Source organism: Taudactylus pleione, unplaced genomic scaffold, assembly GCF_031769625.1.
Source record: "Taudactylus pleione unplaced genomic scaffold, aTauple2 ptg000290l, whole genome shotgun sequence".
Taxonomy (NCBI): domain Eukaryota; kingdom Metazoa; phylum Chordata; class Amphibia; order Anura; family Myobatrachidae; genus Taudactylus; species Taudactylus pleione.
In genome coordinates, this window is record NW_028284692.1 from 6,020,932 (window position 1) to 6,309,289 (window position 288,358).

Below are 288,358 nucleotides of genomic sequence, written 5' to 3' on the forward strand. Positions count from 1 at the left end.
ACGCGATGGTATATCCTCGCGGAAGACGGTTTCCGAGCTCGTAACATGGTACGCACCACAGAGCTGGAAAACCCCCGGGACCTCAGCATGGCCGTCTCAACAGCCACGCCGTCAAAGACAGCCGAGTCAGGTCCGGGTGAAGGCAAGGACCCTGAGACAGAAGGTCCGGTCGTAGCGGCAACCGCAGAGGACTGTCCACGGACAGACCCTGAAGGTCTGAGAACCAGTGCCGTCTGGGCCACGCGGGAGCTATCAACAGGAGCGTCCCTCCTTCCTGTTTGAATTTCCGGATTACCCGTGGAAGAAGGGAGACCGGAGGGAACAGGTATGCGAACCGGAACGTCCACCGGACGGACAGAGCATCCACCAGAGACGCCCCTTCATCTCTTGTGCGAGACCCGTACACCAGCAACTTGTTGTTGTGCCGGGACGCCATGAGGTCGATTTCTGGAAGACCCCACCTGTCCACCAGTAGTTGAAAACGTCCGGGTGTAGGGACCATTCCCCTGGATGAACGTCCTGGCGACTTAGAAAGTCCGCCTCCCAATTTAGCACTCCCGGGATGAAGACCGCTGATATGGCCGGAAGATTGCGCTCCGCCCAAACCAGGATCCGAGAGACCTCTACGAGAGCCGCCCGACTGCGAGTTCCTCCTTGCCTGTTTATGTAGGCCACGGTGGTAGCGTTGTCCGACTGGACCTGCACCGGGTGACCCTGGAGAAACCGCTGTGCCTGCAGGAGAGCATTGAAGACCGCACGGAGTTCCAAGATACTTATTGGAAGCTCCGCTTCTGTCGGCGTCCACCTGCCCTGGAACAAGTGTGGACCCGAAACTGCTCCCCAGCCCCGAAGACTGGCGTCCGTTGTCAACAGGACCCAATTTGGAACCCAGAACGGACGTCCCTTGTTGAGGTGGGTCGTCTTTAACCACCACGCAAGGGACAGGCGAACCTCCGGGGTGAGCACAATCGTCTGGAACTTCAGAGACTGAGGCAGCCCGTTCCACTTGGACAGGATCAGGTGCTGCAGAGGTCTGGAGTGAAACTGGGCGTATTCCACCATGTCGAACACCGACACCATGGAGCCCAGTAACCTCATCGCCGAGTGTAAGGACACCCGGCGGCTGTGCAGACAACTGCGCACCCTTGACTGTAAAGCAGAGATCTTGTCCTCCGTCACGAAGATCCTTTGCTGTCCCGAGTCCAATAAGGCTCCAAGATGCAGAATCCTCCGAGACGGGATTAGAGTGGACTTCTGCCAGTTGATTAGCCAGCCGTGCCGTTGCAGCAGTGCAATGGTCAGGTCCAAGTGGTGTAACAAGAGCTCTGGAGATCCTGCCACCAATAACAGGTCGTCCAAGTACGGCAACATGTGGACTCCTTGCAGCCGCAGAGAAGCCGCCATGACCGCCATCACCTTGGTGAAAACACGTGGTGCTGTCGCCAGGCCAAAAGGTAACGCCCGAAACTGGAAGTGGTCGCTGCGGATTGCAAACCGAAGGAACTCTTGATGGCGCAAAAGAATAGGGACATGCAGGTAAGCGTCCTGTATGTCCAATGACACCATGTAGTCCCCAGGTTCCAGCGCCAGAATGATGGACCGTAGGGTCTCCATCCGAAACTTCGGGACCCGCAAAGACTTGTTGAGTGCTTTGAGGTTGAGAATCGGACGATATGAACCATTGGGTTGCTGTACCAAAAATAGGATTTGAATAGAAACCCTGGCCCCTCTGGGAGAATGGAACAGACACTATAACTCCAGCCTGGAGCATAGTGTGCAATACCTTCCGCAGCTCCGTAGCCTTGTTCCGGTCTGATGGTAGACCCGTGGTGAAGAATCGAGCCGGGGGTCTGTGCCGGAAGGAGAGGGCGTACCCATGGGAGACCACCTCCAGAACCCAAGTGTCTGTCGTAGTGAACGACCAACACCGGGAGAACTGCAGCAGGCGGCCTCCCACCCTGGGATCCCCCAAGGGGAGACCCGGACCGTCAGGCCGCAGGCTTGTCATCTGGCTTGGGGGCCGGACGTCTGGTACTCCATGCCTGTTTCCGGGGCTTGACCAATTTCTTAGGGCCAGCCTGTCGAGGAAACGACTGTGGTTTGGTCCTGCCCTGGGCCCTAGATGACCGAAAGGACGATGGTCCAGAACCAGAAGGAGCAGGGGACGACGGGAGACAAGCAGATTTGGCTGCCGCCAGCGTGGCCACAATCTTATCCAGATTCGGACCGAAGAGAACTTCTCCGGTAAACGGCAACGCTTCCAGACCTTTCTTGGAATCTGCGTCCGCCTTCCAGGATCGCAGCCACAAGGTGCGACGAGCAGCTACCGCTGCTGAAGAAATTCTAGACACCAGAGTACTAATGTCTAGAGCCGCCTCGTTGATGTAGGTGGCCGAATCATGGAGATTGCCAATCAACTCCGCCTGTTCGGCCGGACAGTCGGATTCAAAAGAAGCCTCTAATGAATCCGCCCAGCGCTCCATCGCTCTGGCAACCCAGCAAATGGCCATAGCCGGCCGTGCTGCCCCCCCTTCAAGGGAATAAGCGGACTTCAGGCAGATTTCTACCTTGCGGTCCGTAGCATCCTTAAGGGAGGACATGGATGGCATCGGCAATGTGGCACTACGGACAAGACGGGTCACGTGAGAATCCACCTGTGGAGGGGATTCACACTTAGCAAAATAATTATCCGCGAACGGATAAGCCACCGCCAGGCGTCTCTGCGGCTGGTATCTTTTGCCAGGTTGTTTCCATGCCTCCTCTAAATGGTCCACCAACTGACCCGAAAGAGGAAAGACTGTGGCATCGCCCTTCAGATCTTTGAAAAAGGCATACTTAGATTTAGCCGCTGGGGGAACTTCGTCCTCAATCACCAAGGCTGTGCGGACCGCCCGAATAAGTCCAGGAATATATACTTTGGACTTAGCATCAGCGTCCTTAGTATGGAGAGGTTCCTGATCGTAAGGATCCAGAATCTCCCCATCATCAGACGTCCCTTCGTCATCCTCATAAGGAGCGGACAGAGACGCCACCGGCCTTTTATGAGGCCGCATCACAGACTCCCCTTGCAACACATCCGACAAGTGCTGTACAGAACTCGTCAGGGAGTTAACCCACGCTGGCTCCTGAGAACCCAGGAGCGGGGAAATAGGGAGACTGTGGAGTACCACCAATTGTCGTGGGAACCCCTGCATGGGTGACGACACCACAGACTGCTGGGACAAACCCATCGGAGTAAACGCAGGCTGCGGAGCTAACTGGCCCACTAAAGCTGTTAACGCCTGAGCGAAACAAGCCCAGGGCGGCTCCTGTACCGGTGCTGTAACCGTAATAGGCCGCGCCATGGACAAACACTGGCGGCAAAGGCCCTCCGCGCTACCCTCCCCCTCCGCTAACGGTACTTTGCACGTGGGTACACTGTAGCCGGAGGGGAAAATCACTTTCAGACATGATGGCACCACGTATGTGACCTCTCTCACCAATTAAGTATTAAATAGGCGAGAGACCACCCTGCAGCACCGCACTGCAAGGGCTTTAGCAGAAAGAACAGGGACAGTAATAAAGCTGACAGTTTTGAGAAGATAAAGTTACAGGCAGCAGCGCTAGCACAGTCACATACAATGCAGAGAAATAACAATTCCTGCAGTAACAGCGCTGATCACTCAACTACACAGACACAGGGCCTGGTAGGACACAGCGCTGCATACACAGACCTGAGCCACAGCGGAGGAGAGGTATGCCGGGGGACCCAGACCACGATGCTTCCTTCCAGGCTTCCAGCAGCGTTCACCATGCGTTGCAGAGAAGATGGCCGCCGAGGAGCAGAGAGGAGCTGGCCTGGGGGAGGAGCGCTGACACAGGACCAGTTAGCACAGTGCAGAGAGGGCTGTGTGCAGCGGGGAGGCGCCGGCTGTGAGACAGGGACTGCGCGCTCCCCTGGCATGCATTTAACCCCTGGGACGCCGCAGCGCTACCCGCTCTGCTGCGGTCCGCTGTCCCAGGGGGTAGTGGAAAGCGCAGGTTCAGTACCTGGCTCCACGCTGCAGCCAGTCCCCAGGGAGCTCCCTGCCTGGGGACTTAGGACCATGTGACCAGCGGGGACCCACCGCGGGACCCCGCTGCTTACCTTTGTCCCCCTTGGATCCGGCCATGGTCCGGAACATCTGGGGTCACCGCTAGCTGTGACCCCAGATGCTCACCAGCATCCCCGGATCGGTACCGGCGTTCTGGTACCGGCGGGGGTGTAGGGAAGACAGCATGGACGTCAGGACTGACTGTCCATGCTGTACATCCAGATGTGCAGCCACAGCTGCACTGAAGAAAGCTTCAGGGGCTCTTCTAGCCCCCACTCCGACAGGTGCACCCGACGCCGGCCGGGTACCAAACTAAACTGAGGTGCCTTGGCCCGGGGGCGGGGTATAGGAGGGGGACCTAGTGCATCCTGGGAGGCTGAAAGCTTAACTCTTTGGTGCCCTGCGACTGACGTCACACCTATACCCCAAGGTATCCTGTGGATACCCTATGGACCCTGAAGTAGAAATACACATATTACATGGGAGATCATCTGAAACAGTGTTTATAAGAAAAACTATTCAGCCCTTTGGAATTTCACGTTATTCTCTTACATCATGGAATCATGAATATATTCCCAAATTCTTTCCACTGATCAACATAAAATACTCTAATAAAAATGACAGATAAAACGCTCCACAGTTGTTTGTGAACTAATTGAACACAACTGAAAAGTAGAATATAACGGCTTACAGTGTTCTATTACACAGATATGTACTTAAAAAGTAACTTCTTGGCATAAAGTAAGAAAAGGTTATATAATCTGTTCAGTACAATGCAGAACCCAATCTGACAATCTGTACATAATGCAGTATTATGCATTTACTTTAGTCTCACAACCTCCGATTTATTCTCCAAGTTGTGGCCACGGTCAACCTCAGACACAGTACAGAGCTGCAATAGGTCATAGCTTATACCCAGCTTATAATACACATTTTCCTCTCTATGAGACATATTCATTCACAATTTAGTCCTGATGGTTATAATTTCTTATGGATGCATATTGCGGCAATAAGAAATTAAATAATGGCGCAACGTATCAAACACACATATAGAGGTACAGGCTCCGATAGGAGTCAGTCTTTCTGCACATGTGTGATCACCGGAATGTGCATGTACAAGAAGCCATTAACAGAGAGGGATCCTTTGATTCCTCTTATATCTACTATACAATATATAACTGCTGATGTCCAATATACAATAAAGACCATCTTCTGATGCTCAGTATAAAATACAGAAACAAGTAGTATATGTTCACCATTACCGCTCCTAGGGCCTGATTCAGATTTGTGAATAAAGGTGCCCACACACAGTGATATTTTACACGATCTGGCCGATTCCGACGCATTGGAATGACAGATTGTGTAAAATATGGTCGCACATCGCATCGTCAGATCTGCCGTGCAGTACGGCAGATCTGACAATCTAGATGGCGATGCACTGAATGAAAGTCTGGATGCAGGAGAGATCGTTTGAAGATTGGTCACCAAATCATGTGCATAGCTGCCGGGGAGAGTTTCAAGGGAAGTCTTATACATCGGCTGATCGTGGGCAGATCGGTATGTGTGTGGGCACCTAAGAAAGCGCAAGTAACTGTGCATCTTGGTAAAACCATGCTGCACTGCAGGTGGGGTAGATGTGACATGTGCAGAGAGATTACAATTTGGGAGGAGTGTGTCCAAACGGACATCTAAATTGCAGTGTAAAAATAAAGCTGTCCAGCATTTGTGGGCTACATGCAACAGCAGCCAGTATTTACACTGCATGCAAAAAAGTATGTATTTGCACCCCTTGCATTGCAACATGGTTTGTCCAGGTGCACAGTCACCTCCTTTATCTTACTCTATTCCCAAACCTTAATCAGGCCCCTAGTTGGGAGGCAACCCTGTGCTCCACCAAAGTTCCCCAAATTTAACTAAAAAGAGAATACAAATTACAATAGAGTGGGGAGTGTACTTGGTGCTAACCTTAAACATGTGTGAGTAAAAAAAAAAAAAAAATGTATATTGAAGTATGTAAAATACAGACCAGCTGCTATAAGAAACTAACAGACAAACAGATATAGAAAACAGGCAAAGTGAGCACCATTATAAATGGCTTGATGGAGTACAGAAAGTCAGTTTCTGAGAGTCAAAAAGAACTGTAGCAATCCGGATGTCTGAAGAACCCAACTGGACGAGATTAGTCAAAATTTTATCTCAAAAGGGGTATAAATGTGAAAAAATTAAGAAGACCAAGAATGAAGTATCGATGTTGGAAAGGTGAGAACTTCTGACCTGTAAGACATCTAAAAAGAGGGAGAATAGGCATTCAGCACTGACTATGGTTCTCACAATAAGAAAATTGAAGGTATCATTAAATAGCAATGGCCTTCACGGATGAAGGACCCTATCCTCAAAAAGTTAATCCCAGATAAACTGATCTACATTTATACAAATATCATAAAACCTACAGAACCATTTCGGTAAGAAGCACATTTAATTTTAAAACATCCCAGCCAATAAGGATGAGAGGCTTTCACCGATGTGGGATGTGCACCATGTGTAATTAGTCAAAAGTGGTAAATCTAAAACCACAAGTTTTAAGGTGAAGGACAAAAGTATAAATAAGAAATACAGTCAGGTGCATAAATATTGGGACATTGACAGAATTTTCATACTTTGGCCTCTATTCCCCACCACAATGGCTTTGAAATTAAACAAACGATGTGCTTTAACTGCAGACTTTCAGATTTAATTTGAGGGTAATTACATCCAAATCAGGTGAGCGGTGTAGGAAGTACAACGATTTCTGTATGTGCCTCCCACTTTTTAAGGGGCCAAAAGTAATGGGACTATCAACTCAAAAGCTATTTCATGGACAGGTGTGGGCTATTCCCTCGTTATTTCATTATCAATTAAGCAGGTAAAAGGTCTGGAGTTGATTCTAGGTGTGATATTTACATTTGGAATAAACTGCTGTCAACTCTCAATATGAGATCCAAAGAGCTGTCACTATCAGTGAAGCAAGCCATCATTAGGCTGAAAAATCAAAACAAACCCATCAGAGAGATAGCAAAAACATTAGGTGTGGCCAAATCAACTGTTTGGAACATTCTTAAAAAGAAAGAACGCATCGGAGCTCAGCAACACCAAAAGACCCGGAAGACCACGGAAAAACAACTGTGGTGGATGACAGAAGAATTATTTCCCTGGTGAAGAAAAACCCCTTCACAACAGTTGGCCAAATCAAGAACAATTCTCCAGGAGGTAGGTGTATATGTGTCAAAGTCAACAATCAAGAGAAGACTTCACAAGAGTGAATATAGAGGGTTCACCACAAGATGTAAACCATTGGTGAGTCCCAAAAACAGGAAGACCAGATTAGAGTTTTCCAAACAACATCTAAAAAAGCCATTACAGTTCTGGAACAACATCCTATGGACAGATGAGACAAAGATCAACTTATACCAGAGTGATGGGAAGAGAAGAGTATGGAAAAGGAAAGGAACTGCTCATGATCCAAAACATACCACCTCATCAGTGAAGCATGGTTGTGGTAGTGTCATGGCGTGGGCATGTATGGCTGCCAATGGAACTGGTTCCCTTGTATTTATTGATGATGTGACTGCTGACAAAAGCAGCAGAATGAATTCTGAAGTGTTTCGGACAATATTATATGCTCATATTCAGTCAAATGCTTCAGAACTCACTGGACGGCGCTTCACAGTGCAGATGGACAATGACCCGAAGCATACTGCAAAAGCAGCCAAAGAGTTTTTAAGGCTAAAAAGTGGAATGTTATGCAATGGCCAAGTCAATCCCCTGACCTGAATCCGATTGAGAATGCATTTCACTTGATGAAGACAAAACTGAAGGGAAAATGCCCCAAGAACAAGCAGGAACTGAAGACATATTCAGTAGAGGCCTGGCAGAGCATCACCAGGGATGAAACCCAGCGTCTGGTGATGTCTATGCGTTCCAGACTTCAGGCTGTAATTGCCTGCAAAGGATTTGCAACAAAGTATTAAAAAGTGAAAGTTAGATTTAGGATTGTTTAGTTTGTCCCATTACTTTTGGCCCCTTAAAAAGTGGGAGGCACATATAGAAACCGTTGTAATACCTACACCGTTCACCTGATTTGGATGTAATTACCCTCAAATTAAATCTGAAAGTCTGCAGTTAAAGCACATCTTGTTTGTTTCATTTCAAAGCCATTGTGGTGGTGAATAGAGGCCAAAATATGAAAATTCTGTCAATGTCCCAATATTTATGTACCTGACTGTATAACTGCATGCCACATGACTGACTTATAGAGGTCTTATTTACATAGGCACCACCTGCAGGTCACTCGTTTGTAGGGTTACAAACAAAGGTTTAGCCACTCAACAGTTTAAAGATTTCCATTATTATATTACCAAAGGAGGGAAAAGGTTTTTAGGAATTCAGAATATTAAATCCACATGGAGGAATAGAGATGCCTGTTTAATCTGCTCTCTAGTATGAGAACATCCTTTTGTCTAAACCATTTATGGTGATGTACAATGCTATAATTTTTCTACTACAGGTTGAGTCTCCCATATCCAAAATGCTCGGGACCAGGGGTATTTTGGATATCGGATTATTCCGTATTTTGGAATATTTGCATACTATAATGAAATATCTTGGGTATAGGACCCACAACTAAACACAGAATGCATTTATGTTCTATATACACCTTATACACACAGCCTGCAGCTCATTTTATACAATATTTTTTATAATTTTGAGCATCAAAAAAAGTTTGTGTACATACATGAAATTCATTTATGTTTCATATACACACAGCCTGAAGGTTATTGTATACTGTATTTTAAGGAATTTGTGCTTTAAAACAAGTTTGTGTACATTGAACCATCAGAAAGCAAAGGTTTCACATTCTCAGTCATACTAAAAATATTCCGTAATTCGGAATATTCCGTATTTCGGAATATTTGGATATGGGAGACTCAACCTGTATGGAGTACGGATCCACCTAGTTTTACATCTAGGTTTATTTAAATCTGGGTTTATTAATCTAAGGATAATGCCCCATCACAGGTTTCCCTTTTATCATGCTCAGTGCCAATATTGTTGTGTGGAAGTACATGATCCAGGAGGGACCTTCATCGTGAAGATTGTTCAAGATACAGGACATATAAGGGGTTTTCACCTCTGAAAATTATCTATTTTTTTTTTCTTACTAAATTGTTCAATCATCTAATATCTATAATTATTCTCCCACCATGAAGGTATAATGCTATTTAGAGTTTTGTTTATGTATTCCATTTTCACATATTTGTCATGCAGAAGAATTTACAAATATATCATTCATTTAAAACATTAATTCTTAAAGGAAAGTTTTTAATTCTTATTTATTTTTTTTGCCTCACAAAAGGTTAGCGCCCAGTATAAAATATAGTCACTCTTGGAACAGATCATTCTGTTGCGTTATCAATAGGTCAATAATGTTTGTATGCTCACTGAACTCCCAATTTGTTGTTGAGTTCATTCATTGGGTTGGGTACATAACATCAAGAGTCAAAACATCAACATCGTCATGTACAAATATCACAAAAAAAAAAAAAAAAACATATCTACTTTCATTACTATCGGACATGGGTAGATAACCCCTATAACACCAGTATGAAACTAAAAATCGAAGGTGGAACAGCAGATGATCGATGTTTGACTTAACATATCAACCGATATGCCAAAATAATTATATATATCTGCTGACATTATGACCTGTCTAAGTTTTGTAATGTCTATATTATGAATGTCGACATTTTGATCATGTCGACCTTTTGACTGTCTATATTTTTGTGACGATGTTTTGACTAAATCCCAAATTCATTAATAACAGCCAGAACAGTCATCGGCCGTGCTACTACTTTGAGGTTCCTTAGTCACATGTAGCTCTTCCAGTGGATATCAGAAAAGTCTGGTCCCTGCAATCTTGGAAGATATATCTTATTCTATGTCCTTAAATCCAAAAAATTAGACAGTGGTGTAGTTAATGATATTATAGCAAATACAATTGGATATCCTGCTTGGTTCTCCTTATCCTTATGCATAGATCACCACACACAGGGCCTTGGATATTCTGGCACCAATGCAGTTACTATACAAAAGATATACCTCCTTCTTACTGAATTTAGTGTATACAGTATATGTCATAGGGGTTACTGGATTACTTCCTAAACATAATGCCTCAGATAAACCAGGAATACTGCATTCCCACCTTTGTCTGCTAGGTAAATAATATTCTTCTTACATCTTAATCAATTAAGAAGAGTGATTGGTCGACAAAGAAGAAGGATTTTACTAATCGTCCAGTAGAGTTATTCTAATACAATAATTAGTACCACCTGCAGATCTTCTAAAATGTGTCAGCCAGTAATGAATACACCTATGCACCAACTAGGAAAAATGGAAACCATGTCCTGTTAGAGCTCCCTAAAGCTGGCAATACATGCTACAATTATCGGGGCGATTCCACCCGATATCCGCGGATCACCCCTATAAATTGTAGAGTGTGTGCAGCCGACTGAGGGTTAAATATTGCTCGGCCGGGCATGCTGGATTGTCCAGCATGCCCGTCCGATGAGATATTTAGGGGGTACCCTGTCGGCCGCATCGGGCAGTGTATGCCCGGCCGCGGCCAACAGACAGACATTTCCCGTATTCTTACCATGGAAGGAACAGGAAAATGTCTCCTCCCCCGGTGGCGGAGCGCAGATGTCGGGGATAATACACTGAGAAATCTCACAGTGTATGCCGCGGACATCTGCGGCTGGCAGGCTGCCTGATAAAATGTCTGTCGGTCTCACAGACATTTTATCTGGACGTGTATGCCCAGCTTAAGGAATGAGTTTGGGAAACACTTGTCTAATCAATAGTCACAAGACACATTATGCTAAGAGTTTTTGACTATTATGGATCTTATTATCCAGTTAATTAACAGATATATCAAGTATACAGTGCATATTGGAATATGTGAATGTCAATAAAACTGTGAAGTTTGAAAATCAGGATAGAGAAGCTTTATAGAGCAACTGTGATTATAAGAATATAAAATAAAAGAACAACACTGAGCTGACAAGTCATTTCTCTGAAGACCATGGTGGATGTTTGTTTTCTTGCATGGACCATGTGACACTTCTGCACAGAGGTGGTGACAAACATAGGTATTTTGCAGAAGGAAGCGCCAATAGGTGTGGAGACATCAGAACCCTGTGGTTTCAATAAGCATTATTAATTTTAGGCCTGGGCACAGTACCTATAAGAGACTGTGTTCAGGGTCCTTCCCCCATAGTGGTTTCATACTACAAAATATTTACATCTACTTTTTATTGAATTAATAAAGGGTGAATACTCTCTTATGTTAGTGTTCAGACATCTATTTTTTTCACTGGATTATATTGCACTCTTGTGTGATGCCCTGCTTTTGTCTAGGATCACATCATCTTAATGTGATCAGCCTTCATGTTCTGCATGCAGTGTAATATTGTTAGCCCGTCTTTTTATTATCTGGCCATATGTCCTGCTCTGCCTATGCGTGAGTACCAAACAGGACACAAATATAATCATGTCAACATAAAATAGAATTTATTGCATTTAAGGTAACAAACAAGCAGCACACTATATCCTCATTTCTATAGAATTCTATAGTCTGTATCTCACACCAATGCTTGGTGAGCAGGGATTTCCCTGGCGTGAGACGAGACAATAATTACAATAAAACCATTACAATTCTCTATAGCTACAAATGTAAACAAATCTTCATTTTGCAACATACGGTACAATATAAAACAGGAAAAGGAGTAGAGAATTTGGCATTGTTGCATACCATGTATTAATAGGGGTATAAAAGGCTCTTGTAGATCTTTTACCCATGTAAATCTTTTTGGCACAGTTTTCTGATGGCGAGGGGATAGCTCTGTAGGTGGATCCTTAGATCCCACTTGAGAGCAGATGTAACAGTTTTCTGAGCACTACTTTAAAAAAAAAAAAAAAAAAGGCAACAAGGTCCTCATGGGTCCGAATAAAACCATCTAAGAAGGGCCTATGGACATCCTTCATATCCTGAGTTTGGCAGTTTCATGGCTCAAATTGTTTCCACAAATGTACAGTCATTTCTGGATCCAGAGACAAGATTTACTTCACCTGGGGTCACATCCCACTACATTATCAAATTAATCCACAGCAGCTGTTTTTCTTCTTCTGGGATTCAATGTACTGATGGATCTGAAATTTGGGTTCATCCTGATGGCTGGATCTCTGCTTCAGCTCCCTACGTAGGAGGACACAAATTGCACACAACCCAAAATGGTGGCAAAAGAGATTATTCATCCTTATAAATAAGTATTCAACAAAATATATATCATTCCAATGTACTTATCACTTCACAATAACATCCTGGCACCAAAGGGATCTTGCTTTTGCAATGATTGTCAGATTGTGTATTTACAGTATATTGGATTTATTGCTGTTGGTTCTATTGTGAGACCATCAAGCAAAGATGCTAGAAGCTTGTTTATTGCAGCACAGGAATAGTCTATTCTCTCACTGTAGGGTTATATAATATTCTATATTCTTTACTTTACAGCAGGAGGAAACACATCATTAAAATATAACATGAATGCAAGTTATTCTTAGATCAGTGATTCAAAATGATCAATTATAATAGGTGTCATTACAGGCTAGGGATATCACTAGGAGATTAAAGTAAAAATCCTGAAGAATGATGCCAGCTGTCCAAAACTACTGGATTGTTAAAATGAGAAATAAAGGATTCACAGGGAGCGATTCAATTGTTGTGTGGGCTGCGATAATTAATGGGTGACCAGTGTTGCAATTCAATTGTTCTGGGTGCCCATTAATTATAGCGGTCTTCATGCCCTATTAGACCTTGTTTAGCCGTGTAAAATGGCTAAACCCATCTAACTTCCTGGTTAAGGCGCCCAAACTGTGGTTAGGGCACCCTAACCACAGGTTTATCACACATTTTTGCTCACACCCTCTTGAGAGTGCGAGCAGAAATGCCGGCGCTGGTGGTGATCGCACCCAAATGGAGCAACAATTGAATTGCTCTGTGGGGTGCCCTAAAAAAATAGCCACCAAAAAAAAACAATTGAATCACCCCCACAAATTGTAAACGTATCATTAGATGATGAACTTTACAAACGGTTGTCTGTTAATGTAAGGCAGGGATGGGGAACCTCAGGCCCTGGGGCCGTATAAGGCCCGGGGAATCATTTGGTCTGGTCCTCAGAGCTTTTTTCTACTAGCTTCATCTGGCTAGAGGGTGCCTAGAATGGCACCCAGCAGCCAGTATCTATGCAGCAGTGCCGCCTGGAGCATCCTTAGGACCCTTTTGACGGTCACACCGCTGCCCTTACACCTCCCCGACGCATCTTTGGGATGCTCTGGGTATTGCTGTAATCAACGCCGATTGTGGTCCCGCGTGACGTCACATTGAGGGACCGTGGCCTGCACCGGGCCCGCGAATGATGAGAGATATATATATATATATATATATATATATATATATATATCTCAAAATGGCCCTCGACAGAAAAAAGGTTCCCCACCCCTGATGTAAGGGAACAAAGGGCAAAAGAAATTAGGTATTGAAAGAAATAGGAGATACAAAATAAATGAAGGTGAATTAAATGACCAAACAGCTCCCAAACCAATATAGGTCTGCAAAATTTGTAATTAACAAGTCATATCACAAATTCTATGCATGACTCTTAGGGGGTATATTTACTAAAGTGAGAGGTTTTAGAAATGGAGATGTTGCCTACAACAACCAATCATATTCTACTTAACATTTATCTAGTACCTTCTAGAAGATAATAGCTACAATCTGATTGGTTGCTATGGGCAACATCTCCATTTCTAAAAAAATATTTAGTAAATATACCCCCTACTGTAAAATATAAGGAATGCTGTATTCAATTGTTTTTGTATAATTCTAAAACAGTAAAAGTTGTCAGTGTCACACAGCTGTGACTTGTGATGGTAATCTGTGAGGAAGCTTGTATATGGGAGTTGCAGAGGGGAAGTTGTGCCTATAGTGAGCAGTGTTTCTACTCGGCGAGTATAATGTGAGGTGGTAAGAGAGGAATGAAGCAGTGTCAACAATTGAACAGTACTTAATCTCTAGCATGGATGACATATGTCATAAAGTGATATACTGTACATATATTCACACCACTCATATTATAGCTTTCTAATGTACTCACTTAGCTACAGCCATAAATGCCAGTTCCACATTCACACCTGTCTTTGCACTTGTCTCCATGAAGGGAATTCCATACTCCTGAAAATTATACCAAATAATATTAAAGAGAGTGTCCAGGGGAGAGATGGTTAAAGCTATAACATTTTGTAGGTATTTTCTGACCTTCGCCAAGGACTCGCCATCTTCAGTTCTGACAACACGTCCGCTAGTCATGTCACTCTGCAAACCAGATGGTACAGAATTACATATCACACAGCAACACAAATAATCACTGAAGCTATACAATCACAAAGGACTATTTATAGACACCTGTGGTGATTTCTAATCTAAAACTTTCAAAGTTTGTTAACAAAATCATCATACTGTAATAACAAGGACTACAATGAAAACTGTCAGCATAAAGGCTAACGTTACAACAACTAAATGACAATGCAAACAGTTTTTACATCATATTTTATTATTCTAAGGCGGCACAGTACCCCATCCATAAATCTAGTTTATTGACTGTTAAACATTTCATTTGAGCGACTAGGCTACCCATGCTTTATCTCACAAGTTACTAGATCTTCACTTTCAGGTTTACTAAATATAATATAATATATATATATATATATAAATAAATATATATAAAAAAAAGATCCATAAACGGAGGCACTTGTGAGACTGAGTAGTGTAAGGTAAAGCCGTCCTTTAATCCTACGTTTCGGGAACAACTCCCGTCGTCAGGGACATACAGCAGTACTAAAAAACACCAAAACATACATACATATACCCCCAGAGCTGCCCCAATCAACATTGAAACAAGACACCTGTTGCAGAGCGGGCAAGAGAGGTCCCCTCCAGCGCGGCCAGACAGTCCAACGCCGGGTGATGACGTCATCCGCCCGCACCCGCCCCACGTGGTCACCGTCTCAGGTTGCCAAGCAACCCAATGACAAAACATAAACAATAAATCTGTGCAGCAAAAAACATGCCGCACGCAGTTAAAATAATAACATCATACATTTAAAAACATTCAATGACACAAAACGTGACTCCATTGATATTGTGTTCCTTAATATTATCTATACGGACAACAATTTCTAGAGGCAAGACAATGCTATACACATTATGGCGCAACATTTAGGTAGCCAATCCAACAATATTCCAGTGTGTGAATAAATCCTCAGTAACAACCCACCCTGCAACGCAGTATTCAACAAATACAGAAAAACATACAGACATTTACAACCACAGATCAATTATCAACTAGTACCATACTCATAGATCACCAAGATCCCATGAGGGTATCTCACATCAAATGAAACACTTTAAACCCAAAGTTTCGTTAAGGCCTCTAGGGGCTAGAGTGCCCAATTTATGTATCCATCTCGACTCCTTTTGCAGTAGCCTCCTACCTCGATCACCACCTCGCTTAGAGAGTGGCTCATGGTCAATAATAATAGCACGCAGATTCGCCACCCCATGTTTAGCCTGCAAGAAGTGCCTTGCTACAGGCTGGTTGCCATACACAGCATACATTCTATACAGTTTAAGCCTTAGAGCGGTGCAGCATGCTGGTGATCTGATGCTTCCCTACAGAGTGGAGGTACGAAGGGCCACTTGTGACTACTGAAAAAACAAACTGGTTGACCACCACTACCTTTGCCGGACAGGCGAATAGTTATGTACCATACAGATTATATTGCTTGTAATTTATATTCTATTTCTGTGCACTTCAGATAAGGGAATATACAGAACGGCACATTAAAACTGGATAATACTGAAGAGCTGTACATATTTTGTTACCTATAATTATCATTATTCAAAAGGTTTGGTTTACTTAAATGTGGTTTTACAACAGATACCCACATCACGGCTACAGATATTTATGTGCAAGGGACAGTAGAGTGGTTATCACAATTCAGAGAAATGCAGCAAAGCAGGAAGTTGCAGATACCTTGTTGCCGAGCAACATGATGACCACATCCTTGTTTGAAAATTCATGAACCTCTGTAAGCCAGGCCTGAGAAACAACGAGAAAGTCAAAGAAACACAGTCTCACATAAAGAAGAGCTGAACAATAACAATGAGTGGGTGCAAAGTTATAAAGCTTTTGGTAGAATAATAGAGAACAGGTGCGCAGTATAGTCTGTAAGAATTAGTTGTGCTACTGAGCTGCCACACTAAGTGAGATCTGCAACCTACAAAAATAGCAATATGGAGGAAGAAAAGAAAAAAAAAAGTGTAGCGCTAGTAGACAACAATAATAATTTATTAAAATACAATGTCACATACATGCACATAAAACATACATTATTAAACCTGATAGATATCTTGTATATAAAAAGGTACAAGCTGCTGGGGGTGAATAATGTGATAAAGAGTTCCTCCAATTAATTTCCCTGACAAGTATCAGTCCATATCATATGAGTCAGTATATGTACTGTATAAGGACCTCACCCAATCTTGAATCAGCAATGTCCAATCCACTTATGAGGGGGAATGTTTCAAATATTGGCACAGGAGTATTCAGAATAAAGATGGATGGCATATATATGTATTTTTAGGGTGCCGTGGTGTAATTCCCAATTGGGTCCAGACAGCTCACCTCAGCCTCGGATGATCGCTATATGAGTGGTCTCCTTCTCAGATCTCCTGAGACTTCTCATAGCTCACGGCAGAGCACCAGTTAGTTCAGAGGATCCCAAATGCCGTCCGGGAGACTTTGGGATCCTCTGAACTAACTGATGCTCCGCCGTCAATGTGGGTAGGGGAGTATTGTTTCCTAGTCATGTACTGTAAAATCCCTGTAAAGTCTTGGGAAAGTAGAATCTGCATTGCCAGCCATTAAAAAGATGTGACATGGAAGTCTGCCCATGTGACCTTCCCACGTACAGTAGGTTAGGTTTAAATTCCATGATGAGAAGAGACACAGCCAGCATGGAGAAGAAAGGAGACAGGTAAGTGAGACCAGAAGATAGACACAATGAGGAATATATAGGGAAATCAAATGATGTATCAAATCTGAAAAGCCTCTCTTGGGTAATCACACAGTACTCCTAGTCAGTACAATGCAAAGAGTGAGGGGGAGAAGAGGGCAACCACGCACTAATCAAAACACTGCAAATTAGACTGGGCAAAGGTGAAGGCTCTGCAACTGGCATAAGGGAATGCTATTCATACAAAATAGGCGGCACCATATGTGCCACTGCAAATTAGACATGGTAACAGATAAGGCTCTACACAAAAAAGTTTAGGCCAAGTAAGGCATATTAAATTGGACTTCAGATACAGCACTGCAAATTTGAATGGATGCCAGATATGGCTCTGCTGCATATTCGCCCTTTCACAAAATAAGGCGCTACATATTCTACTGATCTGTTCCTAATCTATTTCAGTTTATAATACTGTGTAGGCTGTTATTGTTCCTATTTACAGCTTAATACAAGCAAAAACAAACAGGATAGATTTATTCTAATTGTTTTACAGAAGCCCTGATGTGAGAATCTATTCCAGGGACGTACAGACTGAGGAAGTTGGTAGCTAGATAAGACTGCCATATACAGCTATCATATGTAATATACATCCAAGGAATATATCACTAAACGTAAAACTTATCTTAACGGAGCACTCATAGGCGGTGTTATTATTTTGATGATCATGTGCCTTTAGCTCGTTGTGGCTGTGATAGGATTTTAGGGATTTGACAATGATGCAATCTAGCCTTCTAAAATGGATACTAACAAGAAAACCTTCCTGGGTGCACCAGCAAACCAAAGTATGTGAAATGTATTACACTTGAAGTATAGAGTGTATAGCGTTAGGGTGAGTGCAGAAATAGTTATAGATATACATTTGTAGGCGTTTAGGGAATTCTGTTACATACACGGATGTTGTCAAATGATGTCTTGCTTGTGATGTCATACAACAGGAGGAGAGCTGGGGGTAGGAGAGAACAGTTACCAGCACCAATCAATCTCTGTATGTTTTTCAAAGATCAATAAAATTCACTCACCCTGTGCATCCCTGTAATAAGCATGTGTGACACTCCGAAAGCGCTCCTGACCAGCCGTGTCCCAAATCTGCAGGATATTATGCATGATACATCAGATGGTGCTCCTTATTTTGCATGCTAGTTTTGCACATATAAAGCAGCCAAAGATCTTTGTATGGTTAGTGTCTCATACAGCTATAGTATGTTGATATTACTCAGAAGATACGAAGAGAACAATATCAGAATGTTTTATCCTACACCATGCTACAGCAGAAATACAGAGGGTAGCTGAGAGGTAAGAAAAAAAAAAAAAAAAAAGAGAACATTTTACCAGATAAATACTTCTTCGTCATTTATCAAATAATAAACTGTAACCAATACCCCTTTCAAAACAGAATAAACAAATTACGGGGTCAAACATTTCAACCCGGTAGTTTGATGATCTACACTGGTCCTTTTTTGGTCTGAAAGGGTCAACCTAAGTCGAAAATCCCGGGACTTCGACCCAAGAATTTACCAGGGTCGAAGTCCTGGGATTTTCGACACGGGTTGGCCCTTTCAGACAGAAGAAATACCTATGTTAATGAGCAAAATTACAAGGTTGAAAGGTTCGACCCGGTAATTTGCTTTTCTTTCTTAAGGGGGGGGGGGGGGTACAGGCAGGGACTGAAAACAACCCGGCACGCAAATGCCGGATTTCGGCTTTTTCCTGTCTGAAAGTGGTATAAGTAACAGACACATAAAGGGATTTATCAAAGAGCGTTTTTGCAAAACTGCACATATCTTGCGTGCAGTTTTGAAAACGGCTAAATAGCACAATCATAAAGACACAAAACAAGTAAATGGCAGTTTTTTTTATACCGCTTCCACTGAGATCTGCAGTGTGATCTCTTGCCTCACTAGGTGCAGGGCCTGATTGTGTTTTAGGCTCCTCTTTAAAACCAGACCGATGCTGAATAAAACTGGGCTTTTACTAAACTGAAGTGGATATGTTCCATCTGGTTTTACAATGTAGTTTTGCCTAATTTGCATATAGTTTAGTGGTTTTACATTGCATGCAATTTGTAGTTTCAGTCTCCAAACTACAAGACTGTAAATACTGCGGTTTGGAGCTGAAAACTGCATGCAAGGTTTGGCGGCTTTAAATCCGCACTTTAAAATAAAAATTGACCCATAGCTTTTCCAAATGCACAGGTTTGAAATAAAGTCTTGGTTCCCAGAGTTAGGATGCTGGTCATTAGCTACCAGACCATTCCCTTAGTAATTTTGCATTGTTTGACATGGGACGTAGACAGTGGCGGCTCCAGGGCTGGGGCTGCAGCGCAGGTCAAAATCCAAATAGGAGAGCTACACCAACTGCCAGTGAGTCCCAGCCATCTGTGTTTTAGATGGCAGTTCGTGTGGTTTCCATATTTGAAATTTGGACTGTGCCGCAGCCACCTCTGGAGCCGCCATTGGACGCAGATATGTTTCACCACAGACGTGAATCTGCAGAACACTTCATTCATCAGGTCAGACCCTGGAGGTGGGCATCTCCGTGCACAAGGCAGCGGCTGAGCAATTAGCATATTTCTGCAAGTCCACGGAGCATGGAATCAGTCGCAATGGGATTTGCCCCCATCTCTGAGTAAGGTCCTTAGTCTGACTCCTGCCTCTATGCAAGTCAGAAGTTACCATGGGCTGGTTTGGTTGAAAAAAATTCTTGTAAAGCAGAGATCTTGATCTGATGATATTTTAAATTAAAGTGTTAATAGGTATCCAGCATATATGTACTTTGTTAAGGTCTTGTTCAAGGTTCCTGTGAATTGTATTCCATTCTGTTAAATAATTGCCAGGCTGCACATACAGTATAAAGTGGAGTGAGTGCAGGTAGCTCAACCAATGACTTTATGCCAGTCTGAATACACAGGACTCATGCACACAGGTGCAAAATATACCACAATGGACAAAAAATGGTCCATAGTCTCTTTTTTATGGAACATAATAATCCCCATTGCTTTAAAACAACAGGATATTTAAAAATGTGTTACACCCAGAACCCAAGTATACTGGCACTTTCTATGCCCTGTGTATATCAGACACAAGAACTGGAATTTTATCTGTTCCTTCCGTTTATCAGTTTGCTTGTAGGCTCTGAACACCAGACCAGCATCCTGTGACCGATACCATCATGTTGCATCAAAAAGTTGAATATTAGATGATTTAAGGGAAATCTCTCACCAAATGGGGAACTGAATCTTAATATAAGCAAATATCCTGACTCGCTGACCTATCAACACCCAGCCCAAACCCCTGGACCTAGAAACATGAAATTTGGGGGTATATTCCTTCCATGACCTAAGCACCCACTAAGCAGGAATTTTTTGAAATTCGAGTAACGGGCTGAAAAGGGATAAAATGCTCCCTCTCGACTTAGGTGATTGTGTGACAAAGCAACATGACCCAAGTGCTGCGGGACTGTAAGCTTTTTGTCTGGGACAAGCGCCGGTTCCAGAGGTGTGGCTGCAACACAGTCCAATATTCAAATAGGTGAGCCACACCAACTGCCAGTGATGTTTGGCAGCATTTGGGGTGGCAGTTGGTGGAACAGAAATAGAGTACAGGTCTGTGGACTCGGTAGTGCAAATGGATGATGCAGTCCACTACCCCATGGAGTTCCTCAACACCCTCAATCATCCTTGACTTCCAGCCCCCAAGCTTCTCCTCAAAGTAGGGGTTCCAGTGCTCGAGGGGAGTGGGTGTTCATACCACGCATACCATCAGAGTACCCAGGAGTTCAAGAGGCTGCAGTTCCCCTCAAGGTCTGCCTTACAATGACATTCAACAAGTCCCAGGGGCAGTCGCTGAAGGTGGCAGGGATTGACTGCATCTGACTGGAGCAGGCCACGTAGAACTGCTCATGAGCGAGCTCACCAAGCTTCAATTCATTCATATTAAAATAAAAGTCGAAAAAAAACTGCTTTAAAAAAACGCTCCTTTACTCCAGGGGCATAAAATTAACTAAGCATATAAGTAAAGTTAAAATGGGATGAAGGAAATTAAAATCGTAAATATTTAAAAGGTCTACCCGGGTGAAACCAGGCACGTCAGCTAGTACATTTTAAGAAATTTTTTAGCAGACAGAAAGCACTTACATGTACCACCTTTATGCTTACCTATAAACAAACACTCTAACTACAATTGCAGGTAGTTTGTCGAATTCATAGAATAACACCATTCAGCGGCCAACAAAGCAGTGCCCACGGGAGTAAAAGTTGAGGGCAGTGAGGATAACTTCTTTATTGATCATATTCATTGAGTGTTTCATTTATTTTAACTAGTGACCCGCCCGCCTTCGCACGGGAGCAATTTAATCTCGACAAAGCCCCCTGCATCTCATAACAAGCTACACTATATGTCACCACAGTTCCCTGCATCTTACCCTGCTTTTCACTCCTGTCCCCTGCATCTCCCCAGTGTCACCACAACCCCCACAGCTGCTGCCCTGCAGCTAGCTGGGTCTCAGCCACTGGGATGTACTGGGAAGGGCATGAGGATCATGAATGAGATATTTTGTATTGCAGTTACCGTAAGCATTATCAGCAGCAAGTCCCCAGGGCTGGGGCACCTATGCCTATTTCCTCAGCTTCCATGCACACCCCTCCCCAACTTCAGAACATGGCGATGAGCAATGTACTTTGCACAATGTACCCTGTATTTCCTTGGCTTCCTGTTGAGCCTACTCGCTGTGGTGCCCCTGTCCGAGAACAGTGCTGACTTCCATGGGAGGTTCCTCCTGTTCACAGAGGGTGTGTGGCTGAGTGGGAACATCACGCTTGAGAGGGAGCACTTCATGGTAGAGGAGTGGTGGCTAGAGTGTGTCTGCCTCAGATGTGACCCTGCTCAGTCCCCGACTCACTCCCCTCCCTGGGCTGCTCTGAAGCAACAGGGCACATTGCCATTTCTGACTGATTCTCACCGTCTCAGAGAGCCAGAGCACAGCCCTCCAGCAGCAGTCACACACAGAACAGTTTTTTTCTGTGACTTGTTTCATTCCAAGCCTCAATTTCAAATGCTATCTTGCTGTCTCAGCACCATGGCCAGCTCCTATACAGCAGCTTGGTCTAAGCTTTTTTTTCTGTGACTTGCTGCACTAAAATCATCACTGCTCGGCTCCCTTTTGTCATATATGAATGGTTCATACACCTAAACCTCTCTCAACCAACCCCCATGAAAATCTGTCTAGTGGTTAAAAGCCACATACACACTAGACGATATCTATGAACGATATGGACGATAACTATCAGTAATATTGTTCAGTGTGTATGCAGTGAACGACCAACGTTGTGAACTCCCGCGGGTCATTAACAATGTCTTTTGTCATCCGTACATGCAGGCCAATCGGACGATATCATCAAGAATTGCCTGTTCAGAGATGTGGCAGGATGACTTCACTGAAAGATATCTTTAACGATATCTTTGTGTGTACACCCAATATTGTTTGTCATGCACTACAGAAAGTTCAAGGGAAATCTTTCACCAATATAGGTTATACAGCACATCGTCTAATGTGTATGAGCCTTTAGAGATTAGCCCGGACAGACAGACCCCTAAACTGGGGACTTTATTATTAAACGAGGTGAGAGTCAAAAATTATCCACACTTTGGCTGTAAAATTTATTTTAAACAACTTTCAGAAAAGACAAAAACATTATTTTTCGACAATCTCCCTGCTTTCCAATACTTTTACTTTGTCCATCTGTCAACAATCTTTCGTATTCCCGCATTAAAAAAGGTTTTAGGCTGAGCAGCGAGTCACAATTGCACAAATATCTTCACCTCTTTATCAGACGTGAATCTTCGTCCTTAGGGCTTCTGTCAGGGGAACAAGCAGGTGATGGTCCGATGGGGAAAGATCAGGACTATAGGGAGGATACTTTAATACCTCAAAACAAAATTTTGAGAGAGTCAGCGTTGTGGATGTGCATTCTCATGCAACACCACAACACCCTTGGATAGCAGTCCTCTGCGTTTTGTTTGGCCCTTGAGAATCCCAGAAAACTGTAAGCATCAATTTTTCAGCTGATGGTTGACTTTTGAACTTTTTCTTGGTCGACAATTGAGGAAGTTTCCATTCCATACTCTGCCGTTAACTCTTAGGCTCGTAGCGATGAATCCACGTCTCCTCACCAGTAATGATTCTTTTTAAGAAACTTTCATCTTCCTTAGATTATTGGTCCAAATATTGTTTGCAGATGTCCAAAACGCTTCTGTTTGTGCTTTTCCGTGAGTTGTTTCGGTACCCATCTCGGAAAAACCTTTTGAAACCCAAGTCTGTCATGGATTATTCCATAGGTAGAGCCATGGCTAATTTGCACATAGGGCGGTATTCAATTAGTTTTGCATCCATGATAAAAGTTTCGCCTGCCCGACTTTCCGCCTTCATTGCGTGTTTTGGACGCAGAAACTTATCGTGCACGCTCCCGCTATTCGCCCTATGCAATTCCAAACCTCGCGAAAACGGCAAGCCGCGAAGTCGGAACAGGCGGAAAGTGTTGTCAGAAATGGGAAAAACAGCCTAAACCCCCCCAAAAGATGCACGAACATTGAGTATCAATTTAGATGTGCCCGAATAGCCCTAATAAAAGCTGTTTGGGGTACTTAAGTTGTTTCATTAGCTTTTTATTAGCGTCTTTGCACAAGTGGCGAAGAATGGCTTTAAGTAGTATTTTTTGGTGAAATAAGTAGTCCAGTCAAATTTGGGGTACTTGAAAGTGGGTGCTAGCATTTTAAAGTCTCTAAAGTTAAAAAAACGTGAAAAACGCACCAGTTGCAAGCACCTGCAATTAAAAAAAAAAAAAAAAAAAAAAAAACAACAACAACACTTGACCCATCCTTGCAGACCCCAAAAAGTCTATTTCGCCAGTTTTTATGCTTGTCCCCCCACTTTTTACTTTTTCACCCCCAAAATGAAAGTACTTTTTGGTGTGTTCAATTTTTTTCCAGAATTTTTGACACTGTTGTCCTTTGGGGGGCTGTCCCAAGTGTTTTGAGTTTCCCCTCCTTTGCACCCCAAAATAAAAAATGTTGCACTTCTTTTCTCCAGCTACTCAGAGGCGAATCTTTTTTGCCTATTACTTTGCATTGACTTTCCGCGTACACGAAAAGCGGCTGGAATTGAATACGGACATAAGTTTCCACCACGTGAAAAGCCGAGATCGGCGATTCTTTTCCGTGGATCTCGGATTTTCGCGTCTAATTGAATACGGCCCATAATCCACTGTCACTCGTCTATCCAACAGAATCAGTTCATGTGCATGCTCAATGTTCTCATCAGTCGTGGAGGGGCGTCCGGCTCCTTCACATCTGACACTTGTGCGACCTTCTTTGAACGTCTCTATCCATTCATACACTTCTTCGCGACAAAACACTTTCTCCATACTGTGCACAATGTCTTCGATAAATATTGGCACCAGACACACCCTCGGACCACAAAAAACTAATCAGTGCACACCGCTCTTCTTTTGTGCAAATTGCAAGTGGGGCAGCCATTTTTTCTTGCACTGCATGTAACATGTTCAAACCTGCACAGCAGTGACTGGGGAGACAGCGACCTAGTATGGAAAAAGTTGATAAGACAGTGCGGCCAACATAAGTTTTAATATAACTGGAGTGCAGATAATTTTTGACTCACCCTCGTATAATAGATAGAAGTATTAAAAACATAATGTTGTACTTAATGGTCACATAATCTGGAAATAAATGAATGTGTGCGAGCCTGTTCAAATGCATCATGATTAATTATGAAAGCAAAGTTGCCAGAAGTGGAGACTGTGGCTTTATGCCAGTTTTAGACAGGTTTTTTTCCTTCTAAGATCACATCACAACATATACTCTACCTTTAGCCTCTAGTTTCAAACAGGATGTAGTCAATAGACCTGTGGACTAAATGCCGCTGGTCTATATCGCAACTGTGGAAGCCAGACAGGGGACTAAAGATAGGCATCGGTATTTCGATGCCTACCTTAATCCCAACACCTGAATACCGAAGGATGCCGGACCGAGGCAAGTGCGGACGTCCTTAGCAGTTAGCTGTGGAGGGGGGGGGGGGGTTAGGTTTAGGCCTCCCCGGGGGGGATTTAGGGTGAGGCACCCCCCCCCCGGGGAGCATTAGGCACCACTGGTGGTAGGATAGGGTGAGGCACCCATCCCAGTACGGTTAGGTTTAGGCTGCGGGAAGAGGGGGAGGGGTTAGGGTTAGGCACCACCCCGGGAGTTTTAGGGTTAGGCACCCCCAAGGGAGAGTAGGGTTAGTATACTTACCTGCGCAGTCAGGATTCTCCTGCTGTCGGGCTTGTACTGTCGGTATTTCACCCGGCGGCTATTAAGCCGCCGGGATTTCATACCCAACCCCTTACAAACACACAGAATTAATCCTGAAACTATGTAAGAAGTCCACTTCCATTTCCCCATCTACCTATACTGCTCAATCCCCTGCCCGCCCAAGCCAACTACACTACACCAACCCTCCACAAGTTTCAAGACACAGTATACATGGCCACAGGACTATTCTTTTTGCAGTTAACAAGTGGAGAGAGACACTTTATTTACAAATATTTAGTAATTAGAATCCCTCCTTTGGCAGGTTTAATCAACTGGTGAGGGGATATACAGTTACATTAGTTATATTCTTTAAAATATTTGTAGGGATAAACCGTAATAGTAAAAGGAATCATTGGGCTTCACTCACTTTGTGGCAGTTCTAGTGGTTGCAATAAACTGACTTGCTATCCTGATTCTGATAAAAGTGTTTACAATTTAAAGGGTTAATATTTGTATTTTCTGTGTGAGGACTTTAAGAAGCCAAGAACAATAATCCGGGGCAACGGACGTTGTAAATATTGTTTAGTAGTAGAGCAACATACTCTGTTTTAATTAGTTTAAAAGTTTTTGGTTCATTTTTTTTAACTTGATGTAAAGTCTTAGAATATTTGGATGTATTGGCTTAATGTGGATGTCTGATTGTATTTAGCATGTGGCCTTCCTCCAGAGTATCAGTCGCCAGCCTGTGCCTCCCTCCAATGTAAATCAATTACCTACCTGTGCCCCCTTCAAGGTAAATCAGTACCAGCCTGTGTTCTCCAACAAAACAATCAATAACACAGCTATGTCTGTTAAAGGCTACATTTAGTGCATCTGCTGGGAATCATTAGCATTAACAGGTTACTAATATTTAACTATACCAGGCTCAATAGTCAGGGTTCTAGAATTTACAGAAGGAAAGGCGGCTCAATAGTCAAATCATGCTCTCGTTCCTCTGTAATAAAATCATGCTCCAGCTCCTCGGTAATTAAATCATGCTCCCGCTCCTCAGTGATAAAATCATGCTTCAGCTCCTCAGTGATAAAATCATGCTTCAGCTCCTCAGTGATAAAATCATGCTTCAGCTCCTCAGTAATAAAATCATGCTCTCATTCCTCTGTAATAAAATCATGCTCTCATTCCTCTGTAATAAAATCATGCTCTCGTTCCTCTGTAATAAAATCATGCTCTCGTTCCTCTGTAATAAAATCATGCTCTCGTTCCTCTATAATAAAATCATGCTCCTGTTCCTCTGTGATAAAATCATGCTCCTGCTCTTTGAGAAATTCATGCTTTTGTTCCTAAATAAAATTATATTCCCCTTCCCGAATAATAAAATCATGCTAAATCCTCAATAATTAAATCATGCTCTATTTTCTCAATATTGAAATCAAGCTCCATTCCTCAATTACATCCCCCCCATCCCCATGAATAGTAATTTGTTTTTGCCACCCGGAAAAGGACTGCTTCGTAATTACTTGGTCCAATAATAGAGAGTAGGTAGGAAGAAAGTAACCCATACAAACTGTCTCAGGAGCACTCAATGAAAAAATAATTGAGTTCCAGCGAACCCTGGCGGTCAATCCGGAGTTGCCCCTTATCTGTGATTGGCTGAGCGGTGTAAGAGACCACTATTTGTGGTTGCACAATATTTTTTTATTTGTTTTACTCCCCTGGTACACAGTATTGCTGGTACTCCCAAGATGACAGTGTACTATTGTTTTGACGGCTGCACCTAGAGGACCAGCCAGATGCTAAGGAGGGGAATCTGTCTTATTTAGTGTTTTAATTTCTAACAGGCAGGATGACCAAAATCACATAGGGTTTGAGATATATCACGGGTCACAACCAGGTATTCATTTTATTTTGCACTAATAAGTGTCAGTTTGCAGCTTCATGGGACAGTTTGTTTTCCAGTTAGATATTCAAATTGCAAAAACGGTTTGCAACCATGCGTTTTTCATTCATGAGCTTCAATGTGCGGTTTAGCCTTTAGTAAAACGTTACCATTGTCGCTACCTCCATGAACTGAGTCTAGTAAAACACAGAGAATCTCTGCCACATTGACCCTAGTGTTAGAACAAAAGGCTGATTAGATAGATAGATAGATAGATAAAACAAACTGAAGAATCATAAAAAGGTGCATTATAAATGGTTACTCTTTTCCCTGCATAATGCCCAGAAGTTAAAAATATATTTATTCTACTAAGGTACCAAACAAAAACCCGATCGGTTTAAAAAAAAAAAAAAAAAAAAAAAAAAAAAAAAATGAAAATTACCTCAGTACAGTAAAAACTAAAATGAGATTTCAGCTAAGAAAATAAAAAAATGGTTGGGGTTCATGTGGTGTAATTTTGGCATGGACCCCTGGTAGCCAAGGGTTAACAAATAAGAGAACTGGAAGCGGACTGCAAGATATTGATGACAGCTGCCGAAGGCACTTCCAATTAACATCAAGCAAATGGAGGTCTAAGCAATTATTATGGGAGTAATACATTATACATAGCCACAGGAAGGAAGTACTCCTACGATACTAGCCACAAGACTAGAGACATGCTTTAAAAGGAATGGGTACATCCCCTTTAAACACCTATCCCAGTTTGGGGGGCTGCTTTATGATTGCAATGTGCAATATAGCTAGGATCAGATTGCAGTTCTCCTTTATATACATTCGCCATTAGTTGAGTGGGCTGCTTTAGATGACTAGCCACCAGATTCTAGGTATTGTTAATAATCTAGGTACCAGATTAACGGCCTACTTTATACACATGGTGGCGCATTTGCCATCATGGCTGCCTCAAAGTGCTGGGTCATGGATTGAGTCTGACAAAATGAACACTAGTATATGTTTTTGCGGTTGGGAATGTAAATAGCAGGGCCATAACTAGGCTAGTGCGACCAGTGCCATGGCACTGCACGGGGCACTGTTTGGGCCTGTCAATTTTCCTGTTTATCATTCTCCCTTGCAGCTTCCTCTTCTTTTATCCCCAGTATCTCTTGGCCTCCCCCATCTCTTCCCCATGAGGCCATGGCCCTTTTTCAGGTGTCTATATTTAAAAAAATGGGGGTGGGCACCAATGCTCTCTCTGGCAAAGGCACCAAAAAAGTCTAGTTACAGCTCTGGTAAATTGTAGGGGAAATAAATCCTAAGATTCACTGGGGACGGATGTGAATGATTTAATAAAACATGGAACAACATGTATGCGCTATATAAAAGGTGCACATTATAGCAAGATACATTTTAGGTCTGCTCTATGCACAAGCAGTTTGAAAGATAGTTTTATATACAAGCAAAAATTCAGGAGTCTGCTTTGTACACTAACAACTAAAATTGCCTCTGGATTTTCCCCCCTGTAACCATAATAGACTCTTCTATTAAACGGATACCCAGAATGTAGATTATTCCATGAGTTTGACTCTATATATTTGCCACCAGAATGGGGCTTTGTACATTAGTAAACAGAAAAAGGGGACAGTCAGGCATGGTCTTACTTTTCAGGCCTATTGATTTCTAATTGTGTCACTGTTCATACAATGTATACACATGATTTACAACTACAATTAGTTACAAGCCCCTTACCTGCAAGTTGACCTTTAATCCATCCACAGTAATCACTTTGTTCTGCAGAGAAGACAGATACGGTGAGTCAGGATTGATATGCACGATTCCCATCACACACATAAGATAATTATACTGCATACAGTGATGTGATCTCAAAACAGTTCCTACATAGATGGTCATGGGATCAAATATGACCACATGGTGTCATTGTCCAGGCAATGAACAATAACAATTACATCTGGTCATGTATACTGTATGTATCATGCATAGTATGGGTAAATCCCTGCTGTTTGGCTGCTCACAACACTAGAGGAAGTAGCTGCATCCATCGACGTACAGAGATTTAGGCAAATTAAATAACCAGATCATGTTTCCCCGTTCACCATGCTGAATAATGCGCTTTGGCACAGTGAAATAAGTAAAAGTTTCTCAAGGAGTAACAGAACTTGAAACAATCAAATTAGTTTAAAAAAGGGAGAATGACAGGTTTTCAGTGGCAGATACAGATTTTTAACACAAACCATCAAAAGCTGCCAGACATCAGCAACAAAAATAGAAAAGCTAAGCTATAGCAAAAATTTATTTTGAATTTCACAATAAATTTTGATCTACGACAGCATAGATCAGGAAAAGATTTCAGAATGCAGAATAAAACGTGTCAAGAAGCAACTACATCGCAAGTACATCCAAGTGATTCCAAAATTAAACAAAATCCAAAATCAGTAATACCCCTTTCACACAAGCCCCAGCTTTAACTCGTCTCAGACCCTGGTTGAAGCCAGAGTTTCAGCACTTACCCCCTTTCACGACTGGTTAATGGACCCGGGAATGCCTTCACACTGGACCTGGGTCTTTCAGTGACCGGGGCCTTCCGTTTAACAGTGGACGCTTGAAGAGGAGGATATCTCCAAACACTACTGTGTCCGCCAATCAACTCCTTTTAGGTATGACCCAGGTATTCATGACCCGGGTCGCACCGTTCACACTATGGGTGACCCGGGTTAGTCCCGGGAACAACTTGGTACCGAGCAGGATCGGGGACCCGAACATAGACCCGGGTCGTTTATGTTCACACATAAGCCAAGACTCGGGTCCAGCTGCAAGCCCCGGCAAAACCCCAGGTTAACAGTGCATGTGTGAAAGGGGTATACACAATAGAAGCCAGAGATAGGGAATTCTCAGTCAAGAAATACAAGAGTTTAATTTCATACATCCACTGTGCATTCTCACAAGTTAAAGCAATAGTCATGGAAAAAATGATAGCAGTAGTGTTAGAAATACGTAGGTTACAGATATTTCATAACACAGTATAAGGTAAAATGAGCTAAGCAAGGGAAGCAGACATGAAATACTGCAAAGAGCCCAAAGACTAAAACACCTGGGAGGGGACTCTCACCCGGAAATCAATGCCCACAGTTGCCAGGAAGGTGCCTGAGAGAAACGCCCCATCTTTAAATTGGATGAGAAAACAGGTCTTTCCAACACCAGAATCTCCTAGCAGCATAACCTGTGAGACAATAAACACCTGTTACCTCAACATGTGGCATGGATATACATACTCATGGATTTATATACCATGCCACTATGGTCATTATGTTGGCCTGTGATCCCTAAGGGCTGCCAAATACATCAACAGTGAAAATTAAATCATTAAGTTTAAATTTACAGACCAAATATAAAAATATTTCTTCAAAGTCAACATACCACAGCAGCTGGGTTTTTTTTCCAGTCAACTACGCTTCGTATTAGGTCATATGGCCCTTTTCGCCAACTAGTACAGCAGTGGTAGTTGTTGCCTTGGATTACGGCCTTTTGGAAGATTCTCGTAGACTACTCTATACCAAGGCAGCAGGCAGATTTCAGATCTGTAAGCTGTTGCCAAAATGCCAGGGGAATTATAAAAAAAATAAAAAAATAAATTAGTAGGGCGTCAGACCTTTGCTGTGTGCTAGAGGAGGCCCGACAACCTTTGGCTCACCACGTGTTGTGAAATTACAAGTCCCAGCATGCTTTGCCAGATCACTGGTAGGATATATTGGGACTTGCAGTTTCCCAAAACACCAAGAGCCACAAAATGCGCAGGCCTCTGCTAGATGGAGAAATGGCAGAAGCTACATCCTCATACAGTGTTGCCATTGTATGGGTCTTTGTAACTTAAAAGGTTATTGCTGCTCTCATGAATGAACCAGTAAATAAATAGGACTTCATTAATCTACATTAAGAGTCACTTACCTGTTTAGCTAGTTACAGATGTGAGCCCCTCACAGTAATGCCTAGCTTCTATTGAAATGTTTTACCTTGGGTGCCCCTTTCGGGTTTGGTATAAAAAGGTCAATAGTAAAAATAATGACATTTAGAAGGATAATACCCAAGGTCATCTGGTTCTGAATGTCGCCAGCCAATATGGTCATTAGGTTGACCATCATTCTGTAGGTATGTAATTAGGTTGACAGGGTTAAATGGTCAACACATTTATATGTCAACACATGGATTTTTTTAAGCCTAACCCTAAAAATCATAATAAAACAACATGTCGACATGTTAAATGTTGACCCTCTGAATGTGTCAACCATTTAACCCTGTCAACCTAAATACATGTTTACAGAATGATGGTCGACGTAATGACCTTGTTGACCTTTAGACTATCGACATTCAGAAACCAGAGAAGATGGTCTCTGGTTCCAATTATATGAACCAGAACAAAATTATTGAATGAATAGTTAATTTTTATCTAGGATGAGTCATAAATACTGCTGCAACTGATAAAATATTTTTAAATATTAAATGTGATGTTTTAATTATAACGTGATTAACATAAGAGTGCCCCCACAAAGGAATCACCTTTCTTTCTCTCTGTTTCCTTGCTGAGAATCACGTCTCTATATGACATTCAGAATGTGTGGACCTTTTTATGGTCGACCAATCGACCGGTATCTGTCCCTTTCATAGCATCAGTCACCTAAAAATAGCCTAGCCGTTACCATCAACTAGAGAACAGTTGCAGCCAGTAAGCGATTTGTAGCAGATTCATCCTTAGATCATGCACACAATGAATATGTTAAATTTAATACATTTAGGTTGGATTTAAATATGTTGATGGTAGTGTAAAAATATCCATTTCCTAATTTGCTGTTTCTAGGAAAAGCAATGTCGACACGTTTTTTTTTTTCATGATTTTTAGGGTTAGACTGGGTCTGCAATGGAATAAGGTTTGGTTCCTACTTCGGAGACCAGCGGTTTATTTATGAAGTTTCAGGCTGTAAAACACGACACATCTGTTGGTGTTTATGCCAGATATTTAAAAGGGCATTGGTTTTACTAGCAAGACACGGCTAGTAAAAGCATTGCCCTTTTAAATATCGGGTATAAAAAGAAAAAGTACTTTGTAAATAAACCCCCAGGGCCCATTCCAGGCTTGATAGCAACCTCAAGTTAACTTGAAGATCTCCAGAGACAGGTAAACAAATGGTCATGTCCAGCCTGATAAGCAGGTGACTTTAGAATGCAATAGTGTGAAGATGTACAAAAAGGCTATTTTTTAATAAATGGTAATTTTAATAAATACAAGTATGGCAAGAATTTAACACTGTACGCATCATACAAGTGTTAACATTCCCGAAGAATTATTCTTCTTCAAGACACAGATTTAAGAGTTGTGGGCACATGGCCTTATTCAGAGATGTATGGGAATCGGTATGATATGCCGGCTGTCGGGATGCCTCCTGTCAGAATACAGACAGCGGCATCCCGATTGTTGGTATCCTGACAAGGATGGGTAAGTATACTTACTCTCCCCCCCCTAGCCTTCTCTTCTGGTAGCCTAACCCTAACCCTCCCCATTAGTTCCTGAACCTAAGTCCCCCTCCTTCGTGGCCTAACCTTCCCCTATTAGTGCCTAAACCTAAACCCCCCAGTGGTGCCTGACCCTAACCCTCCCCCTTAGTGCCTAACCCTAAACCTCCCCCTAGGGGTGCCTAAGCCGAACCTCCCCCCCAAAACCTAACTGCCCTAACCCTCCCCCCCCCACGGCTAAGAGGATGGGCACCCCAGACTTACCTCGTTCGGACATCAGTCTGTCTGCTTTCCGGCATCGGGATTAAGATAGGCGTCAGCATTTCGACGCCTACCTTAACTCCCTTGTCGGGATATCAGCATCGGCATTTAGACCGGCGGCCGCGACTACATCCCGATGTATGCTATGGTTAGCATGCATCTATCTACAATGGTGAGTGGTCTGTGCATGTGTAGAACAGGTGCTGTGACCTCACCCCCCCAAGCCGCTGCATGATTAATATGCTGCAGCATTTGTGGGGCGGAGTGGGGTAGTTGTTAGCCACCATTTTCCCAGGGGAGGCAAGGCCAGGGTCGGCATTGGTGGATGCAGATCTCCCGGCCTTGCAGGCCAGGACCCGGTCAGGTTGCAGTAAGCTTCAGATAACGCAGCATGGCCAAAGGAGCAACCATCCGACGCGATGATGATCTCAGCCTGCGACCTTGGTCGCAGCACTGGGATCGCTGATGCAGCAAGGAGGGGGTCAGTTTCCTACAGACACCTCCTGACGCATTTGCATTTTAGATGGACAGATTCCTAAAGTGTGGAAATCGTGATATCACAGATTACACAATGTAAATTACCAGATTGTTTGGAACAGTCACTGGAGTTAGTAATCACCAACCTGTCACTGCACCAAGCACCTAGTAGACAGAAGGTGAACACTGCTAAAATGTGCTCTGAAAAAGTATAGTTTTTATATACACTAAGAATATATTTGCTATTTGTAGATTTTAATTCGATTAAACAGGCAGAGCAATCTATTGATAGAGCGATAAAGAAAACAGATCATATAGATTCCTTAGATCAAATTAGTAATTCCCCAGATGTTTGCCGTGGAACCCTGGGGTGATGTGGAGCCCTTGCAGGGGTGTCATAGGTTGGTGGTCAAGGACCAAATCAAATTTTTATGGGCAATATCAGTGCAGTTGGCTGCCAACAGGGCTGTACAGAGCCAGCCCAAGCCCAGTTACACTTGGGGGCATGGCTATAAAAAAATATTTCCCCTCAGCCAGAGGCAAATCCAGCAGGGGGGCGATCACTCCTACTGCACAGGCAGAGAAGAGTTCCTAATGCAGCCCAGCACACAGAAGGGGGGAGAAAGAAAAGGAGAAAAGAGAAAAGAAAAAAAAAAAAAAAAAAAAAAAGAGATGGTGTCGGACCCGGGGCCCTCCGACAGACCCGGTCCCAGGTATTTGGTACCCACTCTCCTCCCCCTCTCGGCACCCCTGGCTGGCAATCATAAAATATGTAGACAAAGCACAACCCTGAAAAAACACTGAGCGCAAAACAAATCCGGTAAGTGAGTCAATCAGCCTCCAATAATCCGGAAAAAAAGTTCAAATATATAGGTCTCTGAAGTGAGTAGGAGGGTGAATGTTTCCACAAGGAACCTTTTTCGAATCTTCCACAAATCTTTAATAAACCGGTACGGATGTAAAATCTTCAATTATCTCTCAAATCAATGTTCCATATAAAATGTAAACAAAGAGAGCCAACATAGCGTAATCCAAATAATTTTAATACGGATAAATTTCATAAAATCCAACGAATTTCCACAAGAGAATGAAATAAATATAACCACCAATGAGGGGAAAATATAACCACCAATGAGGGGAAAACAAACGTACCAGAAGGTGGGGGTGTAAGCAGTATTACACCTAACACAGCATAGAAAGCTCACTCCCTGGGATCAGGCATCTGGGGTCCCTTGTCAGTTTAGGAGTATTCTGCCTGTATTCCAACCTTCCAGATTGGCTGCTTGAAGTCCCATAAACCAACGCGTTTCAACTTTCAAAAAAGTCTTTATTAGGTATGGTGGTGTACTAGGCAGACAGGACTTAAATACCAAATGCTGCGTTAGGCTGTGTGTTCCAACACCTGGAGCAGTCGTCAGAGGGTTACATAGGAACACTAGCCTGTGTGTGCAGCATAGTATTGGAATATTCTGCCTGTACTCCAATCTGGAAGGTTGGAATACAGGCAGAATACTCCTAAACTGACAAGGGACCCCAGATTCCTGATCCCAGGGAGTGAGCTTTCTATGCTGTGTTAGGTGTAATACTGCTTACACCCCCACCTTCTGGTACGTTTGTTTTCCCCTCATTGGTGGTTATATTTATTTCATTCTCTTGTGGAAATTCGTTGGATTTTATTAAATTTATCCGTATTAAAATTATTTGGATTACGCTATGTTGGCTCTCTCTTTGTTTACATGGAACATTGATTTGAGAGATAATTGATGATTTTACATCCGTACCGGTTTATTAAAGATTTGTGGAAGATTCGAAAAAGGTTCCTTGTGGAAACATTCACCCTCCTACTCACTTCAGAAACGTATATATTTGAACTTTTTTTCCGGATTATTGGAGGCTGATTGACTCACTTACCGGATTTGTTTTGCACTGAGTGTTTTTTTCTTGTTTGTCCATTCTGTTATCTAGGGTATTTGTGGGGATTTACCCATTCACACTGTTTAGCTGCATTACTAGTGACTATTTACTTTAAAGCACAACCCTGACCTCCACCACCCTATAAATGCCCCGAAGGATGGCATAAGCACAATTTACTTCATTTAATAATCTTTGCTGAATTTCTCAATAAGAAACTTTTGGCCTAGTGGTGCCGTGAAAAAAAAAAGCTAATTCAAGAAAGTGTGGAAACCACTGGATTAAATAGATTGATACACACCTGAATATACATAAACAATATACAGTACATATGCCCTATAAACTGCATGCTGAACACATAAGTGGCTTTATCAGTGAAAGCTTTATGTAATTGAAGATTAATGGTGCATACACACGATCAGATTTTTCCTTCAGATATGAACGATAACGATTTAAAAATCGTTCAGTCGTTCATATCTGAAGGAAAATCGTTCATATCTGACATGCCTGAACGATGGACGATCAACGATGCGCGTTCCCGTTTGTCAGATAACGATATCTGACATCTGATGGGTTTGCAGTCAGACTTGGACGATTCCATTCATTTTAATGCAGTCAAAAATCGTTCAATTGTTCAAATCGTTCAAAACTTTGGTGAAATCGTTCAAATCGTTCAATCGTTCAGTCGTTCATCTGACAAATCTGACAAGTCTGACAAATCTGACCGTGTGTATGCTCCATTTCTCTTGTTCTGAAACTGGAGAAAACCAAAGTGCCACACAAGCATTATAGCCTAGAAATATATTGTTGATACATAGTTTAGTGATATCAACAGTATCTAATTATTCTACTGCTCTATTTTTTCTGAATAAAGCATCAAAATAACTTTGTATTTGAATGCTGAGTGTTCTACCTCTAGTACAGGTGAAAACTAAACAGTATATGTCCGAGTGAGTTAGGGATAGTGACAACAGATCTCTGTACTCCCATTTAACTTCTGTATATTTGTTATTCCTTATGGTGCATACACACGGTCAGACTTGCTAGATCAATGATACGATGAACGATTTCTGACAGTATTTAAATGAATATCGTCCAAATCTGACTGCAAACAAAGTCGATATCAGATATCGTTATCGGACATGCGGGTACGCGCATCGTTCGTCGATGCATGCCAGCGATATGAACGATGTAACGATTTTTACAATCGTTATTCATATCTTCCAGAAAATCTGACCGCGTGTACCCTCCATAACTACCAGCCTCCACTGGTTCACTGTATGCCAATTAATTCAAGTTAGGAGTACCGATCTGAACAGGACATTGCAAATCCTGATTCTCCAGGTGGCGTGTGAAACCCAGGTGAGTATTAGGTTATCTGCATATTATATATCTCTATTGAAGCACCTTTCAGTGACTCAGTTTCACATCTAAGTTCAAGATAACATTTAACTAAACCAAGATCACATATCCAGTGTTATCAACTAAAGCAAGTCATATAGCTTCTGACTTTTCTACTGAGTCATACAAATAGTAACCTGCAAATCACATCCCCATATGTATACAAACACACCAGAGAACTAAACTCCTCCCTGATGCAAAACATTACACCTCACACCTGCCACGTACCCACAGTCAGTCTGCTCCTCAAACACAAACAAGTGAGATGACGCAGTTCACTGATTACTGAAAAAAGTGCAATTCTGTAGCTTAAAGTAATACCAGTGTTTGTGGGCAGGTAACACTCTCTACCCACATAACACTGCCACCATCTGGTTGTTCTGGAGGCAAAGCAACACATTTACTGCATATATATATATATATATATTATATATACACATACACAGACAGCGTAATAGGTCATAATATAAAATGCAGTAATCTAGACATGCTGCATACAGGATATAGTTTGCTGATGCATCCTGACAGTAGGGGACCAGGTTCTCACATTACACCAGGGACGTGTACGCAGAACCTCCCTGTCATACTCCCTCCCCTATCATACTCCAGAGTTTTGATATAAAAACGGTTTTAATACATGTGTGCCTCCCCAGCCATTGACCTCACCACATGTCACTGCATTACACCTTTATACATTATCACTAAGTGGCAGTATCACCAGAGAGCATCTATAATACCTGTCAGCAGCACTTGGGGGCTGCCTGGCGTGTCCGTAAGTGCCAGGCACGCCCCCAAAAGTGACGAAAAGGGGGGCGCGTCTTATAGACATGCCCCCTTTTCAGGCGCACGCGCGCGGAGGTGCCCTCTCTAGCTCCGGCGCCCTGCCTGCCGCCGAAGCTAGAGTGAACACTAGTTCATTATGTAAATACAGGAGTTAATGATATTCTAGTTTATGTGGAGATGACAGGCCTGATCTAAAAAGGTTATTTTGCCCATGAAGGATTCAAACTAGTTGGAGGGGTCTCCTTTTATTTTATTTTTTTAAATTGGCTATGTCATTTTTAATCCCAGACCTGTCTGTTTAGAATCCATTACACACAGCCATGACATGGGCAGGAGGGGAACCAATGTCACAAGACGATAACCCTATTCTATATTTACGGCAATATTTCAGCAGAAAGGGAACATCCAAACCGTAAACAAATACATGAAACAAGCATATAACGGTTATACCCACCTCCCCCCACCATCTGCTGACAGTGATCACAGTGTTGTTCGTGAAGATGGTGCATTTGCAGAAAATAGCAATGAGACCATGCCAGTGTATTTTGCTTTAGTCACCCGAATGATGGCGGCACCAGATATGCTCGTCTCCAAGCTATATTAACATCATCATTTTCATACTAATCTGTTCAGTGGGTAGCTTTGTTTTGCTGCATTTAATATGTTAGCATAGCAAATCAATATGGCAGACACCTATTTAGATATCAACTATTCACAAAATAAAAAAGTGAAGCACTACCTCCTCACTTCATGACACACAACAGAAGCCAATGCTACGGCTTTATTGGGTGTACTATCTGAATGAGGTAAGTCTGTAGTCCGTTATATTGCTGTGATATGATTGGCCCTGGTACTATGATAATCCAATCCACACAGTGCATTTCTGCACAGTAAACTTGCCAATCTGTCGCTCACACATCACAACCTGCTGTATGAATGAAGAGAGAATATGACGGACATAGGGCCTGATTCAGGATGGATCGCAACTGCGATGTGTAATCGCTCGCAATGAATCTGCGAAAATATGCGTCTGTAATCACAGGGTGATCGCCACGCACAGTGCATACGTAACAATCAGCCGATCTGCGTACGCTGTTGTAATTGCGATCTATGCTGAATCAGGCCATAATTAATAAACACGCCAGTTATTTCACAGCTCCGCAGAAGACAAATCTTTCAAACTTGTTAATATGACCCAGCTGACTAAAAATACACCCTTGAATAAAGAGATGGGTTTTTAATCACTGCAAGATCAGACGCCAGCGGCAAAAGTCACACTAACAGCTGTCAGCTGCATCACAAGCATATCAGCACAGTAACTAATGATCAGTGACTAGCAACGAAACTATAAACATATCGCTATCAAAATTCAAGTTTAATAACTATAACTTGTTATAAATACAGAAACAGCATCATTCAGGCTTTTAATTATATGCCCACACAAACTTGACACCTTGGATGATTATACTGTGGAGACTTGGAAGAATAAGAAAGATTAACTTTCATCATTATCACTTAAACTCATTTTGTAACATGCAATTATCTGATTTCAACTGAATTAAACTGATCTACAGTAGCTTTCCTAATAAGAAGTGACAGTATCTCTAACATCTAAACCACAGCAGTGGTCTTTTAAACGACTTAAATATCAGACTAACACAAATGAACAACCGTTTTCATCAATCAAGCTCTGGTTTAATGATATCAACGGTTTTTAGTTTAATCAGTTCAACAAGTTATGAGCTATGACATTGATTAATTAAATACAACATCTTACACCACAAAGTTAAGCTGGGTACACACTAAACAACGTGTACCCTAGCGCTGCAACCGGCAACGGGCCAAAATATTGGGCGGCTGGTACACACAAGACGATCCCGTGCCAGACTGCCCAATATGTTGGACCCTCCTGCATCCTGCTGCATGGGAGTGCAAAACAGCAGGCATAGTGGGAACACACTAGACGATTGAGGATTTCTCGCTACGATCCATCGGAATCGGGCAAATCACTCAAAAAATGGTCTAGTGTGCACCCAGCTTCAGTTTAACACTTTCCTTTGTTTCTACTAAAGAATGATATTTAGTATACTAATAACAGCAACCTAACTTGGACTCATCTGACCAACAAAGGGATTCTTATAAACGGATTTCCAGGATTACCATAGGTGTGGTTATTCATTCACTGAATCGCTACTACGGCCACAAGCTGCTAGTCCATTTTACACACTCCAACTGAAACGCATTATAAAATTCTGACCAGATGGTACAGATGTTCCAGCAAACACAACCAGATCTTACCGGACATCCTAGCCACTTGTTGGAAACTGGGTTAGATACACCTTTACACATCTGGTGGCAATGTAATCAGATCCATCCATTTTGGCATGACATTTTGCAAAGCTCTTCGGTAATAGTAGGTTGGGAGGTCTCAACTGAGCCTAGTTTCTGGCTCATCCTGCACACCAAACTCGCTATCTCTACATAGAAGTGAAATCTTATAAAACATTTAATTAATGCTGCAGAAGCATTACCAGTTCATTGCAGATCTGTAAACCCTCCAGCCACAGTTGTATAAATTAATTCCATTGTAATTATACATGGTTATGGATTATATAACCCCCTCTATTCAGGACAAACACAATATTTATACCACTTTTACTAGATGGTATTCAGGGGAACTGTTCCATCTATTTTGTAGCTTATGGTCCACTTGGATTTTAATAGCTTCTCACTAAGGGGCATATTTATCACAATCAGTATTTTTATTGTGAATGTGATAAATATCTGTCACCTAAATTCGCAATGTACAAATTAATATTTTCACCAAAAAGCTCTTGCCAGGTCCACACTGCGTACTACGCAAGCACAAATGTCGCATGCGTTGAATGGGGGTGATAGAAATCCTCCATATTACCTCTCTTTCTAAAAGAATATGTTAAAGTAGGCTACTATATGCTAACATTTCGCATTCCGGAGTTTGGTAAATCCAACTGCATAGCAGACCCCTATGGGGGCTGCTTTGAAGTAGAAAATTAAGGGGCCACGGCAGATGTCGGAGATATTTGCTGTGCACCCTTCATGGGGAATTGGTATGAAATACCGCCGGACGCATGTTCAAATTCCGACGCTGGAAAACCGGCAGTGAAGATCCCGGCAGGTAAGTATTTTAAGTGTTGACTAACCTAACCCTCCCTTAGGGGTGCCCAACCCTAATCCCCCCTGTAAGTGCCCAAAGCTAACCCCCAGTTCCCCACAGCCTAAACCCAAGTCTCCCGAGGGGTGCCTAACCCTAACCCCCTCTTCCCCTAGCCTAACCCTCCCGGGGGGGGGGGGGGGTGCCTAACCCTATGTCCCCCCCGGGAGCCCCTAACCTAACCCTCCCCCCCTGCGGCTATCCGCGCCCAACGCCCGGCATACCGATAGTTGGGCTCCTTGCGTAGGTAAAATGACAGGCATTGGGATTGACTCCTGTCAAAAGACCGCTACCGGGATTTGACAGTCGGGAAGCTGGACATTCGGCTTGCTGACTGCACCCCCTCCATGGTAAATCCCAGGGATCCTTAATATTTGTGTTTTAGGGGGAAATCCCACAAATAGTAATTGATAAATAGGCCCCTAATTGCGATGTGTTTATTTTGTGAACTCCCTTACCCTCCTCCTATCTGATTTAGGGGTCCATTTATCATTAACTTTTTGCAGCATATTCCCCGAAAACACCTGTTTTTTGATGATAATGTTTGTAGCTAAGTATCCAACAGATGTATTGTGGAGGGGCAGACAGCAGTCACAACCCCATAGCTTTCAATGGGGGATGGGATGCGATGCTGTCAGATTTACCAAGCTCCAGAATGCTAATGGTTTTACTTTTTCACATGATTGATATGGAAACAACTCAGCATTTGCCAAGTTGTTAAAATGTTCTTGTTTATGGTTTGTTTAACCTACAAATGTGATAGAAAATGCATTTAAAAAAAAAAAAATGACAAAAAAAATTATTCAATAAAAAGGTAACTACTCTATCAATATTAACTTAACACTTCACCAGTGGAGGCTCGGCAGGGTCAATTTTCCTGAATTATTACCAAGCAGCTCAGTTGAACAACTTTACCCAATGGTATCTTCCCCTTCTAAGCAATCACTGGTTGGACATATAAAATTGTACATTGACAAATATTGATATACGAATTCTATTATGAACGACTTACAATGACACTCTACAACAAAAATACTTTTACATTTCTAAAAATAATCATTTTTAAGCTACACTACTTACACACTATGGCCCTCACTCAGAGGCGGTCGAAATAAGCGATCGCTCTCTCTGAATGAGGGCGAACGCTTTTTTTTTTTAGTGCGGCCTCCTGGTCGCTAGCTAAGCTGTGGGTTACCACCTACAGCTTAGCAACTGACCAGGGTGATGGTCAAGACCATCGGGGCTCGCGACGAGACCCTAAGGTTGGGTCTCGGCAACCGCAAGCCCCAGGGAGCTTCCTGCTCTGATCGAGCAGGAAGCTCCCCACTGACATCACTGCACAACAGGCTTCCAAAGGACTCGTAGGGCCATCTTAACATATAGGCACACTGGGTAGCCTTCTAGAAGCCTTCGAACAAGGGCAGGCTGGGCTGGGGGGGGGGGTATCTAGATGTAGTGTGCAGCCACTCGCTCTCTGCATAGGGCAGCCAGCTGAGGAGCAGGCAGAGAAATATGATCCCCGGCCTCTCAGATTGTGCATTACACACAATCAGAGCAGCTTGACTGCATTCTCTACCTGCCTCCCAGTCTGCAGCCACAAAGCCATATTTAGGGGGTGGTGGTAAAAGGGGAAAGGATCCTCTGGGCCCCCCTACCTTAACACAGCTGCATTGGAGAGCAGAAACTGAACTGCGAGCCGAAGAGAGGAGTGATGTTGAATCTGTAATCCTTACTTTACATCATGTTTTTTTTTATTTTTAAACATTGATTTTGTTGAAAGTACCAATTAATCCAAAAATTTTAGTTTTTGGGAAAGTTTACATTTCTCTACCTGTGAATGGGTTGGTAAGGGCTTCAGGGACTGATTCAGAGCCAGACGCTCTTTCAGAGCGCTCGCTCTGAATCAGTGCCCTCCATCTTTTTTTTTTTTTAGAGCGGCCTCCTGTCAAGACCATCGCGACCATCGGGCTTGTGACGAGACCCTTGCGGTAGGGTCTCGTCTGCTGCAAGCCCTAGAGTGCTTTTGGCTCTATCAAAGCCAAAAGCACTCCCACTGACATCATTTGTGATGCCAGTGGGGCCGGTTCCCATGGGAATGCCTCCGTCTGGGCAGCAACGCCCCCGGCACGCCCACCAAAGGGGGCGTGCTGTCACTCAACATCGACAGCACGCCCCCTTTGTAGCGAGCCCCATAGCGACGGCTTGCCCGACGCTATGCGGGTCTCGCACATGCGCACGACAGAGCGGCTCCCTCGTGCGCATGCGCACTTGGCCAACATCGACCAGCTCGCGAGCGGTTCTGAATCAGGCTCTCAGTGCATTGCTTTGCCCAGGGCCTACAATGCTGTTAAGGATGAAAATCCTCAGGGCCGTCTTAAGTTGACGAATTTGCAGACCAACAAAGATTCCTTCCTTAACTTTAGCATCACTCAGAGGTGGAAATTTTCCTCTCGGGTACTTGAAAGCTTCTCCATCTTTGTTCATCCACTTAACAAAGTCCAAGTTTGAAGTAAAATTATTTTGCGCCCATTACACATAAATCAACCAGAGGACTGTGACAGACATTTTTTTCCATGGCCTACAATGACTCAGTATTCCTGTATTCAGGTTTGCCAACCTTTATATTCTCTAGACGCCAGAACTCCCTAGTACTTAACATAATACCCTACGTCATCATAAATGGGCTATATCTGGGAACAGAGGGCCTGATTCAGAGCCGCTCGTAAGCGGCCGCTCGTTCGCTACGAGCGATGTTTGCCCAACTGCGCATGCATATGGATCGTTATACGCATGCGCGAACCAGTCAGTGCGGTCGAAATTCATGTGCTCGCAAAATAGCGAATGCCTGATAATTTGAGTGACAGAAAGGAGGCGTATGTGGGTGGTAACAGGGGAAGGTGCTTGAAAACGGGGAGTGGAGATCCGATCGCAGGCGTGCTTAAAGGTCAAAACGGGCGTTTTATGGGTGTGCATATTTAAAACAGCAGCGTCATTGACCACGTCACTTGGTTATTTTATAGTCAGAACTGCTCGCAAAATTGTGGTAGGAAAAACCACCCCAAGAATAGCGAGCAGTTCATACCCTGGTCGATGTACTCGATTAATCTAATAAATAGCGGACATGACGTAGGATGCGAGCGGCCAGGGGGCGTATTTTTTAAAAAAACGACCGCAAGTTTGGTTCGCTCGTTCAGACCTAGGCGTGAACAGACCGCAAAGAACGAACGGTTGATTTGAATAGCCACCCCTATTTTCTGGACGAGCGAGCGCTAATTGCGTCCGGCTCTGAATCAGGCCCAGAGAGCTCTAAATGTCATATTCATTCTTTGCATTATGAAAACAATTAGAAGTAACCATTTTCATGTCGGAAACATTTTCATAGTTGCACAGTGTAATTAGAGAGTAAAGGTGCCCATCCACTAGACTATTAAGTTGAGCAACTGAACGATAATCGCTTGCAAAATGTTTAAAACAACCAGGGATGCGCGTGCCCGCTGGTCGTTTAGACATCTTTCATCGTGCAAACATGCTGGACAACCTGACGATAACGTCAGGTTGAGCATGTTTGCAGATAATTGATGAGCCTGCACTGAACGTTCAGTGTAGGTTCATCACAGACTGACAAACGACTGCACGATTACAATGTCGTAATCGTGCAGTCGTTTTCATGTCTGCTAGTGGATGGGCACCTTAACTGTTGTGTAACCCTATAGTCCAATAGTGGGAAACACTATCTCTGATATGAACTGGAAGGTTCCACAACTGCAATGACCCCAACAACCTCTCTCACACTTCCCACTTCATCCTATGCAATAAGTTATCAACCATCGATCATTTCCAAGACCAATCTAACCTACCTGAAAATGAACACTTTAAATTTCTCCAAATCCGCCGTTTCACTGTCTTCTTTATACCACTTCAAGGGTCTCACCCATGACATTTCAGCATTTATATATAATGGTATCCAAAAGGGATACTGGACCTGATTCAGACCCACTCGCGAGCGCTATGCGCTCGCAAGTGGGTCGATGGTGGTCCTATGCGCATGCGCACGACGGAGCCGGCTCCGTCGTGTGCATGCGAGAGACCCGGATAGCGACGGGCAAACCGTTGCTCCGGGTCTCGTACCAAAGGGGGAATGCTGTCGATGTTGAGTGACAGCACGCGCCCTTTGGTGGGCGGGCCGGGGGAGTGGCTGCCCAAACGGAGGCGTTCCCATGTGAACGCCTCCGTTTGGGGCCGGCCCCACTGACATCACGAGTGATGTCAGTGGGAGAGATTTCGGCTCTGTTTGAGCCAAAATCTCTTGGGCTTGTGGCAACGAGACCCTACCACAAGGGTCTCGTCGCAAGCCCGATGGTCGCGTTGGTCTTGACCATCGCGACCATCTTCCTGGACGCTCGCTATAGCTGTGGGTGGTAACCCACAGCTATGCGAGCGGCCAGGAGGCCGCTCTAAAAAACTAAGTAGGTCGGCCCTGATTCAGAGCGAGCGCTCTGTCAGAGCGTCCGGCTCTGAATCAGGGCCACTGTCCCTTCCATCTGCAGATTAGGCTCCTCATCCCAAGAGCGTAAGGAAAAGTAAAACTGGTTCAAAAATCTGGCAGTTCTATTTGTATGATGGTGAAAGAAAGATTCTTAAGAATTATTGTATACATCATATATGGTCCATACCAGATTACATCTGTAAGTATTCTGCCCAATTAAGGAAATGTGTCATTGTAGGATCCTTCCAGCTGAATTTGCAGGATTGCCAATTATTTCTCAAACAAAGTCTGAACCACAATCTCAGCAGATACTAACTAGATGCCTTATTGCTTCTCAATGAAAATCCTAGACGGTTCCCTGCAGGAATAAAATAGGTTTTACTCTACCTAGAGTGTAGTGAAAAATATCAATATGCCCCTCATAAGTATGCCATCATTCTCGTGTTCCTGGTTAGGCCTGTTACAATGCTTCACAGGTCTTCAGTTTGTGTAGTCAGATATACTGTATGTCAGTCATTCAAGAGTGGCTTGTTCAAACACTCACTATCAGTAGACATCAATGTAAACAGCTGCTCTCGCACAAGTTCATGCAGCATATTTTATCTTGTTGAAAAGGTTAACAATATACATGACTATATACTTTAATGTAAGCCTATTCCATCCTTAAACAGGACATATGAATGTAAATGTACTAAGCATGAAACTGCGGTCAAAAACACCAAAAATGCAGATTTCAGAGTTTTGGTTGCATTTCCATATGTGCCAAGCTTCAGAATGAGATCCATCCAGGAGCTTGGACCTGGTGAGTAACGCCATTACCCAATAGAAGCTTATAGGCTTCTTATCGGGTTTCTTATGACCAGTGTCCAACGGCGCGCACCATTCTGCGCATGTGCAGAGGGACTTCTGGGTAATCAACTGAGAAGTCCCTCTAGCATCTAGCTATCACAAAGGACAGCTCTTATTGGGTGAGCTGTCCTTTGCATTAATTTCTCAAGTATGTACTTAGAAATATGATTAAAATCGCAGATATGTACCCAATAAGTGGCGGGATGTAATGAATCGCAGATGCGATGCTTAGTACATTCCACACATAATGTCATTAAAGAAAAAAACTGCCCAATTGATTCATGATATAGACAGTCACGTTTACGTAATGAACATAATTATGCAAAATACTGTGCCCTTATTTTATGCATACACCAAAAACTTTTGTAGCATGACAGGTGGCACAGGAACACAACACTAGACACTTTTAGCGACGTAGCTTACAAAATTAGTCTAGGATAAGTGGGTAACTAAATAAATCAAAACTTGTCATATGCTACTTTAGATTGTGAATAATATACAATGTATTGCATGTCTACTAACTAAAGCTGGGTACACATTATAAAATATGTTGTGCAATCTTGGTACTTTCGACCAATCGGCACGACCATCATATAGTGCATGCACCCAAGATATTGTTTTCACTCGTTCATTGCCACGTCCCATCGGATGTTCTGCATGTCGAATGGGACGATCCCATATTAGGATGTAACAATATATAACATCATGTTACAACGGATCCTGTAGTGTGTACTGTGATATATCGTTACATCACATTGCTGCGTTGCTGGGTCACACCGGTCAGGTGTGTACCTAGCTTTACTGTAGTAGTTTTTGATTTACCCGATTGCACAACTAGTCTTCCTTAGTGTTAAAAGAATACACCAAAAAAAACCACCCATTTTTAAACTCCATGTATTATGTATCAATCCATTCATGTGAAAGTGATTATTTAGTGTTTTATACTTTCAGCTAAGCTGCTATAGTTTTCACCTTAAGGCCAGGTACACATCAAGCGATATATTGGACGCTATATCATTCAGACGTGGATTGGAACAATGTATCGGCCATATCGCTCAGCAAGTACCCTCGGTCATGCGTTCACACGCATCATCAGTGACATCTGATGTGCTGCATTAGATTGTGCAGTGTGTACAGCGTTCCGATATATCCTTCCATCGGGCGTCACTTCGGCTGGAATACACGTCGTTCTGATGTGTATCCAGTCTAGCACCTGCAAATATTAAGTATCCCCGGGATGTATCTACGGGGGACAAACTGGAAAACACTAATATCAAGTTAGATGTGAACAATTCAGATCTCGAAGCGTGTAAGTTCAGCATAATAACATGAATTTTAAAACATTCTAAAGAGAGTAGCTGCAGTGTGGCTGGAAATAGCCTGTAGGAGGGTTGTATATAGGAAACACTCTGTCCTGGAAACCTAATGAATGAGCAGCTGTGGAGAGTTGAAATCTTTATCCTCTGGAAAGGAGCTGAAATTGGTCATGTGTAAAAGTTCCATAGTCAGAAGGATAGACGTACCAAGGTTGGTGTGCAGTTCATACTTACAGTCAGTGTTGCCTTGTGGCTAAGTAGCACTAGTAGAAGTGGTCAGTAACAGCAGATAACTGATTTAAGAAAGAAAAAAAAAAAAAACATGCAGTATCTGTAAAAACCCCTACCCTTGACTGGGTGGAAAAGTAAGCCCATTCTGTCACAGGCGGTAATGCTGCAATACATCACCTTCCACCGTTACATAAATTCTGGATGGCTCTAGCGGATTGGAAGTAGCCCCAAATACTGTATACTGGATTAGTACAGTAAACATACTAGAAATTGTGTCTGGGATGCTTCACCTGTTTTTCGCTCTCCCTGTACTGGTATGCAAGGCACTACTGTTCATAGATTTTATCCAATCCAAGACTCTGGGTTTTGCCTTAAAAAAGATTACACCATTTTAAAATTTGACAAATCCCACTTCACTAAATAAACCCCTACGGACAACTTTTTATGGCTTGGTAGCAAATGAAAGATAAGTTATTGTCTGCTTACAATAACCAGTTTGTAAGACTCAAATTAGCAGAATATTAAACTAGCAGTATAATGGCTTAACAAAGCAAAGGGTAGCAATTGTCCAGGACTGGGTGGACAGACAGCTCTTACTTCACTTTTTGCAATCCACCATTCCGCTCAGGGTAGGACAAGAAGAAATTGGTTAGATGGAAGTTACAGGGTGATTTTCAAGTTCATTACTTACTGGACACAGGGAAACTTAAAAACTACACAAAAAGTTATTGCTAACTTTAAAATCTCACCCATAATGTTTTGATGTACAACAAATACACCACTTTACATACACATGTTCAGAAAGAGAATGCCAAGCCTCTTCTTAGGGGCCTATGTATCAAGCGGATTGTTACATAAAATTATGCAGAAACTGTAGTTTCTGCATTGTTTTCCGTATTGTCCTATGTAATAATAGCACAATGCAGGAGATTTCACAGAAATGTTCAGCAAAGTGCTAATTAGCACTGCAGATCGCAGTCCCCATTATCATCAATGGGGACTACGATCTGACCCGTATGTACTAAACCCAAAGACGCGAAGCTCTCCAGAGTTTAGCTCAGATAGTTTACACCATCTTCAAATTTTACCAACGATTGAACGATTTCAGACAATATTAAAATGAATGAAATAATCAAAATCTGACTGCAACCACAGACGATGTCAGATATCGTTAACTGACATGCGGGAAAGCGCATAGTTCATCGTTGCAGGCCCACATCTCAGATTTTCTTTCAGATATGAACGATTCTTAAAAATATATGAGATATGGTAAGAACTTACCTTTGTTATCTCTATTTCTACGAAGTCCATAGGGTTCCACAGGATACCTTGGGGTATAGGTGATGAAGTCAGGCTTTTCGGGCACCATAGAGTTAAAGTTTTCAGCCTCCCAGGATGCACTAGGGTCCCGATCCTATACCCCGCCCCCGAGCCAAGGCATCTCAGTTACGTACCAAGCCATAGGAGGATAAGGAAGAGAGAGAAAAAAAGATCTGGACACACAAGAATCACATTCTCACCAGAGGGAGACGGAAAAACCGGTGACCAGAGTAAAGCCCATCTGCAGCACAGGTGCGAACCCTATGGACTTCGTAGAAATAGTGATAACAAAGGTAAGTTCTTACCATATCTCATATTTTCTACATCAGGGTCCATAGGGTATCCACAGGATACCTTGGGGATGTCCCAAAGCAGTATCCTTCAAGGGTGGGGACGCTCCTGTGCTGAAAGGAGAATCCGCCGCCCGAAGGAAGCATCCTGAGAGGGAAAGGTGTCAAACGCATAATACCTCACAAAAGGTATGGACAGAGGACCACGTGGCAGCCTTGCAGATCTGGACTGCAGAGGCACCACGTCGAGCTGCCCAGGAAGGACCCACAGACCTAGTGAAATGAGCCCTCACAGAGGAAGGAACCGGAAGGCATTCATGAAGATAAGCTTCGGAAATGGGCGAACGAATCCAACCTGCCAAAGTCTGCTTTGAAGCAGGCCAACCCTTTTTACGGAAGCCATAGAGGACAAACAAGGCGTCCGACTTCCTAAACGAAGAAGTGCGGTCAACATAAATCCTTAAGGCCCACACAACGTCCAAAGTGGCCTCACCCACGGAAAGGTCGGGTGAGTTAAAAGCCGGCACGATTTCCTAGTTGATGTGGAAACTTGAGACAACTTTGGGAAGGAAACCAGGACGAGTGCGCAGCACCGCCCTGTTCCTATGAAAAATCAGAAAAGGGGGTCTACAAGATAGAGCCCCTAAGTCAGAAACACGTCTGGCCGAAGCAATGGCCAGAAGGAAAATTGTTTTAGCAGTCAGCCATTTGAGGTCCACTGAGCCCAGTGGTTCAAACGGCGGTCCCTGGAGAGCCCTCAGGACCACAGCTAAATCCCAAGGCGCCACCGGTGGAACAAAAGGTGGCTGAATTCGTAGAACACCTTGCATAAAAGGTGCGCACATCAGGGATCACAGCAATCCTACGATGGAACCAGACGGACAGGGCAGACACCTGTACCTTCAGAGAAGCAAGGCGAAGCCCATGGTCTAGTCCCGCCTGTAGGAAAGCTAACACTCTAGACAGACGGAACTCCCGAGGTGCATAACCTCTCGGCCGACACCACTGGAAGAACGTATGCCACACAAGATGGTATATTCTTGCAGAAGGTGGTTTCTGAGCTCCTAGCATAGTTCGTACTACAGAGCTGGAAAACCCCCTGGACCTTAACATGGCCGTCTCAACAGCCACGCCGTCAAAGACAGCAGAGTCAGGTCCGGGTGAAGACAAGGACCCTGAGACAGAAGGTCCGGTCGTAGCGGCAACCGCAGAGGACTGTCCACGGACAGACCCTGAAGGTCTGAGAACCAGTGCCGCCTGGGCGACGCGGGAACCATCAACAGGAGCGTCCCTCCTTCCTGTTTGAATTTCTGGATTACCCATGGAAGAAGGGAAAACGGAGGAAAGAGATAAGCAAACCGGAACGTCCACTGGACGGACAGATCTTCCACCAGAGATGCCTTGGCGTCTCTTGTGCGAGACCCGTACACCGGCAACTTGTTGTTGTGCCGTGACGCCATGAGGTCGATCTCTGGAAGACCCCACCTGTCCACCAGAAGTTGAAAGACGTACTGGTGCAAAGACCATTCCCCCGGATGAACGTCCTGGCGACTGAGAGTCCGCTTCCCAGTTGAGAACTCCCGGGATGAAGACTGCTGATATGGCCGGGAGATTGCGCTCCGCCCAGACCAGGATGCGGGACACCTCTACGAGTGCCGCGCGACTTCGGGTTCCTCCTTGCCGATTTATGTAGGCCACGGTGGTGGCGTTGTCCGACTGGACCTACATGGGGTGACCTTGGAGAACCCGCTGTGCCTGCTGGAGAGCATTGAAAACAGCGCGGAGTTCCAAGATGTTTATCGGAAGCTCCTTCTCCGCCTGAGTCCATCTGCCCTGGAACAAGTGTGGCCCCGTGACAGCTCCCCAGCCCCGAAGGCTGGCATCCGTTGTCAACAGGACCCAATTCGCCACCCAGAATGGACGACCCTTGTTGAGATGGGTCGTCTGCAACCACCAGGCTAGGGACAGGCGAACCTCCGGCGTGAGTACCATTGTCTGGGACTGTAGACTCTGAGGCAGTCCATTCCATTTGGACAGGATCAAGTGCTGCAGAGGTCTGGAGTGAAAAGCCCATCTATGTCGAACACTGACACCATGGAGCCCAGTAACCTCATCGCCGAATGCAGAGACACTCGGCGACTCTGCAGACAACTGCGCACCCTCAACTGTAAAGGCAGAGATCTTTACCCTCCGTCACAAAGATCCTTTGCTGTCCGGAGTCCAATAAGGCTCCGAGGTGCAGAATCCTCTGAGACGGGATCAGGGTGGACTTCTGCCAGTTTATTAACCAGCCGTGCCGTTGCAGTACCGCAATAGTCAGGTCCAAGTGGCGTAAAAGGAGCTCTGGAGATCCTGCCACCAACAGAAGGTCGTCCAGGTACGGCAACATGCGGACTCCCTGCAGCCGCCATGACCGACATAACCTTGGTGAAAACACGTGGTGCTGTCGCCAGCCCAAAAGGTAACGCCCGGAACTGGAAGTGATCGTTGCGGATTGCAAACCTGAGGAACTGTTGATGGCGTAAAAGAACAGGGTCATGCAGGTAAGCGTCCTGTATGTCCAACGACACCATGTAATCCCCAGGTTCCAGCGCCAGAATGATGGACCGTAGGATCTCCATCTGAAACCTCGGCACCCGCAAAGACTTGTTGAGTGCTTTGAGGTTGAGGATCGGACGGTACGACCCATTGGGTTTCTGCACCAAAAACAGATTGGAATAGAAACCCTGGCCCGTCTGGGAGAATGGAACAGGCACTATAACTCCAGCCTGGAGCATAGTGTGCAAAACCTTCCGCAGTTCCATGGCTTTGTTCCGGTCTGATGGAAGACCCGTGGTGAAGAATCGGGATGGGGGCCTGTGCCGAAAGGAGAGGGCGTACCCGTGAGAAACCACCTCGTGAACCCAAGTGTCTGTCGTGGTAACCGACCAACACTGGGCGAACTGCAGCAGGCGGCCTCCCACTTTGGGATCCCCCAAAAGGGAAGCCCGGACCGTCAGGCCGCAGGCTTGTCATCTGGCTTAGAGGCCGGACGTCTGGTACTCCAGGCCTGTTTCCGGGGCTTGGCCGATTTTTGGGGGCCAGCTTGTCGGGGAAAAGACTGTGGGCTTCATTCAGAGGCGGCCGTACGGTCTACGACCGCCTCGATGTTTGTCCAGTGTGCATGCGCACGAGGGAGCCGGCTCCTTCATGCGCATGTGTGAGACCCGCTACGACCGACAGCGCCGGTCGTAGTGGGTCTCTTTCCAAAGGGGGCGAGCTGTCGATGTTGATTGCCACTTCGCCCGTTTGGAAGGCGGGCCGGGGGGGTGGCAGCCCAAATGGAGGAGTTCCCAAGGGAACGTCTGCCGTTTGGGGGAGGACCCACTGACATCACTAGCGATGTCAGTGGAGAGCTTCCGGCTCTGACAGAGCCAGAAGCTCTCCGGGGCTTACGACAAGTGAGACCCTACCCTAGGGTCTCGTCGTAAGCCCCGATGGTCTATGACCATCGCGACCATCACCCTAGCGGTCGTTAGATCTGTGGGTGTAAACCCACAGCCAAACGACCGAAACAGAGGCGGCCGGCCAGGAAGCAAGCGGCCGCCCAGTTTCTGAGCGACCGCTTGCATCCTCCGACCGCCTCTGAATGAGGGCCAGTGTCTTAGACCTACCCTGGGCCCTGTAAGGCCGAAAGGACGACGTACCTGAACTGGAAGGAACCGCAGCAGACGGGAGACATGCCGATTTGGCTGCCGCCAGCGTGGCTATGATTTTGTCCAGATCCGGACCAAACAGGACTTCTCCATTAAAAGGCAAAGCTTCCAAGCCCTTCTTGGAATCAGCGTCCGCCTTCCAAGAGCGCAACCATAAGGTGCGACGAGCAGCTACAGCTGCCGAAGAAATCCGAGAAGCCAGGGTACTGATATCCAAGGCCGCTTCATTGATATAAGTGGCCAAATCCCGGAGAATGCCTATCAACTCGGTCTGTTCAGCCGAACAGTCGGAATCGAAAGACGCCTCCAGACTATCAGCCCAGCGCTCCATAGCTCTGGTTACCCAATAAATGGCCATAGCCGGCCTGGCTGCCCCCCCCTCCCCCCCGCAAGGGAATAAACGGACTTTAGGCAGATCTCCACCTTACGGTCCGTAGCATCCTTCAAGGAAGACATGGGCAATGTGGCACTTCGGACTAGGTGTGTCACATGAGAATCCACCTGTAGGGGGGATTCCCACTTAGAAAAATAATTATCTGCAAATGGATAAGCCACCGCCAAGCGCCTCTGAGGCTGATACCGTTTGCCAGGATGTTTCCACGTCTCCTTTAAATAGTCTACTAACTGACCCGAAAGAGGAAACACTGCGGTGTCACCCTTAATATCCTTAAAAAAGGCATATTTAGATTTGGACATCGGAGAATCTTCATCCTCAATCACTAAAGCTGTGCGGACTGCCCGAATAAGTCCAGGAATTTAAACCTTGGACTTAGCGTCCAACTCTTTAGAACGGAGAGGTTCCTGGTCAGAAAGATCCAGAATCTCCCCATCATCAGACGTCACGTCGTCATCCTCATAAGGAGCAGAGACTCCACCGGCCGCTTATGTGGCCTCAACACAGACTCCCCTTGTAACACGTCCGACAAATGCTGTACAGAACTTGTCAGTGAATTAACCCACGCAGGCTCCTGAGAGACCTGGGGAGGGAAAATAGGGAGACTGTGGGGGGACCATCAATTGTCTCGGGAAACCCTGCATGGGTGACGACACCACTGACTGCTGGGACAATCCCATCTGTGGGAACGCAGGCTGCGGAGCTAACTGGCCCAAAAGGGTTGTAAGCGTTTTGGCGAAACAAGCCCAGGGCGGCTCCTGTACCGGAGCCGTGACAGTAATTGGCCGCGCCAATAAATAACACTGCCCCTCCGCTATTGGTACCTTGCACGTAGTACACAGAAGCTGGAGAGGAAATTCACTCTCAGACATGATGGTAAGTATGTGACCCCTCTCACTGATACTCGTTAGTATAGTGTGAGAACCACCCTGCAATCACCGCACCGCAAGGGCTTTAGCAGAAAAAGATCAGGGACAGTGAAATGGCTGACAGTAGAAAGTGAAAGTACAGGCAGCAGACACTAGCAGAAGTCACATACAATGCAAAGAAATCAATTCCTGCACTATTAGTGCTGATCCTCAACTACGCAGACACAGAGCCTGGTAGGATACAGCGCTGCATACACAGACCTGAACCAACGGAGGAGAGGTATGCCGGGGGACCCAGACCACGATGCCACCGATCTTCAGCGTCCAGCAGCGCTCACCATGCTTCCAGCAAAAGATGGCCACCGAGGAGCAGAGAGGAGGCCGGCCTGGGGGAGGAGCGCTGCCACAGGGCCAGTCAGCAGAGCAGAGAGGGCTGTGTGCAGCTGGAGAGGCGCCGGCTGTGTTACAGGGAAGGCGCGCTCCCCTGGCATGCAATTAACCCCTGGGACGCCGCAGCGCTACCGCTCAGCCGCGGTCCGCTGTCCCAGGGGGGTAGTGGAAGCGCAGGTTAGTTACCTGGCTCCACGCTGCAGCCAGTCCCCAGGGAGCTCCCTGTTTGGGGACTCTGGACCATTGTTTCAGCAGGGACCCACCGCAGGACCCCACTGCTTACCTGCTGCCCCCTTGAATCCGGCCATGGTCCCAAACATCTGGGTCACCGCTAGCTGTGACCCCAGACGCTTACCAGCATCCCCGGATCAGTACCGGCGTTCTGGTACCGGCGGGGGTGTAGGGAAGACAGCATGGACGTCAGTACTGACTGTCCATGCTGTACATCCAGATGACCAGCCACAGCTGCTTTGAAGAAAACTTCAGGGGCTATCCTTAGCCCCCCTCTAAACAGGTGCATCCGACTCCGGCCAGGCACCAAACAAAACGAAGATGCCTTGGCTCGGGGGGCGGGGTATAGGAGGGGGACCCTAGTGCATCCTGGGAGGTTGAAAACTTTAACTCTATGGTGCTCGATGCCTGATGTCATCACCTATACCCCAAGGTATCCTGTGGATACCGTATGGACCCTGATGTAGAAATAGTTATTGTTCATATGACAACAAATCTGACCATGTGTATGCACCATTAGAGTCATTATGTAGGTTTACAATTGGTCCCAGAAGACTACAACATGTTAATGCTTATTAGTTGCTTATGGCCTCCCCAATAAGTACATTCACATAGTTAGGGAAGAGGACATGTGAGAGTCTTTGAATGGGCTAAGATCAATCTTAGGATTGCCCAGTGTTTGATCTGTGTAAAGCTGGGTGCACACATTCCATTGAATGGGCGATATATCTGTAGTGCATCAGCGAGTGTGTACACCTGATATGTCTGAACTACTGTATATATGCGATTGGTTCTGCAACACAGCCGTATCACAGTAGTAAATATATAGTTTCATATGGCTGTCTATATGGTCAACCCGCCAACAGCTCGATAGGTCTGCAGCAGAAGTCATTGAATATGATGTCACCAGTGGGCGGTCATATTCACAGTCGCTGGCAGATATATCGCTCTAACAATTAGTAAGTGTATATGCACTTACCAATTGTTAGATAAATCAGTGGGTCAGCCGCAGTCGTGTGCAGAAGAAATTGATTATAAAATTTCTCTATATGATCAGGTCCGCAACTAGGGGGGGGGGGGGGGGCTGGAGGTGCACGTGCCACTGCACCTGCCGCCAGTGTCCTCCAGCTCTGCACTGCGGGGAGGCTCCAAGCTGGACACCCGCTGAGATTTTATTAGCAGCGGGCACCCGGCTCCTTCCCTGCAGTGCCGCGGTAGCTGTAGGCTGGAGTTCTCTCCTGAACTCCAGCTTCCGGCTCTCCCCACGGCCCGGGCACTATGGGAGATAAGTCATGACGTCTTTCCCATAGTTTGTACAAAAAAAACAAAGCCAAGAAGGGCTAGTTGTTGGGGCACTCTTAAATCAAATTTAATAAAATTTAACCTTCATTAGTAATTAAAAAGCTGCGGATCTCCTCATTTTAATAGAATAAATGGATACGGCAAAATAAATATTCAAAATAATTCTGGGTAATTATGCTCCTATAAATTCTAGATTTATTCACATCATACAGGAGTTTTGTACCCGTGGTGATCCTGAAATCAACATAAACCAAACTCAAATGTAATCACTTATGTCCCTGCTATTATACACTTAGTCTCGTTCTGCTCCTAAATATTACTTACAACACCCAATATTCCCTGGTGGTCTCCCATCCAAGTACTAATCAGGCCCAATACTGTATAGCTTCCAAGACCAGACGAGATTGGGCATATTCAGTAAGGTATGGTTGTAGGACTATATAAACAGGAGATTGTGGGTCCTGGTGTAATATAGTTAAAGGCATTTGTAGGACTAACTCAGTATGAGAAGTCCGCATTGATTAAACAGTGGAAATAAATTCCAAACAAATTATTGCACCAGCATACTTTGATTAATGAATAAATTGGTTATGTTACCTTCTAAAGTGGTATACAATCGGGAAGCCGGCTGCCTTAATACGGACAGCCGGCTTCCCGACTGTCATATCCCAGCGAGGATGAAATGCCGGGCGCGACTAGATGTAGACGCCTGACATTTCCCAGCCGGGAGACCAGTGCCCGGCATCCCTTCTAAAGTATGTATATCATATTCATATAGCCATATAAACAGATGATCTAAATGCAGGTATAAGTAATGTCAGTCTAATAGTGCCTGGGGATAATCATATCACATGTAAACGGCATTTATATAGTATTCATATGATTGTACATGGGTATGCAAATCCCATATGTTTCGGTAGGGATGGTGCTAATTTATATTCACCTAGAGCACTTAGCAGACACCATACATTTTAACCAAACAAAACATAGCATAATTTGTATTATTAACATGAAGTACGGATGTACATTGAGCAAGTCATCACATGGTCACAACACACAGAGTCATAATGAAAAAAGAAAGCGAAATGTATTGCTAGTGTCCTTTCCCCTAAGTCACCAGGGCAGAGACCTGGCGCCAATCAAGTCCTCATATAGGGATTGTACTAATCTGTATTCCCCTGGAACATTTAATAGATAGCATACATTGTTGCCAAGTAATATAAACAGTGTTTTTTGCTATATTTACAATGGATACAAGTGTGTCTCAAAATAATCACACAGCGATAGTAAAAAAAGAGCCAAATAGGTTATTCAAATCTATTCCCCTGAATGATGGGGGAAAGAAAGCTGGACATAAATCACGTCCTCATGTGTGTAATGAAAAAATAACCATGTGAAATAACATCAAATCTACCCCAAATAAAAACTGGGGAGTTTACAGCAGTACATCCACTGTGCTGCCACAATAGTCAGATCATAAATGAGATCAGATGTGTAATCAGATGCCTGCAAGAAAGCATGAGCCATGGGGCAGACAGGTCTCCAAATTATACTATAAGAGATCAGACTGCTGTATCTCCGTTCATGCGGAGTGTAATAGGCTGAACTGAAGCGGCGGCCAGACAGCAAGTGTACATACGTATCAGGGTCACCGTGCGGGGGTCTGGTCCGTGCACTGACTGGACCTCCTATGGTGCGGAAGGACGGCCGTTTCGCCTGGTTGGTGGCTTGATCCATTGTGGGTTCCTGTGCAGACTGTGCTGTAAATTAATGCCGTAATAATATATGGTTCTGTGCGGTACCAAACCCCCACCCAGTTTTGTCTTTCCCATAGTTCCAAGGAGCAGCCGGGCGGACACTGGTCTCCAGTGTCATTCTTGGCTGCCCTGTCAAATTGCATGCAGAATGGTCTCCTTGCACACTGATAATTGATTACTTCCTGACCTCACTTTAAAGCTTGCCACACATTTAAAATATTATCTTTTCAACCATCCAACTTAATTGGCTGGTTGGAATAAAAATCTGGTAATGTATGTGAGCAAACAATCAACTGCTTCCAAATGCCGTAAAACAGATGAAAACAGTTGCTCAGATAAGTTGGTTAAATCTCGCCAGGGATATTTTCATCTTTATTGAAAGTATACCCACTATGTACAAAGGGGAACTCGCAGGTACAGCAGTTGCGGTAACCGCTGTCCCTGCGAGTTATATCCCCAGCAAATTGAATAAGTATTTCACAGAAGTGAAAGACTTCTCCAGGGGAAGTTGACATTGCCCATGTGCACAGTGTCAGTTTCCGGAGCTGGCCGGAGGCTGTGAGAGATTGAAAGATCTGTCTCCTGCACCTGGAGCCTCCTTAGGCTTACAGTAGTTTACACCATCTGAAGATGGTGTAAACTACCAGGAATAAACTCCGTACATAGGGCCATATTCAATTGGGGGCGAGGTTTAGCAAGGAAAAGACCTCACGCCCAATTAAGGATTACCATGGGTTAGCACGCTCCCGATACCCACGGTATCCAATTAAAAAAAAGTTGTTGCGGGGTTATCAGCTCTGAAAACCCAGCGCCGCATAAAAAAATTAAATAATTCTTCACTTACCTGGCCGGGGGTCTCCATGCTCCCAGTGGCCTCCCCTCCATCTTCTCACTGGGGAGGTGACTTCTGGGAGTCCCGGAGGCTGCAGGGAGATTTAGTTCTTCCAGCGCCCATTACAGGGAACGCACTGACACTGGGGGGGGGGGGGGCACACACAACACTCATACAGACTTGTACCTCTTTTCCACCAAAAAGCCCGGGTCCGATCTGGGTTTTCAGACATGGCTCCAACCCAGGTCATACACCGTTTACACAGCACCATCAATCTGGGTTATTCTCAGGTCAGCCCTGTTCACACTGAACCTGGGTCTGCCCTGCTAAACTTGTGAGGTCATAAAAAGTGGGAGGTGACTGCTCCACAACCACCAATCAGTTCATTTTAGATGACCCAGTTTGCACTGCACTATTACCCAGGTCCATCCTGGGTCCGACCTTGGTAGCAACCTGGGTTGTATTGACAGGTCACTTGATCAGTTATTTTTCAGGTAACCTTTTACACTGAGCCGTGACCCAGGTAGATCCAGTAATAACCCAGTTTTTTGCTCTGGTGTAAAAGGGGTATTACATACACTGAAACCGGGTCCCAACACTAGATGCAAAAGACAGCACTTTGTAAGGGGAGTATTACAGACTAATTAAGCTAATTGTAAACTTCCAATTGCTTAATTAGTCATTAGGAGGGGTGCCGCCGGGGTCCCAGAGCATTTCCTGACCTTTTTCCTAAAATTGTGGATTTTAGGAAAAATTGGTCGTGCTCTGGAGGTGCGCAAAGAAAAAAAAAAAAGCCTCTGGGTACTCAAAATAGTAAAAAACGAGCACCTAATTGAATAGCAAAAATCCCGTATCTGCAGGAAAAACCTCACAGGTGCGGGATTTTTGCTTTTCTCGCCCCCAACTGAATATGCCCCAATGGGGTCAGATCATAGTCCCCATTGATAATAATGGGGACTGCGATCTGAGTGCTAATTAGCACTTTGCCAGAGATTTCTGTGAACTCTCCTGCATTGTGCTATTAGTACATAACAATATATAAAATTATGCAGAAATTGCAGTTTCTGCATAATTTGTGTAAAAAACAGCTTGATACATAGGCCCCTTAGTCTCATTAATTGCATCTTAAGGACATCTGATCTTAAAATGTAATCTCTCCTGACGCTTTTTTTCTGGTTTGGATTTCACTAGATCCCACAGTTGACTCTAGAGTAAAGGCCCCTACACACGGAAGAATATTGCCAACGATCCGATGTATCGAAATGATTTATCAGCAATATCGTTCCATGTGTATGCACTATATCGTGCATTGCACGCTTCTGTGGGGTCGTCAGTCGCTTCGTCTGATCTTTTGAACATGCAGAAATATCAGGCATTGCAGCTGATGATCCCATGCAGCGCTATGCGTCAGGGGCCGGCATGTAGGGCAGTCGGGCACCGGATCGCCCGATATGTCAGCCCTGGGATTGTGGGTCGCATCAGCGGGTACACAACGTACTGTGTGTACCCACCTTAAGAGCTGGTTTGTGTTTGTACTACATTGTCGCTAGTCTTCAATGCTTTTATTTAAATATTGTTGTCAAATCCTCCTGCCCTTCCTTTCCTTTTTTGTGTCCCTCATTACAATAAAATAAAGTTTAAATAAAAAAAATAAAAAAAGTTACAAAATGACTTGCATACGCATATCGGTGCACTTCCTTATTAAACATGCTCACCAGTCCTTACACCCACAGTGTTTGTAATGCCATCAAGAGGCAAACCAATTCAGATTTGGTGGAAATGCACAGGATTAAGCTTTTTTTGCTTCAGGTAGTCTATAGAAATACATTCGGCAGACCTCTCAACTTTAGCTTTAGACAGATGTGGTTGCCCTGGTTTGGTCAGATAAATTTATAACCCTTTAGTGTTCACGCTAGGTCCAGAGCCAGGCAGGGTGGCGGACCTAGAGAAAGAGCACATCTGCGGGGCGCTGAACGCGAGCCCTAAAAGGGGGCACGGCCAAGGGGCGTGTCTTTTAGACACGTCCCCCTTTTCGTCACTCTTGGGGGCGTACCCGATACTTACGGACATGCTTGGCTGGCTCCAAGCACTGCTGTCAGTGTGAATAGATGCTGGGCACATGCACCCGGCATCCCTTCACCAGCGGTGGCCGCTACACCGCAGTTTTCCACAACCGCTGGACACTGCGGGTGGGAACGGCACCAGCAGGCTGTTTTAGCAGGGCACCACTAAGGAGGGCAGGGTGATTTCTGCCCTTTAGAAATAGAGCTAACACAGCCTAGCGGGAATGCTACTCTTTAGACAGCTTTTACGATTTTCACCGTTCTGTACCAGACACAATAGATCGGAGGAGAGAAAAATTATTCAGTCTCTCATTACCGGCATCAACTACATACTTTTGTACTTCTATGATTTTCTTTGAGAACCACTGTATTAGACTAGAACACCTCAAACTCAGTCCCCACACGGTTCACGTTTTCCAGGTCTTCTGGCAGGTTCATTATTCACGGACACATTTTAAAAGATCTAATTACTTCACTTGTGGTTCTGTGAGAAGACCTAGAAAACATGCACTGTTTGGGGTCCTGAGGACAGAGATTGAGAACCTCTGGTCTAATACAGTGCCTCTTACATCCAGTCCTCGGGGCACACACTATACAATTTTCTGTCAGATATCTGTCTAATCTGGCTGGTTGAAATGAAAACCTGGTAATGTATGGAAGCAAATGACAATCGTCCATTTGCTCACAAACACTGGAAAACAGACAAAAATGGTTGTTCAGACAAATTGGTAAAAACACACAAATTTAACCAATTTGAACAATTTTTTTGTCCTTTTTTCAGTGTTTAAAACCATCTGAGCGACTATCATTTGCTCCCATACATTACCAGGTTTTCATTCCAACCAGCCAGATATCTGACAGAAAATTATATAGTGGATGCCCTGCTTAAGAGTGCATGTTTTCCATATGTCCTAGTTGGTGCACAGTCTATTCCTTGCTGGCTAACACATTTTAAAAGATCCACAGGTGGTTCTAATTATTCCACTTGCGATTCTGTGAGGAGATCTGGAAAACGTGCACTGTTAGTTTGTCACAAGGACTGGATTTGAGAAGCACTGATCTAATAAATAAAATAATGATGATCTGAGGTACGTTTTTTATTGCTGTGTATATGTTAGAATAAAATATCAAAAAGAGAATTGTTAAAAAAAAAACGACAATAAACAGCTGCAAAATCATGAAACAGGTGTATATACATGTTGTTTGAGAATGCGACCCTGATGTACAAATTCATTGCTTTCCAATAATGGGGACAATTTTGAGTTGGACACAGACGCGGTCTTGTCTTTGACTGCAGTCGCGTCTGTGTTTTCAGTCAAATGCCGCTACAAAGTCCTTCTCTGGTGCAAGTCTGTGCATTTGAATGTGCAATGACTAAGGAGCCCACCGGCAGTGTCCGTAGACACTGAAATAACGCTTGGTGCATCTTTAGATGCGCCATCAGTCGCACCATGGAAACCTGTACCAGCCCCATGGCAGGTGCAGTTTCTGTCTATGTAAGGGATGTCACAGGTGGACATGTGTTACACACTAGTGGTCAGTAAGGGATGTCACAGGTGGACATGTGTTACACACTAGTGGTCAGTAAGGGATGTCAGAAGTGAACATGTTACAAACCAGAAGTCAGTAAGAGATGTCACAGGTGGACATGTTACACACCAGCAGTCAGGGATGTCACGGGTGGACATGATGTTACACACCAGCAGAGAGGGTGGCCGGGGATGTCACAGATGGGGAGTACACGGACGTGTTACAGCAGCGCAGCAGTCACGTGTTACGATAAGCAGTGCCCGGACCGCAGCATCCGTCAGAGAGGAGTCCGGGCGGCGTCATGTAACCCCTTATGTACCGCCTGACATCAGCCGGTGGGGATAATATTCATATACCGCTCGCTGACTGGCGGGAGACCGGGAGCGCTGTAACATGAATTGCTCAGAGCAGAGTTACACTGTGACTGCTGTATTCTGTATAACACTGACAGTGCACTAATACAGTCACCATATAGACACAGTGCAGTAACAGTCACCATATAGACACAGTGCAGTAATACAGTCACCATTTACACACAGTGCAGTGCAGCTCAGGACCGGATCGTTCACACTACACAGCAGCTAGGGCTGTTGTTTTTATATCTGTCACACGGTACCACTAGCACGTACGCACATGTATGTATACAACACCTTGCAAGTCAAGTCGTAAATAGATCCGGGTGTCCCAATGATTTTGCGGGTGTTGACTGATGCCGGCAACTCTCCATTCATGGTCACGGACATCGATCCCACCGAGTCACCGGTTTTTTGAGCGAGACCCGAACCAGGAACTGGGCGGAATCAATTCCTAGAGAAGTGCCTAATTAGGTGGGCGTGGCATATGGTAACCTCGCCCATAGCACCTATCTGTGCGAGCGGCAGCCCCGCCCTCCTGTCTGATATTGCTTGCTATCGCTCCGCCCACACTGGACTGCTCACTGCAGGTTCCAAGCATCATCTGCAACCTCCAAATAATAATAAGCCTCTATGAATACTGTATGTCCCATATTTATCATGTGTCTGCTTACCCCACCCGTTTTCAAAAATCAATAATATGAGCTTCTTAATTATTTAACTAATTCGTTAGAACTAAAAACATTTTAATATAAATTCATCACAGATTACTTTAAAAATGAAACCAGATGACAAGAATATTACTGCTGGTAAATTCAGTTGGGATTGTGTACTACTGAGACGTCATTTTGTAGAGTGCATTAAACTAGAGTCAGAGTACCTTCTACTCACCCAGGATGTCCCTACTACAGTCAGTCAGATCATGAGAATGCACACCAGCACAGAGTATGTCAGGAAATCAGTGTGCTCAGCTGACGATCATGTGGGAGGCAGTGTTTGAGCCACTTGTCTTAATAGATGCATTAGTGCATTTCTTTACAATATGATGTCCCCTGAAGAGTTGCCAGTTTACAATTAAGCTATTTATTGTGCACTGTAGGGAACAGGGATGGACTGGCCATCTGGCACCTCTGGCAAAGGTCAGATGGGCTGATGCAGTGCTGGATTTTCCACTAGGCACATGAGGCATGTGCCATGGGGTGCCACTGGCTAGGGGCGGCACAGCAGTCCCCCTGCATCAGAGCTCTTCAGTGCTCCAATTGAACCACAGCTGTATGGATACAGAACAAAGACTACTAGGGGTATTCAATATGGGAGCGAAAACATTGTTTTTGCGTTAATATCGCACCTATGACGTCATTATCGCAGGTTTTGCTTTTACACTGTATTCAATTTCAAAGACTAATCACAGGTTCGAAAAGTTTTTGAAAAAAAACGGGGATAACTTTTCACCACCAATAGGTGGCGAAAAAAAAGTGCAGAATTGGGGTTTAGGGGTGCAGGCTTAAAAAAAATAGCCTGCACCCATGGGAATGACATTTAAAAGATAACGGTGTCAAAAAAAAGTTTTTAAAAAAAATAGGGACACCCAAAAAAATTATTTTAAAAATTGGGGTGAAAAAAAAAAAAAGGGAAAAAATTGTTTAACAATAGGGAAATAGGTTCAGGGCTATTCTGCAAGTATGCGGCAGATGTTTTCTAGAATAGATTTATAGCGGCAGGTGCACAATTGCAGAATTTTTAAAAACTTACTTTAGGGATTTAAAAATATGCTAGTACCCATTTTCATGTACCACAAAATTGATGGGACCACTTAAAAAAAACGAAAAAAATAACCTAAGTGCTCTTCTGCAACACTTCTTCAATGTCGGGAAATAACACCTGCTGCGGCTATTTAAATCCCCGACTTTCATTTAAAGGCTAAAACGGGGGTACCCATAGTGATCCCCCATGTTTTTACAACTTTAGGGGGGTCCTACAAGTTTTTTAAGGAAAAATTCGTAACTGTACGCAAATCCAACTTCGCAGGCTCCCGTTTTCGTTAATTTCATATTGAATACGGGGATAAGCGGGCGCGCCCGATACTTTAACGCAGGTAAAATCTCCGATATGAAACGTAAACTTCGACAGCGAAGTTTACGTTTCATATTGAATACCCCTCTACATCCCCTCCATGGTGCATTGGGGAGTCTCAGGAGCAGAAGCATCTACACTCCAGAATTCCGGGAAGATCAGGTTCGTATCAGGGGGAGTCTCCGGAGCATTTCCATGTGCATATCGCAAGCCTAGAAGACGAAGTTCTTAGCCCATGCTACAAACCCAGTAGTGGATAAAAAAAAAAAAGGTAGCTGGTGGGGGAGGAGTCTTGCGAGAAGCCTGGTGGGGAGAGAGGGTATCGGGCACCCAATAATATTGTGCTAATGGGCAGCCCTTAATCCCCCCTGGGTAATGGTCTGATGGGCCAGCCCGGTCAGCAGTTGCAAAACTACTGGGTGATTCAGGTGTGTATCAGACAGTGGCATATCCAGGCACAGGGGTCTAGGCGCCGGCCACGGTCCAGGTCTGGTAAAGTCAGTGTGGTGCGGACTGCAGTGAGTGTGGTCCACACTACACAGTAACACACACATCGCCACCGATGCTGGGTAGTACACTCATACTACCCGGCGGCGTTGTGTGTTTCAGCAGCCAATGAGAGTCAGCCAGACTCTCATTCCCTGCTGCACCCACGGCTGGTGCCAGGCTGCAGCTCATTCATGAGCTTCGCCTTCCGGCTCCCGCAGTGTGTGATGGGAGAGAGACGTCATGACGTCTCTCCCATAGTACTAAGCGAGAGGACGGAGGAGTGGACAGCGGCGTTTATGGCAGGAGCGGGGATTCAGGTAAGTGTTTTGTGTGTGTATGTCTGTGTGTTATGTATGTAAGGGGCACTACTGGCTGGGGGCACTGTACCACTACTGGGGGCACTGCATAGGGCTGGAGCTCATTCATGAGCTCCACCTTCCGGCTCCTGCAATGGGTGATGGGAAAGACGTCATGATGGCTCTCCCATAGTACCGAGCGGGAGGACAGAGGAGCGGGCACGGCAGGAGTGGGGATTTAGGTAAGTGTTTTGTGTATGCATGTATGTCTGTGTGTGTGTGTGTTATGTAAGGGGCACTACTGGCCGGGGGCACTGTATCACTACTGGGACCCCTGAATAGGGTGGACCACTACTGGGGCACTGCACAGGGGGATCACTACTAAGGGCACTGTATAAGGGGCACTACTGGGGGCCTGCATAAGAGGGACCACTACTGGGGGCACTGTATAAGGGGCACTGCTACTGGGGACATTGCATAAGGGGCACTACTACAGTGGGCAGTGCAAGAGGGGCACTACTACTGGTATACAATCGGGAAACCGGCTGCCTTAATACCGGCACCCGGCTTCCCAACTGTCATATCCCGGCGAGGGTGAAATGCTGGGCGTCAAGATGTAGACGCCTGACATTTCCCCGACGCTGGGAGACCAGCGTCCGGCATCCCGATCAAAGGGATGCCGGGCGCTGCGAGCGGCAGCCGCGGGGGGGGGGAAGGTTAGGTTTAGGGCACCCGGGGGGGACTTAGGGTTAGGCACCCCCCTGGGAGGGTTAGGCTAGGGAGAGGGAGGGTTAGGGTTAGGCACCCCCGGGGGGGACTTAGGGTTAGGCACCCCCCCGGGGGACTTAGGTTTAGGCAGCGGGGAAGGGGGGGTTAGGCACTTAGAGGGGGGATTAGGGTTAGGCACTTGAGGGGGAGGTTAGGGTTAGGCACCCCTAAGGAGGGTTAGGTTAGGTTAGTTTATACTTACCTTAGGAACGATCGGGATTTCCAGCGCTGTCGGGCTTCCGCTGCCGGGCTCTGCTCATCTGTCGGGCAGGCGCTGCCGGGAATCGAACCCATACCGATTCCCTACTACTGTGGGCATTAAGGTGCATAAGGAATGTTCCCAGAGTGACGAGAAACGGGTGTGTGTCATGTTGACACGCCCCCATTTTCAGTGGCCACGCCCCTTGTGGAATGTGACCACTCCCACTTTTCGCACATAGCGGGGGGTCCATTTTTCATCTTGCCCTGGGCTCCAAATACCCTAGTTACGCCACTGGTATCAGATCACCCATTAGGTAAGTGGAGCCAGTTACATCTACATTGCGGACACTGCTCAGCCTGCTCTCCACTACTGAGCAGTGGAGTGGACAGTGTCATTAATATGACTGAAATGTGAGCTGCTGCCGTGGGAGTGGACCTCACAGAAAGCAGCAGTGCAGTGTGAGCAACAGAAGCAGGTTTCCCAACTTTACTGAATTTACTGACAGTCTGTAAGGGAATGAATAATTGTTTAGGACAAGTGTAGCCGTAAATGGGTTTAATTCAACATCTGTGCACAAAACTATTGGGTAGTTAGTTACAAAACAGGAACATGGCATTAGCATGACATGTACTAGCATGGCATCCTCGCAAATGTAGAGAAATATTTTAAGACAAATAATGCCAGGTGTTGATATTGCAGAGTTATATAGACATACACCAGTGGATGACTCAAACTATGAACAGCCCAATTACTTAACCAGTAGTGTTGGTTTATTGAAATATAGTAGGTACAGCTGTACTCACTGATACATGCACTGGTTGTTGATGGAGCGGAGCAGGGTTCTATACAGCTAACTAAGCCGGTGAGTGCAATACCTTATTTCCAACAAGATGAAACAACTGTGCTCAGTCTGTGCCATTAGGGTCACTGGGGAGGTAACACCCACACTGATCAGTTTGTGACATAAGCATCACTAAGGAAATAGCCCCCACCACGCAACATCAGGTGTCACTAGGGACTAGGAAAAAAGGGGGAGTGGAACTGGGCGTGGAACTGTGAGTAAAGCAGGTGGAATAAAGAAGCACCGAGCTGGAACGCCAACCACAAAAAGAGAGCTGAGCCGGAGAGCCAGCAAGTGGCGAGGCTGCCAGCCGCGGCAAGTGGGCAGTGTTAGAAGACTCCATATAACGTCTACCATATAGCAAGCTAACAGAGGAGACATCAGCTGCGAACACCCGCTTATGCAAGTTAAGTACAATCAACAGCTGACAAACTGCAACATCCCCTGTTGCAGGTACTATTAAAACCTGTTGTACATTTGGATAAAGCGTACCTCGTGTACAGAGGACAATAATCCAAAACTTAGAACTGAGGGCTCAATTCAGACCCGCTCACTAGATACGTCCGCTCGTTCCCAGCATATGCAAATTCGGCACACACCCAGCAAGGCAGGCGATCGCACGGCAAGGCATAAGCACGCCCACTATGTCTTGGTGTGCGATCGCTTTGTGTATGTAGACGCCCACCAACCTGTCTTAAGACGCCCACTTGCGCACGTTATCTCCAGGAACTGTATGCAACCATCGGAAGCGAACGCAGCGCTTGAGGTTTACTATACCCTACCGCAAGCACTGCGAGCACTTCAGTGTAAAATTCAACCAGGTGACGTGTACATTGACGCTGCCTGTTAATTATGCTCGCCTCTGAAACGATGTTAAGTCGCTTAGGCATGCCTGCGTTCGCACCTCCACTCCCCCGTTTCCAGTGGCCTGCCCTTGTCACCACCCACAACCGGCTTCTCCTGTCACTCACTCTGCTGGGCTGTCTATGCTCGGCAAGCGAATGCTTCCCGATCTTTCGCACTGGTTCGTGCACGAGCACTGCGATGCATACGCAGAATGCGAAAATTGGCCAGCTACGATCGAACGCTTTTTAGCGATCAGGTCTGAATCAGGCCCTGAGTCTCCTTATTTAAATCTGGTGGTGAGCACACTAATACTACTATTTTTATTCTGCATTGTGGATTTCTCAGTGGACATGTTTTATTTATATATTTATTGCAAGTATCAGTTGACTTGATACAGTCTACATAGAAAATGGGCCTCAGACTGCACACCCTGAACATATATATATATATATATATATATATATATATATATCACACAAAGACAATGCCTTCAACTTGCGCTTCAAATATAAAATATATAGAAGATAAATACCAGTACTTAATAGGTTCACAAGCTGCTCCCTTCACAAAATCCCCTGTTAGAAGGATTAGAAAAAACACACCAAATATATAGGAAGGGGCGCTAATAATGATTTATAGTCTGTAAATGATCTCAGTCTATTCTTTTTAGTAATTCAATCTTGTAGTAGAGGAGATACGATGATGACCCAGAAGTCTCGCACCAAGGGAAAAACACCCACAATATAATAAGTCAACAGTTCATGTGAACAGTTCCACATGAACTGTTGACTTATTATATTTTGGGTGTTACGTTACGATGTTACGTTATATGATCATTGACCACGTACCTAAACCTCTATGTGGTGGGGATAGGGCTCGGATGTTGCTCACGCTGGATTTTCAGACTGGATGCTCTAGCACCGAGAGGTCTCAATGAGCATCTTGGGCTTCATTGTTTTCTTTGAATCAGTGTAGTAGTCATCTTTTCTTGTAATTATGACTCTCTCTGCTATATGTATATTCTTGGCCTGTTTCATGATCCATATTATGCATTTGTAATATTTGTAATATTTGCGTATTATAAACTGTCTAGTATAAATTTTTCTGACGTTAGTAGGTTTTGCTGGCATTAGGCTATATTGTTAATTGCATTATGCTTGTTTGCTTCTCTGTGATTGTATTTTTTATGATAATGTCGTATTTATCTATTGTAAGATGCCAATAGGGCTGACACCTTACCCTTGGTGTTTCTGTGATTCTATTAATATGTTTCTTATCTATAGCACTGGCATGGTTATTATCTATGTGTGCTACGATATATATATTTAAATGATATGTGCTTGATGTAATTTTTGTATTTTTATTTATAGTTTCACTATTTCACGGGTTTCCCTGGTAATGGGGACGCCGGTTATGAGCGGCTCCCATCCTTCCGGCACTGATGCGTCTGGCTGAAACGCTCACATGATGGTCGTGCGGTGTGAGATCATCACATGGCGACCCGGACCTGGAGCCCCTGAGGGCGCGAAACTACACGAGGTGGTGTGTGAGTATAAATATGTATGGTTTACCTTGAAAATGGGGCAATAAAGGACCCCGAAACGTCGGTGGTGATTTGATCACAATCCAGTTTGTTTTTTCATATTTGCATGGAGTGCCGCCTATTGGGATTCTACATGGGGAGACAACTTTGTTGTCTTTCTGAAAGGAGGGCACCTGCTACATCATCTCTCTTACTGGGAGTGCCACCCGCGGATTTTATATATATATATATATATATATATATATATATATTTGGAGGTGGTACCTTTGGAGACCATTGATATATACACAAAGAAGAAATACAAGTGCACAACTCCAAATTAACTGATTATATATAAATAAATACATTTTGCAGTAAATAGGGTTTTTTGGCATAATCTTGGCCAAGGTTATGGGCCTACCAACCACATCCGGGTAACCCCTGTAGGGTAGGTCCCTAACATACTAGGGTTCAAATCCAAAACGCAGAACACCCCCAAACTAGCCCAGCTAAGCCACCCCAAGGCACCGCTCTAATAGGAAATGTGAAGTGTAAAGGAAATAGTTAATAGCAGCCGCAGCTGCATATAAGGAATAAAAAAGTGAAATACATATATAAAAAACAGACAGTGAAGCGTTAAAATGTGTTGTAAAGGAAAATTGTGTTATAATTGCGGTCAGAGCCGTAGCTAGACTTTTTGGTGCCCTGTGCCAGAAAGAGCATTGGCGCCCCCTTCATTTTTCAAAGGGACATAATGCACCCAAAAAAGGGGAATGGCTTCATGGGTAAGGGCCAGGAAAGAGATAGGAGAGGCAAGGTGATGGTGGGGATGAAATAAGAGGAAGCTACAAGTGAGAATGATAATAAACAGAAAATTGACAGGCTCAAACAGCGCCCCCTGACCTGTGGTGCCCTGTGCGATGGCACCGGCCGCACTACCCTAGCTACGGCCCTGATTGCGGTGCCCTAAAGCAGATCAACCAAAAATCCAGGGGGACCCACGCCCCATAAATGAACCAAAGCTGCACTACACAGTCTAAATATTTTCAGGACTTACCTATATTGTGCCTCTGACTGGTGTGCATATTACAATGCCAGACTCCATGCTCTAAACCAATGTGGTAGGGGTGCTAGTCTGAGTGGAAAGTGTCTCAAGCTTCCAGGTGTGCAAAGCAATGCACTGATTGGTCTTTACGCACCGTTGTGATATTTCTGATTACTCCAATTGCCCATTCCCCCTCTCTGACCATCACCTTCTCTCTTTTAACCTATCCCTCTCTCCTTCCCCTCCTCTAACTCCTAAAGCTACAATTACTAAGCGTAATATTGAGGCTATTGACACTGTTGCCTTTTCCTCCCTGCTGGACTCTCTTCTCTCCCCTATCATTTCTCTCTCCTGTCCTGAACAAGCTACTTCCCTGTACAATTCCTCCCTTACTTCTGCTCTTGATTCTGTTGCTCCAGCAATAACCACTCACCCTCGCAGATCCACACCACAACCCTGGCATTCCAAATGCACCAGATACCTACAAAAGTGTTCAAGAATTGCAGAGCGTCAGTGGAGAAAGTCACGCTCTAAGGCTGACTTCCTCCATTTCAAATTTATTCTCTCTTCCTACAGTGCTGCCTTGTCTCTCTCCAAACAAACATATTTCAAGAACCTCATCTCCTCCCAGTCCTCAAACCCCCGGTGTCTTTTTGCCACTTTCAACTCCCTACTCTGCCCTTCCCCTCCTTGCCTTCCCTCCTCGCTCTCTGCCCTCGACTTTGCCACCTACTTTACATCTAAAATTGACTCCATACGTGAGGACATCATATCCCATCAGACCCTCAGCACTCCTCCCCCTCCTTGCCCTTACCACCCCTCCCCTTCTGTCTCACCAACTCTGACATCCTTCTCCCCTGCTTCTGGAGAGGAAGTCATGGCCCTCATCCGGTCCTCCCCCCCTTCCACCTCCACTCTTGACCCTATCCCTTCCCGTCTCCTCTCCCACCTGTCTCCTTCTGCCTGTTCCCATCTGGCTCACCTCCTTAATCTCTCCCTATCATCTGGCACTGTCCCTTCTGCATTCAAACATGCTCTTGTCTCCCCCATTCTTAAAAAAACCTACCCTTGATCCTAACATACTTTCCAACTATCGACCCATCTCTCTTCTCCCTTTTGCTTCCAAACTCCTTGAGCGTATATTGTCTACAACCGCCTTACCACCTTTCTTTCTTCCCACTGCCTCCTTGACTCATTTCAATCTGGCTTCCGATCTCTCCACTCCACTGAAACTGCCCTCACGAAAGTCAGCAACGACCTCCTTGCTGCCAAATCCAAGGGCCACTACTCTCTGCTCATTCTCCTTGACCTCTCTGCTGCATTTGACACTGTAGACCACCCTCTCCTCCTGCAAATCCTTTAGTCTCTCGGTCTACGTGACACTGCCCTCTCCTGGCTTTCCTCCTACCTCTCTGATCGTTCCTTCACTGTGTCCTCTCATGACTCCTCTTCCCCTCCACTTCCACTACAGGTAGGAGTTCCCCAAGGTTCTGTTCTTGGACCTCTCCTTTTCTCCCTATATACATCCTCTTTGGGTGAACTCATTAACTCCTTTGACCTCCAATATCATCTCTATGCAGATGATACTCAAATTTACCTTTCCACCCCTGAGCTCACCCCTGAGCTCCTTAACCGTATCTCCAACTGTCTCTCTGCTGTCTCTTTGTGGATGTCCCAGCGCTTTCTTAAACTTAACATGTCTAAGACTGAGCTGATCATCTTCCCACCCTCTTCCACTACATCACTTTCCACAATTTCACAACTATCTCCTCTAGCCCCAAAATGCGCTGTCTTGGAGTTATCCTAGACTCCTCCCTCTCGTTTAAACCGCACATTCAGCACCTCTCGCAGTCCTGCCGTTTTCACCTAAAAAATATCTCCAGGATTAGACCCTTCCTCACCCAGGATGCCACTAAAACCCTCATCCACTCACTGGTCATATCCAGATTGGACTACTGTAACCTTCTCCTAGCTGGCCTCCCAGTCTCTCACCTCTCTCCACTACAATCGGTTCTTAATGCTGCTGCTCGGCTCATCTTCCTCTCCAGATGTTCTACATCTGCTTCCCCTCTCCTTCAAGCCCTACACTGGCTCCCCTTCCCCTTCAGATGCCAATTCAAGGTTCTTACATTCGCCTACAAAGCCCTCACCAAATCCTCTCCCGCATACATTTCTGACCTTCTCTCCCTTCACACTCCCGCCCGCCCTCTTCGCTCAACTAATGCATGCCGCCTCTCTTGCCAACTGATTACTTCCTCCCACTCCCGCATCCGAGATTTTGCCCGTGCTGCTCCCTACCTTTGGAATGCTCTCCCTCTCCCCATCAGACTCTCCACCTCTCTACAAATCTTCAAATGGGCTCTCAAGACCCACTACTTCATCAAGGCCTTCCAGCACTCATCCTAACCCACCTCATGCTCTTTCCTTCCCATCTTCCCCTTCTGTGTCACGCCTGTCTGTCTGCCCCTCCCCTTAGAATGTAAGCTCTCACGAGCAGGGACCTCTTCCTTCATGTGCTTCTCTTTACATTTTCTTCTACTCTCTACTCCCCATTAGGGCACCTAACACGGGACCGCCAATTCCCGGCAGCTTATTGTGAGTGCTTTAATCACTATTTCAGCAATGTATATAAGTTGTGTCCTTGTCCTGTACTGTAATGTACTGTATGTTACTTGTTTCTTGTTCACCTATTAGTTCTATGTTCTATGTACTATGTAAGGCGCTGCGGAACACTTGTGGCGCCATATAAATAAAGGATAATAATAATAATAATAAATGGGCCTCAGACTGCACACCCTGCACACACACACACACACACACATATATATATATATATATATATATATATATATATATATATATAATAATTGGAGGCGCTACCTGTGGAGACCATTGATAAATACACAAAGAAGAAATACAAGTGCACAACTCCAAATTAACTGATAATATATAAATAAATACAGTCTACTTAAAGTATCAATCTGCATACTATGTAATGTTTTTAGGTTTATTTACTTTTGCATGTGGAAGCAGATTATACCATTGTCTAAATAAATCTAATTGGTTAAGACAGTGGTTCCCAAACTTTTTGAATCACGGTGCCCTAGAGTATCGGCATTGTTTTCATGGCACCCCTAAACCAAAAGTTTGTTGTTGAGAAATTCATAAAAAAATGTAGTAAAGTGGAGTAAATTGTGCTGACCTGTCATCTGTTCAGTTATGTGGTGGTGGACAGGTTTGTGCTTCTGTTTGTCCACATATATACATTACATTGACCATAAATAAAATAATATGATTTGGTGCTGGTCCACCAACCTGAGACACCACAGCAAGTGTCCCGAGGCACCCCAGGGTGTCACGGCGCACAGTTTGGGAAACACTGGGTTAAGAGAAGTCTATTTATTGAGACCAAGCATGATATATTTTTGTATATTTATGGGTATCTCCAATTTGCTCTATTTGATTATATACTAATTGGTAAAAGCACCAGCACAGTTTAACTCCCCCTTTTTTCCTAGTCCATGTAGCAGTTATAGTATCAGGATAACAACTGACAAATGGTCTATAGCAGCGGTGCTTGTACACCATATTACATATGTTTTAAAGTACCCATACTAATAAATATTTTCATATATACTGTACATACTATTTCTTAATTGCCTACCAAATGCCAAGATAATAGCTATTGGTGTGATATCTAATAGCTAGTCCTCTAGGTGTCACTAGGGAGACAATCCTCACTTTGCTCAGTCTGCAACATCAGCAACTCTAGAGAGATAGTGGGCCTGATTCAGAGCCGCTCGTAAGCGCCCCGCTCGTTCGCTCCGAGCGATGTTCGCACATCTGCGCATGCGTATGGGTTGTAATGCGCATGCGCCAACCAGTCAGTGCGGTCGGAAATCGTGAGCTCGCAAAATAGCGAATGCCTGCTAATTTGAGTGACAGGACGAGGCGTTTCTGGGTGGTAACAGGGGAAGGTGCTTGAAAATGGAGAGTGGAGATCCGAACGCAGGCGTGCCAAACGGTCAAAACGGGTGTTTTAAGGGTGTGCATAATTAACAAAGCAGCGTCATCGACCACGTCACTTGGTTGTCTTTTAGCCTGAACTGCTCGCATGATTGCGGTAGGAAAATGCTACCACAAGAATAGCGAGCAGTTCATACGCCTTTCGATGTACTCGATTAATCTAATAAATAGCGGAGATGACGTATGATGCGAGCGGCCAAGGGGCGTCATTACAAAATAGCGAGCGCATGTTTCGTTCGCTCGCTCAGACATAGAGGCGTCAACAGACCGCAAAGAGCGAGCGCTCAATTTAAATAGCCAGCCCCTTTTTCTGAACGAGCGAGCGCAAATAGCGTCCGGCTCTGAATCAGGCCCAGTGTTCACTGTGCTTAGCCTGTAACATCAGAATCACTAGGGATATAAAACCACTGTGCTAGTGTGAAGGATACCACATGGTATACAGGGCCTGATTCAGAGCCGGACGCTCTGAACGAGCGCCCGCTCTGAATCAGGCCGTGTTTTTTTTCTTGCGACCCGGTCTTTTGGACGCTCGCATAGCTGTGGGTTACCACCGACAGCATATGCGAGCATCCATGATGATGGTCGCGATGGTCAAGACCTTCGGGCTTGCGACGAGACCCTTGCGGTAGGGTCTCGTTGACCGCAAGCCCTGGAGTGATTTTGGCTCTATCAGAGCCAAAATCACTCCCACTGACATCACTAGTGATGTCAGTGGGGCCGGACCCAGACGGTAGGCGTTCCCATGGGAACGCCTCCGTCTGGGCAGCCACGCCCCGGCACACCCACCAAAGGGGGCGTGCTGTCACTCAACATCAACAGCACGCCCCCTTTGGTGCGAGACCCATAACGACGGCTACTCCGTCGTTATTCGGGTCTCGCGCATGCGCACGACGGAGGCGCCTCCGTCGTGCGCATGCACATTTGGGTAACATCGACCCGCTTGCGAGCGTACAGCGCTCGCAAGCGGGTCTGAATGAGACCCACACTTCGGACCATTGAAAACAACCCTCCAATGATATCACTGCTATTGGTCCCTGAACAAATTGAAAGCGAGAAGAGCCTTGTTGCTTCCGGGTGGGGGCGGGAGGGGAGGGGGGTTTGGGGGGCGAGAGGAAGTTTTTCATTTATTTATTATATTTTTTAATTTGGTCTTTTTATTTTTTTTAGTTAATATTTGATATTGAAAATATATGATTACATTGAAAATATCATAGAAATGTATTATGTACCGAATGTTATCATACACAGGGACCTATTCATCAAAACATAATTATCACATGTGATAATTATAGTTTGAACTCGCTGCGAGTTCAAACGCAGTTTAGGAGGCATTCATCATGCCTCCTGCCCTAAATTATCACTTCCGAAAAACTGCTGTTTCAGCGAAGCAGTTTTTCAGAAGTGAGAGACTTTTCTCTTGTCCCTCTTCAGTTTTCACTGCCTGTCTTCAAGCTGCGCATGCGCAGCTTGAAGACAGGCAGCGAAGAGAGACTTAACCCCTTCCTTCAACTAACCTTGCTGGCATCTTGTAAAGCTGCCGGCTACTCCCGTGTCTCCCGGAGCCTCCCCACCGCTGAGAGCTGCCAGATACAGTCTCTTTCTGTGGTGGCCGCCGGAGACTGTGCATTCCCCCCCCCTGCTGAGACCTGCTAGATCCTTGTCCCCTGCCGCAACCACTGTAGGTCCCTCGCCGCAGCCGCCGGATCCTGTGCACCCCCGTTGACCGAGTAGGGCCCCGCCGCCGCCACTGCTGTGCGGGGGACCTACTTGCCTAAGCTGTTGCCGGAGACAGCCGGCCCCCCGTCATACCAGCTGCCCCTGTAGAATAACCGCCGCCGCTGCTGTGCCCTCTCCTGGCCCCGGCTCACAGAAGGACTGCTCTGAGAGCCGGGAAGGAGCATCAGGCAGGTGAGAGAGCACAGCAGGGAGAGATCTTTTCAGATCCCTCTGCTGTATCGGATGCTGAACGCCACCTCAGAGTGGCGAATAGCATCACTGTCAAATTCCAAAAAAAATGCTTTTTCGGAACTTGATGAATTCCACAATTTCCACATCCCCATACCATAGTATGGGGACTGTGGAAATTATCGGGGAAGAATTGTAACCAGGAGATATCTGTGATATCTCCTGCGTTACATGATTGATGAATGGGGCTGACACTTATATTATACAAAATTAGGTGAAAATTTTATTTTTCACTTGCTTTTGTATAAATTAAGTGATGATGAATAGGCCCCACAATGTACTGTTGTTTTTGAAATCTTTGATTGTGAATATGTGCAGTGTTTAAATAAAAATTATTTGGGAAAAAAAAAAACACTGTGCTCATTCTGTGATATCAGGGACACTAGGGGCCTGATTCAGAGCCGTTCGCTATTTGCGGTCGTTCGTTCAAAAACAAGGGGTGGCTATTCAAATGATCCGTTCGCAAATTGCAGTCTGTTCACACCTCTAAGTCTGAACGAGCGAGCAAAACATACGCTCTTTTATTTGTTAAAAACGCCCCCTGGCCGCTCGCACCATACGTCATGTCCGCTATTTATTAGATTAATCGAGTACATCGTACAGCGTATGAACTGCTTGCTATTCTTGTGGTTGGTTTTTTCAACCGCTATTTTGCGAGCAGTTCTGAGTTAAAAAAAACCAAGTGACGTGGTCAATGACGCTGCTGTATTAATTATGCACTCCCTTAAAACGCCCGTTTTGACCTTTAAGCACGCCTGCGTTCTGATCTCCACTCCCCGTTTACAAGCACCTTCCCCTGTTACCACCCACATACGCCTCATTCTGTCACTCAAAATAGCAGGCACTCGCTATATAGCGTACAAACGATTTTCGGCCGCACTGACTGGTTCGCGCATGCGTACTAAAAACCGTACGCATGCGCAGATGTGCAAACATCGCTCGGAACGAGCGTACGGCCGCTAGAGAGCGGCTCTGAATGAGGGCCTAGGAACATAACCCCAATCTGATCAGTCTATGACATCAGGGTAACTAGTGTGTGACATCAGTGTCACTAGGGAGATAGCCCCCCCCAGAGCTGGGTTGGCCATCTGGCACTTCTGGCAAATACCTGGACACCCACCTTGTAAATAGATGCCTCCTTCTGGCTTCTGTGATCGGCAGTTGTGTCCGAGGACGCAGCTATCGGATCATCTGCAACAACATCAGCTGTCTCAGTAATGCTCAGGATATGCAGGATGGCCGGTGTTTTTGTTCTGCTGGGGTCGGTGAAGCTGTTTCGGAAGATGTGGCCGCTGCATGCCTTGAAAATGAGGCCAACAGCTCTTTACAAGTACCTGTTATGAGCTAATATGAGCAACCACTGGGTCTGATTCAGAGCCGCTCGCTCTGAATCAGGGTCGGGCTTTTTTTTATTTTGGAGCGGCCTCTTGGCGAGAGCTAACAGAGCCGGAAGCTCTCCACTGACATTACTTGTGATTGGGAAGCCACCCCCCCGGCCCGCCCACCAAACGGAGAGAGCTGTCACTCAACATCGACAGCTCGCCCCCTTTGGTGCGAGACCTGGAGCGACGGAGTGGCCGTCGCTAGCCAGGTCTCGCGCATGCGCACGACGGAGCCGGTTCCGTCGTGCGCATACACTGTGGGCCACCATCGACCCGGTTGCGAGCGCTCAGCACTTGCGACCGGGTCTGAATCAAGCCCACTATTTTGTACTCCCATAATATGTCCACTAAGCAGGACCATTTTTGCGTGCACTACTACCACCACACAGTCACTGCCAAGGAACGCCCGTCACTTTTCTACCACATTTCTGATACCTTCTGACCCAATCGCAACAGCACCTTAATGCACACACTCTGGGCCTAATTCAGAGATGGACCCTAATGCGATCGCCGCTGCGACTTTGCACGCAGCTGCAAAAATATGTTAATAGTTCCAAAGCTTACCCGAACATAAGGACACCCACCACTGCCTATTCATATGCGTACGATGGCGCCCATTAAGCAGCCATCTTGCCCTTGCGGCAGGTCTGATCAGCCACAAACACTGCAGCTCTCCTGACATGCAGAGGGCTCTCATGCTATGTATGTAATCGCAATGGCTAATTTATGCATTCACATGTAATGGAGTTTATAAGGTAAGACACAGAGAGTGGCAGTTTGTTGCGCACAATGATAAACAGCTGTTTGTTTATTTTTTTAATTCAATTGCCACTTATTGCCTCCAGTGGTTTAGTCATCGTTATCATACACAATCTTATATTAATTTCTCTATATCGGTGAAATTAACATGTTGTATTTCACTGATTTGCCGATCACAATCAAAATATGATTGTGATTTGCAAATCGGTGAAATTTAACAAGGAGAATTTCACCAATCCTCAGACGGATCGCGGAACATCGATGGCCACCAGTAGCCATCTCAGACCCGCGGGTCGGCATTTCCGTTCCCATTGCAGGATCCGGCAATCTGTCGGATTGTGTATGAGGGCCTTAAGACAGAGGGCCTGATTCAGAGCCGGACGCTCTGACCAGAGCGCTCGCTCTGAATCATGGCCCTCCTACCTAAAAATGCAGCGGCCTCCTGGCCGCTCGCATAGCTGTGGGTGACCACCCACAGCTCATGCGAGCGGCCAAAAAGATTGTCGCGATGGTCAAGACCATCGTGACCATCGGGCTTGTGACGAGACACTGCGGTAGGGTCTCGCTGCCGCAAGCCCAGGAGTGCTTTTGGCTCTATCAGAGTCAAAAGCACTCCCACTGACATCACTAGTGATGTCAGTGGGGCCGGCCCCAGACCGAAGGCGTTCCCATGGGAACGCCTCCGTCTGGGCAGCAACGCCCCCGGCATGCCCACCAAAGGGGGCGTGCTATCAGTCACCATCGACAGCACGCCCCCTTTGGTGAGAGACCCATAGCGACAGCTTGGCTGTCGCCAGGGGCGGACTGGGCCGGGGGGCAGGGTGCCATCTGCCCCCCCGGCCGGTACAATCCAGTGTTCTAGGGCCGCCAGGCTGCGACAGGCAGAGGATGCCTCTTCTGCTCTCCAGCCACTGCGCAGCTGGAGAGAGATCCGACTGAAGTACAGGGACTAAAAGAAAATGGCTGCCCCCATAGAAGACTACAAAAAGATGGCCGCCTTTGACCAATAGGGAGCCAGGTTTCTCTGCCCAGAAACGCAAGAGGCTGGAGAACGGGAAAATGGGGCGTGGCTTATAGAGTGGGAAGAGGAGCTGAAAAACTAAATTTTATGGCACCCATGGAAGTGAGAGTCAGAGGGCCTGAGGGCAGAGATGAGTTTCACAGAGTGGAGAGCCTGCTTCCTGTCTTCTCCACTCATACCAGGTAAGTGGAAGGTGGAGTGTATATATATGTGTGTGTATATATATATATATATATATATATACATACAAACACACACACACACACACACATATATATATATATATATATATATATATATATACACATATATATCTATATATATATAGAGAGAGAGATAACTGTTACCACGCAACTGTTTAATTTAGGAACGCATCAGTGGGCGTCTTTATGCTCGGGTGATGTTTGCTAACAGCATATTTTCACAGCTGCGAGCGTGGGGAAGCACGGCTGCGTACGCATTAGCGTCCATCTCTGAATCAGGCCCCATGTCTCCAGCAGCCCAATCCACGCAAAGCACACATACGTACAGCTTTCCCCTATGACTGCGAGACACCAGAGCACATGAATTTACCTGAAGGATATGGAGCAGGCTGAATGCTTTGGGCAAGAATCCGGCAGGACAGGAATTATTAGATGCTACACACACAAGCTGCTGCTCATTTTGTAATTGTCAGTGAGAGGCGAGAGCGGACCGGCGGCTAAACACAGGCGGACAGTAGTTGAATAACACCTCACCATGAAGAGGCCCCTATATCTACTGTGACCTTAGCACAGTCTAATAGGGGTATTCAATATGAAACGTTAACTTCACTGTCGAAGTTAACATTTCATATTGGAGTTTTTACCTGCGTTAAAGTATCGGGTACGCTCCCGCTTATCCCCGTATTCAATATAAAATTAACGAAAACGGGAACCTCCGAAGTTGGATTTGCGTAAAGTTACGAATTTGTCCTTAAAAAAATTGTAAGATCCCCCTAAAGTTGTAAAAACATGGGGGATCACTATGGGTACCCCCGTTTTAGCCTTTAATTGAAAGTCGGGGCTTTAAATAGCCGCAGCAGGTGCTTTTTTCCGGACATTGAAGAAGTGATGCAGAAGAGCACTTAGGTTATTTTTTTTCGTTTTTTTAAGTGGTCCCATCAAATTTGGGGTACATGAAAATGGGTACTAGCATATTTTTAAGTCCCTAAAGAAAGTTTTTAAAAATTCTGCATTTGTGCACCTGCCGCTATAATTCTATTCTACAAAACACCTGCCGCATACTTGCAGAATAGCCCTGAACCTATTTCCCTATTGTTAATCATTTTTTTTCCCATTTTTTTTTTTTCACCCCAATTATTAAATACATTTTTTGGGGTGTCCCTATTTTTTTTGTAAACTTTTTTTGACAGTTCTTTTTTAAATGTCATTCCCAGGGGTGCAGGCTATTTTTTTTAAGCCTACACCCCTAAACCCCAATTCTGCACTTTTTTTCGACACCTATTCAATGGTGAAAAGTTATCCCCGTTTTTTATCACAGACTTTTCAAAACTGCGAAAAGTGTCTGATATTGAATACGGTGTAAAACTAAAACCTGCGATAATGACGTCATACCTCCGATATTAACGCAAAAACGGACTTATCGCTCCCATATTGAATACCCCTATAAGCCTTTTTCTTTTTTTAAAAATCATCCCACCACAATAAACAGCCTTAAATTGACCTGATTTTACGTAAACCACACCCCCAACATTATTGTCACACCCATTGTTAAAATTGCATTTACTGGGCCACTTGCTTGTGTTTGCCCCCCAGGCTGAAAGTTGCCAGCCAGCCCCGGGCTGTCGCTATGCGTGTCTCGCGCATGCGCACGACGGAGCTCCCTCCGTCGTGCGCATGCGCATTAGGGCACCATCGACCCGCTTGCGAGCGCTCAGCGGGTCTGAATTAGGCCCAGAGTTTTAGGATGTCCATGCTTCAGTCCAGATGGTTTAATCAAATTGACTGAGGTACTAATTAAGTCACCTGTGCTCAAGCATGGATATCCTTAAAACGTGGATTGTAATGGCGGAGTTTGGGAACCTCTGGTCTAAGGGATAACATATCAATTGCTCAGGTAATTTACTACGGACTTGTAAATGAGGAGTTGCACATTGTTATCTATGGCACAGAAACAGACAAATCTCAGGTGCACAACTCCAAATTATTAATAATATATATAAATGGTGGGTAGGCCCATAGCCTTGGCCATGATTATGCTAAAAACCTCAATTGATTGCAAAATGTATTGCATTTATATATATTATTAATAATTTGGAGTTGTGCACCTGAGATTTGTCTGTTTCTGTGCTTGCAATTAGTCTCATCAGGTAGCACCTCCCATCATATATATATAGTCAGGTTGTGCAGTCCAGAAATCTTTCCCATATGCTACATTGTTATCTATGTTCAGACCTCTGGGGGTCATGGTTCTCAAGACATAAATTCACCTAAACCCTTCCTTGTTTATTGTGTTAAGCCGCACATCCACTAGGCGACAGTACGATTACAACATTGTCATCGTACCGTCGCTGCTGTTCCCCTGCAGTGCTACACTGAACAATTGATTGTTCAGTGTAGACACATCAATCATCTCTGAACATGGGCAATCTGTCGTTATCGGCAGATTGACCAGCATGTTCAGTAGATAATTGATGTCAGAAATGAGCGGGAGCACACATCGCTGGTCATTTCCAACATAATAGTGCCCAGTTTGTGCACGATTACTGCGCGATTGCACGATTGCAATGTCGTAATCGTGCAATCGCTCAGTAACATCGCGTAGTGGATACGCGGCTTTAAAGTATTCACTCCCACTCCGTTTCTTGGAACTTTTTTTTATTTATTGGTGTCAAACATCATTCTGCTGTACTGATGGACTAGAATCAATCATCAATCTATTGTATTAGAATGGACAAGTATCAAACATTAATCCATTGTATTAGAAAGAATTAGTATCAAACGTCAATCCACTGGACTATTGTCAAACATAAATCCAAGAAATTAGAAACAACTAGCATCAAACATCAGTCTGCTGTATTAAAAGGAACTAGTATTAAACAAATCTGCTGTATTAGAAGGGACAAATATCAAACATCAGTTCACTTGATTAGAAGGGACTAGCATCAAATGTTTGTCCGCTCCATTTAGAGAGGACTAATGTCAAACATTAATCTGTTGTGTTAGAATGGACTAGCATCAGGCATCAGTCTACTATATTAGAAGAAACTGGTGTCCAACATTAATCGTTACATTAAGTGTAAGTAACTAAAATAGCCTGCTCTATTATAAAGGACTAGTGTGACACATTGGGATGTAGTTAATAGACAGTCGGATGCGATGCCGACGGTCTGAATCCTGACTATACATGCCCGACACAGGACTTAAGATAGGTGTCGAAATACCATCGTCTATCTTAATCAGCAAGAGCCGGGTAAGTATACTACTTAGCCCAGGGATGGGGGGGGTTAGGCTTACAGACCCCTGGGGGGACTTAGGGTTAGGCCTCCTCCTGGGGAAGGTTAGGGATGGCTAGGGGAAGGAGGGGTTAGGGATATGCGCCACTAGGGTTAGCCCCCCCCCCCAGAAGGGTTAGCTTTAGGGTGCGGGAAGAGAGGGTTAGGGATAGGCATCACTAAGGGAGGGTTAGGGTTGGGGGGGGGGGAGTGAAGGGAGGGTTAGGGTACTTACCAGCCAGCGTCGGGATGTCCTCCTGTCGGGCTGCCGTAGTCGGGAACAGCCGTCGGTATATCAATCCCATTCCGACACATCTGCCTGTTGCATTAGAACATAAGGGGCAAGTATGATTGGGTTAGTTTCTAATCTAACATTAATCTGCTGCATTATGAGGGGGGTATAGTGTTGACCTTTGCCCAAATTAGGGGGGGAGAATTCACACCATTTCCTCAATGAAGCCTATTATGAGTGCAGGAGACCTGTTGCATGAGCCAGCTCAATCAAGAGCCAGCTCTCCTGTCTACCACTTAGATCAATAATGAATAATTCTAACATAAGTCCCATCTTCTAGAAAATACAGGTGTCACGCTTAGCGTCATGGAGTCCCCTACTGAGGGTCTGGAAGTTGTGGTCCCGGGTCAAGGAAGGAATCAGTAGCGAGGGGCCTGGATGTTCAGTCTCCCCATCCACAAACATCAATTGTTGACGAGACCTGACCTAGGGTGCGGAGTCTAACCTGCCGGGAGGTGTTCACCAGTGACCCCTCCAAGCGGGATATGGGTTTCCGCTGCACCGGGCGAGCAGGTTACGGTCTCCAGGTCAGGGGTCCGATGTGAGTGGGAATGGAGAAAGACACATCGCTTTGGCCCACTGGAAATATAATCTCTGTACCACTAGTACAGAGTAAGCACAATAGAAATGTATCCTGAGGAGGTGCTGTGGGAGACCAGAGAAAGGAAATCCACTGAGGAGTATGTTCTGCCGCTACCACTGGAGAATGAGGATATGCTGCTGACTCGAGGAGAAGGAGGATTCGTACTTGTACACTACTGTGCGTACCGAGTACACAGGCAGGGGCGCAGAGAGTGGGGAGAGCGGGTACTGAGGGGCCCGGCGGGGGCCTGGGTCCGGCGCAGCCCCCCTCCCTTCTCTCACTCTCACCGCAGCCCAGCACACAGCGTGTGCTGAGCTGCAGTGGGAGACTGCTCATGGCTGCTGAGCAGCAGCCACAGCAGTCTCCTTTGCCTGTGAGTGGGGAGCGATCACACTGATCGCGCCCCCCCCTAGCTTTGCGCCGGGCTGAGGGGCTTACAGCGCCCACCTCCGCGGCGCTGCAAAAGTGTTTCTTTGTTTTTTGCTCAAAGGGCATGGCCATGCCTCACGCGATTAGGCCATGCCTCCTCTGTACCTGGGCCCTCCAGGGCTCTCTACGGCCCTGTACACAGGCAAAGGTATTCTGACACACTGCTGCACCAAGATATAAGGCACTTGTAAATAATACACAGGCAAAGGCACTTGAAATAGCACACACAGGCAAAGGTGTTCTGTCACCCTGCTGTATAAATTTAAAAAGAATTCTAAACAGTGCGCAATTAACCACTTAACTGATTTTTTATGACTGAATTAGGTCAAGAACATCTTTTTAAAACTTATCCAACACGATTTTCTGAATTTTTTTTCTATTTTTTTTTTAAACACAGTATACCATAAATATAGCAAAATTTATGGTATACTGTAGTGATGGTTATTGACAGCTGCACAATCGATGGCAGTCCCAACCGATGTTAAGGAAACATCGATGACTGCAGTTTCAAACAATCGATGATTATCTATTGATGTGGCAACCATCGATAAAAAATCATCACTTATTTTAGACTGCAGCCACCGATGTTTCCTTGACATCGGTTCAGGCTGCCATCGATGGTACAGTATCGATGACCATCACCAATGGCACAACAACTTGTTAGTGGTCATAGACCATCGATAGTTTGTAAACCATCGATGGTCAGTGCCATCCCTAGTATACTGTATAGTATACCATCCCTAATCAGAGGCCCTGTATCGAATCTTGATCGATACAGGACTGCCATAATCAAAATAAAATTGTCTATAACACCAATATAAGCATAAAAAAAAAATAGTTAAAAAAAATATATATATACATATATATATATACACACACACACACACACACACACACACACACACACACACACACACACACACACACACACACATATATATAAATATATACACACACATAAAGTCAGGTCCATAAATATTGGGACATTGACAGAATTTTCATATTTTGGCCTCTATTCACCACCACAATGGCTTTCAAATGAAACAAACAAGATGTGCTTTAACTGCAGCCTTTCAGATTTAATTTGAGGGTAATTACATCCAAATCAGGTGAACGGTGTAGGAATTACAACGGTTTCTATATGTGCCTCCCACTTTTTAAGGGGCCAAAAGTAATGGGACAAACAAAACAATCCTAAATCTAACTTTCACTTTTTAATACTTTGTTGCAAATCCTTTGCAGGCAATTACAGCCTGAAGTCTGGAACGCATAGACATCACCAGACGCTGGGTTTCATCCCTGGTGATGCTCTGCCAGGCCTCTACTGCAAATGTCTTCAGTTCCTGCTTGTTCTTGGGGTATTTTCCCTTCAGTTTTGTCTTCATAAGTGAAATGCATGCTCAAACGGATTCAGGTCAGGGGATTGACTTGGCCATTGCATAACATTCCACTATTTAGCCTTAACAAACTCTTTGGTTGCTTTTGCAGTATGCTTTGGGTCATTGTCCATCTGCACTGTGAAGCGCCGTCCAATGAGTTCTGAAGCATTTGACTGAATATAAGCATATAATATTGCCCGAAACACTTCAGAATTCATTCTGCTGCTTTTGTCAGCAGTAACATCATCAATAAATACAAGGGAACCAGTTCCATTGGCAGCCATACATGCCCACGCCATGCCACTATCACCACCATGCTTCACTGATGAGGTGGTATGGATGAGCAGTTCATTTCCTTCTCCGTACTCTTCTCTTCCTATCACTCTGGTACAAGATGATCTTTGTCTCATCTGTCCATGGGATGTTGTTCCAGAACTGTAATGGCTTTTTTAGATGTTGTTTGGCAAACTCTAATCTGGTCTTCCTGTTTTTGTGGCTCACCACTGGTTTGCATCTTGTGGTGAACTCTCTATATTCACTCTTGTGAAGTCTTCTCTTGATTGTTGACTTTGACACACATACACTACCTCCTGGAGAGTGTTCTTGATTTGGCCAACTGATGTGAAGGGGTTTTTCTTCACCAGGAAAATAATTTTTCTGTCATCCACCACAGTTGTTATCCGTGGTCTTCCGGATCTTTTGGTGTTGCTGAGCTCTCTGGTGCATTCTTTCTTTTTAAGAATGTTCCAAACAGTTGATTTGGCCACACCTAATGTCTTTGCTATCTCTGATGGGTTTGTTTTGATTTTTCAGCCTAATGATGGCTTGCTTCACTGATAGTGACAGCTCTTTGGATCTCATATTGAGAGTTGACAGCAACTAATTCCAAATGCAAATGTCACACCCAGAATCAACTCCAGACCTTTTACCTGCTTAATTGATAATGAAATAACGAGGGAATAGCCCACACCTGTCCATGAAATAGCTTTTGAGCTTATAGTCCCTTTACTTTTGGCCCCTTAAAAAGTGGGAGGCACATATTGAAACCGTTGTAATTCCTACATCATTCACCCGATTTGGATGTAATTACCCTCAAATTAAATCTGAAAGTCTGCAGTTAAAGCACATCTTGTTTGTTTCATTTCAAAGCCATTGTGGTGGTGAATAGAGGCCAAAATCTGAAAACTCTGTCAATGTCCCAATATTTATGGACTGTATAAATATATATATATATATATATATATATGCATATATGTATATATCGTATATATACATATATACTGTGTGTGTATATATGTGTGTGTGTGTGTGTATATATATATATATATATATATAGGCAGGGCTCTTCTGTGTATATACATTGGTGGGAGGGTAAGTGGGAGGGACAGCACTATGCTTGCTGCCCGGCGGGACCTATATCCAGCGGCTAGAGCAGCTGCTGATGTACGAGAGGGAGGAGGGAAAGGAGGAGGACAGCCTTGTGTATTTACCCGCCTGCTGCTCCATTCCCTCTCCAGCCGCCGGGTGCGGGTTCCAAAGGGGGGAGGATTTGCCCGGCGGATGTGCTGTTTCTTCAGCCGCCGAGCTGCCGCTATCTATACGGCGGCTGGAGAGGAGGATCTGCCAGGCAGCTGCTCCTTTCCCTCTGCAGCCGCCGGGTATGGGTGTGATGCTGGGGAGATGCTCACAGTGTGGGTGGCATACGGGGGAGGATTTGCCCGGCGGCAGAGCAGTCTCTTCAGCCGCCGGGCTACCGCGATCTCTACAACGGGGGGAGAATTTGACCTTTAGCCGGCTGTGTGGTTAGGCGGATGGGGAGGATTTGCCCAGCGGCTGCTCCGTCCTGGAGCACCGCGGGCTGTCAGTGTGATGTGTCCGGCGGCTGCTCCGTCTCCTCTACAGCCGCCGGGTAAAGGGGGCCGTCGGCACGGGGCTGCCCGAGCACTGCTTCAAGCAGTGATCAGGCATAGGGGTAGGAGCTAAGGGAGCAGAGGGACCGGAAGGTCCCTCTGAGATGGGCGGCTGCTGGAAGTTAACTTCCAGCAAGCCGCCCACTGGGCGTTTCTGACTGGTCGTATCAGATACGACCATGTCAGGGAAAGCCCAGTCTGGTATGGTCGTATCTGATACGACCATGCCAGGCAAGTGGTTAAAACCACCACGGAGCACAGGAGTTGTAAAATAGGTGTACATCCACATATACACTGAAATTATATGATAAAGAAGATTTTTACAACAAGCAGGCGCTCAGTGGTTACCACATCACCTCAGTGGGATAACAAAAAAAAAAACAATATTCAGTAATAGTTCATATTTGTTTGGTACATGCAGATCCCAATATTGTTTCTTTTCTGCAGATCTGCAAAAACAAATGTCTCCCCTGCTCTATATAGATAGAGCTGATCGACAAAAAAAATACATCAGCATATAGAAATACTCCAATTGGGTAATGCGAGTTAAGAAGGGATAATCACCGCGGTCCCAGCTGGAAATAGGGGCAGGCTGGGTCTGGTCTCCGGATACAAGATCCACCACACGGGTCCTCCTGTGTTAGCAATTCCCCTGGAGTGGCACTTGTAAATAGCACACAGGCAAAGGTGTTCTATCACACTGCTGCACAAGGATATGGCACTTGTAAATAATACACAGGCAAAGGCACTTGAAATAATCACTAGGGCTTAGGAGCCCATTCAGACATGCTCGCGAGATGCGGGCGCTCACTGGCAAAAAGGGGCCAGATATTCAAATTCCACGCTCGCACTGTGTGGCGTAAGGACACCCTCTATGTCTTAGCGAGCTACGGCACTGAGCGCTCGCTAGTGTATAAAGACGCCCCCTTTCCCCTCGCAACACACGTCATCTCCTGGAATTGTTGGATTAATTGGTAACATCGAGAGCCATCGGAGCTGCTCGCAGCCCTTGAGGTAGCCCTACCCCGCCGCAAGCACTGCAATCAGTGCTGGCTGAAATACATGCAGGTGACGTGTACAATGACGCCACTTTGCTAATTATGCACGCCCTTTAAATGGCATTTTGTTGGCCTGACACATCTGCGTCCGCAAAACCACTCACCCATTTACAAGCACCTTCCCCTGTAACCACCCACAAACGGCACTATCTGTCACTCAAAGTAGCGCTCTGGCTTTGTGCTACGAGCACACGATTCCCCATCGCAATGACTGGCTTACGCATGCGCACTGCGAATTATACGCATGCGCACTGAGCAACAATCGCTCGGCAGCTAGCGATCGCGTCTTAGCGAATGGGTCTGAGGGCCTGTTTCAGACTCGCTCGCGCTGTGCGTTCGCCTAGCGGCCTGATGTTCTGCGTACGCACATGCGCACGCTTCGATCTGCGCGTGCGCGAACTACACACATCCCTCTCGCTCGCCCAGCAAAGGCAGCCCAGGGTAATGAGTGACAGGAGAGGCCGTTTGTGGGTGGTAACAGGGGCAAGACACTAATAACGGGGGGTTGGAGATGCGAACGCAGGCGTGCCTGAGTGTTTCAATGCCATTTTCGAGGCGTACATAATTAACAGGCAGCGTCATAGTACATGTGACTTGTCTTTTTTTTTGCACTGATTTCCTCGCAATACTTGCAGTTGGGTAAAGCAACCGCAAGCACTGCGTTAGCATCCGATGGTGCTCAATGTACAAATGTTTTAATACACTTCCTGGAGATGACGTGTGCTAGTGGGCGGTTCTGCCTGTGTGATTGGGCGTATGCTCAGACAAAGTGTCCGCTCGCTAAGACATGGTGGGCATGCTTATGCCTTGGCGAGCGTTCGCTTCCCGTGGCGTCACTTTGAGAAATTTGCATACACATCCAGCGAGCGTATGCAGATAGTGAGCGGGTCTGAATCAGGCTCCGAATCAGGTCCTTAGTACACAGGAGATGTACACACTGGAAATACCACTGGGAAGAGTCTCTGGAAGATTGTTGCTTGCTTTGTTCCAGGCTTCCCATGCAAACAGCAACCATCTGGGAATAACGAAGTTGATCAGGCAATTTCCTGTTCACCTGGAGTTCTGTTTATACCCCCAGGTAGCTGTCCATTGGATTCAGCCAAGATGGTGCTGTGGTGAGTAACAGCCGATCCCCGGCAGAATCCTGACAACAGGACCTGACTACTCTGCATAAATGACAGGGATCCCAGAACTAAAGGCCCCAAATTAGTATTTGTATGTTGGAAGAAGGGCTGTGTAAATCCCACAACTACCCACAGATGGAATTTACTACTGATTGCACAATGAAGTTTAAAAGGAGAGTTCTGATAAATCTTACCTTTGTTAACTCTCTTTCTTCAAAGTCCATAGGGTCCACAGGGAGACAATGGGGTATAGGTGGTACTTAGAGGACCGGACACCAATAGCAAAGCTTTCTATCCCAGGATGCTTCGGTCCTTCCCCCTATACCCCGCCCACAGCTTGAAGACAACTCAGTTTTGTCAACAACCCCAAGACAGGAGCAGGATAGGAGAGAAAGAAGACTGGTACACTGAGAATTAAACTCTCACACAGAGAAGGAAACAAGTGACCAAGAGAAGAAACACATAGAAGCCAGGTGCGTCAGGGCGGGTGCCCTGTGGACCCTATGGATTTCAAAGAAAGAGAGTTAACAAAAGTAAGATTTACCATAACTTTCCTTATCTTCTTGAGGGTCCATAGGGCTCCACAGGGAGACAATAGAGGTGTCCCAAAGCAGTTGTTCAAGGGTGGGAACGCTCCTGAGCTGAGAGGAGAACCCAGCATCCAAAGGAAGCATCCTGAGAGGCAAATGTATCAAAGGTACAGAACCTAAGAAGACGTGGCTGCCTTGCACAGTTGTTCGGGAGATGCACCATGGCTGGTTGCCCACGAGGGACCCACAGAGCAAGTTGAATGAGCAGATACTGTAGCCGGCACAGGAAGACCAGTCTGCGTGTAAGCTTGGAGATAGTCATGCGAAGCCATCTGGCCAGAGTCTGTTTGTTAGCTGGCCATCCCTTCTTGTGGAATCCATATAGGACAAAGAGGCAATCCATTTTCCTGATGGAACCAGTATGGTCCATGTAGATCCTCAGAGCATGGACCACATCCAAAGAGGCCTCACCCTGTGAGAGGTCTGGTGATTCGAAGGCTGGAACTACAATTTTCTCATTAAGGTGGAAACAAGAGACCACGTTGGGAAGGAAGCCAGGGCGCGTTCGAAGAACAGCCCTGTCCTGATGAAAGATCAGAAATGGGGAGCGACAGGAGAGCGCCCCTACATCCAATACCCTATGGGCAGATGATATAGCCAGAAGAAAAAGTCTTTGCAGTGAGCCATTTGACGTCTACTGAATCCAGGGGTTCAAATGGAGGTTCCTGAAGTGTGTGGAGAACCACTGACAAATCCCATGGAACCACAGGAGTAACAAAGGGAGGTTGTATATGGAGAAGGTGTGAACATCCGGCAGTGGAGCAATTCTGCACTGGAACCAGATGGACAGAGCAGAGAAGTGCACTTTCAGAGAAGGCAGACGGAGTTCGAGATCCAATCCAGCTTTAAGAAAGGCAAGGAGTCTAGAATCCCTAAAAACCTGAGGGTCATAGTTTCTGGTAGCACACCACTGGAAATATGTGTGTGATAAATCCTGGCAGGACGGCTTACGCGCTCTAAGCATTGTCTGGACCACAGAGCTAGAAAACCCTTTAGACCTTAGAAGGGATGTCTCAAGAGCCACGCCGTCAAAGACAGACAGGTCAGGTCCGGATGTAGACAGGAACCCTGATACAACAGGTCCAGTCATTGAGTAAGTTGGAGAGGAGCGTCTATGGAGAGACTCTGAAGATCGAAGTACCAATGCGTATGGTCGAAAGCCAGAGCTACCAACAGGACCATGCCCCTTCTTGCTTGAACTTCCAAAGAACCAGAGGAAGAAGGGAGACTGGAGGGAAGAGGTACGTTAAATGGAAGGTCCACTTCACTGACAATGCATCCATGAAGGCTGCTTCGGGGTCCCTTGTCCTGGACCTGTACACTGGAAGGTTGTGTTGTGAGGCCATTAGGTCTACATTTGGTAGACCCCATTTGTCCACCAGGAGCTAAAAGACTTCTGGGTGTAGAGACCACTCCCCTGCATGCATATTGTGGTGGATGAGGAAATCCGCTTCCCAATTGAGATTTCCCAGGATGAACACTGTGGAGATGGCTGGGAGATGGCGTTCAGCCCATGTGAGAATGCGTGACACTTATGCCATTGCTGACCGACTTTGAGTGCCTCCCTGGTGATTGAGGTAGGCCACTGCCATGGTATTGTTGGACTATACTTGTACTGGCCTGCCCTGATGAATATCCTGAGCCAGAGTGAGGGCTCTGTAGATGGCTCGGAGTTCTAGGACGTTGCTTGGTAAGATTGCCTCAGCTGGTGTCCAGCGTCCTTGGAAAGAGTGCTGGCCGGTCACTGCACCCCACCCGCAGATGCTTGCGTCTGTGGTGAGGAATACCCATTCCGGGATCCAAAAGGGGCGACCCTTGTTTAAATGGGACATCTGTATCCACCAGCAGAGGGACAGGCGAACCTCCGGAGAGAGACCCATTGTCTGGGATCTGATCAGATGGGGAAGCCCATTCCACCTGGAGAGGATCAGGTGTTGTAGGGGCCTGGAGAGGAACTGAGCAAACTGCACCATGTCAAAGGTGGACACCATAGATCCCAAGGTCTCCATTGCAGAGTGAATTGACACTCAGTGACTATGGAGTAACCTGCGCACTTGGTGCTGTAGTTTGGAGATTTTGTCTGCTGTCAGGAAGATTCTCTGAGCCTGAGAATCCAGGAAGGCTCCCAGATGCACCATTCCTGAGAAGGGGTTAGAGAAGACTTTTTCCAGTTGATCAGCCAGCCGTGTATTTGTCGAAAGGCAATGGTTACCTGTAGATAGCGGTGAAGGAACTCTGGAGAGCTTGCTTAGAGCAAAAGATCATCCAAGTATGGGAGCAGTCTGAACCCCTAACGACAAAGATGGGCCGCCATAACTGCCATGATCTTGGTAAAGACCCATGGAGCTATAGAAAGCCCAAAAGGCAGAGCTTAAAATTGGTAATGTTGCTGTAGGACAGCAAACCGGAAATATCGCTGATGAGAGGGCACTATAGGTAAATGTAGGTAAGCGTCCTGAATGTCCAGAGACACCATAAAGTCCCCAGGCTCCATAACCAGGACAATAGAGTGTAGGGTTTCCATACGAAACCTGGGCACCCTGATAAACTTGAGGATAGGCCGATGAGACCCGTTGGGCTTCTGAACCAAGAAAAGGGTAGAGTAATAACAATAACCCGTCCTTCGCTGTAATGAAGGTACCGGAATTATTACCCCTGAGTGCAGCAAGGACTGAATGGCCTTATGGAGGAGCAGGGCTTTGCTTGGGTCTGATGGAGGCCCTGTGCAAAATAATTGATGGGGGGGGACCTCAGGAATGAGAGGGCGTACCCGTGAGAGACCACTTCTTGTACCCAGGCATCTGTGTTGGTTTAACCCAGGGGGAGGCCCACCCTGTCAGGCTGAAGGCTTGTCCTCAGATTTGGTAGCTGGACATCTAGTAGCCCAGGCTGTCACGACCAGGGTTTCATGGCGTGGAGGTTGCGGTCCTTGCTGGTGGGTGCGCTGTGGCGTGGTGTTTCCAGTGAGGGAGCTTGCGCGTGGAGCCTGGCATTGTGTGTGTGCAGGGGTCTGCCAGCGCTGGGCCATCCTGGCAAGGGTAAGTCTAGAAGTGTCTCAGCATCACAGATACATGGGAGTGGCCATCTTGCCTCAGGTCATGTGACATAGTGGGCCTATCCTTATGCATCAGGTGATCTCTCCAGCCACTCACACGCTGCTGCTGGGTACTTAAGGGGATTTGGAGCTCCCTGTAGTTGCTAGTGCAACCGTGTGTTTCAGCATCAGCTATGAGAGAGTTCCTGTGCTTCTGACCAAAGTCTTGTGCTCCGGTGCTTGCCCTAACTCCTGGTTGGTCCCAGGCTCCCTGCAAACCTGCATCATGCTACCCTGCCTTGCTTCCTGCTGTGGATCAAATCCTGCTCCTTCTACCTACCCACTCCTCCCTGAACCTGAAGTTCCCAAACCTACCCATTCCTTCCTGAACCTGTTGATCCCAAGTACTTACTCCAGCCTGCACCTGAGTTTTCAGCAACTATTACAGCATTTCCGGACTACCCTGCACAGTCGACTCTCAGCATTTTTGGATTTTCCATCAGTCATTATCACAGCATTTCCGGATTACCCTGTTTAGCCATCATCTCAGCATTACCTGCTTTCCCTTTCAGCAACTATTACAGTATTTCTGGATAACCTTGTTCAGCCATTGTCTCAGCATTACCTGATTTCCCTTTCAGTTATTATCACAGTATTCCCGGATTCCCTATCCTGCTATTACCACTGACTTTCTGGACTTTTCCTTCAGCTCCACAATTACCTCAGTATCAAGACTTTATTTTGGTTCTGTCACTGATCTGGACATTCATTCATTGCATCACTATTGTTCCTTCGGTCACAGATGTTAATCAGTATTATTCTTGTACTTGTCTACTAGTATTTACATTAAACAACCCACCTTTCAGTTTAAATCTGTTACGGTGTCTGCTCCTGTTTCCACCCCACAACGGTGTCTGCTCCTGTTTCCACCCCACAACAAACACAGATCCTAACACAGGCCTGTTTGGTCCTAGGCTTGGAGGCTTTTGTGGATGACAACTGCCGTGGAAAAGACTGACCTTTACCCTTTCCCTGGGGACGAAAGTACCTAAAGGATGACATCTGAGGCTTCGTAGCAGATGCAGAGGGCAAGAACGCTGTCTTAGAAGCTGCCATGGTAGTCACAATTTTGTCCAATTCTGAGCCAAACAGGATCTCCCCAGAGTAAGGCAGAGACTCCAATGCCTTTTTAGAGTCTGAATCTGCCTTCCATGAGCGAAGCCAAACAATACGGCGGGCTATCATGGAAGTAGCAGATGCTTTTGGAAACTAGGAGACCAGTATCCAGCCTCTCCTAAATAGGAGGCTGCATCCCTAATGTGAGAGATGTAGGACAGCTGTTCCCGAGAAGCAACAGAGGTAAATGTGTCTTCTAGGGCCCATGCCCAACTCTCAATGACTTTTGCCACCCATGCCATAGCCGGGATGCAATCGGGAAGCCGGCTGACATTATACTGACAGCCGGCTTCCCGTCATATCCTGGCGGGGGTGAAATGACCGGTGTCTAGATGTAGATGCCGCTCATTTTACCGACGCCAGGAGACCGGCGCCTGGTATCCCGATCGAACGGATGCTGGGCACCGCGAGCAGACAGCCGCGAGCGGACAGCTGCGCGGGGGGGGGGGGGAAGGGTTAGGTTTAGGACCCCCGGGGGGGACTTAGGGTTAGGCACCCCCCCGGGAGGTTAGGGTTAGGCTAGGAGGAGGGAGGGTTAGGGTTAAACACCCCCGGGGGGAGGTTAGGGTTAGGCACCTCCCCGGGGGACTTAGGTTTAGGCAGCGGGGAAGGGGGGTTAGGTTTAAGCACTTAGAAGGGGGATTAGGGTTAGGCACTTGGGGAGGTTAGGGTTAGACACCCCTAAGGGAGGGTTAGGGTTAGGGGGGTAGGTTAGGTTAGTTAGTACTTACCTGGGGACGATCGGGATTTCCAGTGCTGTCGGGCTGCCACTGCCGGGATCTGTTCCTCTGTCAGACTGTCGCTGCCGGGATTCGAACTGCCGGCCATGCGGCCGGCGGTATTACATACCGAGTCCCCATAGCCATAGCAGGACGAGTAATAGCTCCTATAAGAGAGTATATAGACTTTCGGCAAGCTTCCATCCTTCTATCTGTAGTCTCCTTTAATGAGGTTGCTGTATGAATAGGTAAGGTAGAGTTCTTAACCAGGCGTGTAACTTGGTAATCTACGGCAAGGGGAACTTCCCATTTAGTGCAATCAGTAGCTGGAATAAGGTAAATATAAATCAAGCGTTTAGGCAGCTGAAACTTTTTATTTGGTGTATTCCATGCTTCACTCATTAGATCAGATAGCTGATCAGAGTGAGGAAACTCCGGCAAAGCTACCTTCTGTTGTTTAAAGAGTGTCTCTTTTGCCTTAGGAGTGGGTCCTGTATCTTCTATTTGAAGAATTGATTTTACAGCTCTCACTAGTGCAGGTACATTCAATTTAGACGGGGACTCCTCCTCCCCCGAGGGGGAGTCAGAGTGAGAGAGGTCTTTATCTTCTGCCTTCCCAGTCCAACCAGAATCTGATAGCTGGGTGGACTGGGAAGATAACACAGCACGCTTAGTAGTTTTACTAGGTAAGGGTCTCTCCTTTTGCAACATTTGTTGAAAGGCTGTAGCGGTAGCCGTCAGATTCAGCACTGAGGTACACAGTACATCTACCCATGGAGGAGGAGAAGGAGGCACTGGATTTGCAGGGAGTACCTGTTGTGGCCATCCAATAGGGGGAGCTACCACAGAGACCGTTCGGCAGTCCACAATTTTTGCCAACACCCATGAAAAAGAAGCCCAGGGGCCGATGGGCCAGGTGCCGTATAACAAGATGCACATAAAACCATCTTGAATGAGATCTTCTGAAGCTAAACCTGCTAAACAGGACTTACAAGAAGCCAGAGTAGGAGCAATAGCCTGCTTGTTACTCTTGTCTTTGCTAGACATAGCTGCAAGCTCACAATCTGGCACAGTGCAGTGAGCAATACAGATATATGTACAATATGGCACAGTGCAGTGCGCAATACAGATATACAGTATGTGACAGCCCTCACAAATACAAGCAGATGTGAGGTACAGTGAACCCCCTATACCTCAGTATTCCAGGGTTATAGTGAAAGAAAGGGAAATGTTGGTATAAGCTGACAGTTGAGAAAAATAAACAGACAGCAGCACTAGCACAAGTCACATACAATGCAGAGTATACAATATAACTGCAGTGGGCACTAAATTCAACTACACAGACCGCAGTGGCTGGTAGGATATAGAGCTGTATAACATGGCTCCTAGGAGAGGTATACAGGAAGACTGGACCCAGCATTCCCGGAGACCTGTGGCTGTTGCAGAAAATGGCCGCTGTGAGTCTCTGAGGGGGCAGAGGGTGAGGGAGGAGCAGCTTAGCGGAGGCAAGACCGCAGTGGATTGGTGCCCTGAGCTGGTGGAGGGACTGCAGGAAGAGGACCGTCTCCCCTATGCTGACATCAACCACCGGGTCCATGGCCTCAGCTATCCCCTGCGCCAGTAAAAGTTATGCCCTGGTGGTCTAGTGGAGTCCCGGATGAAACAGTGTCTACAGCAGCTCCTCCGGTCTGGCTCCTGAGACCGGAGGTAAGACTGCGCATAGACGCCTATTCCCACGAGCACGAACCCGCCTTACCTGTCCCCTTGAGTCCCGACTGCAGTCTGGGGTCCAAGAAGCCCTGCTAGCTAGGTCCTCCCCGGAGCACCGCTGAGAGTACCTAGCTTATGGCTGGAGTCACGCGCCGCAGAGGGGTAATGGATCAGCAGCGCAGACGTCCGGAGGTCTGTCTATTACTGCTTGCTCTGTTACAGTAAATAAAAATAAAAAATCATATAGTATAACAGTGATCCAGCTCCTGCCGGACACCAACGAAACTGAGGCTCTAGGCGGGGTATAGGGGGAAAAAGCTTTGCTGTTGGTGTCTGGTCCCCCAAGTACCACCTACACCCCTTCGTCTTCTTGTGGTCCCCTATGGACCCTGAAAAAGAAAGCCGCATACACACTTAACGATATGCTCCATGAGCTATATCGTTAAGTGTTTCCCCTGCACTGCCAGGCTCAATGTCGTTAACGACATTGAGCATACAAACTGAACGATACCGTTAACGATATCATTCAGTGGCGGCACCCTTCCTCATCCCCGTACTTGCAGAACCTGATGATATATCGTCAGGTTGCCCTGCAAGTACGGGCGATGAAAGACATCGTTATTGTTGATATCATCCAACTTATCGTCTAGTGATAGTCAGAACTAGTACACTGGGATCTGTGGTATTATATGACATGTCAGTTCTGTGATACTGTACACCCGCTTTGTCTTACCGTGAAACCAATGCCCACTGTAGAGGTAAAAGATCCTGGAATAAATTTGCCCTGGTCAAATTGCACAAGCAGCGATGTCTTCCCCACAGAGCTGTCTCCTAACAGGATAGTCTAAACAAAAGCAAAAGGTAAATTATACAGATGGCTATGCAACAATTTAAGAAAAACAACATTGAAATACATTATTTTAAATATTATGTATAACTGAAAATAATTATAAATCAAAATGATTTAATAAGAAAACTTATATAAACTCTGTTACGAGTGCCTGCAGTACGATTAAAGAAACCTAAGTGGTTACCTAGGGAGCCAATGGTTAGGGGACACAGTACCAAAATGAGTAGCAAAAATGTCACTCATCCAGTGTTTTTGTGATGTGCATACATGGAGTGCCGGCCGCTGACATGGTGGGTACGCAAGCATCCGTTTCTGACATGTGAAGCTTGCCAATTTCAGCTCCTCCGTATTTGTTTTATGGCATTGGCCAAAAATGGCTAGCAACTATGATGGATGTTTAATTTTGGATGGTCCATCGGCCACAGAGGTCTGATGTTGGATGGTTAATCCAGCGATGGTTTCCTGCTGATTGTTAAGAAAATAATGCTGACCATCGATGATCGCCTGTCGATGATAATCCCTTACCTGTGGGGGCTTGGCGTGTGGCGCTTAGTTAGGATGTCGCAGCCAAGTGCCACGCTCCCACTCTGAGGAGTAAAAAATGCTGCTCCCATCTCTTGTATGCTAAAGACAGAAGCAATGGGTGTGGGGGTGCAATGCCAGGGAGGAGTTGGCAAGATGCCACTTCTGAGGAAGAGGTAGTCCAACAATGCTAATTTGCAATGGACAATCACAGTTTATGACAGTCAAAAGTGTCATGGCCTCTGGTGGTGTTGTCTCAACTAGATGGACCAAGTGGTTCTTATCTGCCGTCAAATTCTATGTTTCTATATTCAATTAATTCAATTGGCTTAAAATGCCCTGCTCTCCAGTCGGGTATTTGTTATATCGTAATTAAACCTTGGCACAATCCTTCCTATACCTTCTAAGTCCTGCCTATACCTTCTAGAATTGACGCTATTTGCGTACGCAGTCATACAGTAAAATAAAAGCCTTCAGACTTTGAAATGTGTTTCCAACGCACAAAGGTTATTATTAAAATATAAAAACAGTAGGTTACACACTGTGATATAAAGACAATTTAGCGCAAAGTAATAATACAGACCCAAGGTACAGTTATTACATATGCATTAATCAGTGATTAAACTTCAAACAATGAGAGAGAGAGAGAGAGAGAGAGCGCACATGTCCAAGATGGCTGGTGAGGGGGTGTGTGTGTGGGGGGTGTGTGTGTAGGGGGGGTTGGGAATGACCCATGCCCTATTGTCCAAACTGCATGGTCTCTAGACAAACTCCATTTTGAAAACTCACATAATGTAACTCTGTAAATCATATATCCAATAAATGATCACAATTTTATAATAACTACAACCTATTTGTACTATACAACAACAAAACTGAGTAGAATTATAACTATAATTACAAGACTATTAATTCACAACTTCCATGAATCAAGCACATGTTTCAATGGGGGGGAGTATCACATGTAATGCCATTGTCTAACCCACTTGCTGGCAGCCATCTTTAACTACCTTACACACAGTTATTACTTGTACCATTCAAAGCTGTTATTAATTAAACTTCCATGATATAACACTGATACCAGCCTATGATTACATTCATGATACTATGCAAACTTATTCAGATAGTAAGTACCATATAGTGGCCAAAATACCAGTACTCACAGTACACAATTCTATCATGACACTGAAATAACACCAAACCTATGCCAGTCTTATTGCCATAATCACACTACTAATAATTCACCATTCCAATGAATCAAGTACATGGTTCCAGGTCCTAACACAGCTCACCAGCGGATCTCAAACAATTATATTAACCAACACCGATCATTACAAATACCATAGTTCTGTTTCACACACTACAAAAACAATTGTACACTGCAGCGTGGATGATAATCTTACAGGCTAGCTATATCATCCACTGTATGCTAACACAGACTTATGAATTCCTTTAACTACAAACTTTTTAGATACAATCTTTATAAGCTACATTACAGATAAAAACACACAACTAGCTACAGAGACTCAAATAGACTAACTACTGTACAGTTTAACAACAATATACTTAGCCAAATTCCAGGGGTACAAAGTCCCATTTTCGGTTGTCTTGTGATAGGAAGACCTCTCTCTCTCAATTCCCTGCTCCAAGTGTGTCTGCCAGTATGTGTGTTCTCAGAATGCCATACTCCTCCCCTCATCTGTGAAAAGGGCCTCCCAAACCCCCACCTTGAAACTCCTATCCCAACATTGTGATACAAATACTAAACAGGTCACTTCAAATGGAAACAGGTCAGCCTCCAAAAGCCTTTTGTCTCCTTTTTTGCCTCTGCATGCAAATCTAAGCTGCTAACATTACATAGTACATTTTAGTGTTTTAACTCTCTACAGTCCATAAGTTGCGAACGCATGTTGCGATCTTCTCACCGATGACACCAGAAAGCTGTTGAGACAGAGTAGATCAGTACAACACCAAACACAGTTTACTTATCATATACTAAACCTTAGATATTAAATAATCTTTATTTCACAACGTTAATAATAAATTAATAAACTTTGAATATTACACTTTGAAGCTATGGAACCTTTTATGTGAGTGTGCAGTGTGTAAGTATTAGGGGTTTGGGAAAAGACGCTAGTTAGATTTATGTAGTGAAGACTTTTAAGTTGGGGCAGATGCGTATGCATGCAGCTAATAAACAGCATTCGCATGCAGGATATTATGCATTCGCTAATGTGCGTATTTTTAATGTGTGTATGGGGTATGGTGAAATATGCGATCGCATGATGCTAATAATAGCATCGCTGTATGTACTTAAATGTGAGTTTCTCTAAAATGGCGCTGGACGGCCATTCGCAAAATGGCGTCGTGCAGATTCTTATTTTTAAGATGGAGTCTGGTTGCCATTCGCCAAGATGGCGTCGCTCCAAGCTAATTTTACACTGATTCTGTCTCAGCCACTAAACCAGCTTTGACATATTTTAGACAAGTATGCTATGCTTTTAGGGCCTGATTCAGAGCTGAATGCTCTGACCAGAGCGCTCGCTGTGAATCAGGGCCCTCCTCCCTGAAAATGGAGCGGCCTCTTGGACGCTCGCATAGCTGTGGGTTACCACCCACAGCTTATGCGAGCGTCCATGATGATGGTCTAGACCATCGCGACCATCGGGCTTGCGACGAGACCCTTGCGATAGGGTCTCACTGCCGCAAGCCCTGGAGTGATTTTGTCTCTATCAGAGCCAAAATCACTCCCACTGACATCACTAGTGATGTCAGTGGAGCCGGCTTCAGACGGTAGGCGTTCCCATGGGAACGCCTCCGTCTGGCAGGCACGCCTCCGGCACGCCCACCAAAGGGGGCGTGCTTTCAATCAACATCGACAGCACGCCCCCTTTGGTGCGAGACCCGAAGCGATGGAGAGCCCGTCGCTCACCGGGTCTCGCGCATGCGCACGACGGAGCTCCCTCCGTCGTGCGCATGCGCAGTGGGGGAACATCGACCCGCTTGCGAGCGTACAGCTGCTCACGAGCGGGTCTGAATGACCCCCTTAGTCAGTAAGCTTAAGCTTGGTGATCCGATGCTGCATTTTCGGATCTGTGAAAATATGGTAATGTCTGCCATCGCTCAGCCAGCATAGAGATGCCCACTACCTCCTTCTCACATCTGTAATACCTCGCAGTCTTGCGTATACATCGGTAACATCGGCCTCTCACGCACAATTACAGCAGCTCTGACCTGTCGCAGAAATTGCATGTCTCCTCACATGCAGTCGCAGTGGCTAATTTATGCACGCCCATGCAACGGCGTTCAAATGGACAGGCACGCCTGCGTTTTTCTAACCACTCTCCCGTCACCACCCCCAAACGCTTACGGCCTGTCACTCACTCTGCGATGGATTCCACAGTGTATCCGTAATTGCAGTGTGGTGCATACACATGCGCATTACGGTACAATCTGCCGGTCTGAATCAGGCCCAGAGTTCTTCAATTGTTGTAATTGTCATAAAACCTGAGATTTTACATGAACAGAATAATTTGAAAAAGGTACACAGTTCTTGGTACAATATTCATCTTAATTGTCACCATCCTTCAAATGTTAGCAAATAAATGGGGAAGTTTTCCTTGTATTGTATTTTATAATGAATTTTAATATAGATTCCCAAATACTTCATTTTCTTGGACCAGTTACATTTCATGCTAGTCATGACTATTCAATTAATCTTGTTTGTGTAATCAGTATTTATTGGTAGTTACAAATATATAGAAGCAATAACAGAATCAACAAGTATGGACATATTGTGAGTAGGGTGGAAAAATTCCAGCTCAAAGGTCATCTATTTAATATAGGGAGATTCAGATGTTTAGCGGGGAGCACTGGCTACGGTTCCCTCCACTCCAGCGCGTGTGTGACCATTAAAAGTATGACTGTGAAGTGTCAAAGTGTCAGGATACAATTTAATCAACTATAGTGAATGGTCTGGTTGTCAAATTTTAAATCCCCCCTCTGACTGGGCACCCCACCCCCACAATAAACACACAACCCCCATTACTGAGCATGTGTAACACCCCTCCCCCCTATTTGGTATATTTACTTCCCACTTCCCACCCCCCCAATACTTGGCACGCTCACCCTTAACTGTGCAAGTCTGCCAAGTACACTTACACCGCATCCCCCATGTAGGTGCTGCAGCCTGCCAACCCCTCCACTGTGGTATGCCTACTGGACAGGCACCCCTTTATTGGGCACACTCATCCTAGCCCACCCCCACTGTACATGCACTACACCCCCAACCTCCCACCAGCCACAAAGAGCCACCTCACCAGTCACCAATCCAGTCGCTGCCTGCGACTCGCGCTGCGGTGGCTACGGCGGGCAGTGTCAGCCAGATCAGAGACTTGGCTGGGGGAAGTGGGATGCAGCATAAGGATGGAAGGAGGCGTGATGGAGCAGAAGGGAGGAAGGACAGAGGTGGGGCCGAGCAAAAGAGAGGAGGGACAGAGGCGGGACAGAGCAGAAGGGAGGAGGGATGGAGCCAGGGGGAAACTGTCCATGGTGGTCAGTAACGGCTGACAGGGGCAAAATGATAATGGGGTCAATCCAATTAGGTGCGAGGCGCTAGTTGAGGTTTTCTCTTCGAATTTGCATAGCGAATTCATATTGCAGTCCAATTAGCAACTCGCACTGAACCAGTCAGAGTGACTTTGCATTTTTCCATTCGCACCTCCCTGAAGGTGAGAGATGGAAAGGAAAATCTTTATTTTAAGTTTAAAATGTCGGGACACTGTGCTAAACCCCTTGGACACCCCCCTAATGACTAATTAAGCAATTAGAAGTTTCCAATTAGCTTAATTATTCCAATAATTACATGTCATTTTTTAGCAACAGCAGAAGGTCGACATTCATGATGTCAATATCTGCAAAATGTCAACATTGACATAATGCCTTATGGTTAGGGTTTCGGTTACCGTTAGAGATAAAGTTACAGATAGAATTACAAACAAAAGACATTGTCAACATTTCAACAATGTCAACATTACATCAGTGTTGACATGCTAAATGTTGACATTATGAATATGTTCAATGTCGACATTAAGACTATGTGTAAATTCACATAACCTAATGAACGTCTAAATTGTAAATGTTGATAAAATATACCACACCCATGATGAGGCAAGTAAACACCATTTACCAGGCTAGGTTGTTGTCGGGGAGTGAAGTTAGCAGGAGCGTGCCATTATGAACTCTGGATACTCTGTGTGTAATGTAAACTGGGGCACTAGAGTGTGGCATAATGTGAACTGGAGTTACCATGTGGCATAATGTAAACTGAGGGCAATGTGTGCCATAATGGAAACTGGGAGCACTACTACAATGTGGCATAACATGAGCTGGGGCCACTGTGTGGCATATTGTGAAGTGTAGGTTGAAACTACAATATGACATAATATAAAATGGGGCACTCTGACACAATGTTAACTAGTGGACTACAATTGAGCAGAATCTGAACTGGGTGCATTGCAATGTGGCATAATGTAAATTGGCAACACTATAATGTGGCATAATGTGAACTGGGTCACTACAACGTGGCATAATATGAACTGGGACCACTACTAAGTTGCATAAAAATAACTAGAGCTCTACTATGCAGCATAAAATGAAAAATGTATTTGACACAATTTAACACAATTCCTTTGACACAATTCTAGACGAATTGTGTCCAAGGAGCATTCAAAATGTTGCTATGGGGCCCACAAAAATGTAGTTATACCCCGGATTAATATGAACATAATTTTCAAGGTACAGTGTACTAGTATAAGATGTCCCAAACCTAAATGCAATACATTTGCAGCTCAAATTATAGATGGCTTAGATAAGAACTCCCCTTTTCTTCTGTCTAAAATCCCATGTGATCAAAATACTCTGGATTATGAATACAATATAGATCGACACCTGTGTCATCAGAATCGGTATGAATTACCGCCGGACCTAAGACCGGTGGATGAAATACCGATACTGGAAGGCTGGCACATGAAGATCCTGACAGAGGCAAGACTCATATCCCTCCCCTCTTCCCCCCCTAACCTTAACCCTCCCTTAGGGACGCCTAACTCTAACCTCCCCCAAGGGGTACCTAAACCTAACCCCCCTCCCCGCACCCTAAACCTAACCCTCCCAGGGGGTGCCTAAACCTAACGTCCCCCTGGGGGTGCCTGACACTAACCCCCCCTTCCCCTAGTCTGACCATAACCCTCCCAGGGGGTGCCTAACCCCAAGATCCCCCAGGAGTCCCTAAACCTTACCTACCTTCGGTATGCCGGGTGTCGGGATTTTGGCATGGGGCTAATGATAGGCGTCAGTATTTAGATGCCTATCATTAGTCCCATGCTGGGATTTCACTGTCGGGAAGCCGGCAGTCGGCATTTCGAACACCGGTTTCCTGACTACATCCCGTGTCATCTCCCTCCTCTTTTATTGTATATTTTAGCGATAATCCTATTGATAACCATATCTTTTAGTAAGTGCTACCACGGAAACTTGACTCATTTCTAACATGGAAGAAAACAAGAACAATAATTATGTTGTGTTCTAACTTTCATCTCTATTTCCGCTTACTTACAGCAATTTATTCAATGTAATGGGATAATTAAAATAATCAAAAATTTAATTACTAATCAATAACTATTGGACAAATGAAGGAGCAGGAATAGAGGCAGTTAGGTATGGCCAAAGAGGAAGAGGTAGTGTAAGATAGCTATATGGGTTACTCCGCTATAGAAACTTCCTGTCACGAACTATATGGGAAAAGCCAGGGGGTAGGGTGGCTAGGGAACAAGCAGGTGAGTGACAGCTAGGTCTCGCTATTGCGGCCAAACCCAGGTTTGGCTAGACCTGCCCAGAAGCGCGGAGTCTAACTCACTTGGTAGTCTTCACCAGTGACCCCCCCCCAGTTGGGATATGGGTTTTGCTGCACCAAGTGAGCAGGTCGCGGCCTTCTGGACAGGTACCTGGGAGTGGCAGGAAGACCGGAACTATATTAGCATGAATACTAGAACACAGGAGATTAAGTGAATACTTGAACAAAGGAGTTGAAATGAATACTTGAACACAGGAGTTGAAATGAATACTTGAAAACAGGAGTTGAAATTAATACTTGACACCGGAGTTGAAAGTAATACTTGAACACAGGAGTTGAAACAAATACTTGAACACAGGAGTTGAAATTAATACTTGAACACAGGAATTGAAATGAATACTTGAACACAGGAGTTGAAATGAATACTTGAACACAGGAGCTGAAATAAATACTTGAACACAGGAATTGAAACTAATACTTGAACACAGGAGTTGAAACAAATACTTGAACACAGGAGTTGAAATGAATACTTGAACACAGGAGTTGAAACAAATACTTGAACACAGGAATTGAAACACAGGAAAATGTACTGGAATAGCTAGAGGTCCAGCTGAATGTTAACTAGCAATTACAATGAAAGCTGATACCACAGGTACTCAGGGAGGCAGTTAGAGAGCTCAGCAGCACACTAAAAGACAACACGGATTTACAAGAAACACTGGAGTTCTGTGAGAGCTGAAGTAACACGTAGGGAATTGGCATGGAAGCTAATATAAGTAACACTGGTGGTCAGCATGAGGGCTGCAACAACACACTGTAGATGCTTCGTGAAAAACACCGGAGAGCATAATAATCACAGGAACAGCGAAGTTGAACAGCAGTTTCCTGTTCCTGGAGTCAGACTAAATACCGCTGTGTCATGGGTGCCGACACTTGAGACTCCTGGGAGGAGGCAGGCCTACTAGGCACAATAAACTGGGGTGGCTTTAGGAATGACCTTTTCATAAAATCTCGATAGTACGGAATAACAGTAAATAGAATTTATTCACAGGAGAAATATAATAGCAACGTCTCACATAAAGTCTCAACAACACTAAGGTTCACATAAGCAATAATGAGTATAGGGGAAAACCCAACACAGAAAAGTTAATATGGTAGGGAACCCCGAATCCAGTATGAGGCTAACACCTCAGAATGGTATAGAGGAGCTTCACCTGGGTGGAACCCTGTAGTGATGGAGATCCGGAGCAGAGTGAGCCTGTGTGATGTGGTGAAAGACGGAGCAGGGTTGAGCCCTGTGAAGCGGTGAAAGACGGAGCAGGGTTGAGCCCTGTGATGCTGTGAGGTTGAAGCAGGGTTGAGCCCTGTGATGCTGTGAGGTTGAAGCAGGGTTGAGCCCTGTGATGTGATGAGGTCAGAGCAGGGTTGAGACCTGTGATGCGGAGGTTGAAGCAGGGTTGAGCCCTGTGAAGTGGTGTGGTTCCGGAACAGGGTTGAACCCTGCAGTGTAACTAGAATCCAGAGTGGGGTTGAGCCCCACGATGCAATGAAGGTTGAAGCAGGGTTGAGCCCTGTGAAGCGGTGTGGTTCCGGAACAGTGTTGAGCCCTGCGGTGTGACTAGAATTCAGAATGGGGTTGAGCCCCGCGATGCAGTGATAATATCTGTAACGGTGCAGTTGACAACTATAACAAAGATGGGTTCAATGTCCACAGGAGTGAGAGACGACAGCAACCCACAGGAACAGCAGGGATCTGGCAGGAGTTCAAGAAAGATCTGAAAGTAACGTTGCAAAGACACTGAGACACAGTTAGTAACAGGCTTTACACTAGAGGTCTGTGATCCATAGGAAGTTCAGAACATGTGACCCAAATGGAATCAGGTTTGAAATAATTAGCAATCTAGGAATCCCACAACCTGACAACACCTTGGAAACAGATGATCACTTTAACTCTCTATTCCCTGTATGTGAAGAATGCCAGCAAGCAGGATAGCTCCTCCAACGACCACAAAGGAACTTTGAAAAAAGTAATCTATCTTTATGTACTGAAATAGTCGCAGTCCTAACACCCTGGGTAGCTGGTCATTGGATCAGAGGATCAGCTGAGTGACCACAGGGCTACCATTGGGAGAGACTAATCAGGTGATATGGATCAACATGGCTGTGCCCATGCCCAGCACCCCTGAAACCCGGACGCATGCATGGAAGCCCTAGCAGCCCCCTGTGGAGAACACTCAGACACCACTCACCTCCACTCCCAGCGACTGAACACCTAAGCACAAGGATGCCAGCATGGAGGTGAGTAGCAGACGATCCCAGGCCTCATCCTGACAGTACCCCCCCTTTCAGGGTGGACTCCGGACACCAAGAAGTGCACTGAAAAACTTTAAAAAACCCTCAAAACTTGAGACACCAGAAAAATGTGAAAAACTTGAAGCAAAAGATTCCAGAAATTTTTTTGGGTTTCAGCAACTTGTACATTTACCATTCCTTAGCAAACTTCAAGAACTCGAAATTTTGAGACACTAGAGGAAAATTTTTTTAATTTTTCCGACTTGGTATGAGGAATTTTTAGATTTACCAATCTTGAGTTGATATCTAGTATGAAAGGATATTGTTTTGTTCCAGACTGACAGATCCTGTACCGTATTGTCTTGTAAAGGGAGTTTATCTGAGTTTGATGTCTAAAGGTAGTGAAATTAAACTAGAACCTTTGTCAGAAAAGGTAACTGAAGACGGACCCAAAGGAGCAAATTCTTTAATCAGAGCTGTACTGAAGGCCATCACATCTTGTAGGATTGGATCACTGGACTCAATAAGTGGGTTAACCCACTCCAAAGCTCTTTCTCTTGAGGAGAAACTTGACAAGGTTGGTGGAAGTGATACCACAAGATGGATCAGTTCTCATTTGTGTGTCAATATGCTTAAGTAATGCGGTATATTGGGGATCTTCTCTATCGAAGATTATGGATGCTGAAGCGTCTGAAGAGTCCTGAGTTACAGAATTCTCTTTAGAGACAAAACCACTTAGAGATTCCTTACACTGAAGATTGGGCGACTCAACTAAACTTGATTGAATCTCCTCACTCAAATCAACAGAAGAACCACTATGAGATTCAGGAGAATTGGAGTTGGTATTAGTTGAAGAAGGTTTTTTGTATAGAAGTATTCTGGCGCTCCCAAGGATCGGTGTTATTTTGGGGAAAAAACAGAGAATGGAAAAAAATATAGTGTAAATCTGTGATAAAAAACAAAAAAAGAAAGTATATAGACATATACTCACCCTTTATAGGTGAGATCAGTACAATGGACACAAATCAACACCGTGGTCCTACGGTGGTTGCAATAGCAACGGTGAATCAATCTGGATAGGTCCCAAATCCTGGCAGTAGTTGTTATGTGAAGAAAATAAAACATGCCTCCATAGTGCAAATCGGTCACATCTTCCCAATACACTAACTGGGGGCACATCCACAGGGGGGAGGAAGCAGTGCTGATAACGCCCACTCACTATCTCCATCTGCAGTACACTTCTCAGGCCGCCAGCTGCCCCCTGCTAGCTGGACTGTAGACAGAGGGGCACAGGGCTGTCATCAGCACCTGCTGCAGCCAGTCTGTCAGTCTTTAAAACAAAAAAAATGTTTTAAGACTGACAGGCTGCCTGCAAAGCTGAACTACACTGGTTGATAGGGAGAGATTGATTTCTGTCCGGGAGGAGGGGGGGTATTCTGTTCTAGGGGGAGATGATCTGTTTTTGGGGGAGGGGGGGTTATTCTGTTCTGGGGGAGATTATCTGTCTGAGGGGGAGGGGGGTTATTTAGTGCTAAGGGGAGATAATCTATCTGGGGCAGGGCCATCTCTTCCATTGGGCTTGTTGGGCAGTTGCCCAAGGACCCGAAGTTTGTAGGGGCCCGCCAACCCACCCCCCTGCAGCCACGGCCAGTTGGTAAATTTGTGATATTTTTATAAGCCATCCGCCGGTGCACTGTATTCTGATCCAACTTCCCACACCACATCCCCCTGGTGATGTGTACTCACCTCAGTTCCAGTTTCACTCCATCCGCCGGCTTCAGACCAGTCAGACACAGTCTCTCTACATGTGTGGGAGGTCTGATGGGCATGCAGGAGGGTTTAATTTTATTGACCATTTACATTTTTTTCCCGTGAATGGGTGGGTAGGGGCCCCAGTGCATTGCTTTGCCCAGGGCCCACTCTGCTGTTAAGACAACCCTGATCTGGGGAGGGGGATATTATGTGCTAGGCCAGCAGGATGGTGCTGGGGAGACGCAGGAGGATGGTGCTGGAGAGCCACAGGATGATGGCATTGCGGAGACACGGAAGGATGGTGCTGGGGAGACGCAGAAGGATGGTGCTGGAGAAACACAGTATGATGGCATTGGGAAGACACGGAAAGATGGTGCTGGGGAGACGCAGGAGGATGGTGCTGGAGAGACACAGGATGATGGCATTGGGAAGACATGGACGGATGGTGCTGGAGAGGCGCAGGATGATGGCATTGCAGAGGCGTAGAGGGATAGCGCTGGAAAGAATCAGGGGGATAGCTCTGGAGAGACACATAAGGGGGGATGAGCTCTAGACACACCAAGGTAATGGTGCTGGAGACACACAAAAAGGATGGTAGGACCGCTGGTTCTATTTGAAGAAAAGACTGGGGGACAGTAATCTTCAGTAAGACAACAATTCTAATGAAACCATATTAATGATGCAAATGGTACCAAATGAGCAAATATAATTTATTAATATAAAATTGTTTGATATGGGATCTCACATTTTGTCCTCCCCCAAAACTTCTGTTACTATGTATTATCTGGTTGAACTTCTGTTACATGATGATGACACTGGCTTTACTGCTATACAAACAGGCGGCTTCCAGACCCCTGTGATCTGCATGAATAGTGAATACCAACTCAAGACACTGCCTGTCAGGGAGGATCAATTTCTTCAGAGGTTCCCCATTGCAGAGAAATCATATAGGTAAGAAAATACTCAGTGCTTATTCACTGGAGAGAGGGACTATAGGCATCTGCTCCTCGATGAAGATGGGGGTTGTGGCTTGGCATTTCACATTAGACCACACCCCTTGCCATGAGGCCACACCCACATTTTCGTGAGCACGCACATAGGGCCACTTTCATGCTTTTTCCAGGGCCACTTTAAATTCCTAATCCGCCCCTGCACACAGATAAAGTAAATTCCGACGTCTCTGTTCAGACGCCTTCTGAGTGGCCATAGGGCTACTCAGATGACCGATTATTGAATGTTCTGTGATGGCAGCTGCGTATTTGTACGCACTTGCATGGATCTGCAAAGTAGCCAGTGAGGATCTCAATACATTTCCAGCCGGCTACAGCATTAGCATATTTTAGCATAGCAGCTGCGTCTGGGATTGCAGCTGCGAATGCATTAACTTACGTATTTGAATCAGGCCCTATTTTGTCCACTCCCTAAAATGTTATGTGTGGCTCACAAATTTGTACTTACAAATCTTCAAGCTACTAACAAAACAGGCTCACATTGTTACATAATTGCACAATTTCACATACAGGAAAGTCACACTTGTGCACCCCCAGACTGGGACACTCTTGTCTGTACAAACACATCAGATCTAGGGCCTGATGCAGAGGTGCACGCAGTGACCATGCCACACACAAGCGGCCAATGTTTTTAGTCTGCGCATGCGCCCTGATGGTTGCTACTCTAAGACGCCGAACAAATTGGAACGCAGAGAGAGGCAATTTCGGTAGGTGTTCCTGGGTGGTAACGGTGGTGGTTAGCCAGACGCAGGCGTATTGCGTTCAGCAGTTGCACTGATATCATCGGCCATACAATTCTGTGCCTACATAGGGCTGGTGCAATCTCCGATGGTGCATCTTAATACGCACAGCGGTGGGAATCTCAGTACAAAAACCATTGGTCCCGACATTAACATAAAGACGCAGTCTCACTGCGGCAAAATCTCAGTCGGCGCTGCAATAGTGTGCACCTCTGATATCAGGCCCCTAGTATCCAAAAAAACATTATCCAGTGTTTCAGAAACCAGAAAGAAAAAAACCTCAGCAAATTATTGCTGCTACTTGGTAATTATAACATGATGTGAAATAAAATATGTAATATTATAAAAGGATCAATCAAGATTATCTCACACAACATTCAGAAATTTCCCTTTGCTCATATACACAAATGTTTCTATCATACACACCTTGTGCTGCAGGTCCTCATTGTAACTGGGGGACTGTGTTTCCACTGACTGCTTCTCCATTGTGTTGCTTCCTGCCCTAGTTCATCTATCTTTTAACTAGAAAAGGAGTTTACAGTGTTCTCTCAATGCCCATTATATATAGACACAGGTCACATGCATCTATGTACTACACTTGTATCTCCAGCAAAGCCTGTGTCTTTCTGTCAGGCGTAGGAGGTGGATGTCATAGGAATGGCTTCTATCATCATCTGACTGTTACATAAACTCAGCTTTGCCAGGGAAGGGGGAGGCACAGAAATTGCAATACAGCATCTTTATACATACAAAATATTATAGTTTTATTTAGAATTATATTGTATATGTATGATATTATTTCATTATTCATACTGTACATCTGTGTTTATGTTTTTTACTGCCACGTTATCTTCCCATATACACCCTCCTTCCTTCAACACCTGTCTTCAGCTTCTTAGATTTATACATATATATGCAGCTTGGCATCTCGATACCACTTAACTCCTGATATGCCTAGTGTGCATCCGAACAGCCAGTAACAGTTACGCTCATGTAAGTGTTTTCTATTGGTTCACAGCACACAGCAAATTTCACAGAGCATTCTGCAGCATCATCAGTACGTCTGCAGCTTCCCTGACTGCAAGAAACAAAGTAGTTATGATTAGAAGACCAGCAACCTTTTATTTTATGTAGTTGCACTTGTACAAGTGAATCCGTGAGCTATGTGCCCTTGTAAGTCTGTGTGTTAATCAGATTGTAGCGTCAATGGGCCTGATTCAGAGGTGCACACAGTTTTTAGTCTTTGTATGTGTCCGAGTCGCACTGCGCATGTCTCAATGGTTACCGCTGGGACCCACTTAACGAATTTGGACACATAAAGAGGCAATTTCGGTGGGCGTTTCTGCGTGGTAACGGAGGGGTGGCTAGCCAGACGCGGGCATGTCGCGGTCTGAAACTTCGTCTTAGGATGCAGTTGCACTGACACAGGCTGCCATGATCAGACGGAGATTGCCATAGTAGCAGAGGGTGAAGCTGCAATGGTGCCCACAGTGAGATGGGGGCCTGTCTACCCTGTTATCAGGGGCGTATCTACCCGTTGGCCAGGATGGCACTCGCCAGGGGCGCCGCCCAAAGGGGGGCGCTGTCTGGCAGTGCCACCAGCAGCCAAGGAGTGGACAAGTCCCCCGACCCCACAAGTGTAGGGCAGACCGCAGTGAGAGTGGTCTGCCCTACACAGTTTACAAATAGACAGTCGCCAGCGGCGGCTGTGTGTTTGTAATAGCAGCCATCCAATGAGAGTCAGACAGACTCTCATTTGCTGCTGCGTCGTCCGAGAAGGGAGCTGGGTGGAGCTCACTAATGAGCTCTGTCTTCCGGCTCCCCCAGCAGCATGTGATGGGAGAGACGTCTTCTCATGCAGGAGAAGAGCGGGCCGGGACTCAGAGCGAACAGCGGCGATTGCGTCAGGAGCGGGGATCAGGTAAGTTGTATTTTTTTTTCTGTGTGTGTAAGCCTGGCACTGCAGGGGGGGGCAATGAAATAGTGGGTGGCCGCGACTGGGGGCACTTTATGGAGGGGTGCCCACGACTGTGGGTACTGTACAGGGGTGACCACTACTGGGGGCAATTTGGGGGGTGGCCACTACTGGGGGCACTGTATAGGGGGGATTACTACTGGGGGCGCACTGTATAGGGAGGATTACTACTGGGAGCACTGTATAGGGGGGATTACTACTGGGGGCGCACTGTATAGGGGGGACTACTACTGGGCTCAACGCAGCATAGGGGGAACTACTACTGGGGGCACTGTATAGGGGGGACTACTACTGGGGGCACTGTAAAGGGGGGCCTACTACTGGGGGCAATGCAGCATTGGGGGAACTACTACTGGGGGCAATGCTGCATTGGGGGACTACTACGGGGGGCACTGTATAGGGGGGACTACTACTGGGGGCAATGCAGCATAGGGGGGGACTACTACTGGGGGATTACTACTGGGGGCACTGCATATGGGGGTAGGGGGGCGTCAGTCCATTACATTGCCAGGGGCGCTTGGATCCCTAGATACACCCCTGCCTGTTATACAACCAATGCAACTATGATATGGCTGTTACCTGAGGCCCTTATTGGCCTATCTGTATAATGGGATTTCAGTCCTCCTTTCTCATCAGACAGAGCGTCTGGGAGAATAGACAATTTTACATTTCCAAAATGTCAAGATGGCTGCAGTCACACATAACAATAACACATCCTTAGGAGGGAGTCAGTGCTGCCATCAGAAATTGTGGGGCCCAGTACAGACAAAATATGCAGGGCCCCCTGGGGGAAAAGAGTGCAGGTGGGCAGTGCTGAGCTTAATGTGGGCGTAAACCAGTTTAAATTAGAGATGTGCGCCGACTCTCGTGTTTTGGTTTTGGATCAGGATTGGTTTTGCCAAAACCTCACCTCCATGTTTTGTTTTCGTGTTTTGGATCTGGATTTTTTCTTAAAAAATAAAAAAAACAGCTAAAATCACATAAAATGGCCTTTTTTTGTTCCTACAGTATTAATAACCTCAATAACATTTATTTCCACTCGTTTCCAGTCAATTTTGACCACCTCACAGCTCACAAGGGGTCCAGGAAGTGTGCTTCCAAAAATAAATAAACAAATGACTTAAATAATGCTTGCAAATCTATAAACTGGCATTTCCGAACCTGTAAAGGGACATAAAAAAAAACATAGTTCAAACTGCCGTTGTTCCCACTGTCCACTTAACCATATGAGATATATTGTGAACAAGCGGAACTGAGCAGCAAATGCAACATTTCAGACCTAAGGTTTAAGTATTACGTTGTGCGGCTGTGCCATGCCTGCTTGCTGGGAGTTGATTTTTTTCATCACAGAAGGAGACCAGGAAGCGTGCTTTCCAAAAATAAATAGACAATTGACTTAAATAATCCTTTGCAAACCTTCTTTTCTGTAACAGAATTTTCCAACCTGTACAGGGACATTAAAAAAAACAGAGTTAGTGGCCTTCAAATTGCCATTGTTCCCACTGTCCACTTCTCTTAGATATGTGAATGTTAGAAACTTCGAATGTAGAAGGCCAATAATTGGGTGGACCACACATGGCTGATTTATCAACCATGGCGACTGGATTAGTGTCCTAAGGAAGAGGAGGCTGCAAACTGTGTGTCATGTTATGATGAGTTGGCCATATGGGGTATGTTGCTGTTAAGGGATCAGGCTGGTTATCAGTGGTTACATTATTATAGTTGTTGTTATTCTGGGTTGCCATCTCCTGAAGGGTGTTTACCAACAGACAGAGACTACCTACCTATCAGCTCAGGCATAGACAGTTCCTGAGGAACAGAGCTCTGTTCTCTGGATGGAAGCCAAATAGGTGGGAGCCCCTGTTCAAAGTACAACATCTGAAGCTCTTATCTCTCCACATCATCTATGATAGAAGAAGAAAAATGTCATTGGGGACATGTAGCTCCTCTTTCTGTACCCTGCTTACCCTTTTTGGACAGTAAGTCCAGGATGGATGGTTTGGAAGAAGAAGGCCTAGCAACAAATGGGGATGGTCATTATCAAGATCTGGTCCCCCCAGTGGGTGTAGTCTGGGAGGTATTGGTTGGCATGCAGGCAGCGGAATAACAAAGGCCTCCATGTTGTCTGTGCTTACTATTCTGAATTTCAGTTTGCAATTCAGGTAGGAATAAAGTGGGCTACAGAACACAGTGACAGAATAACTGGATGTCTTAGTGCATTCAGGCCAAATACGATCCATGAATTCCCAGACACATTCCGGACAGATGAATCCTTTGCTTGTAATAATCTTTAGCTATATATAACACCCATCTTTGCCAGGAATTACCAGACAGACAGCAGCACAGCACCCCTGCGCAGCTATGCCAATGACAGGTGTGGCTGACACGCACACAAAAAAAATTGTTTATTTATTATTTTGGGCAACAGCCCCTCAACAGTCAGGAGCACAGCAGCCCTGCACAGCTAAGCCGATGACAGTGACAGCCAGGTGTAAAATTGATCATAAATTAATTTAAAAACAATTCATTGGGTGCAGCCCTTGACTGTTAAATTGATCATAAATTAATTTAAAAACAATTCGTTGGGTGCAGCCCTTGGCTGTTAAATTGATCATAAATTAATTTAAAAACAATTCATTGGGTGCAGACCTTGGCAGGTAAATTGATCATTAATTAATTTAAAAACAATTCATTGGGTGCAGCCCTTGGCAGTTAAATTGATCATAAATGAATTTAAAAACAATTCATTGGGTGCAGACCCTGGCTGTTAAATTTATCATAAATCAATTTAAAAATAAATATTTGGTTCCTAAACCAACCATAACATTAATTTAAAATGTCAGGCAGCAATGCCCCAACCAGCACATAATGGACAGAAAAAAGGTGCAAGATGGAATAGTCCTTGGGCCCTCCCACCCACCCTAATGTTGTATACGAAACAGGACAGTTTAACAAACCAATAATTTCAACGACAAGGACTGCCAATTGTGGCTGAAATTATTGGTTTGCTTGAACCCCCATAAAACAAGCTGCCAATGTGCTTTGGACATGGAAAAGAAAATAATCCCACACACAAACTGGCTTTACATTACAAATCATCCTCATCCTCGTCATCCCCATCAGTGTGTACATCCTCTTCACACAATATTAATTCATCCCCGCTGGATTCCACCATAGGCGGCTCTGTCATTTTTTTATGTAATTGTTGGTCGAGGTCTTCTTCGTGGAATTTGTAATTCATTTTAATGAACATCAACTTTTCCACATTTTGAGGAAGTAACCTCCCACGCTGATCACTGACAAGGTTGCCAGCTGCACTGAAAACTCTTTCGGAGTACACACTGGAGGGTGGGCAACTTAAGTAATGCAAAGCCAGTTTGTGTATGGGACTCCAAATTGCCTATTTTTCCTGCCAGTACTGAAAGGGACTGGTTGACATGTCTATTACGATGTTATCTCTGAAATAGTACTCCACCATTCTGTGAATGGAGACCGTATCACACATAGTCACGGTAGAAGACATGTCACTAGTAGGCAGTTCTCTCAGACCCGACCAGATGTAATTTTTTGGTGACTGATCTGAATGACCAGCAGGCATTCTGTAAGGAAAATTTAGTTTTGTCCTGGCAGCTGTTGAAACTGAAGGAGGAGATGAAGGCGTTTCACATGCGGCTGCAGCTGACAATTTTTTGACCACCAGCTCTTTGCATAGTTTTAGATTTTGGTCTTTTGGAAAAAAAACTCAAAAGGTAGGACTTAAACCTAGGATCCAGAATGGTGGCCAAAATATATTTTTCAGATTTCAATAGACTGACGACTCTTGTATCCTGGTGTAGTGAATCAAGGGCTTGATCCACCAGTCTGACATACTTTGTGCAATTGCTTCATTTCAGTTCCTCATTCAGTTTCTCCAGCTGTTTTTGCAAAAGTCTGATGGGTTGAATGACCTGACTCAAACTGGTAGTGTCTGAACTAACTTCACGTGTGGCAAGTTCAAAGGGTTTGAGAACCTTGCATAGCATGGAAAGTCATAGTCCGCTGTATAGGCCTGGATGGCCTTTTGCTGTTCCTCCATCCGCTGAAGCATATAGAGAGTAGAATTCCACCGAGTTACTACCTCTTGCTTCAGCTGATGGAAGGGCAAATTTAACTGTACCTGCTGATCATGCAATCTTCGACAAGCGGTCACCGAATGTCTAAAATTTCAAGATATTTTGCTTGCCACCGAGAGCATCTCCTGCACGCCCCTGTCACTTTTTAAAAAATGTTGCACCACCAAATTAATTGTGTGAGCAAAACATGGGACGTGTTGGAATCGCCCAGATGTAATGCTCTCACAATATTGGTGGCATTGTCCGAAATCTCAAATCCTGAGTAGAGTACAAGTGGGGTAAGCCATTTAGCAATGATTTCCCTGAGTTTTTCTAAGAGGTTCTCAGCGGTATGCCTCTTAGTGAAACCAGTTATACAAAGAGTAGCCTGCCTCTGTATCAGCTGTCTTTTGGTAGATGTTGCTGCTGCTGTTGCTGTTGTAGGCAATACACCTATCCAGTGGGCTGTCACAGTCATGTAATCCTTAGTTTGCCCTGTCCCACTTGTCCACATATCAGTCAAGTGGACAGTGGGTACAATGGCATTTCTGAGGACATTAATAAGCTTTTTTTTAATGCCCTTGTACAGATTTGGAATTGCTCTTCTAGCGAAGTGGAATCTAGAATGGATCTGGTAGCAAGGACACAGGACCTGAATTAACTGTTGAAAACCCACTGCAGTAATGGCGGATACTGGAAGCACATCTAATACCAGCATAGCTATTATGGCGTCAGTAATCCGCTCTGCAACTGTGTGATTGCTGTCATACTTGTTTGCCCTTGCAAACGATTGTTTAACAGTTAATTGTTTTTTGGAGGATACGCTACAAGTAGTCTTCCTCCTGGTCCCCTTCTGGGATGAAGATCACTGACAGCAACAGCAGCAACAGGCATAGTCATCAAGGATCCTTCTGAGGAATCACGGATAGGAGAGGAGTCAATCATGCTTGGAATTACCAACATTGGATGCAGCAGGACTACTCCCGATGACGAATGAGGATGTTGATGATGCAGGTGTTGGTGTTGGAGATCGAAGGTGCTTGGATGCAGAGAGGGAACAGGTAGGTGACACTGGACTCGTTACGTTTTGAATTTTGGAACTTGGCAACGTACACTTTGATATTTGATGAATGCGCTCCATGTGATGTAACAAGATGTGGTTTAGGTCCCTCCCTCTACTCACTCTTGCATGGCAATGGGCACATATGGCTTGATAACTGTTGTCCGGATCGGGATGGAAATAATTCCACACGTCAGAAGTAGATTTTTTTGTCTTTTGTCCCAGCATGACAACAATGGGCTTTGGCTTTTTCAAACCATGGGCAACAGCTGTTGCCTTACTTACTTACACAAAGGACATCCTCAGGATCAACATCCTCATCACCAACACCAACATCTTCATCATCAACATCCTCATCATCCTTAGCGCCTTCATCCACCAAAATATCCTCCTCTTCCATGTGCAATTCCACAGAAGCATCCTCAATGACTACGTGTGCAAGATGTTGACTGCCCTTCCCCACATTACAGAGGGCACACAAATGTTGGAAATTGGAGGATCCTCCAGTACACTAGTATTTAAGTCGGGCTCACACATGACAACCGCGGGCACACTTGCACTCTCCTCGGGGATTTGTGATTTCGATTTCTCAGGGCACACAGTTGTTTTTTTTGGAGCTGTCTTAACAACTTTCACATTTTTAATTGGACCACCACCACTACTACTGCAAGCAGAAGGGCTATCAGAATCAGCAGTCTTCTTCATAAAGTAAGAAGGCCAAGGCCTTATCCTTTCCTTGCCACTTCGTGTAGTGATTGGAATATTGCCAATTTTTTGTTGATCTAAAGTCAAATATCCTTTCAATTTTTTTTTCTTAATTTCAGTAAAACCTGCTTTACCATATCGATGGCGTGACTTAAGCCCTGGGGCATGGGCCTTCCTAGAGGTCGAGGAAGTTGACGGCCTTGCACTGCTGGCGGCAGCTACAACATGTGGTTCTTGGCCTTGCTCTCCTGTCATGTGACAGCCCTCCATATTTTTTCTGCAGTCTAGAAGCAGTGTCCCAATCACCAATAGTGTAGCCAAGGTGCGGTTACAAAATTCAAACACGTGTAGTCGTGCACACACACAAAAATATTAGAAAAACGACAAATGATGATTTATATTTTTTGTCAGCTCCAGAAGAACTTGGCCCCAGAGTAACGATTGATCACGACTGGAGTTGGGCAGCACAAGGTTGCAACTTGCGTTGCTGGCTGGCTCTTGTGCACTACTGCGGTTAAGGCAAAAACCCACCCACACAAACAAAAAAAAATATGACACTTTTTTATTATTATTTTTTTTTTTGCGAACGACTGGAGTCAGGCAGCACAAGGTTGCAACATGTGTTACTGGCTGGATCTTGTACACTACTGCGGTTAAAGTGAAAACCCACCCACACAAACAAGAAAAAAATATGACACTTTTATTGTATTTCTTTTTTGCGAACACCTGGAGTCAGGCAGCACAAGGTTGCAACGTGCGTTACTGGCTGGATCTTGTGCACTACTGCGGTTAAGGCGAAAACCCACCCACACAAACAAGAAAAAAATATGACACTTTTATTATTATTTTTTTGAGAACGACTGGAATCAGGCAGCACAAGGTTGCAACGTGCGTTACTGGCTGTATCTTGTGCATTACTGTGGTTAAGGCAAAAACCCACCCACACAAACAAGAAAAAATATGACACTTTTATTTATTTATTTTGAGAATGACTGGAGTCAGGCAGCACAAGGTTGCAACGTGCGTTACTGGCTGGATCTTGTGCACTACTGTGGTTAAAGTGAAAACCCACCCACACAAACAAGAAAAAATATGACACTTTTATTATTTCAGCAGTCACCAGCCCAGGACACAGCATATAGCACCAGCACCTCTCCCAGCCCTACACTACCCACCCTCCCTGTTTAGTCTCCACAGCCAGAGTGAAATGGTGTCTGTCGCGTGGTCCCTATATACTACATTGATCATAGAGACGATAGCTCGCAAACCGCAAGATTTCCGTCTCTATGGCTTTGCCTTGGTTTCGAGAACAGAGTAAGGTGGGAACCTCCGAGCCTGTTTGGATCCGACTCGGATATGTTAAATTCGGGTGGCCTCAATTCTCTGAGATCCGAACATGCTCATCTCTAGTTTAAATAGTCTCAAAGTTTGGGCTGTGGGAGTGGGCAGTGGCGTAACTATGGTATTTGGAGCCCAGGGCAAGATGAAAAACGGGAAACCCCACCCATGTGCGCGCACCGAAGGTGCACGTGCCGAAAAGTGGGCATGGCCACATGCCACAAGGGGCGTGGTAACTGAAAAATGGGAGCGTGTCAACATGACACACCACCGTTTCTCGTCACTCTGGGAACATTCCTTACCATTCCATATGCACCCTAATGCCCCCAGCAGTAGTGCCGCTCTTGCAATGTCTACTGTAGTACTGCCCCTTATGCAATGTTCCCAATAGCAGTGCCCCATGTAGTGGTGCCCCTTATACAGTGCCCCCAGTAGTGCACCCTTATACAGTGCTCCCAGTAGTGGTCCCCCCTATGCAGTGCCCCAGTGGTGGTCCCCCTTATGCAGAGCCCCCATTAGTGTGCCTTATACAGTGCCCCCCTATGCAGTGCCCCTAGTAGTGCCCCTTATACAGTCCCCTTTATACAGTGCCCCAGTAGTGGTCCTCCCTATGCAGTATCTCCAGTAGTGGTCCCCCTGATACAGTACCCCCAGTAGTGCCCCTTATACAGTGCCTCCAGTAGTGGTCCCCCCTATGCAGTGCCCCCAGTAGTGGACCCCCTATGCAGTGCCCCAAGTAGTGGTACAGTGCCCTCGGCCAGTAGTGCCCCTTACATACATAACACACAGACATACACACACAAAACACTTACCTGAATCCCCGCTCCTGCCATAAACGCCGCTGTCCACTCCTCCGTCCTCTAACTTAGTACTATGGGAGAGACATCATGACGTCTCTCTCCCATCACACACTGCGGGAGCCGGAAGGCGAAGCTCATGAATGAGCTGCAGCCTGGCACCGGCCGTGGGTGCAGCAGGGAAGGAGAGTCTGTCTGACTCTCATTGGCTGCTAAAACAAACACACCGCCGCCAGATAGTACGAGTGTACTACCTAGCAGCAGTGGTGTGTTTGTTACTGTGTAGTGCGGACCGCACTTAGGGCCTGATTCAGAGCCGGACGCTCTGACCAGAGCGCTTGCTCTGAATCAGGGCCCTCCTCCATGAAAATGGAGCGGTCTCCTGGCCGCTCGTATAGCTGTGGGTGACCACCCACAGCATATGCGAGCGGCCAAAAAGATGGTCGCGATGGTCTTGACCATCGCGACCATCGGACTTGCGACGGAGACCCTGCGGTAGGGTCTCCCTACCACAAGCCCTGGAGTGATTTTGGCTCTATCAGAGCCAAAATCACTCCCACTGACATCACTAGTGATGTCAGTGGGGCCGGCTTCTCACGGTAGGCGTTCCCTTGGGAACGCCTCCGTCTGGCAGGCACGCCCCCGGCACGCCCACCAAAGGGGGCGTGCTGTCAATCAACATCGACAGCACGCCCCCTTTGGTGCGAGACCCGGAGCGATGGAAAGCCCGTCACTCCCGGGGTCTCGCGCATGCGCACGATGGAGCTCCCTCCATCGTGCGCATGCGCAGTGGGGAACATCAACCCGCTTGCGAGCATACTGCTGCTCGCGAGCGGGTCTGAATGACCCCCTTACTGCGGTCCGCTATACACTGACTTTAATGGACCTGGACCGCGGCCACCGGCGCCCCCTCACTCGGCCAGTCTGACGGCGCCCAGGGCACAAGCCCCGGGCGACCCCACCTGGTTACGCCACTGGGGGTGGGTGTTATAATAACATGTAGTTCTAGAATATATTTTGCAGTCAATCGTCCAAAAATTATGTTTTCTGAGGTTAGGCCGCTTACTGCATGATTCTCTTCAAGCATACTGTACACCATTAGTACAAATACAGAAACATAGGAGAGAAAATTGCTGTAATTTCACACAAACACATCAAACCAAAATATCGCTCTCTTTCTCTCTCTCTCCTTTATAAGATCAAGATAAGCTTTTATATAATTATAATTTATATATTTTTTTACTTGAATATTTTATCTATATTCTCATTTATTCTATGCTCGCTATTCCCATTTATATCTCCTCCCTATCTTCCCCTTCTGTGTCACGCCAGTCTGTCTGCCCCTCCCCTTTAGAATGTAAGCTCTCACAAGCAGGGACCTCTTCCCTCATGTGCTTCTCCTTACACTTTCTTCTACTCCTTACTCCTCATAAGGGCACCTATCACGTCTCTGCCAACTCCCTGCTGGTTATTGTGAGTGTTTTAATCACTATTGCAGCAATGTATATAATGTCCTTCACTGTAATGTACGGTAAGTTACTTGTTTGCTATTTTTGTTTTGTTTTTTTCTTCACTTATTAGTTTTATGTACTATGTAAGGCGCTGCGGAACACTTGTATAATATCAAATTGCCTGAATTATTTTTTTATCTATTTATCTTTGTGTATCTAATGAAATTTGCCTATGAAAATGGTTATAATAAATGTATGTTTTTAACTATACCAGCCGTAATTTTGGTGAAGTTTTTTATTTTGAAGCACAGGCACTTAGCACCTTATTTGGTATATACTTGACATTTTTCTTGAAATTAATTGTTTTTTTTAATGTTATTTGTAGAGATGAGTGGGTTCGGATTTCAGAGATCTGAGTCCACCCGAATTTAGCAGATCCAAGTCGGATTCAAGCAGGCTCGATTTTTCCTGCCTGACTCGGATCTCAAACCAAGGCAAAACTATAAAGTCTGAAATCTCGCGGTTCGCGAGCTTTTGTCTCTATGATCATTGTAGTATATAAGGGACCACGCGATGGACGCCATCTCACTCCGGCTATGGAGACTGAACAGAGAGGGTGGGTAGTGTAGGGCTGGAAGAGGTGCTGGTGCTGTCTGCTGTGTCCTGGGCTGGTGCTCATCCATTCTGCAGGGCTGGTGCTTTCACTGTGCTGTCTGCTGTGTCCATCTGGGCTGGTGCAGAACTGCAGATACATCTGGGCTGGTGCTGTGTCCATCTGGGCCCAAGTTCAAAAAAATATGTATATATATATATATAGTAAAAAAAAAAATCAAAGTGTCTTTTATATTTTTCTGTGTGTGTGTGTGTGCGTGCATGTTAGGCTTAACCGCAGTACCGCACAAGATCCATCCAGCAACGCAAGTTGCAACCTAGTGCTGCCCGACTCCAGTCGTGCTTAAAATAAAAAAATCAATAAAAGTGTAATTTATATTTTTCTGTGTGTGTGTGTACGTGTTAGGCTTAACTGCAGTACCGCACAAGATCCAGCCAGCAACGCAAGTTGCAACCTAGTGTTGCCCGACTCCAGTTGTGATTAATCTGTGCTCTGGGCCCAAGTTCTGGAGCTGAAAAAAAATACAAATATATTATCTTTTTTTTGTCAAATTTTTTTTCGTGTGCATGTCAGCCACACCTGGCTGTCACTGTCATCGGTGTAGCTGTGCAGGGGTGCTGTGCTCCTGTCTGTCGAGGGGCTGCTGCCCAAAATAATAAATAAACAATTTTTATTGTGTGCGTGTCAGCCACACCTGGCTGTCACTGTCATCAGCGTAGGTACGCAGGGGTGCTGTGCTCCTGTCTGTCGAGGGACTGCTGCCCAAAATAATAAATAAACAATTTTTATTGTGTGCATGTCAGCCACACCTGGCTGTCACTGTCATCGGCATAGGTGCACAGGGGTGCTGTGCTGCTGTCTGTCAAGGGGCTGCATGAATATTGCAATGAAAACTTTTTTTTTATAAGTATTTGGGTTACAAAAAGTTGTTTTTTTTTATCTTAAACATAGCCGAAATGTTATCCTAACAGCTTATAAAGTTATATGCTCTAAAAAATTAAATCCTATATTTATTTACAAACCTATATAGAATAGACATCCTAAATTCTAAAACTTTTCTATTCAAAAACGTAAACAAAAGTCAGGAGAGGCCTCAGAGAGCATGAAAAAAGATGCTCTAGGTGCTGAACTTCAAGGGATTTGTCCATCATGTTCTGCAATGTGGAAAGGTTTCATTCACACGTTTTCTATAAAGCAGTTCAAAGTTACAGCCTTCAAAGTGTCCGACTATAACACCCACCTGTGCCAGGAATTACCAAAGATTATTACCAGCAAAGGATACATTTGTCTGGAATCTGTCTGGGAATTCATGGATCGTATGTGGCCTGAATGCACTAAGACATCCAGTGATTCTGTCACTGTGTTCTATAGCCGACTTTATTCCTACCTGAATCGCAAACTGAAATACGGAATAGTAAGCACAGACAGATGTTGGAACAGGGGCTCCCACCGATTTGGCTTCCCTCCAGAGAACAGAGCTCTGTTCCTCAGGAACTGTCTATGCCTGAGCTGATAGGTAGGTAGTCTCTGTCTGTTGGTAAACACCCTTCAGGAGATGGCAACCCAGAATAACAACAACTATAGTAATGTGTCCACTGATAACCAGCCTGATCCCTTAACAGCAACATACCCCATATGGCCAACTCATAGCATGACACCCAGTTTGCAGCCTCCTCTTCCTTATGATACTAATCCAGTCGCCATGGTTGATCAATCAGCCATGTGTGGTCCATCCAATTATTGGCTTTCTACATTAATTTCTAACATATTCACATATCTAAGAAGTGGACAGTGGGAACAATGGCAATTTGAAGGCCACTAACTAACTCTGTTTTTTGTAATGTCCCTGTACAGGTTGGGAAATTCTGTAACAGAACAGAAGGTTTGCAAAGGATTAAGTCAATTGTTTATTTATTTTTGGAAAGCACGCTTCCTGGTCCCCTTCTGGGGTGACAAAAATCCACTCCCAGCAAGCAGGCATGGCACTCAAGAAAGAATTCCCAAGAAAGACACAACGTAAGACTTATGGTGGGTACACACTGGGCGATATTACTGAGCGACTGCGCAATTACAACATCGTAATCGTGCAGTCACTCAGTAATCATGCACAAATCGTGCACTTTTATATCGGAAACGACCAGCGATGCGCACTCCCGCTGGTCGTTTCCGACATTGTCCATCGCCTGAACATACAGCACAACCTGACGACCTCGTCAGGTTGCTGCATGTCAGGGAATGGGAGAGAGAGCCTGGCACTGAACAATATCGTTAATGATATCGTTCAGCGGCTGTGCTCAATGACATGAACGACATTGAGCAAAGCCTGCCGGGGACACACTACACGATATCGCTCAGGGAGCATACCTTAAACCTTAAATATGAAATGTTGCATTTACTGCTCTATTCCGCTTGTTCACATATCTCATATGGTTAAGTGGACAGTGGGAACAACGGCAGTTTGAAGGCCACTAACTATGGTTGTTTTTAGGTACAGGTTGGGAAATGCCTTTATAGAAGATTTGCAAAGCATTATTTAAGTCAATTGTTTATTTTTTTTTGGAAAACACTCTTCCTGGTCCCCTTCTGGGATGAGAAAATCAACTCCCAGAACCAGCAGCCATCCTCAAGGATTCTTCTGTGGCAAGGACTGATGTAAATGTACTGTATCACATTTTTTTGTAATTGCCTCCTCCCCTCCCCTTCTCCCTCATAAATTTTCTTTTGAATCAAAAAACGAAATTACATTTACTACCAATCAACCCTTCCTGTCCCTGCCCTACCTTCAACTACATACATACTCCAACTCCCTCAGGTCTCTCTTGAGTAATAAAAGTATTTCCTGATGTGCCATGTTTGAAGTTGAACTGCCATGTGTTTGTGCCGCCCACTGCTGCAGCTTAGCTTAGTCAGCCAGCTATCTTGGTGCAAATTTTGGGCCTAAACAAGATGAACAAATCAATATTGTGAGCTGTGAGATAGTCAAAATTGACTGGAAGCAAGTGGAAATAAATGTTATTGAGGTTATTAATACTGTTGGAACAAAAAAAGGCCCATTTTATGTGATTTTAGCAGTTTTTTTTATTTTTTAAGAAAAAATCCAGATCCAAAACCCGAAAACAAAACACGGAGGTGAGGTTTTGGCAAAACCAATCCAAATCCAAAACCAGGGGAGATACAAAACCAAAACACGGGGGTCAGCGCATATCTCTAGTTATTTGTGATATTGCACTCAGCACTTTGGGCTCTATTTACTACAATCCGCATTGGTAATGCAGATTGTAGTGTGATATTACAATATCACAGGGATTTACTATAAATCCCTTGCAGGCCAGAGCTTGCGAGAAAGCTCTGTCCCTGTGAATCCCCTCCGCACACTAGTCACGGTATTTTCGCAAAAAAAATACCATGAGAAGTGCCCCACGCATGCGCCGACTGGCTGTCGCTGCTAACCCCCCCGACGCTAAGCCCCGCCCTCTGTATGTATTATTGAAATGTTATTTATAGAACACCTAAGACAATGTAAAGTCTCAATTCCCCTTCAAGACTGCTATTGTAAGACTGGTGCATTCCCACACCTGTCACATGATCTTCCAAGATCCGCGGTGTGCGTATAATAGTAGTTTTATGTCCCCACCCAGAGACACATTATTGATGGGTTAAGAACCACCTTGTGCCATCCCATAATAACACTAAATAATATGTAAATGTAAGCCTAAATTAAATTTTAATAGCAGATTGTGATAGCATGTTGTTCGCTATCAAAGGGTGGACTGTCGAAGCTGGATTATTGGCTGAGACAAGATCAGATTAAAATTGAATCACAGCGACACCATCTTGCGACTGACCGCAAGATGCCATTTTGCGAAATGGCCGCCTAAACGCCATTTTAGATAAACTCACATTTTAGTACATATGGCGATAATACCATTAGCATCATGCGAATGCATCTGTGACCATTATCATATGTTATGGCGATTCACTAAAAGCCTATTTCATTACTTTACGTATTATAAGGGATATATTCCAGAAATGGCTTTGCAGTATTGCAGCAAGCAAGTGGCCAGGTGACAACTGGCTTGTGTAGATAAGCTTCCTGCATAGTGTTTGTTCACTACGGGTGGTCTGGCTAGAATAAATATGCAAGCTTCCTGCAATGACACAGGAAAGGTGGGAACCAATGATATCAGCAAGAAACTTTCCCTTTGTCCTGTTTTAGTCTGAGGGGGATAAATATGTGTGCTCGGATACTGGTTTTTTAGTCCATGCTGAAGGTTGTATGAACTGAGGGTCTCTAGTCTGAGGTCTATCTCTGGGTCCGGAGGTGCAGCGTATCTATACTGTACTTGGGTCTGTAATATTTCCTTTTACGCCTAAATTGTGTATGTATCAATTGCGTGTAACTGACTGTACTTTTACCTTAATAATACTTGTGCGTTGGAACCACAGATTCCACTCCTGTCTTTATTTGCGGTCAGACTGCGTACGCAAATTAGCGTTATTCTTAGAGGTTTATAGGAAGGATATTTAGAAGGTATAGGCAGGGGTATATAAAGGTTCTGATCCAGTTTCGTTAGTTGGGGGCTCGTAAAGAAGTCACTTACCTGCTCACACGGTACATACGGTCATCGATATTTCAGCAAAGGGTGGAGTGGCCACATGCAGGGTTTTCCTGCAACCGCTTTGTGCTGAAAGATCGCTATCCATCTCCGTGTGAATTAAGGAAGCTGACTAGAATCCAGGGACAAGAGAGGAAAAAGTTTGTTTTCCTCTGTTGATAGAACCTTGCGTTTAGAGGGGTGCCACAGTATTGCGTATGCGGCTAAAACGCATTTTTGCATACGCAGTTAAAAAGTCATTATACGGTTGTGTGGTAGTCGCATTAATGTGTATGCGGCTGGTCACACAACAGCGTATACGTACTTCCGGTTCTGCTGCCACGTGTTTGAACAAAGCCATTGAGGTTTACATTTTATTTCTATTACCAATATCTGGGTTAAACGTGTATTTTTCTGCGCAGGAAAAAAGTGTGTAACAGTGAATATTTGTTGAACAAAGTTAAGGGTATCGTATGATCCTTAAGGGCTAGTTGCAAGGGTTAGCCTAGTCGCTCGGTAAGCAGCTTTACCGTTCTATACACAGTAGCAGGTGTACATGTTGTCTTTGTTGTATAGAGGAGCGTGAGAGTAGCCGACATATAAACTCTCATAGGTTTGGAAGTTACCTTACTAAAACTTATCCGGGTGTGGAAGTTGCCTGTTTCAAATCTTATCTAGGTGTGGAAGTGGCCTTACTAAATCTTATCCGGGTTTGTGGGCGCCGCCGACTTAAATCATCCACAGGTAAGTGAAAGTATCTTGATTGTCTTTCACCAGTTTAAATTTTTATTGAAAAGCGTAGGAGTTGTCTCAGAATGGGAGCCAAGCAAACAGTAGAGATGTTAGGCAATGATGTGCTGCTAATGGAGGCTCCGATTGGATCAGCCCGTCATATTATGCATACTAAGTACGGTACTTATGCAATAAGGTATTGTGATTTATGGTTTAATATGATGAGGAAGAGTGTTAGACCGTTTCCCAGAATTGGTAGTTTTGATAAAAATGTGTTAGACAATGTCCAGGATCACATCAGTATGGTGCGATCCTGATAGAAAAAGATTAAGTATTTTGAATGTTTAAAACTATGGCAGCATGAAGGGGATGCTTGGCTTAAAAATGTGCAAACGACACAAACTAGCGTTGCGAGCGCATTGCCAGAAAATACATCCGCGACGCTGAGTTGCAATACGGGCGAGCCGCAAATTGGCGCGCACGTGCGGCAAGGTAGCGTCGTGGAGAGTATTGCCAGCAGTTCACGCTCACCTCCCGCACCTTATGTGGATGGAGGTGCAAGTACAGTTACAAAAAAACCCCATAAAAATGTAACAAGCAACTTGTACCCTCTCTTAAGTAACCATAAAGAAAATGTTTATGATGTAGATGATGAGCCTATTGTAATGTCTGCCATTTCCTATGCTGTGCAAATGATAGATGCTGCATCACCACAATCACGGGTGGTGCCGCCAACTCCATCGGTAACAGCAAGGGAAGTGTTAATACACTCTGCACCCATTGAGGAAGTTGTTAATACCATACATAGCAGCAGCAGATTAAACCCCCAGCCAGGTAACCAGGTCAGAGGTTGCAACGCTGCCGGTCTGCATCCCATTCGGACAATAACTGTCCCGAATGGAAATGCGGATGCAAACGGTGTAGTGCCCACGAGGGAAGTACTAATGCATTGTCCATGGACAAGAGCAGAACTAAATTCCATCATAAATGATTTCCCTGATCCAAAAAAGGAATTAGCTAAATGTCAAAGATTTTTGAGAAATTTGGGTAGTTCTCATGAGCCCACTAATAAAGATTGGCGTGTGGTGTTAAGGGCCTGTCTACCACGCAATACCGACGTGACAAAATTTATCACGGACTGTGTATTGGATGGCGACGTTCCCTTAACAGACCAAGTAAACCAAGGTAACATTTCCCGCATTGTGACTCAATTGGGTGTATATTTTCTAGTAGTAGTTAACTGGAACAAAATCTTCACAATCAAACAAAGGGAGAGTGAAACTGCAGAAGACTATTGCGACCGGGCTCTGCAGGCTATCACCCAGTACACTGGGATAGAAGATATTAAAGATAGCACTCACCACAGGGGAATGATAGTCATGGTACTCATGGACGGTCTGAAAGACGATTTAAAGATTCGGGTTCAGACCTCACAACCTGGCTGGAGGGGACTCACAATAGATAACCTCATAGAGTCTGCCATAGAACATGATAAAAATATCACAAAGAAGAGAGAGGCCCAGAGCGAAAAACTAATGGCTGTCAGTATCCAAGCTCTGGAAGGAATGACAATAACATCACAGCCAACCGACACACATGCACCTGAACAATTACACGTCCTCACCAATCCCACACCACAGCAAACACATCCTTACCCCACATATCATACACAACCACAGGTCCCATACTCATATCCCCCACAATATCCTTACCCTCCCTATCCTTACCCATACCCACCACCTTTCCCTCTTGCTCAAATCCCACAACAATCTTTTCATCCACCCCGTTCAAAATTATGTTTTAACTGTCACCAAGTGGGACACGTAAGTAAGAACTGCAAAATGAAGAACACCACACAGGAACACGAGTTTCCCATGGGTTCATAGGTAACCCCAATATCTTCTCCCAGGCCTTATATGACTGTTTATAATCTTTTCAACCTATCAATATATCTGTTCTAATGTAAAATGTGGATGATTTATTGTTGTATTTTAGGTCATGTTTAAATGATATTAAACGGTTGTGCTTTATCTCCCACTCATAGGACACAAGGTTGCTGAGGATAAACGGCAGCCATGCCAGGCTGAGGTCGACTACTCGGAATACTATCAAAAACAGTGGCACAGGCATTATTTAGAACAGTAGCTATTAATAACAAGATTTAATTGCAGGAACCTGTATGCAGATACTATATCCCTAGAATTATTAAAAATGATAGGGGGACTTATTTTACAAGTGACGTTTCCAAGAACATGTGTAAGATGATGGGTAACAACACTGAGATTATCCCAGACTGTCTTTTCCTTTATTTGCCCCCCTTTGAGATACTGTTCAAACAGGCAGCCTCATGTGAAAATATGATAATGAGGTTATTGTGCAGGGTCTCACGAAGATGAATGAGAATAACCGAAATTGAAAATGTTATTAACTAACATGTCTAATGCAAATTGTCATGATGTCAAAATCTGGAAGAATTTGTTATGATCCAGATTTTTTTAGCTCAGGTCGTTTGACTGATCGGTGGAAAGGTCCGTATCTGACGATACAGCATCCTCAAAGGGTGGCCGGGGAAGATACGTGGGTCCATTCCACTCATTATAGGGAGGTTAACCAACCGGTGGAGATACAAGGCAGAGACAAGGCCGATAACGTGGACCTGTCGATTGCGAGCTTGTGCCGGAAGGATTAAAAAGGTGACGGTGAGATATCTGAGCTAAAGAAATGTGTAGATCAGTGCTTCCAGCAACGGAGTGGTCTGCTGTGGTCATCCTAGTTCTTTTTCTTTCCAGAGTTTTTGTCATGATGATCTGTTTGGGGATACTCAGTGTCTGTGATGGGGGACCGATAAAGGAGATATGAGCTGATGGCGGAGCTGATGGAGTGGAGTCAGGAGGAGTGCAATGCCAATCGGGAGTTTCTGACCAATTTTAGTATTGTAATTGTTATGTTATTTGGGAAAAATACTTCCAGAAGTTATGACCCTCACACATGTTGAAATGTTGGGAATACATAAAAACACACCGTCACCATATCTTCACACACAATATGAACACAGAGGCAAGAGAAATATGATACCTGGTGATATGCATAAAGCCGCTCAGTTAATCAGTGAGACAACTGGCTTCCAAGTTTTAGTCGCCCTGGATCCCACTAGGATTGCTAGGGGTACATTAAATTTTAGATATATCCAGGAACTTGCTAAATTAATAGATAATATCATATGTATGATGACACATTCAGGTACACAGGGAGAGAATTGCAAGCGTACAAGAGAGAACTAATGCAACACAGGCTAGTGTTGAATTATTTAACTGCTGTTACTGGAGGGTATTGCGTAACGTTAGCCACCCAATTTGGAGTAAAATGTTGCACTTATGTCACCAATGATACCAGCGACCCTAAGGAGGTGATAGACCAGAAGATGGTTGAGATTCTGCAGCTAAAGTGGGAATTTCGAAAGAACCATAACGCATCAGTGGCTGAAGCAGGGGAAAAGATAGAAGGATGGGTGTCATGGCTGAACCCAGTAAAATGGTTCTCAGGTCTAGGGGAAAGGGTCCAGGAAGTGATCGCCAGCAAAGGCAAATTCTTGATCCTTATACTGATTGTCATCATAGTAATTGGCATATGCGTCCGGTGTGTTCCTATTGTGTTGAAGTGTGGAAAATGTAAAAACAGAGTGAAACGAAAGAATGAAACTATGATGGTGGTCAGAAATGATAATATGTATACCGAGGTAGATACAGAACTGCATTACAACCCTGAGCTATGAAGTACCATCATTTAAATGTATAATATTTAGACATGCATAGAATGTAATATTGAAATGTTATTTATAGAACACCTCAGACAATGTAAAGTCTCAATTCCACATCAAGACTGCTATTATAAGACTGGTACATTCCCACATCTGTCACATGATCTTCCAAGATCCGCGGTGTGCGTATAATAGTAGTTTTATGTCCCCACCCAGAGACACATTATTGATGGGTTAAGAACCACCTTGTGCCATCCCATAATAACACTAAATAATATGTAAATGTAAGCCTAAATTAAATTTTAATAGCAGATTGTGATAGCATGTTGTTCGCTATCAAAGGGTGGACTGTCGAAGCTGGATTATTGGCTGAGACAAGATCAGATTAAAATTGAATCGCAGCGAAACCATCTTGCGACTGACCGCAAGACGCCATTTTGCGAAATGGCCGCCTAAGCCCCATTTTAGATAAACTCACATTTTAGTACATGTGGCGATAATACCATTAGCATCATGCGAATGCATCTGTGACCATTATCATATGTTATGGCGATTCACTAAAAGCCTATTTCATTACTTTACGTATTATAAGGGATATATTCCAGAAATGGCTTTGCAGTATTGCAGTAAGCAAGTGGCCAGGTGACAACTGGCTTGTGTAGATAAGCTTCCTGCATAGCGTTTGTTCACTACGGGTGGTCTGGCTAGAATAAATAAGCAAGCTTCCTGCAATGACACAGGAAAGGTGGGAGGGCCTGCTGACAGGACATGTAGAACTATCTGGCCCAGCATGCTAAAATGTTAGAGACAAATGCACTCATCTTCATACACACATTAAATATGTCTTTATATCAAACCCCGAATACTCACACATTTCATATTCACACATAAGGTTCCATAAGCATCAAAATGTATGATCCAAATTGGTTAAGTTAGTTTAAATGCTGAGAAATAAAGGTTTTTGATAACTAAGGTATTATACATGATAAGCAAGTTGTGTTTGGTCTTGTTCTGATGCGCACGCTTTTTACAGCATTCCGGTATTATCGGTGGAGAGATCGCATCATGCAAACTCAAGTTATGTATCGCAGAACCTACAAGCAACAAAATGTTTAAACTGTTGGAATGTACAGAAGGCGTTACTAGAAAGATTCCCCTGCTGTTAGAGGCAGGGAGAGTCAATTTGAACCAGCCTGTTAAATGTACTGTAACATATGCTTCTCCTCTGGGAACCAATGATATCAGCGAGAAACTTTCCCTTTGTCCTGTTTTAGTCTGAGGGGGATAAATATGTGTGCTCGGATACTGGTTTTTTTAGTCCATGCTGAAGGTTGTATGAACTGAGGGTCTCTAGTCTGAGGTCTATCTCTGGGTCCGGAGGCGCAGCGTATGTATACTGTACTTGGGTCTGTAATATTTCCTTTTACGCCTAAATTGTGTATGTATCAATTGCGTGTAACTGACTGTACTTTTACCTGAATAATACTTGTGCGTTGGAACCACAGATTCCACTCCTGTCTTTATTTGCGGTCAGACTGCATACGCAAATTAGCGTTATTCTTAGAGGTTTATAGGAAGGATATTTAGAAGGTATAGGCAGGGGTATATAAAGGTTCTGATCCAGTTTCGTTAGTTAGGGGCTCGTAAAGAAGTCACTTACCTGCTCACACGGTACATACGGTCATCGATATTTCAGCAAAGGGTGGAGTGGCCACATGCAGGGTTTTCCTGCAACCGCTTTGTGCTGAAAGATCGCTATCCGTCTCCGTGTGAATTAAGGAAGCTGACTAGAATCCAGGGACAAGAGAGGAAAAAGTTTGTTTTCCTCTGTTGATAGAACCTTGCGTTTAGAGGGGTGCCACAGTATTGCGTACGCGGCTAAAACGCATTTTTGCATACGCAGTTAAAAAGTCATTATACAGTTGTAACTGACTGTACTTTTATCTGAATAATACTTGTGCGTTGGAACCACAGATTCCACTCCTGTATTTATTTGCGGTCAGATTGCGTACGCAAATTAGCGTTATTCTTAGAGGTTTATAGGAAGGATATTTAGAAGGTATAGGCAGGGGTATATAAAGGTTCTGATCCAGTTTCGTTATCATTATTAATTATGTATTAATGCGACTGTATTTAAGATCTCAGGTTTAGTACATGATAAGCAGACCGTGTTTGGTGCTATTCTAAATCACTGTTTATTTGCAGATCTCCGGTTCCATCGGCAGGGAGATCACAACAAGTGGCTGCAAATTAGGAATCATAGAGAGTTAGGCATTGAAATGTATTCTGTAATGTAATGTTTATTAGCCAGTTTAGACTTGTTCTTCGGCGGGAAAACGGACACAAAGAGCTGTTGGAGGCTGGACTATGTCAATACAAACTGACCTATGATCTGTATCGTAACAGAAGAACCAGGAAGAAGAACCAATGGGATTATGCCAACTAGTTCTATTGTATTGCCTATCTCTGTAAGAGTACATAAACAAGCGCTCTGAATCTGATAGTCAGTCATCTTTCTTTGCTGTTGACGGAGGTTTCATAGTTGATGCCGGGAATCTGGATCCAGAGCGCATGCGTATGTATTCGACTGTACCTTGTGATTGTATAATTTGTTTGCGCTAATTGTATTTAGATCACAGCGTGTAACTATCTGCTTTTTGGTGAATAATATCTTTTTGTGCTTTGGAACCACAATCAAAGTCTGGAAAGCAATTATTTCTTGTGCAACTCATAACACTAGATAGCAACTTTTAAGGTGTATAGATCATTAGGTATTCATAGCCCTGTCCTCTAGTCCCTCACCACCCAGTCCCGTGTCTCCTTGCACTGCCCAGCAACTGCTTCCCCTTCTCGTAGAAACTGTCCTCTAGTGCCTCACCCCCGTGTCTCCCTGCAATGCCCGGCTGCTGTTTTCACTCATCGTAGCAACTGTCCTCTAGTGCCTCACCCCATGTCTCCCTGCACTGCCCGGCTGCTGCCTCCCCTCCCCATAGTATGCCTCACCCCTTGTCTTCCTGCACTCCTCCAAGTAGTTCCTGTCATCTAGTGCCTCACCCCTGTCTCCCTGCACTGCCTGGCAGCTGCCTCCCCTCCTCATAGTCCCTGTCCTCATAGTGCCTCAACCCCTTGTGTGTCCCTGCACTTCCCCACAGCTGTCTCCCCTCCTCCTCATAGTCCCTGTCTTTATAGTGCCTCACACCATACTTGCCTACTCTCTCGGAAGTTGCAGAAGGATCCCAATTTTTTGGGTAGCCCCCGCACCCCCGGAAGAGTAGGCAGATCTCCCGCAACCCGCGCACTTCCTAGTGAAGTGGACACGATGGGGAGATTTTACAAGGAATTTGCGGGTGCGCAGGGAGGGAGCGAGGCTAAATTACTTGAATCGCGCCATTTAGCCCTGCCTCCTCCTCGCGGACCCGCGAGTCGCTACCTTTTCCCATGAAGGGGCGGGGCCTAACAATGTCTAAAGTCTAGCCCCGCCCTCTGAAGGTGTCAGCAGCATCTCCTCTCCGGGATGCTCCTGGAAAAGAGTTCTGTAAAGTCCGTAAGTATGACTCACACCCTCCTGTGTGTCCCTGCACTTCCCGGCAGCTTTGTCCACTCCTCGAAGTCCCTGTTTTCAAAGGGGATCGGTATGATATCCCTACACTAGGGATGCCGGATGGCAGTAGACTGACAGTGGCATCCCAATGCCTACAATCCCGACAAGGGAACAGTAAGTACTGTTCCCCTGCACTATTCACCCCCTAACCCTCCTTTACTGTACCCTAACACTACCCCTCCATACCCCGCACTCTGGACCTGATGCAGAGATGGACGGAATTGCACAGCCGCACACAAGCGGGCTCGCAGTTGGAGGGCTGCACATGCGCAGTACACCTGCTGCGCATGCGCAGTCCTCCAAACATCGGAGATGTGCACTAAAGATCGGGTTAGCATACATCTCTGAATCAGGCCCTCCAAACCTAAAGGGACATACACACGAGACAATATCTTTGAACGATATGAACGATAACGATATTGTTCAACGATATATCGTTCATCTCGTTCCGTGTGTATGCAATGAACAACCAACAATGCGCGCTCCAGTTGGACGATAATGATATCTTTGGTCGTCCATACATACAAGATAATTTGGACGATATTGTCAAGATTTGCCTGTTCAGAAATGTGGCAGCATGACTTCACTGAAAGATATCTATCATAGATATCTATCAGTGTGTACACCCAATATTGTTTGTCTTGCACTACAGAAAGTTCAAGGGAAATCTTTCAGCGATATCGTTGATGCAGCACATAGTTCCGTGTGTACCTTCCTGGTTAGTGCCTAAACCCAACTTTCCCCTTTTAGTGCCCAACCCTAACCCTCCCCCTTATTGCCTAATCCTAACCTCCCTCCGGTTGTGCCTAACCCTAACCTCCCCTGTCCAGAGCCTAAACCTAACCTCCCTGCCCTGAAGAGCTAACCCTAACTCCCCCTGGGGTGCTTAAACCTAACGCTCCCCCCCACGGCTAACAGCTAAGGGCGCCCGCTGTACTTACGGTCGGGATGCCGGCTGTCGGGATCCGGTGTCGCCATCTCCAGCCATGTCGGGATCCTGATGCCGGTCTTCTAGCGCTTATCGGGATCCTGACGCCAGCCTTCTAGCGCTGATCGGGTTTCTGGCGCCAGGATTCCGGCAGCTGCCATCCTGGCCGTAGGTATATTAACTGTATCCCTTTCAAAGTGCCTCTCACCCCAGAATCTACTCAGAGACAAGTCACCTAGAGAACACCTGGACGCCACAGTTATTTGAGTCATTTTTTTTTTTTCCATGTGAAGTCTTTTTATTTTTTCCTGTGGGGGCCATTGTGTTTGTTTATTTCCTATCGGTGCCAATGTGTGTGTGTTTTTAGGGTTTTTTTCATGTGAAGCCTATATGGTTTTATTGTTTAAGTTCTGTGGGGGACAATGTGTTTGTTTTTCCTGTCGAAGGCCATTGTGTGTTTTTCTTAGGGCCTGATTCATTAAGGTTCGCTATTGTGATCGCAGCTCCATAATCGCACGCAGGTCTGCTGCGAAAATGTGCTAATGAATGCTATCGCAATGCCAGCATAGTGACACCCACTGCCTCCCACTAACACTATCTCACATCCGTAATACAGGACCGGCGCTTCCATTAGGCAGCTTTAGGCAGCTGCCTAATGGCGCCGGGACCTGAGGGGCGGCCCGCTGAGGCTGCCATGGAGAGAGGGCATGGTCTTCCCTCTCCTGGAAGTCAGTCCTGCAGGATGCGAGACCCTGTGAACTCCCAGCAGTGGGCGCCTATCTCCATGCGCCTCCCCACCCCTGGAGAAGGCAATACACGCATATAGAGGCTGCGGCAGCTGGGTCCGGCATCGGCGACATCACTAGCCGGCCAACGCAACTGCTCCACCTGCAGTCTTCAATGTCTCCTGTCCCGTGCTGCTGGCTTGGGCTGCAGGGATGTCGGGCCTCAGTCTACTCTTGGATTCCGCTGCCGTGTTTGGGGCGTAAGCAGCCAGCGGCCACTCAGCCCGCCCTTCTTTATCTGACCCCCCTCCTCGGGATTCCGGTGTTTAGTACAGTGTAAAAAAAATATGCCCGACGGAGCCTTTGCTCCGCCTTCAGCCCCTCCGCGGCCCGCCTCCAGCCTACTCCCAGACTTCACACCAGGCAGCAGATACGATGTAGCACTGTGCCAGGCTGCCGGCGCACAGCAGCAAACTGCCCCTGTGCTCAGTGTGCTGCGGCACGAGGTAGGCACCAGCATGTAACATATTAAGTCTGTGAGATGTAAATATATATATATATATATACACATACACATATATATATATATACAGTGTATATATATATATATAAATATATATATATATAGGAACATACCTCCCAACTTTTTATCTTCCAAAGGAGGGACAGGTCGCGTGAAAAGGGGTGGGGCTTAAGAAAAAGGGGTGGGGCTTACTGAAACCAGGGCGGAGCCTCGTGGCTTCCCCCGTTTTTGTCACTTTGGGGGCAGCCTACACAAGAGAACAGATGCTGTGCGCATGCGCACGGCATCTGTTCTCCTACTACACATAGCATAGCAGAGCAGCGGTTTGTGCTCTCCCAACTTCCCCCCACCGCGGGACACTGCGGCCCGCGGGCGGGACAGCGGGACATTCCCAGAAAACCGGGACATGTGTGTGTGTGTGTGTATATATATATATATATATATATATATATATGGTATGTGTGTGTGTATATATATATATATATATATATATATATATAGTGTGTGTGTATATATTTAGATATATATATATATATATATATACATACCTCCCAAAATTTGACTTCCATAAACCAGGACTTCTGCGCGCTTGCTCCTGAAAAAGGGCCATGGTCTATATGAAGGGGGTGTGGTCTAGCACCACTCCCCCGTTTACATCACTAGTGGGTGTGCCCAGCATCTCCGAGATGCTGGGCTGCCCGCGGGATTCCTCCCCACACTGTGAATAGATGCCGTGCACATGCGCACGGCATCTATTCTCTCTCTGCTCACCAGCGGTGCGTGCTCCCCCCAACTTCCCCCCCACCACGAGACACTGCGGTCCGCGGGTGGGACAGAGGGACAGTCCCCAAAAAACGTGGGAAAGTGGGACAATTGGGAGTATATATTATAGTTATATGTGTATATATACCCAAAACAAGATGGAGTCAGCATCCCGGCGTGCAGGATGCCGACGGACGAAATACTGGCACCGAAATCCTGACAGCGTCAGGATCCCGGAACCAGAATTCGGACCGCCGGCATCAAGAAGGTAAGTATCGGGCATTAGGGGGACGGTTAAGGTGTAGGGTTAGGGTTAGGCAATAGGGGGAAGGGCTAGGTTTAGAGTGTGGGGAGGGGGAGGTTAGGTTTAGGCTCTCGGGGGGAGGTTAGGTTTAGGCACCGAGGGGGGAGTGTTAGGGTGTGGAGAGGGGAAGGTTAGGTTTACAGTAGGCACTAGGGGGGAGGTTAGGGTTAGGCACCGGGGAGGGAGGGGTAAGGGTTAGGCTTACCTTTTGTCCTTATGGGTGTCGGGATTCTGACTGTCGGGATGCTGCTGTTGGTATTCTGACCAGCGGCGTCCCAACCAGGATCTCATACCCAACCCGTTATCCAGCACCCCACCTGTGCAAAGGGGGGGGGGGGGTGGGCAGGCAAAAGGGCGCCTAGGAGCCTTGCACCAGCCCTACTGTAATACCTTGCAGTCCTGCGTATACATTGGTAACATCGAGTACCATCGGCCCCTCACACACAATTACAGCAGCCCTGACCTTACTTAGAAATTGGTAAACTCGTTGTGCGCAGTGAGTACTCCAGCTGCGTGTGCATTTGCAATGGCTAATTTATGCACGCTCATGCAATGGCGTTCAAACGGACAGGCACGTCTGCATTTCTCCAACCACTCCCCCATCACCACCCCCTATGGCTTGCCGTGGTCTGCGTTATCGCAGTGCGATCACAGTAGTGCCTACTTGCACTGTAATGCAGACGTATGCGCAGTATGCAACAATCGGCCGTCTGCGTATGCTTTCGCAGTTGCAATCCATGCTGAATCAGGCCCTTAAGCTGGCCACACACTAGACCAACTTACATCCAACCAGCCAACTTGTTGATTGGTTGGAATGAAAATCTGGTAACGTATGGGAGTAAATGATGATCAGCAATTTGCTCCTAAATGCCAGAAAACAGATGAAAATGGTCGTTCAGACAAGTTTGTTAAATGTTTGATCTAAACTGTTTGTTCAAACAACAGTTTTGGTCCATTTTCCAGAGTTTGGGAGCAAATTGCTGATTGTATACCTTACCAGATTTTCATTCCAACCAATCAACTAGTTGGCTGGTTGGACAGATAGTCTTTAGATGTGTGGCCAGCTTGAGTCTGTAACCTCTTGGATCGTATTTTGACTGAAGCAGAAATTATTGTGTTGAACAAGTGTTTTGTCCCTACCAATACACCTGATTCATTTGATACTCAAACAGATCTAAGTTTAACTGATATCTGAGGTTGAAGGAATTCTACAATGAGGTTAATAGCCCTGAGAGTAGGATATAACCTTTTTTGAATAGATCTTCATTTGATCCACATACTTCAATATGGCTATTAAGTACTTCACCAGTAAGATGGAAGAATTTATAGAAACTAACTATAACAACAAGTATGAATGTCCCTCCAATCTTACAGTGGCTGAAAGGATTGCCATTAAAGATCTAGGCCAGTGATTCCCAACCTCGGTCTTCAAGGCACACTAAAGCTGGCCACACACTAGACCAACTTTCATCCAACCAGCCAACTAGTTGATTGGTTGGAATGAAAATCTGGTAACGTATAGGAGTAACTGATGATCAGCAATTTGGTCCTAAATGGCAGAAAACAGATGAAAATGGTCGTTAGACAAGTTTGTTAAATGTCTGATCAAAACAATTTGTTCAAACAACAGTTTTTAGTCAATTTTCCGGCGTTTCGGAGCAAATTGCTGATTGTCATTTGCTTTCATACCCTACCAGATTTTCATTCCAACCAATCAACTAGTTGGATGGTTGGATGTAAGTTGGTCTAGTGTGTGGCCAGCTTTACAGTCCTGATTTTTGTGATATCCATGATTGAGCACAGATGATTAAATCAAAATAACTGAGGTGCTAATTAAGTCACCTGTCTTCAAGTATGGCTGTCCTTAAAACCTGGACTGTTAGTGTGCCTTGAACACTATGGTTGGGATCCCCTGATCTAGGCAAAAACAATGATATTGTAATTCGGTTGCCTGATAAAAGGTCGTGGGATTGTGGTCTATAATTTCATGGATTACAAAGAGGACATTTATAGACAGCTTGCTGATACTGCTGTTTATGGAAAAACTACAGCAGGATCCCAACACCACATTTAAAGGCAAGCTGGACCAAATTCTTGAAATGGCAGCCGAAAAACAAATCATCTCCAGAAAAGTCAAGGATGGACTCACTCAGGAATGGCCACGTATACCAGTGCTATATACACTCCCTAAACTTCACAAGGATGCCATGAACCCTTCTGGCTAGCTAATAATTGCTGCAAGAAATTTGTTATACTATGTTATTTCACAATTCCTTGATCTCAATCTGCAGCAGTCATTCAGGATAAACCTACATTCCTCAAGGACACTACCTCTCTCTTACTTAAATTACAAGATATTTCCCCTCTACCTGGAAAACATTGGATGTGTACAATTGACATCATCAGTTTGTATACTAATATCCCCCATCACAGGGGTTTGGAAGAAACCAGACAGCTCCTGATCATTAATCCTATATACAATGGCCCTGACATCGATTTTTTTTATGACATTGCTGGAATTAACTCACAAGAAACTATTTTCTTTTTGATGGCTCTGTATACATTCAATGATTGGCAGTGTGCGATGGGCTCATGCGTCGCACCAAGTTTTGTGAATGTATTTATGTTCCAGGTGGAGAAAGATATCTTTTTTTTTTTAACGACCCTGAGATAACAAGTCAACTTACCTTCTATTGTCAGTATATTGACGACATTTGCTTATTCTGGAGAGGCACAGAGAATAACCTTCGATCACTTTTGGATGACAACAATGGTAAGGATATTAATATTAAATTTACCTATGAATACAGCGACTCTTACATTTCTTGGATGTTCCATAAAAGTTGGGTAGGATCCACACTAGTCAATCCAAACCATAAATACACATTATGAGAGATGAAATTATAATTGCAATTATGAAAACCAACATTATAGTCTTAACTATCCACAATTGAAATAAGACTTATTAGTTGGTGGTGCACCAGATAATATTTGTGAAAGTCACAATTTTAACTGTTTGCGAAGAAGCAGAAGAACAAATAAAGTCTTTCTGGTGCACTCTTAGGGAATAGGAAAAGGAAAAATAATAGAAAAATTGTATTACTCAATAATACTTAACCTTTAATAATAATTATTAAAATAGTCCTCAAAGCGAATTACAGATACGCTTCTTATTGTCAAGGATCACCAACAGTATTATATCCTTCAAAGTATGTGATTAAAAAATTATGGCGAAAATATTAATATCTCAAGTCCCCTTGTGTTATCATATAAACAAATATTGTCAGAGAACTTGAGTAGATACACCACCTTGTATGATGCAAAATTGTGTATTACCTCATAAAGTACACATTATAAGATATCATACGTTGATTATAATACATCTGTGTACAAACAGCCCATTGGTAGGATGCGCGTTTCGCCTCTACAGGCTTGGTCACCAAGCCTGAGAAACGCGCGTCCTACCAATGGGCTGTTTGTACGCTGACAGTCCTTGATGATACACCGCGAGCAGCTGATTTCTGCAGCCGCATGCAAACGGGCCAACTGAATGTTACCATCTTACTGACACTATCTGGGCGGACGATTTTGTGACCGCTATCACACAAGGTATCTTTCCTTCCTCTATCACTCTAACGCTCTCTCATCCAAGCCGGACTGACTCTCTATCTCTGCAATGCTTTAATAGCAACAGAGGAGAGACACAGTCAGGAGCGGGGACAGTAGAAGCGTTTAATCTGTTGTTTCCCGGAGGATCTGATTTGCCCCTCTCTCATCCCTTATCTGATATTTATAAGATAAGGGAAAGCATAAGGTGTATAACACAGCTTATCCTTAGGCTTTTCTATTATTTCTGTGGCACTTGAACTCTCTTTAAGGGTACATTAATGGTTAATAGATATCACTCATACCAGACTGTGATCACTTGTTAATGTTTTACCAATAGGTATTAAATATCTGCTATTTAAATTTATTTATAGCTATGATAATAATGTTGAAGGTGAGATATCATCAATCCAAATTACTGTGATCAATGAACTGTGGAATTGACATAAACTGATAACAAATTATGATGTGTTTATAGTGCAATCTAGCCAGGTTGTGCACTATTCATTCATTGATTGTGTCAATTTTTGAGCCCAGTTCAACTGTATACCTTGTTGTGTTACTTCTGGGAAACTACTTTAGATTTAACAGCTATGTGATAGTGGTAATATGTATATACATGCATGACTAGGGACATTAGTGGTAATTATCCATCAGTGGCTATTATTGAATCATACATGCTCTAACTGATTAAATTACAGCTGCTCAGATCTTTTGATGTATTATAATCAACGTATGATCTCTTATAATGTGTACTTTATGAGGTAATACACAATTTTGCATCATACAAGGTGGTGTATCTACTCAAGTTCTCTGACAATATTTGTTTATATGATCACATAAGGGGACTTTGAGATATTAATATTTTCGCCATAATTTTTTAATCACATACTTTGAAGGATATAATACTGTTGGTGATCCTTGACAATAAGAAGCATATCTGTAATTCGCTTTGAGGACTATTTTAATAATTATTATTAAAGGTTAAGTATTATTGAGTAATACAATTTTTCTATTATTTTTCCTTTTCCTATTCCCTAAGAGTGCACCAGAAAGACTTTATTTGTTCTTTTGCTTCTTCGCAAACAGTTAAAATTTCTTGGATGTTGCCAACAATTTATGGGATAATCACATCAGTACTTTAGTGTACCACAAAACAGTCGACAGAAACATGTATCTACAGTCATCACCCAAGTCCACTCAAAAAAACGCTCCCATTTTCTAAATTTTTTACGGATGACCAGAATTTGTAGTGATCATCATTATGCACTTATACAAATAGATCTACTCATATCCTAATTCCTTGCAAGAAAGTGCTGCTGCTGCGAGATGTCAAGAATAGAGCATTGTCCGTCACAAGACAGCAGGCTTTGTCCTCAGGGTCTGATTCAGACCCGTTCGCTAGGCTGCGTTCGCACGCAGCCATCAGCAGCCAAAGTATGCAAATCCCGTGATTGCTAGCAATACATTAGCACGCCCACTATGTCTTGCCGTGTGATCGCGGTATGTAATTAGTCACCCAGCAGCCTGTCTCCAGAAGTGTCTTAAACAATTAGTAACATCGAGTGATATCGGACCCATACGCAGTACTTGTGGCTGTCCATACCACTGCGAGTGCCGCTGTGTGTAATTCAGCCATATGATGTGTACGCTGACGATGCGTCTTAATTATGCACGCCCCTGAAACGTCATTCGGATGCACAGACACACCTGCGTTCGCACCACCACACCCCGGTTACCGTCGACCACCCACAAACGGCACATCCTGTCACTCATGCTTGCGGAGCGTCTGTGTACAGGTTGCGATCGCGTACAGGGGGAGGCTCAGGAACACAGGGGGAGGGGGATGAGGCTGAAAGTCGCAGAGGGCAGGAGGCTGGAGTGACGGGGCATGGAGCTGGAGAGGCAAGGGTTTGGAGAGACACAAGGGGATACAAAGGGCAGGAGGTGACACAGGGCATACTTACCGACATTCTAAATTCCCTCCCCGGGAGAAGCCTCGGAGAGGAGATTCTGTGACATCTTCAGGGGGCAGGACCAGACTGTATACGTCATTAGGCCCAATCTACCACTGGGAAAAGGCCGGAATTTGCGGGTCCGCGAGCAGGGGGTGGGGCTAAATGTCGCAATTCACCTCATTCTAGCCCCGCCTCCTACTCGCGGACCCAAAAATTTCCAGTAAAATCTTCCCATCCTGCCCACTTCACTAGGAAGTGGGCGGGATGCCAACTGTGACATAAGCAAATCTGGGCTATAGGGTTGAAGGGGCCCTGATCCCTCTGCTGAGGCCATGTGAATCACCCTTTTAGTGTTTCTTTCCCGGTCAGTGGCACTAGAATTTGCCTGATTGAGGTAATATGTTCTAGAATCAATAATCTCCACTCTAGATTTACTCTCAGGTACTGGCTCTGGAGAAATTTGTTGCCTGACTATGTTCTGCCGACTCTGTAGCACTGCCTCTCTCTGTTCGTCCACAACTTGTTTGTCCGTTCCTTCCGATGGTTCACTCTTGACATGGTCATCAAGGTATTGCTGGCTGTATTCATAGGGATTTGGTAGATAATATGGTGGGTATTGATGTGCCGGATAAGGCTGTTGTTTATTTATTCTTTCTGCCACACTTCCCACTTCTTCGGTCTCCTTTCCATATACGTGGTATCAATAGTTTTGCTGGTAATTATGTGGAGAACCTTTGCGATGTGAATAACACCAATAATACTGACAATCTGCTGCATATCTACTCCCTTGAACTGGAACACCACCAGGACCAGTGACATTTGCTGCCTGTAGACCTTTTTCCCCATCGACGATATCAAACTCTACAGTCTCTCCATTTCCCAAACTGCGGAAGTACCTCCTGGGGTTGTTTTTCTTAATGGCAGTATAATGTACGAACACGTCCTCCTTGGTGTCCTTCCGGTTCATGAATCCATAGCCACATCGCAAGTGGAACCAAACAACTTTGCCCGAAATTCTAATTGCGATGGCTGATGTAACATACTAATGGCATGCCTTTTATTTGGTTTTAGAATATTGGGCTCAAACTCACATCTTTGTGTTGCCCTTCTTCCATTTGTGAATCTATTCTTTCTGTCTCTCCTGAGGACTGGTCCTCAGGCTCTCTCTGGATGCAATAGCGTTCATTGTGGCTGCTTTGCAGGCAACCTCTACAGATGGGCCTCCCTTGTTAGTCTAATTGGTCTGTTGGACGTCGGCCTGACTCTCGTGGAATGTCCCATTGTGACCGGATCCTCACACCGCATTCCTGGCACCAGTCTCTGTGTTTTGCTCCAGCCTGTTCCTAACGAATCTCCTTTAACTCCTTCATTATTTCAGTGACAGCACTCATAAAGGTTCTGATCAGATCTTGGCCAAACTGCGCTTGTTGGGTGACCGTTTCCCTAAGTAATGGAGTGTCAGGCATCATATATGGTCTGGCCTCTCCATAATTTCCGTCTTCTAATTGTTCTGGAGGTGCGCCATATTCAGTGTCTGCGTTCTGGTTAAATCCAAGTATATACAGCACAGCTTCTTTGAACTCTGAAAATGGGCATACAGGGTTCTGGCGTCTCCACATCCTAAGTTGGGCCCGTGTCACTTCTCCTCGCGCCCCTTCAGTGAATAAATTATTAAAAGTTTTATCCACTTTCTCTACCTTCTATGGTTCTCGGGCTTGAATTGCCCGCATACTTTCCAGCAGGACCAGGGCAAACTCCCTCAGTGACTCTTGGGGTTCCTGCTTCCTGGTGTAAAGATGGTTCCTAAATTCAGAAATAGTCCGGGAGTCAAAGATACTTTCCAGTTGTTTTAAGATATCCTCTGCCGTCTTCCGTTCTTCATCCGCCCACGTTTTGACCTCCTGTAAGGCGAGACCTTTCAACTGCCCAATCATTAAGCGGGTATAGTCTAAACATCGACATAATTTTGTCTTTGAATTCTTTGAAGGCACACATACCTTGTTTGCGTGTATCCCCAGCAGGGGTGTATCTAGGGGTCTGAGCTCCCCTGTAAAAGTAATAGACTGGTAACCCCTCCATATTTTCTGATTAATTACATTCTGTCTCCCCAGCCATTCCCCCTTCTGTTTCCCCAGCCATCCCTCTTCTGTGTGTCCCCCCCCCCCTGCACTCAGCCACTGCAGCCCACACAGATACCATCTCTTCTGACTGTGGCTGCGAAGGCAGGCAGGCTCCTCAGTAAGTGGGTGCAGAAACATGGCAGGACGTCACGCGCGCCTTGTGTCAAAAAAAGAACTAATAGTTGCTCTACCAGGCAGCTGCCAGCAAGCACCAGTGGCTACCCAGCCCTAAACATCTACCCTGAGTAGGAGCCAGGGGCCTACCCAGGAGACTGGACTCCAGTCCTGGCAATCCCGACCTGATTCTACCCCTTGGTTGCAGGTGGCACTGCCGGACGGAGCTCCCCCTCGCCCGGCGCCCCTGGCAAATGCCATCCTGACCAATGGCTAGATACATCCCTGATCCCCAGAGTATGTTGGTAGCCAATACGGCATCGTGATGGGTGATGCCTGTGTCGTATGTACCATATTGCTGCTGGGTAAGACATTTTTTGATGGCGATGCTCTCTGTCTGGGTGAAGCAGGTAATAGTCTCTGGCCAGAGGTCGATGCAGGATTCTGACAAGCCAACATTTTTCTTGTCGTATCCTGTTCGCGGACGCCAAATGTGATAAACTCTACTTTTTACTTGCTGATATGTGTTGTGAATTAGTAGTTGTCTTATTAATTACCTGACAGGTGAGGTTCCTGACTTGAGTAAATTCAAATTCTTTGAATTTACAACTCACTTTTATTGGCATAAATTAACACAGTATTTTGATATAATCAGACATATATCTTTAGAACAACGAAAAGAACATAATGAAATAATCCATTTGTTACTATCCTATTAACTTTAGTTCATACAAATAAGCAAGAACACATGGTTAATTTTATTTTACAGGAACTAAAGGCCCCCATACATCAGAGATTGATTGCAGCAATAGTGCAATTTGCAATTGATTGAAAAAGGGAAAGATTTTTATATACAATCGATTGTGGCAATTCTGCAATCGATTGAAAAAGGGAAAGATTTTTATTCACAATCGATTGCAAATTGCACTATTGCTGCAATCAATCTTTGATGTATGGGGGCCTTAACTGAAACCTGCTACTGCAATTTTGCACCAAAACCCTGTAGGTGGAAAATATTAGTGCATCCAACACCATATAAAATCATAACATATGGAACACTCAATAAGTATTAACTCTCTAAATGGCCATAGAACTAAATTAAGTTAATCTGCAGTCTCTTATCTTTCTTGACCTAAATCTATATATTTATAAAACGGTATATGAGCTCACTACAGTAATAACAGTTCAGCGCTATTCTCACATTTATGCATGCAACGTTGCCCAGGTTGATGACTCTGACGGAGGCTATTTTATACTAGATAAGACAATGGACCTCATTCAGAGTCGGTCGTTTCGGCTGCACGCCACCAATGTTCGCTAAACTGCACATGCGTAAAATTCGCAATGAGCGTGAGCAAACTAGCTATTACGATCAGAAATTGCTCTCTTCAACTTGGCCAGGTCGTTAGTTTGAGTGACAGGATGAGGCGTTTGTGGAGTGGAGATCCGAATGCAGGCGTGCCTGACTATGCAAACGGCATTTTATGGGAGTGCATAATTAACTAAGTAGTGTCATGGCACATGTGACATGGGAGGTTTTTACACTGACTTGATCGTAGTGCTTAAGAGAGGGTATGGTCAACCTTAAGGTCTACGACCAGCTTCGATGGTTCCCGATGGTCTCGATTAATCCTTATATGCCCGGAGATGACGCGTAATGGGAACGAGAAGGGGGCGTATTTTTAGTCTTACGGCCGCATCCTCCCCTCGCTCGTCCAGCTAACGATCCCATCTTAACGACGCAACTTGCGAGCGCTTCATTTGCATATCCGGCCCCTCTTACCTTACAACCGTGCGGCCGCAACGACCGACTCTGAATGAGGTCCAATGTCCCTGGTTAGGAGTTGCAACTTATCCAATCTCAATTTAAGTCTCCATTGTGCTATTTCTCTCTCTAACTCCACTGTTGTAGCAATTTAGTTTGCAGTATTTCTTAATGGGATGCCTTCCAGTCTTAATAGTCAGTACAGAGGGGAGCGGCTCTGGTACTATAAGGGTGGATGGTAGGCAGTGGCGGGCTGGGCCGGGGGGCAGGGTGCCATATGCCCCCCGGGCCGGTAGACTTTTGCCTCAGTGAGGGCCGGTATCACTAGTGCACAGGTATGACTGACGGCCGGGTGACAGGCAGAAAGTGCTCTCAGTCGCTCCGACCATAGCAGCATCAGAGCGGCTGGGCAGCATTCTCTGCCTGTTACCGGGCTGTCTGTCACCCTATGTAGCTTGTGGCTGCACACTGAGCAGCGCTCCTTCCGAGGCCGCTCCGCTGCAGGGACTGTGCACCTACTTCTGTGTCCTCTGTCCCTTCCCTCGGGCTCCTTCCTCTCCCCGGCTAAGGCCCCGCCCCCTCTCCTACCCTGACTGACTATATTAATCAATCACCTCCCGTCCCTGCTGAAGACCCCGCCCCCTCACCACGAGTCTCCGCCCCTTCACTAGTCTATCCTGTCTGTGTCATCTCTTCCTGTACCTGGAGCTCCGCAGGGACCAGAGACAGAGCAGCCTTCCAAGTAGGTAAGTGCCAGTGGAGGTGTACATGTTTACATGATATTTGAGAGGGAAAGGGGGGTGTTGGAATACTTATGCAATGGGGGGCTATAGTTATTTTTATCTTTGGGGGGATGGGGTGTTTTAATACTGTCGGTGCTGGGGGTGATGTAATAATGTGTGTGAATGTGGGGGGGGTATTATTATTGTGTGTGAGGGCTACTGTATATTCATAATACCTGTGTTATATGTGGGTCACTGATGATTTCTGCATAATCTGGTGATTACTGCGTTATCTGGCAGTCATTACAACGCTCCCTGATCAGGTGGTCACTGAGAACGTCCCTGCATTATATGGCAGTCACTGCGATGCTCCCTGATCTGATGGTCCTTGCGAACCTCTCTGCATTATTTAAAGCACACCCACATTAGGCACACCTTACTTACAGAGACTATTATCATGTGTCTTTTCTCCATTGCAATGCGCTGGTGGAGAAATCGGCCCACTTACTTGTGTCTGCCCCCCAGGCCAAAAGTTGCCAGCCAGCCCCTGATGGTAGGTAGCTGCAGTCTTATGGACTTGAGGCTCACAGTCTACCTGCTGACTGATTGTCTGAGGCTTTCACAAAGGGTCCGGTGTCTCCGCTTACCATTTAGCTGGCACACCAGGATATACTCCAACCTCTGCACAGGATCACGGCAGACTCTGCGAGGTAACTGACTCTCCATTCCCAGTCAGTCCCGATGCTCCATCTGCAGATTATTGCGTCTCTGGCTGCTGCCTGGTAGGTGCGCAGGTCTGGTTCTCTTCTCTGTTACCTCATGACTGCAACTGCCAACTGCTGCTCCCTGCCAACTGACACCTGCCTGACACTGGTCACGTGACCTGCTGCTCCTGACCTCTTCAGCAGCTGCAGAGAATGCTGGGAATTGTCTGCCTATGTAATGCCAAGGTAAAGTCTAAATCCCCTTCACGGAGAGGACCCTGACGTCATCAGCCAGTGTCCAGCATCACTCCCTGCCATCCAAGTGGGCATAGAGGTGGAATATAACCATGTGGCAAGCGCAGCGAGCCACCGTGCCCAAAGCGTTGCGAGTGCAGCGAGCCCGCGAGGGGACAACAAACTTATTTAAGTGGGACAAAGTACGTCTTTAGCTGGCTGTCATGGGCAGGAACTGCACTTCCGCCCTCACTCACGTCACTTCCAGGACCCTAGCACGAAGGGGAAATACAGCCAACCGTAATGCCAAGTCGGGAGTAATAATTCACATAGTGGGGTATTACATATATCTCAGTTTTTTGTTTTTTTTACTATAGCAGCTTCATAATTGGGGGTAAGGTGTAATCAGGGAGATTGCTGTACTCTTCAGGGAGATTGCTGTTTCACAGATTCTCCCTAACAATGAGGGAGAGTTGGCAAGTATGTAATGAAGTGACCTGTATATGCCGGCTCACTTCATACTGTTCACTCCCTGCTGCCGCCGGCTCTCTTAGCCCTCCTCCCTGTCCCTGATGTGTCGGAGAATGCTGCCAGCGCATGCGCACAATTCACCGGAGAACTAGTGGGATGGTTGCTGCTATTTCCTAGTTGGAGAAAGGACCTCTGTGACGTATTCACCACGTGACCGCTGCAGGAGGCTGGACCGCTCCTGCGTTACCATCCACTAGGGCATAGAGGGGGAATAAATATTTGTGGCGAGCGCAGCGAGTCACCGTGCCCGAAGCATAGCGAGCCCGCGATTGGACACTTTTGGTCCCCCGTTAGTATCCCCGCCCCTCCCCCTTTCTGGCCGTGGGTGTGACGTCACAGGTCCATCTGCGCTGTATAGTCTAGTCCTAACCCTAGTGGGATGTGGGAGATTTGTCCACTTTCACAGGAGCACTCCCACCCCTCTCACTCCTAAATTGGGAGAGTAGGCTAGTATTACATAAGCAGAAGTATTTTATATTGAATTTCGTAAATACAGGCAACCAATGTAGGGAATGAGAGCTGAGCAGCAGTAGAAGAACGTTTTGCGTGGAAAATCCTTTAAGATGCTGCATTCAAAGTAGTATTTTGTTTTTTAATGTATTATTGTCCGTATTCTTTTCAATCATATTCTGTGGCTTTGATCAGTTATTGTTGTAAATACTAATTTATAACACATCTTCAACACAAACTTCTACAGCGTTTAGTAATAAAGTGTTGCTGGATATTGTATTAAAAAAAGTTCCTGAGCAACAACAGGGTTAAATAAATTGAAGATGAATGCGTCATTTAGAAGAACCATTTAAATATGTTTGAGGGAAACACTATCGAATACAATGTATTGCCACGTGGCTTTCCCTGAATGGTTGCCCGGCAACAAGAGACGCCCTACTGTACTTCCGCCAGCGCATGGGAAACAGAGCTGCTGGGCTCTTGGCACGTCACCCAGCTGGAGGAAAGGACAGCCATTTTTCTATTGGGAAAATACTACTATAATAATCACTGGCCAGCAGCGCAAGTGCTGAGTTATGTGGTGGTGCTGATGGGCGCGTAGTGCTAAGAGTCTCTGAAGATACGGCAGCTAGGAACCTGCGGGTGTAGCAATATACCATCTCGGAGAGATGGCGCCCAATGCCCGGGTGCTGAAGCTCGGGCGCCGTTACAAATACCTAGCAGCCGCCGCGCTTGCTCTGCTGCTTATACAGGGCCTGGTGGTGTGGAGCTTCAGCTGGCTGGAGGAGGATGCAGAGATTGTAAGAACCGGGGACATGTATGTGAGCGATGGGGTGGCTGCCCGGCTAGGGGGCACCGAGCAGACTGAAGAGGGATAACAGCAAAATCTGGGTGTAAAGTAGGGTTGTGGCTCCAGTAATGACTGACTGGGGAGTTTAGCTATTGTGCGAAGGTCTCTATTATGTACAGCACACCCTAAAGAGTGAATGATGAGGAATGTGAGTTGTTTGCTATTAAGGAGTGGGCTTAGCAGAAGTTGAATGCAAGTCTTTTTTTCTCTATTGAAATATATTTGATTTTCCTTTGTGTCAGTACATTACACTTTTAAGTGGTCCAGTATGATGGACCTATTTTATTAGCTGTGTTATTCTGAAAACTCCCATTTTGTTTTCCAGAATGCTCTACAAAGGAGGAATAGAAGTCCAGATAGGGCAGAACACTCCAAGGACCTTGACAGTTCTGCAGGGCGTAGGTCATGGAGATCAAAAGTCGTGGGTGGGAGAGCAAGCAGTGAGGTGGCCAAAGTGGCAAGAGACACCAATTCAAGGTCCAAGCAGAGCACGCGTATCCATGTCCCACGGGAGATCTGGCCTAATTTGACCAGAGATGGTGACACAGGAAGTGTAGAAGGACCTCACCCCACAGACCGTGTTTTCACCACCAAATGTGAAGTAAAAGGCAAAGATGCTTTGTCTGCTCTTTCTAGAGCAAGTTCCCCAAAATGTCAACAGGAGATTGCTAACGTTGTGTGTTTGCACCAGTTCGGACAATTGATGCCGCAGAGCTTACCACGTTACTGCCAGATAACAGGTAGTTTATGATTTCCCTTTCTTACAACTGATTCATGTGATTTCTCTGCACTATATCTTTATGCATGAGGAAGAATCAGTAGTATCTCATATATCATCTTGGCTGATCAGGGATCTCTGGGTATAAATACATAATTTGTTTATATATGCTAACCTGAAATTGTATGGATATTAAAAGTTACTGAAAAATCCATGTAACAGTTCAGCAGTTACAGGCTGCAGTATGAGTGCTTTAATACAGGCCTACAGAAATCAGAAGTGACTTCAAATGTCTGTAATAACTCGCTATAGTGGTGCATTATTCCTAAAATACACAAGGTTTTCTAGTGCAACTTTGGGTTGATTTTTGGGGCGTGGGTTCCCTGGATTTCTTTGGTTGGTCTGCTTCAGAGTATCGCATAATAACACATTTTTCCTTTTTTGCACATTTTAACACTTTTACTGTTTTGTTTATTATATTTGTATTTTCACTTCTCCATCCTATATATGCAGCCATAGCTGCTCTTACCTATCTTACTTTACACTTCACCTTTCTCATTAGAGCGATGCCCTGGGGTGGCTCGGCTGAGCTGGTTTGGGGGTGTCCTGCGCTTAGGATTTGAACCCTAGTATGTTAAGGACCTACCCTACAGAGATTACCTGGATATGGTGGCTAGACCCATAACCTTGGCCATGATTATGCTAAAAACCTCTATTTATTTATTGCAACATTTTATTGCATAATGTATTTATATATAATTAGTAATCTGGAGTTGTGCACCTGTGATTTGTCTTTTTCTGTGCCTGCATTAATAGTCTCAACAGGTAACATATATATATATATATATATATATATGTGTCTAGGACCCTTTCCTATGCTTTCTAGTGGACACAGAAGGGATGCCTTCAGTACTTGCTGGTTAGATTTGGTAGGTACAGGAGTTTATACATATCCTAGCATAATTGGTGTATTACAGTGATGTGTGGTCAGGTGAGGCAGGTTTGAAGAGCCATTCCTATCATACTTAGGTATACTCTAATTTTTACTTATCATTTTTATAGTCAAAACTTTGAAGAAAATATTATTAGTATCTTCTTTGTATTGTTCTAATCATTTTTATAGTCAAAACTTTGGAGTAAAATGTCTATGGCAGGTGAGGCACTGCCTCCCCTGTGAATATTTTCTGCACATCCCTGATCAAAACTCACCAAATTTCCAGCACTATATACTGCTGCACCTTTGTATAATGCCCTCATGAACCCTCGGGTACATATAGGTATGTGTAAATCTGGCTCTGTTACTAGCCAATGCCCCCTCAGACATTTACCTCACTGCACGTCACTGGTGCATTATGTATTCTATCTGTGTGGTTAGCTTTATAGAATATGTTTATAGTGTGATGATTAGGTGCATTTATGATTGCTACTGGGATAAAGATTACTTCATGGCATCTGTTATCCTTTACACACAATTTAGAGATGTACACTTGCCTTTTAGTACATTCTATTGATAGCTCTAGTTTTAGGTTAAATTCTTTTGTCCATATAACGGGTATTCTAGAAACGCAAGGGGTGAAGTGTAATAGGATACGATTTGGCAAACTAGCTATTTTGAAACATTTTTTAAAGACAAAACCAGGTTGCTGCTGCTCTCAATCCTGCTGCAGAATTGCAGAAAATCTGCATATTTGCCATATCAGTCTTTTGCATTTGGCCCAAGGACTTCAAGGATTGGTATACAGCAGTGGTTCCCAAAGTTCCTTGAAACACGGCGCCCTAGAGTATCAGTATTTTTCACGTCCCCTAGGCCAAAAGTTTCATTTTGCAAAATCTTTAAAACATAATTATTAAATGAAGTAACTTGTGCTTATGTGTTATCCTTAGGTTCAGTTATGTGGTGTTGGACATGTATTTTATGCTCGGCAGCCATCAGCATTGCTTCTGCCTATTACATTGACCTTACATAATTTAATTTGGTCCTGGACCTCCAACTCGTGGCACCCCAGCAAGTGCCCCGCAACACCCCAGAGTGCCACGGCACCCAGTTTGGGAACCACTAGTATACAGACAATATCTCAGGCATATTATGGCTAACATTTCCTTTTGCCTTTTATATGTAATTGACATGAGGGAAGCATTGATGAATAATATAGTGGGCATAACAAAAACACTAAATGGAAAACTTGTTGGGGAACTCCTAAGACTGAATCGTGCTCTGAGACGTTGATTTCTGTATGTCTCAGGTAAAATGACCTCGGGTTTACAGTGGGAAGAATCTGATGTTGGAGCCTCTCTGCCTGAGAAACCTCTTCGTGTAGTTTACATGCTTGTTGTGCATGGGAGAGCAGTACGACAACTAAAACGTCTCATCAAAGCAATTTACCACAAGGACCACTTTTACTACATCCATGTTGATCAGGTATGTGAAGAATCAGATGGTAAGAGGTTAAAGAGTCGTAATAGGAGCATTACGTGTGCTGAGGATTAAAATGCCAATGTTCTTTCTATTGCAGCGCTCCAATTACTTACATAACAGAGTGATTGAGTTGGCACAGCACTATACAAATATACGTGTTACCCCATGGCGCATGATAACCATCTGGGGTGGTGCCAGCCTACTGACAATGTATTTGCATAGCATGCAGGATGTGCTAGAGATGGCCGACTGGCCTTGGGACTACTTTATCAACTTGAGTGCAACAGACTACCCCACCAGGTGAATATGAGCTGTTTTGCCTGATCTTTAGCAATCATTATAAAATGACTTGTGACTTATGTTGTGCATCTTGTCTATGCAGGACCAATCAGGAGCTGGTTCTCTTCTTATCGAAATACAGAGATAAGAATTTCCTTAAATCTCATGGCCGTGACAATGCTAGGTAAGGGGGTGCGGATTCTCTGCGCTGAACAGAGTAATTTGTTAGGTGGGCGCATGAAATAGTGTCTGCATTCTTTATTTAACATTTTTTCAGTTATTTATGGTAAAACATTTTAAAAATATGTATTTTACATTTATTTATTTTTTTTCCATGAAAGAGAAAAAGTAGTATGCTTTAATTTAATGTCTGTAATTAAGGGGTCTATTCATGGTGCTAATTATCAGGGTCAAAATTAACTTTCTAATTCAATACGAGCGCCCGAGCAATTCATCATTGCTCCGGTGCGGAGACAGCTGACCAGAAAACCAGCTGTCTCCCTGAAGTGTATCACTGCTCCAAAAGGAATCTTTTGTACCGCTAGTGCGCATGCGTGACCTACAGGCCACGCATGTGCACAAGAGCCCCGACGTCTGGCAGAAGGAGCCGGACAGAGGCAGAGGGATCAGAAAGGTTGCGAGCTCGGAGCGGGAGCACTCTCCATCTGAAGATGGTGAATGCTCCCGCACTCAAGCTCCGAAAATATCTTTTCGGAGCTTGATTAATTCTGTCCCTATACTAGTGTATAGGAACAGTGGGCCATTCCAGCAGAGGAAGGTAAGCACCTGCTTGATGAATGGCCTGAACACTTAATGTTCATTTTCATCTGCTTTTTTAGAAAATAAGTGATGATGAATAGGCCCCTTTATATGCAGTGTCTTTTCAATTAAGTGAAACCCAACAATTTGGAGGAATTGTCACCCCCCCCCCCCCCCCCACAATATTTTCACCAACCTTCCTATATTTTATTCCCTCCTGATAAGTATTATTGTCAAACAGATGTTAAAGTTTTAACAATGGGGAAGGGGGATCTTAAAATAAATTATTTTTTTTTCCTTTTTTTTTTTTATTTTTTTTTATGCCACAGCCACCTGTGGGCACAAATTCTTACTAAGGCATTTTCATTTGAGGCATAAATGTATTTTGGAACAATGATGTTCACCCTCTGATTTACACAAGTTAGCCGTAATAACTGTCATCGTTATCTGCGCGCACTTGCACCAACCCTATAATGTAACTCAGATGGGTCTCTCTGTACTCATTGCTGAAATTAGACCGCAATTCTAGCTACTTGTTCTCACTAAACTTAGCCTACGTTCAAACACCCATTGCCACCCAGTTACACTCATACGAGCCCAGGTGAGACGAAGATGTTTACAATGTTGAATCACCCATAGGTGCATGCGCTCGGCTACATATCACGCACAGTGCCTAAAATCGCAAGATCTGGCTTCAAAACGGATTTGCGTACAACTCTGCATTAACCCCACAGAGCAGAACACTGCTTTTCATGTAGGGGAGAACCTTGCAAGGAGGAAGGTGGCTTTTGTCCTTTGGAAACCCCTAAAGAAGCTACTTTGCCAACAGCTATTTGATCCAGTTTACCCTTTATCTAATAATGCTGTTGACAAAGGAGTTTCAGCTTGTGCTGTCTTCCACCACTGTAATGTTTTTATTACCCTCAGCACATAACATTCACTTTTACCTTTGTGTGTCAGTAGTAGGTTCAACTATTGGCCATGGTTCAATAATGGCAGCATGTGCTCATTCCATTCCCCTGCAGGTGTGTGTGTGTGTGTGTATAGGAGTTAAGATAATAAATCGTGTGCCATAAAGGTGACTCATGATTTATAGGATTTAGACTGTCCCTGTGAGAATCATTGAGGCAGTACATGTCTTTTCTGCTAGGTTCATTAAGAAGCAAGGGCTGGATCGCCTTTTCCATGAATGTGACTCCCACATGTGGCGCCTTGGCGAGAGACAGATTCCAGAGGGCATTGTGGTAGATGGTGGCTCAGATTGGTTTGCACTTACTCACAAGTTTGTGAAATATGTGACCTATACACAGGATGTCCTGGTGTCCGAGTTGAGACGATTCTACAAGTACACACTGCTACCGGCTGAGGTCAGAGGATAAACATTCTATATGCAGCCCTGCCTCTGGTCATGTTCTCATATTCTTTCTAACACTGTGCTCATCACTTCCTCTTTCAGTCATTCTTTCACACTGTCCTGGAGAACAGTCATGATTGCAACACTCTCGTTGACAATAACCTGCGAGTGACAAATTGGAACCGGAAGCTGGGCTGCAGATGTCAGTATAAACACATTGTGGACTGGTGTGGCTGTTCTCCTAATGACTTCAAACCACAAGATATTGTCCGTTTACAGGTATTCTGACAATCTAGGCATCATCATCATCATGATTACTAAACTTTAAACTGCTATTATGTTACAGATCAGGATCACAATAATAGAAAGTTTACCAGTGTTTCACATTACACAGCATAACACACATCCATACTTGGCTGTACTGACCTGTCCTATACAGTTTCACACAAATCATTGATCCATTACCTCAAATCATGTTATGATATGTCTTATACCTTATTCTTCGTGTAATAATTTTACCTTTTAGAAAGAAAACGTGCATTTTGCTTCTGTACAAAATGTGTGTTCAGCATTTGACAACAATAGACTTTTTTAATACATTAATGATAATGTTGATCTCTAGGTTAAAACCGATTTAAACATTAAGGGAGCAATTCAGTACTTTTTATTGGGTGCTTTAACTAATGGGCGCCCGACGGAGCAATTCAATTGTTGCTCCATTCAGGGGCCTGTGGTGCATTTCTGCTCGCCGCCTCCTGAGACTTTGGGCGCCCAAATCAGTACTTATAGAGCTTTCTTCAGTTCTTTCACCCATATATTTTTAATTCACATTGACTACAAGTACCTAATATCAGCTTACCGTCTAACATACAGTCAGGTCCATAAATATTGGGACATTGACAGAATTTTCAGATTTTGTCCTCTATTCACCACCACAATGGCTTTGAAATGAAACACACAAGATGTGCTTTAACTGCAGACTTTCGGATTTAATTTGAGGGTAATTACATCCAAATCAGGTGAACGGTGTAGGAATTACAACGGTTTCTATATGTGCCTCCCACTTTTTAAGGGGCCAAAATGGGACAAACTAAACAATCCTAAATCTAACTTTCACTTTTTAATACTTTGTTGCAAATCCTTTGCATGTAATTACAGCCTGAAGTCTAGAACGCATAGACATCACCAGATGCTGGGTTTCATCTCTGGTGATGCTCTGCCAGGCCTATACTGCAATTGTCTTCAGTTCCTGCTTGTTCTTGGGGCATTTTCCCTTCAGTTTTGTCTTCATCAAGTGAAATGCATGCTCAATCGGATTCAGGTCAGGGGATTGACTTGGCCATTGCATAACATTCTACTATTTAGCCTTAAAAAACTCTTTGGTTGCTTTTGCAGTATGCTTCGGGTCACTGTCCATCTGCACTGTGAAGCGCCGTCCAATGAGTTCTGAAGCATTTGACTGAATATGAGCATATAATATTGCCCGAGACACTTCAGAATTCATTCTGCTGCTTTTGTCAGCAGTCACATCATCAATAAATACAAGGGAACCAGTTCCATTGGCAGCCATACATGCCCACGCCATGACACTACCACCACCATGCTTCACTGATGAGGTGGTATGTTTTGGATCATGAGCAGTTCCTTTCCTTCTCTTCTCTTCCCATCACTCTGGTACAAGTTGATCTTTGTCTCATCTGTCCATAGGATGTTGTTCCAGAACTGGCTTTTTTAGATGTTGTTTGGCAAACTCTAATCTGGTCTTCCTGTTTTTGAGGCTCACCAATGGTTTGCATCTTGTGGTGAACCCTCTATATTCACTCTTGTGAAGTCTTCTCTTGATTGTTGACTTTGACACATATACATCTACCTCCTGGAGAGTGTTCTTGATTTGGCCAACTGTTGTGAAGGGGTTTTACTTCACCAGGGAAATAATTCTTTTGTCATCCACCACAGTTGTTTTCCGTGGTCTTCCAGGTCTTTTGGTGTTACTGAGCTCTGCGGTGCATTCTTTCTTTTTAAGAATGTTCCAAACAGTTGATTTGGCCACACCTAATGTTTTTGCTATCTCTCTGATGGGTTTATTGTGATATTTCAGCCTAATGATGGCTTGCTTCACTGATGGTGACAGCTCTTTGGATCTCATATTGAGAGTTGACAGCAACTGATTCCAAATGCAAATGTCACACCTAGAATCAACTCCAGACCTTTTACCTGCTTAATTGATAATGAAATAACGAGGGAATAGCCCACACCTGTCCATGAAATAGCTTTTGAGTTGATAGTCCCATTACTTTTGGCCCCTTAAAAAGTGGGAGGCACATATTGAAACTGTTGTAATTCCTACACCGTTCACCTCATTTGGATTTAATTACCCTCAAATTAAATCTGAAAGTCTGCAGTTAAAGCACATCTTGTTTGTTTCATTTCAAAACCATTGTGGTGGTGAATAGAGGCCAAAATCTGAAAATTCTGTCAATGTCCCAATATTTATGGACCTAACTGTATACCTGACCTTGACATGCAAGATAGTCGGTCATTCGCTTCATATAGGAGTGGTCTTAATGTTTTGGCTCATGGGTGTATGTCTGAGTTGAATAGAAGTCCAAGGAATTGGCTATGTGTTTCTCCTGCATCCAAATTGCTGTAGAATAGCATTAAGTAATACTGATTACACTGCATCATTATATATGTGCCTTATACATTTTTTTTTTTCTCTCGTTATTTTCTCCTTTCAGCAGCTTTCCAGGCCAACATTTTTTGCCAGAAAGTTCGAGTCGGCAGTGAATCAAGAGGTCTTGGATATTTTGGATGCCCATCTATTCGGAGAGCTGCCACCAGGAACCCCTGGTCTCAAAGGTTATTGGGAAAATGTACATGACAGCATGGAGGGAATGGGAGGTCTCAATGACGTGACCATGACAGCATATGCATCATTTGCACGCTTCTCGCTGCATGACCTGCACAGCCTGGAGAAAGTAAACGGGAAAACCGCTTGCAGGTAGGGGGAGGAATTAACAGTTTACAGCTAAAACTGACAGAGATATGATTTTGTTGGAAGCCGCCTCTTAGTGACTGTATATGTGTGGTGTCACTTTCTGTATGGTCATTATGCCACTGAGACCCAGATGTGTCGGCAACTGTCGAATCCTGTTTATACCTTGGGGTATATTTACTAAAGTGAGGGTTTTGAAAGTGAAGATGTTGTCCATAGCAACCAATCAGATTCTAGCTATTATCTTTGAGAAGGTTCTAGAAAAAGGTTACGTAGAATCTGATTGGTTGCTATGGTCAACATATCCCCTTCTAAAAACCCGCTCTTTAGTAAATATACCCCCTTGAGTGCTTATACAGGCAGCAGGAACTCATTTTGATTTGGCCGTGGGGGGGGGGGGGGGTACTTTAGGTGTTTTTGGTTCGACAAAACAAATGGCAGAATTTACCGCTTATCAGCTAAATACATGAAAAAAGTTCTCCCAGTATTTACCAAATTCTGACCTATTATTCCTGAGTGTGACGAACAGAAAATGCTGATTTGCTGCAAAAGAATTAAGACGTCAAAATACCAAGAAATTATCCTGAAATTGTAACTTTTTAAAAAAAAAAGAAAATTCTCTTGTTGCTATAGGTTTTTATATTAATACATAAAGGTTACTATTGAAAGATACCACCAAAACAAATTGCAAATGTATCTGAAAATTGTTTTAGTATTTAACTTTAAAAAATGCCTGTAGTTACTAAGAGCCTGATTCAGAGATTTACGCAAAGCCGATATTTTTGCAGATTGTGCAATTGTTTGCTCATGCGTGAACGCCGCACTGCGCACGCGCAGAGCTTGATTTGTGACTACTTTAATATAGACTGAGGAACCATTTGCAAAGTGATTGACAGGTAGTCAGTGTTTGGGGGATGGTATCGGGGGTGGTTAAGACGCAGGTGTGTCTGGCCATTTAAACGCCATTTTGTGGGTGTGCATAAATTGGTCATTGTGATCTCCTGTGCAGCATGAGAGCTCTCTGTGGAGCAGCAGTGTTTGCGGCTGGTCAGACTTGCAGAAAGGCTGCCTGATGTGCATAGATTGTACCGATGTTTATGCTCTTGCACGTCGTTGTACAGATATGAGAAGGCCGCAGTGGACGTCCCTATGGTAGGCTGTGCTTTGGAAGGCATTAACATACTTTAGCAACTGCGATCCGTGAGAGAATGCAGTTGCAATTGCATTACCATCCCGTCTCTGAATCAGGCCCTAAGTTTTTATGTGATTAGTGGTAGGGGTATAATTGGCAGGCAGAGACTGACTTGCTGAATATTCTTCTTTTTTCACCAGCTACTCTGCAGATAGTTTTCCATCAAGTGTTGAGATCTATTTTTATGATGACCATTTCCAAGGCTATCTGGTAACACAGAAGGCTCAGCCCAATGAAACACTGGAAATTTGGATGATGCCACGAGGTAGTTTGAGACTAGTTGATCAGGCCGGAGCAGCTAGTCGCATCCAAAGCCTAGAGGTGAGTGTTTTTATTTTATTTATTTTTTGTCTCTTGTATATATTCTGTTTTCTTAGGAAAATCAGAATTGCACTTGCTGTGGATGCATCTGTTGCCGGATAAGCTTGGCTACCTGATGGCTGTAACTGTCCTATGTACTCCTTTCTCTCTCCTGTGGCCACTTGGCTTTAACAACCTCTTAGTTTGCTTTGAAAAGCCTCCTGGCGGGGATGCGTCATCTGCCGGATCAGCCCTGGTCCTGCCTTACTGTTAGTCCCATACTGCGCTCTTCTTTCCAAGAGTTAGATTGGTTAAACATAGTGCGATGTAGAACAGCTACAGCCATCCGAGTACCCTGCAAATATCTATGATAAGTATATTTACTATAGATGCGCACTTTCGCCTTTGTGGAAAACTCCTAGATTGTGATGGTTGTTATAACACAAGTGTTCCCCATTGAATTGGAGTAAAAGGTTTAACATAAGTGCAAAAATCCCATTTTAATTGTGATCCAGTGAACTCATGCCAAGTTTAAGCCTTTAGCTGTGTGTTGAGTGCTCCTTTAACTTCATCCCACTGTTTTAGCTGCTGCTCATTTCTCATGGTTGGTTGTTTTTCTAGGTGGGCACTGATTGGGACCCCAAAGAGCGTATCTTTCGTAATTTTGGTGGTCTGATTGGGCCTATGGATGAGCCTCTGGCTATGCAGAAATGGACCCATGGAGTCAACGTAACTGTTACTGTTGTCTGGATTGATCCTACATACATTATAGCAGCTTCATATGACATTGCTGTAGACTCTGAGGCTGAATTCACACAATACAAGCCACCTTTGACACGACCGCTGCGCCCTGGTGTATGGAGTGTTCGCTTGCTGCACTTCTGGGAGCTGCTGGCAGAGGTCAAATTCCTTGTGATACCATTGACTGTTAGGAAGAAGGAGCCACTTCAAAGGGGTAAGCTAATAAGAGCAGCCATTGGTCTCAAACATAATATAGTTGGATAGAGAAGCTTGTACATCCACCTGTGTGGGCAAAATGGAAAGAGATTAATGTGTGGGGTTAATGCTGGCCATACACGGTGCGATTTTAGGTTGGTAAGATGTGTTGTACAATTGCCCTTGAAATTCTCCATACGATGTGGTCAAGTGGTGTATGATTGATTGTTACGATCATACGATACGATGCATACATGTGTATCACATTGTACACAATAGATCGTAATCTTACGGTGTTGCAGTAAGAGCTACAATCCAGCTATATGACTGCGGGGACACGCATCTGCATCGTAAACACACAGAATCAACAACGATGTGCACAATTGATCGAAATCGTACACGTGCAAAAAGTCGCACCTTGTATGGGCTGCTTAACTCTGATTAATTAGTTCGGCTGCAGCTACTCTTGATAATTAAAATATATATGAACTTTGTCAGCATTTATACTAGATTTCGGCTAAAAGCGATCAGGTCTCTTCCTATGTATATATGTGACTTATTTGTAGGGGAGATGCACTTTACTGACACGTAGGAGACACAATCAAAAACACAGCCCGTATGGCTCGTCAGCTATTGATTTAAATCCTATATGGGGCTAAATTGGCAGTATTTTGGAATAAAAATGTATTAAACATTCACAGCTAGAAATGATCACCGTTGTGTACATATAATATGTAAACCTCTTCCTTTTACTCTCTAGCTGACAGGTGGTTACATGCCGGCCCAGCTCGAGGGCAGTACATGGAGCAGAATTTTCAGGGTCTGAGTGGAATCTTGAGTTTACCTCCTCGTGCTCAAATTGAGAAGGATGTAGATAAAAAATCAGAGCTGTTGGGCAAAGACTTGGAAGAATGGACAGATAACAGTTTAAGTGGCTTCTGGTCGGTTGGGGGTATCTGCACCAAGACTGCCTCTGCATTTTGCCCCTCACTTACTGTCTGCTCTGATACACACTGGAGTTCTCTATCACCTGACCCAAAGTCTGAGATGGGGACGATTAGACCCGATGGACGTCTAAGGTAGCAGAACCTACTGGCAATAACACATGGACAGAGGGTAAAGCTACCTTGGCTACGGGACGGGATTGTTTTATCTGTGGCACATTTGGATACAACAAGCTTGTGCTTTTTACCAGAGAAAGAAATGTTGGAACAGAATGTGAACAATATACGTCATAGCAATCGGGTGAGGGTAATTCACTGTTACACACCTGAGCAGCAGTAGTGCCCTATTGTGTGAGGACCTAATTCAGGCCAGATGACTCGCTTCATCTCCATTACAATCTATAAGGTGTGCCAAGCTGATCCCACCTTAACCTGTGCGTGCCAAATATGTTCAGGCCGAGGAACTAATCTGCTGCTAATTTACAAGCCGGAAATGACCAAATAATACATGGTTGACGCTACTATTCCTAAAGGGGCTGGTCCCTCAGATGGATGACTTTTATTTCTGTACTTTTAGTGGACTGGAAAAAAATTGGGACACTCTATATAATGATTACATAATTTAAAATGTGGTAAAGATGCTGTCATTGCTGTTGTAGATGATGACGACATTGTAAGTGGTGACATCAGTGACTGTTGCAAGACCTTTCCCACTAGCATTTACCATGTTAATGGTGGAAATATTTACCACCACTGAAGAAGCTTTGTATATGGGTCATTATGAAGCGTTCAGTGGACCTACTGATGGCTGCTGGAATCTGAGCCCAGCAGCACATTTTATATAAAAAAAAAAATAAAGTACCAAAGGTTGCCCTGTAGTGCAGCTTCCTGTGTAAAATGTGTGGGGATGGCACCTCAGTTTAGTGTGCCCACAATCACTCTTGTCACAATGAAGCACTTTATTCATGTCATTTTTATGGAGTGAAATCGGTCTTAATAAATGTATGCTATAGCCACTAGTTACAGTGCTGATCGTGTGGTTGTCAGGAGTAGATAGCAGATGACCTCTGCATATATGTTAAAGCCCCCATACACGGTGCGATTTTTTATTTATTTATTATTTTTTTTGCACGATTTCGATCAATCGTGTGTTTGTGTGTGCATACGATGCCGATGCGTAGTCGTATAGTTGGATCGTAGATCTTACTGCAAAACAGTAAGATCTACGATCTTGAGTACAATGTGTAATACACTTCTATGCATCGTATTGGAAGATCGTAACGATCAATCGTACAGCATTTGCCAACATCGTATGAAGAATTCCAAGGGCAATCATACTACACATCTTACCAACTTTGAATCGCACAGTGTATGGTGCCCTTTAGGCTAGAGTGGGTTATATAGTAAAGTACAGCACGCGCACACAATTCTACTAATTATATTATTACAAAGAAAAAATGTTCCACAAAGTAGCATTGCTTTGAATGGTTTGTATACACACAACATCTGATAAATGTGATATAGGCAGCATATACACAAAGGAGATTGCTTACTTATGATTGTACAGTATCTAGGCACACAGATAAAATTGTTTTTAAGTACTGGGTGATAATTTTCAACACCTGAACAATCCAATTTGATCTGTTTGATTTAAGTAGTGATGTTAAACAGTAGTGATGTTCTTAACAATTTGCATGGTGAGATTGCATAAGATGCGACCATGCCAGGCTGGGCTGTTCCTGAGACCGTTGCCTCTGATGCAACTGTTTTAGAGAAGCTGGTGGCGGCTGCTGGGCTCCAATCCTCCGGCAACCACTGGGCTCAGTCCACAGTCCCCTCAGTTGCTGCAGAAACCTCCCCACAGACCCCTCCTGCCGTCTGGGTTACAGAAAGGGGTCGATCCGTGGCAGCCCGAGCTCAAGGCAGCCGCGGATGGCTGTCCACAGCCACCCAGACTGTGATAGGCTATTCCAATAGGACCGCCCACCATCTCCTTCGGGCTTCCTGCTGCAGCAGCCGCGCCTCTCCCAGGCAGCACAGTGCTAAAGCACAGTTGGCCGCAGCATGCAGAGTACAGGGCAGTGCCCCACACGGGAGTACCTTGAGGGATGTAGACACTATACACACGGAAGTCATCCACATGGGGCAGTAGCTGGACCAGTGGAGCTCCCCATCTCCCTCTCTACCACCTTCAAGCAGCGTGGCCCAAGGGAGCATGCAGTAAGTGAGTGTGTGTGGGGTGGGCGGGGGAGAAATGCTGTCACTGTGCTGCTGCAGAGCTGTTGAACAGGGGTATGGTTCCGGGCAGTGTCAGCCACTAATCAGGGGGTTCTGCAGCAGCATCAGAGCCCTCCCTCATACTACAGCCCCCTCATCACTCAGGTCCCCCCAATCAAAGACATGCTGCCTGACAGTGCCACTATATCAGCCAGCTAATCAGGAGGTTCTGTAATAGCATCATAGTTACCCCCCAGTCTCTGCATCCTCCAGTCCCCTCCTTCCCCCATAAAGATATGTATACAAAAACACATTGTGTGTGTGTATATAAAATGTATCCAAAACATCTTTATCCCCACTGTTTAGTACTTATTAACACCCAGATTAAACTCACCTGACAGACGCCGCCATCAGAGGCTCCGGACCTCGCGACAGGACCAGCTGTCTCGATCGCGGTGAAAAAAATACATATACATTTTAAAGATGCAAATAAAAAATGGAATAATACAAACACAAAAGCACTGCAAATATGGGCACATCTTAATAGTGAATAGCAATTATTAGGATTGCACATACCCAACAATTAATAAACCAGGACCTTGGGGAACTAGTGATTACAAGAAACATTGTAAACTCAGTCTTATTGAGTCCCTCAGGGCTAAAGTGTTTAAAGTATAGATACACCTACTTTCTTTTTGAAAAAGGATCTTCGCTCTATTACCTCCCCTCAGAGATTGTGGTACATGGTCAATGATTATAGCACAAATGCTAGCCATCCCATGTTTGGCCTGGACACTGTCTCGCGACTGGTTGATCACTATGGCCAGCTGCTAAAGCCTGTCTAATGGCACTTCTATGTAGCACCATCTGCTCTTCAAATTGCCTTTGGGTTTTATCAACATAAGACAATCCACACGGGCATGTTAACATGTAAATCACGTATGTAGTAGTGCAGGTTACTATATGATTCATTTTATATCTTTTACCCTTACATGAATGACTGAGTGAATTACAAACCAGTAAAGATAGACAGGTAACACAACCTAAACATTTACAACACCCCATTTTGTGGCTTAAAAAAAATGGGATGTCAGTTTATTCAACCTTTGTGATATCTAATTTAACCACTTGATCCATAATTTTTATGCCCCTAGTGTTACTACGTAGTAGTCTTGATTGTTGCAAAGATGGCAAATCTAGATCCGTGGCCACCAATGTTTTACTTTTTTTTCTAGGAACTATGGGGAGTGTATTTATTAACCTAGGGGATGCAGTTAGAAGGCATATTTTTTTTGTTTTTTAGATGGCTTTTTAGGGCATGAGAGTTGTTTCTCATGAGGTGTTAAGTACTTTCTCCTTTTAAGCTTTCTAATTTATTTTCTATTATCCCTCTCAACAAATGTTTCTAGCATATCAATTTGGTTGGGATTAGATGTAATGTGTCTTACTTGCAAAAATTGTGAATAAGGTCAACCTTAGCGTAAGGGTAATGGGTGGAAACTTTCATGCCTTAACAAAGTATTCCTGTCTGTCTTGATGAATAATGATATAACTATATTACGATCTTTCAAAGCAATGATAACATCTAAATATTCTATACTAGTTTTGCTTTGCTGATCTTGTAGGTAAGTTTAACCAAAATCAACCGGAATCAGTATGATTTAACGCCGGCCGCATGGCCGGCAGTTCAAATCCCAACAGCGGCTGCCCGACACAGGAGGAAATCCTGATCGTCCTAGCTAAGTACTCACTCAGCTAATTCCCTCCCCTAACCCTCCCTTAGGGGTGCCTAACAAACCTGTTTTGCAAGGCCGCGATGCGGTGCTGGCGAGGGAGGCGCAGTGAGCCCCCTCAGCCCGGCGCATAACTGTGGGGGGCGCGATCAGCTTGATCACTCCCCCCACAGGCATAGGAGACTGCTGTGGCTGCTTCTTAGCAGCCGTGAGCAGTCTCACAGTGCAGCCCAGCACACAGCAGCGTGCAGGGGCGCCGAGAGGGGGGGGGAGCGGGTACAGTTTACCCGGGCCCGGGTCTGGCGCCCCCCCCCCCTCTGTGCTGGGCTGCAGCGGGAGATTGCTTGCGGCTGCTAAGTAGCAGCCACAGCAATCTCCTATGCCTGAAGGGGGGAGCAATCACACTGATCGCGCCCCCCACTGGCTTTGCGCCGGGCTGAGGGGCTCACAGCGCTGCAAAACACTATTTTTTTTCAAGGGGGCGTGGCCACACCTTCTGAAATTAGGCCATGCCCCCTCTTTACCGGGGCCCCGCGTGGCTCTCTACGCCCCTGGCAGCGTGTGCTGGGCTGCTGCGATGTAAGAGGGGGGAGCGGTGCCAGGCCCCTCCAGCAAGCCCGGGCAATTTGTACCCGCCCCCCCCCTCTTGGCGCCCCTGCACACTGATGGATATATCGCCCGTTCAAACGATATATCTATAGTGCATTGCCAAGTGTGTACAGCAGATATGTCTGTGAGCCAACATATCTGAAAGATATATCTCCCATCTGCTGGTGTGTATGGGCCTTATGTCTTACTTCCATGTATTGCTTATTTTGCACACCGTAATCTATGTATTGTACCCACAATGGCTGTCTTCTGGAACTCTTGTGGGTAGGATGAGCATTCAGGAGTTCATTTATCAATAATCGCATTTGCAATGCAATCTGGATGTGATATTAGCACCTAAAATTGCATTGCATCGCCCAGATGTATTAAATAGCACACGCAGGGACCGGGGCTATGAAAGGAGCCCATCCATGTGATGTGCTCAGAGGGATGAGACCGAAACAGCAGTCTCACCAATCCTGTGCCAGGACTCTTGCGCATGCACGGTCTACTGACTACACATGTGCAGCGGCCATTGCTAGGGAAGGTTCCAGAAGAACCGTCTCCCGATAAATTTTCTGAAGTGTAGTCCATAGGCTACAGCTGCACAACTCCATCTTCAGATGGCGTTACCCAAACTGCAGGATTGCTTGGTATTCCGGAGCTTGGTAAATCCGGCAGCTTCGCATCCCCCATAGAAACCTATAGGGGTTGCGGCTGCTATCAGAAATGGAGGCAATGCTGTTCCTCCTTCATACATTGGGGTAATACTAAATATTTCTAGCTATTCCCCGAAAAAAAGGGGAATATGCTGCATATATTTAATGATAAATAGGCCCCAATGTGTTTTAAGAATGAGACAATTGTGTATTCTGAAACAGGTTGTCTCTGCATAGAACAGCAGGCATTGAGATTAGGAGGCCCTGTCAGTATAGCTATTGTAATTAGAACAGGTTTTACCTTGATGTACATGGGGGGAAAGACAATAATGTCAGCTATTGTCAACAAGAGGTGACAGACGTGCTGATTTAATCAGAATGTAAATATGTTTCCCGTTGATTAAGTAATTGACTTCGAATTACAAATTTGTGAAGGGTCTACCAAGGTCTCATTGCAATTTAAAATACAAAGTGTTGAAAAAGTCTATTAAAACAGATCTTGACCTAAATTAGTATGAGTAATTACAATGGGTATAAGGTCAATTGTATTATTTTGCAAGTCTGTTGCATATCACCTTTACAGCTACGTAGAGAACAAATGAGATGTCCTGATGAAAGGAGAGAATGTCAAAAGGTACACAATGTAATTCAAACTGTCACACAAGTCATATGCTACAGACCTCTCACATGTTTAAACCATACATGCCTACCCTTCCGGAATTCGCCTGAGGCTCCCAATTTTTTGGGTAACCCCCTGAATTTCTGTGGCGATCCCGGGTCCCCGTGTAGGGGGTGGGGCTTAATGACGCAATTCTTCATCTGTCAGGCCCCGCACCCATCGCAACCCACCTGCCTCTGCTCCCCAGGCTTCTCTCGGGGAGGAGGAAAAAAAGGTAGGCAAGTATGGTTCAAACGGGATGGGTACGGGATGCCGGCGCTAGGCATCCCACGTGGTTAGTATACCGACACCTGTTGGTTAAGTATCCAAACCCACTGCCTACCCTAACCCTCCCTCCCCGATGCCTAAACCTAACCTCCTTCCCCCCCCCTCCCGCACCCTAAACCTCCCCCCTTAGTGCCTAACCCTAACCCTTCCCCTAGTGCCTAACGCTAACCCTCCACCAAAACCTTGCTACTTAGCTTCGGGATTCCGGCGGTCAGGATGCCGGCACTAGGATTCTGACAGGTGTCAGGATTCCGGCGCCGGCATTCTGATCGCCAGAATCCCCACTGTTGGGATATTGAACGCATCTTGTTTTTCTGTAAACTTATATGGGGAACACATATGCCAGCCCGTGACATACCCAACAATCTAATGATTTGCTAAGGTTATGCACAAACGATATGTGCATACACGACTTACCAATCAGCTGCCCGATATGTCTAGCCGCAGGAACCAGCTGTGACACCATTGTCGCTGGTTCCTCCGGCCAGTATATGGGTGGGTCATCTGTGCACACAGACAGATGAGCATGATATATCTTTCAGGGGATGCAGTCAGGAAGCTGACGATCGAAATGCTGACCGCCGGCTTCCCAACTGTCTAATCCCGGCAGGGGTCTAATGATAGGCATCGAAATCCTGAGTCCTATCATTATCCCTACGCCGGGAGCCCGACGCGCGGCATATCAAACGAAGGTAAGGTGGGCGCGGACAGCCGGGGGAGGAGGGTTAGGTTAGGTGCTCCCGGGGGGGGGACTTAGGGTTAGGCACCCCCCAGGAGGGTTAGGGTAAGGAGGGGTTAGGTTTAGGCTGCGGGGAAGGGGGGGGGGTTGTGTTTAGGAACTTACAGGGGGGGATAGGCACTTGGGGGGGGTGTTAGGGGTAGGCACCCCTAGGGGATGGTTGGGGGGGGTAGGGTTGTAAAAATACTCACCTGTCGGGATCTCTGTTGCCGGTCTTCCGGCGTCGTAATTTGCGTCCGGCGATATTTCATACCGATCCCTCTTTCAGGTATATTGCATCTGCCATGCTGCACATCTGAGGCGCTATATCTGTCAATGACGTGGTTCACACAAAAATAGTTTGTACACATCGGCCGCTGGTCTGGACGATATATCGTTTGTTGGCTGTTGTGTTGTCAATGATACATATAACAAAGAGATAAAATATGGGCACAGACCAGAAACTTGCTTGTTATTAGATGTGAACACTGGAAACACAGTTCAATAAATTCTGTACCTGACAAATGCAGTATTCCAGACAAGGTTCAGCAAGCAATGCAGAAATCATTATCTAAATTGCCTTCAGATTCATTGTATTTCTTTTTGTTTTCATTTTAGTTTACAAGTGCAGCTTCTGTTGCACAGCCCATAATGCTGTTCACCGCAGCAGAATAATGACATATGGGGGCAGATTCATTTAGCCGCGGTGCTTAACACGGACAGATAGCCCGGAACTATTCAATTCTAAGCCTATTTCATCCCGCAGTAAACCTATATCTAATGCGTGTTAACCAATAGATTCTGGGTTAAGTGCCCTGAGCCATGGGTTAATGCACTTGCGGCGGATGCGCTAATTGCAGAAAGTCTTACCGCAGATTTCTGTATACACCTTAGGAAGGAGCAAACAGAAATCCACAGTAAGTGCAGCCTCTGGAATACAATTGAATAGCCCCGTGCACTGCTATAAGCTACCTCTTCTACTGCTACTGCTTCTAATTAAATCTGCCCCAGGGACAAATCCACAGATGTCCCCAGTACACAAGAAAGGGAAAGTATCCAATAATCCATTCATCACTGCAATTATGCAAACACAGAGCCATAAGTGTGGAAACACCCTTATAAAAAGGAAATCAGTAAGGGAATATTAATGCAGTGTCTACACATATGATATGGGAGTGGGGGATTAAGGTGGCCATCTTGAATTCAACTTATTTTATTAATTGGGAAAGTAGTCATGTGACATCAAACAGATGCAGAATATCATAAGAAAAATAATGGTGTTCTTCATTTTAACTTATCTTTATTCATTGTCAAGTTTTAACAACGTTTATAGGATATGTTTGAAGTGCAGTGTTAAGGCTATTCTCTATTCCTATTACTTATGAAACTTGACCAACATGTCTGGCTGAATCTGAGCACAAGCAATCAACAATTCGTTGTGGCATATGATAACGATCTTGTATCTTCACAGCATAAACATGTTCCTTCAGGTAACCCCACAGAAAGAAATCTGTTAAATCTGGGGATTTTGGTGGCCACTGTACTGGACCTCTACGGCCAATCCACCTTTGAGGTAACTGCACATCAAGATATTCCCTGACAATGAGTCCATAATGGGGATGGGCACCATTTTGCTGGAAGAAATTAGGATATGACCCATCCTCTGATTACAATAAGGAAAAAAATCTCTTCATCCTTAGCCCCACTAAAACAGACTAACAGAAACACTAGTAATGCCTCTTACACAGTATCCCACACACAATAATGCCCCTTACACAATATGCCACACACAGTACTGCCTTTTATAATACATTATGCCACATGCCGTAATGCCCTTTATAACACATTATGCCACACTCAGTAATACCCCCTATAATACATTATGCCACACACAATGCCCCTTATCATACATTATGCCACACACAGTAATGCCCCTTACGCAGTATGCCACATGCGGTAATGCCCTTTATAACACATCGCCTTTTATAACACATACCACACACAGTAATGCCCTTTATAACACATTATGCCACACAAAGTACTGCCCTTTATAATACTTTATGCCACACTGTAATGCCCCATACACATTACGCCGGAATCAGTATGATTCAAACCCCGACATCGGCTGCCCGGCTTGGTGAAAATCCCGATCGTCAAAAGGTAAGTATTCACTAACCCTATTCTACCCCCTAACCCTCCCTTAGGCCGAAACCTAACCCCCTCTTCCCCGTTCACATTAAGGACCTCATTCAGAGGTGGTCGCGATCGATCGCACCCAAAGTGATCGAGAATATGCAAAGCGAGTACTCAATCGCAACGCACATCGTAAGCGCGGAAACACCCACAACAATGAAAGCACACCTCCTATCTCTACGGGCTAATTCAGAGTCGGTCGCAGGCGGCAACCTACGTCAGCACGATTAACACCTGTTACATTGTTAATTGCCTACAAACATTGGTAGAGGCAGAAACCATCGCCTGCACTCACAATGCTTAAGGTAGGCCCTGGGCAACCTTTAGCACTGCGAGCAGTAGCATCGTTATTGTAACGAGATGACGTGTCTGATGACTCGCTCAGTAATATAAGCACGCCCTTAAAACGCTCTTTTTAAGGTCAACCACGCCTGCGTTCGCGCCACCACACCCCCGTTCACAAGCACCTTCCCCTGTAACCACCCAAAAACGGCACGAAATGTCAATCACAGCTACGACCTCGTAGTGACTAGCGAGCAAGAGGAGTGCGGTCGGAAAGACAGGCTTGCGCACGCACACTGCCATGTGTGTGCATGCGCAGTTGAAAAGAACATCGCTCGCTTCGTCCAATCGCTCCGTGCGACCGCCTCTGAATGAGGTCCTAAGTTTGTAAAAAAGGTCCAATGTCCTTATGTTGTTAGTGTCACAGCCTGCACCTAAAATAAAGAAAACCTAGTAACACAGGGCAAAGAGTACATAATTCCACAAGCTCGCTATTCTATGCCGCAGGGACCTTTCAATAAGGACTACATACCAGTATGCATCTTTATATTTAAGGCACAACAATAATTTAATCAATAATAAAGAACTGGAAACGGGGGCCATTGAAAAAAAAATCTAATGGGGGAGCATGGCTTAGCAGCCTTACAGTGAGGCAGGAGTTTTCTTGAGCTCTTTTGGGAATCTATATGTGCTGTATTTAGAGTAATCCCCCCTCCCCAAGCTAAGGCAGTGATGGGCAAGTGCAACCCTCAAAAGGTCCGCACATTACCCTTAATATCGAGTATGAAACTACTGAATGCCATTCAACCCACCTCACATGCCAATAAAACCACCCCCCATGAAACTCACATACCTTTCAAGATGTATAAAGGCAAAATCGGGCCAAAATAAGTCCCACTTCAGCATAAGCCCAATCCCTTTTGGGACATGTCACAGGTATGCATTCAACCTCTCCCCATGCCACTCACACCGCCAATCCATTCACTTGCACTCCTCCCAAACCCCCAAGAACTATCATTCCACATATGCTCCCCATTCACTGGAAGGCTTATACACACTTTTCCAGATGGGGCTCCACAGAGTAAGCAGGGAGAGCACCTAGCACACCCTCCACCATCGATGGCAAGTCCATTGACCATCGATTGCTGCTTAACATTGATGGTCAATGGTTTAGCCATATATGGCAAAGGTCCAATGGCTCTCTGTCACTAATGGCAGAGAAGTGCCAATGTTTTTTTTCCCCACAAGCTCACGGTGCTTAACCCCTCCCAAGTCACACCGCTTAGCTGCTGCTCCCTTTCCTGACTGGCCCATCGCATCCCTGTAACAGCGATGACATGGTTTTTATGTCAATGCCATCAATGTAAAACACTGATGGAACCATTATTGGAGACAATCGACAGCAGACCCGTCGGGAGGCCATCCTTACCCACCTCCTATGTGCTGTGTCATGTGACCCCCCTGCAGTGTGCAGACGTCACATGACTCAGAAGCCAGTGGTTCCCCTTCAGAATGCTCTCTCCTTTATTAAGAAAGCAAAGAATATGTCAGAGTGGGGAACAAAGTTGGGGTCCACAATTGGATGCTGATGGTTTTATTTTGAGAAGTAGGCCTAGGACCAATCCCATCAGCCTGGACCTGAATTTCACTCAACTCTAAGCATGGCTATAGTAATATGCAACAGTATGAAAGTTTGTGAGGTAAAGCTGTTAGAAGGATGACTATGTGAAAAGTTGGGACTGGTGTGATCCACTTTTTATTTATCAGGACTAGTATTCCTGTCTGAATTCATTTTGGAGGTATGTCAAACTCCCAGCGCTGTGGCCTGACCTCCAACATGAACCATTCCACCAGGCACAAATTGCTCTGCTTCTGGACTTGCCACCTAATTTATTGCAGTCACCTGTGTTGAACAAGTTCATTTATGAGAAAGGTGTTTCAACACAGGTGGTTGCAATCATTAATTAGGTAGGAAGTCCAGGAGAACTTTTTGTACCTGGTGGAATGGGTCATGTTGGAGGTTCTGCTGTGGTGGCAGCTACAAACCGAATATCCGTCACCAGCGTTATAGCAGGGTGTTGGGTATCACTCCCTGTGCCTCTATGAAGGAAGGGAAAGCTGTGGGTGGCCTGAAGGTTAAGATAAAGAAAATATGAGTGGATAAAAACCTATTTTGAAGGCTACACTGTTTTATTTCTGTCATTTTACCACATAGCTTACAATATGTCCTTATTTTTCCTCTTATTTACTGCAGCGTAGAGCTGCTGCCAGGGACGTGCAGTCAGGGGAGGCAGAGTCCCTGTCATTCTCCCTGTCCTGCTCCACAGTTTTGATATAAAAACAGTGCTATTATACGTGTGTCTCCCCAGCCATTGACCTCACCGTAGGTTACTGGCTGCTGCTATGTATTCTCCATAACCTGTTATACTAATCACATCTTTCCACTGCCCACACTTTTCCATGATATACTGTACATTTCACTTTTCTTTATAGCCAGCAACAGCAGGGATAGGATGATATCCAAGGTACGGATAGGAATATCTAAGGGGAGGAAGGATTGCTATTTTCCACCAGTTCACACTGTCGATGTACTGCCTTCGATGTGTTCAGGATAAGCAAAAGCTTACAACATTCAGCAAGCAGGCATACGATCGATCGGAGAACAAGTAAGACTCAGACAACGATGTGGTTACAACGTGGTCCTGAGCAGACCGTTCTAAGGGTCTACTGCAGCGTAGCTTTATTTATACTAAACTCAAAGAGGTCAGTCACCATGAGTCAGTTTTATGCATATGCACAAACAACTTGTTTGTGCATACTAATAACAGCTGGACATAGGGATAAGATAACATATGGGCATTATGATGCATGTTCTTGTTGACTTCTTAGAATGCTTTTCTCGCCTGTCTTCTGGTCATCTACTTTTGCCTGGTCATCTTAGACTGTCCATGGTCTCCACCCTTGATATCGCTTATCACCCCTACTCCAGGTTGGATTGTTTTTCTGATGTTTTACTTACAGTATAACAGCGACTTGCATTTCTTAGTTTCGTCTCTAAGCAATTTCTTATTTAAGCAACATACACTAGAACATTTCATAAACCTATATCAAAGCCCTGTTACCCTTACAACACCAAAGATGGTGAGGAACAATCTATTATTTACTCATCGTAAAGGGTTCATAAGAAGGGGAAGGTGTAGGAGAGAGAACCTGGGCAGAGGAGACAGATGTGGGAGACTGAATCCAGAAGCCATTCTGTGGCATTAATGGGTACAGGGGGGAACTGAAGGGTCAGAAAACCATAAATAAAGACTCTCTCACTCAAATGTCAAATTGGAAAATATTAATATATTTAACCCCTTTACCTTAACCAGGGAGCTGTAGAAGGTGGTGAGCTGCATATATAGCTGTTTGCACCAATTCAGTTACACATCTTATCATGGATCACAACTTTTGGATGAGTGGTTGAAATATACAGATAATGGTGTTAATGAGATACATACAATGTATACATAATCTGCCACTGTAGAGACATGAAAACATCACTTGGAGAAATAACTCCTCAAACCAGCCAGGCAAGCAGTTGACCAGAAAATAATTAAAAATAATGAGAATATATTGCTGTGGTCTCCTTTCATAGTATAATAAATGCAGGATTACATATCATACAGATAGAACAATATAACCCAGACACCAACTTCTTTGCAAAAAATGACATCTGCTGTAGGTAGAGTCTCCCTTCCCTCCAAAGACTGCACCATTCCACTAGGCCACTTATTGTCTCTCATTAGCCCTTAAACTTCTAATATGCTGTGATGAGCTGCATTCTCCCACAAAAAAACACCACATGGCCAGAAGAATGTCTTCTACAAAGTATTTTCCCCATCTTGCATATATCATGTTCATGGCCACCTGCTTACTCTTTTCTATTGAGGAAGCAAGGAGCGCTCTCAGTCACCATTTTAAAAACCATATACTTTAATAAGGGTGAATCAGCCAGCAATTGAACACTACCAGTGAACGGACATTTTCACATTTAATGCATATCTAAAGCAGGCCATATAGTACATCTAAAGATTATCGTTGCGGGAGTTATTTTATTTTGATTAACTCTTATGGGAAATAAAATTTTCTTTAGTTTTTCGGTTATCAATTAAGTTTTGAAGAACAAATTAACAGCGCTAAGCTGGAGGGTTGCTGTATATATAATCCCTTGATTTGTACAATTTTCATCTTTTACATTTCTGCTTTATAGGCAAACATTTGCAGTATTTCCTGATAAAAAACCACAATATAATGTATACAACTTGCTATGTGGAAAGGCTTGAAAACCCCAACTGTGTAATAATCAAGAGCTTAGTAAGTAGTGAAAGCTCCAAAAGACATCACTACTATCCCTTCTCCCTTTCCCCATTCTGCATCCTCTCCCGATTCCTTTTACAGTGCTTAGAGTTTATTTCAGAGGGGTCAGAAGTGTGGAAGAGTGGGGCCAAAACCAGACATTTCTGTCACTAAGTGTATATGTATCTGTTACCCTCATTTCCTGATCCACATTGATTTTCGCACGGTACTTACATTTTGGTGCAACAACCTCACAATTCCACGTCACTGAGCTTTAGTAATCGTCAATATAACCCTTACAATAGATTTGGCCCATTATCTCCTATAGAAACACTAATGCATGGAGTTCTCTTCTTTAGACCTTTACCAATCTTAGAAGGTATACCACCTAGTGGCAGCTTTTAATTCAGACAAAAACAATAAGGTCAAAATAAAATGGCAGAGAAAAGTTTACCAGCACTATGCAGGGATTTCTGTAAAATATTTTTTCTCAAAGTTAGCAGAACATGTAAAAATAGAAATTCAATGAAAGTAATGTCTAAGATATAATATGGTAGATGTTTTGATCATATACTAATTAATTTATTTTTCACAGTTGATGTAAAATCATGTCCACTTCAGTTGACGTCATGTAATACAAAGATCCATACTCCAAGCAAGGCTTATCCTGGCATACAGCCCATATCCTAAATATTTTCTTCATATAATAGCCGTATATGCCAGTTTTGACAGCTAATAACGTATAATGATACATATAAAGCTATCTTAACTTTTTAAAATTGTAAATGATTTAAAATTATTATCATTAGTAGCAGCTGTGGTAGTAGTGGGAGACGCTCTAGTAGGATTGTTTGTATTTTCTCCAGACATCAAGAGCATCTAGCAACAGGGTTAGGTGCAGAGTAGTAGAAGAGATTCCATTCAATTCCAGTGATACTGACAGTGATGATGGAGAATGGCAGCCAGTTCCAAAGGGAGGAGCTTTAGTAGCTGCAGTGAAAGTGGCAGTGAAACAAACGATGATGATGAAGTACAGATGATCCTAGCTTATTCAGCATTAATACGCCACGCAGCGCGATATGCCTGATGTGAGGGAGCTGCCAGGTTCTGTGCAACTCTGCTAGCGTCGGGCATCTGTTGTTGCCAAAAATGCATCTGTCACAATACTAGGATGCACAGGAACCATGTGCAGAATAATTTTATATGCAACACGTATATCTGTGTGCACCTGAGCCTGTAAATGGAACTTGGTGTGAAAAAAAGCTGTGGCTACTGCATCTTAGCACTTCGCATGCCAATTGAGTCACACAACGATATACAAGCATAGACATTATATATATATATATATATATATATATATATATATATAAAATATGAGATATGGTAAGAACTTACCCTTGTTATCTCTATTTCTACGAAGTCCATAGGGTTCCACAGGATACCTTGGGGTATAGGTGTGACGTCAGTCGCAGGGCACCAAAGAGTTAAGCTTTCAGCCTCCCAGGATGCACTAGGTCCCCCTCCTATACCCCGCCCCCGGGCCAAGGCACCTCAGTTAGTTACCAAGCCATAGGCCGGAGGAGGAGAAGGAAGAGAGAGAACAAAGATCTGGACACATACAAGAATCACATTCTCACCAGAGGGAGACGGAAAACCGGTGACCAGAGCAAAGCCCATCTGCAGCACAGGTGCGACAGGGCGGGAGTCCTGTGGAACCCTATGGACTTCGTAGAAATAGAGATAACAAGGGTAAGTTCTTACCATATCTCATATTTTCTACTTCAGGGTCCATAGGGTATCCACAGGATACCTTGGGGATGTCCCAAAGCAGTATCCTTTAAGGGTGGGGACGCTCCTGTGCAGAAAGGAGAATCCGCCGCCCGAAGGAAGCATCCTGAGAGGCGAAGGTGTCAAACCTGTAATACCTCACGAAGGTATGGACAGAAGACCACGTAGCAGCCTTGCAGATCTGAACTGCCGAGGCACCACGTCGAGCTGCCCACGAAGGACCCACAGACCTAGTGGAATGAGCCTTCAGAGAAGGAGGGACCGGTAGGCCTTCATGAAGATAAGCTTCAGAAATAGCCATACGGATCCAGGCTGCCAAAGTTTGCTTTGAAGCAGGCCAACCCTTTTTACGGAAGCCAAAGAGGACAAACAAAGCGTCCGACTTCCTAAACGAAGAAGTGCGGTCAACATAAGTCCTTAAGGCCCGCACAACATCCAAAGAGGCCTCACCCACGGAAAGACCCGGTGAGTTAAAGGCCGGAACAACTATTTCCTCGTTAATATGAAACTGGGAAATAACTTTGGGAAGAAACTCGGGCCGAGTGCGGAGCACTGCCCTGTTCCCATAAAAAACCAAGAAAGGGGGTCTACAAGAAAGAGCCCCTAACTCAGAAACACGTCTGGCCGAAGCAATGGCCAGAAGGAAAACAGTCTTAGCTGTTAGCCATTTAAGATCCACTGAGCCCAGTGGTTCAAACGGCGGTCCTTGGAGAGCCCTCAGGACCACAGCCAAATCCCAAGGCGCCACAGGTGGAACAAAGGGCGGCTGAATGCGGAGAACACCCTGCATAAAGGTGCGCACATCCGGGATTGTAGCAATCCTACGGTGAAACCAGACAGATAGGGCCGAAACCTGTACCTTCAAAGAAGCAAGGCGAAGCCCATGATCTAGTCCCGCTTGCAGGAAGGCGAGAATCCGAGACAGACGAAACTCCCGCGGTGCATAACCTCTCGGTCGACACCACTGGAAGAACGTATGCCACACGCGATGGTATATCCTCGCGGAAGACGGTTTCCGAGCTCGTAACATGGTACGCACCACAGAGCTGGAAAACCCCCGGGACCTCAGCATGGCCGTCTCAACAGCCACGCCGTCAAAGACAGCCGAGTCAGGTCCGGGTGAAGGCAAGGACCCTGAGACAGAAGGTCCGGTCGTAGCGGCAACCGCAGAGGAATGTCCACGGACAGACCCTGAAGGTCTGAGAACCAGTGCCGTCTGGGCCACGCGGGAGCTATCAACAGGAGCGTCCCTCCTTCCTGTTTGAATTTCCGGATTACCCGTGGAAGAAGGGAGACCGGAGGGAACAGGTATGCGAACCGGAACGTCCACCGGACGGACAGAGCATCCACCAGAGACGCCCCTTCGTCTCTTGTGCGAGACCCGTACACCGGCAACTTGTTGTTGTGCCGGGACGCCATGAGGTCGATTTCTGGAAGACCCCACCTGTCCACCAGTAGTTGAAAAACGTCCGGGTGCAGGGACCATTCCCCCGGATGAACGTCCTGGCGACTTAGAAAGTCCGCCTCCCAATTGAGCACTCCCGGGATGAAGACCGCTGATATGGCCGGAAGATTGCGCTCCGCCCAAACCAGGATCCGAGAGACCTCTACGAGAGCCGCCCGACTGCGAGGTCCTCCTTGCCTGTTTATGTAGGCCACGGTGGTAGCGTTGTCCGACTGGACCTGCACCGGGCGACCCTGGAGAAACCGCTGTGCCTGCTGGAGAGCATTGAAGACCGCACGGAGTTCCAAGATATTTATTGGAAGCTCCGCTTCTGTCGGCGTCCACCTGCCCTGGAACAAGTGTGGACCCGAAACTGCTCCCCAGCCCCGAAGACTGGCGTCCGTTGTCAACAGGACCCAATTTGGAACCCAGAACGGACGTCCCTTGTTGAGGTGGGTCGTCTGTAACCACCACGTAAGGGACAGGCGAACCTCCTGGGTGAGCACAATCGTCTGGGACTTCAGAGACTGAGTCAGCCCGTTCCACTTGGACAGGATCAGGTGCTGCAGAGGTCTGGAGTGAAACTGGGCGTATTCCACCATGTCGAACACCGACACCATGGAGCCCAGTAACCTCATCGCCGAGTGTAAGGACACCCGGCGGCTGTGCAGACAACTGCGCACCCTTGACTGTAAAGCAGAGATCTTGTCCTCCGTCACGAAGATCCTTTGCTGTCCCGAGTCCAATAAGGCTCCAAGATGCAGAATCCTCCGAGACGGGATTAGAGTGGACTTCTGCCAGTTGATTAGCCAGCCGTGCCGTTGCAGCAGTGCAATGGTCAGGTCCAAGTGGCGTAACAGGAGCTCTGGAGATCCTGCCACCAATAACAGGTCGTCCAAATACGGCAACATGCGGACTCCCTGCAGCCGCAGAGAAGCCGCCATGACCGCCATCACCTTGGTGAAAACACGTGGTGCTGTTGCCAGGCCAAAAGGTAACGCCCGAAACTGGAAGTGGTCGCTGCTGATTGCAAACCTGAGGAACTGTTGATGGCGCCAAAGAATAGGGACATGCAGGTAAGCGTCCTGTATGTCCAATGACACCAAGTAGTCCCCAGGTTCCAGCGCCAGAATGATGGACCGTAGGGTCTCCATCCGAAACTTCGGGACCCGCAAAGACTTGTTGAGTGCTTTGAGGTTGAGAATCGGACGATATGACCCATTGGGTTTCTGTACCAAAAATAGATTTGAATAGAAACCCTGGCCCCTCTGGGAGAATGGAACCGCCACTATAACTCCAGCCTGGAGCATAGTGTGCAATACCTTCCGCAGCTCCGTAGCCTTGTTCCGGTCTGATGGGAGACCCGTGGTGAAGAAGCGAGCCGGGGGTCTGTGCCGGAAGGAGAGGGCGTATCCGTGGGAAACCACCTCCAGAACCCAAGTGTCTGTCGTAGTGGTCGACCAACACTGGGCGAACTGTAGCAGGCGGCCTCCCACCCTGGGATCCCCCAAAGGGAGGCCCGGACCGTCAGGCCGCAGGCTTGCCATCTGGCTTGGGGGCCGGACGTCTGGTACTCCATGCCTGCTTCCGGGGCTTGACCGATTTCTTAGGGCCAGCCTGTCGAGGAAACGACTGTGGTTTGGGCCTGCCCTGGGCCCTAGATGACCGAAAGGACGATGGTCCCGAACCAGAAGGAGCAGCGGCCGACGGGAGACAGGCAGATTTGGCTGCCGCCAGCGTGGCCACAATCTTATCCAGATCCGGACCGAAGAGAACTTCTCCGGTAAACGGCAACGCTTCCAGACCTTTCTTGGAATCTGCGTCCGCCTTCCAGGATCGCAGCCACAAGGTGCGACGAGCAGCTACCGCTGCTGAAGAAATTCTAGACACCAGAGTACTAATGTCTAGAGCCGCCTCGTTGATGTAGGTGGCCGAATCACGGAGATTGCCAATCAACTCCGCCTGATCGGCCGGACAGTCGGATTCAAAAGAAGCCTCTAATGAATCCGCCCAGCGCTCCATCGCTCTGGCAACCCAGCAAATGGCCATAGCCGGCCGTGCTGCCCCCCCAGCAAGGGAATAAGCGGACTTCAGGCAGATTTCTACCTTGCGGTCCGTAGCATCCTTAAGGGAGGACATGGATGGCATCGGCAATGTGGCACTACGGACAAGACGGGTCACGTGAGAATCCACCTGTGGAGGGGATTCCCACTTCGCAAAATAATTATCCGCGAACGGATAAGCCACCGCCAGGCGTCTCTGCGGCTGGTATCTTTTGCCAGGTTGTTTCCACGCCTCCTCTAAATGGTCCACCAACTGACCCGAAAGAGGAAAGACTGTGGCATCGCCCTTCACATCTTTGAAAAAGGCATACTTAGATTTAGCCGCTGGGGGAACTTCGTCCTCAATCACCAAGGCTGTGCGGACCGCCCGAATAAGTCCAGGAATATATACCTTGGACTTAGCATCAGCGTCCTTAGTATGGAGAGGTTCCTGATCGTAAGGATCTAGAATCTCCCCATCATCAGACGTCCCTTCGTCATCCTCATAAGGAGCGGACAGAGACGCCACCGGCCTTTTATGAGACCGCATCACAGACTCCCCTTGCAACACATCCGACAAGTGCTGTACAGAACTCGTCAGGGAGTTAACCCACGCTGGCTCCTGAGAACCCGGGAGCGGGGAAATAGGGAGACTGTGGGGTACCACCAATTGTCGTGGGAACCCCTGCATGGGTGACGACACCACAGACTGCTGGGACAAACCCATCGGAGTAAACGCGGGCTGCGGAGCTAACTGGCCCACTAAAGCTGTTAACGCCTGAGCGAAACAAGCCCAGGGCGGCTCCTGTACCGGTGCTGTAACCGTAATAGGCCGCGCCATGGACAAACACTGCCGGCAAAGGCCCTCCGCGCTACCCTCCCCCTCCGCTAACGGTACTTTGCACGTGGTACACTGTAGCCGGAGGGGAAAATCACTTTCAGACATGATGGCACCACGTATGTGACCTCTCTCACCAATTAAGTATTAAATAGGCGAGAGACCACCCTGCAGCACCGCACCGCAAGGGCTTTAGCAGAAAGAACAGGGACAGTAATAAAGCTGACAGTTTAGAGAAGAAAAGATTACAGGCAGCAGCGCTAGCACAGTCACATACAATGCAGAAAAATAACAATTCCTGCACTAACAGCGCTGATCACTCAACTACACAGACACAGGGCCTGGTAGGACACAGCGCTGCATACACAGACCTGACCACAGCGGAGGAGAGGTATGCGGGGGGACCCAGACCACGATGCTTCCGTCCAGCGCTTCCAGCAGCGTTCACCATGCGTTCTGGAGAAGATGGCCGCCGAGGAGCAGAGAGGAGGCTGGCCTGGGGGAGGAGCGCTGCCACAGGACCAGTCGGCAGCATGCAGAGAGGGCTGTGTGCAGCGGGGGAGGCGCCGGCTGTGAGACAGGGAAGGCGCGCTCCCCTGGCATGCATTTAACCCCTGGGACGCCGCAGCGCTACCGCTCTGCTGCGGTCCGCTGTCCCAGGGGGTAGTGGAAGCGCAGGTTGGTCGCCTGGCTCCACGCTGCAGCCAGTCCCCAGGGAGCCCCCTGCCTGGGGACTTAGGACCATGTGATCAGCGGGGACCCACCGCGGGACCCCGCTGCTTACCTCTGTCCCCCTTGAATCCGGCCATGGTCCGGAGCATCTGGGGTCACCGCTAGCTGTGACCCCAGACGCCCACCAGCATCCCCGGATCAGTACCGGCGTTCTGGTACCGGCGGGGTGTAGGGAAGACAGCATGGACGTCAGGACTGACTGTCCATGCTGTACATCCAGATGTGCAGCCACAGCTGCATGAAGAATAAGCTTCAGGGGCTCTTCTAGCCCCCACTCCAACAGGTGCACCCGACTCCGGCCGGGCACCAAACTAAACTGAGGTGCCTTGGCCCGGGGGCGGGGTATAGGAGGGGGACCTAGTGCATCCTGGGAGGCTGAAAGCTTAACTCTTTGGTGCCCTGCGACTGACGTCACACCTATACCCCAAGGTATCCTGTGGATACCCTATGGACCCTGAAGTAGAAAATAAAATATAGGCAGCCGCACACACCCCTCAAAAAATATTTTCCAGGGGTGCTGTAATCTCAAATGTATCCATATAACGAGCTTTTAAGTTCCAATAAGAAACCGAAAACAAAGGGCCAGCACACCGCTTTAATTGCAAAATAGTATTCAGTTTAGTACTATAAAAAATACAGCCATATTAAAGTTCATCAAAAAATGCATGTCACAGTAGCATTAACAGGTAGCAGCAGCCAAGAAAATGTGCAAATAATGGAAAAACGCATAATAGCCTATACTTAGCAACAGCCTGGTGACAAAATGCAATCCAAACAAATGACCCGACGGCCGTTTCGGTGTTCTCACACCTTCATCATGGGCACCATTGTATCATACTAACTAGCCTTATTTAAAGAGGAGTGGGCGCCAACCTGAGATTAAGCAATGATACTAACCTGTAACGGAGATCACCTCCGATGCACGCGATGCCGTGTCCTGTAAGTGTCCCTCTGCACCCAGTCAAGGAACGCACATAGCATGCATCTGACATCATCGCGCATACAGATCAGCGTTGTGCTAGGAACAGCGCCGACTGAGGTCTCAGGCACAGGTGAGGACATCATAGTCGCTATGGCAACAAATGTAAATATAAACAGATGAGGGAAAAAGCCCATTGTTTCAGCCATGTATATGCCCTATATTTTAAAGTATTTAAAACTTGTTGATAGTAATACATTTTATCCCTCTTAGTCAATCACTTAAAAAGTCAAGAATTTACATATATCATTGCTAGAACGTCTGGTCGGCGCCCAACTCATCCTTCACATTGCTAACACAATGGTAAGAAAAGGAAAACAAAAAATTAGTAAAAAATAAATTTGATATCACCCAAATAACATAAATAATACCCCTTTTACACCAGAGCTGAAACCCGGGTTATTGCAGGGTTAACCCGGGTAGCTCCTTGGTGTAAAAGGGGAATGGGTTGGATTGCCGGGTCGAGTGACCCGGCAATCCAACGCAGATAACTTGCAGGGTTTAACATGGGAATAACCCGTGAAACCCTGCAGTGTCAACGGAGCGATCCGGATCAGGGTGACCTGGATCATGCCACTTGCCTGCCGATTGGCCGGCTGCAGTGGCGCTTGGAGATGACGTCATCTCCAAGTGTCCACTTCAACGCCGGAAAAGCCGGGTCTCTGCAGACCCGGCTCCGGTGTGAACGCTGCCGACTCGGGAATATCCTGGGTCAGAGCCGGCTAAATTCCAGGTCTGATCCGGTTTGGACCCTTGTTCCAACCTCCGGGTCAGACCTGGAATTTAGGTGTAAAAGCTGTATAACTAGTGATGATACTCAAACCCTAAACAAATATGTAATCATCATCAACCTCCAAAACAAAAAATAAAAGCATTTTCTATGTTGCCAAAAAAGGCCACAACACCTCATTGTGTGAAAAATATAAAAACCCAACAAATTATATAAGAAAAAAACAAAACAGAATATATGACCACATACAGTAATACTGTATATAAAAATACTAATTTAAGTCAATACACATGTCAGAGGAATATTTTCACAGCAGCCCTCACAATATAACCATTGATATAAGCTCAACATTGAATCACAAAAATACACTGAACGAGTTCTCTTCATTCAACCCCATTGGTCGTAATGATTCATATTTATAAATAAATTCGCATTCCCTCTGAAGTAAGAGTTTCCCCCCCATCTCCACCTCTTCTAGGGGGTTTTATCTGATCAAGTGGCATAAAGCGGAAATCTTTGATGATATGTCCTAGATTGTGGAAGTGTCTTGCCACTGGTGGTGTGCCCTGATCTACCTTTATGGATATTTTATTGACTGATTAACGATGCATGGAAATTCATTCTTTTAACATCCGTGTATTCTTCCCAATGTACAATTTTTGACAGGGACAAATAATTAGATAGACTACGAATTTACTTTCACAGGTCATCCGATGCTGTAACCTGTTTTGTAGTCCAGTAATCAGATGTCTGAACGTATCTCCTGTTATGAGAAAACGGCAATTCACACAGCCACTACATCGAAATGCACCATTTTTCGGTGCAAGACAATTCTCATTGGGTACTCTTATACTTAAATCTGCATTGTCACCAGGTCTTTAAAGGTTGCTACTTCTCTTATATGCAGAAACAGGGTTATTCCGACAAGATTCTTTAAGTATAGGCTCTGTCCTAATGATGTGCCAGTGTTTGAGACTAGATTCCCTCATCTTATGTGAGGATATCGAGTAGGTGGTGGGAAACACAACACGATTGGCACTAGAATCTTCAAGTTTTGGTTAGTTAGACAATAGTTAGACAATGTTGAATTGCATCATCAACCTCATAGCTATTGTATCCACGTTGAACAAAGTCCGCCCCCATATTCTTAAGTGCTTCTGGCAATTGATCCGGATCTGATGTGATCCGTGCCACTCTGATCATGGCTTAATCTCAGGTGTGTGCCCACTCCACTTTAAATACGGCTAGTTAGAATGATACAATGGTGCCCATGATGAAGGTGTGAGAACACCGAAACGGTCGTCGGGCCATTTGTTTGGATTGCATTTTGTCACCAAGCTGTTGCTAAGTATACGCTATTATGCGTTTTTGTATTATTTGCACATTTTCTTGGCTGCTGCTACCTGTTAATGCTATTGTGACATGCATTTTTTGATGAACTTTAATATGACTATATTTTTTATTACTAAACTGAATACTATTTTGCAATGAAAGTAGTGTGCTGGTCCTTTCTTTTTGGTTTCTTATTGGAACTTAAAAGCTTGTTTTATATATATATATATATATATATATATATATATTTATTCACACATATACATACATACACACACTCACACACTGAGCAGGCATTCCACATTCAAGCAATTATTATTTTTATTATTATTATTATTACCAGTTATTTATATAGCGCACACATATTCCGCAGCACTTTACAGAGAATATCTTACCATTCACATCTGTCCCTGCCCCAGTGGAGCTTACACTCTATATTTTGTACCACATGCTCACAAACATACACACTATGGTCAATTTTGAGGGGAGCCAATTAACCTACCAGTATATTTTTGGAGTGTGGGAGGAAACCGGAGTGCCCGGAGGAAACCCACGCAAGCACAGGGAGAATATACAAACTCTGCACAGGTAGGGCCGTGGTGGGAATTGAACCCATGACCTCAGTGCTGTGAGGCAGTAACGCTAACCGTTACACCGTCTGTGCTGCCCTGGGTGTTTCCAAAGATACATCCAAATGCATAAACAAGGATAACAGGCGGCACTTACGGGTCTTGTAGATCAAGAATAACTCTGACATATATATATATATATATATATATATATACACACACACACACACACACACATATATATACATTGCATTGCAACTTGGATGCATTTTCGGCAAAGAAAGATGCAAAAAAAGAAGCCTGCGGTTAGCAGGGTCCCCCAGGAACAGGCGTGCTAAGAGGGGCTGTTTGGCGCGACTGCAGCAAATACAAGTGAGGACACATCTGTAGCTGAGGTAGGAAAAAGGAAACAAAAACAGTACATTTTGGAAAACCAAAGACAATGACTTGAAGAAGTGTCGCCCACTTTTTTAGGACAGCACAAAAGTAAATGATGAGAGTAGAGAACCCAAACAATTCTTTATGCACCTATTTTCTGATACCATGATTGAGGAAATTGTCCACAACACAAATTTGTACGCACTCCAGAAAAAAAGCAATGGCTTTTGCTGACAAGCCAGGAATTAAAATGTTTTCTTGGGATACATTGGGTAATGTCATAGCTCAGATATCCCAGATCAAGAATGTACTGGTCTTCAATTGATGGGCTTCGTCTTGCCCGGATTGCAAATGCAATGTCTGTAAACAAATTTGAAAAGAATCTTCACTTTGTAGACAATTATTCTCAAGAGCCAGGAAACAAAGATGCAATACAGGTTGAGTCTCCCATATCCAAAATGCTTGGGACCAGGGGTATTTTGGAAATCGGAATATTCCGTATTTTGGGACAATTGCATACCATAATGAAATATCTTGGGAATGGGGCCCAAATCTAAACACAGAATGCATTTATTCTTCATATACACCTTATACACACAGCCTGCAGGTCATTTTATACAATATTTTTAATAATTTTGAGCATCAAAAAAAGTTTGTGTACATACATGAAATTCATTTGTTTCATATGCACCTTATACACATAGCCAGGTTATTTTATACTGTATTTTAATAATTATATGCTTTAAAAAAAAGTTTGTGTACATTGAACCATCAGAAAGCAAAGGTTTCACTTTCTCAGTCATGCAAAAAATATTCCGTATTTCGAAATATTCCATATTTCTGAATATTTGGATATGGGAGACTCAACCTGTATTTGAAACTTGTCAAAATTTGGCCTGTGTAAAGGGGCCTATCCATTAACAGACATCGAAATGACAGCACGTCGTTTCCGACCTAAATGTGCCCGATACATGCGCGATTTGCAAGCGATTGCACGATAACGTTGTCGTTATTGTGCAATCGCCTGCAAATATCACTAAATGGATACCCCCCTTTAGACAAACTGAAGATATCCTTTAGTGGAGCAGTTGATCCTGAAGAGTTTCAGTCTGTTGATGAACAATTCATTCCCTTCAAGGACCGTCAGTCCATCAAGTAGTAAATTCCCAAGAAACCCAAGCCATGGGGTTTGAAGTTGAGAGTAGGAACATCTGGGTACACGTATAGGTTTGAGATGTATCAGGCAACAAGTGAGACAGGGCTGAAGTTAGTGCACTACGCATGTGTGGTTCTTCACTTGTGTGATGACAAGACAAAAATCACAAGGCCGTTTTTGATAATCTGTTTTGTACCATTCCTCTCCTACCCACAGAAATGACACAACCAGGGTATCTATGCAACATATACATGTAGAATTAACATGCTCATGTGAGCACAATCAAAGATGAAGAGTGAAAAACAGCTGAAGGACAAGGTACATCAGTTTTTACCAATAGTAAAAACATCACCATTACCCAATGACTAGACAGTTCAGCGATGCATGTTGCATTGTCCTGTGCAGGCATGAAGCCACAAGATTCTGCTCAGAGTTAGAGCAAGAAAGAAAAAGAAGTGATCCATGGCCCTGATTCAGAGCCGGACGCTCTGACCAGAGCGCTCGCTCTGAATCAGGGCCCACCTCCATTAATATGGAGCGTCCTCCTGGACGCTCGTATAGCTGTGGGTCACCATCCACAGCATATACGAGCGTGCAAAATGATGGTCGCGATGGTCTTGACTATCGCGACCATCGGTACTGCGAGTAAAAGCCTGCGGTTGGGTTTCTCAACCGCAAGGCCAGGAGTGATTTTGGCTCTATCAGAGCCAAAATCACTCCCACTGACATCACTAGTGATGTCAGTGGGGCCGGCTTCAGACGGTAGGCGTTCCCTTGGGAACGCCTCCGTCTGGCAGGCACGCCCACCAAAGGGGGCGTGCTGTCAGTCACCATCGACAGCACGCTCCCTTTGATGAGACACTCCGAGCGAAGGAAAGTCCTTTGCTCGTCGGGTCTCGCACATGCGCACGACGGAGCTCCCTCTGTCGTGCGCATGCGCAGTGGGGAGCATCGACCCACTTGCGAGCGTACTGCCGCTCGTGAGTGGGTCTGAATGACCCCCAATATCCCCTGACCATTTGCCATTAAACTGTATAACACGCAGATGGGGGATGTCTCATGGATCAGTGGGCCTGATTCAGAGCCGCTCGCTCTGAATCAGGGCCGGGCTTTCCTTTTTTTGGAGCGGCCTCCTGGCCGCTCGCATAGCTGTGGGTGACCACCCACAGATATAGCGAGCGGCCATTATGATGGTCGCTATGGTCAAGAACATCGGGCTTGCGACGAGACCCTTGGCCACAAGCCCCAGAGAGCTTCTGGCTCAAATCGAGCCGTAAGCTCTCCCACTGACATCACTGGTGATGTCAATGGGGCCGCCCCCAAATGGCAGGCGTTCTCATGGGAACTCCTCCGTTTGGGCAGCCACCCCCCCAGCCCGCCCACCAAACGAGGCAAGCTGTCACTCAGCATCGACAGCTCGCCCCCTTTGGTGCGAGACCCGAAGCGACGGATTGCCCGTCGCTAGCCGGGTCTCGCGCATGCGCATGACGGAGCCGGCTCCGTCGTGCGCATGCGCTGTGGGCCACCATCGACCCAGTTGCGAGCGCTCAGCACTTGCAACCGGGTCTGAATCAGGCCCAGTGTGTGGAGATGTACCCACATAGAACGGGTGTTCTTTCACTTTCTTGATATGATTTGTGTAAACACATGGCTGCTGTATCGAATGTGGATTCAATGACAAAAATCAGTTGCATTTCAAAGCATCCATTGCTCGAGCATTGATCAACCCTGGCTCTATGGAGGAACGTCGAAGAGGAAGACCAAGTGAGACACCACCTCCATTAAAGCACAGGGCAGTATCAAAAGCACCCCCTGAAGTCAGGTTCAGTATGGGAAATCACTGGCCAAAGCTTACAGATGCAAAACATCCAAACAGGTGCCACGATGCAGCTTGTACACGTAAAGCTAATATGCATGCAGTCTCTTGAGCCTATGTGTTCAGGATGCTTCTCCAACTTTCACACAAAGCGTTAAAATCAAACTCAGTGCATAAAAAAGGTTAGCGTTCTAGTTAACGCAAGTTCACTGCTGATCGCAGATTCCTGATTATCGGGAATCTGCGTGTGCGCAGGAACCATTCTGTGAGAGTGCAGAATGGGTCCTGTGTAGTCGCACACAAACACTCTAATGCCTCTGCCTGTGCTGGGATTGCAAATGCAGCAGGGGGTGTCATACCATTTGCATTATTGCAAGGATCGCAATTGCAAAGCTGCCTTTGTGCGATCATTGCTAATTCAGGCCCAATATTTGTGTTATAAATACTGGGGAAATTTGTGTTTCTGGATGAATATATCCATATCCATATACAGGCATACAAAATGTGTTGTTTTCAATTTAGAGGATTTTTTGTTTCTGGAGAAAAATACAGTAATCAACATACTAAGAACAAATTGGAACCATACCAGAAATTTTTTATTTTTTTTTTCATTTTACCTTACTTATTTGCAAAAAAAAAATGAAAAAGACTTTCACGGTTAAAATACTGTTCCATGATAATAGTGCAATTTTTTATGTTGTGGATGCATGTTGTCTACTCAAGCGGACACGTGTATACCTTTAGTTTTACAGTTTGAAAAAAGCAAAATATTTTTGCGTTTTTATAAGCCCTGAAAACGAATAAAAAATATATATTTTGAAAAAATTTTGCATTAGGTTATCATAATTTATGCTATATATTACAGATATAAAAAAAACTCAGTTTGTTCCATGCTGCTAAATGTTTGTAGCTCCATCCAGTTTTGAAATGATGAACTCTACCATGTTGAAAATTTAAAACATGTTCCACGGTGCCCCGTTGTGTTCACTGCAGCTCTGTGGAGCAGTTTGGGAACCACTAGTGTAATACATAATCCAGAGAATTGACAAACTATTTGGCACCTAAGAAAATTAAGATAACTAATTTTAGTATTTGGGGCACCTTTGTGCTAGCAAGCAGACTACAGCTTGAACTATTCAGGTGACTATACAGATGAAAGCCCTCATTCTGACATTTAAGTTACTTTCCTAACCAACTACCTCTGAGTAGCTGTCATTTACCATCCCCCTGACCCTCCCTCCAACTTCCTTGACAACTTTGCTTCCTGGCTCCCTCACTTTCTCTCCTCAGACGTTCCCTCCATTATCCTAGTGTAATGATTCATAGATGGAATCAAGGCTGAAGGTCCGGGCAAGGATTACAGCTGAGGATAAAAGAATGGATAGTGGATAATTTATTATTGAAGGTTGATATTGTTATATTATAGGTAAGTCCTGCAACAGCCTTGGGGGCTGGAATACTTGGCAAGTTGCGGGCGTGAAGCAGCCTTGAGGGCTGGTAAGTCTTGGCTGGTTGTGGCCTGTGGGCCGTAGAACAAGATGCAGCCTTTAGGCAGTGGAGCAAGATGCAGCCTTTGGGCTGTGTGGTTTATGCCACCCGGTTGACACAAGCAGCAGTACACAAGCTCGTGAACACTTGATGCAGAAGTGCGACCTGTGTCGCCAGGTTGACACAAGTGGCAGTACACTGGTTTGTGTACAATTTGTGCAGCGGTGCGGCTTATGCCGAGTTGACACAAGCGGCAGGTGACTGTAATGCGGACCATGCCGTCTGGATGACACAAACGGCAGGAGCTGAACAAGGCAAACAGGGAGACTGGATACTCGGCTGGAAACAGGAGACTCACAGCTGAACCGGAAACACGTGAAACGCTATCGCCGGCACCTGAGCAAGGCACTACCAGGTAAGAAACAGGAAGACGCACCAATCCTGTCTCAGCAAAGATGATGTCAGCTGGATGGGAGGACTTTACACGCTTACAGTGTGGCGTCTCTGTCTCCCAGCAACCGGCCTGTGAGAATCGCTATCCAACAACAGGAGATGACTGTGGCTTGTGACACCTAGGTCACTTCAATATTCCAATTGATATCCCCACAGAATCCTCTGCCTCCAAACTCCTCACATCTTCATTTGGCCTCTCCCAATGGACCTCCTCACCCTCCCATGTGAGTGGGCATTCGCTTGATCTGATCTTCACTCACCATTGTGATCTTTCTTATTACTCCAATTCCCCCTCTCCATCACCTTCTCTCTTTTAACCTATCCCTCTCTCCTTCCCCTCCTCTAGCTCCTAAGGCCACCATCACTAAGCGTAACATTGAGGCTATCAACAGTTTCCTTTTCTTCCCTGCTTGACTAATTTCTCTCCCCTAGCCTCTCTCTCTCCTGCCCTGAACAAGCTGCTTCCCTATACAATGCCTCTTGACTCTGTTGCTCCGGCAAGCACTACTCGCAGATCCACACCTCAACCCTGGCATTCCAAATGCACCAGATACCTGCAAAAGTGTTCACGACCCGCAGAGCGACAGTGGAGAAAATCATGCTCTAAGGCAGATTTTCTCAGTTTCAAATGTATGCTCTCATCCTACAGTGCTGCCCTTTCCCTCTATAAAGTAATATTTCAAGAAAATCATCTCGTCCCAGTCTTTAAATACCCAGCGTCTCTTCACCGCTTTCAACTGCCACCTCTGCCCACCCCCTCGTCTCCACGCCTCGCTCTTTGTCCTTGACTTTGCTACCTACTTTACATCTAAAATTGATTCCATACGTCAGGACATCATATCCAACCAGTCTCCAAGCTCTCCACCTCCTCCTTTTCCAGATCACCCCTCCTCAACCACTTTACCGACTCTGACATCCTTCTCCCCTGTATCTGGAGAGGAAGTCGTGGCCTTCATCCGGTCCTCCCCCCTTGAACCTGCCCCCTCCTGCCACCTTCACTACCTCTCTCCTTCTGCCTGCTCCCATCTTCCCCACCTCCTTAATCTCTCCCACTCATTAGGCACTGTCCCTTCTGCATTCAAGCATACCCTTGTCTGCCCCATTGTTAAAAAACCTACCCTTGATCCTAACATTCTAACTACTGACCCATCTCTCTCCTCCTTTTTGCCTCCAAACTCTTTGAGCGTATGGTTTACAACCACCTTTGTTTCCTCCCACTCCCTCCTCGACCCTTTTCAGTCTAGCTTCTGTTCTCTCTACTCCACTGTAACTGCCCTCACAAATGTCAGCAACAATCTCCTTTCTGCCACATCCAAGGGCCATTACCTCTGCTCAATCTCCTTGACCTCTCTGCTGCTTTTGACACTGTGGACTACCCTATTCTGCTGCAAATTCTTCACTCCCTTGGTCTCCGTGACACTGCCTTCTCCTGACTGTTCTCCTACCTCTCTGACCAATCCTTCTGTTTCCTCTTCCTCCCCACAGCCTCTAACAATAGGTGTTCCCCAAGGTTCTGTTCTTGGACATCTCTTATTCTCCCTCTACAAGTCCTCTCTAGGTGAACTCATCAGCTCTTTTCATCTCCATTACCATCTCTATGCTGATGATACTCATATCTACCTTTCCCACCCGATCTCTCCCCCTCTCTACTGACTCGTATCTCAAACTGTCTCTCAGCTATATTTTCCTAGATGTCCCAGCGATTTCCTAACCGTAATATGTCCAAGACAGAGCTGATCATCTTCCCACATAACCTCGCTTCCCACTATTTATCAATTGATGGTACAACTATCTCCTCTAGCCACAAAGGGCGCTGTCTTGGAGTCAACCTGGACTCATCCCTCCTTCGAACCTCATACCCAGAACCTCTCACAGTCCTGTCATTTCAATCTCAAAAATATTTCCAAGAGCAGACCCCATCTCACCCAGGATGCTACTAAAACCCTCATACGCTCACTGGTCATCTCCAGATTGGACTACTGTAACCTCCTTCTATCTGGCCTCCCCAAATCCCATCGCTCTCCTCAATGCTGCTGCTCGGGTCATCTTGATTTCCAAACGCTCTACATCTGCCTCTACTCTCTTACAAACACTCTACTTACTCCCCTTCCCTTTCAGAACCCAATTCAAGGTTTCACACTCGCTTACAAAGCCCTCAACCATTCCTCTCCCATTTATATCTCTGATCTCATCTCCCTTCACTCTCCTGTTGGCCCTCTTCGTTCAACAAATGCACGCCGCCATTCATGCCAACTGATTATTTCCTCTCACTTCCGCCTCCAAGATTTTGCCCATGCAGCTCCCCACCTCCTGAACGCTCTCCCTCTCCCCATCAGACTCTCCACAATCCTTCAAACAGGCTCTCAAGACCCACTACTTCAATTAATGCCTTCCAGCCCGTATCCTAACTTGCTGCTACATGTTCATTTCTCCCTGTATACCCCATCTGTGGCACACCCGTTTGCCTGCCCCCCCTTTAGAATGTAAGATCTTAAGAGCAGGGCCCACTATCCTCTTGTGCTTCTCCTCACATTATTTTCATCTACTTCTTACTCCCCACTAGGGCACCTGACACTTGGTTGCTTATGTGCTGCTGCTTATGTGAGTGTTATGATCGCTAAAGTAGCAATGTATATTATCCATGTCCTTGTCCTGTATTGTATTGTACTGTAAGTCACAGGTCAACTTTTTCTTTATGTACTTTGTACAGCGCTGCGGAACACTTGTGGCGCCATATAAATAAATAATAATAACTATATCATTATCAAACACTAGTAAAGACGGTGCTTTCTTTTGTTGCAACTGCTGTGGTTCACTACTCCATTTACTGTTCTAGATTTCATTCATATATATTTTATAGGATACATTCCTTGTTGATCCTTTATTAGCAATGGAAATTAAACATTTTTCTTTTATAATAAAGCAAAATTTAATAAAGTTATTTACAATACAATCATAATTCACATCATGTCCACAAGTTTAAAACTATGTTCCTTATGCTTAGGAATGACATTAATGAAGGTTTTGTACAGAACTGCACCAAAAGGCAGTTTGCAGACGACATTGGTGCCATCATCGCTGCGAGGGTGTGGTATATAGACTTCTTTTGTGTAACGGACAACTCCATCCTCCAATGCAAATAATGTTTTGTTACGTCCGATTCCCACCTACAGGGAGTAGAGAAAAGTTGCTGAACTAAGTGTACACAAATTAAGAGTTAAAAGTCCTATTGGTGTACATGTTCAAGCATCTTGCACATTTTTTCACATTTGTCCTCTAGGTTACTCTCACTGTAGTTCTTCCTGGTAAAATACTTTATAAATAATTGTCCAATACAGAAGCAATTATCACAATGTTGCAACTGGTGTGGCCAGCTTTAATCTTCACATACCGGTACTCTGGAATACACAGCCAAAAGTGTTTCCCCCACAACACAATCTTATCGAACACATTTAGGGTCCGACTCAGACCCGCTCGCTAGATGCATTCTCTCACGGCAGTCATTTGCCAAAGTATGCAAATCCCGCAATCGCATAGGAAGACATTAGTACGCCCACTATGTCTTGACGTGCAATCGCGGTATGTATTTAGACGCCCACCAGCAAATCTTAAGACACTCACTTTCCCTTAGTGATACATACACCACTTCCTGGAGATGACGTGTAACAATCGGTAACATCGAGTACCATCGGACCCATAAGCAGCACTTGCGCCTGACCATACCCTTCAGTGTGTAAATCCGCCATGTGACGTGTTATGATGCTGCGTCTTAATTATGCATGCCTCTAAAACGACGTTAAGACACACCTACGTTCGAACCACCACATCCCCGTTTCCCTCGACCAACCCGTCACCACCCACAAACGGCTCATCCTGTCACTCATCCTAGCGAGGCGTCTGTGTACAAGGGATAATCGCACAGACTGGTTCGTGCACGCACACTGCGACTTATACGCATGCGCAGATTGCAAGCATCGGTTTGCTACGAGCAAACGCATCCTAGCAAACGGGTCTGAATCAGGTGCTTAGATCCAACAATATTCTGTACGTTTTTCACAGGTTTCAGGCGTTTACTAGTAGTTTTCCCTTATAAAGGAACTTGCATTTTAAACTTACATCAACTATGGCCTGATAGCTACCAAATGAAAACCATTAATTATTTTAAATGTGACTCACCTGAGACCCTGGGTGCCAACGCATTAATCTCTGGGTAGCAAGAATGTTTCCAGCATGAACAAATTCACCTGAAAGTGAATAAAGAGAAAGGAATAGGATGCATATAGAATCAGTCTGAGGTTAAGTAAAACTAACAATTCCCAGTTCAGAGCTGGAAGATTGTCTCCGCATTTAAACAGAAGAGACGCCCATTAGACGATAACACTTTTCTAAGCTCACATGGCACAAATGCATAAAGCAGTGATTTTCAACATTTTCAACTCGAGGCACACTTCACAAGACTTTAAAATTGCCAAGGCACACCCTCCGGCGATACGGCGTGCGTGACCAATGAAAAAACATACACATTGGCTCCCACATAAATATACACACACATATTGGCCTCCTCAGGAATAAAACACACTACGTTGGCCTCCTCAGGAATAACACACAGTACAAGTGCGCTGAGCTGACCGCCTCGGCACACTTGACAAACGCTCGCGGCACACTAGTTTGCCGCAGCACAGTGGTTGAAAAATGCTGGCATAAAGTCACAGTGTCTGTTGATGTGCAAAGTGTCTGAGGTTTGATTTTTACCTGAGAGGGGGGGGGGGGGGGGGGTAGCTACTAACAGGTTCAGTGTAATTACTAGCAGTGCTACAAGACCTTTCATTTTGCTTAGGAGCTGCAGTTACCTTTACACTGCAGGGCTATGTAGAGAAAAATGCTGCTATACAGATGTCCTTAAACATCTTTGTTGCAGTCTCCCCAAAAAGCTCCTCTCAGATTCTGTGAGACTCTACTAGCGCTGGGCATCTTTTTTTTGCTAAACATACATCTAAATCGCAATGCGATGCGACTAGGATGCACCAGCAGACTGTGCTGATTAATTTGATAAGTGACAATTGTATATCTGTGTGCACCCGATTCTGTATATGAAGCACAACGGAACTTGGAATGAAAAAAAGCTGCGGCCTCTACATTGTAGCACTTTGTATACAGATTCAGAGACTCGGGTGCACACAGATGTAAAAGTGTTACATATGAAATGAATCATCACAGTCTGCTGGTGCATCCTAGCCACATCGCATTGTGACAGACGCATTTTCGGTACAAAAGATACAAAAAAAAAGTCTCACAAGACCTGGCGACTCACTCATGCCATGCAAGTCGTGCTGCGTGGCGTATTGAGGCTGGATGTATGAGGACACATCTGTACATCTTTCTATGGTCACTAAATCAATGCAATGTTCTCTCCAACTGTTTAATGATGGATTTTGGAATACTGTATTAACTAGCCATACCTCCTACTGATCAAAGAGGGCCTTTTGGACAACAGAAATAAATGTGTGGTTGGTTGGATGGGAAGTAGTTACTAACTCGACAGTAATGCTGTTGGCAGCATTATGACAAAAAGGGCCAACGTTGATGCGGTTGCAATGTTATTTAAAGTATTTATTCGCGTTTGCATTATAACTTTAAACATGATGCTTTACTATCATGTTTTTAAGTTATAACGCAGACACGGCTACAATGCTTTAAAAACATTCTGGGGTCTAACTGGAGAGCTGAAGTCCTCCAATGCTCATTCATGATGCTGGTGCAAAATGATTTCCATAACCTTATATGGACTTAGATTTTTGAACTTTTAAAAATAAAATCACTATTAGATCTTCAGCTATTGTTTTCCCATTTCTATCAAAGGTACTTGTGTACTTTACGGACGCATTGCAGAGAGATCCCAATGAATGTTTTAAAAGGTACTTGTGTACTTTACGGACGCATTGCAGAGAGATCCCAATGAATGTTTTAAATGGTATTTGTGTACTTTACGTACACAAGTACCAAAAGTTGTCCCCACCAAAAGAAGAAAGTTGTATGCTCGCCACAAGGTTATATTCCCCCTCAATGCCCACTTGGATGGCAGGGAATGACGCTGGACACTGGCTGATGACGTCAGGGTCCTCTCCGTGAAGGGGATTTAGACATTACCATGATGGATAATAATAATGAGTGTAGGACACTTTGGTTCTCTTTGCAATAAGTCCATAAAGTACACAAGTACCCTATCAAAATCTGTTAATATCTGTTTATATTTATTGTGAGGTAAAGTATAACATAAGTTGCATGTGTGATATGTCAAGAATGTATTTATCTAGCGAGTCATAGACAAAAACAACAGATTATTACATGCACAGTATGGAAAAACGAAACACTGCGTACAGCAGAGCTAACCCACCATGAAACAAAAAGCCTTGCCTGCATAGTGTGTGGTAACGGACACCTCAACATTATATATTTTTTTTTTAAACCCATCAAGACAGAGGCAGAAAGATTCTGGAGAGATATGGTCACCGCCACTTCATGCCACGATCATCAGGAGGCAATGGGCAGAGGAACTGTAATAACACTCCCTAAGTCAATACTGGACTATTCATGCAGCCAAGCCTATGAGTACATTGATTTAATTCAGCTTTCATGTTATATAGATCTTGTGTTACACAATGCAGCATATGTTGTTTTAAAATCAGGTATGCTCTTAGACAGTATTTTGACTGTGCTCTTCACTAATATTTATACAACATTTTAGTTTAAAACGCTGTTGCACTTTTAGTTATAATTAAACAAGCTACAATTTCAGCTGAAAAAAAAAATGTACCAGGCTAAAAGAAAAGGCCCCCATACGATTCTGGCAATTCTGCATTTTGCAGAGGATTGTGTATAAAAATCTGCAATGCATGGGGTTCACAGGTCGCAGGTTGCAAACAAGTGATTGTGATTGTTAAATCAAGTTGTCCAACATGTTGGATTTCACAGATCAATTGGGGCTGTAGATTGCTAGTGTATGGACATGATCAGCAGATTTGCAAACCTATACTAGTAAAATGATGGGCCTTTCAAGATTGGCAGACCTGTATTTGCTGAAATTGATCTGCAAATCACTGAAAAAGATCTGTAATGTATGGGTGCAGATTGCTAGATTAGGAAATCCGAAAATCAAGCAAAAAATCTCCAAATTGTTCAATTGTGATTTTCTGATTGCTGATGTATTTAAGTCTTTATTTACCTTAAGTCTTTATAACATCCATCAAGTATGTGTGTCTGTTCATAGTTACGGTGATTGCAGCAATGTCACTAATGTTTAAGGCGCGTATCCACTAGACGAGAAAAATGAGCGATTGAACGATTACGACATAATTATCGTTAATTAATCGTGCAGTAAAATGCCGGCAGTGACCAGCGATGCGCGTTCCCACTGGTCGTTGTTGACATTTGTCATATCCTGAACATGCAGGCCAACCTGACGAGATAGTCAGGTTGTGCATTTTCGGTGATGAGGGAGGGTGTCTGCACTGAACGACATATCATTCTTTCAGTGTGGGCACATTTTCCACTGCACAGGTTAGAGAACGATTACAATGTTCTAATCGTACAGTCGTTTCACTCTCGTGTAGTGGATATGCACCTTTACTGTTGGCAATGTATTGTGGTCATTTGCATTTTTAACTGCACAAGATCTTTTTAAGTCACTAATTGACACTAATGAACACTGCACTTCATGTACATTTTAGGCTATGTAATAATGGTTGGCTGTAAACATAAAACAGATTATAATGGCACAATGACATTTGGGCACATTCAAGAGTCATACCATCTAATTTCTTGTATCCATATCTCCTGCCTGAACTTTTTCCTCCTAAGTTTTTTGTACTAGAACCAGCTTTCTTTGATGCGTCTCTAGCCACGATCCATGTCACTGGAGACGGCAAAACTAAGAGGAGACAAGTTAGTTATTACCAGTGTAACTTACTGCATTAGACCAAAATAGTATAAGTAGATAAGCAAGATAAAAATAGAGGGCCTGATACAGAGCGAGCACTACTCCAGGTGGCGCATGTACATGATTCTGCCACTTACGCCGGCATGCTCCTGGCATAGGCAACATACAGTAAGGTGCAATTGTGAAGGCATGATGGTGGGAAAAAGATGCATATGCACTTGGGACAGGTGCAAATAGTGGATGATGGTTGCCAGAGAGTAAACAGTTTGTTATTGGCTTTTTCTGAATACTCTGCTGACTCCGATTGCTTTTTTGTTGTTGTTTTTTTTACTAGAATTACAGCAAATTAAAAACTTGTGTATATTCTATCCTAAAAGGTCCAACTACAATGAATTATATCATCCATGCAGTTTTTGTTTAGTGACACGTATGGGGTAGGCATAAGGCATAAGTACAGGATTGTGGGTTCAGGGTGACTAGAGACCCCAGTGTCTACTACATTTCAGACCAGTTACAGTCCAGGAGGCATATATACAGGATATATTGCGCCAAATTCAATTCACTGTGATGTTGAATAGCGGCGGGAGGGAACTCTGAAGCTATTCAATACACCGTGCTGTTTGGGCTGCTAAAGGATTTCTCCTCGCAACCCCCTGGGGATGGGAGGAGAAATCCGACAAAAGTGTCCGTTGCGCAGCTGTTTGCCGGCTTAGCGTGGTGGTAGCAGCCACACGCCCGGCACTTTAGTTGGAAAATGCCGGTTACCACACATAAAACACCCAGGTTAAGTCGCAAGAACCGGCATTCTCAGATTTACCTGCTTCCTGGCCAGGCAAACAGCGCGTTGAATAGCTGCAGGAGCTCCCTCTCACGGCAATTCAACATTGCACTGAATTGAATTTGGCCCATAGTGTGTGGGTTTAGGGGAACATGCAGACATTCAGGATCAGGTCTGAAAGTCTACATGGACTTTAGGTCAACATGATCAAAAAAGTCTACGCCAGGATGTCAACATACATATTTTCAAGGGTAAGGTTAAACGTAAAGTAATCATAACACTGCATGTCAGCATTATCAACAAGTCAGCATTTTATAATGTTAACATATTGGCTGCCAACCTAAAGTCCATGTCGACATTAAGAACTTGTCAAAATTCTGAATGTCGACTTTTTATAACAGACTTGCTGGTGACAGATAACACATAGCAGACATGCAGCTGCTGGTCATGATGATGACAGAGCATGTCGGCAGCACAAGTGCTCAGCAGATATCACGCACAGGGACGAGAAATTCGGGAATGGGATACACAGAAGCAGCTGCCATTGCTGCAAGTGTCCTCCCTGCAGAGGTGCTGCAATGTGACATCTCACCGCAGGCACACACATACGGGCACTGGGCGGCGACAAATACCGGCATATTACACAATCAATACCCCTGTACGGCGGGCATGTAGCCTCCGCCTGGTCCTACACCCGTGGACTGCGGGAATGAGCTGCCTGTGTAGGATCCGTTTGCACTTACCGAGCAGCCGGGTCACCCCTCCGAACACCACCGACATCGCGTGCATCCGGGAGTTATTACTGTCACTTCCGCTTCCGCTTTTTTTCTTGCGGCGGCAACTTTGAAGACACATGAAGAAGAAGCTGCAGTAATGAGCTGCTCTCCCGGGGACAGTGACGAAGAGGATCTGCCCCAAGTGCCCTTTCTGGTCCCGATCGCATGTCGCCGTCCTGATGTTATTATGGTTGCGAGCAGCGACAGCGACGAGGAGCGGCCGGTGGACCTCCCCCTGTTCCAGCGCCTGACTGGCCCCTCGTCACGTGATCCGCCTCCAGCCCGGCCCACGGGGGCCCCTGCCGCCACACGTGGCCCTCCGCAGCGGCCCCAGGCCCAGAAGAGCTCCGCGTCACGTGACCCTGCCTCCAGAGCCGCCCTGCAGCCCAAGGCAGGAAAGAAGAAGCCAGAGACAGTCACTGTACACATAGATACCGGTACCATATACAATACCCTATACTATTCCATATTCCCTTCCTGCCTGCTGCATACATTGTGGTCCTTATGTATGGTATCCGGTCGACACATTATGAATGTCGACAGCATACAAGCTGGGAAAGCCAGGTCGGCTCAGAGTGGTCCTGTAGGCCACAAAGTTGGGATGTGCAGGGGGCGTAGTGGCACGATTGTGTTATAGTGGCCCCGCCATACTGTTCATCCAACTGCCCACTTGTGCTCTTTAAGTGTGGGTGGTGTTTAATGTGTGAGCAGCTGGTGGGGGGCTTGAGTGCGGGAGACTTGCCCACTTTTATAGGGGTTGGGAGTGACACCCAATTTTCGGGAGCCTCCCGGCAGAGTAGGCAAAGTATGGTCGAAAGTTAAAATGTTGCCGTGGTCATTAGGTCGACCACTAATATGTAGACACGTTTTTAGGTCAACATGGTTAAATGGTCGACACATTCAAAAGGTCAATATTTAATGTCAACATATTGTTTTGATGATTTTTAGGGTTAAGCTAAAATAAAAGTTGAAATTATTGTGTTGACATGTTAAATGTCGGCCTTTTAACCATCTCAACCTAAATACATGTTTACATATAAGTGGTCAACTTAATGACTATGTTAACCTTTTGACTGTCGACATCCATAACGTGTTGACCTTTTCACTGTCGACCAGTCATACCACACCCTACTGAATATTGGCACTGTGTGTGCAGAATCTGGCCATCATTATAGTTCACTGCTGTCCTTGTTGTTAGTATAGATGGATTGGCCTCATGGACTGTTGTCCCAGTCATCCAAACAAGAGTATATTGTCCCAAAATAACCATTTTATAAAAAATAAATAAATGGACTGTAATATTTGTAGGCTTCTTTTTACTATTGTGAATTTCTATTAATTATGGTCATGCTATTTACATTTGTAGAACAAAATACTGTATTAGCCTGTACCACCTCTGATGGGAGGCTATTCCACTTATCCACTACCCTTTCTGTGCAGTAATTGTTTCTCACATTTCCTCTGAGCGTGCCTCGCTCTAGTTTCAGCGCATATCCTCGTGTTCTAATACTCCTCTTCTTTTGAAGAATCCCCTTCTTGTACCTTGTTAAAACCCTTGATATATTTGAAAGTTTCTCTCGTGTTCTCCTTTCTCTCTGCTCCAAACTATACATATTAAGATCTTTTAGTCTTTCCGCATAAGTTTGTGAGATAGGCCATGCACCATTATTAGTTGCCCTTATTTGTACAGTCTCTAACATATTTATATCCTGCTGGAGATATGGCCTCCAGCACTGAACACAGTAATCTACATGAGGCCATACCAATGTCCTGTACAGTGGCATTATTACTACTTTCTTCCTGCTACTGATTGCTCTCCTAAACCCCCCCCCCCCCATACATCAGCAATTTGCAATCGATTGTGTATAAAAATCTTTCCCTTTTTCAATCGATTGTGGTAATTATGCAATTTGCAATCGATTGTGTATATAAAGCTTTCCCTTTTTTCAATCGATTGCAAATTGCAGAATTGCTGCAATTAATTGCTGATGTATGGAGGCCTTTATGCGACCAAGCATCTGACTTGCTTTTCTCATCACTGTTACATTGCTTACCTGCCTTTAAGTCACCTGAAATAGTGACTCCTAGTGGGCAATTCAAATGTTTTGGGTGCTGTGATAATTAATGTGCACCCAATGTAGCAATTCAATTGTTTTTGGGTGCCCATTATTGTGCCCAATTAGAAAGGGTTAAGCAGTATATAGCAGCTAAGCCCTGCTAAAGTCCTGGTTAGGGCACCCAAACTACGGACTTTTTGCACATTTCTGCTCGCCTTCTCAGGAGGGGGCGAGCAGAAATGTCAGCGCTGGTGGCTGTTCACTCCCAAACGGAGCAACAATTGAATTGCTCAGTTGGGCACCCAGCATTGACAGCTGACGGCGCTAACAATTGAATTGCCCCCCCAGATCCCTTTCCTGTAACTGCATTCTGCACCATTCCAGAAACTTTCGGGAAACTTTCCTCAGCCCCATTGCTAATGAAGTAGTGGTCAGGCATATATATCCCTATTGGAGCGCTTTGATTTTTTTTTTTTTTTTAGTAAAGCGTTAACCAGCAGGACTTTCTACTTCAGGGTCCATAGGGTATCCACAGGATACCTTGGGGTATAGGTGTGACGTCAGTCGCAGGGCACCAAAGAGTTAAGCTTTCAGCCTCCCAGGATGCACTAGGTCCCCCTCCTATACCCCGCCCCCAGGCCAAGGCACCTCAGTTTAGTTTGGTGCCCGGCCGGAGTCGGGTGCACCTGTTGGAGTGGGGGCTAGAAGAGCCCCTGAAGCTTTTTCTTCATGCAGCTGTGGCTGCACATCTGGATGAACAGCATGGACAGTCAGTCCTGACGTCCATGCTGTCTTCCCTACACCCCGCCGGTACCAGAACGCCGGTACTGATCCGGGGATGCTGGTGGGCGTCTGGGGTCACAGCTAGCGGTGACCCCAGATGCTCCGGACCATGGCCGGATTCAAGGGGGACAGAGGTAAGCAGCGGGGTCCCGCGGTGGGTCCCCGCTGATCACATGGTCCTAAGTCCCCAGGCAGGGGGCTCCCTGGGGACTGGCTGCAGCGTGGAGCCAGGCGACCAACCTGCGCTTCCACTACCCCCTGGGACAGCGGACCGCAGCAGAGCGGTAGCGCTGCGGCGTCCCAGGGGTTAAATGCATGCCAGGGGAGCGCGCCTTCCCTGTCTCACAGCCGGCGCCTCCCCCGCTGCACACAGCCCTCTCTGCACTGTGCTGACTGGTCCTGTGTCAGCGCTCCTCCCCCAGGCCAGCTTCTCTCTGCTCCTCGGCGGCCATCTTCTCTGCAACGCATGGTGAACGCTGCTGGAAGTCTGGAAGGAAGCATCGTGGTCTGGGTCCCCCCGCATACCTCTCCTCCGCTGTGGCTCAGGTCTGTGTATGCAGCGCTGTGTCCTACCAGGCCCTGTGTCTGTGTAGTTGAGTGATCAGCGCTGTTAGTGCAGGAATTGTTATTTCTCTGCATTGTATGTGACTGTGCTAGCGCTGCCTGTAACTATTCTTCACTAAACTGTCAGCTTTATTACTGTCCCTGTTCTTTCTGCTAAAGCCCTTGCGGTGCGGTGCTGCAGGGTGGTCTCTCGCCTATTTAATACTTAATTGGTGAGAGAGGTCACATACGTGGTGCCATCATGTCTGAAAGTGATTTTCCCCTCCGGCTACAGTGTACCACGTGCAAAGTACCGTTAGCGGAGGGGGAGGGTAGCGCGGAGGGCCTTTGCCGGCAGTGTTGTCCATGGCGCGGCCTATTACGGTTACAGCACCGGTACAGGAGCCGCCCTGGGCTTGTTTCGCTCAGGCGTTAACAGCTTTAGTGGGCCAGTTAGCTCCGCAGCCCGCGTTTACTCCGATGGGTTTGTCCCAGCAGTCTGTGGTGTCGTCACCCATGCAGGGGTTCCCACGACAATTGGTGGTACCCCACAGTCTCCCTATTTCCCCGCTCCCGGGTTCTCAGGAGCCAGCGTGGGTTAACTCCCTGACGAGTTCTTTACAGCACTTGTCGGATGTATTGCAAGGGGAGTCTGTGATGCGGCCTCATAAAAGGCCGGTGGCGTCTCTGTCCGCTCCTTATGAGGATGACGAAGGGACGTCTGATGATGGGGAGATTCTGGATCCTTACGATCAGGAACCTTTCCATACTAAGGACGCTGATGCTAAGTCCAAAGTATATATTCCTGGACTTATTCGGGCGGTCCGCACAGCCTTGGTGATTGAGGACGAAGTTCCCCCAGCGGCTAAATCTAAGTATGCCTTTTTCAAAGATGTGAAGGGCGATGCCACAGTCTTTCCTCTTTCGGGTCAGTTGGTGGACCATTTAGAGGAGGCGTGGAACAACCTGGCAAAAGATACCAGCCGCAGAGACGCCTGGCGGTGGCTTATCCGTTCGCGGATAATTATTTTGCTAAGTGTGAATCCCCTCCACAGGTGGATTCTCACGTGACCCGTCTTGTCCGTAGTGCCACATTGCCGATGCCATCCATGTCCTCCCTTAAGGATGCTACGGACCGCAAGGTAGAAATCTGCCTGAAGTCCGCTTATTCCCTTGCAGGGGGGGCAGCACGGCCGGCTATGGCCATTTGCTGGGTTGCCAGAGCGATGGAGCGCTGGGCGGATTCATTAGAGGCTTCTTTTGAATCCGACTGTCCGGCCGAACAAGCGGAGTTGATTGGCAATCTCCGTGATTCGGCCACCTACATCAACGAGGCGGCTCTAGACATTAGTACTCTGGTGTCTAGAATTTCTTCAGCAGCGGTAGCTGCTCGTCGCACCTTGTGGCTGCGATCCTGGAAGGCGGACGCAGATCCAAGAAAGGTCTGGAAGCGTTGCCGTTTACCGGAGAAGTTCTCTTCGGTCCGGATCTGGATAAGATTGTGGCCACGCTGGCGGCAGCCAAATCTGCTTGTCTCCCGTCGGCCGCTGCTCCTTCTGGTTCTGGACCATCGTCCTTTCGGTCATCTAGGGCCCAGGGCAGGCCCAAACCACAGTCGTTTCCTCGACAGGCTGGCCCTAAGAAATCGGTCAAGCCCCGGAAACAGGCATGGAGTACCAGACGTCCGGCCCCCAAGCCAGATGACAATCCTGCGGCCTGACGGTCCGGGTCTCCCCTTGGGGGATCCCAGGGTGGGAGGCCGCCTGCTGCAGTTCTCCCGGTGTTGGTAGTTCACTACGACAGACACTTGGGTTCTGGAGGTGGTCTCTCACGGGTACGCCCTCTCCTTCCGGCACAGACCCCCGGCTCGATTCTTCACCACGGGTCTACCATCAGACCGGAACAAGGCTACGGAGCTGCGGAAGGTATTGCACACTATGCTCCAGGCTGGAGTTATAGTGCCTGTTCCATTCTCCCAGAGGGGCCAGGGTTTCTATTCAAATCTATTTTTGGTACAGAAACCCAATGGGTCATATCGTCCGATTCTCAACCTCAAAGCACTCAACAAGTCTTTGCGGGTCCCGAAGTTTCGGATGGAGACCCTACGGTCCATCATTCTGGCGCTGGAACCTGGGGACTACATGGTGTCATTGGACATACAGGACGCTATGGCGGTCATGGCGGCTTCTCTGCGGCTGCAAGGAGTCCGCATGTTGCCGTACTTGGACGACCTGTTATTGGTGGCAGGATCTCCAGAGCTCCTGTTACACCATTGGACCTGACCATTGCACTGCTGCAACGGCACGGCTGGCTAATTAACTGGCAGAAGTCCACTCTAATCCCGTCTCGGAGGATTCTGCATCTTGGAGCCTTATTGGACTCGGGACAGCAAAGGATCTTCGTGACGGAGGACAAGATCTCTGCTTTACAGTCAAGGGTGCGCAGTTGTCTGCACAGCCGCCGGGTGTCCTTACACTCGGCGATGAGGTTACTGGGCTCCATGGTGTCGGTGTTCGACATGGTGGAGTACGCCCAGTTTCACTCTAGACCTCTGCAGCACCTGATCCTGTCCAAGTGGAACGGGCTGCCTCAGTCTCTGAAGTTCCAGACGATTGTGCTCACCCCGGAGGTTCGCCTGTCCCTTGCGTGGTGGTTAAAGATGACCCACCTCAACAAGGGACGTCCGTTCTGGGTTCCAAATTGGGTCCTGTTGACAACGGACGCCAGTCTTCGGGGCTGGGGAGCAGTTTCGGGTCCACACTTGTTCCAGGGCAGGTGGACACCGACAGAAGCGGAGCTTCCAATAAATATCTTGGAACTCCGTGCGGTCTTCAATGCTCTCCTGCAGGCACAGCGGTTTCTCCAGGGTCACCCGGTGCAGGTCCAGTCGGACAATGCTACCACCGTGGCCTACATAAACAGGCAAGGAGGAACTCGCAGTCGGGCGGCTCTCGTAGAGGTCTCTCGGATCCTGGTTTGGGCGGAGCGCAATCTTCCGGCCATATCAGCGGTCTTCATCCCGGGAGTGCTAAATTGGGAGGCGGACTTTCTAAGTCGCCAGGACGTTCATCCAGGGGAATGGTCCCTGCACCCGGACGTTTTTCAACTACTGGTGGACAGGTGGGGTCTTCCAGAAATCGACCTCATGGCGTCCCGGCACAACAACAAGTTGCCGGTGTACGGGTCTCGCACAAGAGACGAAGGGGCGTCTCTGGTGGATGCTCTGTCCGTCCGGTGGACGTTCAGGTTCGCATACCTGTTCCCTCCGGTCTCCCTTCTTCCACGGGTAATCCGGAAATTCAAACAGGAAGGAGGGACGCTCCTGTTGATAGCTCCCGCGTGGCCCAGACGGCACTGGTTCTCAGACCTTCAGGGTCTGTCCGTGGACAGTCCTCTGCGGTTGCCGCTACGACCGGACCTTCTGTCTCAGGGTCCTTGTCTTCACCCGGACCTGACTCGGCTGTCTTTGGCGGCGTGGCTGTTGAGACGGCCATGCTGAGGTCCTGGGGGTTTGCCAGCTCTGTGGTGTGTACCATGTTACGAGCTCGGAAACCGTCTTCCGCGAGGATATACCATCGCGTGTGGCATACGTTCTTCCAGTGGTGTCGACCGAGAGGTTATGCACCGCGGGAGTTTCGTCTGTCTCGGATTCTCGCCTTCCTGCAAGCGGGACTAGATCATGGGCTTCGCCTTGCTTCTTTGAAGGTACAGGTTTCGGCCCTATCTGTCTGGTTTCACCGTAGGATTGCTACAATCCCGGATGTGCGCACCTTTATGCAAGGTGTTCTCCGTATTCAGCCGCCCTTTGTTCCACCTGTGGCGCCTTGGGATTTGGCTGTGGTCCTGAGGACTCTCCAAGGACCGCCGTTTGAACCACTGGGCTCAGTGGATATTAAATGGCTAACAGCTAAGACTGTTTTCCTTCTGGCCGTTGCTTCAGCCAGACGTGTTTCTGAGTTAGGGGCTCTTTCTTGTAGACCCCCTTTCTTGGTTTTTTCATGGGAACAGGGCAGTGCTCCGCACTCGGCCCGAGTTTCTCCCCAAAGTTGTTTCCCAGTTTCAGGTTAACGAGGAAATAGTTGTTCCGGCCTTTAACTCACCGGGTCTTTCCGTGGGTGAGGCCTCTTTGGATGTTGTGCGGGCCTTAAGGACTTATGTGGACCGCACTTCTTTGTTTAGGAAGTCGGACGCTTTGTTGTCCTCTATGGCTTCTGTAAAAAGGGTTGGCCTGCTTCAAAGCAAACTTTGGCAGCCTGGATCCGTATGGCTATTTCTGAAGCTTATCTTCATGAAGGCCTACCGGTCCCTCCTTCTCTGAAGGCTCATTCCACTAGGTCTGTGGGTCCTTCGTGGGCAGCTTGACGTGGTGCCTCGGCAGTTCAGATCTGCAAGGCTGCTACGTGGTCTTCTGTCCATACCTTCGTGAGGTATTACAGGTTTGACACCTTCGCCTCTCAGGATGCTTCCTTCGGGCGGCGGATTCTCCTTTCTGCACAGGAGCGTCCCCACCCTTAAAGGATACTGCTTTGGGACATCCCCAAGGTATCCTGTGGATACCCTATGGACCCTGAAGTAGAAAATATGAGATATGGTAAGAACTTACCCTTGTTATCTCTATTTCTACGAAGTCCATAGGGTTCCACAGGACTCCCGCCCTGTCGCACCTGTGCTGCAGATGGGCTTTGCTCTGGTCACCGGTTTTCCGTCTCCCTCTGGTGAGAATGTGATTCTTGTATGTGTCCAGATCTTTGTTCTCTCTCTTCCTTCTCCTCCTCCGGCCTATGGCTTGGTAACTAACTGAGGTGCCTTGGCCTGGGGGCGGGGTATAGGAGGGGGACCTAGTGCATCCTGGGAGGCTGAAAGCTTAACTCTTTGGTGCCCTGCGACTGACGTCACACCTATACCCCAAGGTATCCTGTGGAACCCTATGGACTTCGTAGAAATAGAGATAACAAGGGTAAGTTCTTACCATATCTCATATTTTTCTAGACTTGCCTGTTAGAAGTAGCTTGAGAAGTCCATTGGACAATTTAGAGTTGCAAGCAAGTTGCCGGCAATCACATTCACATTGCATGCGGCAAACTGAATGCGTATATTCACCATTGGGAGCTGATTGGCTGGAGCACCATTATCATATGCAACAATTTTTATCACTCATTGTGAATGATAAAACTCATTGATAAATAATGCCCTATATCAGCTCTATGTTCACGGATGCAAAAACTAAGCTTTGAAAGAAAAGAACAACTACTGAGAAACATGGAGGAGGCTTGGTTATGTTTTTGGGCTGCTTTGCTGCGTATGGCACACGGTACCTTGAACCGCGCAAGGAACAATGACATCTCGAGGCTATCAAAGTATTCTGAGGTGAAACATAATGCCCAAACACAGAAAGCTCTGTCTCGGTCACAGGCCATGGGTCCTCCAACAGGATAATGACCTAAAACACCAGGCTACTAGGACCCAAGGATTTATAAGAATAAAATATTGGACTATTCTTTGGCCTCCTATGAGCCCTGATCTGAATCCTATCGAACATCTATGGAAAGAGTTGACACATGCAGTATGGATGAGGCACCCATCAAACCTGAGACAGCTGAAGAGTGGGCCAAACTACCTGGTGACAGGTGCAGGAGTCTCCTTGAGAGCTACAGAAATTGCAGTGATTGCCTCTAAAGATTGGGCAACAAAATTAGATTAAGGGTCCCATCATTTTTGTCCATGCCCTTTTCATTTGTGTACGTATTTAAAATAGTCTGCTGAATAAAATAAAAAATGAAAGTGATTTATATTAAATATGGAATTAACAAGGATGGATGCTAATTACTTTTGTCATTTTCAAATTATTTCTGATAAAAATATGGGTTTGTCGTGGAAGGGTATGAACACATTTGTCCACGTCTGTATGTCCTAATGCTCCATTACCACCCATTTCCAATAGTGCAGCCTCAGGTGGAGATTTGACTGTAATTCATATGTCTCTGATTCACCCGAAGATGCGTCCGCTGGGCTACAGAGCATACACAGTGATAAAAATCAGAAGTTCCTTCCTCAAAACAGACTTTCATGCAACTCTGCATTTTCCCTTGTATATTTATGTATTTCTCTACATCTAGCATAGTAAGCATATCTTCCCAGTTCTCTTACAGGATGGGTCTGGTGGACAAGTGCTAAGTGCTTTGCAAGCTCAAGAGATTCATTGTGTGATCCAATCACAAATCGTGCCACGGAGCATTACCTGGAGCAGGACAGAGGAAAACATAAATGTGAGTAATAGAGAGATTTAAGCGCATGGCTATTTAATGACTGTCTTAACAAATAGCAGACTGTAAAAAAAGTATTGCATTACAAAACAAGATACACATCTATAGTAAACTCATGCCACATTATTTATTTATCAAGCAGTGGCTTTCCAAACCTAGCAATTCTTGCTGCTGGATTTAAAAGGGCAATAATGCAAAACTAGGAGACTTCTGTATATAATATTATGCTGTTTTAAATCCTAGAACTGCCAGCAATCAGTGGCATTTATGTCTAGTATTGATGTCTTCCTGCATCGCCTTAAGTCATTGTTTTCCAACTCCAGTCCTCAGGGACTCCTAACAGTGCATGTTTTACAGATCTCCTAGTTGGTGCACATGTCTATTCCTTACTGACTGACACATTTTAAAAGATCCACAGGTGGAGCTAATTATTTCCCCTGTGATCCTGAGGAGACCTGTGCAACATGCACTTAGGGGCCCTATATTTTTAAACTACTACATTGACTACTGCATTCTTTGTCCCATGGTTAGTTGGGCCAAATCTCAGCGCAACTGAAACTGTGGTCATATAAGCGGTGAGCCAGAAGCTGCAGTTTGGCTGTACAACAGGGTTGCAGAGCCGCCATACAAATAGCTGATAACTGCACATACAGATGTGTCCAGCTACATCTTTGGTCATCGTGCGTCTAACAGGCTTCTAGGTCGCGGCATGCGTGGTAAGGCACAGTGAGACTTGACAACATCCACGGCATGCAATACACAGCTTCACCACTGGGTGGCCAGGGCTCCACTACAGTGGTGAATAATAGAGCAGTGGATGGATACAGTGTGGCACTACAGAATACAATACAATAGAACAGTAAGCCCTGACAGGCGGGCCAATCACATACTGTAGAGCAGCATTTTTCAACCACTGTGCCTCTTTCACTCAGACCCCACTACTAGATTCTTAGATATGAATTTACTACAGTACGTGAGCGCCGCACACCACTTTCTGCAGTGGCGCAGCGAGTGGCACTTACGGCTATGTGTCGAGTAGCGACATGTTTTACAAGCTTCTTGCCGAGGCGAAGCAGAATGCACTAACTATGGGATGTATGAACATCTCATCGGCTGGAGTGGGGGAGTGAAAACTCCCCCCTCCGGTGATCCCTGGCTGAGCGCACAGCACGTCAGCCTAGTGCTGATGTACTGTGTCTCACTCCCGGCCGACTCCACTGGGCATGCGCAGGATCTCGCAAGCATCACAAGATCCCATGTGCAGGGACAGTGCCACAAGTGTGCAGCATAAAACACACAGTCAGTTTGTAATCCAGAGACAACTCTTTCACTCAGACTCCACTACTAGTTTCCAGGACACAAAATCACAACAGTATGTGAGCGCAGCACACCACATTCTGCAGTGTCGCAGCGACCGGCACTTATGGCTATGTGTCGAGTAGCAACATGTACAAACCCTTAGTGGCACAGTTGTGCCAACATTGCCACGATTCTAAGTTGAGACTTGTAGTTCAGTGATTTATACAGTGCCCTTCAAACCCAGCTGTTAATTTCTAAGGTATGTTATCACTGTGTGAGTGCCGCACATCCCTGCAAAACAATGTAGCATGTCACATGGACTGGTGTAATAATGATGGCAGAACACATGTATAAATTGTTTTTCAAAAGTGTACTTAGAACTCGTACACCAAATGATTTAGGCCCTGATTCAGAGCCGGACGCTCTGACAGAGCGCTCGCTCTGAATCAGGGCCGTCCTTCCTGATTTTAGAGCGGCCTCCCGGCCGCTCGTATAGCTGTGGGTGACCACTCACAGCTATAGCGAGCGGCCAGGAAGATGGTCGCGATGGTCAAGACCATCACGACCATTGGGCTTGCGACGAGACCCTTGTGGTAGGGTCTCGTCTGCCGCAAGCCCTGGAGTGCTTTCGGCTCTATTAGAGCCGAGAGCACTCCCACTGACATCACTTGTGATGTCAGTGGGGCCGGCCCCAGAAGGTAGGTGTTCCCATGGGAACGCCTCCGTCTGGCCAGCCACGCCCACCAAGGGGGGCGTGCTGTCACTCACCATCGACAGCACGCCCCCTTTGTAGCGAGACCCATAGCGACGGCTTGCCCGTCGCTATCCGAGTTTCGCGCATGCGCACGACGGAGCCGCCTCCGTCGTGCGCATGCGCACTGGGCTAACATCGACCCGCTTGCGAGCGCTCAGCGCTCGCGAGCGTGTCTGAATTAGGCCCTTAATCCTTTATTACGCACTCAATTACAGCTCTCGATAGATGACACCTACAGTGTACCGAATGACTGGTTCAGTCAGCTAATGAGCGGGCGGTAATACAGACAATGCATTGTCTTTTTTTATGCATGCGCAGTGCAGTTTAGGAAAAGTGACATCTGGTGGACAGAAACTTGTACTACACACGACGGATTTCTACTTCAGGGTCCATAGGGTATCCACAGGATACCTTGGGGTATAGGCGATGACGGCAGACATCCAGGCACCACAGAGTCAAATTTTCAGCCTCCCAGGATGCACTGGGGTCCCTCTCCTATACCCCGTCCCCGAGCCTCAGGCCACTCAGTTTTCGTCGGTGCCTGGCCGGACCAGTCGCACCATACAGAGGGGGGTCTTTTCAAGGCCCCTGAAGATTTCTTCGCAGCTGTGGCAGCACAACTAGAGTGCTCCAGCATAGTACAGTCAGTGTTGACGTCCATGCTGTCACTCCTACACCCCGCCGGTACCAGAACGCCGGTACCGATCCGGGGATGCTGGTAGGTAGCTGGGGTCACAGCTAGCGGTGACCCCGACTACCTGGACTGTGGCCGGATGCACGGGGGACAAGGTAAGCGGCGGGGTCCCGCGGTGGGCACCCACCGGTAACACAGTCCTTTTTGGTCCCCAGGCAGGGGGCTCCCTGGGGACCGGCTGCGCATGGGGCCAGATACTGATCCTGCGCCTTCCACTAGACCACTAGGGACAGCGGACCGCAGCATGTGCGGTACAGCGCGGCGTCCCAGGGGTTAATAGCAGGCCAGGGGAGAACGCCTTCCCTGTCTCACAGCCGGCATCTCCCCCGCTGCACAGTGCCATTCCACAGCGGTCTGAGCGGGCTGTGTCAGCGCTCCTCCCCCGGGCCCGCCTCCTCTCTGCTCCTCGGTGGCCATTTTCTCACTACATGTGCTGGGAATGACAAATGCTGCTGGAAGCTGTTACAGGTACCATTGCGGTCCGGGTCCCCCGCATACCTCTCCTTCAATTAAGGTCAGTGTATGCAGCACTGTTTCCTACCAGGCTCTGGTCTGTGTAGTTGATCGCAGTGCTTGTAATGCAGGATGTTATCTGTGCATTGTATGTGACTTAAATGCTAGCGCTGTTTGCCTGTACTTTAATTTCTGACTGTCAGCCATTTTCCTATCCCTGTTATTCTTCTGCTACAGCCCTTGCGGTGCGGTGTTGCAGGGTGATTATTACCTCACAGTAAACGTGTTTTTTTTTTTTTCTGTGTGAGAGGTCACATACGCTCCGTTCACACTCCTCATGTCGGAAAGTGAACGAGGACATCCTCTTCCAGCTATAATGTACTGATATCGTGCAGTTAGCGGAGGGATATGTAGACGCTGATTGTCATGTTGTATTATATATCACGCCCCATTTCTGTCACTGTGCCTGCACAAAAAGGGGACCGCCCTCGCCTGGCTAGGATGCTTACAGCCCTTGTGGGCAACGCCCCCTGCGTTTCCCCATAGGGGTTATCGCAGCGAGTGGTGGTCTCATCACATGCAGGGGTCCCTGGGCAGTTGTTGGTACCCCAGTGTATCCTGTTTTTCGCCTCCCAGGTCTCGCAGGAGCCTGTGTGGGTGAATTTATTGTCCAAATGGTATTTCGGCCTTCTAAACGGCCTTTTGGGTCTCAGACGGGTAAGAACATGACGTCTGATGACGGTAACATTATTGACTTTTTCAGACACGAGCCCCTTAGTGCAAAGGAGGCGTAGTCTGGGTCTAAAATCTATATACCTGACCTTATACGGGCAGTCCGTGCGGCTTTGGTTATTACATATCCCCCGTGGCTAAATCCAAATATGCCTTCTTTAAGGATAAGGGTGTTGCCACTGTAATTCCTCTATCTGGTCAGGTGGATCATTTAGAGGAGGCGTGGAAAAAGCGGGTAAGCGGTTCCAGCCTTAAAAACGGTTGACCTTTTGCATACCCCTTTGCGGATAATTATTTTTCCGAATGGGAGTTACCTTTACGGGTAGATTCTCATGTTACGCGCCTAGTGAGGGGTGCTACGTTGCCCATGCCCTCCAGGTCCTCCTTGAAGGAGGTTACACATTGCAAGGTGCAAATATATCTAAAATCCAATTATTCCCTTGCTGGAGGGGCTTCCAGGCCGGCTATGGCCGTGTGCTGGGGGGCCAGAGTCATGGAGCGCTGGGTAGGTAACTGGATCTCTGCACACTGACTCTCCAGCAGAGTAGGTGGATAGTGGCAAATTCTCAGAGACTTAGCCTTGTTCATAATGAGACAGTCTTACATGTAGCCTACTCCCTTTCCAGAATCTCCTCGGCAGCAGTAGCGGCTCACCGCTCCCTGTGGTTGCGCTCGTGGAAAGCGGACGCAGATTCCATTTGGAATGCTTTGCCTTTTACGGGACAGGTCCTGTTTGGCCCTCATCTGGACACAATTGTGGCCCCACAGGCAGCAGCTACGTCTGTGTGTCTGCCATCGGCTACAGTCCCATCGGGGTCTGGGGCTTCGGTTTTTTTTGGCCCTGTGAGGCCAGGGTAAGTCTACAATATAGCTTTCCAAGACAGTCAGTAGCCAGGAAATCTGCTCAACCATAAGAACAGGCTTGGAGTACAAGACGTCCTACTCCCAAGTTGGACTATAAGCCTTCAGCCTCACGGGATGGGCCTCCTCTCGGGGGACCCCAGAGTTGGAGGCCGGCTTCTCCAGTTCGCCCAGTGCTGGTGTCTGACCACCACGGACACTGGGGTAAGGGAAGTATTTTCTTGAAGGTATGTCCTCTCCTCCCGGTAAAAGCCTCCCAGACGGTTTTTAGTTACAGGTCTTCTGTCAATTCAAGACAAGGCCCTGTAATTTTTGAGGGTGTTACACTCTATGCTCCAGGCAAGAGTTATAGTACCTACTCCTTTGCCCCAAAGGGGAACGAGGTATTACTCCATCCTCTTTCTGGTACAGAAACTCAATGGGTCATACCTGGACATCCTCAACCTCGAATCCTTCGACAAATTCTTAAGGGTTCCTCGGTTCAGGAGGGGGACCCTGCATTCCATCATTCAATGGAGCCTGGGAATTTTGTGGTGTCGTTGACTATATTCAGGGTGACTACCTGAATGTCCCTATTTTCTTAGCACACCAGTGTTTTTCCTCAGGTTTGCAGTGGTCGAGAAGCATTTCCTGTTTTACCAGGGTCACGGCAGTTATGGCAGCCCACCTGCGGATGCAGGGGTCCGCTTGTTACCCAATCCGGGCGACCTCCTGTTGTTACCAGGGTCTCCAGAGATACTTCAGTGCCATCTGCAACGGACAATATCTGTGTTGCTACGTTAGGGCTGACTGATACACTGGAAATGGTCCTCTCTGATTCTTCACAGAGGATGCTCCATATCCCAACATCTGAGGATCTTTGTGATTGGGGAAAAGATCTCTGCATTACAGGCAAAGGTACGCAGTTGCCTGCAGAGTCGCCGAGTGTCTATTCACTCGGCAATGTGGTTCCTGGGTTCCAGGGTGTCGCTGTTCGACATGGTGGACAGTACCCAGTTTCACTCTGAACCTCTAGAAAACTTGATCCTCTCCGGATGGGATGGGTTGCCCCATAGGATAAAGTCATTAGTGCTTTTCCCGGAGGTTTGTCTCTCTCTGGCCTGGTGGCTGCGGAAAGCTCACCTAAACAAGGAGCACCCCCTTTGGGATTGCGGACAGGGTCCTTCTGACGACGGACACCAGTATCCGTGGCTGGGAAGCAGTGTCGGGTCTACACTTGTTCCAGGGCAGGTGGCCACCAGTAGTTTTTGCGCTTCCCATAAACATCTGAGAACTCTGAGCAGTATTCAAGGTTCTCCAGCATGCAGGACAGGTCCTCCACGGAAATACCGTGCAGGTACAGTCTGACAACGCCATCATGATGGCTTATGTAAACCACCTAGGAGGTTCCCGAAGTCGGGCGACACTAACAGTGGTGTCCCAAATTCTGGCTTGGGTGGAAGGCTATATCTCTGCCGTCATCGGCAGTGTTCATTCAGGAATCCTCAGATGGAAAGTAGGCTTTTCCCAGCCGTCAGGACGTGCATTCAGGTAAATGTCCTCTTCATCAGGAGGTGTTCAAGCTTCTGGTGAACAAATGGAGCCTTTCAGAGATGAGACTCTTATGGTAGACGTATGTAGGTCCAGTGGACCTTCCAAGTTGTGTACCTCGTCCCTCCGTTATCCCTTCTTCCTCCAGTAATAGCAAGAAGGAGGCGCGCTCCTGCTGATAGCTCGTGCGTCGGCCAGACGGCACTATTACTCAGATCTTTGGAGCCTTTCAGTTAACACTCCGAAGCTGTTGCCTCTACGACCGGACCTGTTGTCTCAGGATCCTGGCTGATACCCAGACCTGGGTTGTCTGTCCTTGGCGGTGGAGACTGCCCTCTTAAGGTCTAGGAGTTTTTCCAGCTCTATAGTTAACAGGGCCTCTGTCCATGCTAAGAGCTCGGAAGCTTTAATTTGCAAGAATTTACCATCAGGTATGGCACACTTTCTTTCAGTTGTGTCGCCCTAGAGGTTATGCTCCTCGGGTGTTCCGGATATCCAGAGTGTTGGCTTTCCTACAGGTGGGCTTAGATAACGGTCTTCGCCTTCCTTACCTGTAGGTGCATATTTCTGCCCTGTTGGTTTCATCGTAGGATTGCTACTCTTCCTGATGTCCGCACCTTTGTGCAGGGTGTACATTATATTCAGCATCCCTTTGTTCCACCTGTGGCTCCTTGGGATTTGGCTGTGGTCCTTAGGGCTTTCTGAGGACCGCCATTTGATCCACTGGGCTCAGTGGATTTCAGATGGCTTACGGCTAGGACTGTATTCCTTCTGGCCATTGATTCGGCCGGTAGGATCTCAGAATGGGGCGTCTGTCATGTAGACCTCCCCTTTTTCTCATCTTTCCTAGGAACAGAGCAGTGCTTCGCACTTGTCCTGGTTTTTTACCTACGGTGGTGTCTAGTTTCCACATCAATGAGGAAATTATAGTACCTGCCTTTACTTCCCCAGTCCTTTCGTGGTGAGGCCTCTTTGGATGTGGTACGGGCTCTAAGAATTTAAGTTGACCGTACCAGTCCATTTAGGAAATCATACTCTCGGTTTTGTCCTTTCTGGTTTCCATAAAATGGGTTGGCTTGCCACTACGCTAACTTTGGCAGGATGGATTCACAGGTCTTCCTGTTCCATCCTCTATTAAAGCTCTTCCACTAGGTCTGTGGGTCCTTCGTGGGCAGCTCGACGTGGCGCCTCAGCGGTTCAGCGGTGATTGGCAGCCACGTGGTCATCTGTCCATATTTTTGTAAGGTATTCTGCTTTTGATACCTTCGCCTCTCAGGATGCTTCCTTCGGGCGGCGGATTCTCCTTACAGCACAGGAGCGTCCCCACCCTTAAAGGATACTGCTTTGGGACATCCCCAAGGTATCCTGTGGATACCCTATGGACCCTGAAGTAGAAAATATGAGATATGGTAAGAACTTACCCTTGTTATCTCTATTTCTACGAAGTCCATAGGGTTCCACAGGACTCCCGCCCTGTCGCACCTGTACTGCAGATGGGCTTTGATCTGGTCACCGGTTTCTCCGTCTCCTTCTGGTGAGAATGTGATTCTTGTGTGTTCCAGACTGTCTTCTCTCTCTTTTTTGCTCCTGCTCCGGCCTATGGCTTGTTACGAAACTGAGTGGCCTTAGGCTCAGGGGCGGGGTATAGGAGAGTGACCCCAGTGCATCCTGGGAGGCTGAAAATTTGACTCTGTGGTGCCTGGATGTCTGCCGACATCGCCTATACCCCAAGGTATCCTGTGGAACCCTATGGACTTCGTAGAAATAGAGATAACAAGGGTAAGTTCTTACCATATTTCATATTTTTCCAGCGCCTCAGTACGTTATGATGCTACTCTATACGCCACAGCATAGCGTGACTAGCAGAGCGTGCTACATGGCGTATGGAGCAAAGATGTTGCAGGACACATCTGTATTTGGCAACATTTATGGTCATAATCCAATTGATTTTCTATTTTGTCCTGGCAAAATGATTGCTCTGACTGCACACAGTAAAAGTAAGGTCATTAAGTTTAAAAAAAAACTATCGAATTGACAAATCAAAATAAACTGTCACATACTTTATGGGTGAAGTAGGAGCTGCTAGATTGTGGTCACAGGAAGTCTAAAAGAGCTTTCTCATATTCTGGTATTTCTAATCCCAGGGAGATGCCTTGTGCCAAGAGGAAGCAGAGATACTGGTCCTTGTTACAGCAGAAGAATTTCTTACAATGATTGAAACCAGTAAGATGGTAGGAGATTATGCCTGTGCCTGATCCTTGCCTAGTGTTGCTCTTTTCTAAATTAAAAAAAACAAACAAACACCTAATTACACTTCTTTTAACTGACTCTACTTATGATACAGGAACCGTATGGCAAGATGACCTTAAGCAGCTTTGTGGACCGTATCATGACCAGCAAATCAAGTGCTATCCCTACACTGGTGATAATGGAGATAGAGAAATATTTCAGGTGGGTTTTAGTAGAAATGTAGTGGATGTTTTATTAAAACCAGGAGACATCAATTATTATTCTCTTGATTTAACAGGGATCAGAACACAAAAAGCAGGAAAAAGCTGCAAGAGGCTGTCCAAAGAGCAGCTATAAAAGAGAGACGGCGTAAACCACAAGACTCCGGAGAATTGCCAAAGCTGACTAGGGTAGACGTGGAAGAGGTGAGAGAAGTTCTTGTGGTCCTTAGATTGGTCTCTGCATAAAGTAATTTTTCTACTGGCAGTTCATTGATTACCATGCATTTCCTATGTACCCCTTATTTCAGGCCCTGATGATGTTACAGTTACACACAAATGCCCATATCTGCTTCCTGGAAACCTGGAAGGAGTTTTCCGACTTTGTCTGCATGTTTACCAAAGCTCTGATGGAGGCTCCGAACAAGTAAAGACATATAATGTAGACATGCCTGTTTCATTGTGTAAACCTTTCCCCTCCCTCACACGTACAAAGCAGAAAATCTATATTGCAAAGGCTTTACAAGATTGAAGGGACAAGCACTCTTTTTTGTTAAGTTCTCTGGAGTAATGCATTCTCGGGGCTCCTTCATCTGGCACCCTTACCTGTACTCACAAGGGGGGATTCGCAAGGGTGAATTAAAGGAAAGGACAGGTGAAGTGAATAACATTGATTATCTCGTTACAATGCCACCTGTCACGGAGAGGGATATATTAGGCAACAAGTGAACAGTCAGTTCTTGAAGTTGATGTGTTGGAAGCAGGAAAAATGGGCAAGCGTAAGTATCTGAGCAACTTTGACAAGGGCCAAATTGTGGTGGATAGACGACTGGGTCACAGCGTATTCAAAATGCAGGTCTTGTGGGGTGTTCCTGGTATGCTGTGTTTAGTACCTACCAAAAGTGGTTCAAGGAAGGACAATTGGTGAACCGGTAACAGGGTCATGTGCGCACAAGGCTCATTGATGCGAATGGGGAGAAAAGGCTAGCCAGTCTCGTCCGATCCCACAGAAGACCTACTGTAGCACAAATTGTTGAAAAAGTTAATGTTGGCTATAATATAAAGGTGTCAGAACACACAGTGCTTTGCAGCTTGCTGTGTATGTGGCTACATATCCGCAGACTGGTCATACTGCCCATGCTGACCCCTAATCACCGCAGAAAGCAGCTACAATGGACACGTGAGCATCAAAATGACCATGGAGCAGTGGAAGGAGATGGACTGGTCTGATGAATCGCATTTTCTTTTATATCATGTGGATGTGTGTGTGTGTGTTTTAACTGGGGAAGAGATGGCACCAGGATGCATTATGGGAAGAAGGCTACCTGGTGGAGGTTCTGCTGTGAACCTTGGGTCCTGACATTCATGTGGATGTTACTTTTGACAAGTACCAACTACCTAAACATTGTTGCAGACCAAATACAAACCTTCATGGCAACAGTATTCCCTGATGGCATTGGCAGCAATGCACCTGCCACACTGCAAAAATTGTTCAGGAATGGTTTGAGGAACATGACCGAGTTCAAGGTGTTGACTTTGGCCTCCAATTTCCTCAAATCTCAATCCGATCGATCATCTGTGGGATGTGCTGGGAAAACAAGTCCGAGTCACGAACCCCCCCACCTTTCAACTTAAAGGTTCTGCTGCTAATGTCTTGGTGCCAGATATCACAGGACACATTTATAGGTCTTGTGGAGACCTGTTTCGGTGGCACATGGGGGACCTGCACAATAATAGCAGGTGGGTTTAATGTTTTGTCTGATGGGTGTGTGTGTGGTGAGTATGAGAGAGAAAAAAAAACAACCGCCTTATGTCTCACTGCCTCTGCTGTCGGTCCATGTACAGCTGATGAGGGGCAGGGGTATGGGCATGGCAAGATTGGAAGAAAAAGAATGCACCACAAAGGGGTTTTCCTTGGACTCATCCTAGGCAAAGCCACCCTTGTGAGTACTTCAACCCAACAGTGCGCTGCCAACATTATCCGATTCTATGCAGACAATCTCTGCAATTGATTTTTCTGTTGTTGGTTTCTTCAATTTTGTGGTCTTTGCCAATTGTCTTGTGCAGAATCATCTATCTGTTTATGACCCTTATACCTCAGAGCAAGTGCTGCCTAGCACTATTACTAAGGAGGAGCTGCTGCAGTCTAATCTGATCACATAGGATGGAGGGGGTGCATTGATCTCAGTGGATGGCCAGGGGAGAATGTCTGCAGCTTAGAAAAGCTGCATCTCTCTGCCATGTGCATAGATATATAATAGCAGCTAGTATCTGCTACCAGCTGGGGTCTAAAGTGTTGTAGAAGTAATTGGCAAAGAACAGAAAGAGGGTCGGGAGTATTAGGTGGTCTTGGACTGACACTTAAGTTTGAATTATAAATAGGTAACATTCTACGCGTGCCACCTTGTTGATACTGAGTAAAATCCTTTTAACATGTTAAAGAGAAAGCACACAAATAACATTCATTCTCTTGTTTACAGCAAAGTGTAAATATTTCCTCACTTGTTAGGTATTTTATGCATAATGAATATATAGCACATTTAACGTAGCTACATAAACGTAATAATATAGGTAAAGGCACATACACAATGGTAACTTCTAGCAGGTGTTTGCTCCTTGCAGCTTCCTTCCAGTGATTGATGCCTGTTAAGGTTCTCATACACAGATTTTCTTATTTTCTCACAATGGGGCTGATTCTGAGTTGGGAACAAATAAAAGATAAAAAAAAAAGCAAGTAACTGTGTACCTGGACAAACCATGTTGCAATGCAAGAGGTGCAAATACAGTTATTGTTTTTGCATGTGTCATAAATACTGGCTGCTTTTGCATGTAGCAACAATGCTGGACTGCTTTATTTTTACACTGCAATTTCTATTTGAGCTAGGTCAGGCTCCTCGCAAATCTAAATCTCTCTGCATATCTTACATCTGCCCCACCTGCAGTGCAACATGGTTACCAAGGTGCACAGTTACTTGCTTTTTTATTTGCTTTACTTCCAACTCAGAATCAGCCCCAATGTGGTCACATAACATGAGGAAAATGCGATTATGTTACTCGTAGATGAGATCTTAGAACAGGATGGGAACTGGATGCTGGCGCTCAGAATCCCGACCAGGTTACAATCCCGACAGCTCTAGGTAAGTAACCCTAACCTAACCACTAACCCACCCTCTCCGGTGCCTAAACCTAACCTCCCCTCACTAGTGCCTAAACCAAACCTCCTCCCCCAAGTGCCCAACCCTAACCTCCACCTCCCTGAACCCTAAACCTAACTCCCCCATTAGTGCCTAACCCTCCCCCTAGTGTCCAACCCTAACCTCCCCCTGCCCCAAGTGCCCAACCCTAACCTCCCTCTCCCTGCACCCTAAACCTAACCCTCCCCCTAGTGCCCAACTCTAAGCTCCCCCCTCCCTGCACCCTAAACTTCCCCCTGCCCCTAGTGCCCAACCCTAACCCCGCTACTTACCGTCGGGATGCCAGTGCCAGTATTCTGAAGGCCGGAATCCCCGCTGTCAGGATTCTGAACGTATCCCCGTACAACTATCGTCTTATGTATGGCACAAGAAAGTTCTTAACAGAAAAATCTCTATAAAAAAGATCTTTCAGAATTTTGATAAGTCATACAATGATTTCTTGGATTATCTGTGGGCTGAGTGAATGATCGCAATGAATTGATCTCATTTCTGTGCTCACTTAATAATGTGTCATATTTACATCCTTCCCTGTGTGCAGAAATTCAGTGTAAAATGCACTATTATTATTACTTGTTTGGTTATCTTAAAATTGTAATTCTCCATCACTGTTAATTTCAGAGAATTTAAGTCTGTTTTGCCCAAGGTAGGAACTAGCCTTTCTGCTCATTTCTCGATCTGCCTCTTTGTTTTTTAAAAATGGCTTAAGAAATGCTGTGACTACACATTTTCCATGGATTTACTGTATTAGTGGACTACAATTAATAATAATTACAAAGTCAGGGAGAGCTAGATATTATTATAGCCCAAGTACTGTACATATGACATAGCTGTAACTCTGATGACATATCTACTTTGCTTTCAGGAGGCAGCGAGATAACTCGTCCTTCTCTTTCTACCTTGATGGAGAGTGGGCAGGAGGAGTGCGAGTGGAACGCTGTGGAAAGGGTTTGCTGGAAGTATGGAAGAGGCAAATCCAGCAGTTTAACAGAGTCAGTGTGGAGGTTTCAAGTGCAGTGGTAGCAGCTTACCCCTCTCCACAGTTACTGGTTAAGGTGACACTGTCTGCAATATAAAAGTCTGTAGTTCATACAGTTTTCCTCTGCCCCTTTGACATTGTGTATGATTCTGTTACAGCATATTTCCACAATGCCATTTCTGTTTAGGGTCAATCCATACGAAGTAGTCCAATTATGAATTTTCTGGTTTCTTGTTATTATCTCCCCTATATGCCAGTAGTTCAAAATCACTAAATTTTTTTTTTTTTTTTTACTTTCTTCCTTTTAGAAATGGTGGCCATCTGTAAATCATGGCAAGCAGTGATTTTTGTGTTTCTAGGTACACACAAATGCAAATATCTCAGGACTGGGATGTGGTAGAGCCTTGGGACAAGAAATATTGTTCTCAGCAAAGTTTGGCATACATTAATGGTTTGATGCACAGATTACCTTATTTCACTTCAATGGTGAAAAAGAGAGACCAACGAGAACAAAATATTTACAAAAATATGACTTGTCAGGGTGCCATTATCTCAGCTTGGAAAGAAATGTCAGGTTTCAGTTTTCTTGTGAGAGGTACGTGTGTATTAGTATTTTGTTACCAAAAATCCTGAAGGCTGATATTTGTGTCTTACTGTTTTTATTAGATTTTGAAAATAGTTTTTTCAAAATTTTACTAGCTTTACGCCTAAAAATCTTGGGTTGGCAGAATAGGAAAAATGTTTTTGCTCAAGTCAAGGTCTAAATGATTCTAAGCTACTGTGAAAATTTCAAGTTTGACACTGAAGGCAGAATGAAGTTGTTATTGATACAAATAATAGAAAAAAAATGTATACAGGCTCCATGTAAGTTTATAATACTGGACTTAGGCCCTCATTCAGAGCCGTACGCTCTGAGCAGAGCGCACGCTCTGAATGAGGGCCGCCCTCCATGAAAATGGAGCGTCCTCCTGGACGCTCGTATAGCTGTGGGTCACCACCCACAGGCTATACGAGCGTGCATTTTGATGGCCGCTATGGTCGTGACCATTGCGACCATCGAATCTGCGTGCCGGAGCCTGCGGTTGAGGTTTTCAACCGCAAGCTCCGGAGTGATTTTTGCTCTATCAGAGCCAAAATCACTCCCACTGACATCACTAGTGATGTCAGTGGGCCGGCTTCTGACGGGAGGCGTTCCCGTGGGAACGCCCCCGTCAGGGAGGCACGCCTACCAAAGGGGGCGTGCTGTCAATCAACATTGACAGCACGCCCCCTTTGATCAGACACAGCGAGCGAAGGACTTTCCTTCGCTCGTCGCGTCTGGCGCATGCGCACGACGGAGCTCCCTCCGTCGTGCGCATGCTCAGTCCAGAACATCGACCCACTTGCGAGCGGACAGCCGCTCGCGAGTGGGTCTGAATCAGGCCCTTAATGTCTAAACGTACAGGTTTATTTTAATAATAGGACATTGTTATTAAATATATTACCGTATATACTCGAGTATAAGCCGAGTTTTCAGCACATTTTTTGTGCTGAAAAAGCCCCCCCTCGGCTTATACTCGAGTCATGCCCGCATGGTACGCAGCTGAGTAGCGCTGACCGGACGGAGTTCGGTCAGCACTACACATTGCCAAACACACAGCTGCCGGCAACGGCAGCTGTGTGTTTGTTGTAATCAGCAGCTGATGAGAGTATGTCAGACTCTCATTGGCTGCTGCTGCTTCCACAGCGGGAGCCATCTTCCGGCTCCCGCAGTGGGTAATGGGAGAGACGACGTCTCTCCCATAATGCAAAGCGGCCGGAGGAGCCAGTAGCAGCGTCGGGACCAGGAGCGGGGTTTCAGGTAAGTGTTTTTTTTTTATTTTCTTATTACATCTCTCTCTACTGGGGGGACTACTACTGGGGGCAGTACCAGGGGGGGGGGATTTCTACTGGGGGCACTAGCAGGGGGGGATTAATACTGGGGCCACTACCAGAGGAGGAATATTACTACTGGGGGCAGTACCAGGGGGGGATTACTACTGGGGCAGTATCAGGGGGGGATTAATACTGGCGGCACTACCAGGGGGGGATATTGCTACTGGGGGCACTACCAGGGGGGGTATTACTACTGGGGGCACGACCAGAGGGGGAATATTACTACTGGGGGCAGTACCAGGGGGGGGATTACTACTGGGGCAGTACCAGGGGGGATTAATACTGGGGGCACTACCAGGGGGGGATATTGCTACTGGGGGCACTACCAGAGGGGGAATATTACTACTGGGGGCAGTACCAGGGAAGGGATTACTACCAGTAGCTGCTGCATTTCCCACCCTAGGCTTATACTCGAGTCAATAAGTTTTCCCAGCTTTTTGTGGTGAAATTAGGTACCTCGGCTTATATTCGGGTCGACTTATACTCGAGTATATACGGTAATCTCTTTATGTACTCACTAGTGATTACATTTGTTGTTTCAGCAGTAGGTGGGAAATCTCCTCAGAAAGTTTAGGTTGAATATTGTGTGATCGTCCAGTTGATGTCAGCTCCATTGCATTCAGTTTCCTCAGAATATTTTTCACAGGAACACAGTCCTTGTTGTTTTTCTGAAATGAGGTCCTTGGTACTGATGGATGATAGAAAACCATGTGAATGTCCTTGCTCGGCACACTGATGTCATCCACTTCCCCCAGCCACCACAGATTGTGAGAGAGATGGACTTGCTCACTTGGACTTCTTCATACTCTGCAGAGGTTGAAGTTAAATAGCATTTAATCTTGCTCTCTGACAGAGGATCAAAGGCATTTTGCAAATATTTTGTTCTCCTTGGGCCCTCTTTTTCACCATTAAATTCAAATAAGGTAATATATGCCTATGTAGCCCAAACTTTGCTGAGAACAATGTTTTTTTTGTCCCAAGGCTCTGCCACATCCCAGTCGTGAGATATTTGTGTAAATGCATAGAAACACGAAAGTCGATGTCTGCCATGATTTAAAGATGGCCACCATTCGAATAAGAAGCAAGTAAAAAAAATATATATTAGTAGTGTTGAACTATCGGCATATAGGGGAGATAACTGACAAAAAATAGAAAATGTAAAAAATGGTCAAGTAACCGGTGTTGGACCACTTCGTATGGCTTGACCCATTTTGTATGATTATCTCTAATATTGTCCTGGTCCTTACATCACACTTGTGTGTTTCTCTTCCAGGCCTATCACCGCTGTCAGACAGAGACAGAACGACACAATCTATTGAGTGATATCCTTGTGCGACGAGGAGAAGGTGTCACTTCTACTTCCAGACGTGTTGGCCCAGAGATTTCCAAACGGATCTATCTACAACTAATGTGTTCAGAACCAGAGCTATCACTAGACTTTTAATTGAACAATACAACTTAATGTACAGATATATACATATTATGGGGCTCATTTGATATAATAGTACACTGGGCAAGTCATCAGATAACTTTCTCAACTGTTGTCACATTGGAACTACAATGTGGAAGTTTGATGTTAGCTAGAGCACAGGTTATTAAGGAAGTCCTTATGTGTAATATATATATATAATTTCTTTCCTGAAGTTTATCCTTTTCTTGATGTTATAAAGTCCCTGTTACCTCCAGCGTGTTGTAGATTTAGGGCTTGTCCAGATATGTGTTTATGCAATATACATCTTATTCCAAATTTAGTGAAGAGTGAACAAACCTGCTGTAAAGTTACTGTAGACACTGGTATTGTAGATCCTGCTGCCTGTACATTTCTGATGGTCACACAGACACCAGTGTAATCTCCATTGTGAAGCAAAATGCCAGGCTTTCATTCTGACCAACAGCATTACCTCCTGTAATCCTGGTGCCAACCTGTTTCATAGCATGTTGCTGTTGCATTTGGAATGGCACCATAGTGCTAAATCATATAATCATAGACCGTATATCCCATCTTCCACAAGTGCATTGGGAGCCATTAGAGCGCAACACCCTTCCGCACAAATATCTCCCACTACATGCATATACAGAGCGGTACAGCAAAGAGAAGGTGACGCCCTCCTCGTTATTACATTGGGAATTAATGTTAATTGCTGTTGTTCACAAAATATGATGACATTTTAACATATGGACATTAATACTCGCTGTGCTAATGGTAAGATTTCTTGTTAATTTATTTGATACAATTGTTACAATATTGTGTACAGATATTTTTACTTTTTTTTTTTAAATCGGAACTTATTAAATTTATTTTTACTGTAACTATTTGACTCGCTATGATATTATATATATTAAGTCAGGTTGTATAGCTCAACCTTGTTCTAATCCGCTCCAGCCAGAGAATTAATACATAAACATCTAAAAAAATGGGAACAAGGGAGCGCTAATAATGCCCCATATCATTCAAACACAACAAATCAAGAACTACTAATATAAAAAACATTATATCTTATTGTTTTATTATGTGATAATGTATGCTATCCCAGTCAATAAAAATTATTATTAAAAAAAGTGTTAAGGCACAAAAACAACATGAAACAAGACATAGGGAGGAAGGGGAGAGGAAATAAAGGGAGAAGGGAAAACTGAGAAACCTAGTGTAGCAACAGGTAATTGAGAGCATTTACTAGTAAGGGCTTAGAGAAAGGAGGCAAGTAGGTATTCGCCACCTTATAAGCCGAAGTGGACTTAAATTCCAACCAAAAACACGAGAGAGTGGAATTCACGATGCTTCTCAACTCCCAAAAGAAGGTCATCCATGGTCATGTATAAACCTAATCTAATGAACCACTCCTTTCATGAAGGAGGGGAAATGGACCTCCAGTGTACTGGAATTACTCCCTTTGCAGCAGCATTAATGTATTTGAGTAGGAATTTTTTATATGGTGCCACAGTACTAGGGTACAAATGTAATAACCAAAGAGAAGGATCTGATTGTTATAGAAAAGGGATATAACCTCCCAAAAGGGGCAGAGAATGGGGTAATCCCACCAAATATGTAAAGTGAACTTCTGCTGATGTACATCTACAACAAGCTCCTAATTTAGGAGTCTTTGAAAGTAGTTTTCAATTAGAAGATTATAGTCCTTGAAAAGAAAATGTGTTGGGAGCAAAGGGCCCAGACACACATCCTCAAAAGGAGTTAATGGTCTGTTACAGGCCAACCAAATCTCTCGGCTTTGAACAAAATGTTTAAGCTGTCGGAAACTGCATCATATTGGCACCTAGCAACAACCTTTTGGCCTGCAGGACGCTAAAGGAAGACTCACCTAGAACATCCACCAGCTGGCTGACATGTAGAATTCCCCTCTGTGTCCATTCCCAAAAAAGCATTAAATGAGATGCCTGGAAGGTAATTGGGTTGCCAAACAGTGGGGTCAGGGGTGATAATACAGAAGAATCCAAGGGCTGCCTCCTAAACTTATTCCATCTAGCCAACATGGGGCTAATAATAGGTTGTGAAATTATGGGAACCATGGACTGCCAAGGAAGTAGCGAAATGGTAATGGGAAGAGAGTGGTCTTCCATCTTAACCACCTGCTTGACATCTCACCAGTCGGTTACCCGACCGAGCATAGTAGCATCATTAAATGTGGGAGCTGCACTGCAATCCACTCATACAAAGTCCCTCACCAGGTTATGTAAGTCTCTTATCCACTGTTTGTAGATTTGGGTGGGAAGTGCCTGTAGTAAGTATAAAACTCTCAGAATATTAATTTTCACTATACTAACCCTGCCCAAACAAGATACATTTTTGACGTACCAGTTTCGTAGCTCCCAACGCACCGTATGGAGTAGGGGTTTAAAAATGTAATTGAAAATAAGAGATGGGTTCCTATTTAAGGAAATCCTGAGATATTTGAGACTAGAAAGTCCTGTGAAAAGGCGAAAGACTGTTTGAGCATGTCCACAGAATAGGAAGGCGCTGTTAAGTTTACAGCTCTTGATTTGGAGTAGTTCACTTTAAAATCAGACAGGTGGCCAAATTTTTAAAATTCATCCATCAGGTTAGGGACCGGGATAACTGGATAACATTTGCAGTAGGTCATCTGCAAATAAAGCCAAATTATATCCATCACCTCCAATTTTAATGCCAAAACATTAGGACTGGCTCTAATAAAGCAAGCAAGGGCTTCCACACAATAGTAAAATGAGAGTGGACAGGGGGCACCATTGTCTAGTATCATTATTGATCTCTACTCACTCAGCAAGGGAGTCGTTTACTCTAATTTGAGTGGAGATGATATAGGGCCTGATTCAGACCCACTCGCGAGCGGCTGTCCGCTCGCAAGTGGGTCGATGGTGTGCACTGCGCATGCGCACGACGGAGGGAGCTCCGTCGTGCGCATGCGCGAGACGCGACGAGCGAAGGACTTTCCTTCGCTCGTGTCTGATCAAAGGGGGCGTGCTGTCGATGTTGATTGACAGCACGCCCCCTTTGGTGGGCGTGCCTGCCAGACGGAGGTGTTCCCAAGGGAACGCCTACCGTCATAAGCCGGCCCCACTGACATCACTAGTGATGTCAGTGGGAGTGATTTTGGCTCTGATAGAGCCAAAATCACTCCTGGCCTTGCGGTTGAGAAACTCAACCGCAGGCTTCTGCTTGCACTGGCGATGGTCGCAATGGTCAAGACCATCGCGACCATCATCCTGCACGCTCGTATAGGCTGTGGGTGGTGACCCACAGCTATACGAGCGTCCAGGAGGACGCTCCATATTTATGGTGGTGGGCCCTGATTCAGAGCGAGCGCTCTGGTCAGAGCGTCCGGCTCTGAATCAGGGCCATAGTGCCAATATCCTATGGAGGCAAACAGGACCCAAGCCCGGGTGTGTCAAAACACCTTGCATGAAAAGCCAGTTGATCATGTTAAAGGTGTTTTTCAGCATCTGTTGGAAGCAGAGCTACTGGAAGCCAAGTGTATTAGATCTATTACTTTTGTAGTCTCAAGCCTCTCTACCCGGAACAAACCCCACCTGGTCTGAACGTATAAGCGCTGGCGGTAATGACTTAAGTCTGTTAGCTATGAGTTTTGCAAATTCACATCTGTGTTAAGTTGAGAAAACAGGCAGTAGCTGGGTCCTTAACTGCCTTATGGATAATGGTGATTTGGCCCTCCAAGGATTGGGGAGAAAAACAGTCATCATTGATATCATTAAAGGCCACAAGTATTTTAGAGAGTATTGAGTCTTTGAAAGTCTTGTAGTAGGAAACAGTGAAGCCGTCAGGGATCTGGCTTTTCCCAGAGGGAGTGGACTTAAGGGCCTCCTCTAGCTTGAGGGGTGTAAACTGAGAGTCTAACAAGATCTGATCATTGTGAGAAATTATGGGGAGACCAGCTTCTTGCAAATATTGGGCAACCGAAATGAAGCGAACTCCTAACGGGACTTAGACTCCCTTTAATTTAAAAATTTAGTGTGCTAAGAGTGGAAAGTGTGCGTTAATTTACCTGTGGAGTCACTAATCTGAATGTATTATATAGCTCATTGGGAACGGAGGGCTCTGGCTAAAAGCTTGCCTGGTTTGTTGTCCCATTGAAAGAAGCGGTTCCTACACAGGTTATAAATCTCGCTTTCTGTTGTCATAGAGCAGTTTATTCAAGGCCGCTCTAGTCTCCGACAATTCAGACAGGACTTTAGCAGAGGGGGAGGCCTTATGAGTAGTTTCCAAAGTTTTTAGCTGCTGTAGAAGGAGGAATTTCTGGCCTTCCGTCTCCTTTTTCAACATGGATACTAGTTAGGATAAGTTTGGCCCGTATTACACATTTGTGTGACTCCGGAGACCTCAGGCATCTCATTGAGAGTAAAATAATCTTTTTAGGTCTCATCTGACTGAGATTTGTAGAGGGGATCATGGATAATTTGTTTGTTGAGCCTCCATACATATTATTTTGTATGGGGTGAGAGGTCAACAGTCAGGGTGACAGGGGCATGGTCAGACCAGGTAGTGAGACCAATGGAGGTGTGTTGGAGCAAGTGTAAATATCTGTGTGGCAGAAGAAAATAATCTAGTTTTGTGTATACTTTATGTGGGCGAGAATAGAATATGTAGTCCCTAGCTCCCAAGTGTCAACCAGCTGATGTTTGTGTAAGGTTGGACTATGCTACTCAATAAAGGTATAAAGGCCTAGAAGAGGGGATAATTGTTAGCAGATATGAATAGAGGGGTCAGGCATAAGCCACAACCCATGAGGAATAAACCCTCAATAAGGCAATGTATTTGTAAAACTTAGTAAGTACAGTAGGTGCCCAATGTAGTGCCATAGTCACAAGCTCCCCTGGAACCAAGAAAGTAACAGAAGGAAACCTTCTGATCAAGGTCACAATGCAACCCAGGTATAACAAAATAACTAACAAACTAAAGGGTCATATGACCTAAGCAAGGACCAAACAGAGATTCAGAATCCAGTCATGGTGGAGCAGAATCCGGCAAAGGCTGTTGGCACCTACAAAATTTTGGGCTAGAATATACAAGCTGCCAGTTATTCCCATGGGAAGGCAGCACGGGTGGGGCGAAGGATGGTAGTCTGGAAAAGCCATCAGTGGGAAGCCCAGGTAAGAGCAAAAAAGAGTGTAGGCCTTCTGGATCCTTGAGCATAGATATTTTGCCATTGTGAGAGACTGTAAACTGAATTGAAATCCCCAGAGATATTTGATGTTCAGTTTATGCAGCTCTGTGCAGTCGGTTCTGCAGAGTCGACCAGGTGGTCTTAGAAAATCTGAATCCACTGGATATCAATATGCCATCCATTTGGTGGATCTTACAAAGGATATCTTTCTTCTAAGCAAAGTAATGTAACCTATCACATCTAGGTCAGGGGGCACAGTGGGCCAAATAAAACCTAATTGAGGAATTGGGGTCCTGAGCCAAGATTTCAGTAATGTTTCTGATTAGAAAGTCAATAAGACCTTGTGGCAGAATGCTCTCCTATACACCTCTAATGCACAGGTCATCTAGTCAATTTTGTAGATGTTTGAATTCTGTTGATAGCCATTGCAGAGCTGCCCTGAGAGCATTATGGGAAGAGACCGAGTTATCAGTGAAATCTAGAGTAGTGGTTCTCAAACTCTGTCCTCAGGACCCCACACAGGTCACATTTTCCAGGTTACCCAGCAGGTGCCCAGGTGTATTCATTACTCACTGACACATTTTCAAAGGTCCACAGGTGCAGTAATTATGATTCTGTAAGGAGACCTTGAACCTAAGGGTTGACCTTAGGGTATAGCTGGATCTGGATCCACGGGCACCACGCAGTTAAAGCTTTGCTGCTCCCAGGATGCACTTGGGTCCGTCCTCCTCTATACCCCGCCCCTGACCACAGGCACCTCAGTTGGTAAGCAGCTAAGGCCGGAGGAGGAGACTAAACAGAGAGAAGGAAGACTGGAACACACAAGAAACCATATTCACAGAAATGGGAGACGGAAAACCGGTGACCAGTCACATAGCCCATATGAAGCCAGGTGCGTCAGGGCGGGCGCCCTGTGGACCCTATGGACTTCGTAGAAACAGAGATAACAAAGGTAAGTTCTTACCCTCTCTCTTGTTTTCTACTTCAGGGTCCATAGGGGGTCCACAGGGTTGACCTTGGGGATGTCCCAAAGCAGTTCAACTAAGGGCGGGGACGCTCCTGTGCTGAAAGGAGCACCCGGCGCACGAAGGATGGATCCTGAGAGGCGAAGGTGTCAAACGCATAGAACCTCAAAAACGTTTGAATTGAAGACCAAGTGGCCGCCTTACACAGCTGAACAGCGGAGGCGCCACGTCTAGCAGCCCAAGAGGGACCCACAGAAAGAGTGGAATGAGCCTTAACAGAGGCTGGCACAGGTAAACGCTCCTGTGCATAAGCCTCACAAATAACTGAACGAAGCCAACGGGCTAACGTTTGCTTGTTGGCAGGCCAACCCCTCTTGTGAAAACCGAAGAGGACAAACAATGAATCCGACTTCCTAACCGAAGCAGTCCGGTCCACATCGATTCTAAGTGCCCGGACTACATCTAAGGAAGCCTCACCAGCTGAAATATCAGGTGACTGAAAAGCTGGCACAACAAGTTCCAGATTAATGTGGAACTTTGAGACCACTTTGGGCAAAAACTCAGGACGAGTGCGGAGCACCGCTCTGTCCTGGTGAAAAATCAGAAAAGGAGGGCGACAGGAAAGCACCCCCAATTCTGACACCCTCCTGGCAGAAGCAATTTCCAGGAGAAAAACGGTCTTAAACATCAGCCACTTGAGTTCCACCGACTCAAGCGGCTCAAAAGGAGGACCCTGCAAGACTCGTAGTACCACCGCCAAGTCCCAAGGAGCCACCGGAGGCACGAAGAGAGGCTGGATCCTGAGAACACCCTGAAAAAAGGTGTGAACATCTGGCAGTGTAGCAATCCGTCGTTGAAACCACACGGACAAAGCAGACACATGAACCTTCAGAGAGGCAAGGCGTAAGCCGAGGTCCAAACCTGATTGAAGGAACGCCAAGATTCTAGAAACCCGGAACACCTGAGGATCATAGCTTCTGGATTCACACCACCGAAAGTAAGTGTGCCACACCCTATGGTAAATCCGTGCGGAAGCAGGCTTGCGTGCCCTAAGCATGGTACCAATGACCGAACTGGAGAAACCCCGAGACCTTAAGACGGCTGTCTCAAGAGCCACGCCGTCAAAGACAGCCGACCCAGATCCGGGTAAAGGCAGGGTCCTTGAGACAATAGGTCCTGACGCTGAGGAAGAAGGTACGGAGCGTCGATGGAGAGGCACCTCAGATCGGAGTACCAAGGACGTCTGGGCCACGCCGGAGCAACCAGCACGAGCGTGCCGCCGTCCTGCTTGAATTTCCGCAGAACCCGAGGAAGCAGGGATATCGGAGGAAACAGATACGCCAGGTGAAACGTCCATTTCACTGACAGCGCGTCTACCAGACAGGCGCCTGCGTCTCTTGTCCTTGACCCGTAAACGGGCAACTTGTGACGGGAGGCCATCAAGTCCAGCTCCGGCAGCCCCCACCTGTCCACGAGTAGCTGAAATACCTCTGGGTGAAGCGACCATTCCCCGCGATGCACGTCGTGACGGCTGAGGAAGTCCGCTTCCCAATTGAGGACTCCGGGAATGAAGACTGCCGAGATTGCTGGAATGTGACACTCCGCCCAAGCAAGAATGCGAGACACCTCCGACATTGCTGCCCGACTGCGAGTTCCTCCTTGGTGGTTGATGTACACCACCATGGTGGCGTTGTCGGACTGTACGTGAACCGCCCGTCCGTGAAGAGCGGGGCCGGATGACTGCAGGGCCCTGTATACTGCCCACAGTTCCAGGATGTTGATGGGGAGAAGTGCTTCTTCCACGGACCAACGACCCTGAAGCGATAATGAGCCAGTCACTGCCCCCCAACCCCGGAGACTGGCATCCGTTGTGAGCAGGACACAGTCCGGGATCCAAAAGGGGCGCCGCTCAACCAGATGCGCTGTCTGAAGCCACCAAGCCAAAGACTGCTGAACCTCCGGGGACAACACCAGCATCTGAGAGCGGATCCGGTGAGGTAACCCGTTCCATTCCGATAAAATCAGCCCCTGCAGGGGCCGGGAATGGAACTGGGCAAATTCCACCATGTAGAATGTCGACACCATGGACCCCAGAACTCTCATAGCTGAATGGACCGACAAGCGGCAACTGCTCAGGCAACTGTGTATCCGCAGCTGCAGGGAGGAGACCTTCTCCAGAGTCAGGAAAATCCGTTGCTGACGAGAATCCAGCAGGGCTCCCAAATGAACCATCCGCTGTGATGGAATCAGGGAGGACTTTTTCCAATTTATCAGCCACCCGTGCGCTTGCAGGCAAGCAATCTTCAGGTGGAGATGTTGAAGCAGTACCTCCGGGGAGCTCGCCAGCAACAGGAGGTTGTCCAGATACGGCAGCAGCCGTACATTCTGGTTCTGAAGATGTGCGGCCATGACCGCCATAATCTCCGTGAACACCCGCGGTGCTGTGGAGAGACCAAAGGGTAGCGCCCGGAACTGATAGTGGTGTTGAAGGATAGCGAACCTCAGATACCTCTGGTGCGAAGGTGCTATCGGAACATGGATGTAGGCGTCCTGGATATCCAGGGACACCATGTAATCCCCCGGTTCCATCGCCAGAATGATGGAACGTAACGTTTCCATCCTGAACTTGGGGACTCTGAGGAATTTGTTCAGAGACTTCAAGTTGAGGATAGGGCGATGAGAACCATTGGGTTTCTGCACCAGAAACAGAGAAGAATAGTACCCCGTCCCTCGTTGTAATTGAGGAACGGGAACAATGACCCCTGCTTTCAGCAAGGACTCTATAGCTACCTGAATCTGTAAGGTCTTGGTCGTATCCTGAGAAGGACTGGTGCAGAAAAACTGGCGGGGCGGTCTGTGCCGAAAAGACAGGGCGTACCCCTGGGAGACCACTTCTCGAACCCAGGCATCCGTGGTGGTATCGTGCCAGCACTGGGCAAATAGAAGAAGTCGGCCTCCCACTCTGGTCCCCCAGAGGAAGGCCCGTCCCATCAGGCAGAGGGTTTATCCTCCTGCTTGGAAGAAGGGCGCCTGGCACTCCAGGCCTGCTTCTTGGGCTTAGAAGCGGCCTTGGTCGCCGACTGCCTCGGGAAGGACTGACCTTTTGCCTTGCCCTGAACCCGAAAGGACCGAAAGGCAGAGCTCCGTACCTTGGTAGGTGCAGAAGCCGAAGGCTGACTTAGACTTAGCCAGCGTATCCACAATTTTGTCCAAGTCTGGACCAAAAAGCAACTCCCCATTAAAAGGTAAGGCCTCCAGGCCCTTTTTGGAGTCCGCGTCAGCTCTCCAAGACCTCAGCCACAAGGACCGATGCGCCGACACACCGGCAGCCGACACCTGAGAGGTCAGCAGGCTCGCGTCCAACGAAGCTTCCACAATGTAGGAAGCCGCATCCCTCATTTGTCCTATCAACGCTTTCTGGATCTCCGGAGCATCTTCCGGAAAGGTATCCTCCAAAGCGTTGGCCCAGCTCTCGATGGCCTTAGCCACCCAAGAGATGGCCATGGACGGACGGGCCACCGCCCCCGAGAGAGAGTAAATAGACTTTAAACAAATCTCCACTTTCCTGTCCGTGGGATCTTTCAGGGAGGAGATAGACAGCAGAGGCAGCGTAGCACTTTTAATTAAGCGGGTAACGTGGGAATCCACCGCAGGTGGAGTTTCCCACTTCCTGCAATGAGTCTCAGGAAACGGATAGTTTGAAGCCAACCGTTTCTGCGGTTGGAATCTCTTGCTTGGCAACTGCCAGGCCCCTGCCATATGATCCGTTAACTGGTCAGACAGGGGAAAAACCGTCAAAGTCACCTTGGCCTTTTTAAAATTAGGGTACTTTGACCTGGGAGCCTGCACATCCTCCTCAATATGAAGGATGGCCCACACCGCCCTAACCAATGCCGGCACATTAATGGAGGACTTAGCCTCCACCTCCTGGGCCCTGGCATCCGAGTCAGAGTCTTCATGGATCTCCCCGTCAACCGAAGACACATCCGTGTCCGTAAACTGAGCCGCCAGTGAAGCCGGAACGGGTCGCTTGGACGCCCGTGGGAGCAAATCACTGTGCAATATAGATTGAAAGGCCGATGACGAAGCAGCCAGGCTCTGAACAGAGCTGGAGAGGACATCCACCCAGGGAGGGGGCACCGTTTGATACCCCTGAAACGGCACCATTGACTGCTGCGGCACCGTGGGAGATTGCACAAATACAGGCAAACCCGCATAAGGACCCACAATCTGAGACCCGGGAGGAGACTGCACCAGACGCGTCACACCTAGGGAACGGGGGATGGTAGGCTGGGGCAACGCCCTAGAAGGGGCCGCAGTCGGGACCGCAAGCCAGTCCGCGATCGACGCCAGCACTTGCGTAAACATCGCCCACGGAGGATCCTGCGCCACCGGGGGTTTAGAGGGACCAGGCACCAGCTGGCACCGCCCACACAGACCGTCCTGAGACAAATCCGCCCCGTCGACCCATGCCGAACAGCGACGGCAGGAAAACAACACAGGAGCCTCGGAGCGCTCATTCTCCTCATCAGACATGACAAACTTTTTGTAATAAACGTGTATCACCGAAACGAGGTAAGGCGTACAACACCCACGCACTCCCAAGTATGCAACACAAACAGCCCACAATCTGGTACTGAGTAGCACACCGCTGTATGTAACGGACCTCACAAATACGTTGATCTATAAAAGTGAGGTACACAGAAAGAACGCCCCTCCCCCACGCACCTGCGGGCCGTAGGAGAAGGAAAGGGATAGGTAAAAAGCTGACAGTAAGTAGAAAAAGCACAGACAGCAGCACTAGCAATAGTCACATACCATGCAGAGAAGTATACTCACTGCACCTTCAGCTACAATCAGCCTCCCAGATTCAGTGTCTGGGAGGGCTATAGCGCTGCGAACACTGTCCTGATCAGGGGAGAGGTACGCAGGGGGACCGGTCCACTGCAAGCCTGCCTGGGAGCTCTGCGTTGCTGCCTGGGAAGATGGCCGCCGGAGAGCTCTGAGGAGTGGCCGAGAGTACAGCCCAGCGACGCCAGCACACTTGAGAGAAGGCGCGCTGGGCTGAGGGGAGGAGCCGCTCAAGCAGGGAAGGCTGCCTCCCCTGCTAGTAATGGAACCCCAGGGACGCCGTTCCCTGCCGGCCTTACACCCTGGTGGTCCAGCGGTCACGCGGGGTATTCCTTTGCAGGGGGAGCCCGCCACCGCTACTAGCGCCGCTGGTCTGTCCCCAGAGACCGGCGGCATGAAGACTGCATTTACACTTCCCCCGCGGCTTACCTGGCCCCTTGTGTCCGGCAGCAGTCTGTGGGAGGTCCCGGAGCCACGCTAGCACTGACTCCGGGGTCCCGCTGCGATCCCCGGATCAGTACCGGCGTGGCAGCGCCAGCGGGGCTGTTGGAGCGGCAGCATGGATGTCCAGATGGACAGTCTTATGCTGCCGCTCTGAAGATAGCAAAAAATAAAATAATAAAATCTTCTTTAAAAAATTAAAATAAAGCTTAAGCATAAGCAGCCCCACTGCGCCAGGGTGACCCGACTCCGGCCGGGCACCAGCTAAAACTGAGGTGCCTGTGGTCGGGGGCGGGGTATAGAGGAGGAGGAACCCAAGTGCATCCTGGGAGCAGCAAAGCTTTAACTGCGTGGTGCCCGTGGATCCAGATCCAGCTATACCCCAAGGTCAACCCTGTGGACCCCCTATGGACCCTGAAGTAGAAACAATTTTTCACAACATAAAGTGTACTATTTATTTTACTTAGCCTTGTGCATTATGAATTCAGCAAGATACTGTGGGCTATATTTAATAAGCAAAGCTCACTAAAGCACTGTCATTTTGATCCCAAAATTTTAAATGACTAATACTAAATGCAAAACATTCCTGGTTTTTGCATTTAATATTATTGCCATTTTAAACTTCGGAGTCAAAACCACTGTGAACCAGAAGTTTGCAAAAGCCGCCACCAGTAGATCTAACCCTCTGTCTTATTCGCCTTTATATTCCAACTTAATTTGAACCTTTAGGTTGCTAACGGGTGCAATAAAACAGATAGCTTGGTCTAAAACTAGAGTTAGATAGACATTAAAAACTATATCAAGAGAGCAATAAAATTTTATTAAAGACGGATGTGCAATTGCTGATATCCAAGTAATGGGAAATGAGTGTACCCCATTCATGTCTATGTCAGCATGGAATGATATGGTGGCTGGTATCCAATCCAATAAAATGAAAGGCGTCTCTAAATAGAAACAAACAAGGAGTGCAGTTAATATAAATATTGCATAATAAAAATATCCAAAACACATGGAGTATTGTATTAGCTGTTTTTATCTATACTATTATTATTATCCTTTATTTATATGGCGCCACAAGTGTTCCGCAGCACCTTACAAAGTACATAAACAAATAAGTGAATAAGAAACCAGTGACTTACAGTACAATACAATGCAGTACAAGGACATGGTTTATACACATTGCTGCATTAGCAATTATAACACAAAGTAAGCAGCAGGGAGTCAGCAATCAAGTGTTAGGTGCCCTTGTGGGGAGTAAGGAGTAAAAGAAAGTACAAGCAAGGAGACTCACATGAGGGAAGAGGGCCCTGCTCGTGAGAGCTTACATTCTATAGGGCAGGGGCAGACAAACAGGCGTAACACAGATGGGGTAAACAGGGAGGAAAGAGCATGTAGTAGTGGGAAAGGATAAGAGCTGGAAGGCCTTAATGAAGTAGTGGGTCTTGAGAGTCTGTTTGAAGATTAGTAGAGAGGTGGAGAGTCTGATAGGGAGAGAGTCCCTGAGGCATATATGGAGTGCGTTTGTTCCAAGTTGGTGCAAAAAATTCTCAAACGATTTTCATGAAAACTGCATCATTTTGTAGGGGAACTCCTAGAAATAACCTGCACTTTGTTTCATCTTGATCTGTGAAGTTAAAGCTGAGCAATAATAATAACAAAATTTATTGACATCATCAATGCAAGAGATCGGTGTGGCACCATGTGCGTGGCCGGTAAAGGTTGGGGGTAGCGGTGCTTTGGGCCCACGTTCACTTGAATAGGATAGACTACATACACAGTGACATTGATGTGAGCGGTGGGTGAAAGTGCTTCTGCCACCAGTCTGTATAGCGCTGTTGGTCACGTGGACCACTCCCGCGACAGGGCCCCTATGCAAAGCAATACAACTAAAACACCTCAAATAAAAAAAAATGTTGGCAGAACAGATTTCATCATGTGCGAAGCCGCAGCCAACAGCTAGTTTTTTTTATAAATGTGTTTGGATTATTTTTATATGTAATATTTATATTTACTGCATTCCCTTGTTGTCTCTATTTAGAGATACCTTTGATTTTTTTTATTATATTTAAAATGATTGACACTTTAAAAATATGAGAAGACTTGTGGGAGTTCTCGCAGCAGCTGCAAGTCTCACCCTATTACACCCCTGTTTGCTGCTTATGTGGGGAGACAAACAGCATGATGTTCCCCTAGAAAAGCAGCAACCATACAAAGCTATGACAAGCTGGAGTGGTCACACTAACAACTGACCAGTGGGTTGCACCTGTCATAGCCTCGGCCTTAGTAGGTGTGGGTCTGAAAAAAAAGAAAAACCCATAAAAGGCACACAGATATCCCTGTACAATATAATCCATCTAGCACAGTTTTGCACAATTTTTACCATTTGTTGGAAACTTTTTTTTTTTTTTTTCATACTGCAAGTCCATGCCGAGCATCATCATCATTACAGATCTTTGCTCCAGTGTCAGTCACCAGCAACAGATATGCCTCGTGATTGGTTCATCTGTGATTAATGACTGTGCACATGCTTTCACGCCACTTCCCTCCGCTGGTCTTTGGTTTTTTTTTACCACTGCAAAAGATTCTGGATGATGAACATTAGCACCAATCATAGCTCCAATAGTTCAGCCCCAGCAAGAGAAACGCCTCCGCACTGGCATATCTGCCGACATGTCCACCACTAGTAGCGCTGCAGCTACTGTCCTTGACCTTCACTTTTTCATCCCCTATATTCCCTGTTCCACCTCACAAGAGTAAGCAGATTCAAATAAAGAACACATAAAAAAACCTGGATATGGATGTATGCATATGCCTTTTTGGGGTGAATATGCAGTACGAAAACGCATATCGTACGCAAAACAGCAGCCTTACATCCAGCTCTAAATGAGCCCCTAGGTTACAATCAACACACAACCATGCGAACCACAGCAGAAAAGCAATAAACAGGGTGTTTTTATTATTTGTTCATGGAAATTTGGTATCCACTGTAATCATATGATATTACAGTATTTTACGTACAAATACAATGTTGCATTGCGGAAAAGTCATTGAGAGAGAGTAGCTTGGTCCCTGGACTCTTACTACCTGATTTGTAAAATGAATCAGAGTTGTAAAAAGAAGGATACACAATGTCACAAAGGTGTTTTATCCATCTTGCAGGATGGGAAGGAGAGAGGACCACATCATCCATATAAAAATATAGCAGGTCAATCTATATACAAGGTAAACCATTCTTTTCTCTTTAAATGGGGAAAAAAAACCATAGAAATGTAGCAGGACACCTTTCTTTTACAGCACACCCTCTTCTTAACTAAAATCGGGAGTCAAGGCAGGAAAAGCCCTTGTCCTCTCATAGGGATACCGAAAACGTCTTCAATACATAATGGGAAAAGATGGAATGCACTTCCTAGCCTGAAAAAAACAAGTGTATATTTAAAACAACATGGAGCACGCTCCAAGCTTAATACAAACACCCTGCTGAAAGGGAGCGACCCTTTTCTATACAATGTCCTGTGTCATTACTGTGGTGAGCCGAGCTGTAGAACGCTTTTCAGCATGTGATAGCTTCGTAGAGTACTCATTGTTTCTTCATACACTACATTAAGACTGGAACAGACACTCTGAGTCTGGAGCTGAGTATAGCGGCACACTGCAACGCTTCCCACAGTCACCACGAGGATGAAGAGGACGATCCGCATGAGTATCCCTAACCATGAGCTCCGCCGGAGCTGCTGCTTCTTCTTTGCAGGCACAGTGGTGGTTTCTGGCAAAGGAGAGAGATGTATTTTTTATTTTTTTTTATATATAAAATTGACCTTTCTACTTACAAGACAATTGCACAAAGGACGAGTTTCAAATATAAGAACCACTGTGATGCTTATATTCTGTAGAGGATTAGGAGAATGAATCCAATATAGATTCTCAGATCTGTAAAATATTCATAGTAAATGTTGTCTCTGTGTGGATCTCCCCTTCCACCAACACTAGGTTGAGTTTACAAAGGAAGTATTTGAGATTACATAACAGCTGCTATTTATTTATTGTAAAACATCTTTTTGTCCTAGACACTATAACTGCGCAGGTTATTCTGATACAAATTACTGACGGAGACATGTCGGAGGATTCCACCAGTTGTGTAAAAATTGTGGAAACATTTTATCTCCATTCTACATGCTTTTCCTCCAAGCTAACATTGTATTATTCTTATATGCTACCAAGTGAAATAGGGAAGAATTTCCTTTGGATATTTTATATTTATTCCAGTATTTCTGTACTGAAGGATGTTTGTTTATCTGACAAGTTTCCATATGAAAGAAATCAGACACTCACTGTGATTGTCAGAGGGCTCTTTTCCCGTCTTCTTCTTGATCTCTTGCTGAGCTGCCTGCAGAGCGTCATAGTCCCTCCTCTTGCGTGCTTTTTGCTGAGCTTTTTGTTTGCGGCGCTGTTCCCGCTCCCTCTCCTCTTTCCGTCTCTGCTCAGCCTCACGTTTCTGCTTCTGTGCTGAAAGCAATACCAACATATCTATGAATACAGAGCATCTGTGCTCAGGAGCAGCTACACACCCCTAAATGGAGGTTTATTGCACACACCTTGCTCTTCCAGAAGCTTGCGCTGCAATTTTTGTTCTTGATCAGCCTGAATAACTTTCATGTACTGCAGAACCTATACAAAACAAATTCACATAAAAGTAATATTCCTTAGTTTAATAAAACAAAAACAAATGAACAATGTTGATTTTTTTTCATGTCTGTTTCAACTCACAAATTGTTTTTATATATTTGAAAGAATTGTATCCTACCCCTACCGACTGACTCACAACATAGTGGTGTAATGGTAAATACGGCAGGATTTAGGGCCATATGCAATTAGCCGCGAAAAGCCGTGAGCTGCCAAAAAATACAGCCGATTACGACAGGCGGAAACTTATCTCCGTATTCAATTGCAAAGACTTTTCGCGTACGCACAAAAACGCAATGTAATGTACTAGGCGAAAAACAGCGTCAAAAAAATCCTAAAAAAAAAAAAAAAGAGGAACACCCCAAAAAAATTACTTTAAAAATGGGGGTGAAAATGTGCAAAGTGGGGGTATAAACGTGTAAACTAGCGAAATAGACTTTTGGGGGGGTCTGCAAGTATGGGGGAGGTGTTATTTTGATTGCAGGTGTTTGCTGAAGGTGCGTTTTTTTAAACTTCACTTTTGCAATTTTAAACCATGTTAGCACCCGTTTTCAAGTACCCCAAATTTGACAGGACTACTTATTTTCTAGAAACAAATACTGCTTAATGCTATTCTTCACCACTTGTGCAAAGATGCTAATTAGAGGCAATTGACAGCACTTAAGTACCCCAAATATCTTTAGTATGGCTATTCGGGGACATCTATATTGATCCCCAATGTTAGTGCATCTTTTGGGGGATGTCAGGCTGATTTCCCCATTTTAGACTGCACTTTTTGCCTGTTTGAGTTTCGCCGGGACACTTTTTCGCGTCCTTTGGTATGGAATACAGTGAATAGCGGGGGCGTGCCCGATAAGGTTCCATGGCCAAAATACGCGATGTAGGCGAAAAATGCGGCATGCGAAACCTTTCTGACTTTTCACGGCTAATTGAATACGGACATTAGTCTGTCACATGAACAATAGCTAAAACAACAAGGCTGGGCACACATTAGGCGATATATATTGGACAATGTCATTTTGAGGCAAACTGGGACATCATATCGTTCACATAGCATAGTGTGTACGCTCAACCGCGTGTTCATGTGCGTCGTTCATCACATCTTCCCATCTGATGTGCTGCTCGTCAGATGGGACGATGTTATTAACGACACCATGCTGCTTGGAACACCACTCCTCGCCATTGTACACAGCGTTGGCAGTGTGCACAGACAGCGCAATGTATCATTCCATCACATCGTACCTAAGAAATCTGACTACATGCAATGAATGACATACAATGCTCAATCTCATACTTACTTTTTGGGCACACTCCTTGCACTGTTTCTCATCTAGGCAGTCACCAGCCACGTTGGCCAAAGCAGGGTTCAGTGGATTGTCCTTTAAGTCCAACCACTTCAAATTCTATAAAGAAAGCAAATATTAATGTAATGCAGTTGCAATTCCAACTCTTCCCTCATTCAAATACTCTACAGATATTATGGTATCTCATACATATATCATTAACAATTGTACTTGGTTTGCAAGGCACCACATTGCCCAGTCTTTCACAGTCTGTTTTTTTTTTATTGTACACATTTCTGTTGAATGCTAACAACCATATTTAATTTAATGCTTCTGAGGGTTGAATAGGGAGGTAACACATATATGTTTCTTGAATGATTAGTTAAAGGAGATCTCTTTCAGCTACTGCATTGTTGCAACAAGTTATATATAAAGTCTCCCAACCCAGCGTCAGAGTCAAATTGCTGGCCTTTACCTTGAGCTGAGCAAAGGTTACAGGTAACACTGACAAGCGGTTCTCTAGCAGATCAAGGTGCTGTAGGTTCACCAGCCTTCCAAATTCAGAAGGAAGCTGCAGGATCTGATTCTTGCTGAGATCCAACCGTACAATGTGTGTGAGAGAGCAAAACTCCCCCTGCAGAGACATAAGACATTAGAGATATTCACTATATGAAAGTAAACGTTATTTTATACAATAGTGAAATTCCAAATAAGATAAAGACTACTAAATAGAAGCTCTAACAACAACACTAAGTCAATGTACAACTAAGAGCTCAAAACATGGCATGCACAGGAAAAAGGATACACCAATTGTGAACAGAGCAAGGAAGAGTATGACACTCAAACAAATCACTTTCACGAAGTCCAATCTTCACATACAGCCAGCAAGGAATTCACAATGAACAAAAGGACATTTTGACACAGAATTATAAGGCATGGTACTGTATCATAATGACATTGTGAGTTAGGCTTTACTTGTAAAGGCGGGTATCCACTACTAGATATACAAACAAGAGCATGATTACAACATTGCAATCGTGCTCTCGTTTGTATATCTAGTGATGTGCCTAGATTGAACATTCACTCGTTCAGTCTAGGCAGATCAAGACACGGACCTCTATGCCGCTCTTGCTGCCGCCGGACCTCTGTGCAATACACGGGAAGGGAAACAAAACAGACACAGCCTGATGACGCTGGACACTCACATGTTGTGAGTGTCCAGTGTCATCAGGCTGTGACTGTTTGTTTCCTTTCCCGTGTATTGCACAGAGGTCCGGCGGCAGCAAGAGAACAGTAGGTGCTCTCTATTGCTCCCCGTACATACTGAACCTGACGGGATCATCAGGTTGACCAGCATGTACGGGCGATGATAGATGGCAAAAATGACCAGCGGGTATGCGCATCGCTGGTCGTTTTTGTCATTTACATACCCGATTTGCGGGCGTTTGCACGATAACGATGCCGTTATCGTGCAATCGCCTGTCAAAATCGCCTAGTGGATACCCCCCTTAACTCCTTTTCAAGGACAGAACACCCAGAGAGAAGGTCCTCCCCAACCTCTAGACAGGAAACAATGTAAGCCCTCACCACTACTCAGTAGATTTTCAATACTTACACAAAAATGTAGTGAATGGGATGGGAAATAAGGGTACTTTCTTGGAGAATTCCTGGAAAAATAGCTACCAGGAAGACTAATCTACAATTTCCCCATCATTTCTAGGACAGCACACCAGGAGAGAACAGCAAAGAGGGAGGGACAACAAAATGCCATCAATTGATCTGAAAGGACAACAATACTATTGTGTCTATGGAAAATATGAATGGTGGTCCAGGCAGCAGCTCTGTAAATCTGCATTGCCTCCATCTTCGTGGCCCAGGTTAAAAATACTGGTAAAGTGGCCATCAGATTATTGGGCACCTCCATACTTAGGTGATAGGTTTTGATCCACCTAGTAATGAAAGCTTTATAGGCAATTTCCACCAAACAGGATTATTCCTCCAGGGGTTGGTTACTTCTGAGAATTTATCAAACATCTTCTTATAGCAGGAGAATGCAAAGTTCTTTTGTTCTCATTAGCCAAGTGTTTACAGAACAATGGCTCTGCTACCTCCAGCGACTTATGGACTACCTTATGTAAAAAGGCTTTATCCATTCTCAGAATAAATCTGTCATACAGGGTAAGCAAACAAAGAGACCAACTTAATTGCAAGTCATCTTAGATGTAGCCTGCAAAGGCTCAAAGGGGCACTGGATGAGGGATAATAATTAATGTCTCAAGGGTCCGATGGAAAACAGAGTTCTCCCTATTCTTTTATTATGTCCTCTGACATTAATCAAATAACTGAGAACAACCCTTTAATCCAATGGGGCGACACAGGGATAACTCACTCTCTCTTGCACAATCCTCTTTATCACACATTTACAATATAAAGCAAAGGTGAAAATACACAAGAAAGAAAAAAGATCAAATCTGTACTAGAGCATCCAGAAACTGTGACTCAGATAGTCTGGTACCCCATTCAAACATAATTGTAAGTGTGTCATCTAGATGATACATTTGATCCACTAATATAACTTCTGTCACATTCTGCAATCCCAGGCTCCTGTTCCTGCCTTCTCAAACTGAACCAGACAATTTTGCCCTGAATCTGATAGTTATCTGTGATATAATGATTATTAAAGTGATGTTATTTTCAAACTCCCCAGGACAAGAACTTGTAGATAGGAGCTATGGTGCCTGAGTTGGCACCTACATTAGGGATCCTTATCCCCTAAACCAGGGGTGGCCAGACTTTTTGACTCAGTGATTCACTTATAAAGCTAAAAACCTTTTGTGATCTACCTAGCCCGGAAAAGGGGGCGTGTCATGCAAAAAGGTGACATGACCTTGCAGCAAGGGGCGTTGGGTCTGTCCTGACGAAATCACGTATAGTATCCCCAATTCAAATTACGCCGCCTAGTAGCACACTCTTATTCACATTAAACCGCACATAGTGCCCCTGATTCACATTATGTTCACTGTAGTAGTGCCCCTTATGCAATGCCTACTGTACTAGTGCCCCTTATGCAATGCCCCCAGTACTAGTGCCCCTTATGCAGGGGAAGCAATCGGGAAGCCGACTGCCTAAATACCGGCAGCCGGCTTCCCGACTGTCATATCCCGGCAAGGGTGAAATGCCGGGCATCTAGATGTAGACGCCCGCATTTCCCCGACGCCGGGAGACCGGCTACCGGCATCCCGATCGTAGTGATGCCGGGCGCAGCGAGCGGACAGCCGCGGGAGGGGGGGAGGGTTAGGTTTAGGGCTCCCGGGGGGGACTTAGGGTTAGGCACCCCCTGGGGGGACTTAGGGTTAGGCAGCGGGGAAGGGGGTGGTTAGGGTTAGGCATGCGGCCGGCGGTATTTCATACCCATTGCCTTATGCAGTGCCCCTCATGCAGTGCCCCCAGTAGTAGTGCCCCTTATGGCATAAGGCTTATGCCGTGCCCCCAGTAGTAGGACCCCTTATGGCATAAGGCTTATGCAGTGCCCCCAGTGGTAGTATGCCCCTTATGCAGTGTCCCCTTATGCAGTGCCCCCTTTAGTAGTGCCCCTTATGCTGTTTCGCCTGTAGTAGAGTCCCTTATAATTAATGGGCGCCTGATGGAACTATTCAATTGTTTTGTGCGCCCATTATTAGTCCAAAAGCGCCATATAAACTAATGGGCGCAACACGAAAAGTGCCCAAAAGCCAGACTCTTCACACATTTCTGCTCACCATCTCTGCCAGGCGTCCATTAATTATCGGCAACTAAAAAACTATTGAATTGCCCCTTGAAGTCTTGGGTTTTTAATGATTGTTTACATTTTTATAAACTATGCCACAGAAATAGAGCTCATATATGGTTTAAATAAAACAGTTTCTTAAGAATCACTTCTCATCCAAGTCAGCCACATTTTCTCTGGCCGCTGACCTGCCAATCCTGCCCTGGGGGATTGCTGCTCCCAAACCTCTGAGAGAGGGACAGAAAAGTCACGGCACCATTGCCGGCTGGACAAGAGACAATCTGCCTGGCATATACAAGATAAAAATAGAAAGTGTCTTAAGGGAGAACCAGAGGCGGAGGGACAGAAAAAAGAATTATGATTTTTTAAATAGTTATGTTTCCTAGCCATAGGTTTGTGTGTGTGGTGGACGGTGGGCCATCTCTTTTGGTGTGCTGTCTTCTCTCTTTGTACACAAGATGATCTCCTTTAGACATGTCATTTCTTACCGGCAATGTTGTCAGCTTGTTGCAAGACAGATCCAACTTGGTAGCCTTTGGGAGGGCAGCCTGAATACAGAAACAGAGAAATATGCCCAATGAAAAGAAGCACAACCAAAAAAAAAGGAAAAATATCAAAAGGAGAGAGAAACACTCATCATGAGCCACACATATTTTACTAAGTTTTGTCTTTATTAGCAATAACATCTGACCAAGAGCATATATGTTCCTTCACAGCTACATAGAATTTAATCTGTGTTATTTCTAATATACAACATGAAATCAGCACTCAAACTGTGATCAAAGGTAAGCTACAAGAAGCTATTGTACTTGGAGAGCTATCACTATACTGATTAAGAACAACTCTGGGAGAAGAAAAATGGGTAATGGGGAACAGAAGACAAACAATGCCAACTCTACTGAATGGCAAACGCTCCAAGCAGGCTTACTAAAGCTTTCCTAGAAACTAGGCAAAGACATAATTTATTAAACATTGTATTCTTAATATTCATATCAGACAAATAAAATATAAAAAAATCTAAGGTATTTAAATCTAAAATGACAGCAAACACCTTTAAAATAGAAATATCTTACTAAAACAAACTCTAGCAGAACAAGGTTTTATTTTATCACACCTATAAATTGAATTAAATTCTCGAGAAAAGGTGCCCATCCACTAGACGATTAATTGAGCGATTGAACGATAACGATCGTTCATAAATCGTTTGCAAAAATTTCTAGAACAACTAGCGATGCGCGTGCCAAACATGCTGGACAATCTGACGATAATGTCAGGTTGAGCGTGTTTGCAGATGATTGACGAGTCTGCACTGAACGACTGTTCGTTCAGTGCAGGCTCATCACAGACTGACAAACGACTGCACGATTACAATGTCATAATCGTGCAGTCGTTTTCATGTCTGCTAGTGGATGGGCACCTTAAGTCTACATGCATTATACCAGACTATGGTTTGCTATTATTCAATAGTTGAATTTTATAAGCTTTGGAACAGTTATGTGCAATTATGTTGACATAATGGGAGACAAACTATGTATTCAATACTAATAATATTGAATTACTATCAATGGAATTACTATAATGAAAATAAAATTTTTGCTATTTATCAGAGTGTCCCAGACTAATGAACTCTCACATTCTTCGTACTTCAGTCAGGATTTGATATACAATTACTAATCATTGAGTATGAGGCTCTTACGGCAATTTTTGCTGTCTGTATAACCCAATTATAAATGCTCTAGTAATACCCCTTTCAGAATTGCCGAGAATCCCGGGAATTTGGCCTGCCTCAGCCAAATTCCCGGGTTGCCGCGTATGTCTGAAAGGAACCTACCGGAACACGTTCCCGGGTAGCCGACCCTTCAATCGACCAGGGAATTTCCCGGGACTTAAGTCCCGGGAAATTATCCTGCTTATGTCTGAATGGGGCTACCCGGGAGTATTTACTACTCCCGGGCTGCAAAAAGCACCTTTTACATTGATTTGGCAGCCTATAGGACGTCCAGCTCTGCTGCTTTGACTTGGCAGCGTGGCCGTTCAGCACTGCTACTTGAGTTGGTTGCGCAGAGCGTCCTATAGGACGCTCAGCGCTGCTGCTCACCACCCCCAGGGGTGGACGCCGGGGACACACGCCGGCGGGTCTCTGCCACAGCGGGCCGCCCGCACTCCCGCTGGACCACCGGGGCACATTTAAAAATAAAATAAAATGCCTGTAGTGATTGGTCGGCTGCCTGCTGCATGATGATGACATCATCAGTGGCAGCCGGAGAGGGGATAGGCTAGGAAGGGCAGAGAGGCAGGTAATATTAAAACCGAAAAAACCCGGCTTATGTCTGAAATGGGTCTACCTGGGAATTTCCCGGGTAGACGCTGTAGTGTGAAAGGGGGGTCTCGACCAAATACCCGGGAATTTGCACAGGAGAAATTCCCGGGTCTGAGCAGAAAATTTCCCGGGTCATATATCTGAAAGGGGTATTATATATACATATCCCTCATCAGTGGTACCAATATATATTAGAGGAAGCATTGTGAAGCGTAAAGCATGTCAGGCGGGGGTTAAATATATGGTCTGATGGTACAATAATGAATTTACAATAGCTTCAATAAGGTGATAGTCTGAGAGACTACTAGTATAGATATGAAAAATAATACAGTAAATTTATAAGACCATATTTCTATTTTGACAGTTAAACTATATGAAGCATTTACTTCTACATAACTACCGTATTTTGCGGACTATAAGGCGCACCTAATAGCCTTAAATTTTCACAAAAACAGGCCATGCGCCTTATTATCCGGTGCGCCTTATGTGTGCACTGAGTTCCAAAATCGGTAAGAATGTTGTTGTGTGACTTTGGTAAGCGCTTCTCTTGACTGACTGTCGGACCATTTCCTGCTGACATCGGGAAGTAATACGTACACTACGTATTACGTACACTGCGATGACCCCAGAAAATGGCACCAGTGAAGAGACATGCTTACGAGAAATTGCCCAGCTGTTCAATTCAGACACAGAAGATGAGAAGTTTGATGGATTTGTGGGAGAAGATTGATTAAAAAATAATTTGAGTGTATTGTTAAATACCTAGTAGAATAAAGTTCCACCAAACTCGATGTTTTGCTTCAGTTACCTTTTTTTACCGTTTTAGCATGTGTCTTATAATACGGTGCGCCTTATGTATGGGTCAAGTACAGAAATAGACCCCATAATTGAGACTGCGCCTTATAATCCGGTGCGCCTTATAGTGCAGAAAGTACGGTACTTGTTACTGCATTTGATTTGTATGGACAGAAAAAATTATAATGAGAACTACTCGTGACTTATTAATGTTCCAAACTTCCAAACACAGAGTATATATATGCCGTTAGCAGCAGGTATTCTAGGGATGATGACTGTTAAGCATTTAAAAGACGAAAATACAGTATCTGTAAGAAAGATCTGTGTACTGACTCGGACGTTAGAAAAAAGAGACCTGCAGTCAGGGGCTGGCTGGCAACTTTCAGCCTGGGGGGCAAAACAAGCAAGTGGCCCTGGTGTTGTTAACCAGGAGTAGAGGTTGCACGTAAAAACACAATACACCATCGGCTTCCCCTGTGCCGCTGGAAGGAATTGAGAACCTATTTGTATGTTCACGTGAGGATTATCGTAACACATGAAAAAAATTTAAAGAGGAGGATAAACCTCATCACTGAGAAGGAGAAAATTTCCCCAATCCTACATGTAAGTAGGAGATAGGAATTTGAAATATTTAAATACTATCATCCTTCCAACCATATATTCTTTCCCTTGTTTTGATTAAATATCAAAACGGGGTGGATTTTTGAAGAAAGAAAATTTCTGACACCAGATTGCCTTTGGACATTTTATTGAATACTGGGCCTGATTCAGACCTGCTCACAAGCGGGTTGATGTTGCCCAAGTGCGCATGCGCACGACGGAGGCGGCTCCGTCGTGTGCATGCGCGAGACCCGAATAACGACGGCCGATTGACGATGGTGATTGACAGCACGCCCCCTTTGGTGGGCGTGCCGTGGGCGTGGCTGCCCAGACGGAGGCGTTCCCATGGGAACACCTACCGCCTGGGGCCGGCCCCAGTGACATCACTAGTGATGTCAGTGGGAGTGCTTTTGGCTCTGATAGAGCCAAAAGCACTCCAGGGCTTGCGGCAGCGAGACCCTACAGCAAGGGTCTCGTTGCAAGTCCGATGGTCGCAATGGTCTTGACCATCGCGACCATCATTTTGGCCGCTCGTTATAGCTGTAGTCTCGTCTCACCTGGACAGGCAGTCAGTGGCCTTGTAGTAGGACCCCCCCGGACTTCTTACCTCCATGTAAGGTCGAGGTGATTCTGGCTACCAGGAGAAGGCGTGAAGGGTATCTAGACACTAGCCCAGTGGGAAGCCTCCGGCTCCGGGCATCTGTGTCATCGCCACCGCAGGGATCACCTTATGCTGCTGATTGCTGCCAGTGTTGAGAGAGACTGCGCGGGACAGCTGGGAAGTGGAACGGAACGGAAGAGGAGGTACCTTACTCCCAGTGGCGCCCCACCCCCCACCTCTGGCTGCCGGGAAACACAGGACGCTCCCCGGCTGCTTATTTCAAGGGCTTCAAGGAAAATCAGTGCGACAGACAGCCGCGCTGATTATCTTTGCTCCACAAACTAAGTGGCCGGGGAGCATCCTCTGCATATCTCCCGGCCATCAGAAGAGCATATGAATAGGAGCGCATAAGGCAACTGACGGAAGCGGCCCCATAACACTATAATTATACCAGCCCGGGGGGCAGATGGCACCCTGCCCCCCAACCCAGCCCGCCACTGCCCGCAGTGGCCGGAATGTAATAGGTTTGCATTTTGGAAAAGTCCTGATTTAATGGTATTTAGCCATGGGCTCTAAAGGGGCAATATTTTTCTTGAAAAAATAAATACAGGCTGGCTTTGTCTTTATAAAAAATAGTCACTTAAAATCGTACTGCAAAATCAGATCCTATAACATTTCCCCCAGTAACTTACCAGTTCTCGCACTGGGATTTCACTCAGGTCACTTAAACTCAAGTCCAGTTCATTTCCATCTAGTTTGTCTCGGAGGTTTCCGACTTTCCCAGCAGCACGTGACATTTTTCTAAATAAAAAACATTTCATTCATCATTTGCTGATCCTCTGTATAGAGGGCAGTTTGGAGATTGTGGCAAGTGCATCTGCAGATCTAAATACTGTGTGACATAACAATTTGCACTGTACACACAAATGCACTACTATTGTCATCTGCACATATCTAAAACATGTAGCCTGCAGAGTTTAAGTGGTCATCATAAATTGTAATGTAGTTTCTCTTTAACCTTCTGAATTTGTTTCTTCAGTTAAGGAGAACCCCCCTCACTATAAGTTTAACTTCTTCAACCTCATTCTCTACTTGTGTTATATCCATCCCAACCTAAATTCTCTCTTGCTCTGCTAAACTAGTCTCCACAATTCTTATCACTTTACCAGATCAGTCCCACAGTTTCTCTCTGACAACCCAGGCCTCACAGTCAATCAGTGTTTTCCTCTTTATAGGACAGCCCAGGCCCAACAGTCTCTTTCTCAGGGTTATATACTAAAGTGCAGGTTTTAAGAAGTGGAGATGTTGCTCATAGCAACCAATCAGATTTACATAACATTTATCTAGCACCGAAGATAATAGCCAGAATCTGATTGGTTGCTATTGGCAACATCTCCACGTCTAAAAACCTGCACTTTAGTAAATATACCCCTCACTCTTTCAGCCCATTCTCCACAATTTCTCTCTCATCAACCAATGGCCTAAAGTCTCTTTCTCTCTCCGATAGCCCAGACAAATCACACTGCTAGTTCACAAGCTCTACAGCCCACGCCCCAGAGTCTCTCGCCCTCTGACAACCCAGAGTCTCTCGCCCTCTGACAACCCAGAGTCTCTCGCCCTCTGACAACCCAGAGTCTCTCGCCCTCTGACAACCCAGAGCCTCTCGCCCTCTGACAACCCAGAGCCTCTCGCCCTCTGACAACCCAGAGCCTCTCGCCCTCTGACAACCCAGAGCCTCTCGCCCTCTGACAACCCAGAGCCTCTCGCCCTCTGACAACCCAGAGCCTCTCGCCCTCTGACAACCCAGAGCCTCTCGCCCTCTGACAACCCAGAGCCTCTCGCCCTCTGACAACCCAGTCTCTGCCTCTCTTTCCCAGTCTCTCTCTCTCCCTCAGAAAACCCAGAATCTCTCTAAAAAAAACGAGTCTCTCTCCTCCTCTTAACAAAATCAGATCCCACAGCAACTCTCTCCCTCTGACAACCCAAATCCTTGAGTATCTCTCCCCCTCTGACAACCCAGAGCCTCTCGCCCTCTGACAACCCAGAGCCTCTCGCCCTCTGACAACCCAGAGCCTCTCGCCCTCTGACAACCCAGAGCCTCTCGCCCTCTGACAACCCAGAGCCTCTTGCCCTCTGACAACCCAGAGCCTCTCGCCCTCTGACAACCCAGAGCCTCTTGCCCTCTGACAACCCAGAGCCTCTCGCCCTCTGACAACCCAGTCTCTGCCTCTCTTTCCCAGTCTCTCTCTCTCCCTCAGAAAACCCAGAATCTCTCTAAAAAAAACGAGTCTCTCTCCTCCTCTTAACAAAATCAGATCCCACAGCAACTCTCTCCCTCTGACAACCCAAATCCTTGAGTATCTCTCCCCCTCTGACAACCCAGACACCAGTTTCTCAGTCTCTATACCAGCCAGGTCTTACAGTGTGTGTACCTCTTCCTGTGCCAGCCAAGACGACTCTATATTCTCTCTCTATTCTCTGCCAGCCAGGGCCCCACAGTCTCTCTCAGTCTGTCTCATCAGTTCGTGCACATATCCCATACGAACTGTGTATATGCTCCCTCCGTTGTGCTCTGTCCACCACTTACCAACCCTCACTAAACCGGCGTCTCGCTCGATTTCCTCCAGTCAGTGGAACTGTGCAGCCTGGCAGCCACTCACTTCCTCATCCACGTCACATCTACACCGGCCAGATCCAACGAGACTGCGAGCGGACAAACCACTCACTACAGAAGAGCGAGGCCAAACTGGAGTGTGCGCCATCTGCTGGCCGGAGTGTGTACAATCTGTGACAGAAGAGAAGTTGTAGGTAGAAATTCAGAAACCTAGAATTCAGTGAAGACGTATCACATACATTAATATGGTGTATATTTGTGAAACATTATTTTTTTTTGTGTTTTACAGAGAGGCAAGACTTATCTATGGGAAAGAAATGCTGTCAGTAAATACAAAATGCTATTATTTTGATGTGCTTTCCCATGTATGTAATATTTCTGTAGAGCAGTGGGAGGGGGGCAATAAGCAGTCGGTTGCTGGTATTTCCTATGTGGCTAAAGGACCTCTGTGACGTATCCACCACGTGACCGCTGCAGGAGGCTGGACAGCTCCAGAGGGGGAATAAATATTTGTGGCGAGCGTAGCGAGCCACCGTGCCCGAAGCGTGGCGAGCGTAGCGAGCCCACGAGGGGACACTTTTGGTCCCCCGTTAGCACCCCCCTCCCCCTTTCAGGCCGGGTCACGTGGGTGTGACGTCACAGGTCCATCAGCGCCGTATAGTCTAGCGAATACAGCAACCGCTGGCCCTGCGAATTTATGCCTGGCATTTAGGAGAAGTCTTTCACAGAAGTGAAAGACTTCCCTGGGGGAAGCAGAAGATTCACATGTGCACAGCGTCAGCTTCCGGAACTGGCCGGGGGCTGCGGGGAAGAGATCGAAAGATCTCTCTCCTGTCCCGGGAACCTCCATAGGCTCCATAAGATGGTGTAAACTACCGGTGCTAAACTCTGGAAAGCGTTGGTTTTTGGAGTTTAGTAAATAGGAGTCGGATCGTAGTCCCCATTGATAATAATGGAGACTGCGATCTGCAGCGCTAATTAGCACTTTGCCGGAGATTTCTGGGAAATCTCCTGCATTGTGCTATTAGTACATAGGAAAAATACATAAAATTATGCAGAAACTGCAGTTTCTGCATAATTTTATGTAAAAACAACAACTTGATACATAGGCCCCATGTCTTAAAAAGACAATGGCCTCTATTTATTAACATTATTTTTACTGAAATAAAGTGAAATAGGCTGTTTTCACACCCTTTTCACAATATTTTAGTTTCACATAAATTTGCTAAGGGGCTAATTGGAGTAGAATTCGTAAAATTCTACTACAAACCCTAATTATCACTTAGGGGCATATTAAATTAGCCACGATAAGCCGTTTTCGGCGAAAAGTTTTCGCCGGTGATGTCATTTCGCCAGGCTAAAACTTATCCTCATATTCAATTGCAAAGACTTTTCACCGGTGCAGAAAGTCAATGCATTGGAATAATGGAAAAAGAATATTCTATGAAAGTTGTTGAAAAAAAAGACAGAATTGGGGTTTTGGGGTGCAAACACCCTGCACCCTTGGGACAGTCCCCCAAAGGTAAACTGTGTCAAAAAAGTTTAAAAAAAAACGTAAGAACACCCCAAAAATGACTTTGAAAAAGGAGGCGAAAAAGTACAAAGTTGGGGGACATCTTAAAAACTAGCGAAATAGACTCCAGGGGGGTCCCCAAGTATGCCCCAGGTATTTTTAAAATTGCAGGTGTTTGCAGCAGGTGGATTTTTAAAGTTTTTAAAAACTTCACTTTAGCAACTTCAAAATATGCTAGCACCCATTTTCATGTACCCCAAATTTGCTGGGACTATTTATTTTCTGCAAAAAACCTGCTAAATGCTATTCTTCACCACTTCTGCAAAGACGCTCATTAGCAGCTACTGAGAGCATTTAAGTACCCCAAATACCTTCAGCAGGTCTATTCGGGGGTATCTATAGTGATCCCCAATGTCCGTGCAACTTTTGGGGGTGTCGGGCTGTTTCCTCAAATCTGACAGTACTTTTCGCCAGGTCCGAATTCACCAGGTCGCGTTTTCGCTGATTTCTAATTGAATACGGGGATAAGTGGGGACGAGCACGATACTTTTTCGCATGGATAACTAGCGATGCTGGCGAAAAGTCCTGCATGCGAAAACCACGGGACTTTTCACGCCTGATTGAATATGCCCAATAGCTTTAGTAAGCAAGTAGCATTTCCCATAATTGTAATGGGAAATGTGATCTGGTCAGAATTACTAAAAATAAAATGTGAAAAAATACCGGGGGAAGCCTTGTGATAATAACGCCACCTGGTTCCCCGACTTCAGCTCTGCTCTAACAGGCAGAGCAGGGCCCCAGTAATCAGCTGAAAAAAAATAGTTAAAAAAAAAATTTAACTGCATCCATCCAAGGTGATCAGTGTTCCGGTGAGGTCCTCTGTGGCTCCAGTCAGCTGGTCTTCCGGCTCCTGCACTGTGACCCTGGTCAGCTGCAGCAGCTGACCAAGGTCACAGTGCAGGCCGGGAGACCAGCTGACCGGAACTCCGGGAACATCACAAGCACCAATCACCAGAGGTAAGTGAAAGTGAGGGGGTGGGGGGTTGCCCAGGTAGGATGTATGAAAAATACAGTTAGAAGACTGCGGACGGGATTTGCAAGGACAGAGCTTTATTTTGATAAATCCTTGTGATATTTCCTAAATTCGCAATGCGAATTTAGGCGAAAATATCACACTACAACCACATTTTAAATGCAGATTGTAGTAAATAGGGTCCAATAACATTAATTTTAGGTTTAGTTGGTGCATCAAGCAGTAGTAAATGGGGTAAATAAATGTAATAATCTGCAAGATGCAGGTATCAGAAAGTTCCTAGAGAATTTGCCCAATGTTTTAAAGGGGCAATCATTTAAAAGATAAAATCGGGCCAACTTTCCAGGAACTTTGTAATGCCTGCAAAGGAATGAACATCATAAGCTAGCATCCAAAACTTGCCGGGCTTCCGATATCAATTCACATGATGCGATGGCTACTAGCTATTGCAATTAAACCATTTGTTGGTATAACCATCGATGGTTATACTTTGCGCATGTGGACTTTAGCTGAGCTGTGGACACCACTTCTGCAGCTGAAAAAGAATAGCCAGCCATTGGATGGGCATCGGAAAGTGCATCCGATGGCTGGCAACCATTGAATACTCGCAATTCGATGGAAAAAGTATTTCCATCTGATTGGGAACATCGTTGGTTGCTATCCACCTGCTTCCTATGTCCATCCCTATGCCTGCATTTCAAAAGCTATTACATTTATCCAGGCGCTAGGCTTCTCTGCACCCAGCGCCATCCTGTGCTACACTGTCGCGCCCCTTCCCTCCCCCTGAGCGCCATCAGAGGGCGGGTTTTCCCAGAGGTGGACGGTGGTGAATACCTCTGTTCAGGCAGGGCACAGGACTGTGCCCTTCAGGCTATGGCATACCGGATGATGGTCCTGCTAGCTGCACGTTGAGCCGCCACTGCATTTACCCTGGTAACATTGTTTAAAGAAGGGGTTCCCAACCACGATCCTCAAGGCACACTAACAGTCCAGGTTTTAAGAATAGCCATATTTGAGCACAGTTATTTTGATTTAATCATCTGTGCTCAAGCATGGATATCACTAAAACCAGGACTGTTAGTGTGCCTTGAGGGCCGAGGTTGGGAATCACTTGTTTAAAGGTTATTTCCAGTTCAAATTTTAATGCATATTTTCTTGGCAGACATTTTGCAGATTTACTAAATACATACTTTTTATGTGTTTAGTTTTACTGTCCTTGCATAGAACCTTCTAAACTTCTCTAACATAGGGTGCATAATACTGTAAGGACATATTTGCAGAATATTAGATGCAGACCTACACAAAGATGCAGATGTCAGTGGCTGCATCACTTGCAGGGACCTGAGGGCATAGGGCCTGATTCAGAGCCGCTCGTAAGCGGCCGCTCGTTCGCTCCGAGCGATGTTTGCCCAACTGCGCATGCGTACGGATTCGTTATACGTATGCGCGAACCAGTCAGTGCGGTCGAAATTCATGTGCTCGCAAAATAGCGAATGCCTGATAATTTGAGTGACAAAAAGAGGCGTATGTGGGTGGTAACAGGGGAAGGTGCTTGAAAACGGGGGGGTGGAATTCGAACGCAGGCGTGCTTAAAGGTCAAAACGGGCGTTTTATGGGTGTGCATAATTAAAACAGCAGCATCATTGACCACGTCACTGGGTTATTTTATAGCCAGAACTGCTCGCAAAATTGTGGTAGCAAAAACCAACCACAAGAATAGCGAGCAGCTCATACACTGGTCGATGTACTCGATTAATCTAATGAATAGCGGACATGACGTAGGATGCGAGCGGCCAGGGGGCGTAGTTTCCCAAAAAACGACCGCAAGTTTTGTTCGCTCGTTCAGACCTAGAGGCGTGAACAGACCGCAAAGAGCGAACGGTTCATTTGAATAGCCACCCCTTTTTTTTGAACGAACGACCGCAAATAGCGACCGGCTCTGAATCAGGCCCATAGTCAGCACTTGCTAGCCGTATCTAATTGTGGATTCACAGCTGAAACTGATAGATGCTTTTTTCATTGCTTGCGCGTCTATTATTATTATTATAATTTTCCATTGTGTCCCTCTAGGTTAGTGGTTCTCAAACTCGGTCTTCAGGACCCCACACAGGTCACATTTTCAAGGTCACCCAGCAGGTGCACAGGTGTATTCATTACTCGCTGACACATTTTAAAAGATCCACAGGTGGAGCTAATTATTTCACTTGTGATTCTGTAAGGAGACCTGGAAAACATGCACTGTTTGGGGTCCTGAGGGCCGAATTTGAGAACCTGTGCTCTAGGGCACATGCAGTGAGACCTGCAGTAGGGCTGATTCAGAGATGTCTGCTAACTTGATGGTTAGTGCACATCTCTGATTGTGTCTCCTCTGCGCCGGTGCATGAACTGTAGAGCGGCAGCAGACTGTCAGTGATTGACAGTCTACTGGCGTTTCTGGGCAAAGAGGGGGCGGCGACAGCCTCCTTTTCCCAATATGAATGAGTGTTGCCGCCGTTGGGGGGAGGGGGGGCAGGATCTTCATCGGCTGACAGAGATTTCCTGGCCTTTTCTGTGTATCTACGGGTCGCATTTCCACCAATAGACGTCAGAACCGTCTGGGTCGCATTTCCACCAATAGATACTTTCTATTGGTGGAAATGCGACCCAGGCGGGTCTGAGGTGCCAAACCATGTGCCGCCGGAGCCCACAGTCTGTGTACCAGCTTTGCTCTCCATACAGAAGAGACCGCCAGAGAGCTCAGTTATCCCATGCTGGCAGCTGTACAGATCACCAAACAGGAAAGTGTTTGGTCACCTTGGTTTCATTCATGAATGGGGATTGTGTCTATATTCATACTCAACATAGCTGCATCTCAGGAAAATACAGTGTTACTTCCCAGAGAGGACTTCGATTAAATGCTGATCGATGATACAGGTACAGGTATGTAATTCTGCAGAAATTAGAAGTGTTGTCTCTGACGTCTGAATATGAGGACACTACTTCTGTGAAGTCACTTAGGGCATTATTTAATAAAGCTTGGAGAGAGATAAAATTGGAGATAAATAGCACCAACCAATCAGCTCCTAACTGTCACTTTACAGGCTGTTTGAAAAATTACAGTTAGGAGTAGAGATGAGCGGGATCCGAACCCACCCGAATTTGGGGGATCCGGGGCGATCTGAGCACATCACGGATCTCCCTGCCTGCCCCAGATCCCTGACTCAAGGCAAAACCTCACGATCCCTCTGTCGAGTCGTGAGGATTTATTTTCAGCTGGCTTAACGTTGATTGGCTGAGAGAGCTGTCTGTCACGGCTCTCAGCCAATCAGCGTTAAACCCATTGAAAACAGCACAAAAGAAGATGGCGCCCATCATCCCCCGCCGCCTGACACCGCCGGCACCCCCACTGGCAGCATCCCCCGCTGCCGACACCACCACTGCCGAAACTCCTGCACTGCTGCCCAACGTACTGAGGACACCTTCAGTGACCCCCACACTGCCGACACTGCCGACACTCCCACACTGAGGACACCACCAGCATCCCTGCACTGCCGATACAGTCAGCAAACCTGCACTGAGGACACTGCTGGCACCCCCGCTCTGCCGACACCGCCGGCACCCTGCATTGAGAACACCCCTTCACTACTGACACAGTCAGCAAACCTGCAATGAGGACACCGCTGGAACCCCCACACTGCCGACACAGCCAGCAAACCTGCACTAAGACACCGCTGGCACCCCCGCACTGCCGACACAGCCAGCAAACCTGCACTAAGACACTGCTGGCATCCCCGCACTGCCGACACAGCCAGCAAACCTTCACTAAGACACCGCTGGCACCCCCGCACTTCCGACACAGCCAGCGAACCTGCACTAAGCCACCGCTGGCACCCCCGCACTTCCGACATCACCGGTACCCTTCACTGAGGACACTGCCAGCACCGCAGCACTGCCATTCCATGTACTGAGGACACCGTCAGCAACCCCGCTCTGTGACACAGCTGTCACAGTAAGTGCACTATTGGTGTATCCAACCCACACTGTATAACACACTGTATCCGTGTTGGAAATTAGAAAATAAACTGCCACATGTTAGTGCCACCCACTGTGTCACTTAGCTTAGTCAGCCAGCTAGCTGGATGCAATCTTTTGGCCTTAACTGGATGAAGCAAATAATATTGTGAGGTGGTCAAAATTGATTGGAAATGACTGGAAATAAATGTTACTGAGGTTAATTATACTGTAGGAACAAAAACAGGCCCATTTGATGTGATTTTAGCTGTTTTTATGATATTTTAAGAAAAAGTCCAGATCCAAAACCAAAACATGAAAACAAAACACAGAGGTGAGGTTTTGGCAAAACTAATCCAGATCCAAAACCAGGGTAGATCCAGATCCAAAATCAAAACCAAAACACGGGGGTCGGCGCACATCTCTAATTAGGAGCTGATTGGTTGGTGCTATTTATCTCCAATTTTATCTCTCTCCAAGCTTTATTAATCTCCCCCTTATGCTGGCCATACACGGGACGATTGATCACACGATTTGTGCAGTTTCTACAGGTTGGACAGACCAATCATTTGAAAATAGTTGTATTTTGAGTCTTCTGCGACCCTGATGATCGTCCCTGCTGTCATCTAGTTGGATCGCAGATCAGATGGTTTTGATCGTGTACGAATTGACACATGTGATTGATCAAATCGTATGGTCTTATGTGAAATTGTTGCATTTTAAAAACATATCGTCCTGTATCTGAAGGGAAGAATTTTCAAGGGAAATCGTACAACTGATCTGACCAACTTTTGAATCTCACCGTGTATGGCCACCATTACTGTGTGTAATTAAGCTGAAATTTAAATGTATTAAATAAATGGAAAGCCCTTTCAATGGCCGATGAGGGGTGATCCTAGTGATGTCTCAGGCTACTGGTTGTTACCAGAAGAGTGGACCCTAAGCTGTCATTATCAGATGCAGTGTTATTAGATGCGTTATTAGACAACATTAGGTGCGGCCTCCCTAAAATAGTGAAGCAGCATCCAAACACTGCCGGCAGATTCTCCTCACTACAGCTCCCAGAATCCCCCTGGTGCTTGCAGCTCCTCCTCCCTCTGTGTCCGCGTTCTGCAGCCGCTCCTCACTCATTCAGAGTCTTAGGCAGACTAAGTCACTCTTTCTGTGCCCCCTGTGCTCTCGGCTCATTCTGGTCCCTCTCCCTCACACTCTGCTCCCGCCGCAGCCACACTCCATTCACTGTGCCTCAGTGGGGATGTTGGACTCGGGCGGAGGAGGTGTCGGCCGCGGTACGGAACATTGCAGACCCGTTGGTGCTGTAGAAACACATCCGGAAGCTAGTGCTGCTGCTGCTCAGGTGCTGGTGGAGAGGAGCGCTCTGAAGGTGAGGACACCTGTCCGTGGTGTTACTGGCTGGCTTTGTGGTCCCTATCACTCCCCAGCTGTGTAGCCCCTTCCCCTGGTATTACTGGGCAGCTGTGCGCCCCCTCCCCAATCCTGACTGTATAACAGTGCATTCCTTCACTCTCCCCAACTGTGTAGCTGTGTGTATTTCCCATTTACCCTGACTGTTGTGTGCACCCCCCTCCTTATCCCCAGCACGGCCTGTCCCTAACATTCTCCGTGCCCCAGTACTGCTCCAGCTATCTACCCTTGGTCCCTTGCCATCTCCCTACACTTAGCACTGCCTATCCCTAACCTCCTTGACCCCAGTACTGCCTCAGCTATCTAACCTTGCCCCCTCCCTACACCCAGGCCAGAAGCTTGCAGACATGGTGCACTCTGGTCAGCTACAGGTGGCATAACCTGGTTATACTGTTTAGTAGGGGTGTGCACCGGCCACTTTTCGTGTTTTGTGTTTTGGTTTTGGATCTGGATCTTTCTTCGTGTTTTGGATCTGGATTGGTTTTGCCAAAACCTCCCTTCCGTGTTTTGGGTTCTGGGTTTTGTGTTTTGGATCTGTATTTTTTTTTTTAAAAAGCATAAAAATAGCTAAAAACAAATGTGAGGAGGCTCGATGATCTCTGGGATCCTCCTCTCTGGTCTGGTGTCCCTTGTTACGTGTCCTGGCAGTAAGTGTCAGCCGACACTGTGGATTCAGTGTTTCTCTCCAGTCCTCGCTTGTGGGTTAAATAGGATTATGGTTCTGGTGCCAACTACAATACTTTGATATTATTGTTTGCTCTTTATTCATGTATGTTTTTCTTCAGTAAATATATATCTTTTAGCCATTTGGGTCATTTTGTATGCACCATATGCAATCATACGTACTTATATATTTGTAAGGGGTATAGAGCGCATTTGCTCACATTTGTTTTTCTCTATATTAGAAAGGCTGGACACCCTTTCATTAGTGCAGCCATACCTCTTACCTTTGCACTAGTCCAGTGCGCAATAGATCTCCACTTGTACTATAAAAATAGCTAAAATCACAGAATTTGTGTGTTTTTCTGCTCCTATGCTATTATTAACCTCAATAACCTTAATTTCCACTCATTTCCAGTCTATTCTGAACACCTCACACCTCACAATAGTGTTTTTATGTCCAAAAGGTTGCACCGAGGTAGCTGGATGACTATGCTAAGAGATACGAGTGGGCGGCACAAACACGTGGTCCATCTAGGAGTGACACTGCAGTGGCAGACAGGATGGCAGTTTGAAAAACTAGGCCCCAAACAGTACATAATTCAAAGAAAAAAAAGAGGTGCAAGATGGAAATGTCCTTGGGCCCTCCCACCCACCCTTATGTTGTATAAACAGGACATGCACACTTTAACAAACCAAACATTTCAGCGCCAGGGTCTGCCACACGACTGTGGCTGAAATTATTGGTTCGTTTGGGCCCCCACAAAACAAGCTGGCAATTAATCTGTCCCTGCACAAACTGGCTCTACGGAGGCAAGATGTCGTCCTCATCCTCCTCATCCACCGATTCCTCACCCTCTTGTTGTGTTGTGTACATCCTCATCCTCACAGAGTATTAATTCTTCCCCGCTGGAATCCACAACCACAGGTCCCTCTGTACGTTCTGGAGGCTGGTCTCCCTGGAAGAGTTGATAATTCATTTTATGAACATCATCTTCTCCACATTTTGTGGAAGCAACCTCCTACGCCTTTCGCTGACAAGGTTCCCGGCTGCACTAAACACTCTTTCGGAGTACACACTGGAGGGGGGCAACTCAGGTAAAATAGAGCCAGTTTATACAGGGACCTCCAAATTGCCTCTTTTTCCTGCCAGTACAGGTACGGACTGTCTGACATGCCTACTTGGATGCTGTCACCGATGTAATCCTTTAACAGATAGACGCATGCTTGTCGCTGCTGCTTTGAGGATGCAGGTGCGGCTACAGCCCACACAATTGACAAAGACAGAAAAAAAAGATTTTTTTATTTTTTGTGGAGCGCACTTTGAGGGTTACACCACCCTTTAACAGACAGACGCACGCTTGTCGCTGCTGCTTTGAGGATGCAGGTGCGGCTACTGCGCATACATTTCACACACAAACACAGAAAAAAAGATGATTATTTTATTTTGTTGGAGCGCACTTTGGGGGTAACACCACCCTTTAACAGACAGAAGCATGCTTGTCGCTGCTGCTTTAAGGATGCAGGTGCGGCTACAGCCCACACAATTCACAAAGACAGAAAAAAAAAGAATTTTTTTATTGTTTGTGGAGCGCACTTTGAGGGTTACACCACCCTTTAACAGACAGACGCACGCTTGTCGCTGCTGCTTTGAGGATGCAGGTGGAATCTAGACGGGATTTGGAACCGGGGACACACTACCTCCATCAATTGTCTAAATCCCACTGCACTAATGGCGGATACCGGACGCACGTCTAACACCAACATAGCAATCAAGGCCTCAGTTATACGTTTTGCTTCAGGATGACTGCTGTCGTACTTCATCCTCATCGCTAGGGACTGTTGGAGGGTCAATTGTTTAGTAAAAGTAGTGGTGTTCCTACTTCCTCTCTGGGATGATGAACAACTCCCAGCAGCAGCAACAGCACTAGGAGGAAGTGGTTCTTGATCTTTCCCTATTTTATTTTTATCGGAGAAAGTTTGGTCCTCCATTTATGTTATATTGATATATACGTGCGGCTAAGGCGCACACAAACGCAGAAAATATTTTTTTATTTTTGCTGGAGAGTAGTGCACTTTGTGGGTTACACCACCCTTTAAGAAATGAGCCAGCCGGACCTTTACTTATGGGACACAGGTGCACGCTTGGCGCTGCTCCTTTGTTGATACACGTGCAGCCACAGTGCACACAATTCACAAACACAGAAAAAAAATTTTTATTTTGTTTGGAGTGCACTTTGGGGTTTACAGCACCCTTTAGCGGTCAATCCAGCCGGCCCTTTATTTATGGGACACAGGCGCACGCTTGGCACTACTTTGTTGATGCACGTGCGGCTACTGCGCACACAATTCACAAACACAAAAAAATATATTTTTTTATTTTGTTTGGAGTGCCCTTTGGGGGTTACAGCACCCTTTAGCGGTCAATCCAGCCGGCCCTTTATTTATGGGACACAGGCGCACGCTTGGCACTACTTTGTTGATGCACGTGCGGCTACTGCGCACACAATTCACAAACACAGAAAATATTTTTTTATTTTGTTTGGAGTGTACTTTGGGGGTTACAGCACCCTTTAACGGTCAAGCCAGCCGGCCCTTTACTTATGACACAGGCGTACGTATGGCACTACTTTGTTGATGCACGTGCGGCTACTGCGCACACAATTCACAAACACAGAAAATATTTTTTTATTTTGTTTGGCGTGTACTTTGGGGGTTACAGCACCCTTTAACGGTCAAGCCAGCTGGCCCTTTACTTATGACACAGGCGCACGCTTGGCACTACTTTGTTGATGCACGTGCTGCTACTGCGCACACAATTCACAAACACAGAAAATATATATTTTTTTTGTTTGGAGTGTACTTTGGGGGTTACAGCACCCTTTAACGGTCAAGCCAGCCGGCCCTTTACTTATGACACAGGCGCACGCTTGGCACTACTTTGTTGATGCACGTGCGGCTACTGCGCACACAATTCACAAACACAGAAAATATATTTTTTTTTTTTGCACTTGAGGGGAGCACCCCTGATGGACAGAGCACCCCCTGGACAACACTACAGCACCCCTTTAGGACTGGGACTCTGCACAGGACTTTGGAGTGGACACGGCCCCTATGGACAACTGACTGCACAACACAGTCCAGCCAGCCCCTATGGACTTTGGAGGAGTGGACACAGCCCCTATGGACAACAGCAGCACAGCACAACACAGCCAGCCGCTATGGACTTTGGAGGAGTGGACACAGCCCCTATGGACAACAGCAGCACAGCACAACACAGCCAGCCCCTATGGACTTTGGAGGAGTGGACACAGCCCTTATGCAGCAGCACAGCGCAGCACAGCACAACACTACACTGCACTACACTACACTACACAGCCCAGCCAGCCCTAACTCCCACCCTCCCTCTTCACAGCCAAGTGAGAAAATGGCGCTGACGCGGGTACCTTATATAGGATCCAAAACCCGCGAGACCCGGAAGGCGGGATGATGACGTTTTGCCTCGATTTCAGATCCGAGTCAGGCGGGAAAAGTCGAGCCTGACTTGGATCTGCCTCGGATCGGGGGAGGCTCGGGGGGGTTCGGATTTCAGAAATCCGAACCCGCTCACCCCTACTGTTTAGAAACTACTCAGCTTATCTGTCCTTTACTGATAAGTGTGATCTGTGTGGGGAATGTAAATGCTGCAAAGGGCAATAAGGGGCCATACTGTGTGGGTATAGTGTGCAATAAGGGGCCAAAGTGTGTGGGCATAGTGTGCAATAAGGGGCTATTCTGTGTGGGCATAATGTGCAATAATGGGGCCGTACTGTGTGGGCATAATGTGAATTGGTACTATTGTGGTGCCATGCCCCCTCCATGTGAAGCTACGCCCCTTTTTGCACAAAAGCCCCCATCCGGCTGCAAGTTGATGCCACCCGGCTGGCAAAATTTACTGGGGAGAAAACTGTCATCTTATATATCCACATAAAATTGTTATCTTGTGGCCTAAGGATATTACATTTTTGCTGTAATAAATCTTGTTATTGGACGTACTACACTATTGTCATTTTAATTTCTTTTGAGTGCCGACGGTTGTCATGGGGAGATTGGATATCACACTATCGGTATATTGAAGACTCCCGTTTATGTGTGTGAAGAAACATTCTTGGAACTTTGTGATAAGGGGTCTATTTAATAAGCCTTGGATGGAGATAAAGTGAACGGAGATATGGTACCAGCAATCAGCTCCTAACTGTCATGTCATAGGTTGTGTTTGAAAAATGACAGTTAGGAGCTGGTTGGTTGGCACCTTATCTCGGTCTACTTTATCTCCATCCAAGTCTTAGTAAATAGACCCCTTAATATCAAAGAGAAAGAACTTTATACTAAGGGGTAAATTTACTAAGAATCGAGTTTGGGTGAGTTTGGTTGTGCTTGCAAATTCATCCGAGTTTAGCCTTTTTTTCAAACTCGCAAATTTACTAAGACCAAACAGGTGCGAGTTTGGAAGTGAGTTTTCTCTTCTCACTGTTGAAACTCATGCGAGTTTGCGAACACAACTAAATTCACCATCGGCCAAACTAGGAAGTACTTTACATGGAAAAGATGAAACTCGCAAATTTACTAAGAATCGAGTTTACAATCTCGGGTGAGATTGTAGCAAACTCACTGTTAAATTGAAGTTTTAAACACTCACCTCCTGAGCTGCGAGTTTGGCAGAAACATACACAGATCAGTGTGATTTGTGTATGTTTCTGACTGAATACCTAATATATATTTGTTTCTTTGTAAAAAAATTACATAGGGCCCCCCCCTAAAGCTTAACCAGCCCCGGACTTGCCAGCCTGTCCTGTTACCTGAAATTACGGGGAACAAAATGAATAGGGTTCCACCATAAATTAGGCACCAGCACCTGGCTGCAGGGCCAGTTCTGGTTTTAATTATAGGGGAAAAAAATTGCGTAGGGGTAACCCTATCATTAAAACCAGCTCTGGACCCTTTCTAGCGGGGAGCTGATGCCACAGCCAGGGGAGCCCGTTCACCAGGCCCCCCAGCCGCAGCATCAGTCCTGACCACAAGTCAGCCCAGGCAAGGGACCCCTGGGGAGTTGGGGACCCCTCCAATAAAGGGGAACCCCTCTCCAGGGGACCCCTGGCCTAGGCTGATAGCCTGGGGCCATCCCCGCCACCCCTGGGCGGAGGGTGGCGGGTTGATAGTGTAGGTGTAGTGTGAAAAATTTAAAAAACAACATTGTCTTTACAGTAGAACTGCAGGTCCCAGCAAGCCTCCCCCGCATGCTGGTACTTGGAGAACCACAAGTACCAGCATGTGGGGCATTAAGGGGCCACTAGGACCTGTAGTTCACCTGTAATGAAATCTGTAAAAAAACACAAGAAACACACACCCTGAATATAAAGTTTTATTACATACATACATACACACACATACTCACCTTTTTCCAGATGTTCACGTCCCCTTCTCAATGTAAAGTATCCAATGGTTGTACCTGAAAAAAAGAGCCAATACTCACCTTTTCTCCCACGATGTTCTCCGCAGTAATCCACATAGGGCCCCGAATACACTGTATCAACAAGCTACAGCATGTTGATACAGTAACACTAATGATAGTTCATGGAGAATGAGCTATCATAGTGGCGGGACGTGAGCCAATCAGCGGCGGCTTAACATTAGCGGCCACTCATTGGCTGTGACCCACATGGGCTTAGCCAATGAGTGGCTCCTTCACGTGGGTCCCAGCCAATGAGCGACCGCTAATGTTAAGCCGCCGCTGATTGGCTCATGGCACAGTAACAAACCCTGATCTGTCATTAGCGTTACTGTATTAACATGCTGTAGCGTGTTGATGCAGTGTATTCGGGGCCCTATGTGGATTACTGTGGAGAACATCGTGGGACAAAAGGTGAGTATAGGATCTCTTTTTACAGGTACTTCCAATGGATACTTTACGTAGAGAAGGGGATGTGAACATCTGGAAGCAGTTGAGTATGTGTGTGTATGTATGTATGTATGTAATAAAATTTTATTTTCACGGTGTGTGTTGTGTTTTTTTAAACATTTCTTTATAGGTGAACTACACGTACCATTGAGCCCTTTATGCCCCGCATGCTGGTACTTGTGGCTCTTCAAGTACCAGCATGCGGGGGAGGCTTGCTGGGACCTGTAGTTCCACTGTAAAGACAATGTGAAATATTCTCATTTTTACCCACTATACCTTCACTATCAACCCGCCACCCACCGCCCAGGGGTGGCGGAGATAGCTCAGGGGTGCCCTGGAGAGAGGGACCCCTTTATTGGAGGGGTCCCCATCTCCCCAGGGAATCCCTGGCCTGGACTGACTAGCGGTCAGGGCTGCTGCTGCAGGTGGGAGGCCCGGTGAAAGGGCTCCCCTGGCTGTGGCACCAGCCCCCCCTAGAAAGGGTCCAGTGCTGGTTTTAATTATAGGGGTACCCCTACGCAAATGTGTTAACCCTAGAATTAAAACCAGGACTGGCCCTGCAGCCTGGTGCTGGTACCTAATTTACGGTGGAACCCTACTCGTTTTGTTCCCCGTAATTTTACGTACCAGGACAGGCTGGCAAGTCTGGGGCTGGTTAGTGGTTTTTTTTTGGGGGGGAGACCTCACATAATTTTTTAAAAATGAATTAACCCCTTTTAGACAGGTCTTAACACACAAGCAGCCAGCACATATCTCACTGATATGTGCAGGGTGCTTGGAAGAGAGAAAACACTGCAATCTTGGGTGAGTAATCTCACCTAAACTCACCTTCAACTCTCCTTAAACTCACCTTAAACTCACATGAAAACTCGCATCTAAACTCGCAATTTTGGGGGGAAAAAACTCACTTTGCTTCACCATCGGAAAACTCACTTTCAGCTAAACTCACTTCTTAGTAAATTTGCGAGTTTTAAAAGGGAAAACTCTCCCGAGTTTTGGTGAAGCAAAGTGAGTTTAAACTCAACCAAACTCGCCCAAACTTAGTAAATTTATCCCTTACTGTGCAGATTAATTTTCCTGGTAGCGCTTTAAAGTGTGTAACATATATATTTATTATCTCAAGTTATTTATTTGAGTGTTGGTGGGCACACACCCAAGCTGCTAATACTGGGTCACCAGCGCTATTTTCACTATTTGTTTATCGTACATTATATACATTTATGCAGGATTTACCTATAATAGTGCCCATTCCAATGTGTATTTGTTTTTTTTCTAAACAAATATTGTTGATAGGTTTGCTTAATATTACAATTTGTACACAACTGGATTACACAATAAAAACAAAATAGATAACAACTGCACTTAAATCATCACAGTTAAATAGAATAAATAAGAAATATAGTGTTAGATACAAAAAGATGTAAAATAATAAGAAACATGTCGATCCATGTCAGCGCCAGGGACAAATGTTTTACCAAGAGACGCAATGTGTATTCTTAAGCCCCATACACACTGGACGATTTCTTTAAACTATATGAACGGGTCCGGTTGTTAACGATATCTCCAGTCATCTATACTTGCAGTCCAATCTGGGGATATCGTTAACGATGCCATGCTGCCGAATGCACCATGCCCCCCCCCCCCCGCCGTCGTTTGTCGTTGCCGGCATCAGCAAGTGTGTATGTACTTACCGATGCCGGCACCCCTGTCGGGTCCCACCGCTGACGATATAGCTCATACAGCATATCGTCTAGTGTGTATGCACAGCTTTTGAGTGTGTGTGTGCTTAGAGTGTGCACACGTGTTTGTTCCTTGGTATCATTCCACAGTCAGCACTGCACTAGTATTATATAAGCCTAGTTACATAATGTATTCTTACACCCAGATTTACTGACACCCAACCAGGTCATAAACACAAGAAATGTTTTTTAACATTTGTTTTGATCGCAAAAAATGCATTCACTATTACGTTTCATATGGATCAGATGTAACAGCTACAGCAGGAAACCATGATCATCATCTGTATGTATTCCAGGTCTCACAGGTGACACAATTACGTGAACACGCCCTTTTCATACCAGGTCTGCATTTGCACATCCTTTCCTGCTCTGTTCCGTCTTTCCAAGAGTAATGAGGTGCAGCTGTCTGATTTGCACACGAACATAGACGCACACCTTTCCACCTTTCTTTGTACACATGCGCAGTAGAAATTTGGAATGGGATTGAAATAACGACAGCTTAAATAGCCGCTGGTTCTAATCCCGACAGTGAGAGACCAATGGATGAAGATCCCGATGGGCGCCCGTAAGTAGACTAACCCTCCCCTCTTCCCCCTCTAACCCTAACCCTCCCTTAGGGGTGCCTAACCCTAACCTCCCCCCTAGTGCCTAACCCTAACCTCCACCCAGGGGTTCCTAAACCTAACCCCCCCTCCCCGCACCCTAAACCTAAGTCTCCCGGGGGGGGGAGGGTGCCTAACCCTAACCTCCCCCCTAGTGCCTAACCCTAACTCCCCCTTTCCCTAGCCTAACCCTAACCTTCCAGGGGGGGTGCCTAATCCTAAATCCCCCTGGAGGTCCATAAACCTAATCCCCCCCCATCTCCGGGCTAAGGGCCTGATTCAGAGCCAGACGCTATTTGCGCTCGCTCGTTCAGAAAAAAGGGGTGGCTATTCAAATGAACCGTTCGCTCTTTGTGGTCTGTTCACGCCTCTAGGTCTGAACGAGCGAACCAAACATGCGGTCGTTTTTTGGAAAACTACGCCCCCTGGCCGCTCGCATCCTACGTCATGTCCGCTATTTATTAGATTAATCGAGTACATCGAAAAGCGTATGAACTGCTCGCTATTCTTGTGGTTGGTTTTTCCTACCGCAATCATGCAAGCAGTTCTGACTATAAAATAACCCAGTGACGTGGTCAATGACGCTGCTGTATTAATTATGCACACCCATAAAACGCCCGTTTTGACCTTTAAGCACGCCTGCGTTCGGATCTCCACTCCCCGTTTTCAAGCACCTTCCCCTGTTACCACCCACATACGCCTCCTCATGTCACTCAAAATAGCAGGCATTCGCTATTTAGCGAACAAACGATTTTCAGCCGCACTGACTGGTTTGCGCATGCGTATTACGATCCGTACGCATGCGCAGTTGTGCAAACATCGCTCGGAACGAACGAGCGGCCGCTTACGAGCTGCTCTGAATCAGGCCCTAAGTGCATACTTACCCGGCAGGAGGACGATCAGTCTGGTGTCCTTCGGCGTTCCGCCGTCGGGATTAACATAGACGTTGGTATTTCGACGCCTATGTTAAATCCCTTGCCGAGATGACACTGTCGGGATTGAGACCTCTCATAACTACAGTACATCCCTAGAAATGTGCATATTTTAACAAAAAATAGCATATAGCTACCTCAGAATGAACCCCTGTGTCTCTACATCCTGTCATTGTAGTGTAGGGTGCAGGGTGTATATAGAATGAGGGATGTATATAAAGTGTGATATATATATATATACTGTATATATAATATAGTGGGTATATATGGTGTGATATATATTGATATATATATAGTGTGTGGGGTACCTATAGAGTGTGGGTAAATAGGGTTTGGCAAGTATCGTATATATAGGGTGCAGGGTGTATATAGAATGAGGGATGTATATACAATGTAGAGTTATGGTAAAACTTACCCTTGTTAACTCTCTTCGAAGTACATAGGGTCCACAGGTAGAGAATGGGGTGTAGGTGGGACTTACACCAACAGCAAAGCTTTTCAATCCCAGGATGCTCGGTACTTTCCCCTATACCCTGCCCACAGGCAACTCAGTTTTGTTAACAAGGCAGAAGCAGGATAGGAGAAAAAAAGCAAACAAGTGACCAAGAAACCCATAGAAACCAGGTGCATCAGGGCAGGTGCCCTGTGGACCCAATGGATTTCGAAGAAAGAGTTAACAAGGATAAGTTTGACCATAACTCTCCATTTCTTCTTCAGGGTCTATAGGGCTCCATAGGGAGACAATGGGGATGTCAGAAAGCAGATGTTCAAGGGCGGGGATGCTTCTGAGCTGAGAGCAGAACCCTGGGCCCAAAGGAAGCATCCTGAGAGGCAAATGAAGGCATAGAACCTAAGAAGAGTGTGGAGAAAAGACTACATGGCCACCCTGCATAGTTGTTCAGCAGAGGCGCCACCCCAGGCTGCCCACGAAGGACCCACAGAGCGAGTAGCATGAGTACATACTGTAGCTGGCACTGGAAGGCCAGTCTGCACTTAAGCCTGTGGGATAGTCATGCGAATCCATCTGGCCAGAGTCTGTTTGTTAACTGGCCATCCCCCCTTATGGAATTCATATAAGATCATGAGGGAGTCTGATTTCCTGATGGAACTAGTGCAGTCCATGTAGATCTTTAGAGCACGGACCACATCCTAAGAGTTCTCACCTGCCGAGAGGTCTGGTGATCGAAAGGTCGAAACCACAATTTCATTAATGTGGAAAATGAGAAACCACTTTGGTAAGGAAGCCCGGGCGCATTATAAGACCCAGCCTGTCCTGATGAAAGATTAAAAAGGGAGAGCGACATGAAAGCGCCCCTAAATCCGTTACCCTACGGGCAGATGCTATAGCCAGAAGAAATAGAGTCTTCGTAGTGAGCTACTTGATTCCAAGGATTCGAATGGAGGTTCCTGAAGTGCATGGAGAACCACTGACAAATACTATGGAGCCACAGGAGGGACAAAGGGAGGTTGTATATGTGAAACACCGTGCAGGAAGCTGTGAACATCTGGTAGAGGAGCAATTATGCGTTGGAACCAGATGGACAGAGCAGAAATGTGCACTTTTAGAGATGCTAGGTCGGAGTCCAAGATCCATTACAGCCTGAAGAAAGGCAAGTATTCTAGAAACCATAAAACTTAAGGGTCATAGTCTCTAGGGCAGTGTTTCCCAACCTCGGTCCTCAAGGCACACTAACAATCCTGGTTTTAGTGATATCCATGCTTAAGCACAGATGGTTAAATCAAAATACCTAAGGTACTAATTAAGTCACCTGTGCTCAACTATGGCTAGCCTTAAAATCTGGACTGTTAGTGTGCCTTGAGGACCGTGGTTGGGAACCCCTGCTCTAGGGGCACACCACTGGAAATATGTATGCTCAGTGATAAATCCTGGAAGAAGCCGGTTTACGAGCTCTGATCATGGTCGGGACCACACAGCTAGAAAATCCCTTAGATCTTAGAAGGGATGTCTCAAGAGTCAAGCCATTAAAGACAGGTGGGCCAGGTCCGGATGTAGACAGGGACCCTGAGACAACAGGTCTGGTTGTAGAGGAAGTTGAAGAGGAATGTCTATGGAGAGACTTTAAAGGTTGGAGTACCAATGGAGTCTGGGCGAAGCTGAAGCTACCAGCAGGACTGTGCCCCCTTCCTGTATGAATTTCCGAAGAACTTTAGGAAGAAGGGATATTGGAGGGAAGAGGTACACCAACTGGAAGGTCCACCTCACAGATAATGAGTCCACGAAGGCTGCGTTGGGGTCCCTTGTCCTGGCTCCATACATTGGAAGTTTGTGGTTGTGTCTTGAGGCCATGAGATCCACATCTGGTAGACCCCATTTTTCCACCAGAAGCTGAAAGACTTCTGGATGTAGAGACCACTCTCCTGCATGCACGAAGAGAGGCTGAGGAAATCCACTTCCCAGTTGAGAATTCCTGGAATGAACACTGCTGAGATGCTGGGAGATTGCGTTCGGTCCATGAGAGAATGCGGGAGACTTCTGCCATTGCTGCCCATCTTTGAGTGCCTCCTGGTGATTGAGGTAGGCCACTGCCATGGCATTGTCAGACTGTACTTGTACTGGCCTGCTCTGAAGAATATCCTAAGCCAGAGTGAGAGCTCTGTAGATGGCTCGGAGTTCCAGGATGCTGATTGGTAAGACCATCTTGGCTCGAGTCCAGCGGCCCTGGAAGGAGTGCTGACCGGTCACTGCGCCCCACCCACGGAGGATTGCGCCCATGGTTAAGAGTACCCAGTACGGGATCCAAAAGGGGCATCCCTTGTTCAAGTGTGATGTCTGTAGCCACCAGGCTAGGGACATGTGAACCTCCAGAGAGAGGATCATCATCTGGGATCTGGGCAGATGAGGCAGCCCATTCCACCTGGAGAGGAACAGGGGTTGTAGGGGCCTGGAGTGAAACTGAGTGAACTCCACCATGTCGAAGGTGGACATCATGGATCCCAGGATCTGCATTGCAGAGTGAATTGACACTCGGCAACTGTGTAGTAGTCTGCGCACCCGGTGCTGTAACGCTGCGATTTTTTTCTGTCGTTAGGAAGATTCTCTGAACCTGAGAGTCCAAGTAGGCTCCCAGATGTATCATTCTTTGAGGTGTCAAGAAAGACCTTTTCCAGTTGATCAGCCAACCGTGCATTTGTAGAAAGGCAATGGTTATCTGTAGATGGCGGAGAAGAATTTTCCCAGGAGCTGGCCAACAGCAAGAGATCATTTAAATATGGGAGCAGTCTGTTCCCTTGACGACGAAAATAGGCCGCCATAACTGCCATGATCTTAGTAAAGACCTGAGGAGCCAGTGAAATGCCAAGAGGCACAGCCTGAAATTGGTAATGTTGCTGTGGTATAGCAAACCAGAGATATTGTTGATGAGAAGGCACTATAGGTACATGTAGGTAAGTGTCCTGAATGTCCAGAGACACCATAAAGTCCCAAGGCTCCATAACCAGGATAATAGAGCAGAGGGTTTCCATATGAAATCTGGGCACTCTGATAAACTTGTTCAGAGACTTGAGGTTGAAGATACGGTAGGCTGATGAGACCCGGCTTCTGAACTAAGAAAAGGGTAGAATAATAGCCCTTCTCTCGCTGTCTCGAGGGGACCGGAATTATTACTACTGAGAGCAGTAAGGACTGAAAGGCCTTTTGGAGCAGCAGGGCCTTGTGTGGGTCCAATGGAAGGCCTGTGCAAAAGAACTGCTGGGGGGTTCGTCTCAGGAAGCATAGGGCATATCCATGGGAAACTACTTCTCTTACCCAGGCATCTGATGTGGTCTGATGCCAGAACTGGGCGAATTGAAGACATCGGCCTCCCACCCTAGGAGCTTAGAAGCCTTAGTTGATGCTTGATGCCTTGAAAAGGACTGACCTTTAGTTTTTCCTTGTGGACAAAAGGACTGAAAGGATGACGTCTGAGGCTTCGCATTATATGCAGGGGGAAGGCGCCGTCTTGGAAGCTGCCAAGGTAGTCACAATTTTGTCCAATTTTGGGCCAAACAGGATATCCCCTGAATAAGGCTGAGAGACCCAAACTAAAGCCTATTTAGAGTCCGCATCTGCCTTCCATGAGCGAAGCCAAACAATACGGCGGGCTACTACAGAAGTGACAGATGCCTTGGAGACTAGGAGAGCCATATCAATAGCTGCTTCACCCAAATAGGAGGCTGCAGTGAGATATGTAGGACAGCTGTTCCCTCGAAGCATCAGAGGGAAAAGTCTCTTCTAGGGCCTCTGCCCAACTCTCAATGGCCTTAGCCACCATAGTTCTAGCAGGACGAGTAATAGCTCCTATAAGACAGTATATAGATTTTATACAACATTCCATCCTTCTATCCATAGGCCCCTTTTCAATAAGTTTTGCACCTGCGATACTTTTTCGCCTGCCGGACTTTTCGCCTATATCGCGTGTTTTGGGTGCGGAAACTTTTCGGGCGCTTCCCCGCGATTCCCCGTATTCTATTTGAAAGTACACGAAAATGGCACACGGCGAAACTTGAACAGGCAGATAGTCCTCTCCAAAATGGAGTAATCAGTCTGACACCCCCCAAAAGATGCACTGACATGGGGGATCACTATGGATAGCCCCAAATTGGCCTGCTGAAGGTATTTGGTGTATTTAAATGGTCTCAATAGGTGCTGTTTTGTTTATTTGCATAAGGGGTGAAGAATAGCTTTTAGGGTTTTTTGTGTGAAAATAACTAGTCTCAGCAAATTTTGGGTACCTGAAAATGTGGGGTAGCATATTTTAAAGTTGCTAAAGTAAATTTTTCAAAATCATGAAAAATCCACCTTCGCAAGCACCTGCAATAAAAAAAAACACCTGTGGCATACTTGGGGACCCCCCTGGAGTCTATTTCGCTAGTTTTTTACTTTGTCCCCAACTTAGATTTTTTTTTTTGCCCCCAAAATGAAAGTAATTTTTTTGGGTGTTCTTAAGTCTTTTTTTTTTTAAATGTTGACGCAGTTTAACTTTGGGGGACTTTTTTAAGGCTTCACGGGGGTTCCAGCAACGTTGCACCCCAGAACCCCAATTATGCACTTTTATCCGCCTGCTATTCATAGGCGAAACTTTTCCGCCGGGTCCATTGCATTGACTTTCCACCTAGGCGAAAAGTCTTTGAAATTGAATACAGCGAAAAGTTTCCACCTGGCGAAATGACATCACCCGCGATACTTTTTTGCCGAAACGGATTTCGCCTCAAATTGAATAGGGCCCATAGTCTCCTTCAAAGAGGTTACAGTATGGACAGGTAGAGTAGCATTTTTGACCAGACATGTCACGTGGGAATCCACTGCTGGGGGAACTTCCCATTTAGTTCAGTAGCGGGAAGAGGGTAAAAAGAACTTAAACGCTTAGGCACTTGAAATCTTTTACTAGGCATATTCCATGCTTCACTCATATGATCAGATAGCTGATCAGAGTGAGGAAATTCTGGTAAAATTACCTTTTGTTGTTAAAAGGATGGCTCTTCTGTCTCTTCTATTTGAAGAATAGATTTTACAGTTCTAGAGCTGGGTACACACGTGAAGATTTTCTGTCCGACCATCCAACTAGTTGATTGGTTGGAATGAAAATCTGGTAACGTATGGGAGTAACTCATACTTGCCGACATTCAGCTCCCTCCTTCCAGGAGGGGGCTGAATGTCAACTTACAGCGGGGGCGTGGCCGCACGTTAATGTTGTTGCGGGGGCGTGGCCAGTGTGGGCCGTGGGTGTGGCCGCAAGATCGCGTCATCGCAGCTCCGCCCGCTCTTCACAATGCTGGAGTAAACGGCATTGTAAAGCGGGGGGCGGGGCCACGGTGACGCGATTCAGCGCGAATCGCGTCACCGGGCCCCCCGCTGTGGGGATTTTGCTAGTAACTCTGCGGGGAGGTAGGGCGGGATGGCGTCTTGCGGGAGGCTTGCCTGCCTTCCCGGGGGGCTGGGAGCGGCACCCGATAATCAGGAGGCTCCAGGCCAAATCGGGAGTGTAGGCAAGCCTGGAGTAACTGATGATCAGCAATTTGCTCCTAGATGCCAGAAAACAGATGAAAATTGTCGTCAGACAAGTTTGTTAAATGTTTGATCTAAACAATTTGTTCAAACAACAGTTTTTGTCCATTTTCCGGCGTTTGGGAGCAAATTGCTGATTGTCATTTGCTTTCATACCTTACCAGATTTGTATTCCAACCAATCAACTAGTTGGACCGAGGTGGTAACAGGAGCAGACACAGAATCAGATTTAAATAAAAAGGTGGAGTTTTTAATAAGTGATTTAGCAGACATGGGAATGGCAAAAGAAAAAGTCCAGGTTTAGCACTAAAGTGCACTTGATAACTGTGGTGAAGCAAATGGGAGAATGTCCAGATAGTGACAGGCAGGAAATGTCCAGTATGCAGGTTTGGTGAGCTGTAACGAAGTGCAGGCAGAGGTAATGAAGTCCAGCTGGGAGTTAGAGTGTGAGGCAAGGTGCAGGGAAACCACAGGTTCAGGTCCTCAGGCAGGGGAAAGGTAAATGGAGGGTGCAGGGTGAGTCCAGCAGGTTTGGAGCAGGCAAGGTAACAGGCTAGTAGTGCTTGCAGGCAGACAGGTAAGGTACAGGTACTCTCTCTCAGCCGCAGCTGAGAAACACATTGCACTGGCAATGAATGAAGGCTCTGGACCTTCCTAAATACCAGGTGCCACGCTGTGACTGGCTGGAAAGAGCACATGACCCTCCAGGATTGGACAGCTTGAATCACATGACCTGAGGCAAGATGGCGGCGCCCATGCCAAACGGAACGGAAACACCACCAGGCCTCAGTGACAATGTGCCCGCACAGAACCACAAACAGCCAATGCCCCTTGCCAAACACCAGCACCGCTGCCAGAGACTCCTCGCCACAATGACCTCACAGGTAATACCCAGTGACCACCATGCCGAGAAACCCTGGCCGTGACAGTATGCAATTAAAAGGTGTAAAGAATGTAAAACAGCTAGTTTAATGCAGGTTAGAATGCTATTACTGCAATAGATAATGATTGATTTCTATGTTTAGTACATTACCATCCATCCACTCAGATTGAAAATGGGATGTAGTGCAGCAGTTAACCTCCACCCCAATCCCAGGGGGAGGAAGCTATGCAATTTTAGCCTGCTGGGGGATTTAGGTGTGAGACACCCAGATACCTATTCCACTGTGTGCACCATGCGGTCCAGAGGTGCTTGTGTCCTCAGGCAGAGGGACCTCTACTCCTGGATCCTGGCACTTCTTACCGCTCACGGTGTATCGTCTGATGAAACCGCCGTGTCATAGGGCGGAGAAACGTGTGAGATGACCTGTGAAACGCAGGTGGAACGCAAACTTGAAGCCGGAAGTTCAATACCGGAAGTAGCGGAGTGCTAGCAGCAACCGTGCAGCAGCGTGTAACAACTTACAGCAACAGCTTATCAATACACCGTGAGCGGTAAGAAGAACCTGCATTGAACTAGCTGTTTTACATTCTTTACACCTATTAACTGCATACTAATTGGTTATGACTGGACATTAATACTAACAGCAACTAATCCATGCTCGCTGGCTGTAATTAACAATTACATTCTACGCTTCGCTTCACTTTGATATTCATGCATGAGTGATTTCTATTATTCATTTTTGAAGGAATTTATACTTAATATTTTTTTCGTTATATTTAATATTTTAAATAATATATAGTGTGAGCTGGATCCGTGCTTTAAAATGTGGCAATTTAAGCCCTATTAGCTAATCCATCTTTATTCTATGTATGATGAATTAAATTTCTAAATTGTATTATGTGCAATAAAATTATTAATATTTTTTAAACCAGCAGACACATTTCTTTCTTTTTAATTGGGTTTTCATTATATTAGGTGGATTTCCAGATCCACCTTGTGGGGCAGCATAAGTGGTTTTTCTTATTAGCATATTTATTGGTGCTTTGATATTGATAGCGCCCGCCCTTTTCTTTCCTATCATTATTTGCTTAAGGACTTATAAGACACCAGAGTGGGAGGAGCAGGTTGCTTGTCAGTCTTGTCTCTGCCAGACATATCTTCAAGAATAATGTAAAACACAATCTGGCACATTACAGTGAGCAACCCAGCTGTATGTGTAATAGGGCACAGTGTAGTGTGCAACAGTGATATATAGTATGTCATAGCCCTCACAAATATATGAGGATGTGAGGTACAATGAACCCCCTATACCTTTAGTATGCCAGAGTTATAGTAGAAGAAAAGGAAAGGTATAAGCTGACAGACATATGAAAAAGAAAACAGACAGCAGCGCTAGCATAAGTCACATAAAATGAAGAATATACAATATAACCAGTGGGTACTAAAATCAACTACACAGACTGCAGTGGCTGGTAGGCTATAGCCCTGTATAACCTGGCCCTTGGGAGAGGTATACAGGGAGACTGGACCCAGCGTTCCCAGAGACCTAAATGCAGAAAATGGCTGCCGTGAGTCTCAGAGGGGGCGGTGGGTGAGGTAGGAGCAGCTCAGGGAGCAGCAAGACTGCAGTGGAATGGCGCCCTGAGCTGGGGGAGGGGCCGCAGGGAGAGCACCTTCTCCCCTATGCTGACTTTAACCACCGGGTCCCTTAGCATTACACACATGCCCTGCGCCAGTGCCTGTAATGCCCTGGTGGTCTAGTGTAGTCCCGGACGAACTGGTGTCCACACCAGCGCCTCCAGTCTGTCTCCTAAGACCGAAGGTAAGACTGCTCATACACTCGGGTCCCCGCGAGCGGGGATCCACCTTACCTGTCCCCTTGAGTCCCGGCTGCAGTCAGGGGTGGGTAGTTGAAAAGCTTTGCTGTTTGTGTTCGGTTCTCCAAGTCCCACCTACACCCCATTGTCTCCCTGTGGAGCCCTATGGACCCTGAAGAAGAAATATATACAGTATATATATATATATATATATAAATATATATATATTGATAGATCGGAACCAATCTAGTGTAATTAATCACCAGCCCAAGCTCATAAGGGTATGTCAGACCCTTGCATTACTGAGATCTCAGGAGATAGAATCACCACCACCAGGCTTGGCTTCAAGATTCTCTCTGGCTATATTGGCGTGTAGACAATAATACAAAGCACAGCTTTCATACAATTGCAACATATCAGAATATTCACATTACATTATTATCTTATACATGAGGGAGTGAACTGTTAGGGGAGATAAGAGAGGTGAGCACACATAGGAATATAGAATACACATTCTATTCATGCTTATCTTAGAAGTAGAACACATCTGCTGAAGCCAAGGTCCTCTGAAATTCAAAGCTCACCAGAAATCAGTCTCTGTAATATTATACATTTAAAACTATGAATAACTTAAAGGCACACACCATCTTGTGACAAGATGGAGACTTATTTGGATAGCTTAATAACAGATTTATAATATTCCCATCTTTTATTCATAACTTTATCCTATACTATCTAACTAAGAGGAACACGATCTTGCTATACTAAGTATAGGTACATTTATGCACAAGTCCCATCTACAGGAACATATACATAGGATTACGCATTGTTCCATTCCCCATAAAGCAAGTCCACAGTCCTCAGTCTCTAATTGTCTTTTATTCAGTCCATCTTGTCATGAATATTCAGGGAAATGATGATAGTCTTGCATTGTCCACATGTTTGCTTGTGATCCTCAATGAGGCTGGTTCCACAAATAGTACAACTTGGAATGTTGTCTTAGGCACAGATGTTATCATAGACTTGAGTCATCATCAAGACCTTTAGTGTATTTTCCTTGGAGAAACAACAGTCAAGTGTAAGTAACTTGTTAACCAGAAAAATAGCAAGTTTTATAATCATCTAAATGATTACAAACAAAGCTAAACCTTATCAATAAGTGAAAGAATTCCTGATAATCATCTACTAAATTCATTAGACCATTCATTATCATTAAGATCATACTCTGGATTACTATGTGTTTTCCTAAACTGGTCTTTCAGTTCCTTGATTTTCTTCACGTGTCCATGTATCAGGTCAGAAAAGTTATCAGCTATATACATTACAGCAGGTTAGTCTCTCTATAAGACACATATCTTATTAAGCAGCTGTAAGGTACTCAAGGATCAGTCTAAACTGTCCCATAACCTTAACTTTAAATTGCAGTTCATTAGAGATCATTATAAGCACATCAAATATTTAATTTGTAACATTATCAAACAATTTGGCTAAAGCTTCTATATGGTGAACATACTATACATTGAGTCTAGATATTGTTACTGCTTCATCTCTTCATATAAAACTATATATGCAGTTACTTATAACAAAGCAAAGCAAAATATACATTTCCACAAGCCTTTGTCAGGCTTGGGGCCTAGAAACATGTATCTATTCATAATATCAAATTACTCCAACTCCCCTCAGATGAAGACTTTGCAATTGGAGACATATATTCAGGTGTCCGACCCATGAATTTTCACTGAAATAAATGTACTCATCAGGATTTGGAATAAACTTTCAAATCTGGGCTCAATAGCCTTCCTGATATATTTCCAAATTATCATCCAAATTCCTGGTAGTAAACAGTGGGTTCCTGTATGAAGATAAAGGACTGGAATAGAAGAAAATTCCTAACTATGTATTTTAGTTCATTGTTTCTGTAAGATTGATACATAGTACACCATATCTGCAGTTGACCTTAATCATGATTTTCTTAACACACTTGAGAAAATAATTTTCTTAATTATCTTAATTACCTTGGCCATTGTCTTTGCATCTGCCCTCCAACATTCCTACCCTCCGGGCTAGTGACTGATGAGGCTCATACAAGAGGACATCACATTCGGACCATTTTGGCAGTGGTATAAAATCAATGTATATCCTTTGTAAGGAACACAGAGTCTGGGGAGTACTTTTCAAAGAGGTTGGGACAGTCTTACCAGGATTGTCCAATGCACATGTTAGGCATCCTTGTTTCAAAGGCCTTTGCTGTTTGTGCAAAACCCGGAGCTATCCAATTACGGTTGGTAACAGCCACCATTGTATCTTTCCCCATTTGCACTTCACCATGTATTATCTGGGCCATAACTGGGTAAAGTGTTTTTGGTAGACATAAACGTTGACCTTCCCCCCACTCATCATTTATCTTTGGCTCCTAGCTTTGCTGTTAGCCTCTGGAGCTTGTATCTGGAGCTTTGTGAGGGTACTTACATGGGGGCGGGATCTACCACATAAGTGGATTGCCCTTGGGAACAGTGACTTATGGCAGCAACACGTGCGGCCTGGTCTACCAGTCTATTGTCTTCAGCTTCAGGTGTAGTCTCTCTAGTGTACCCTCCTTCTTATCACTACAAGCCTTTGGGATAACTGGAATGCAGTAGACAGTGCTCCGAATTAGCCAACATATCTTGTATATGGAACTCCATCTTCAAAAGAAACATTTGAAAAGTTAAATAAGGACAATGATTCCTGCTTCATTAGTTCAATACAATCATGATTAGGAAAATAAAAAGTTTGTATATTTTTAATGTCTCTCCTTGACACTGTCACTATTTACTTGTATATTTTATCACTATTCTCTCCCATCTTTTGAAACCTGCGAAAGTAATGATAACGCAGGGTTTCAACATTGTACCTTTACTTTTCATTTCTACCACTGCTGTGTGGCAATGTGTCATAGATGTGCTTTATACTGTGGTGTCTGTGTCGTTGTGCCGCTGCTTTGTCGCTTAGTAACCAGTCAGCTCACTGCAACCTTTGGCCAATAATGTTGAAAACAATATTATAAGCTGTGATATGGTCTAAATTGACTGGAAATTAATGTTATTGAGGTTAATAATACTCTAGGAAGAAAAAAAAGACCAATTTATGTGATTTTAGCTTTTTTTGTCAATTTTTGTAAAAAAATAAAAATCCAAATCCAAAGCCAGTCACCGCAGTTTGGCAAATCCAAATCCAAAGCCGGATGACGAATTAGAACCAAATCCAAATCCGGCAAAAATGGTCCGGCGCACATCCCTAATTAACATATAGGATGACAAACCACATCCCTCTACTACCTAGAGGAGGTGATAGAACAACAGCCCTTTCTAGACTTGAAGCTAGATGGATTTTGAGACTTAACACAGCGCAACCGTCAGGTCTTATTGAACGCATCGCATGGAATTCCTTCATTGAAGGGCATATGTAGTGACATTACTTGTACAACAAAGCTACTTTGTATTACATAAGCTTAACAACAGATAAATGCTTTCTTTAAGCTTTAGATTTTATAGCTTCATGTGATACTATAAGAGTTAAGGGGTGTCCTAACACTGTCAGCACTTAAGTGTCTAGGTGACAAGAGTTTCCATGTGATCGTTCAATGACCCCCTAAGCATGTGAGTTAGACTCATGACTAAACAGTATAAACGGCTTACTATAATCAGGTAAAACCAATGCTGATGCATTAATAATAACTTGTTTTACAACATAATACATTTCAATCAATTCATATGTTAATGCAAGGGAATCCCTTGTTTGCATTATACAAAAGTTACAATTTATTTTCATAAAGTATTCATTACCTACAATATGTAAATAAGCTAAAAAAGGCTTAAAGCTGTTTGGACATCTGCTTTCTGAATTACACTAAGCTAAAACTTACAAAGAAAGACAGTGTGATATACAATGTCCTAAAAAAATTATTTTTGTATTTATGGATTGCAATTTATCTTTATAAACTTTAGACTTTTGTTTTACTTGTGCAGAATACTCAGTAATGCTATTGTTTCATGTAAAGAATTTTGCTCTGAATTAACACTAAATCGTCCACATATCGTATAACGATTATGATTGCACTGGCAAACAGCCAATTTATTTAACATTAGAACTTGCAGCACACCCTTGTGGCAGTTTAGACTAAACATACTGCTTCTTTTGTTAGGGTCCAAAGGCAGTAAAACACTATGAGGTTGGCTCAGTTGGCCCCATCGTCAAGAAGATACATACACAAATAAACAAACAAAGAAGCTTACCTTTATACCCCACCAAGCGTGCACTGTGCTGGACTGCTCCAGAGC

General features: G+C 45.6%; 5 protein-coding genes and 1 pseudogene across 14 annotated transcripts; 2 read left to right on the plus strand and 4 right to left on the minus strand.

Moving 5' to 3' along the window:
• Nucleotides 1-11,661: 11,661 nt before the first annotated feature.
• On the minus strand, nt 11,662-112,265 carry RAB37 (RAB37, member RAS oncogene family). 9 transcript variants are annotated; one of them, XM_088482604.1, is made up of 10 exons: nt 112,084-112,265; nt 98,372-98,482; nt 30,595-30,705; nt 29,217-29,258; nt 18,317-18,383; nt 18,188-18,240; nt 16,259-16,324; nt 14,482-14,538; nt 14,321-14,397; nt 11,662-12,363 (listed from the first exon to the last, which is right to left on the minus strand). In XM_088482604.1, exons 1-10 carry the CDS (start codon nt 112,141-112,143, stop codon nt 12,261-12,263), a joined length of 747 nt encoding a protein of 248 aa, XP_088338730.1. In that variant the 5' UTR covers nt 112,144-112,265; the 3' UTR covers nt 11,662-12,260. The 9 variants fall into 9 exon arrangements, with proteins under 9 accessions (XP_088338730.1, XP_088338732.1, XP_088338733.1 ...); XM_088482606.1 differs by lacking the exons at nt 98,372-98,482; nt 112,084-112,265 and adding exons at nt 63,222-63,378; nt 63,816-63,832; XM_088482607.1 differs by lacking the exon at nt 30,595-30,705.
• LOC148511854 (5S ribosomal RNA) lies at nt 56,707-56,825 on the minus strand (annotated as a pseudogene).
• A 39,991-nt stretch (nt 112,266-152,256) lies between the features above and the next one.
• On the plus strand, nt 152,257-165,595 carry XYLT2 (xylosyltransferase 2). Of its 2 annotated transcripts, none has more exons than XM_088482615.1 (11): nt 152,257-152,618; nt 152,994-153,408; nt 155,630-155,805; nt 155,900-156,102; nt 156,185-156,265; nt 157,991-158,207; nt 158,297-158,473; nt 160,936-161,195; nt 162,522-162,702; nt 163,303-163,636; nt 164,378-165,595. In XM_088482615.1, the coding sequence occupies exons 1-11, from the start codon at nt 152,487-152,489 to the stop codon at nt 164,698-164,700; spliced, it is 2,499 nt and encodes an 832-aa protein (XP_088338741.1). In that variant the 5' UTR covers nt 152,257-152,486; the 3' UTR covers nt 164,701-165,595. The 2 variants fall into 2 exon arrangements, with proteins under 2 accessions (XP_088338741.1, XP_088338740.1); XM_088482614.1 differs by having other exon boundaries at nt 160,933-161,195; nt 164,378-165,594.
• Nucleotides 165,596-196,889: 31,294 nt separating this feature from the next.
• Nucleotides 196,890-203,852, minus strand: MRPL27 (mitochondrial ribosomal protein L27). Its single transcript, XM_088482617.1, has 4 exons — nt 203,441-203,852; nt 201,791-201,910; nt 198,160-198,227; nt 196,890-197,150 (listed from the first exon to the last, which is right to left on the minus strand). Exons 1-4 carry the CDS (start codon nt 203,550-203,552, stop codon nt 196,944-196,946), a joined length of 507 nt encoding a protein of 168 aa, XP_088338743.1. The 5' UTR covers nt 203,553-203,852; the 3' UTR covers nt 196,890-196,943.
• Nucleotides 203,477-230,253, plus strand: EME1 (essential meiotic structure-specific endonuclease 1). Its single transcript, XM_088482616.1, has 8 exons — nt 203,477-203,910; nt 212,995-213,122; nt 221,587-221,673; nt 221,787-221,893; nt 221,970-222,096; nt 222,201-222,316; nt 225,946-226,135; nt 229,247-230,253. Exons 1-8 carry the CDS (start codon nt 203,571-203,573, stop codon nt 229,415-229,417), a joined length of 1,266 nt encoding a protein of 421 aa, XP_088338742.1. The 5' UTR covers nt 203,477-203,570; the 3' UTR covers nt 229,418-230,253.
• A 13,524-nt stretch (nt 230,254-243,777) lies between these two features.
• Nucleotides 243,778-257,602, minus strand: LRRC59 (leucine rich repeat containing 59). The gene is made up of 8 exons (XM_088482707.1): nt 257,477-257,602; nt 255,582-255,690; nt 251,062-251,121; nt 247,283-247,441; nt 246,823-246,927; nt 245,437-245,509; nt 245,174-245,347; nt 243,778-244,607 (listed from the first exon to the last, which is right to left on the minus strand). The coding sequence occupies exons 2-8, from the start codon at nt 255,684-255,686 to the stop codon at nt 244,363-244,365; spliced, it is 921 nt and encodes a 306-aa protein (XP_088338833.1). The 5' UTR covers nt 255,687-255,690; nt 257,477-257,602; the 3' UTR covers nt 243,778-244,362.
• Between the last annotated feature and the right edge of the window lie 30,756 nt (nt 257,603-288,358).

Coding starts and splice junctions, on each gene's coding strand:
- XYLT2 (XM_088482614.1), top strand. CDS start 152,487: ATGGCGCCCAATGCCCGGGTGCTGAAGCTCGGGCGCCGTTACAAATAC. Junction 155,806..155,899: donor ACTACATCCATGTTGATCAG/GTATGTGAAGAA, acceptor TTTCTATTGCAG/CGCTCCAATTACTTACATAA. Junction 158,474..160,932: donor AAGATATTGTCCGTTTACAG/GTATTCTGACAA, acceptor TTCTCCTTTCAG/CAGCTTTCCAGGCCAACATT.
- EME1 (XM_088482616.1), top strand. CDS start 203,571: ATGAGCTGCTCTCCCGGGGACAGTGACGAAGAGGATCTGCCCCAAGTG. Junction 221,674..221,786: donor TGATTGAAACCAGTAAGATG/GTAGGAGATTAT, acceptor CTTATGATACAG/GAACCGTATGGCAAGATGAC. Junction 221,894..221,969: donor GAGATAGAGAAATATTTCAG/GTGGGTTTTAGT, acceptor TTGATTTAACAG/GGATCAGAACACAAAAAGCA.
- MRPL27 (XM_088482617.1), bottom strand. CDS start 203,552: ATGTGTCTTCAAAGTTGCCGCCGCAAGAAAAAAAGCGGAAGCGGAAGT. Junction 198,228..201,790: donor TGGATACAAGAAATTAGATG/GTATGACTCTTG, acceptor ATTCACTTTCAG/GTGAATTTGTTCATGCTGGA. Junction 197,151..198,159: donor GTTGGCACCCAGGGTCTCAG/GTGAGTCACATT, acceptor TACTCCCTGTAG/GTGGGAATCGGACGTAACAA.
- RAB37 (XM_088482604.1), bottom strand. CDS start 112,143: ATGGAGAAGCAGTCAGTGGAAACACAGTCCCCCAGTTACAATGAGGAC. Junction 98,483..112,083: donor ATGAGGACCTGCAGCACAAG/GTGTGTATGATA, acceptor GCTTTTGTTTAG/ACTATCCTGTTAGGAGACAG. Junction 14,539..16,258: donor TCATGTTGCTCGGCAACAAG/GTATCTGCAACT, acceptor TCTGGTTTGCAG/AGTGACATGACTAGCGGACG.
- LRRC59 (XM_088482707.1), bottom strand. CDS start 255,686: ATGTCACGTGCTGCTGGGAAAGTCGGAAACCTCCGAGACAAACTAGAT. Junction 247,442..251,061: donor ACAAGCTGACAACATTGCCG/GTAAGAAATGAC, acceptor ATGTCTCTGCAG/GGGGAGTTTTGCTCTCTCAC. Junction 245,348..245,436: donor CAAGCTTCTGGAAGAGCAAG/GTGTGTGCAATA, acceptor TATTGCTTTCAG/CACAGAAGCAGAAACGTGAG.